Source organism: Biomphalaria glabrata, chromosome 5, assembly GCF_947242115.1.
Source record: "Biomphalaria glabrata chromosome 5, xgBioGlab47.1, whole genome shotgun sequence".
In the NCBI taxonomy this organism is placed as follows: domain Eukaryota; kingdom Metazoa; phylum Mollusca; class Gastropoda; family Planorbidae; genus Biomphalaria; species Biomphalaria glabrata.
In genome coordinates, this window is record NC_074715.1 from 45,001,393 (window position 1) to 45,289,750 (window position 288,358).

Sequence of the window (288,358 nt, forward strand, 5' to 3'; positions counted from 1 at the left end):
TCTCCCACTTCCCATTCTCGAATCAAGTTGAAGCTTTGCACAATTTTTCATTGTCACTAACAAACATGAATCAATAAGAAATTAACCAATTAATTAATTAATTAGTGGTACTTGATTGATTTTGTTTGATATAGAAAAGGGAAATAAACTTACATTATTGTTTTGATATAGGGCTGTAAATGTGCAGTTCTTTCTCTTTTATAAGTTTTGTGTAGGTGTTTTTGTTTTTTTTTGTTTGAGTAATTTTTATATTTTGCTGTTTTTCACTTTCGCAGGTCTACTCCCATTTTTTAAAAACTATTACAACCTTGAACTTTGACTTACAGAAGACTTAAATGAGAGATCATAAATAACAAAGCTCAAAGAGTTCTTCCCCTTCCCTCCCCTACACACAACCACACTCCACATACCAAGATCACTTCTGCTGTAGAAAGTGTGTTTACTGTTTACTTGTATCTAGTCGGCCAGTACGATGCTATGTACCAAATATTGTCGCTTATATTCAGCGCTATGTTTTGAACAGGATTGATTATAATGTTTTACCGTTCCAATGTTGTTTACTTGAATTAAAATGTTAAAAATGCATACATTTTTTTTTTCTGTTTTCTGTCTGTCTGTTTGTTTGTTGTTAGGTTTCTAAAGTGCTGCCTATACTATTGCATTGTTAAGTCGACTGACGACAAAACCAAAACCGTTTGGTTAAATATTTACGCACAGAAATATATAAATACTTTAAAAACCACTTAGCTAAGGGAAATAACCCCACACTTAAAACTATATCTCTCAATAATGTATAAGTTATTTCCCTTCCTAATATCAAACAGAGCATATGATTCTCGCTTTCGGGGGAAAAGAAAAAAAAATCGACATGTATATCAACTGTAATTTTTCAAGGGAAGGTAACTCACAGTACTGCATGAAGAGTCAATTTTAGGCTGATGTAGATTTCATTATTTAGATTAGTTTTTGTCTCCCTAGTAAGCCTTTAAATAGAACCAGATGACGGTCTAGTTGTTAAGGCCTTCTAGCAGGGGAGAAGCCTTCTATTAGTTTTGTGTTGGTCTTCCTGTACGTCCCGTTTAGAGAGCAAAACAATAAAATTTATTGAGAACCTCGTATACATAATAACATAGATGGAGTCTTGTAGATCTCTAGTAAAACGGCTACTTTTTTGTTTTGTTTTCTGAAATCATTAAGCAAGCAGCCTTGAATGAGAGATTGGCACTTTAGAAGACGGTCAATTAGATGATGATTCAATAACATAGGCTATATCTAGTAAGCCCAGTTCACTTTGGACCATATCCTAATAACGATTAGTTCATTGAATATATATATGAGTATAGAGTGTAAAAAATTATACCAACAATAATATATCTTCATATTTTGTTGTATATCATGTTGCTAGTCAATAATACAATAAAATCATCAACACGCACAAGTCTGTTCTTTTTGAATAGACGGAGACAGGGTTGTGGTTCTTGACGGTTTGTAGTTCATGGCTTCTGATATTCAAGCTGAAAATATTGAGGCCCACCTTTTTACCTCCCGGAGTGGACCACTTCAGGGGCCGATTCTGAGTTTGTGTTTCTATACAAAGATTCCATATAATCTTTTTTTACCTAATATCTAATAGTTTCTGAATGTCGTGTTACTATTTAGTAGTCTATTGGCTGTGTTCTTGTCACACGGAGAAACTTCTAAATCAGTGGTTTCCAAACTTTCAACATATGCGTACCCCTTAAATAATTTTCGTACCTCTGAGTACCTCTTCCCGCCCCCCCCCCCCCCCCAATTTTTTAAATTACTATCTAGAAAAATCAACGATAAATAAAATTGTTCATTAAAAATTATAAATAAATGTTATATTATAAATAACATTAATTTGCATCAATGAGAAGGAGAAGCATATTTAATGCGTACCCCCTTCAAACTCTCCCGTAGGGGGTACGCGTACCCCACTTTGGGAAACACTGTTCTAAATGTCTAAGTTGTTTGTTTAATATAAATCTAGACCAAATGTAAAACTGGTTATTGTAGGCTACTGAATTTCTATACAAACATATCGACTAATGAATTCAGAAAAGTCTCGATACACATCAATGCAGACCTTTGTAAACGTTTTCTACAGGAAGTGTTGGCCTACATAATACGTTATTTTTGCTGGATGAACCAGATGTATACAGATGTACCAGCACTGAATGTAGACCTAGATCTAGATTAGAAACACAATTAGCGACACGAAAATGAACAACGCAACTTCAAAAGGTCAATAAATCGAAGGTCATCCAGTGCGTTTACCTGGATTTAGTTTTGAATCAAAATCACTGACTTCGGTGTTTTCTGGTGCATGGATTACAAGGTTATTAGAACAAGACAACATCCTAATGTAGGATTGTTTAACTTCCGGTTCCTCCTCTACCCGCCATTTTTCTCTACTTTGAACACGTTAAGCTCGTGTCTTTTTTTTTTTTTTTTTTTAGTGTCTTTAAATCTTTTAATTCATGCCGTTTGTTGAAATCTGTAGGCCTACATTCTAGCTTATAGCCACTCCTAGTTTTAAAAAACATTATCAGAAAATCTCATTCAAAGTTTATCGGGTAGAAATTTATATCGAATGACAATATACTCCAAAAGTATTATCTTTAAATAGCAGCATTCTTATGAAACAGAGTAACGTGCCCTGATTTACGTATCCGCCAACACTGAGGCAGACTAGGCCTGAGGAGGCTTAAACCTCAAGTTCGAATTCAAGACAAAACACTTTTTTTTAAAATCACTTTTAAATAGCCATCAAGGAAACCTAACAAATCAGAAACCTCATTAGTAAACGAGACATGCTGAGATTGCTCCCTTCGAGCGCGTGAAAGGAAGTGGGCATTGAGTTTCAAGGTCGCTTTGTCCCCGTACAAGGGCAGACCCTTTTCCGCACATGGACCAGTTCTCTCTCTCAAATCCTTGTCCCGATCGCCCTTCATGCAGAACGCAACATTAATACAGAATGTGATCTACTGTTTCTTCGTCCTCGACGCAGTGGCGTCACCGTGTGTCGCAGTTTTGTCGAAACCGTCCAAAGTAAGCACCAATTGGACAGTGACTGACTCGGAACTAGGCTAGGACGGCCTGTTCCGCACGATTCCGCGTCCCAGCTATCGTACCAATGTATCAACAATCGACTGTCGGCGAGGGATCGTAAACTTTCGTAAGTGCAAGGTTCATCCCACACGAGTGCCTTCTGGACCGTGGTTGACCAATCTGATTCATACTAGACTAGCAGTACGCAGCGGCTACGTCCGTTGATTTGTTCCGATGATTTGTATTGTTTATTATGGCCGGGTCTGTTCCTATAGATAGGCTTTATATTGGTTTTTTTTATATGACTGGAACACCGCCTTCTTTTCTTTTTTTTTTTCAATTCTAATAAACGGGCCACATTTTACCTAACATACATTTTTAGCCCGTGATTTAGTGTATCTGTTACAATGAAATTTCACGGCCCGCTCTCTTTCTTTCTCTCTGGAACCCCCATTTTGTTTTGTTTTTTACCTGCGCATCGTTATTTCTCCCACTTACACTTCCTAATGCGCCCCTGACATAATGCTCTCATAGTTTGGGCCCGTTAATTTGAGTAGTACTTTTACTTACCACCCCCCCTCTCCTGTCAACAACAAAAAGTTTCACATTCCCGTTCCCCTTTCCTGGTCTTTTGTTCTCTAAATAAAAAGGAATATCAATTTGGTTTTATTAATTGTAATCTTTTGACATAAATGACAATAGGTCTAGAATCTAGATTTTCAATGCTATTAGGATTGAGTTGTTTTGTGTGTTTGTTTTTAGACAGTGCTACAAAGTACCATTCCTTGCTCTCTCTCTCTCTCTCTCTCTTGACTCTTAGATCTCTCCCAATGAAACGAATACAGAGAACATTTTTGAGAAAGCTCCAAACAAACAAGTGAAATGAATTTCTTCAGTTCTACAAATCTATGTCAGACTAGAGGGGAGGAGGGAAATATAATCTAAACACTTGATTCAAATATAAATAATTAATATATATTATTAACATAAGTACACTATGCGTACACAAATTGTGTGATTTCCTTACTAAAACTAGCCCACTTCCACTTGGATCCATCAGTGGTTAGAGCTGTTGACTTGTCCACAGTGGGTCAGTTTTTATTTCTCCAAAGGTAATGACATGGATAATAAGCTCAAGATTTCCATTTTATGTTTTAATTGTGTCATATATGAGTATAATATAGAAAGTTGTGTGACAATATGGATAAATATTTTTTTTTTAATTTTACCATTTCGATCACAAAATTTTTCTTAGAGCTAGGCCAGATCAAAATCCTATATACACGTCCACAGTCTCATATAACCAATATTAAAATAATTGTTGGTTTTATATAAATTTGCAATGCAATCTCATTTCATTCTATAACAAATATAATATTTTCTGATAACAAACAAAAAAGTTATATCAGTTTAACTGAAGTATGGTTTTGCACTCAGAAGGAGTGAAAAAATGAATTCCATCAAAATATGGAAACTGATTCTGGAGAGAAAGAGTTAATTAGAGACAAAACAATTTTAACTTTTAAAAGTCAGTATATTGATTGTCATCTAGAGCTTTTACCAGGATTCCTTTTTAAAAGGAAATCACTGACACAGTGTTGGTTTGTTTTTGTACATATTTGGTACAGAAATACACATACAAAACAAAAACATGTTTTAATCTTTTGAATTAAATTAATTTATAAAATATGTCTATATTTAGCATCAAAAGGTCAGATGCCAAACACAAAAAGCCAAAATGTCCTGCCTCTGTGGGAAAAGGAATTATTAAAAAAAAAGTTTTTAAAAACTAAAATATTAATTATGTATTAAAATAAATATTTCTTTCATTGAAAGTGTTTTGGCTTCTTAAACTTGTGAAGGAATGAGTAAATTACCATTCAAACTAGAACATTGTGGAACTTTCTAGATAGAGAGCATCTATTGGATTCCATAGACCTAGTCTGTAGAGTGTTATTATTTGTCAAGTCACTATCATGCTGAAGACCAAACATCTTGGACATAAATCACAAAAACATTTCACTAGAAGCTTGCAATCTTTGTTTTATTTCAATGTATTCTTGATCATTGGCATGTACAGTTTTATAATACAGTCTTATTTACATCTTGATACCTCTCTCTAGGTAAGACAATGGTAGGACGAAAATAGAACAAGGATAAGATAACACAAATAAGAAAGTTATAACATAGTCTAAGCATGACAACATATGAATGAACTGTCTTGGAAAACACATTGCTAATCTCCGTTTGCTTATGTGGTATATAACAAATAATCTTTACTTGTTCACACTCTAAGCTACATAAAATTGGTTTTATCCTATTTAAATAGATGCAATCAACGGGTACAACAGTGGCACAGATTATGTACAATGTAACTGATGAACATTTTGTTTTGTCTTCCATGTATTCTAGTTCATAAAACAAAAGCAGGACAAAAAGTCTAACACTAAAAATCAGCCTAAAATTGAATGAAAAGTTCATTACTATACATAAGTAACAACAAAAGAAGGAAAACATTCATTAAACAATTGCCAAAAAAAAAAAAAAAATTGAGAAAGAATTTGAAAGACTTTTAAAAATAAAAGAATCACAAGGAAGAATAAGGTCAAAGGATATTACTCATGAACCAGAGAATGATAGGACTGTAGTAGGTCCAAGTGACTATCTAGTAACTCTAACTGAAAAGGTAAAAAAATAAAACAATACCTAGTAAATTCAATACTTTGACAATGAACTATTTGTCAATTAGAAAATGTAGACTTGACTGTATGTTTCAAACATTCTTTTAGAAATGAAGATAATTACAACTTGGGACGAATTTCCCACAGGTCAGCACAAGATGAAAGCAGACAGGGTTCAACCCGAGACCATAGAGATGACAATCCAGTTTGTATAACACATGACATTCTATTAGGAAATAAGTTACCAATAGGCAACTCAAAGAAACTACTTGCATGAAATGTATATTCAAATAGTGAGCAGACAGAACTAATACATGTCAATATCAAATAAACATAAAGCTATTCAGGGAACAAAAACCTGCACATTTTGTTAATTGCATAAGGTGTCAACAAAATTGCTCAACATTCTAAGCCTCAGTATTGGACTATCAGTTTATCTAAGAAACAAATAAATCGCTTCATCACCATCAGTCAGAAGTTTCTATCAGAAGACAGCAAGCTGTCACTATACATGAAGGTCATCAAAAAGACAAAGAATGATACATTTATATTTGGATGAATTTGGTTAGTTACCTAGGGTCATGAAGAGGGTCAATTAGCCAGAGCAAAAACAAAAACACCTAGAAGTCTAGGATATGTAACTGAATTTGAGTCTGTTGGCTAGGATGTGTGACATATATATATATATGTTTCTCAAATGACACGAGTCATACTTTTATATATATATTTACTTACTCCTCACAAACATACACAACTATAGGTTACCCATATACACACACAGAGTTTTATCTGAAACAAATCTTTCTAAGATGTAATAGCTACTTTTGTTTGTTCTTTCAACAGAAAATAATGTAAGCAAATGGTTTGTAAAAAATAAAATATAGGGTCAATGCTACTGAAAATATAGATTTATAATAAAATGAAAAAAAAAAAAGCTTGTCCAACACAACAACTTCCTACTGAGTGACTATTTTGAAACAAAGTTTATTTAGTAAGCAGCACAAATGGTCCTTCATTTTCCAAATAAAAAAGGATAATATTTTAAAAAAATATTTAAAAAAAATACTTTTTTAAAAATAAAGGCTCAATTATTTCAAGAATTTTTGAACAATGAATTTTTTAAAATAAGAATAATATTTAAACATTTTTACAATGAAGGCTTTAGTTTTCTAGAAAGTCTCTGATATCTCAATGATTTTGCATTGGCTTTTTGTAATGTAATTCTATACAAAACTTGAGTAATGCATAAAAACTAATTAGCAAATGACTACTGTATACAGACTAGTTTTTTGTTTGTTTTAAATGTTTTGGATGTTCAGATTGAAACATTATTACATCCTAGCTCAAACCTCCCGACATCAGGGGAGGCAACAGACAAGGTTCAGGACAGCAATCACATACCACATGACCATCCAATTGTCATCATTATCTCAATTAAAAACAAAGAATATTTCATCCAAACATTTCCTGACAATACTGTAATTAACACTATTGCTACAACAACTTGTGCTGCTATTATATGATGCATGTCATTCATAACAATACCCATACAGCTCATTTCATTTTTCCCTTCCATCTGTAGTTTTGAAACTTGAGGAGACAACAAAGGACTGGGACAGTACAAAGGAAGCTTAGTTAACAAAAGAAAGCAAGTAAACAAAAAATAATCAGTAAGACATTGGGCAAATCATGGAAATTAAAAGTTTTTATAAGCGTTGGATGCAGTTCATTCATGATTTCAATGTATCTACACCCACCGGATCATAAACTAACAATAAAAATTTTATAATTGCATACAAAATGTAAAACTGTACATACACAATAAATTTATGTAGAGAGGACAGAGAGTGATGAGACCACATGTAGTTTGTCTAATTAGCAGTAATGACACCTAGTAATGACACCTGATGCTTTTACTCCACCCTGAGAGTAACTGTTATTGTAGCAACTATCTCAGAAGACAAAGTTCAATGATCTTTGTCAGCAGTGAAAGTGAACTTTTATGAGCACAAAGTTCACAGCACAATCATAAATCTTTCTTGTGGTGTTAAGATACAATCATAAATCATAGAAAAAATACATAAATAAAAATTCTGTCTGAATAATATAGTTTAGCATCATTGTCTCCCTTTTCAAAAACAAAAGGGAATGTTGCAATGGTAAACTGAAAGTTCACAAAAGTGAATAAAAGAAAACACATGAAAACCAAAAAGGTTGGTCATGTATAAATCTTCCCCTTGCATGTGGTACAGGTACTAATGAAGATTTTACATTGTGACTGTTTCACTTTTGACTTCCAAAGAAGCTTAACAAATTTCATGTGGCTCTGAAACTTATGGAAACCTGGTTAGCAGAGAGAGAACAAAATAAAGAAGAAATTTGTGAGTAAAAAATTAGTCAATGTCCAAACTTGGGTCATCTGATCGACCTGGTGATGACCTGGAAGATGAGTTTGTGGTCAGCGAAGGATTCTGCTTCAGAACTACTTTGTCGGCAATGCTGCTACTGGTGCCAGAGTTGGTGCTGGCCTCACTGCTAGAAAACATTGTCAAGTTGACATCAACATCAAATTCTCCACTGCTCGTGGCTGTGACAGTGACGTTGTTGTTGTTGTTAAATTCTTGCGTCTCCATCTCAGTCAACAAAGCTGTGGCTTCTTGCAATGTATGCTGTCAGAGGAAGACATACCATAATTCAGTAAAAGTTAATGAACTTTTTATCTAAGGAAGTGACCAAAGTGGAAAAAAAAAATGTTGAATAGCAAAACATATAAGAAGATTGTTTGGTCAGATAGGAAATGGGTTGCTATTTGAATCTAATTAATTACAAATAAACTGACGAATAAAAAGCTACAGGTCTGTAGAACAGAAGTCATTATTTACTGTCCCCTGTGACTTTCAATGGGGACCAACTAAATGACTAAGCTCAACCAAACAGAAGTCAAGGAGCCAATACATTTAGAGCTGGGCATGTGCCTTATAATTTCACAAGAGTCAATGCATCTATGAATGTCATTAATTTTGAAAATAAAACTCAGTAGAATAGCCAAGTAGTTAACTAATCTAATACAATGTCTTGGTAACACACATTCTTTGTATTGGAGAAGGGGGGGGGGGTGTTGTCTTTACTACTTAATTAACCAGAACTGAAGGTGAGATCAAATGTAACACAATTTCTTATTCAATCTGAACTTCAATTGGAGCTAAATGCTTTAGTTTCTGACATTTGCATTGAAGGAGAAGTTGCAGTTTAAATTCTGGCATGATTTTCTACTTAATTAGCCTAAACTGAAGGTCAGATAAAATGTTAAGACAACACATCAGATGAACCAACCTGTGCACTGTAAGTCCTCTGGAAAGATTTTCTGTTGGAGTCTTCATTGGACAAGTTGGGTGAGGAAGTTGTGCTCCAGTAGTGATCACTCATCTAGAAAAAAAATAATACAATTTGAATTGTCATAGTTCATTGATTTCCAGAGTAAGTAGGCTAAAGGCTTAACACAACCAAAACAACTTGCAGTTTGTCTCATCACATAAATGGATACTAAACATTTAAACCCAACAAAAACCCAACAGCTTTACTTGATTTATGTCAAGTGTAACTAGGCTCAACACAGCAATCTACTCTAAGGATTACAATACCTTCTTTTTGAGCCAGTTAACCGCCCATTGCCATTTCATTGGCGTTTTGACCAAGAACTCTTTGGCCACTGCAGACTGATTCATGAGTGAGACTAAAAACTTAATACACTGGTATGACCTTCTGCTATCGGAGACATGGTTAAGTCTTATCACATCTGTCGCAAAGAAAGAATGGTAATCAAATATAAGAGATTATTGATCAACTGTGGCTAAATATTATTTGTTCAAACAGATTCTCAAGACACATATATCAAAAGACTTATTTAACATTCACAATTAGTGCCACATTATTTGATTTTTAAGCTAAACCTTACTTTAAAGTCAAAGATTTGAAAGATAAAGATTTAACTAAATGTTAATAATGATTAATAGAGTTGATAATGATTAGTCTTGTAGATGATTTATTATGTTAAAATAATGAATAAAATAAATGATGCAGTAAAGATATAAATTTTTTAAATTGTATATTGTATGTTAAGTCTACAAAAACTATTAATGACAAAGTAATGTATTTTGTAAAAATATAGTTTTTTAGTTTTTTTTTGTTTTTTTTACAAAATAAAATAAATATTGTACTATTAAAAATAAAGAAACTGTGTAACTGACAATGTAAACATCTCATTACATTACAAGTCTTCATAAAATCAAATTACTTGTCAAGCCTTCAAATTTTTTCTCTTTTTCATCCAGAAAACCATCAATGACATACTGAAGTCGGATTGTCTGAAGTGGATCCTCTAGAGACTGTTGAGAGACCATTTAACATTGTTATTTACTGGTTTGTGTTTTAGTGTCAAATATACAAGCCCCTTACATGCTTCATTTTGACAATTTCAAACTGTTGATATCTTTGAATGAATATCAATATCTCTAAAGTGTCTATAGTTAGAAAGTATTGAAATACATTACATAGTAAAAGCACTAATTCTTACCAAAATCTCTGTCAGTAGCATAAAGATTGGCTTCAGTTCATTAGATGCTATGTTAGAATATTGACACTGAAAGACATGGGTACATATTAAATATACATCAAGTACCATTATACTACAGTGTATGAGTTCTTAACAAGAGGATTTCCACCGAAAGAAGAGAGGACTAACCTCAAGAACATTTATTTAAAATACTTCATCATAAAATATCAATAATAATGGAACTTTCATAGCAATTTTAAAAACATTATAGATCTGCAAGCTGAAAGCATTTCTGAAAAATCAACAGATATAAAAAGAGCACTACCATGATCCTGTTAACTACAGCTACAAAATTTCTGACTAAACCAAAATTCATAAAGATAGTGGGAAAAACAATGTTCACTGATCAAGGTATGAGCATGTTGAGTTTGTTGACTGGAACCATGTAGCATGTCCTAGTGCCAGTGGGACTTTCAGTTCTCAAGCTCTAAAACCACAAGGTTTCAAAGAAAAATGGGAGACCATTCAAATAGATGGGTTCTTAAAGCATCGGGATCTTGGGAGAAATGCTGTGATTAAGGTTTCAAACCAAAGAACCAATTTATCATTATTTAAACATTGGGTTCACGGTCACTTCATCACTGGTCACTTCATCCCCTGGTCATTTCATCCCCAGTCATATCATTATCTGATCATTTTATCTAACAAATAGTAATTGTAAAAATCGTGAAATAAGCAATATTTATTATATTAATTTTTATTTACATGACAAAAAGTCTAATAATAACAATAAAATTAAATGCCATTAAAAACTATAAAAATGTAACATGCATAAATATAGAGGTCATGTAAAAAAAAAAGTGTTTTTGTGTTTATCTACCACAATCAGAGTAGGGTGGAAAATTTAGATCAGATCAACACCTAATGGCAGAGAGAGAGAGAGAGAGAAAGTCACACCCTACATGCAAGTTTATTTCCAATAAGCACTAAATCAATTTTAAAGGCTATAGAGATCTAATCATGATGGAAATATAATATAAACAGGTATTTATGCCCACATAAATATACCAGTTTTGATATCTAAAGTGAATATCAATAAATTTACATATACATGTAGAAATGAAATATCGATAGAAATATGAAATAAATACAGATATAGTCCTATAACACAATTTACAACATTAATGTTTAAAAGAGAAATAAAGCTAAACTTATAAAGCCAACATGATATCCTGAGGATGGGTGAAGTCAGACTTTATTAGAAAAAATAAAACCATATTTCAAGGCTTAAATGATGCTCCCATTTTCAAGAAAGAGCCATTTAAAAATAAAATAAAGTGAAAGATGGTCGTCAGGAATTATCAGCGGCATGATCATAAGCATTCTAATATTTCTAATCGTTCTCATCGCTTAAATGATTTCCACTACTTCCACCACACCTTGGCCTTTGATGATAAGTTATCAGCGGCAATGGTAATAGGTATTCTAATCGTTCTCATCTTTCAAAAGATTTCCAATACTTCCAGCACACCTTGGCTTTTGATCAATACATCATGCGCAGGGTAATATTATAATATCCCCCACATCCAATAGAAGTGCTATAGCTAAGTACACACCCAAATTTACAATATATTATAAGATTTCTCATCAAAAATGTAAACACATTAATAACATGTCAAAAATATCAAAAAGCATTCTACATAATCATATTTATATATTAGATGAAATAAGGGCTCAAAATCAAAGCCTTAATAGCACAATTAAAACAATGAATAAGAAAAAATATTTAATTGGGGATGAAATGACTGGTCACCAAACATTGAAGTCTTACCAACATATACTAAAACATTGGGAGTCAGGCGACTGAGGCGACTATATGTGTATTAGAAAACAAACAAAGTTCAACTCACCATGATCTGTTTGAGTAATGTCTTGGTGAAGGGAAAGTTACAATAGCAACAATACAGCAGCATATCATACAGTGACTGTAGAGTTCCACCAGACAATTCTCTCACTGCTGTTACCACCTGTAAATATCAAATGTCCAATTCACAATTGGGATAATTACAAGTTCAACAAAATGATTATTGGTTAGGATTATGTCTATAGAATAGAGCACTAGATCAGCAGGACATTCCAAGGAGCTAAGTTTCAATAGTACACATGCTAATGAATTTTAATAAGCTTGAGTCAATCAAAGTCCACTAGAAATAAAAATATTAATTACTAATAAGACTTTATTTTCTGGCTCAGAGAATAAAAAAAAAGGCAGTAATGTAGACCAAATTTAAATATCTGTGGCAGATGTACAAGTCTGCTGTTCTTTTATTTATTTTATTTTACAGATACCTTACTTTTAGCCTGAAAGGTCTGTGCTATTTTCAGAAGTTTAAACATGTCACATTTAAATCAAGAAAAGAATAACAAAATTTAAACATTAATAGAATAAATAGATTTTCAAAAGGATGTCCTAATGTTAAGTTTTGAAAGTCTTGTCTTACTGACTTGTCTCTGAATAGAGAGATGACGTATTATCAAGCAAAGATGGCCTAATCTAATGAGGAAAGATGGGCCAGACATAATACTTTTACATTGTGGCGAGGTATGTTACCTGTGACCATTGTAGTGAATATGCCGTAACACCAGCCATTAACAACAACTAACTTCTTAACATATGTTTTAGTGTTGATCAACTGACCTCTTAATGTATGTTTTAGTGTTAATCAACTGACCTCTTAATGTATGTTTTAGTGTTGATAAACTGACCTCTTTAATGTATCTATGTGACTCTTCCCCAAAAACATAGGAGCTCATCTCTGCAGACATTTTTAGAAATATATGTGGTTGTACTGTGGAAGGTTTTCTGTCTCCAAAGCTGCCAGGTTCTGTAAACACAACAACATAAATTATTATTTTTCATTCAACCCAATTGAGACTATGGATGGAAGGGGAATGGTTGAAGTCTACTTTTCTTAATTCTGCCTAACTTAAACAAATCAAAGTTTTACTGTAAGAGTCTGATCATGCCAGTTAACTGACCATCTGTTTGGTAAGCTTTCACATCACAGTTGAGTATAAGCAGAGCCAGGGCTGTGTGGAGGTGAGTGAATTCACGAGCTTGGATTGAACTCCACCTTCTCCCTGATTCCTGGGAGAATATTTCAGAGACAGAATATAATGAAACAAATTTCTCTTCCAAGATACAATTTAACAATACAAATTTCTAAGATACAATATAATGAAATTAATTGTTAAGAAACAATTTAATGATACAAAATTTTCCTTAAGCTACAATAACAAGTTACAATCAAACTAAAAAGAAAATCTGGTTGAAATAATGAAGTTGTAAACTAAATTAACGCATTGTATCCAAGCTTTTAGCAAACACAGTGGCAAAAAATATTTTGTTAGTTCACAAAATAATGTATGTACCAACATTGCAAGCAGGCGCTTGATTGGGAATCCACAAGGAAAGAGGTAAGTGGGCAGACCCATGCAAACCTGGAAGAGGTCTGTCATCAGTGAAGCTGAGGATACTGGAATGACATGGGAGCAGATGAAGAAAGCTGCTCAGAACTGAGTGTTGTGGAGAGGTGTGTTTGTGGCCCTATGCTCCCCTAGGGTTCACAGGAATAGGTGAGTATGATCCTACTCGGATCATTATATGTAACAACAAAAATACTTAACAATTATGGATTAAAATTATTTATTTATGGCTTTAATTATTAAAATGAAAATAATGTTTTTTTTTCTAAATACACATACCCCATTTCCATTTCCAAGAAGAAAATTGACAAGACGTTGAAAGCCATTTCTTCCAAACATGTGAGCACATGCCTTGGTCCCCTGCAGAGAACAAGATATTTTCTGAATCAAAGCGTGAGAATATTATGACAAAGTGAAACACTTAAAAGTCTTACAAGTCCACACAAATTCCCTTCTCTCTCTATCAGGTTTTAAAAACAAGGAATGATATTTGCTTGAACAAAGCCAGATCAATAAATAATTATAATTTTGTCAAGACCTTCACAAATATATACCCAGTAGGTCTTACAGTCTTTTCTAAAAGTGGCAAGAACAAGATTTTTTTTTTATAAACACTAAAAACAGTAACTGTTATTTTAAGGGGTTAATGTAATTAATGTGAGTATAAGCGTGATATTTTATTAATTTGTTACAGATACTTTTTGCTTTGTTTGCTTCATGTGCAACTTAAAATAAGAGAACCATTATTGACTATAAGTAGTGCTGCAAATACACAAACTATGGGTTACAGGCACTTTGAAAACAAACCAGACCTAAAGAGGATTAACAGTCTTAAAATACTGTCAAGTTTATGTTAAAAATAAACAAAAATGCATTAAAAAAAAAAAAGCATTGTCCATAGAGTGTAAGGATGTTCATGAGATCAATGCTCTAACATACTTAAAAGTGTGTCACAGAAAATGTCATAAAACGATGTTCTCAGACTTAAAGCACAAGACTTACCAGCTGTATGTAGGACCTGAGCACTAGGAAATACTGTGTACTATTTCTAACCAAATCAACTGCATCTTTATCTAACAGTGACAACAAAGTCTCCAGCAATGTATTCAAATTAGGATGAGTCTGAAATATTGAACCGTTGTTCACATTTAAAGTGTACAAACTTTTTGACTATAACATCACAAATACATTTAAGCATTAAGAAACTTTAAAAAAAAATATATATATAAGCATCTAATAAATAAATGGTAAGTCTTCGATTCTGAAGTTTAAAGATGAGTGCATCTACATGTCACACAAATATACTAAAACAGACAAGATTATACATTTTTTAAGCTATTTAAATATGATTATCATCTTACCTTGCAAGTAATGACTGTAACATAACTACACTAGCATACCTAGTTCATTACAGTTTCTAATATTTTACAGCTGACACTTTTTTATTAAATAGTCAGTTTTCATTTCATACTCATAATTTGTAATTATAATTTTTTTATGCATGTTTTTTTTTAATAAGTAAATATTTACTTACAGGCACACCACCATGATAATAAAAACTAGCAAACGTTCTTTCTAACAATTTTCCAAACATGACACGCACTTCTTTACTGGTAGATTCTAAAATAAATGGTCTGAAAGAGAACAATTACATTGATTGATTGATCAAGAGAATTATTTCTTCAAGTAAGTAAATGGTTTAAAAGAGAACAATTCATGTATATTATATACAAATATATCAATGCCTTTTAAGAGATCCACAGACAATTACACTGATCTCAAGAATTCATTTTTCAAGTATACAAATGATCTGAAAGAGAGACAATAACAATGACCTACAGAGTTATTTGTTCAAGTTTATAAATAGTCTGAAAGAGGGACAGAGACTATTTCATTTGACAAGAGAATTACTTGATCATGTGACATTTAAAAACACTTAGAATTTTCATTTTCACTCAATTCATTTGAACATTTAAAAAAATGCCTTTTTTTGTGTGTGACTCAAAATGAAAACAAATATCTTAGAAATAATATTTAAAATTTGATAAGCCCTTATTATAAACTGATTCAAAGCTAAAATCTCTAAATCATTATGTTGTAGAATTGGATATCAAACTTACTTTATTATCTCACAGCCTTCAAGGCTTGCTAAATAATCAATGAACCACAAACAAGCTTCTTTACAGGAGTGCATGAGATTTTCTAGCAGTACAACCCACTCATCTAACTCTGATCTAAACAAAAATAAAAGTAAGTTTTAAAATTTCAAACTGAAACTATCTAAACAATAATTCAATAATTGTATAACTAATATACAGATTAGCAAAGTTGTTAAAAAGACAAATATTATAACCACTTAAAGCTATACAAGTTAGCAGAGTTGTTTCTATAAAAACATTGTAATCACTTACTGTGTTTTTAACCGTGTACGTAGATAAGTATTGACTAAAAACCTAATACTTAGTTGCATACACTCAATGCATTTCACACTGTAGTCAGAGTCATCTTCTTTGGTCTGGCACTGGGTAGGCTGTAAACATAGAAAAGAGCTAAGCTTAACGTCCCACAAAGTATTTCAGGTTATAAAAAGGTGACAAGAACCAAACTCACTAAGTCATGACATTGAGAAAGTAATGCTAGGTATTGTGATGAAACTGTTATGTCTATAAAATCTTTAAGGAGATAACATTGCACACAATTCTTTTAAAAGCAACTTTAACAGTCTGGCTCTAGCAATAAATAAAACCATTATATTCATTTAAACAAATCTTGATATTTGACTAAAACTGTACACATATTATTAAAACTTTTATAACAAAAATTAAAAATCTAAATGTTTCATGTTTATCAATTCTTATGGCTCTCATTATCTGAGAAAATCCAAACAGTTGACTTACAAGCACAATTAAAAAATGTCAACATCCTTACAACACATGAATAAGCCATTAAGAGACCAACTCCTCAAATGAATTTTTTTTTTCCCCAAAAATGTCACTTATATTTCAGGGTATTTTCAGAAAAAACATAAATAATATAATGTTCTGGGATTATAGGAATTAGTTTGACTTGGCAGAGAAATGTTTTCTGATGAGAATTGAGCATTGTTATAATATCCCTTACAATCACTGTATGGCAAACAGCAAGAGTTCCAACTAGAAAATTATATCTGATTGAAAAAAGATCTCTTCCTACTCTTATGTATCCTAAACATTTGTATACATAAAAGTGAATGAAATTATTTGCTAAAACCATTGAAGGCATGATGGGTACATTACAAGGTTATTGTGTTTCTAATGATCAGATGCTATTCACTCACACAGTCATACAGATCTAATGAAACAAACTAATCTTCTGCTCAATTCTTAATCCAAGAAGACAAACAAATATGTTCCTGAAGATTTATTAGTACATTTGACTACAAAATACCAGTGACTTACTCTACTTTTCAGGACTATAGAAACTAGTTGTTTGATAAATGTGAAATACTCTGGGTTGTAAATGTCCCTATTCTTGACAAAAGTAATGTTCTCAGCATGGATCATCTGTTGAATGCCTGCAGGCATGCGGTCGAGGAATATTCCTTTTCTTTCCCCTTTATGAACCAATTCTGTCAGTTCCATGAGACTGTCACTGCTACGTTTTCTTTGAACAAATGAAAACCCAGAAATATATTAATAATAATAATAATATTTACAAATTAAAATAGTGCTTTCTACATGATGTTTTAAAATATTTAGTTTAAATTTCCTTTTAAACATTTTTAAATAGCTTTAAAGCTAGGATGTGATGTTACAATGAAATTAATAGCATCAAGATTTTCCAAAGGCCTAATTCATGTGAGAGTTTAGCTACCCTAAAAATTAATAAAAGAAATGTCAAGTATGAAAATGATAGAAATAAACTTCATAAAGTTTTCCATTACAATATGTGCATGTAAAAAGAAAGTCATAACATGACCAAGCATCAGAGATTATGTCACGTAATGTATGCATGTATGCGTAAAGTCTCATAGTGTGTATAAATAACTTATTTTTTAAAACAATGAGACGTTGACATTACGTGTATGCATCAATAGTCTCAAAAAAGTTAATTATTGCAAATGGAATTCAAGAAGATACTCATGATTGTAAACAACGTATTTACGTCAAGAATAAGGCCATCATACGTAATTATGAGTATTTTCTTTTGCCAGGTACAGCTGTAAAGGTAATTAGTAACTGACTTTTGTTGTTGTTTTATTTTACATTTAGTTAACTTATATTTTGTCAAAACTTATATTTTTATGGGAAACATTCATCCACTATTTTCTTACCCTCCTTCTGGTAAAACCCTCCGAGAAATAATCTTGCTGCGTTTAGCTGTGACTGGTGACCTCATGTCATCGAGCTTCTCATAGAAAAGAAGATAACCATTCCAGTAGCGCAACCTTTCCTCTGGATATGTGTTGGCTGACAGGATACGTTGAATAAAAGAAGTCCTTTTTATAATCACATAAAGTATAAGAATGTCACAATCTCAAGTCTATTAGATTCAAGAGAATAAGAAGAGAAAGCTTTACATCTCACAGCTTTGAAACTCAAATGTAACAAAAAAAAAAAAAGAAATAAACTTTGTAGTTGAATCAAATTTTGTCATCATGGCTAGAAATAGCTAGAAAAATCAGGTAATTAAATAAGAATTCTGGAAACCAAATGATTCAAAATGTAGAATAAATTAGCTATTAAGAATATATAGTGTTACGTGCGCATCTTAGTGTAAATGTGAAACGGTGCGAATGCATGTTGAAAGGCGAAGAGGACCAAAATGGAGAGATAGAAACGAAAGAGTGTTCTAGTGTTCATGGACATTAAATGCGTTATAAACGATGACGTTGTTGTTTTAGTGTTAATGTACTGTTCAAAGAGTCTCATCTTAGAAAGGAACGTAACATATAGAAATTATACAAATGTATTTTTCAAATGTAAATCTTGATAGTTAATCATACACAGGTATTTTTCATTCCAATTTTCTTTAGAATCAATGGCCAAAAGAAAAATAAATGTAGTTAAACTTGAAGCTACAAAATTAATGTACGCCACTGAAGGGAAGGGCAGACTAAGCCAAATAGAATAAATTCAGGGAGATGTAAATGTCTGGATTAACTTACAAGAATCATACACTTTAGCTTTATATGTTCCACCAAAACATTCCTGCTCCACCGTCACATCATTCATGTCAAACTCTTCCACCACAGTATCATTGAACTTAAACCACTTCCCTTTGTTTGGATTGGTGATTACAGTGCCTCTGTAACATGGACATAAAACATATTTCTTTTTTTTTAACAGTAAAAGTAAATCACATTTTGTATAAGTGCATCAGAAATGAACAAAAAAGAAGTTCCCCTTTTAGAACTTACAATCCATAGGTCCTCTGTTTCTGTGGTCCACAGGTAATGAGGGCGTCATGTGGCCAGCATAATGACCTACCGCCTTATCTTTTCCCCAAACATCAGGTATCCATTAGAGAGCTGGGTGTACTTAGAGGCACCCTAAGGATCCCGAAATTAAAAATCCTTGTCTTCTCTAGAATTAGAACATGGGACCCTTCGGTTCAGAAGCCAAGCACTTTACAACTCAGCCACAACACATTATATAAGAAATTAAGATTGGATAAATTAGTCCAGTTTTATACCCTGAACAAAAAAAGTCTTCTATTATATCATAACTATGTGGTCAGATAATCATAGTTTTATATGGTAGAGTGTGAAGTAGACACTGCAGTAGAGTAAGTTGGACACTAACAAAGTATGATGACAGAGCATGTTAGACAATTATACATTTTTTTTCCTATTCCAGGATTAAAATCAACTGTCTCTCAAACTAAAAAAGAAAAGAGCATTGTGGAAGCAAGAAGATGAAAACAAATCACTAAAACAAAAAATAACTATCGATTTAAAGTACAATTTTCCAACCCTAACACAAGGAAACAAAAATTATGAAATAGAATAATGCCATCCTTAGAGACAGCTGGAAAAAAGCTGAAGACTGCTTATAGATTTTTATATTGGATTCAGAAAAATTTATTTTGAAATATGGTTATCAATAACAAAGTATTTCTTAAAGTTTCTAGCATAAAATAGAACCTACCTACGATCCCTAATAAATGAATAGTAATGTCCAGCATTGGCCTGACCGCTGTGTACGACAATGCCCACCAAATCATATTGAATAGGACTCGGCTCAGAATTAATTGAAGCAGCTTCTATCCCAGCCTCTATTTCACCATTCAGAGAATCAGAGTTGCCTCCATCCCCATCGTTGCTGCTACTGGAAGACTGGTTGTCTGACGTGCTACTTCTGTCCATCTGTTGACCTTCCCTTCGAGCCATTCCTTCAACAGTATAAGGTTCCATGTCTAGTCTCCATGGGAACTGTGAAATACATTCATTTTTTGTATGTTATGTCATATAAGAATAAATCCTTTACTATACTTAGATAATAAAAGACTTTATAATTAATGAAGTCATTTCTTTTTCCAATTTATAAGTCCTGAGAATGGTCTCTGTTACAAACTGTGTTTGTTATTGTAATGGTAGGACTAAATTTATACTTTCACTCTACCATGACTTGCATGAGATAGTGAGATTGTGGTCAACAGGTCAACATGAGTACATGTAAGGGTGGATAAGATGTTTGAATTTTTAGGAAGTTGTGTACTGAACTCTGACAGGGCTAGTGTACTAGAGAGAGATAGTTGGTAACAGGAGACTATAGTTTGAGTTAGTTGAGACTTGTCTAGAAGGAAAGTCTATTCCTATGGTAGATAGTCTATTTTCTGTGAGTTTATTAGATGATCTACAAAGTAATACTTTTGTAAGTAAGTTATAGTTTAATCAAGTTATATATATATGTGTCAAGTTTCTTTTTAGAGAATGATAGTGCTCCATTGATAAGGTTAAGATGTCCTGTCATCAAAAAATTGAACTTGATTAGATCTAGAATTAAGATTGATAATAATGAAAGGAACATATCCCTTAGGAACTTAGGTACAGTTAAGTACAGTTACATTTAGGGACTATGGTCAGATAGGGTAAATGTTCACTTACTTTGAAATAATCATCAAACTTTAAAGCCCTGTTGGCCTCCCAATCATAACCAAATCTCTTTAACTGAATGCAAAGTAATGGTGGCAGCATCTTAATACACATTCGTTTGATAGCATTTCTCTAAAAAAAAAAACAAAAAAAAACAACAAAATATAAAAAAATATTTTTAAAAAAGCAAAGCTTATACAAAGTGTAATTGTATCAATTAGTTTGGATCAGTCTTGTAATTAAATTTTTAATAGATCAAGACCAACAACAATAAATCTGTGCGATGTTAAGCTCTTCCGCGGTGTCTAGTACTTGAAAATGTAACTAAGTCCAACTGGAGGTAACACTGAACTCAATACTGGAACAGATAACACAGACAAAAGGCCAACAGTTGACACATAGAGTCCACGCTGGTATTGAAACAACAAACACTTTTAATACTTAATATGGGAACCGTCAGATGTCCTCTATTACTAGCTGTCTATATAATTCTTCTTATTCTTACTGTAAATAAGAAAACGTCTTGATTCTAAAGCATCGCCTAGAGAGTTCTTGTTTTTTAACTATCTGTCATGTCACTTGTCACTAAGTAAAAACTAAATCCTAATCATGTCATAACAGCGATTAATAATATTTTTACCAATTGTTTTTGTTCAGCCCTATATAATGCTTTTAGCTTTCTCACTACGCTGGACCAGTTGGGAAATGGCAGGTAGGGAGGTGGGAGAAAGAAAGGGATATCTGGGTGAATTTTACTGTAACTGGTTTTTTTAAAGCATTTATAAAGAAATAAAAAAAAAAAAATAAAAAAATAAGGAACAACCTGAATTCAAACTCATGGCTCCTTGAGCTGAAGTTCTAACCACTCTGCTAGTGAGGTATTTAAGACTAGAGAAGATTGTATAAATATATGTTGTTTGTTTCAATTCATTGCAACAAACTATAAAAGGGACTAATTCAGCTTACACCACCACTTCAGTCTAGTACAATTTCTTTCCCTTGTTTGAGATACCAAACAAAAAAAATTATTATCAATAGTTAATTGATTAATTTCTTTCTATTGATTCTTGTATTGTCAGATATAGGAAATAATTGTGCAAAATTTCAGCTTGATCCAAGATTGGGTGAGAAATAACATGGACAAACTTTTTACCAGACAGACAGACACAGTTGATATAAGCTTTGTAAAAAACAACTACAACACTAGTATGTACCTTAAAAAAATGGAGTCTAGACTAGAATTTGTAAATCAACCAGAGTAAGTATTGATGTTTATCTCTAACATAAAATTTCTTATTCTTTTACTTTTTCAGCCTATAAATTCTGCTAAATTTAAAGCTAAACAATGTTAGCCATATTCAATAGTTCTGTCATTATTACAGATGCATAAAAATGAAAACAGGAATTCTTCATTCATTATGAAAATTTTATTATTTTTTGTACACGAGATTTAAAAGTAATATTTGATTCCCCCTAATGCAATGTTTTTCAAGTAAATGAGATATAATAAAGATTTGTTTGAAAGCTGCATTTTATACTAAGATATTAATACTTGACACTAGATGTGCAAAGAAACAAAGAAAATAACTTCCAACCTTTTCCCCACATTTCTCACAGAAGTAAGCATTGACTCCTTCCAGAAGTTCTTCTTTGACAAATTGGTCCAGTGAATCTTGGAGTGTGGCATTCTTGACTGTCAGATTGAGAGCAATGAAAGCCTCCTCTCTCTCATACCTAAATACCAGCATTACATTTATTAATGATTAAATATATATATTTAAAAAAAGATGTTAAAAAAAAAAGCATTATTTAGAGATAAATGTTTTTTCATATTCAGCTCAGCAGAACTGTTATTACTGACAGAAGAAAGGGGAAAATTGAGCAAATGGCCCCTAAACCAGTAATCTTCAGGCAGGAGGGACTCATTAGCCTTAGCTTCCAAACCTTTGCTGCCTTATACCCAAACATGGGAAAGGTTTTGGGAGTCAACCCTAGGGAAAAAGCAGGAGCTGGTGACCTTGAGATAACTAGCAGCTTACAGTGCTACATCCTGGCAAAGCCTTCCATGTAGCTGATTCCAAGATGTATCTTTGAACACAGCTGTGGTGTGGAAAGGGGGGAACTGCTGTATGGGGGACATCATTCCAATTATAGCAAATGCCCAAGATTTGATCTCATTTCTATGAGACAAAACATTGGTGTTCCATGACAAAGGAGACCAACAACAACATGCTGATAGCTATAGTCAAACATTCATAAATATTTGCAACTCATTTGTTAGAAACATTTTCTTAATCACTGAAGGTTAACACAAATATTTATTAAGTTATATTAAATAAAATAATACAAATTTTAAAATATTTCTCTAAAATAATTTTTTAAATGCAGTCACTTGCCTGTGAGGACAGTCCTTACATATTTTCTGATCTGAAAAAATGCCTTGAAATTTTTTCTTAAAAATTTCTTCTCTGCCTATTGCCTGTAATAAAAAAAAAATCATTTTATTCTTATTATTTTGTATAAGATATCATTATATCAGCACATGCTACAATTATAGCACCTGTGCCAATTGAAATTTACAATGACTTGGAAAAGACCAAGGAATAATAAAAAAGTTGAAAAGATTACAGCTAGAACTAGAAGGACCGTATAAAAATATGTGTATACAATAAACAAGATACAGGTCAAAACTCTGTAATCAAGAAACTTAAGGTACTAAATCCAATATGATTATATAGAAGGGAGATAACAGAAGCGATCATTCGATATTTAAAAAGGGGGCATAACAATCAAAATCGTTATTGTTACTTTTTTTGAAGGAGATATAATTATGAATATCTGGAAACTTTATCAATCGTAGAATGTATCAATTATTATAAAGTCATTCTGCGTAAATATTCCTACGTTTTAAAGAACTATTCCATATCATAATATTGATAACATACAATTTGATCACAGTATAAATATTTAAATTTTTATGGAAAACATGCTCTTTTTAGAAACCATCAACGAGTTACAATAAATCGAGGTTTATATTCGCTACATAGCGATCTCGTATTAAAAGGGCCTCTGCCGTTCATGGCACATGGGATGGTCAAAACGACCGTAAGTTCTGTGCGGAATCGAAATCAAGAGATTTCGGAGGCAAAATTTTTATGTCCTGGGTGGCTGGTGCTCATTGGCCTAGCACCCTAATAAATACAAATATAACATAATCAAATTTAGCTTCTTGATACTTTGGTAGACTTTTTATGATTCGCATTCTAATACCCGTGCCGTGCTTCGCTATATTAACACGATTGATACATTATTTTGATCAAAGAAAAGGGGCCGTTCCAATTCAACAAAACAGATTCTACAATTAACAGGCTAAAAAAAAAATTGTTGGATCATTAAATAGCCATTTTATTGGACATGCAAATAATGGGTGTTGGTTTCGGTCCAAGTCTGGGAATGAAACAAATCAATGGGCATAGCTGGTGTGTAATGCTATTATAATAATAGATTATACAAATCTTTACTTGTCCTCTATGTCTTTTTGCAGATATTTTGTGGGCCTTAATCTGTCTCAGCACACTAGCAGGAGGTTTCAAATTGATTGATATGTTGTTTTTTTTACATGTTTCGGATGTTCCTTCAGAGTTGAAGATAGTTTACTTCCTAGTCCAAACCTCCTGCAGGACGACAGGGGATGGGAGCGGGCAGGGTTTGAACCCTCAACCGTCGATAAATCCGAACGACAGTCAAGCACGCAAACCGCACGACCATGCTGAGACATTTTACGAGAATTTTGTCTTTAACCCTTTTGTCTTTAACTCTAATGTGATATGATGCAATAGGAAGGAACCATCATTTTTTTTTTTAGTATTTCATAAAAGAAGAGCTCTTCCTGTTTCTTTCAGATCAAGAGCATAAAGTGTTTAAATCTTTGTCAGTAAAAACCTTAATTTTTAGGATGACTACCTGCTTATAATGTATGCACTGAAGGACATCAAAACATAAAACTAATAGACAAATGTTTTTTTTTTTATGAAAGTACCAATACTTCATTGTATAAGGCCAACCAGGGAAATAGAGTGTGTATGAAGTTCTTTTTTTTTTTTTTTTAGTTCTTAGGGTAATAAAAGTACTTTTTTAAATAGACATATTCTCCTATGTTTTAAAGTTTTTTGTTTTTTTTTGCATTACAATATTTTTTTTTTAAAAGTTGAGAATTTTAGTTAGTGTTACCGGTATCATTTTTTACTTTATAATTTGATAAGACTTTAAAATGGAAACAGAAACTAGTAGGTTAAAATTCCCAGACTCCATCTCCTTCAAAATTATACAAATGGTTTAACCACAAAACACTTTCTGTATCGGTCACTACATCCCCTGTCACGTAATATAGTTTACAATCAATAAACTTTAAAAGCAAATAGCTGATAGCGTTATGGAATTTTGTTGAAAACTAGAATTTTGACACTGTTGGAGTGGTGTGTGATGTTGTATTACAAATGGGAAATTCAATTATGTAAATTGGGTGGGGGGGCACTTAAGTGATTTTTTTGTTGTTTTGTTATACTTTTGTAAGTAAGTGACTGGTAGTGTAACTACACCAATAAGACATTGGATCAAACTGTTGTCCCCAGTACATGTTTACAACTTTCCTTACTTTCATATGCTCATCAATCTGGTCCAGTACAGCTTGAAAAAAATCAAATGAGTCCTGCTGCTCTCTGATGTTGATAGAGTGACCCCACAACTTGAAAACTTGCCAGAATTTTTCTGGTTCATGAGCTTGCAGTCGGCTCTCCATGAGATGACCAAACATTTGCTGGACTTGATAAAATACTCTGGTAATGGCCAAAAGAAGAAATGTATTGTTACTTAACCAAATGTGTAAAGCTGTACAAGCTACTAACATTATTAACTAATTAATTCATTAAAGTTTTAATTAACAAATTATTTAATAATGAAGTAAGAGATATAAGCTGAAGAAACAAGCTTATGACACATTATATAGCCAAATTCATTGAACTAATTTTTGGTGATTAGAGATTTCGTTAACAATATGAAACAGATTTGAAGCAAAGAAACATTTAAAATGCACACAATATTTATATTCCAATGTATTTCAAACACTTTATCTTTAGCAATCTTGCCTCATAGGATTACAAAAAGTGATTGTATAGCTGCTTAACAAAGTCCAAATATAGTTTGTAGGACAATGTACTCACGAATCTTCATCAGGCTGATCTTCATCAACACTGAGTATTGCTTCTGGCACACCTGGAGTCATGTAAAGTTGTTGTAATACTGAGTTCATGTAGCAGGTAGCCCCACCATTCTTTAACCCTACATAGCCACAGCTGGCTCTACCATCTACTGGAGGCATGTACTGAAAGTGAAAATATTGGTCCTAAAACATTGAATCTATTTCCTTAAAGATACATAGTCAATCATAAAAATCTCTTAAAATAACTCTTACCTCCCATTCCTTCTTGTTATCTGTATACTGGTGATGCATCATCAATAACTCCTTACATATAATTCTTAAATTGTAGGAACATTTATTGGTTAATTCGGCTAGAAGATCATAAGCAGCTACTCGAGATTCTGAGTTGGAACATCTGAATGAATAAGTTCAGAACATAAAAATGTTATTACAAATCAAAATTAGGAAAACAATATGTTGGCCCCAAGTTTTTTCTAACAGAGAGGATCAAGAGAAAATAACGTAAAGTAAACATTTCTATCTTGAAATCTGTATAGCAAAAAAAAAAAAAAAAAGTTTTAAACATGTTTGCTTGCATAGTTAAGAAAGCAACAGTACTGTTTGTGGTTGAGCTCTTCATGGCAGCTCTTGATACTTAAATGAATGACTGATTATCTAATTGGGCTTGAACAGAGGTTAAGAATGCCTGTTCAAGCCTAATTAGTAATCAGTCATTCATTTAAGTATCTAATTGTGCTTGAATAAAGGTTAAGAATCCCCAGAGAATTACCAGCTTTAGTCGCCAGATCGTGACACCTCCGTGGAAACATAAGCCCGGGAATGGACAGGCCAAGAACGAGAGCTAACATGGCTCCATGTGAGCTACCACTGTATGCTGTAGCAAGTGTACGTGCACGTGGTGGGGATGTGAAAAAGGCTCGCTAACCAGTCCGCAATTCACTGCTCCGTTCCCCAACTTGCCCATACGAGTGGTGATGGTCCCCTCATGGGTGCAGTGGCACAGTAAAGGCATCAGGAGGGCCCCCACATGGGGCTTGGGCCTCTGGCCCTGCATGAGGGGATGAACTCATGTCGGGTCTAGGAGGACAGTGCAACATGACAAGCCGGGTGTGATTACATGATCACCTAGTTGCTGGGAGACTCCTGACAGAGGAGTTGGTGAAGAGCAAATTCTCATCCTGCTCACGGGATAAAAGCCTTTCCTGGGTCACATGGTTCATAAAAGGGATGCAGTCATCTCGAACTATACGTGGACATCTATTCGGTTAAGAATCCCTGAAATTAACAGGTCACTTTTCTACAAGCCAGTTCCATTAATAAGCATACCTCCATTTGCAATGCCTGAAAAGCTACCACAAACCTCCAGAGATTTTGTTTCTCCAGATATTCAATAAGTCACACTAGACCATGCAGTATTAAGAATAAGTGGTGATGAATTATTTTTTTTAAGGTTTAAAGGGGGGGGGGGCGCTGTAGGGTTTAATTATTTTCTTTCTTTCTCTTTTAAAATTCTGTTATCATGTCTTTGTCTTTTCCATAGCTACTTAAAAAAAATTAATCTTTTTAGTACTTTGGGTTAAACTCCATCAGGTTGCTGTCCTGTGCTGTTTGATTCATACTGTCCAACATCAGCTTGGATGCTGGGAACAGGAAGTCATGGAGCAGGTCATTGACTAGAGTGCCACCTATTGGAAAACAAATGTGTACACATACATAATTCTAGAAATACAACATAAAAGTAAATCAATAAAACTATACTTCCGAAATAGTGTTAGCAATAAAAATCCTTGGTCAAGACAAAAACAAAAGTCTTAAGAAAATGTGTGATGCTAACAAGTTAGAGGGATGTTGTTTAAATAGTCACTATCTTAAGCTTTACATTTTGGACTTCATTCACACAATATTGCTGTTTATATGAGACAACTATTGCATTACAGCTACAAGCAAAGATTTTTTTTTTACCATATAACATTTTTCAGTACCCACCATAAGAACTCTTTTCAACTCCCTCACAAGTAGCAAGTGTACGCATCAGTTTCAGATGTCCTGCTAACAGTGTGTTGTCGGTCTGACTAAGTTCACCATTTCGAGAAGGGACAAAGTTACAGAGCCAGATGACTTCATCGTCCAACATGGACATAGGGTGAAGGCCAAGCTTTTGTTGCTCATTAACTGAAACGACAGAATGAAAAAAGTATTATTTGATTAGTAAAGACATGAAAAAATTTGAATTTTTTTTTCTAATTATTAATTAAAATGTACTTTGTTTAGTCTACTACCAGAACTACTATTTCAGTATAAAGGTTTTTTTTTGTTTTGGATGTTCCTTCAGAACTGATATTTCAACATCCTAGCCCAACCTCCTGAAAGACATTGGGAGATGGCGGCAAGCAGACTTCGAACCCAGGACCATCAAGACAACATGAAATCAGGTAGCCACATCAACACTTATTGAGATCATTTCAGTATATTTACACATTTTCTGTAAATTCAGGCTCAAAAAGACATAAAGCTACAAATATATTAAATTTGAGCTAATTAAAATTATAATATAAAATATGAAATGAAAATTCCATTAAAACTTATAGCAATGAAAATTCTTTTGTATATACTAAATTTCTCCAATCTTCAACTTGTTGGTGATAATGTCTTACATGTTAAGTTTTCCAGAAGTCGACATCGAAGTTCAAAATACTGCGAACATTGATTTAACAGTCTGGGCAAAGAGGAAACAATGGTTTAGAAGTCTACATAAAAAAATAACATGTAAGTTTAACAATCTAATGAGTGATTTTCTCACCATAGGTCACTACCTCTCATAATGTCCTTTTTCGCTATAAATATTGTTGTAACTGTTATGCACACAACACAGGGCCAAAACAGAAATGTTTATGTTTAGATATAGAAAGAAGCTTCCTTCTGCCAAAGTAAAAAAGAATAGAGAAAAAAAAAATTTAAACAGTTTCCATCCCTGGAGAACGGGGCACACCCTTCATCCTCCCTGATACATGATGGGAGGCTGTTGGTGTGGACATGGAACAACACTGTGAATTGTGCTGTTGGTGCTTGTATGATGGGATTGCCTGAAACAAAGACTGGCATGAGGAGCTGGTGATTTATGTTTTTTGTGTCCTCATATCATCTATAAATAAATATCCTTACTGACTTCCCTTTATTGAGTAGCCTCCCTTAGGTTTACAACACTATTAAATGTTTTAAGGAATTTAGGAGATAAAACCATGCTATTTAGTTTTTTAAAATGACATCCGATAAAAAAAAAAAAATTTTTTTAATCCAAATTTTTTTCCCAAATTAATTTTTTTTGTTTTTAAACAATAAAAAGAATGTCTCACTTTTGTGTTGATCCACGAGCATTGGAAGAGGAAACCCAGAAAGGGACAAAAGCTTTTAACAGCATCTGTAGAATGAATTGCTTTGGTGATTGGACTGCATCTGAACCTACTGCCTGAGAGACATCCAGCTGGGACAACAGATAGAGCTGCTCCAGTGTTGCATCCCTTATATTTTTAAGTGGACAACTGACCAGCAGATCCAAGATAAAGTCACTTACATATGGCAAAGTGTAAAATGAAGCTATAAAAAAGAAAAAGAATAAATAAAAAAAGCAACATCAATGGCTTACATTTTTTTTGGGGGGGGGGGGGGGGGGGGGAGGGGTAGATCTTTTATTCTTGTTTTATGACTATTATTATATGTGTCGCGTTTAGTATAAGTTTTAAATGATGTCAATAATATTTTATTACATGCTCATATGCAAACAAACGATTTCACTAGAAATGCCATGTTAACTGAGTGAGGCTAAAACACATAAATAAGGACATGAAAACAGAGATATTTTAATAGTTCAAGTTAATGAATAAGTTACTGTCTCCACTGCTTTATTATCCTTTATATTTAAGATTTAAAGTATTGAAACACCTGGATTTAACATTAAGTTAAAACATTTCTGGATTCAACATTTCTAGAAAAATAATTGCCTTTTATTGATAAAGTAATGGGTAAACAAAATTATTTAATAAAAATCAATAAAAAAGGTTAAAATTTGAATGAACATATTAATTCATAGGTTTCTTTGATAGCTTGCTTGTGTGTTCAGCGAATGAAAAGCTTAGTATCACACAAGCTTAGTATTTCTCCATCAAGATAGATGCAAGTCAACTTGTTCACTAGCCAGCTAGTCAACTTCACTAAATTGCTTACCTAACAGTTCTTTTCTTAGCTGCAAGCATGTGATTAGAATCTCTAAGGCCTCTTTAGCAATCTGAGCATCCTGTGTGGGTATGTTGATTTGATGAGCACACACACCAGCGTGCAGGGATTGGTTATCACTGTCACTGTTGGTACTGGCTGAGCTACCTGGAGTGAAGAAAATAATTCTATTAAAATAAGTTATTAAAATAAGTATTTAAATAGGCCACTTTTTATTAGACTAACTTAACCACCTGCATTGATATCAAATCATTAAGCCACCTATCATTTAATACAACTCCTTAAGACCTTTAAACAGTAATAGAGGTGCAGTGGCTGAGTGGTGAATTGCTTGTCTTCAGAACCGAGGGGGTCCAGTGTTCAACTCCTGGTGAAGACTGAGATTTTTAATTTCTGGACCTTTAAGGTGCCACTAAGTTCACCCAATTCTAATTTTGACAATCATTATTCTAATTTTATACATCTTTAAAAATGTTGAAGTTTATTTTATTTTTTATTACAACTTATGTGAAATACATAATAACTTTATTGAAAAAAAAGTTTTAAATTTTCTTAGAAAAATGTTATATGGCAGTACTAATTAGGTAAACAAATCCATCAAACTATTTTACCTGTACTGCTCTGTCTGCTGCGATGACCACAACTAAATCCTTCTCTGCTTTCTTTAATTGGTTGATTGTAGCTGAGAAGATGAAGCCTTCCTGCTGCTGCAGCCCAAGTGACTTTCATAAAGCAGGAAATGGTCTCCACAAATTCCTGTGTACTCAAGTTCTGAAAAATAAAAACACATAAAGCTTTATTATAGTCCATTACAATAGTTACTTGACAACATTGACTTCTATTTCATTCAGCTGCTAAATAAGGATTTTTAGCTAAATTTGTGTTTCTTGTTTAATACATAGGTCAAATTCCCCCCAAAAAAATTAGAAGTACTAACTTAAAATATTTTTTAATTGAATATGGCACTCTGAGCAACTGCTTGTGTTATTAGTACTATAAGCTAGCCCTGTGTATAGATGCTTCTGACAAGTAGCAAAAAAACTTTTAATATATTAAAAAAAGTGTTCGTTTGTCTACAAAGCCTAGTGACCTTAAAGAATCACTTTGTAATTAAATATAATAAATTACATATTTTCAAAATTTGTTGAAATCATTAGGAGAAAAAATTATTGACAAGAAATATTTTGATTTTTCTAATAAATAAATAAATAAAATAAATTAAATAAATTTTATATAGCGCTAATTTCATGCTCAGAGCGCTTTGGTCCAATCTCAGTTGGGAGTGGGGTGTGTATCTAGGAGAAGGTTTTTCCGTGTTCCCTTTAGGTGCTCAGTAAACACAACTCTGTCCGAGTCAGGTGTCGAACCTCGAGCCCCCTTCATAGGTAGCAAGCCAAGCTAAGTTCAAGTGCACTTAGCCTCTCAACCACACTTTTATAACCAATAAAACTATAAATAAATATGTAATTACTTGTATTGCATGGCTCCACTTTGAGCTAGTCTTGATAGGAGAGGGAGCTAAGATGGAGGAGTCTTTATCTGACTTTCCAATTACTGTCTGACCACACAGCAGATATCTGTAGACAAATACAAATTTGTGACCAACGTTCGAAATGTAATATCACAAAAAGATAAAATAAACATGACAACTAAAAAGTCATAAACATTGTTGCAATTCTGTCCTGCATCAGCACTTGCATGATTCCAATCAAGACTGTAGAAAAAGACAGATTTTACTTCTACAAATATAAAATAGAAGGCAGTATCTTAAGCTTCTTGTATTACCTTGCAAGCTGTAAACAAATGGAGTAACATCCTTGTCTGATTTCATAATTGATTTCTGCAGGAAGGGACTCTGGCTGCAGCACGCTGACTACCAGAGACAAGCCGCCATTGTGGAGAAACTCTACACAGAAGTTCTGAGCACTGGCTTGTGTTGTTAAATCTTCAGAAGTTGGCATCAATTTACAACTTAAAACCTGACAGAAAAAAACAAGATGTAATAATAAAGATTAAACTTTAAATTATTTTCCAGATATTGTTTAAAAAAATCAAGATATTTTGTTAAAATGTTTTCATGGAAAAAAAATCAACTTTAAATGCAAACCTTTTGACAAATAAAGTTAAAGATAACAAATATTTTTTTGAGACCCTAGGCAAATCAGAGAAGTCAATGAGTTTCAATGAGTGCATTAATCTCAATGAAGTCTAGTCTCTAATTATTTTATTTTTGTAATAGAAAAGATTACAACTACCAAACTAATGGTTATCTATAAGTTTCTAAAAATTAAGGCAGTTGATGAACTGTACAATGAGTTGAATACCATGCACACAAAAAGGATGAGTACTTTTCCTCACCTGACTAAAGTGAGCATTTTATTTTTTAGAAATACAAACCTCTAGATTGTATAAGACTCTGAAGGCACTCATGTCTGGTTTGTTGCAGTCAAACAAATTTCTAATTGTCTCCTTGGGAGATACTGGAACAGTAGCACTGGAGGTCGGGGCAGACTTTTTAGGACTTGACTTAACACCAGATAAATCTTCAGATGAGGCAACAGACTTCAGAATTTGCTAATTTAAATAAAAAAATGTGATTAAATATTATTTCATTGTTAGTGATATAGATTGAATATTTCTAATTCTTAGGAAATTTGTATTACTTATTTCATTTTTAACTAAGTCAAAAATCTTGTTTACATTGTCTACAAAATATTTTTTTTTTAAATTAACATAAAACCAAAGCAAAAATTAAAATAAAGGACCATCAAACTTGAATAAATGAATTCTGAAATTTACTTTGTGACAAATGAGATCAAGAGCATCAGATACAGCTTGGTCAGTTGGAATCAACATTAATAGTTTCTGAACTCTTTTAGTTATCCTAAAGAAAGAAAAAAAAAGTATGCAAAATTTTAATAAAAATGAGAAAAAAAAGTTGGTTTGAAGGACAAGAAGTTCACATTAAGTTCAATCTTGCAGTTGACTCTGATCCACTATGAAACTTAAGGTATAAAAGTTATACAGCTTACTTTGGCTCATCTAGCTCCGTCAGCTGATACAACATTTCAAATACCTCGCCACCTTTAGCCATAACAACACCAGGCAACATTTTTTCCTGAAAAAAAAAAGCCATCTTGTAAGTGAGATTAAGCTGATTATTGTGATAGCTTCCATATTAAATGTATAAAATAAAAACTAAAGAAACTCTTCAGTGATAATGAAATAAAATTAAAAATACATCATAAGTTGATTTTCAAATACCTGTTCTATATCAAAGGTCTGTTTTAATACTGTACTAGATGCCTGCAATCATTGGATATGAATAGTAGAGACTAATATTAGAAATATATTTTGTGAATAAATATTTGATCTCCTAAAACAAATATCATTGCATTGAGAGAGACTTGGCTTTGATGAGCAAATGAATATAAAAGCAACCTTCATTTTCTATAAAAAGCCATGCAGAATTAAAATTAAGTAATTTTTCCAAACTATTCAAATGTACTTACTCCTTTGTCTAGATCCTGATATTAGAAAGAAAAAAAATTATTACAGGTTAATGTCATTCATAGCATAAAAAAAACCTTAATTGGTTTGAAAACAAAAATTCATATTCCAGATTACTGGCATAAAATATTTTAAAGGCTTTTGAAATTTAAATGTCTTAATTAACTATTTATGTATTAACAATTTTATTGATGAAATTGTTCCCAATCCTACAATGATGGAATGCAAGCAAAGTAAGATCAGAACATTACCTCTTTACCAAAACTTGCAGCAGCAGATAATTTGGAGGTCACTGATGATGATGTCTGTTGTTGGGATGTAATTCCTTCTCCACCGTCAGTAACCTCTTTCGTAGTTACCTTTTCATTTTAAAACATAGTTTTGACAATACATGATCTTTATTTCATGAACTACATAGCATTAGAAAATACATCTGAATGACAATCTGGTATAATGGTGTATTCTATGTTGGAATTTCAAACCATAAAGAGCTCTTCTTAAAGATGAAACTAACCTCTTTGTTAACTCCACTGGGTCCAGAGGCCATAGATGTTGAGCTGGACTTTGATGTGGAGGATGTGCCAAGGTGGACCTGCAGGACACTGTTATCAGTGATGTCTAACTGGTGGAGAAGAAGCTGGTCTTTTGTCATACAAAGCTGCAACAAAGACATTTCAACCATTAGATTTCATAAAGTTATCCAAATTTGTGCTTATATTTTAATTCTTATTTTATCAATAAAATAATATAACAAGACATAACTAATTGTTTCTTGAATGAGAAATATAGTCAAATTTCTTAATATAGTAATTCCCAGTACCAACTCCTTTTATTCAAAATATTACATTTAGTACAGCCTATAAAAAAACAATGCTTCAACATAGAATATGGCTCAGCAAAGACATATATTTAACTGAGCGATCATCCACAATGGCTAAATAAGCATTTTTGTATGCCATTCCATCCACACTGTTATCTCATTAAAAACACAGAATAAACTAAGCTGTGTATAACTTACCAGTTTATCATTAGTATGCATCTGTACATGATCTACTGGTTGATTCAGTCGCTGGAAAACTTTTTTCCTGACTGATGATAAAGTTTCATTACTGTGACACTGAGAAAATAGAAGTTTGAAATGATTGGAACAATGAATACATTGAGTTTTCTTAATTACCTTGGAATAAAGAAAAATAATTGATCATATACAAACAAGTTTTACTAAATAATATATTCAAAAAATCAAGTAGATTATTTTGAAATGTATGTTACACATTATTATAATAACTTTCTTCCTTAATGCATTGTTAGTAATTGTTATTTAATTAAATCTTATAAAATAATTTCATTACTCTATTTTTATAATACTTTTTCACTACTATGGCATTGTCTTCGATTCTAAAGATTAAGTATGAGGGCAGTATTTTGCGTGACAATACAAACCCAGTTGTGAACTGGATATTGTGCCACATTTGATACAGACTAGCTATTGTCCACCTGGTTCTAATAAAAACTTCTTTTTGTCTTCTGCAAAGGGCTTTTCTCAGCGCTTCAAATGTGGACCCCACAACCTTCATGAGAGCTCTCCAGCTGTCTCTTTCAGAGGCCATCTGCTTCTAGTAAATGCAAAATGGTGCCTGAGTTGATCTTCAGGGCAGCACATCTTTTATGCCATCCTTCTTCTCTTCTTGCCAGCTTTTTGCTGCTGAGCTGTAAGCTCTTTTGCAGACTGTGTTAAGGAAAAATAGTGTGCTGTTTTCTTCAGTTATTCAGCACTGCCATACAGAGTCTTGGTTATGTTGGGCTGTCCTTGTAGTAGGGTCTGACGAAGGTGGCATTCTAAGAGAATATGGTTTACACTTTCATAAGGTTGGGCACAGTGTCTGCAAAGGGTAGGTGTGTGCCATTTATTTTGTTAAGGTGATAATTTTGTGCTCTGTTCTTACTTGGAAGATTGTAGATTGCTCTTTGCAGGTTAGGAAGTTAATACTGTCCAGGTTGTTTGGCATGGTGATTTCTTTGTTGAGGCTTGTATTTACTAACAGCACCTCATCCAGCCCAAGAGAGTCATTAACACTAATCACAATAATCCATAATATGATGTCAAAATTAAATATCACAATCACATTACAGTGGATCCCTGGACACATAGGCATCATGGGAAATGAAAAGGCTGATAAACTATCAAAGGGTCATCTATGGAACAACAATATAGACCCGTGAACTAGTAGTAATGCTATAGTGGACAAATGTAATCAAAACAAATTATCTTATCTTATCTTATCTTAGCAGGGTAGTCTTGTGAAGGAACATTTGATGGAAGCGTTCAAAAGACATGGTAGAACCAAACCATTATGTACCTAACTTTCCAAGAAAGTGTTTTAAGTGATGGCTATACAATGACAAATTTTTAAAATGTATTTGTAAGTACTAACCTGTAAGGTAAACTCTACTTTCAAAGCTTCACATTTAACAAGCAGGTTCAGCTGGTAGCCATGAAAAGATGCTCCATGCGGAAGTATATTGCGCGGCACACAGTGAATCTCTTCCACTGACAAGATATAGGACTCTGCAATCCACAGGAGGCGTTCTATAGCAAGAAACTTGACTGACCTATATAAAATAAGATTTATTTTACATAAACAGCATAGTTCGTCCTAACATATGTATTTAACAAGAAAAAAGTATTGCATAATCAGATTTATACAAAGATTTGAAACAAGTAGCATAAAATACCTCTATATTTTAAACACTCATAAAACAGTTGTGTTACGGTTTACTTTATTTGAAGTTAAGTAATGTTGTAGGGTGTGTGGCTGAGAACAAAATTGCATGGCTACCTAACAAGATGGTTCGAGTTTGAATTCCAACATGTACATAGTTGTCCTTGCTGAGCACCTAAAGGCAGCTCTGAGTTCTTCTTTAAGATACCCCCCACTGGTCTACAAAAGAGATTGAACCAAAGCACCCTGAGCATGCTATAAGCTTTAAAGGTTTATTTTTTAAACAAAAGCAATTTATTTTAAAAAATCAAAAGATAAAAATGATTCTTGAATGTCCTTAAATTTAAAATGAAGTCTAAAAATGTCTGCAAGAAAAGTAAACAAAAAAAAGTATACAAAGAAAAGTAAACATAGAAGAGAATACAACTTGGGCTGCTACCTGGAAGGTAAAGGAACATTTGCTACATCTGGTACAATTGCTGCAGTCACGACTTTTGTAGCATTAGAGACAGTTTGAGCCACCACGTTGCCACCAAGTCCCATTCTAGCTGTCTGAAGAAGATACATCAGGTTACACAATGAAGAAAACTTAATTATCAAATTAAAATCAATTCAATTTACAATTATCAATCACTATATTGAATTCCTACTTTAATGTAAAAAAAAAATATTAGCAAAATGAAATAATAATAAGTGATATTCTCTATGTAATACCTCAAGTCTTGTGTAACACTCATTAATAAACTTCTTGTGTAAAGCCAGTGGCTCCTGAAAATAAAGGGAATTATTTGTGATTAATGGCATAATTTTTTATGTTTACATTCCTAACATGATAATTATTTAATTATTATATGATGAAATAAAAAAAAAAATTCAATTAAAAAAGAATAACAGTAATTTAAAAAAGAAACAAAACATTTAAATGAATTTCACAGCTCAATACTATTAACTGCCTACCTTTTTCAATTTAGAATTGAGTTGACTATAGCTGTAGGACAACAAAAGCTGAATGGCTTGCTCAGCTATGTTCTCACTAGGGACATGAAGACAGATTTCCCAGAGGTAGTCCAAGCCTATTAAGTCTGGCTTCTCTACCACCAAAGTTGAATTGACATTCTTAAGACGATGTTCATAAATGTTTACGCCTTCAAAGAAACACTTGAAACATTTGAAGCCTGCATGAATTAGGGGAGAAAACAGGAAGAGATTTGAAACATTTGACATTATTTTGGGAAGCTGTTTTCTAAAATAATAAATCATACTCAAAATCAATAATGTTAAGCATTAGAAATTTTCTAATAAAAAAAAAATAACAAACCGCTTTCACTCAGTTTAGAAGGATCAATACATAATATCATTTTCTGAAACATTTGATTCTGGGTGTCTATTTCTAAGTCAGTGATTTCATGCTGGAACCAATCATAGCAAGTCTGTGGAGGACAAAAGAAACAGGACAACACTGAATGACAATCTTAACATTATTCATTAATGTTCTAATTTTTGACAAGCAAAATAATTGTACATTTTACAATTATATTGCAAAGGAATAATAAAAGTAGTAATAAAGCATAAGTTCAAATATTTCACCTTCCATTGACAATGATCAAGAGATTTTAGATGGAGAAAAAATGTTCAATACTAAAACGTACATGCACTACATCTAATGGTAATAAAGAACTATCCAAAGATAAAAAAAAAATGATTTGTATACAGAAAATAAAAAATGACTTCATTGTTTTTAGACTTAATACAAGGACAATTAAATTTTTTGTAGGTTGTTTTTTTTTTCAAAGTTTCCGAAATTCGATTATTAAGTTATGGTCTAGGCTAGAAAAAAACTGACCTCTCTATCCCAATCACAAGCTTTAGGATTTGCAACAAGCGTTGTCCAGATGTCTCGAGCTCGATTCCAGGGAAGATACAGGTCTCCAGCTTGTAAGATGTATAGTAGGAAATTAAGATGGATTGCAATGTACTGAAACCAAACATGTCAGCAGACACATTAGTCAATGAAACATATATATATACTTAGTAAAACAAAATTTGAGCAAAAAAAATATTTTTCTTATACAATTACAAACTATTATATCAGTTGAAGTATAAAAATACTTCAAATTATTAAAGAACATATATGAATAGGATAAATAAAGTGTCTTTTAAAAAAGGTTATTTTATAAACATAAAGTAATGCTATTTTTTACATCGACATGAGTGTAACGTCCATCCACCATGGTTGTGGTCTTCAGTTGACCATCTCCAACCAGTGACGCAGCCTGTTTATGACACTTAACAAGGCTGTTGGTGACCAGTTTGATTATGTCACTTCCTTTGTTCAGCTCATTGATAACACCCTGAAAAAATGTATTCATCAATAAAAGCAGGGAAAAAAAAACACATTTGAAAAGATGAAAATATTTTAAGCAATGCATTAGCGAAAAAAAAAATTAAAAAATGTCTATTTTTTTTTAAGTTAGATCAATTATTTGGAAATTGTAAATTTATTTTGGTTTAAGTATTCAGAATATGACTCAGGGATCAGAAACTTTGGAATGAGATGTACAGGTAGATAGTCATCTCTGTTAAAACTGCCAACTAGCCCTATACATTTAAAGTAGTTATTTTTCTTATATGTGTCATGGTCTTTCATAGTCCTCCTGAAACTTAGTTGTTTAATAGTTAAAGTTCAAATGAAATCAAAACTCTACAATGAAAGAGTGTAAGTAAATATTCTTTGCAGAAGATTGGTGTGAAAAACATACCTTATTATCTCCCTTCTGTGCAGGATTTTTAATAATGCTTTTGCAAATCAGCATCAGTTGTTTTAATGCTGGTAGCACACATGCTCCCTGTCATGAATCAGACAGAAATAAGGGATCACAATGACACAACACATTTACAATAAAAATATGCATATAAACCTGTACTTAAAAGCTGGGGGTAAACTAAATTTCTTTCTTATTAATTTGATTTAATACAAAGCCTTACATTAATTTGATTTAATACAAAGCCTTATTATTGTTACATTGTTTGTAAAGAGGAATACCAGGAATTTAAAAACCTAACATGGTCACCATAGATACTCAATCTGACTTAGAAATCTATAGAGCAGATGATGTAAAGGTTTCTATGGCCAACTGTTAACATGGGTGTCATGTCAACCAACTGCCTTTACTTTTCCCCAACTAAAGTCAGGTGCCCATTAGAGTTGGGTGGATTCAGGGGCATCCTAAGAATCCCCAAGTTCAAAATTCCAGTCTTCACTGACATTCGAATCTGGGACCTGTAAGTTAGGAAGCCAAGTACCAGTACCTGACCACTCTGCCAACACACCCACCCCATCAGGTCCGATATAAGCATGAGCATGTGTATTAAAAATAGTTTTTGAAAACAGAAAAGAGATTAATTTTAATAAATTCTTAGCGATAAAGTTTATCAATAAAAATACTTGAAAATTCTTAGATAATTTATAAACATACAAATGTTTATGCTGTTAATTAATTATATATATTAAGATTTCTTAATGTCAGAAAAATATAATTTTCTCAAAAGACTTAAATAATTTATAGTTCAACAAAATAGAAAATTATTTTTTTTATTTGATAGCGGAGAGAAAGAATTTAGGACAGCACAATCTAAGTACCAAGCCTTATCTTAAGTGCATGTTTCCTAGGCTAACTGATGTCCATAACATGGTAACAGGTAACAGAGCATAACCCTGGACTCCTACATTACTGATTACAGAGCTTGATAGAAAAGAAAAAAAAAGGGGGAGGGGGGGAGGAAGGGAAAAGGTTCACTCAATGGCAATCCTTTCATAATAGTGGTAGTATATTGCAGGAACATGAATTGTCCCTAAGGCCTTGGCCAGGTAAACTCATGAAATTGAGTAATGATTTATTTCATTTCCAGTTGACTAAGCCCTCTCATTCCTGGCTTTCAGCTGACAGCACTTCTGTTGTTCAAGGGATATTGTTTCAATTCATTAGTGACACACAGGTCTTATCTGAAAGGATCTGAGCAACAGTAAATAAAGCCTTTACCTTTTTGATATCCTCAACACACTTATTAACATACTGCATTTTGATTTGTTCTTTCACACTGTAGGAGTCTGACAAAATAGCATGGTGCTCATCTAGCGCTTGTTCCACTAAAGCTGTACTCAATGAAGGTAGGTGAGCGAGGTCCCATAGCAGCTCTAACACCTGTAGTGTATTCACAAGAAACGCCAAACAAATGAACATTTAGGGCATACATCATTCAGCAATATTTTTACACACATTCTAATTTATTATTAGTATAAAGCAGTGTTTCCCAAACTTTTTCTCTAATGGAACACTTCACACATTCTGAGGTATTTAACGGGAACACTTTGTTTATCTTTAAGAGAGATTAATTCATGTGGTGGCCAACTAGTTAATTATTCCAGTAGTTTGTGGAACACCTATTCAGACTAGTGTTCCGTGGAACACAGTTTGGGAAACACTGGTGTAGAGTAGATGTAGCATACAAGTTATTTTGAATTGTACAAAAGAACATCAATTTGTCATGCAATTTTTCAGAATGATTAATGATGTTTAAAAAAAAAACGATCTTGAATAAACAAAAATAATTGATTTTTCAAATTCTCAAGCCAAAAAAAAAAGACTAAGAACATCAAAATAAACAAAGAAATTACTTTTGTTGTTGTTTTTGAAACTTTGGCATCCTTGCCGATTTTTCCAATAAGGGTCAAAAGTTTATCTCTTGTTTTGTCATTGTCGTCTTGCCATTTCTATATAAAATATAAATAAAAGCTGCAAGATTAAAATTATTCACCCCAAAAGTATCATATGTGCCCCAAAAAAATTCCCACAGCTTTTATTCACCTTTTGTATTAGAAGAAACAGATGTTCCAACTGATTGAATTCAAATTTGACTGCTGCTGCTGCTATAATGGAATGTATGTTGTCTATAACATTGCTGGTCTGCCCATTCTGAAACATTATCAGTTTAGTATCCATAGTAAAACCACATACAATCAAATTTAAGTCTTACCAACATTGGGAGATCAAATTTTGTTTGTTAACAAATCATGTATAAATTAATCTACTAGTTATGTAGGATCTACCTGCATCTTCCATATCATAGATAGCTCATCAAGGGACAGCTTAGACCCCAGAAAGTCAACAATGCCTTTTATTTTATCACAGTACTGGGCTTGGTCTATGTTACCTTAGAAAAGTATAAAAAACAAATCATGAGTACAGTCTTGAAGAGATGTATGATGAAAGAAATATTTAGTTACAAGTACAATGTTTTAACCTCAGCCAGTTGATTTTTGTGCTGACAGTCACATAATGATCACATAGAGAAATATTAGTCATTTATGTTACGATTTGAGTTCTAATTGAAACTTAATATTTAGTAACTATTCATTTTATTGTGAATTGCAAAATCAAGAAGGAATATAAAGTTGCTGTTCTTCTTTTAGTGTCCATTAAACTTAAGCCTACACATGAGCAAGTACATTACAAGTATATTAGGCAAAATCTTTAACACTAATGTTTTTTTGGCCTACATACTGCTGTTTATTTTTATATTAACAAATAATATCATTTGCTTATGTATCATTTTCTTTCAAGAGTGGAAGATAATTATGTTTAATACATCAAATTATGCAAACAGCTGACTGTGGACAAAAAAAAAAAACTCCTTTCATTACAATCAAACAGAATGTAAGATTAATGATGATGCACAAGGCTAGGACAATATTTAATACTGGCATATTAAATTTATATTATAACAAATTGTGATATAATATTAAATTTTAAAAACTATTGTTGTAGGCAAATGTGTATACTTTTAAATAAGTTTTTCAAAATAATATAGTTTTGAAATCTTATCTATAGAATATTCAATAAAATAGGAAAACGTGGTAAAGTACTGCCAAGCACATCACTAATTTTACTTAATGCATTTCTATGAAAACAAAATTAGTATCAAACAGTTGAAGAAACTTTTACCATGTATTACCTTCAAGTGCTATAGACAAAACTTTATTTTCCACCAACCAGTCCAATAGTTTACTCTCTGGTATGACAATAGCAGATGACTTAAAAGTTCTGCTGCCAAGTTCATCTATCAGCTTTGTTACCTGCCAGACAAAACCAGATTTTAGCAACTAAAAGATAATCAGGAAAATGTCAAGACTGAATTAGTATGTCAAGACTGAATCAGTATGTAAACTGAAATAGTTCTTTGGTAAAAAAAATAATCATCAGGAAAACAATGAAAATATGAATGACCTTGATTATATTTGAGCTATCTGTACTCATAACTATTTTAACTTGACAAAGAATCATCAGCTAGTTTTGTCTCAAATTTATGTTTAAATGCTGTTTAATTTTTTTTTATATGAACATTTCTGGGAGGATAAATACTTATCTTAAAGAAATTCACAGGGCATTAATATTTAATATTTAATAAATAATGTAAGAAATTTTAAGCCCTTAGAACAAACCTCTTTTAAAGCATTCATTTTGGCATTAAAATGGGGAGATTTGAGCATGCGCAATGTAACATCCAAGCGGAGATCATCCAACTTGTCAACATCCTCTCGCCACATCTGCAGACACAGGAGCTTCATAGAGCTCAAAAGATCCGATACACTGCCTATTTTCTAAAAAGATGCAGAACAAAACATTAGTTAATAGGAATAGTCAAGCAGAAAAAAAATGAAACATTACTACCAACCAAATAACGAATGTAATTGGCGAGGGTCAATTTAAAGTTGACATTAGTAAGTAAACTTGTATGAAATAATGCCCATTTATGGGAATTCCAAATTACTTTATCTTTGAAGTCCTTCTCTTCCAATGCTTGAATTGTTTTTACTGCTTTTTCCATGCCTGGTCTAAGCATAGTGTCCATGGTACTCTGACTAAGGAAGCTGGCACAAACACCGAATGGCCTTAGAAGTAATGACATGTTCTAGAAATAAAGTTATAGTTTTATTATTTTTTTTAAAAGCATATATGTCTGTGATAATTGTAAGGGTAAAATTAGATAATATATAGTGTAGAAAGTAATCTCTAATACGCTATCCCATCAGTTATGACAAAACTTGGGAGATGCCTAGGTTATAGTCTAATGACAGTGAGTAACAAAAGAAGATAAATTTAGACCTTAACTCAGATGTGTCCCTTAGTTGACTTGCTAAATTAGTTACCACTTATACAAGATTCTGAGTTGTTATCAGTCATTTTATATTCATGATTAATCACATCATTTTGGCTTGTGCGGAGTAATCTCAGTCATTGTCAGTTGTCATTTTAGGTTTGTCATTTGGCAGTAACATTGAATGGTATCAAAGTCAGCAAAGTTTTTATCTAGCTACAAACAAAATAATTTAAGAACGACATATTTGAAAAGTAGAATATCTATACCTTAACTTAAATTTGTTATCATACAGATATGTAGTATACATAAACCAAGATGGAAATAGAAAATGACAAACATAAATAAAAAATTACTTAACCTTATTATGTTTCTAAAAATTTTAAGTAAGTAAGATGTAGCTTCAAGAAAACACATTTTACATTAAAGTATATTTTCCCCCATTTCTGTGTGCAATTTTTGTATATATTTATATAGAATTTAATTTAGAAAAACCAAATTGACTAAAGAAATTAACTTACCAAAATATCAACATTTTCTGAATCTAAATGTTTTTTGACCAGCTCAAATCCACCTAAATTTGTAAACTAGATGAAAAAAAAAAAGTTATAGCATGATTCTAAGTTTCCCCTATTATACTTATATTGAAAGTTTTCTAACTATAGAAACATTATCATATAATGAAAATAATATATTTATAAAATTTATACCAGTTTTAGAGTTACCATTAACAACAAATAATTTAGTAGATATAGAAAATGATCTTACCATACCAATAAGCTCAGCTAGCCAGCAAAATGAACCCTAGAAACGATAGGCAAAAATAAAAATAAATTGAAACATGTAGCATCAAAGTTTAAATATGGAAAAGCAACACTTTTTAAAACAAAATAAGGTAGTAATCATTTTTTTATCTTACCGTTTTATGAGAGATTGCTCCAGATAAATCACTATATTCAGACCTGTCTTCTCTTCTTTTATTTTTATTCTTCATTTGAAACTCAGTATCTGGATTAAATGCCTGTTTATAAAAGGAATAGCATCTAATTATTTAAACAGCACAAGTCTTAAGCAGTATAACATTGTTAGAAATATAATAGCAGTACGATTCAAAATGTTACTAAAATGACATTTTCAATAAGGACTGATTAAATGAAAAAAAAAACTGTACAGAATATAATATACAGTTTAAAGCAAAAGAATTCTGCTGTTCCTTAACATCTGCTTAATTGTGACATACTGCATCAATCATTAATCTCATTGCAACCCAAAAACAGGTTACACATTAATATGTCAAACTATAGGCCATCTCACAAAATTTAGGTTAAAAACATTTTAAAATATGGGATTTTTACCAATCATTGTAGATATGTGCCCAATTTGAATTATCTGAGTGTATCCAACTTTATGTGGGTTCCATGTTTCAGCTGGGACAGGTAAATGTGCTGGCTTATAACACTTGCATAACTATTGGTTGTATTAAGTTAAAGTTCTTTGTAATCTAGCTTTACATTTAGACATAGGCTTTCAATTGTTTTAATTGATCTGATAATTTTAATAATATTTGTATAATTTCTATTTAAATTTGTCTATACAATATGTACTGATGGTAACAGGTACTTGCTACATTACTAAATAGAAAAGTAACTTAAAAAGTATTTATAAAGTATAAGAAACAAAACAAAAACAAAAAAACACAGAATGCTATTATTGATCTACATTTAAAGTTTAAAACACTTACTATTTTAAGACAATCCATTAGTACTGGATAAATGGTAGGCTGCTTAAGAGAAGAAACTACTAACTCAATGAGCAAACCAAGCATATTGAAAATACCTTCCTGAATCTCAATGCCCCATTTATGTACAGCATTGGAAGTCAATAACTGGAGATAACAAACAATACAATGTTATGTTAATACATTCTACTACTTACTGTAGTCCCACTAAATGAAAATTTGAGAGTATAGTATGAGATGTCAGACAAGAAATATAATTTAGATGAAAATGATTTGATAAAATTTTAGAAATAAGCCATGGTTTGAGGTTGCAAAAGATGACAGTGTTGGCTGGGCTGCAAAGTGATGCGAAATTCATTTTAATATTAACTCTACATCAAAGGAGATACAACAATTTTAACTAGATGATGCTTTCCATAAAATTTAACCAAGACTATTATTCGAATATGTGACATTAAGTTTGTAAAAATAGAAATAACAGCTCCTAATAGATCCATGTTCAAAAGTATTGTGAAGTATATTTTGGATTATAAATACATCTGTAATATATTCATTCATTTCATGTCAAGTGAAGAACTTATACTCAGTTGGTTGACAGATTCCCAGATAGTAATGATGAACAAAAAAAAATCTAGATAGTAGGTACTGTCATAAATTTATTAAACACAAGAAATTGTTTCTAGCACTTAAATAGCAAAAGTTATTAGCAGGTTTGTGCAATCTAGTGACAAATGGTTTACAAGAATGGAATGAAATTAAAATCTTTTAGATCAACCTTGCATTAAACTTTTCATTTCTTTTTTTTTTTTTTTTTTTGTAACAATGTTTCCATCAAAGTCTTTCTCTAAATTAGAACCAGTTAAAAAAAAATTAATAACCATAACTATGAGTTAGTCATAACAAGGTATGGAAAAGACGGACAAAAGATTGTTTATAATTCACTTTGAAGCTAGTTTTTCATTTCCTCTGTGATTTTTAGGCTATTTTTACTTTCTAATAGATTATCTCCCTTTCACTAAGGAAAATGTAGAGTAAGAGAGGTTTTAAAGCATGACAGCACTTATAGAAGCAGAAACCAGGCAACAGATATATTATTGATAGAATTAAAATTTGTAAAATGAAGAAAGAATAATACTATTGATAACTACAAAGACTAAATCTCACCATTTATTTTATAAATAAGATTTAAATTTAACTCAGTTACATTTATAAAGGTGGAAGTAATTAACACAGGAACCAAACATCTGATACAGATTTTAGAAAATAAAATCAGAATAATATTAAAAACAACTGTATATTTGCATTTATGAAACAGACTGTCAACCATAGTTCACCAATCACCCACACAAATTACCTTTGTAAAGGCCTCTGGCATGCAACGATCTATGAAACGCTTGCAGTGCTCATCACTTTCTACCAAACCTGTTTAGAAAAATATATAAATCATTCAAAGAACCTCAATCTTTATTTATTCAAGCATGCAGCTCCTAGCATTAATAACTACCTGCTTCCATAAGTCGTGTTGAAGCTATCAAACATTTTCCCAGGGACTCTTCTCGTTTAAAAGGAATATTCCACATTTCTGTAAAAACACGTCCTTCTAACTCATAAAGGTTTGTTACAGGGAACTCCATGATGTTTGATTCATCCATTGTGCCACCTTCATTTGCTGATAGGTCATTCTGTAGAAAAAAAAGTTGATTTCAAGCATTTTCAAGACTAAAATTTCTTTTAATTGTATTAAAAACTCCTTTTCAAAATATTGGGCTTCATGGTAAAGTTTTAGATATATATATTTTGTTAGATTATCCAAAACTTGTTTCTGTCTGGCTTATTATTTAAGCTGAAAATGACCTTTGTAAAGATAATGTGACACACTATCTTAAGACTTTTTGATTTAGAAAACTCAAAAATTGTTATACATATTCTCAAACTTTTACACATTATAAAAAAGTTGAAAGTGTCAGTTGAATTATTTTTTGTAGCTTTTCCCTTAAAAAATAAAAAGGTGTGGGGGGGGGGAAGTGTTTTAAATGTTTACTAAACGATTTCCACACCCATTCAATTTAAACATCAAGACTATTTTATTTCAAATAAATTGTAATATTTTGATATGTACGCAAAACTTTTTTGAGTATCATCTATTAGTTGTGGGTTAGTGTAACTAGAATCATTAGCTGTGTATTGATCTCTTAACTCTTACATCAGGATCATCATGACACACCTCTTCATAAGATGGAGGCAATTGAGGTCCATATGTTCTATTGGTTGTAACAGTTCCTTCTTTCAGGTCTACATCCATATCTTCAACAACATCATAAGAAGATGTTGGTTCATTAGTTAATATAGCTACAGCATCACTTGGGTCATTTTTAGCCATGCGCAAGGCTCTACGAACTTCAGATTCCGAAGGAAAACCCATTGCCAGAATCATCTGCACATTTTCATCACTTACGCCGTTGCTATCCATTGCTATTATATCTAAACAATTTAATGATTAGCAAATAAGACTTCTAGGTTTAATCATAGATCTAGATGCATAGTGCAAAAATTGTATCCAGCAATTTTTCAGCACTAATTCCAGTACATTTTAAATGCAACAAGTATTAGATAGCAATCCGCCATCTTGGTGCAAGAATTTTGTAATTTCTACAAATGAAGATGTAGATGTAATAAAAGAAAAGACGGAACTAACCTAACGGAACTATAAACATTGAATAAAGGAAAAAAGGAAAGTTAAGTAGCCTCCCCTTTCGTGCATTTAACTGAAAAGAATCCTTAGCGGCTATCCCCCCCTCCCCCCCCCCCCCCAATTCTTTTATAAAAAAAAAAAATCAACGATTTGATCTACAATACCTAAAACTATCATTAATATATCTTGTTTACATTTTTTACATTGGTCATACACAGTGGCGGTGCAAGACCTAAATTTGATAAGGGCATATGAGATCATTTTTGAGGCCCTAATAGCTTATAGATGCCTATTAGATCTTTATGGGTGCAAAATTAATTATTATTATTATAAATTGATTAACAATTGAAACCGTCAAATATTTATTAATTTAAAATGTCGTTAAAGTGTGTTAAAATTTTAAAAAAAATATTTTTAACTCTTATATATCGTAATTCAATTTTGAGTGAGATTCATAACAAAAGAATATTCACATTTGACTAGATCGAGTAACACCTAAATTAAATGAAATTAAATAGCGGGGATTAATTAATTGTGTTAGATATCGGAAAAGAGAAATAAATCTTACATAAATGAGGGATATGGTGGCTGCAAATGTGGAGGATAGCAGCGGACAGGGTAGGAACCTAAGACCATCGAGACGACCGAACGATAGTCCAGCGCGCATACCGCACGACCAGGCAGCTATGTCAGGAACAATGAATAATTGTGCAAATTTTCAACCTGATCCAAGATTGGGAAATGAGCGTATCTAAATTTGTACCAGACAGACAGTGAGTTGATATAGGCCTAATTTTAAGCTATGTAAATTAGCTTTAATTTTGCTAAGTTCCTTTCAATTGTAGTTGTAGACCAACTTACAGTACAGGTAATATGTAATCAAATTCAATTGACTCAAAATATTTGGTTAAATATCTTTCAAGTTATGTTCTGTTATTGGTGTAGAGACTTATAATTTGTATAGGAATTACTTTTTTTTTTATAGTTTATATAAGCCTAATTTGTTAGGTTGAAAATCACTGGTCTCAGTATGTTATATTCGACTTCAAAACCTCAGCGCTTATCACATTAATAATGAGCACTATTGTAGTCTCTTGGCCACGACTGCTTGGAATAGGCTATTTAATTCAGCTCTCCCAGTTTAGTGTTATATGTTTTTCAGTTGTCCCAGTGACAACTAGGAAAAACAAACCAATATGGTTTTTCTCTATTTTAAATCATTTTGCCGCCGTCTACAAAATCTCAAGAATAACTAGCATTTGTTTAACTTTCCTAGAATCTCTAGTACGGTCGAGCAAGAATGAATAATATTTTGCCTCTTTTACCCTACGAATCACTTCAACACTTCATCGGTAACTGTTTTAGACATCAATGTGATCTAGGTGAATGTTGTGACCAAGGTAGATATTGGTGCACACGTGTTATATATAATTATATATAGGCCTATATATATAATATATGGTAGGCTACATGACTGATTATTAACTCTCTTGCTACATGGTTACCTAGTTGACATGTTTCACTTGACTCCCTTACTGTTATATGACTACTTGGTTAACTGATGGACTTCTTAGGCTATGTGTAAAATGGTCACTTCGCTAACTGACTACTTACACGGTCACATCATTGAATTCTTACTTGGTGCTCTCAAACCATACGTCTTGGTTTTCAGTAAAATTGGCACCCCCCCCCCTCTCTCTCCCTGGGATTTCTTATCTCTATCGTCTGTCCCTTGACTTTCGTTGTATATATGGTTGCTGTGACAGTTAACGTAACAAAACCCCTCCACATTTCCTGGTCAGCTCTTCTTAATGGATATCAAGAGAAGGGCCGATCCATTATTTTTTGTTGTACAGCCAGCTTTTCTTTTGACGACCCTGTCTCCGTGCCCGACCATCCACTGTACCATGAAAGATGACTTGACAATATGACCGAACCAGTTCAACTTTCGTCTCTTTCCAGAATCGTGACTTTAAAAGTATAAACTTTCTCTTCTTTTCCCGGCACTTCAGTATTTTTCTGTAGCATTTACTCTCAAAGGCTTGAATGTTTCTTTCAGCCTCAGCGTTCAGTGTCCAACTTTCACCAGCATATATAAAAAATTGTATTGCCTCTAGCCTGCGCTAAGTAGGTATGTTTAAAGTGATAATAGGCTCGCACAGGAGTACTGAGACCACTTACGAAGCATAAAGTTTTGATTTTACTTACGATTGTTACTATAGGCCATACTTGAGTACAGTATACATCATTTCTTTTAATCAACCTGGCCTTTGCCAGAAAGTTGCATGCATACGTCATTGGGAAGGAACTTGTTCATGCTTCTTTCAGTGCATTTCTGAAGCGTCGCAATGACATAAGTAAGCCAGATACTCACATTCTGTCTCTCATTAGGTAGAACTGCTGCACGGAATGTGTCCACTATAGTTTGTAAAAAAAAAAAAATCCAGCACAGTTCAGCAAGCGTTTTTTCAAAGATGGATTATAGTAAGCACTAAGGTCTCTTGAAACAAGAAATATGATTTCAAAGCAAGAAATAATTTTAGTATTCTATTAATTAAGTAGTAATGTCTTTTCACCGCAGCATAAGATGTGATCTTTCCATAGCCATAAATGGTGTTATATTTTGCATCGACATATTTGCAGAATTCTTTTAAAGACTCCACTCAAATTGTAGGAGCAGAAGTAATAATACATTTTCACACATATTCTTCTTTTTTTTTTTTTGTAGAAAATCTGCAGCAGTTTCTTTATCGTGTTGTGTAGGCCTAATGCACAGCACAGCTAGCAGTTTCTGCCAAAACCGACAGAATCTTGCAATCTTTTAAAAAAGTTTTCTTTGTCTTCGCTTTTTTTGTTCTTCACAATTAGTTCTTGCATTGCCTACACACACACACACACAAAATACAACTTTCACTATTATTCCATGTTTTTGTAAACCATTTACATTATATTGGCAAATAATTTCAGCATTTTCTCCTGGAAGTGATTTCTAAAACTATAACTAGATCTAAGGCATAAAGAAGCCCATAAGGGAAAACAATTTCACATCTTTGTGTTTCAAAGCGTCTGTGATCGCAGTCATGAACTGGACACCCCTAACATGCGTCTTTAAAATGCTCATTACAAAAAGGGACCACTGTGACTTTGGGGGTCATACATTTTTTTAAAGCTATTTCAATGTGCAGTCAATTGATCTAGAACTGTGATTAAGGAGAACAGATATGCAAAAGTACCTTCTGTGGCTGTAAACTTTTTTCACATGTCTCAATGCTGGAGAAGTACTTAGAAGTATACAGAAGCTTCCAAGATTGTTGACATACTTCTGTACATGTGCATAAATATACTCCTTAATCAAGCATGTGTAATTATATTTTATTTCATAAAAGCAAACAAACACAAACTATAGGTTGAGAACTTTATTTCCAGACTATTAAAAATTTATGCAAATAAAAATAGTATGACATTACGTCAATATTTAATAACAAATATATGTGCAATATTGTTTTGGTTAAGACCAGAGCAAAAAAAAAATATCACAGTGAGATGTTAATAAAAACTGATCATTGAAAACATTTTCAAATCCATAAGAAAAAAACAACAGAAGGAAGCAAATCTACTTCACAAGAAAAAAAAAAAAGGTAAATCCACTTGATAGTGCAACATAATAATTTTTATAGCTTTGTAATCCACACAGTAAACATAGAATTAAAAAAAAATGTTTCTTTTGGTCAAACATATCAAACCAAATATAAAGTACAGACATATAAAAATATATGTATACAAATATATAATTATAAAGATAGTAATACTGTTAAAATTTTTGATAGTCACAGCTAACATGCTGTGCAAAGTAAGAACAAAATCTATAATTACTTTTAAAATAGATATTTAAGATAAAATGTCTTTGAAATGAAGATAATCCCAGACAGAAAAAAAATATATTACGAGAAGCACAATTAAAAAAAAACAAACAAACACAATTCTGTCTAGAACAACAATAACAAAAAAGGGAAAATATTATCAATATACATCTTCAGCTGAGTGGCATACATTTCAGACTATTATCATAAAGGTCTCAAGTTTAAACCCTGCTCATGTCATCCTTTGCAGGTCTGCAAGACCTATGGGGCTAAGACAAAATAAACTTTATTTCTGCAAGAGCTCTGGGCTAAGACAAAATAAATTTCATTTCTGCAAGAGTTCTGGGGCTAAGACAAAATAAACATTTCTGAAGAAACAATTTAAATTGATAAACATATGATAGCATATTCCTTACTTCTCAGAAGTTCCTTCATAATGGTATTATTTTAACCTATACATTTTGGAAAGCTAGAGAAACCAGCCACTGAAATACAGATAAAAGGATTTGGAGATTGATATTTTCATTTTGTTCAAACTGAAACTTATGTATAAGAAAAATGTCTTTTTATAAAAATAATTTTTTTTTTAATCATGGTATTTGTTTTTAAATGGGTAAATATGTTGACACAGACAGATTCTAAATGCTATATAAGACTGATTACTGTTGATTACTACTTCAACGGTGAACAGAATAATGTAACATATTTCAAAGGTGTTGTAATAACTAACGCTTTCTTTAATGACTGAGGTATATCACTGAACCTCGATGTTTTTTGTGCAACAAAGTTACTATTAAAAAAATTTAGCCTACAAAAAAAATTTGCTGTAAATCAATGTATAAAAAAATATTTGTGTTGAAAATAAAAGTCATTTTTAAGCAAGGATGGCTGACTTCATTCTCTCAATCCCAGTCAGGGTTAAATTGTGCTCAATTTGTGAAGTTGCTGGTGGGTTTAGTTTCTGACGCACGCCAAGGCATTGATTGTCAAGGCGCAGAGACTGAGTTTTCAGTGCGATATCATCATTCAAACGATGCAAAGTCTTTTGCAAACCATCCAGTGCATGTCTGAAATAGATTTCCAAACATATATTTTCAGTTTTTGTCACATTTTACATCAACTTACTTAAATAATTAAAAAGAGCTGGTATAGTATTATTTTTTTTTGTCTACAAAATTTATAAAACATTTAAAAAAATCAACAGTGATAATTGTTAATAGAATGTAATATTGAAGATAAATAACTATTGTAAGGTTTCACTATATGTGATATTGGCTAGAATATATGACAGACATTTAAAGGCAGGCAAATAAATTAATTCCTTTTCTCATCTCACATAATTGATACAACTCATGTTTTGTAACCCATGACTCTACAATCAACATAGGTTATAATATGAAGCATAATAAGAGTTACCATGCAAACTTTGAGAGAATATTTATAGCACATAATAAAACATGGATTACAGAATTTTTTCACAGCTTCACAAACATACTTGTGTAGGAAGAAATTTTTAAATGAATAGTAGTCAAACTTGATAGTTGTTACATTACAAAAAAAACAACAACAAATGAATTAGAGCTAGGGCTTCAGAAAATATTTTCACTGTAAGAAAAACATGTAAGTACAGAAAAAAAAACAAGAAAATGATGTGAGGTTCCACTTACAACTCTTAAGTGAGAAAAAAAACAAAAAAATAAAAAACATGAACAAAAAAAAAAAAAAAAAAAAGGTTCCAGTCATTTAATAAACATTGACAGTGGGCCTAACAGGGCCACAGTAGACCCAAAGCTTAAAGAACTCCTCACTTGCAAAATGAGATTCTTAAAAGAATGGCTTATAAAATCAGATTTAGCTATTGAATAATGATAATAAGACTACAGCTGTCGATTCCACTTAAATTACCAAATCGATGGCACAACAAAGAATACAGTGAGTTGGCCATTAAGGAAGATTGTCTCAAAACCAACTGGCCATCATAGCATAGTTTAGGGCATCAAGTATTCAGGCTCACAATGAAATGGAGTCTGTATATATAGTGGATCAAGAGAGTAAAAAGTAACATTTAATATAAAAGTCTTTCATTTCCAAAAATGTAGCTAGATCATTAGTGCTACTTCCACATAGTAAAGTACATCAGAGTACTAGTATTCAACTTACTGAGATTGCTTGAGTTTCTCCTCCAAAGCTTGTTTGCTGGCATACAGTTGTTTGACTTCATCAACAAGACCATACTGGGCAGCATCTCGACACAGCTCAACATTAGGGCGGTATGTCCGGTTTTCCAGCCTTGTTTCTGCCTTTTTAGTAGGTCGAATTTTGTTTCTGATGGCTTCTTCGATTCCTCTTATATCATTCTCAAGTTCAGCAATTTCCTCTTCAGTCTTAATAATAGAAAGATATAAGAATTAACAATGAAAATAAACATTTTTTAAAGACAAGAAATAAAAAATCTTCTAAAAATATATACCAATGAAATATTTCAATGTCTTTATTCAAATCAATTTCTTTAAAAACAACTTTTATAAAATAAAAACATACATTCTTTTTTTGCCATTCAAGCTCATCCTTGGCACGTTCAAACTCATGAATCCTCTTTCTGAAAGCATACTCAGTTGCCTGCTTTTGTGCTTCTAGATCATTGGCTGTTTGTTGGAGAGTGTGATGTATTTGTTCTCTGAGTCTATTGGCAGATTTCATTTCAGCATCAGCTCTTTCTTTGTTGTATCTGCTGAAGTCTTCCCACTGTTGTGGAGTAGTGCTCCTATATGAAATAAATGTTTTCTAATAGATTTCAATGCATTAACATTTTTATAAGAAGAAAAATTAATCCAATTTGGCCAGTGCAAAATTGTAAACCATATAATAAAAAGAAAGTTTAGAACCTCAAAAGTTTCTCCATAAAAATATATGATTCAACTTTATTGTTTAGCCATTAAAAAATAGGTGTGGTGAGTGAGTGGTACTTTTAATTTCAAGATTTTTAGGGCAAATGTGAGTTTAGCCAGCAAACATAACGACCAACCCCTTTACTTTTCTCAAATAATGTCAGGAGCACCTTTAAAATCCTGAAATTAAAAATCCCAGTTTATAAGCTATCCCGACAAGATCAACGTCTAATCTTTCGACTCAGGACAGGACACAACAGAATGAGACAACATATGTACTGGAAGCTCAAAATTGAAACATCTGTACATGTGGAGTGTCACCAGAGAATGCTGACCATGTCCTTCAAAACTGTTCTCTTTACCATGAGGCCCGTACAAGACACTGGCCCCAAAACAGCCCAAATGAAAGAGCTCCCTGATTTGGAAATCACTGCGCAGTTCATCTCATATATTGGTCTAGTCATCTGAACGCTCCAAAATAAAAATGAGAATGAGGAAGAAGAACAAAAAAATCCCAGTCTTCACAGAGATTTGAACCCAGTACTCCTCAGTTAAAAAAAACAAGTGCTTGGCCACCAAGCGCCCCCCCCCCCCCCCCAATATTAATATGAATGAAAAAAATGTTCATAATGATTTCACCTTACCCTTTCGGTACACGCAATGGATCAGGCTTATAGCTTATGTTGGGTGATCTGTCAGACAAATTATATTGATCAATATCAATGCCTAGGGCTATATTTTTGTCTTGTAGATCAGCTTGCACTTGTTGCCGTGCTTCCTGCAGCAGACATAGTTGTTCAAAGGAATCAGAGATCCTTTGTTGGAGAGTCTTTTTGATTCCATCAATCACTTCTGCTTCCTGTTAGTTTCCATTTTGATAAAAAAAAAATGTTCTATTACACATGTATGATACAAACTAATTTGTATCCTATCATTAATCTATTAATAGCAGACAAATTCTTAGCCAGTTTTGTTATATTATTAAGCCTGATAAGGAAGAGACTGGATAAATTCTCTATTTGTTGACAGAATTAAATGTACCAGTAATTTTAGCATGACAAATTAATCTTATTCTGTAAGTAAATATGTGATTACTAAAATACATTGTAATAAATAATTTTAGTAAACCTAAAGCCTTGATTATCTAATCAAGTTAACCAAAAAAGGTGACCTTACTCAATGCAACAACTGGCAGGGAATCATGTTATTGTCAACCCTCAGCAAGGTCTAAACTAGAATAATACTGGAATGCCTAAAAGATGCCCTAAACAAAACACAAAAACCAGGCTGGATTCCGGAAGGAAAAATACACTGACCACATTGTTACACTGCGCATTATCATAGAACAATTTATTGAGTGGCAATCTTCTCTGTACATGACCTTTGTGGATTTTGAGAAAGCCTTTGACAGTATTGATCTGAAGACTGATGAATCACTATGGAATTCCAACAAAATTTACCAACATCATTAAATAATGAATACAATGACTCATCATGTCAAGTAATAGACAATGGTAAGCTGAACAACTCATTTCAAGTAAAAACAGGAGTAAGACAGGGATGTATGCTTTTGCCCTTGATATTTTTGCTGGTGATTGATTGGGTCATGAGACAGTCTTAGATAAGAAAAGTGGCATACAATGAACACAACAATTAATCTTATTCTGTATGTAAATATGTGATTACTTAAATACTTTGTAACACTTTTTTTTTAAAAGTCAGCTACTAACATTTTTAAAACAAAAAATAGAAGTAAACCTAAAACCTCACTTTGTGCAGTTGATTTTCTGGCTCATCCTGAACAACATCTATATTTCTACGACCTTCTCGTAGAGTAAGACACTCAATGTTGACATCAGTAGGTAGGTTTTTGGCTTCTAGAGCTTGCTCAGTCAATTCTTTTGCTTCGGAAAGATCTGCAATTTCTTGATCTAGCTGTCCCAATGTCCTTTCTAGAATTTCCTTCCATTTTCTAATGTGATCAACTCTGTCAGCTAGTCTAACATCATTAGAATATTGATCCCACTTGGTCTGAACATCTGTTTCATTACGCAAGAAACGTGATTCTTGACGCACCTGGACGAGTTTATTAAAATATTTATTTTAAAAAATATCATAAAAGGTTGTAAAATAAGAAAGTGTTTTGCATGGAAAACATATGATCATATTAATAATGGTAAATATCTTACAATATATGTTATTGTTTGACACACAATGGATTATGCAAGCAGCAAGCATAACTAATTAAACAGTAGGCTAATATTCAATAGACAATTTAATGTAATAAAAATATTTTTGATGTGACTATCCAAACCCAGCAAATTTTCTTCAACAAAATAAAATTATTTTTCAAATAAATATTGCTGCTTTATTTTTGCATAGGTTTATAATTTTCAAGAACAGCATCATAAATAATTTTAAGAGCCCTAGACATGGAATACAGTCAATTATGAATAAAGGTGAATTCCAATAAAAATCTATATCAATTTTGGAAGTTTCTATTGAATACTTTGGTTATGTAAATTTTATTTTTGTTATCATGTTATAAAAGTTTATAATCAAAATTATTTTCTTGGTATGTTTTTTTTTACTAGATGACAGTTGTTAATTTTATTTTAAGGCCTTTAAATTGATCTTGATAATGTTATCTTTTAGTCTCTTTTGCTTTTAATGATGAAATATTTCATGATAGCGCTTCTACGTGGTTCCTAGGTCGATCATCTAAATTGCAAACATTACAACCATACAATTACTAGTTGACAAAGCATTTTTGGCAGGGGGGGGGGATTTGAATAAATATTGTATAGTGTCTATATAAATAGATGTTGTGTGGTATGTGCGCTGGATTGCCATTTGGTCATCTCGATGATCCCAAGTTCATGCCCTGCCTGCTGCCATCCTGCAGGAGGTTTGGACTATAGGAAGTACATTATTTCCAACTCTCAAGGTACATCAGAAACATCTAATAAATGTAGCATGAGATGAAAGAAAAATAACATTTTAGTGTCTAGGCATACACACTTGATGAGATGCAGATCTCTGTCGTTCAGCATTTGTTGACTGAGCATACACTTCTGTAAACCAGTCAGTTGGCTGATGTCTTACTATTTGTCTGACTTCTGTTGCCATTTTTCTACATGAAAAAGCAATCGTTAATTTAATGGAAAAAATATATAATAAAATAATTGTAATATATATTTAAAATATGTACATATGCTACTAGTACATACTATGACATACTAACACAATGTGTTTTAGAACAGAGCATATTATACTTATTTATCATTAAACACTAAATTCAAAATACTTAAATTGATTTTGTATATAATACTAAAGTACTGTTACTCCACAGTAGTCAAGAATTTTAGGGTAGATGTTCACAACATTTAGATCTAGAGACTAGATGTCTAGATCTAAATTATTAGCAACTAATTTAAATTAACTTAATGAGCTTAACTAGTAACTATATATAGATCTAGTTGATTATTTGTTTAATTTAAATGTAGATAACTTAAATTGGTCTTAGATCTAAATTATATCATGATCTATGCATTAAATGAGTCCAGATCTAGATATCTAGATAGTAATCTAGTCATTCTAGATCCAGAATTCTAAATTGGTAAATATCAAGAGAGATCATTAATGTCTTATTTTACAGAGATTCAAGGCATCATACAAGTGAAAGAAAACATTTTAAGAGTTGATTCATATAGAATATTATACTAGAATATGGACTTAGATTTTAGATCTAGAAATTAGTACTCTTGTTGTACTTTTACTACTATTCTTAGTATCTTTATAATTATTAATTTGCCATCACTGCCATCAACAAGCATTGGCATTAGTAATTTTATTGGAGACTTATGAGATAAGAAGATAAGAGATCTAGAATCTAGATTGCCAGATTATGAATCAGGCAGATGTTTCATATTACCTTTTTTATGTCTGTGAGTTATGGGTCTATCATAGTCTATGACTGACACTATGACTATGAGATTTAGATGATAATCATGATCGACTGATATCATAATCAGATAATCATGATAGATAATCATGAATCATGATAAATCATGATAATCTAACAATAGGCGGCAATACAATTGCCAATAGGAATAGCCTTGAATAGGCTTATTTACTATTTTATAAGTTTATCTTTAATCAGTAACTTGAGAAGTTGAGTAACTAGGTCTATCAGTGTCACTCTATACTCTATGCTCTATTGGCTATATCATCTATGAGTCTATCAGTCACATCAGTGTCTTTATCTAGATTAGATTCTAGAACATTCTAGATATATATAATTTAAGAAAATCTAGGAATATGAATTTTAATTAAAATATGACTATACTAAACAGTAAAGTCACATTTTAGTTTCATTTAGGTCTACTTTAGTACTTACAATTTAATTCTATTCCAACAGAGATCAAGAAAAATTGACCCGACCTGCAGATCGAAGGGTATCGTTGCTACCTAAACAGCATTACGGTCAATAAATTAAAGACGTATTTTCATTGGCCAAACTATATCTTGTAATCCAATCATAATCGCGTTAAGAAAGTGATTGTACATTTGTTGTCATGGATCGCTCATTCTAGTTCCGGTTCTTCCATCAGCCAAGGAATAAAATAAAAAAAAGTTACCAAAAATTTTTTGTCAAAAAGATCCTAAAGTTCTATAATAGACTATAGATCTAGATCTATCTATCTATCTATCTATATATATATATATATATATAAATATCCTACTTCTATGCTTTAATCTAAAATGAATAGAACAATGGCTGACAATTTGAAACTAAAAAATGAAGTCGAATCATGGTCGAATGTAGATCGATCTTGCGCATTTATTATTTTTTTGTTACACATTTTTTTAAAACACCGAATAAGTTGAAAATTATATCAAGAAAAGCAAACGAGTAATGCAAAACTGTAATAGTCATATCCGCTCGGGGACGAAGCTATCGGGCATATCGGTGCATATAAGGAAGCCGCATGTACTTCATATATGTCTAACTCTCTAAGTCTAGGTTCCATGGTGATCGACTTCTCCCCCCCCCCTGTGATATATGCAGCTCCTCGTGAACGGATTTTTAAAAGCCCCCAAGCCGAAAAAGGTCGGGCATCACTGATCTAGAGACTAGATTTATTACATGTAGGCCTACCGGTATAGGCCTATAATGAGATGCCAACTTTTCGAGGCGTTTTCATTTCCATGCTTTTATTACCATTTTTTTTTATTTTGATCACCTCATGAGCATAGCTGTGCGCCCTGTTTTAAAGTTTTATCGGGGTTCTTATGCTAGATCTTATGAGATATCGTTGATTTGGATGGCTGCCTGGTCGTGCGGTTTGCGCGCTGGACTGTCGTTCGGATTTATCAAGGGTTCAAACCCTGCCCGCTCCCATGCCCCGTCGTCTGCGGGAGGTTTGGACTAGGAAGTAAACTATCTTCAACTCTGAAGGAACATCCGAAACATGTAAAACATTTTACAAATAAAACATTTGTAAGCAACTTATTCAATGCAAAATACAGCACCATGAATGGCGTCACTAGGAATTAATTTGCCATCATTTGGTGGCCCTTGGGGCTTGACCTCTCAGGGGGCCCCTGCATTTTGCATAATATTTAATGTAAAAAAACAAAACAATTTCGAACACTCATTTGGGTGCCCCCCTCCAGTGGGAACCCAGGGGGATTTTCCAATTCTCCCTTCCCCACCCTAGCTACGCCACTTACTTGTACCGATTCATAAACTTGAAATAAATCCCATAGATGTATCCCCCTCCCCCTTTATTTCTATCAAAACTTCGTTTAAACAGAACATTTCTTTTCCATATTCTAGGACAAATTCTGACAAGTGTTCCATCTTTCCTATCACCATTAGTGCATGGATTGAGTGAATCAGCCAGGAAAACCAATAGAGTTTAAGTCTCTATTTAACATGCACGATTAGGCGTAGGACGTAGCCTAATTATCAGTAGGCCACTAGCGGATCCAGACCTTTGGATGTGGGGGGAGGGGGGGCGATTTTTTCCAAACCCTAACGCCCAGTAAACCCTAACCCTAAACGTGCGTAAAGTTACTAAAGCATATATATACGAGAATTTTAAAAGCTGTGTTTCTCAACTTTCTGCGAAGAAAAAAAAACGTCGGGGAATGTTGTCATGTTGAGCCCTTTCTGTTGATATCTTGGGGGTCTAAGGGAGCGCTGTAAGCTTCCTCCCAGACGTCAAAAGCTTTTTTTTTTTTTTTCATTCTTCACTGCAGAAACGCATTCTCCAGACATTTACAGCTCATTATTTGTCAGTGGGGTTCGGGGCGATGCCAAGACGCCAAAAGCGTTTTTTTTTCATTCTTCACTGCAGAAATGCTCCTTTTTATAATTTCTGCTAATGATTGCATTTGGCATTAAAGAATAGGGGTGGGGCGACTCGATATAAGAATTTAATTTATAGCATATATAAATTATATTAGTGACAGATTTTTCTTTTAATTTTGTAATTTCTTAAGTATGATTCCAAAAAAAAAAAAAAGTATTGGTTTGTCCGATGGGCGGAAGGTGATTGCATGTATCGCCCTTCCACCGGGTACAACCCTTTTTCATTTTATATTTACTAATGATAAAAATTGAGATTAAAGTGTGTGTGCGACATAATATACAATGGGTTCACATATTAATACGTAGCTTATATTATATAGATATTCAACTTATTTTGTTCACAAACCATGATTTCTCCATAAAAATAGGACCCCCCCCCCGCAACTCAGAGGGCTATTCTGGCCATTAGTTCAGGTTTGGTTCCTTCATCTGAAACAATAGCTCATAGGTTGGCCTATTTAAAACTACTAACACTTGTCAGATTTTCGCCTCAAATACTGATTTCCCTTTTAAAGCCCTCTCGCCTATTTGCCATAATTTATTCGTTTCTTCGGCATTGATTTGCATGGGGCCTACCATATGCCGCATTGCTGCGGAAGTCTTGTGTATGCGTATCACCAAGTCAGCTAATTCTTCTTCTGTTCTTCCTCCAACGCTTACAGAACTTTCGTCGCTCTCAATAGCATCTACCATTATCCTTTTTTCTTATGCTTATAGAGATTCTGGATTACTTTTATTATGTTTACATTGTACTTTTCCATCGTCGGCCAGAGTGCTCCATGTCATACTCTGTCGAATGCTTTCTGAAAGTAATAATGACAAGAAAAAGAATCTGTAGATGTTGAAGGTATTTCTCGCAGAGTATCCTGGGGTTTAGAATTAGTTATGTTGTGTTGAGACCTTGCTTAAAAGTAGAGTTAGCCAGATCAACCGACATATTCATATCAAATATAAAATACCGTGAAAATGGGTTAACCTGTTAAAAAGTTTCTTTCTTCAATAGAGCTACAGATAGGTACTTTTTGTCTATTTTAGGGCCCTCTGTCTGTGGGATGGACAATAAACATACACTATGGTCTCCGTCATGGTCTAAGGAACAACTATGCCACGTATTATCAAGATTAGTCAAACGTTTATTATTCGGGACAGACATACACACGCCACTTTCTGCTTTATATTATAGGGGAGAGATAGCTCTCTTCGTGTGATATGCATTCTGCACTATCATGTCAGTGGTCCAAGCTTTGAACCCCGCGGGAGATTTGAGATAGGATGTAAATATCTTCAATTTTGATGGAAAATCCGAAACATGACCTCTTATTGGGTAACATTTTAACAAGCTACAACTCATTCTTTAGAGCGGCTGCCTTTTAAATGTGCTATACAGAAAACGTCCTCGAACTTTTCAATTTACAAAGAAACCTTTGTTTCATATACCTTGTAACTACAATAGCGTACAACTATCTACTAGCGTATAGTAAGGTTTGTTGAGCAAGTTAAGCGGAATATTATCTAAATGACATTTAAAGAGCAACATTATACCAGCACAATGACCTTTAGTCCTCCCAGAGTCCCGCGCCTGTCAAGTCAAATGTGTTGTTGGTGCTAGCAGTTTGGCTGTTTCTGTACTCACCCCACACTCGACATAACAGTAAATGTTTCAATGAGTTTTGTTTTGAATTGTATCCATGATTCTAATAATATATCTAGTTTAAATTAAAAGGTATCTTTATACGTTTTTGTTTTAGATGTTATGGCTTTGATGTTTTTTTTTCTCTCTTATCACTGCGGGAAAAGCAGTTATCAAAAGGTGTAGCAGTATTTCTTGTTTCTCAGTAGTAATAAAGGGAGCCTCTGTTTCATAGGAGGAGAATTAATGGCCTAAAGTTTCTTAATAAATATACAAAACTATGAAACAAAACAGGAATTTAAAACTCAAAAAATGTTCAATTAACAAAGATTGTATTAGTACCGGTATAATATACAAGAGACATTAGAAACAGGTATTACATGTATACAAGAGACATTAGAAGCAAGTATTACATGTATACATACAATTCTGCTGTTGTTTTTTTTTCATACTTCCAGAAATCCTACATTTTGACTCAACAGAAAATGAAATAAATTTAGATAAGTTCAAGCATAAGAAACGCACAACCCAAAAAAAAAAAAAAATCAAATCAAAAGACTAGAACTTCCAATTACGGAGACACAAAGAAAATATTCTACAAAACACACTCACAACTTTCTAAGGACAAACGGGTCATGCAAACAAGTTTTCATTAAAAAAACAAATAAAAAATATTTACACATTCATACCCACTTGTAAATCTATATTTTTATATTTATTTACAATTATAAACATGTTTATTTACTGAACACTGGCATTTTAACATTTCAAAAATGATTCTGAGTAAATAATTATTAGGAGCAGTCAAAAAACAAATTTACTATCCTAGCATGGGAAAAATTATTAGTAAAACTTGAGAACTTTTTTTGTTACAAACATCTTATCTTACACATCGAATGTTGTTTTGCTTTTTAACTTAAAAACTAAAAAAGTCATTTAAAATCCTTGTCATCCTATAAAAAATGTAATAGGGAAAACAAAAAATTACATTTCAGAATAAGGAACAACCTAGCATAACATATGACAGACAAGGGAAGACCTCAATTTTTGTTTCAACTGACAGGTTATCATATCATGGACAAAGTGATTTAAAATGTAAAGCCTGACAAAAGCAATGAGGATATCATGTTGTGTTTAAATAATATCATAAACTCAAGCCTTCTTTAAGTAGTAGAGGAAAAACAAACTGACCAACAATTGATGGTCTAAGTATTTATCCATTTCTTTTAACACATTAAGCAAAGACAGAATGACGTCAAGTCTTGAGACACCAACCTGCTTTCATATATCCCAGAATTCTTCAAACAAAAAAAAAAATTAACCCAATTTGTACTCAAACACATTATTCACAACCAATTACCTATGAAGACCACTGACGACAATGCCACCTATTGAAGACAATAATTAAGATTACAAAGTGCAGACACTTTAAAGAAAATATTGAACAGATGGTCATAGACCATCACTATTTGCTTCTTTGTGAAGTGTGAATCTGAGATTAGCTAGAGGTAGAGCTGAGATTACAGGTAGTCATACCTAAAACTAGCTAAATAGGTGGTCTTATGTAATGATGGTGTCTTTCAAAGATGCATACCATATCAAGATGCCAAAATAAGGGACCTAATAGCACTGAGAAGTAAAAAAAAGGTTTTCTAATTTGTGCAAGATTTGTTATAGTTTAAAACTACCAAGTATACTTTGAATAGTAGGAAAATAAATTAAGATTAGAAAAAACATAAGTATAGATAAATTAAAGACTTAGCTAACACCAAATACAACACATGTCAACACTCTACTGATGTAACAAGATTTATCAGGTGATCACATTATCAGTTTAATTTATCCAGAAATTAATTAGCTTACATGCATGGCAGTAAATTTAAAAAATAATATCATAAGATCTACAACCTACAATTTATTCATTGCAGGTATTATCAAACTGAGCACAATCCAGGTTGAGTTTAATGGCACACTCTTAACCAGTAATGCCCAATGATCCACATCAGCCAATGGGTCATTTAAATTTTTGACACTCATGTTGGGGCCATATCAACAAAAAATAAAAATAAAATTAATTGACAGCTTTTATGATAAAACTTGTTGCATGTTTGCTTTGACGTCCAATCATACTTTCCCACTTTTCTTCACACACAAATATTAAATGGTAAAGCACCACTTGCGTTGATACCAGAATGATGCCCTGGGTTGCACATACAAGGCTAGCTCAAGACAGCAACAGACATTTCAAAAAATTAAAAATACGGTAACAAAAGATTCATGTGGCCTAAAAATTAAAACATATTTTTTTTTTACAAGAATTTTTTTTTTTTAATGAATATTAGAATAGCAAAGAATGAAGAAAGAGTCAGTGCCTTATCATAGAGACAGATACCTTTTTTTTTGGTGTGAGGTAGCCTACAATTTTGTCTGATGTTTGGGCGGCTAGATAATACCATGTCACAGGTTGTATTTTGGGCATCACTGCTCTAGACCAGTAACAATGACCTATCAATAGACAAGCTAAGACTAGGGAAAAGTGGCTGTGTCCATAAGGTCCTGTGTAAAGCATGTGAGATGAAGATGGGAATGCAACTGCATAGAAACCAAAATGATTGTGATAACAGCCACTGGACAAGAACAGTCACATGACAATATGAAAAAGATATATCTTGAGTATTGGCAAGTTACAAGATTTGGGCTATTACTAAGAATGCGGATGCTACATATACAAAAAGATGAGACATACTATTTAAATAATATTAACGACCATGTTAAAAATGACCTTGACTAGTACTTATACATTTATATAAAATATAACACAAACATACACAAGTTTAGATTATATTATTTTATAATTAAAGACACTTGGTAGGGAATGTTATTTATTGCCCTATATAGATATTATTTGAAGCATTCTTTCTTTAATTAACAGATACCTACAGTTCAGTTTTTATAACTTGTTTTTTTTTAAACAGATATTATATTTCATTTTCCCCCAATTAAAGTTGTCACTTAGAGATTAAAGACAAATTTTAAAAATTGCAGATGAATGAAAACACAACTGCCTGCAAACATTGATCTTTAACAAAAAAAAAACAACAACCAACAACATGTGTACTGGTATTATCATATTCACTAAATGTAGACCTTAATACATTTTTAAGGCACAAGCATGTCATTTTTATGAAAGGTTTCACAAACCCATTAAACACATAAATCCAGCATGAAATCTTTGGAAGAGTAAATAATAGTTGGGAAAAAAAATGTGTCCATTTTCAAAGAGGCCTAATATTAATAAATAATTAGGTTACCACTAAAATAAATTAAATGTTAACTGTTTGACTGTGTACTCACCTTGTATTTCAGACAATACCCAAGCAATAATATAATCATTTTGTACTGTATAAAAACAAATACCTTATAGAATGACAAAACATGTTTTCTCCTAATATACCGTATATAAAGAAGCTACAATGTCAGGTTTTCTACATGTAGTTTTCGTTCATATAAATATTTTTTTTTTGATTTAATCTAAAGAATTTAAGTATTAACTATCTTTTCATTGAGAAAAACAACTTTTAACAACATTGATCTCAAAACTTGTACAAGATGTGAGATACTTGTCATTAAAATTAAAAAATTAACTAAACAATTGAGGAATATCACAGTATCCAGAATCTAAAACTCTCTAGTGTACCTAGTACTAAAACGTATTGCAGGTAAAGGTGAACACATTAAAGGGGTCAAGCAAGCTAAATTCAAGCAATACCTAATTAGAAATGACAATCTTCCAAGTAACACATTTATTTTCTTCCTTTTAAAGCACAAATTGGAAGACTTTCCATTAATATCTACTCAACTTGGCCAAGCAGTGAGTTCATAGATACAAACATATATACAGTTTTAACATTTCCTAGAAAACCACAAAGAAAAGTCATTATGCTATTTAACTGAATCTGTTAACTCCACAGAGTATTTTGTAAATACACTTGAATTTAATAAAGAAATCAAGCAAACATCTTTTAATTTATATTAAAATGATTTCATATATACATATATATATATATATTGGCACATCTGAATATAAATAGTGTTTAAATTAATTTGTACACATAGATATTTACAAAAAAAAAAAAAAAAACAGTTAATGGCTGTGACAGGTCACTAGTATCGGTAATAGAAAGAAAATAACTTTGGAAGAGGAGGAGCTACAACAGATATTACAATTTATACATCTTTGAAGGATCATCTTTTATTTAAAGATGAAGTAAGCCAACCCATAATCAACACCTAAAATCTAAAGATATTTGATTTATTATGATATGAACTCGTACAATCTAAAAATTGTAAATAGCACTATCTATCTTGTTCTATTTATAGTATGGTAATTATAATTATTAGTTAGGACTACTACAATCTACCACACCATCAGCCTCGTAAGCCAGCACAGCAATGTCCTATTAAAAATTATATTAAACCAGCTAACACCAATAGCAGATAAAATTATATCAGAAGAACAGGCAGGTTTTAGACAAGGTCACAGCACAACAGAACAAATTTTTAACCTCAGAAAACTGGTACTCTGTGAGAAACACCAAGAGAATCTTTTCCATGTCTTCATTGATTTCAAGAAAGCTTTCGACTGAGTATGGCATGGGGCACTCTTGAGTAACAATGGAAACGTACAATATAAATAAAAACATAATAAAATAATCAAAGTAATCCAGAACCTTAACAAGGAGGCCACTAGTGCGGTGTACTTAAACAATAACATTGGGGAATGGTTTGAAACCACAGTTGGAATAAGACAAGGCTGTCTACTCCCAACAACTCTTTTTTAATATATTCCTTGAAAGGATAATGGAGGATGCTCTCGATGGCTATGAAGGTACTGTAAGCATTAGAGGAAGAAAAATTACTTACTTACGCTTCGCTGATGACATAGATGACCTAGCAGGGACAGAAGAAGAAGTAGCTGAGGGCTTTAAAAGGGGCATCAGCATTGGAGGTAAAAAGCTGACAAGCGTCAGTAATTTTGAATACCTAGAAGCTATTGTCTCAGATGAGTGAACCAAACCTGAACTACTAGTCATAATTGCACAGTCCACAGCAGCACTTGCAATACTCAAAACAATATGGAAAGACAAAGGCATACAATGAGTCAGACTGATGCCCTCCCTGGTCATGGTCACATTTGTATATGCTTGCAAGTCTTGGATGCAGTCTGTAGGGCTAGAGAGGAGGATCCTAGAAAAAGAAGAGGCAGACAGGGAAAGTGATGGGACGACAACATAAAAGATGGGCGGGCCTGCCATTGATAGAGGCTCTTTCCAAGACAAAAGACATAGAGGAATGAAGATCCAACAGACTAAGGGATAGGTGAATGTAAATCATGATTATAACAATTGATCCACGCCACTATTTACAATCAAAGCATGTGGAAGATGTGAACCAGCAAAATAATTTAGTTTTGGGAAGAAAAAAAGGGGGCAATGGACAACCAAATCGACACATTTTATTACAGCTTAATACCAATTAATTTATCAGAAGGCTATTGAGAAAAATTGAAAAAAAAAAAAAACATTTTTTTTTTGATAGTGGAAAAGAAAAGGTAAAAAATAAATAAATTACATCAAAATTAATTTTTAAAAACCTGCTTAACAGAATATTCAGAGTCATATATTTAAACAATTAACAGCTATAGTTAACATAAATATAGCGTGATACAGAAACAAAGATTCTATTATTAAATATGTACAGGAACTCATGGACGAGTCTAGATAAAAAATAATGTCAAACTATGGCACAAAACTGGTTTAAATTTCAAAAAAAGAAAACTAATGACATAAATGTGTATCACTATTACTTCGAATTTCTTAGTTAAAAGATAATTACTAGAAATATCTTTCTATACAGTAAATAACCAAGCAATGTAATCCTCACCTATCACCTTGTAAACTACAACTTACACAGATAACAAAATTTATTATATTCTTGTTTATACATAAATTAAAATATGTTTACATATTTACAAAGCACAACACATAACTTCTTACAGAATTCTGACTTTGTATGACTAGAATAAAAGTTATGTCTTATACAAGTGAGGTCATTTGTTAATAAGTCAATTAAAACAGATTACAAGAAGGTTAATGCCAACTTATGTATCAATACACCACTGCAATCTAGGTAAATGTTAAATTCAACCATTTCCAAGCGATTTCTAGATCTTTTGGAATAACCATGATGTTTTATGCGATTTTGTCCAATGCCAAATGCCTTAGAAGAGCCAAAGCATTAAATTTGAGCTTCCGTTTTGTAGGCATCTGAAATACAAATATTTATAACTGACTGAGCAAAATAAAAAAAAAATATTTAAAAAAAAAACAACTTTAATTTTTAAATGTTATACCAAAACTCAACTTGTGCTCTAAAAATAAATTACAAACAACCAATTAAACGATATGAAAATGAATTTGAATTAATGCTTTAAAATAATAAGATTTATGTAACACACAGATATCTGAGGTGAGAATTATTCACAATAAATACTAGCCAATTTAGCCAGATGTGAAAGAATAAACTGCTAGAAGAGAAAAAGTGGGAATTCTGTTCTAAAAAGGTCTAGTTTAAATATATAAAAGGCTTGTCTTCGAGTCTGAAGATTAATGAAGGAGTAGAAGGAGTGCAGCAGCTGTAGCCTAGAAATATGTTATATGGACAATGTAGAAGAATAAAGGGAGCATTCATACATATCTACTAGCCTATTGCATGGTGTTGGACAGATTCCATTCACCACAACCACTGGAATTTTAACAATAGAAAGGCATATCTTTATTTCCAGAAAAGGCAGAGTGAATTTGAAACCTTTGACAGTTTTGTGGCTGACCTCAAACTCAAGGCAAATTCTTGTGAATTTGAATCACTAAAAGATTTATTGGTTTAAGACAGAATAGTAGGCGGTATTAAATTGCAGAATGCTAATAATTTCTTAATGTAATTTTTAAACAAATGTACTCATCCATTTGCAAATATTTTGTGACTTAAGCATAAAATACAATTGTAAACTTACTTTGAAGAAAGGTTTCCACCAAAAAAATCTGAAGATATCTCAATTCCAGCTTGATATCAAACTGTGATTGCAAGAAGCAGCTGCATCCAAGGTCATAGTCAACAGAGCAGATTGCTGCTCATTCTCTACGCCATGTACAACAAAAACATAACGATAGTTGCACGCACTTAAACCACTTGGACTTAAGACAAACCTACTGCTGCTTACTGGCTTCACACTCAGCCTTGATAAAACAACTCCTACATAAGCATCCTCATTGGCGAAAGGTGGCACATACTGACTTTCAACTACCAACTGTTTAACAATGTCTAATGATAAAATATAGCCCATGCCACTGGCATATGGAGGATAATACTCAGATGGATACTCCTTATAACTAACAGACCATCTTTTAGTGTCTCCTCGAATAACTTTCAATTTTTCAGGGTCTACAAGAACACTACCAGCATACAAACCACTTGTGTGTTCATTGTAATGAAGAAGAAAGTCATGTACTAATCCAGCATTGACAAAACAGTCATCATCTGTTTTTATAATATATGAGCTTGGACAATAATTAGCACTCCAGTTAAATCCATGAATCACCTTCAAAGTCAAGTTACGGTAAGAATCTATATAGTTACCAATGAGTATATCTTTGTGAATTTCCTTTTCTTTAATAATTTGTGCATTCTCTTCTTTATTTTCCGTTTTTCCTATTAAAAAGATGCAATGCCAAGCATGGTCTGCAACAGCAGGAAATTTTGTAGGGTCGCACCAACTTTTTCTTAAAGAATCCCGCCTTTCACTATTCTCTGCTGCGGATGTTACAAGAATACGAAAGACCATTTGCCATTTACACTGTGGTAAAGAATCAATGTCTTGGTAAAGTGTACTTGAATTCCAGAAAGTTTTATTTCTGGATAAAGAATCTGGGGTTTCTGTAGAAAGTTTAGCCATTGCACCCATATGACCATTTTTTAATGAAAATCGCCCTTGAAGCTTGATTTTTTTGTTAAAATGAGACACACTAATAGAAGGATAAAGTGTCTTATCGACATATGCTAACAAGATAGTGTAAACTGCAAGAAATGATAAAAGGATAAAAATGCAAGACCAGATGCTTATTTTAATGACAGCCTTAGTTGAAGCTGCCGAAAGTCCAGGCTTTCTCTTCTTAAGCACATTGAGGCTCACAAAAACACTTGAAGGTGGATATTTTGGTTGAAGTCCAAGGCACCTTAGAATATGTTTTAGCTTTAAATTCATGTTGGTTTTATGTCCTAGAAGGAAAAAAAAAGCATCCTAGATTAAAGGTCTAAATAAATTATTTAATGACAAGCAATACAAATGTTTTACAACTATATCATTCACTATATCATTAAAAACAAATTATAATCTATTCCTTTTTTCATGTCACTAAACAAGTGATTTTATCCAATATTATGCACATATTTCTAGAAGTCAAGATGTGATTTCTAAATAGGAAAGTTGATCTAATACACTAGATTTACAAGTATAGCCCCTTCTAGAGCTATATCTTAAAATGATCTTGAATATTCTTGAATCTGGTCCATCTAACATGTCATTACACTCAACAGTCACATTGATGAATGTGGGTCATTGAGTTTGATTGAAGTTATTGAACATGTAAATGAAAAAAAAACTAAAAGCAAGAATCACAATTAAGTTTTTACTTATATCTACTAGATTATAGACCCTGTAACTGTATAATTTGACTATTATTTTAACATTTAGATCTAGATTCTAGATCTATAAAATATCTCAAACATCTTTAACTTGCATTAGAGAATTGAATGGGCTGCCTGAATCGGCCATGAAAACCAACAATTTGGCAGAATTATGGTCATAGATTAGATCTAGATTTCACTATATATATATATATTGACACATAGAAGATCTATATATAAAGTCTATATACATGAAATGCACAGGACGTAATTATCTTCTTTTTTGAAGTAACAGTAATCTGTAAAATAGATCTATATATATGACTCTGAGTGTTTCTCCAGTACTGGTGACAAATAGGTATTGGTTCACTAAAAAGTCTACTATAATCATCAATGGTGTCCCAGTGATGCACCTGAAATGCAAAAGTGTGTACCCTCTTTTGCCAGCACTGCTGAGGAAATGTACTACTCCAATTCATTTTCTATTGATAAATTTTAAAAGTACAATGGCTGAAGAAGTGAATACACTTAAAATTAAAATGTTAAAATGAAACCAAAAACTTCCACTTTAATTTTTGGCTCAATGTGACACTTTTTGATACCAGTACTGGAGAAAAACTCGTATATAAAAAGAAAAATAAGATTTTTAAGATATTATATATAGACTCTAGATCTATCTATCTATCTCTATACTAGTACTACTAGTTACCTAGTACTAGTCTTCAGAACTAAAGTGAATCCAGTATAGAGACTAGTACTACTAGTGAATCCAGTATAGCTCAGTATAGTCTATGTCTATATTTATATCTAGAAATCTAGATTGTCTAGAACTGGAGAGAGGAGTCTATAGTGTCTATCATCTATACTATATTTAACTATAGATTATAGATCTATCTATATTCTATATATATATACTACTATAGTTATAGAGTATATTACATAGTCTATATCTATAATAATTTATTGTCAAGCTAATTTTGTTTGTTTCAATGCTTATTTATAACTATTAATAAACTATATTTATATAGATCTAGACTCTAGATCTAGAGATTAGAGTTCTAAAGATCTATCTATCTATCTGTATTATTATTATGAATAGGATTATAAATAAATACTAATGACTAATGAGTAAATAATCATTGTCATTATAATTATATATTATTATTATTATAGATCTAATTAAATCTATAATAAAATAATGTCATAATGATAATGTTGTCTAAGTTTAGATCTAAACTCTAGAGATTTAGAATTTAGCTAGATCTAATTAATCTAGATTTAGAATTTAGAGTTTAGAGTCTAGATTCTAAGTTAAGTCTAAGGCGACTAAGGTCACTATTGACTAAATTAGTAAATATCTAGACTAGATCTAGATATCTAGTCTAGTAGATACTAAGATTATAAGATACTTTTATAGTCGTATAGACTTAAATGACTACATACTAATTATCCCTCCTACCTAATACAATTATTTTATTATTACAATACTTGAATCTTGAATATTCAATAATTATAGATCTAATATTGATACTTACAATGTAATGTTACATTATTATCATGATTATTTTAAATTATTATCCATAGAATGATAAAGAATGAAAGGCGGCATAGGCAGCTTATTAAATTTTAATTAATAATTATAATCAGCATTCTTGATTACACAAAGGATAAGGTTACAAAAAAAATGCATGTCATTACATAACATGTCATTGTGACTATCAAAAAATCATTGTTACACGCTACACTGTAGCACTACACTGCAGTCTACTAGAGGGCATAACAAGCACGACATGGCTTTTACAACACATCGCCGATGTAAAGGAAGTCTCTTTTTTTGGGGACTCGAGAAGGGGTTCACAGGAAGTAGATCTAGTCTAGATCGGATAGATCTGGCCTAGTCTCGTAGAATGATATCATAAACCACTGTCTTGCCACAAAAGCTAGCAATATTCTAGTTCTAAATTTTTTGCCTGAATTTGAATCTTGATCAAGAAATATGGATGGAAGAGTCTAAGAAAGATAGATATAGATCCAAGTCTATTTATATATTATCGAACGATTAAATGTAATAATAATTTATTAATTAGATTGGCACAGTTTCGGGGCAAGACCTAAATTAGACATGGGCGAGCTATCTAGATTCTATATAATTATAAAATAAATAACACTTGAAAGTGTAATAAAACACCATTGAGGAAAAATAATAACAAAAGAAACAGACATTTCCTGCTTTTAGAATTACTGCATTCCTTTATAACCGAATGAAGATATAGCGTACTACTCTAATAGATTAGCCGGTAAATTCGAACGTTTGTAAATCAGACTGAATGTACCTGTATTTCTTAATTATTTTTTAAAAAACAAATAGATGTTTTAATTTTGAAAAAAAAAAAGTTCTTTCAGCGGGCTGTGGAGGCTAAATTTAACTTACACGTGCTGTTAACAAAATTTAAACAACAATGTAGAATATAAATATAAAATGTGGTTCTGTTATTTTCTGTTATGTAGCCTATTGAAATAGATCTATCAGGTTTTATACTTTTCAAATAATTCGTAAAGTTGTTGGCCCTGCCAGTGACTTTTGTGTATAGGCCTACTAAAACACTAACAATGGATTCAAACACTGTTTCATTATATTTCTTTTCTTATATCATAATAATATAGGCCTATTTATAATAAGTTATTAGTACGTATATAGGCTACTTGAAGAAAGATTAATGTATGAAATTCAAGGGATAATGGAATAATAAAAATGTATATATCATATTTAATTTTTTTTATTAACTTAAAGTTTAAAATAAAGGTAAATTATTAATTTAGAATAATGATCCGTTCTCTTCATTAATTTGGCCGCCTGCGTGCAATGCACACATTGCACAATAGGCAGCGGCGGCTCTGCCGGGTATATTTTTAATCACTTTGAAGAAAAAGCGAAGGAAAATTTGTCTTGTTTTGATTACAAGGCCCATATTTTTCCAAGTGTGGGACAAATAGGCCAAAATTAGACACAATATATTGACTTAATCTGATCACTTCCCCATAGAGAATGGTGCAATTTTGTGTCAGATGAGGCACTAAGGCATATCTACGTCAGCCGTCAGGTTCCTCTCAGCCGGCATTGTGTTCAATCTTTGGCGCCTACTGTCTCATAACCAAAATAAGGAAATGGACGTGACAGAGCATCTCTTTCCCTATGATTGCGCCCTACTTGCTGTCTCTGAACATGAGCTCTAGCTCGCGGTCAACTACTATGCGCGCGCTGAAGCTTCTTTTGGTTTAACAATAAACCTAGGAAAAACAGAAATCCTGTTTCAGAAGTCACCCAATAAAATCAACCCATCCCCAAAGATCACCTTAATTGGACAGACCACTTTACATATCTATAAATAGGAAGTATAGTATCAAAATGGCGGCTCGCTTTCAAGGGAAGTTGATAACCGTCTGGCCATGGTCAGTAGTGCTTTTGGACGCCTTAAGGCGAGAGTTTGGGGGAATAAATCGCTCCGCCTACGTACAAAAATCAATAGGCCTATCTACCAAACGGCGGTTCTCCCAATCCTTCAATATGGATCTGAGACATGGGTGTTATACAGAAAGCAATTTAACTAAGACTACTTTAGCTCTTGGACACCTTCTTAACGTGAAGGACCATTTTTCATATCTGGAAGCACATTATCAAATGACGCATATCACTTTTAAGAGAAGTTGATAACCGTCTGTCCATTACCATTAGTGATGAAAGCATCCAAACGAGAGTGTGGCGGAATAAATCGCTCCGCTTGCTATAAAAAAAAATGTAAGTCTACTAAGCAGCGGTTTTATCAAGCCTGCTATAGAGGTATGGATCTGATAATAGGTACTATACAGATAGCGACTAAAACTTCGTTAACGCTTTCACCAAAGATGTCTGCGCTCCACAGAGGCGGCCTTAGCTGTGCGCGGGGCCCTGGGCGAGTGTCATATGCGGGTTCCTATATATATCGTACCGCATCACGCTAACGGGCTCCTGCGCCTCTAAAGCTGTTGGCGAAAATGTTGAATCTTCTTTACTCTCTTAATCAAATTGTTTTTATCTCTTGCGTCTGACTTTTTGTTCCTTTTAATTTCAGATCGTCGTTTATTCCAGAAGCTATTTTCTTTGTTGTGATCAGTACATCAGCGAAATCGGTGTCTGTCCCGGTACTATCTAAAAAGTGCAAGAAGGCCTTTGTATTGCAGAAGATTGCAAAGTTTGCTGACAGTATTCATAACAAATAAAATAACATATCATGAGGGCCTATGATTAAATTTAGAATAAACTCGAAGCTTCTTTGTTCATAGTTCGCAAAACCTTTATAGATTCTCTGTATGAAATAAAAAAAAAAAACTTAACTGCTTGAGAGTTGCATTTAGCCATGTCTACTAAAATACATTTCAGATTATGGCAGCTGGACGAAGTGTAAAATGCTTGATTATTAATACGAGTAATGTGCGTCTTTAACGTCCTGGTGCTTTCCCTTCATGTTCACACGATTGTCATATCCCATGCTACGACAATCGGCGATGTCCAGACCAATGTTCTCCAGCATTGCGATAAGAGCCTCTGACAAACCCTTTCCTGTTGCGTTTTCAACATCTAGAAATTCGATAAAGTGTTCTTCACCTTAACATCTCTATCTGATGCATCCACAAAATGCGATATAAGTGACATATATATATGTTTCTTGATAGATTTTACCTATAATTTTCCTTTTTACTTCTGACGCCATCAGGTCCATGACCTCATTTTGAATCTTATGTTCAAAGTAATGGCTGTGAGCATCGGCGTTCGTAATGAGTCGAAGATGGTTGGGTCGAATTAGGCCAGCATCTCACCCAAGCCTAAAATTGACCGTTGTTTGGCGCATAACGTTTAACTGTTCTGCCACGAAATGCTTGTTGTTAAGACTTCACGCCAATGCAGTTTTCTTTTGTAATTAGTTCTAGCATCATGTTATCCATTGTGCTACCATTGGACATTCTCAGAGCTAAATCCAAAAGCGCTGACACTTAACGTGATTTACAAAATGAAGTTTATTACCAAGATGCTTCTAGTAGCAGTGGCCTTTGTTTGCTAATTGACCTCCAGTAGCTATCGTTAGTGATGGGCAAAAGTTAACTAAAAAGTTAGAAACTTTTAGTTTAACTAAAATAAAATAATTAAGGCCTTTGTTTAACTAGAAAAAAAATTTAGTTAAAATCGCTGTTTAATTAATTTTTTTTACTTACTAACTAAAAAGTTTAATTAAAATTTGTACAACTTTTCAACATGTGGCTGGGTTGAAACGCACATCCCTGTTTTCTGGTCATGTGATATCAATAACTGTGAGTATAAAAAAAAATGATGCATTTAACAACTTTTTGTTTGTGTGCATTTGAAGAGGATAAAGTAAGATGCTGGTAGAAGCTATGGGAGTCAATATCTGCAATTGAAAGTAGCTGTATTATAAAATTTTGTTAAACATTTTTTGCCAAAAGCTTATATACAATATTATGAATGGAGTTGTTCCAAATTTTTGTGTGAGTCGAGTGGTGATGTTTAATTTCTGTTTATAGTGGGAATCTGATTAGTGAGTTATGTCAATATTTAGTGGTTTTAATTAATCAATTCATTTGCGTCAAACAATAATTTATTAACTGCAGGAACATCAAGTAAACCCTTTTTATAGTCTTAAGACTTATTATATTATTGAGATCAAAGTCTAAATCGACAGTTAGGCCTATATTGATCTACAAGCATTTAGGATAACCAACTCTAGAAAAAAAAATCTTAATCCACACCCTCTCAGACCATAAAGTAAATATTATAGACTGTGTCCAACTGATTTTAACAACCAGGTCAGCTAGACGTACACATGTAGGCCTACTGTACGTGTGTAGTCGATGATACTACAAGACCACGCTGCGTTTTTTTTTCAAATTGCATATTATAGGCTACAATAGTGTTTGCTGTCAAGTGGTCAGAAAAGAAAATAGCACAATGGCATGGTTAATCAAGCATGTTCGTAGATATATATCTTTACACTAAAATAGTTAAACACCCTCCCTGCCCAGAAAGTAAATAGACGGTGTGTCCGACTGATTTTTAACAACCTGGTCAGATAGACGTACACGTGTAGGCCTACATAGTGTACTGAGTGTAAAGTCCAAAATGACAAGACCATCCAGGTTTTTTTCCCTGGCGCCTTTAACGGTTATGCAATAGTGTTAGTTGTATTTTTAGTGGTCATACAAGAAAATAGCACATCGGCATGGTTAGTCAAGCATGTATTTTACACTATAAAATAGTTATACAGGTCAAATGTTTCTTAAAACAAATTACAAGGAAAACACAATACTCTGTCGTTGGTCTTTGGTATAAGAACAAAGTAGGCCTATTATATAGGAGCTACAGTAGTTCATTTCATTGACATTCGCAGATCCGAGAGTTAAAAAAAAATAATGACAAAAATAATAGCGCGTTTTTTATTTGTATAGCCTCTTAGAATCATAAGATGCTGTCTTTACCGAAACTGAACTGTATTTCGAAACCAAAAATATCAAGCTAAGTGCTTACATAGTAATTGGTAGGCCTATCATATCAAATCATAAAATATGTGGTATCAAATATCCTAGTTTATCAGAACTGATCTTGTTATCGAAGCTGACGATGACAATGGAATCTCCGATCGCGGGGCCCACCTCAGGCGCGAGACCTGGGGCGGTTGCCCCACTTGCCACCACCTAAGGCCGCTACTGGCGCTCCATCATGAACACACAATGGCAAGACCGCTCCACAAATATAGCGATGGTCTTGCGAATGTCGGTATGGTCCATATATGGACGGTAGCCTATAGAGAGACTGCTTATAGTTCGACAGCTACGCTTTCAGGGCCCATATGTATGGGGGACGACCACGTATGCCAAAGGCAATTTTTTTTGTGAGATGAAAGGTCAGAAAGGTGGTCGCAGTTAGAATGGCTTTTTTTTTTCAGCCAGCATAATTATATTCCTAACCTAAATGTAACAGTGCTGGCTGTGGGAAAGTCAAGTAACAACGGAAGGATATGCACATTTTGCTAGATAAAAGAGCTAAAAAGCAAGGTAACAAAGACAAACTCAGTTTGTGTGGAAACAAACTGAAAATCTGCCCCCATATTATTGCTTATCAATATTGTGTTTTGAACGGCACCTTCCTTATGACTTATGGGGTCACGTTTTGAATCACAAGTCAAGTCGTGAAGTGTGGAAAACTTAGATCTAGTCAATCTAGAATAGTAGTCTAGATAGATATTATCAGATAGATTTAGGCTAATTTAGGATTTAGTGATTTAGGTCATTCTAGATTCTAGGTAGATCTAGATCTAATTTAAATATCTAGCTAGATCAAGAATCTAGTAGGCCTAGATCTATATTTTATATATTATATAGATCTAGGCCTACTTATAGATCTAGAAGCTTATAATATTAAACTATACGCCCAATTCGTTCGGCTATTGCCCTATAGCCCTATAGTGCCGCTATAGTCTATAGTGACATTGTCCTATTACCTAATCTAGAGTCTATATCTAAATTTTCTAAATCTATACTATAGCACTATAGGGAGTAGATATCTATAGACTTACTAATAAAATTAAAATTGATCTAGATCTATAATTATAATCTATAGATCTAATTAATCTAGACTAGGTCTATATATAGTATCTATTATTATCTAGACTCTATTAATAATAATAGATATCTATAATCTATATACTTTATATAGATAATAGATATAACTATAGAACTAGTAAATCTATCTATAATAATAGAGCAAAATTATATAGATCTAAATCTATTACCACTTAAAGGAAAAATGTAAAGGTTCCATTGACAGTGATGTTTGGGTCTGAGTAGCAGGTTTTATTGGGTGACTTCTGGAACATGAGACTCCTCAGGCAAAGTAGCTATAGGCTATAAACTATAATAGTAATAATACATAAAACATTTAACCATAATTTACATTTTAAAAAAAGTAAAGTTCCCCTTTCAAACCTTGCGATCTATAGGGCAGATGATGTAAAAAAAAAAGGTCATCTGTTAACTTTTAGACCTACATTTACAAATAGAAAAACAAACCCCAATGAAATACTCAGAAAGACACAAAAATAGAGGCACATTTCTTATTCCATACGTTAGAACAAATTTGCATAAGTGCTCCTTCAGTGCCATTAAAGAATGGAATGGGTTGCCTGAATCAGCCAGGAAAACCAATGACTTAGCAGAGTTTAAGTAATTGATTAACATGACTAGATTGACACATGAAGTGTGAAGAACGTAATTATTTTCTTTTTTATAGTAACATCTGTAATATATAAGATAAGATATAAGAAACCAAAAGAGGTGGCAGTGTATGCCAAATCGTTGACCGCAATTTGGAGATCATGTTCTTTGAGAGCTAGCGGGCACAGGGCACAATCACCGGCATAGAGAAGCTCTGTTAGACCATTTCCTTTGTTTTTGTATGGGACAGTACACATCAAAAATTGAGCAAGGTCCTTTCAAGGAGGGAGGAGGAGAGACGTCCTGAAATAAGGACCCGAAGAATTTCTATTTTAGGGGACAAAACATAAAGTTGTAATTTCATTAAATTTATCAATCCATGTTAGATTATTAACCAAGTAAAATGACATTATTACCAATGTTGAACAGATTAAAATATTTAAAAATGCCTTTTCATCTTCTAATAAGGACCTTTAAAACACATACTGTATATTTTCTTGAGTGGTGTCTGCAACAATATAGCATCAAAACATTTTGAAAAATGCATTTCTTAACATGATTCTTCTTGATTTTGTTATCTTAAATGGTCAAAATTTTCCTGATTAGGCCTATTATACATTGTTCTGTAATCAACTTTTGTGTGACAAAAAATAAAATGTCCTCTGCTAGACATTTTGATTAACACAAAGATGATCTTATTACCATCATGCCCATTACAGTCATATGTTTCCTAATGATTCGCTATTATATGCAACTAAATTGTTCTCCTGCTGCCTTCTTCTTTATTAGTCTTGCATTATAAAATGATAATTGTAAGTCATATTTTAATGCATTGATATTTGCAGACGATTGCATAATATATAGAACAATAAAAACAACACAAGATACAGAAATTTTACATAGAGAATTAAATATTACAGAAATGGGAATCAAATTGGAGCAAATCTTTCCACCCAGAAAAATGTCAGTTATTAAGAGTAACAAAAAAACTAAAACAAATTAAATTCCACTTATCTTATTCATGGTAAACCAGTAACACAGACTAAAAACGCAAAATACTTACGTGTAATAATAAATGAAAAACTGCCTTGGAATCCCCATATTGATGAAACTATCAAAAAATGAAACAAAGCATTAGGGTTTATTAAAAGAAATTTCTATAAATCAAATAAGAACATAAAACTAAAATGTTATTTAACCTTGGTTAGGCCAATAATACAATATGCATCCTCTCTTTGGGAACCCTCAACTCAAGAAAACATTAGGAAACTGGAACAGACACAAAATAGAGCAGTAAGATTCATAAGAAACAAATATTTATAATTGAATAAAGTAACACCTTTAGTAAAATCACTAAATTTAGGAAGCCTTCAGGATAGAAGACTCAATAGTAAAGTAGCAATTATACATAAAACATAGAACCATAATCTCAAATACAGAAACAAAATCTAATAAAATACTCAGAAAGACACAAAGATAAAGGCACATTCCTCGTTCAATATGCTAGGACAAATTTGTACTAATGCTCCTTCTTCCCTAGTGCTATTAGAGCATGGAATGGGTTGCCTGAGCTAGCCAGGAAAACCAGTGACTTGGCAGAATTTAGGTCATTGGTTAATATGCATGACTAAATGCATGACGCCTAGGACGTAATCATCTTTTTTTTTTTGAAGTAACATCAGTATTATATAAGATAAGACATTACACTTAGATCTACATAGTTAGTTGTGCATCTATAAAATATTGTAATAAATTTTAGATCTTTATCATTACATCTAGAAATATAACCTACAAAATGGAGTGTGTATTACTATGTAACACAGCTGGATCATTTCACCTATATGTTCAGATTTTCTAAAATCTATAATAATCAATAAAAATAATGTATATGAAATATTCCATTCTTTTTACAGGTTTTCTGCGAAGTGATGGTGATTGAATATTAGATTACTTAGATGATTAGGCTTAATTGATAAAGGTGTTATTTATTATATAATCAAGATCAGAGGACAAATATCACATTTATCATCATGGCTTTAAAAAATGGAGGAAAATTGACATTTGAAGCAATGAAAGTTCTAGTTGCAGATCGTGTAAAAACTCAAGGTTTTGAAAACATATTTAACAAGGTGAATTGAATATATTACTATACGTAGTACTCATCGTTTAGGTTGCGTTATTGCTACTTTATGTTTAAGTCTTCTGTTCTGGTGTGCCTCTAAATATATTGATTTTACTAATGATATTACTATTGTCAAATATAAATATTTATTTGCTATAAATCAGCTCTATTTTGATTCTGTTCTTCTTCCTTTCTTCCAGAGTTAAGGAAATATGTACTAATATAGGTCTAAGCAAGGTTAAATAGAATTTTAGTTTTGGTGTGTTCTTGTATGATTTATACAAAAACTTTTTGTAGAGAAACTTGCTTAATTATCCTTTTTGTTACCTACACCTTGTAAGTTTCAGAAAATATATTTAGCTAGGTCATAGCCTACCATTTTTAGAGAAATGGAATTTATAACAAATCTAGCATTGCCATTCTTGGTGTTATTGTTAAAAAGAATGAGAAAACATAGAAGTAACATTCTGGATCTTTACCTTTACCTAATATAGTGAACCATTAACAATTATAAAGTGAGTTTTAAATGTCTGAGTAATGATATTTGTCTGTACAAACAAGATAATTAATGTACTAAAAACTTCTTTCATTTCAAAATTTTGTCACAAGGATAGATTAAAGTAGTATCTGGAGGAAATGGTCAGTGCTGCTGTGAGCTTCAAGTCAGTCCAAACATGTTAAATGCAGCAGGTACTCTTCATGGAGGAGTAACAGCATCATTGGTTGATGCAGTCTCAACCTATGCACTATTCACAGTGGGGAATGGAAAACCGGGGAGCAGTGTTGACCTAAATGTAAGGTAGGCTATTTATATAGTTGGTGAAAGACAGCTTTAATTAAACAATTTATAATAATTTTTTGTGAAACATGTTTTTTTCATCATAGAACACACATTTTTGTAACAGATGATGTTTTATCTGGCAGTTAATATTTCTCTTGATATGTCATAAATTAAAAATACTTTTATAGACATATTTTCTGCCTTTGCTATTAATACATTTTGAAATAATGATAGGTCACAGGCCTTGTGTCAGACTATGATATGTGCAATAATTTTAAACAGTTTGTGATATTTTAATTTTAAAATTCTTATGGAAAAAAAAAGCTGTTATAATTACATTAAGTAACTGTTTTATTATATATTTATATTTATTATATATCTCTTCAGCATAGTCTAAGGTTTGATTTGGTATACATGTATCAGCTGTTCTTCAGATTCCAAGATTATTATATCCTAGCCCAAACCTCGCACAGGATGGTATGGGATGGAGGATGGCAAGGTTTGAACCCGGGACCATGGAAACAAAAATCCAGAGCGCATACATGACCAGCATTCTTAAATATTTCTTTATTTTAGGTAGTCTTAAATGAGTCTTTCCCAGTAGAAATCACTGTGGTTTCTTGAACTTTAGTGAACGGTTATTGTTTGTATTAGCATTTTTTAACTGGCATTCTCTTTTTTTTTTCTTCTACAGTTTTCTAAAGCCCGTGAAACCTGAAGATGTCTTGGAAATCTCAGCAAAAACACTTAGCTGTGGTAGCAGGATAGCCTTCAGCAGTGTGGACATTAAAAATAAAGCAACTGGTCAACTAGTAGCTCAAGGACGACACACAAAGTTTGTGGGCTGATGTAATGGTAGCTGAAGACAATAACACCAAGTTTCTGAGCTAGTCAACTCATATTTCTGCATAGCTAGATAAAAAATATTGTTAGAACAAAAGTTTGTGGGCTGATGTAATGGTGACTGAAGACAATAACACCCAGTTTCTGAGCTAGTAAACTCATATTTCTGCATAGCTAGATAAAAAATATTGTTTGAAGTTCATAGGTTAAACTGTTATTATTGCATAATTGTCACAGTAAAAATGTAGCTACACTAGTATGTAGTCTTGAAATTAACCTTTGTTATGAATGTCTTTACTTTCTTTTTCTTTAAAAAAAAACTATGTACATTGTCTTAGATTTTTTTTGTTCATTGACTTCAGAAATGTTTGTTATGAACATTTTTAAAATTTCAAAGCCAAGCCATTGGAAAAATTTTTAAATTTAAAAAAGGAAAAAGTCAAATATTTCCTTTCTTTTGTAACTACATTAACCCAGAATTATTACTTTCAATTGTATTTCGAAACAGACTTAATGTTTCTTTTTTTTTCCTTTTTAAAATCTGCATTGTTTTTTGTTCCATTTTTTTCCCACTTACTAATTTTTTTCTTCGCATCATTGATTCTATTATAAAGCAAAATTATGGTCAGCATTCTGTATGGCAATAGTTTTTATGACAAAATTTTACAACCACCTTTGTTAATATAAAATATTCTGATTAATTAATGATCTCTTGCTTTTTATTATTATAATTTCTTTTAAAATAAGTATTATTTATTGTTTATAACTTCCCTCAAGTGAAAATAAATGTTTAGAATTTACTTTCGGAACTTTTCAGATCCAACAAAACATATCTTTGCTGAAGATTCTATTTGTAAGTTTCAACATCTCTGCCTGGTTTGGCAGTTAGAACATTAAAAATAAAAGGAAACAAAACAATATTCTAAATGATGTTTGTAAGATAATTTGCAATGATTAAGCTCCACCATGACACTTTTTCAAGAAGAGCATTCTTAAGGAAACTAAAAGGATTTTTAAAACATGTACTAACTTTACTTAGTCATGGTATTGACCTTTTACAATTGCAGCTCTGATTGAAAAAGTTCACTGATCATAACAGACACTTGTGCGCCCTAGACAATTATATTATTGAATAAAAGGTGACTATCGTATTTCAACTCCACATATAGTTTTCTAGTTTGAATATGAATGTACATTTTGTTTAGCAGCATTGTAAGATTTTAGTTATGTGTAATGTACTATTGTGAAAAAAAATGTCCTCAAGGATAATAAAGATATTATTACTATTTAAAACATAAACTAATAATTATACTCTTGCACTGCCAAGATTGGGAGTCATTAAAGGAAAACAAAAGTTGTTGAAGTTCCCTTGTTATTAGAAATGCTGAGTAAAATCATATTAAATATGTTATTGATAACAAATTTCTTGGTCTAATCTTACTGTTTGCCAGTATGCTGAATAGTTTTGTCTTGTTCTTAAAAGTGTGGAATTCATCTTAAGTGTTTTAGTTGCAACATTATTTTGCTGGATAAATACAGTAGCTGTCCATTACATACAGTATTAAAATGAAAGCATTTTGTGAAAACATCAGGATATTTAATCTGAGTTGCAAACATGGCTCAACAAATAAGTTTGAACATAAACAAATTTATAGAAAATATTTTTTTTTAATTACTTGTTTTCAAATATATTTCCCTGACAAAAATGAATGATGTAACCAAATTAAATATGAATACAAAGAAGGAACCATTTAAATGTAAAAATTCTGAAACGTGATGACAGTGAAAATCAAGAAGTTGAAGTTGATTCAAAGCTTCATTGCTATTTTGTTCTGAAATATTTAACATAATCTAGGATGTTCATTGTGCCATTGATTGAGAACAAGATGTAACACGCACATAAATACAAGAGCTTTACTAGTCATGACAATACATTTTGAAATAACCTGTATTAGCTGAGCTGAAAAAAAAAAGGTGTTTAAAATAAATGAATTGCATTGAAACCATTGGTATTTTCTGAATTTAATTTTTGCTGTTAGGGGGATTTATTTGTAAAAAAATTGTAAGCAGTCTCAAATAATACAATTTGTTTTTTAAAGATAGCAAGGCTTTATGGAAAGTTACATCACTCACAAAACCAGAACAATATCAAACAATTTACTAAAAAATGAATGCTGGAGCTTTTTATTATGCTGTGTCAAACATAAGACTATCTAGGCATTTCTCTCTTAAATGAAGGAACTATTTATGAAGCTCTCTTTATCTACAAAGTTAATGTTAGTATCACAATATTTTAACTATCTAAAGATGTTTTACTAGGTGTAAGAATTGAAAATGCATACAAACTACACAGCTGAAATAGGCATCAGGTAGAAGTACCAGACATTTTTTCCTTTTTAAAAAGATAATCTCTTTATTCTATAAATAAAGGCAACTGGTTGGGTGTGTATTTATATTGTGTTCAGAAAAAAAACTAACATACTTTTTCAGATGAAGAGTACTGCTTGAGTACTTGTATAATAAATTACAATGTACTTCTGTTACATGTTGGCATTTTGACTCTCTAAGTATGTATGATATTTTAAATTATGTAGTTTTTCTTTAACTAGTCTATAAAGTCATACGTTTAAAGAATTTATTTGATTATCTGAAAACAAAATGTATTTTATTATTTTATTCTGATATTCTGTTAATTTTTTCTTCTTATTATAAACATCTCTCAAATGTTGACATTTTATTCTCTGCGGACGTAGTTCTCTAGAATGCCTGGATCTCAAACTTTGCCAAATAACATGATCATATCTCCATGCTTTTATACATTTGAACATGAAACCGGCAGGAGAGAACATAGAATTCATGGAGTTATTTCCCTTTCATTAAAAAAATATTACATGCCAATTTGTAAATGCTATTTATTTATAAATGTTGCTTTTAGTAGGGTACTTAATAGGTGTGTTATGAGCTTTTTTAAAACTGCCAACACAGATCTACAATTTGTTAATTTATAAATGAGAACCTTATTCAGTTCGTGCCAATGATCACTAGAACTAGTTGTATGTGATTAGGCATTTAGGCCTATTATACTTAACCTTGATTGATCTTTTTTGTACTTTTCTCTGTGTTACTTATGCCTCTTTGGTTAGTCCTCATGATCTACAAGTTTATTTTAATTGTCATGTACATTTACCCTATGCTTTCCTTGTAGAGATTGAAAAATATGAAGAAAAAAAAAGTTATATTTTTTTATGCAGATACTGTTTTATTTATTTACAAATAGTAAACTGTTTATTTCTATTTTTTTAATATCATTCTATTTATCATGTTATGTTTATGACTATTCATTTATCACACTTCGCAAGATATTTGTCACTCAGACGTCTTTAGTCGTAGTCACAATTATCTTTTTATCGTCAATGAGGTAACCATGGTTTCTACTCCTTCCAGTCAGAAGCTACCCACATCGGTGTATCGAGAGCTAGGCTGGTGCACTCCTTCCCCTTGTCCAACCAGCTGATGATCTTGTCTTTGTGATCACTGAACAATAGCTTGAATAATTTGTGAGAATGTTTGAGCACCAACTCCTGTTGATGGGCTGCATGAACTTGTAGCATTTGTTCTTTTTTTTTTCACCTGCTATCTTCTATCCCTGCTATCTTCTATCCCTGCAATCTTCAGTAACATTTACTCTCAAATAATAATCTTAAGGATTATAAAATTTCAATATACTTCAATAATAAATCAATCTAAACTTTGTGCTGATGCACACTAATAACAAAACAACACCAACAAAATATTGAGTATCATCCTTTAATTACATACAGGTCTATATCACAGTGAGTTACAATATTTAGAAGAGATACCACTACTATGTTACCAAACATTTAAAACACACACACACAAAAACCCCCAACTCTTTCTGTATGATCAGCTACAAACATATAAATAGTTTTCTTACAGACTGATTATGTTTCATAAAATAAACTTTGAAACTTCATTGAGGACGAAAAAAAAAACAATAAACAAATAGTTGGCATTCTTTTCTGCGTATATATAATCCATTGAAATCTAACCTTTAGATCTAGTTTTCAGCATTAGTTTACTCAATTATGAAAGACAAAAGCTGTCAAAATAGAAAAGAGAATCATGTTGAAGCTAACACTAGGCTAAGTAGGCTAACAACTTAACAAGTAGGAGGAGTTTCTAAGGTTAAAAGAGACAGCTTCAATTAAGATTACCTGTGTTTAAAAATCTTGTTAATTATTAACTTTTGATTAGTTGAAACATTAGATGTAATCAACTTCAATAAAATAAAAAAAGAAAAACTTTCTGGTTCTCAATACCATTTTTCTTTTGATAATTTTTGTTTGTCATGATCACATTTACAAAAGGGATAACAGTAAAATGAAATGAGCAAAAACAGAAAAACAAAACAAGAATGATCTGGCACTAGGAAGACTTTTTTTTTTGATATTCTTAAAACATTGTCTGACTAGGAAACTATGCAATCAGCATTTTATACACACTTCTGCATATGCAGACACAATGGCACCTACTTTATATCATTGTTCAAAAAAATATTCAATAAAATATCACAGTTAATATTATTACGGATACATCAATGGCAGCGTAAAGTCATTACAATATGAGTTGATTTCGATAACTGACTAATGCAATAAAAAGTTTGATGACCTCCACCAGTGCATAAAAAGATGTAGTTCTTGAGGTGAATTAAATGTCAATCAGTTTTTAATTTTCTGTACTAAAAGTGAGTGAACTTGAGACTCCACAGTGAACGTGAGACTCCACAGTGAACTTGAGACTCCACAGTGAGGCTGCATCCATATTACACATTGGACGTTCTTCCACTTCCAATATAATAGAATTATTGATATGTGTTTTAGGTTAGTCTTAACTAAATGGGGTTCCAGACACTTTCTATCAAGCAAACATGAAATCATTAAGTGTAGCTTACCACATACTAGATGTGAAATACTAACCTTTGGCCACTATTCCAGTAGGAGTGATGGGCTAAAAGTGGGTACAATTCACATAGCCAAATATCCTTCAAACATAGTTATATACTAATGTATTGTAAAAATAAATGATCCTTTTTAGAATTATAGACATCTTTGGAGCAACAATTGTATCAGTGTATGTACATATCCATTCTGATACAGTACTTCAGAATCAGAAACTTTGTTTTGACCAAAATCTTTTTTTTATAGTATTGTACAGACATTTTTTTTTGCTATCAGTATTGAAAAAAAAAAAAGTTACTTTGCTAAATGCTGTGACACATTAGAAGTCTAGGACTGGTGATGAGAGAAAGTGATGAATTCTATTGAGCTAGGATGACTTTCTGCCCAATCGATCTGTCTTTTTGTCTGACCTGAAACAATATGTTTAATTCTGTTTTTAAAATTAAAAAAGAAAAACATGCAGTCATTTTGTAAAATCTTTACTTCTATTTATCCTTTTTAAAAGTTTCAAAAACAGATAAAAACCATGATCCTTGTTCACTCCTAATGAATTCTTTCAACTAGAGGCTATCGAAAATTAATATTTTTTAATATTTTTTTTTACTACCTTGTCCATAGAATAACTAAGTACTTTAAATATGACATTCAATAAAACTTGAGAGTGGCAGTTTGCAAACAAGCGAAAAGGTTTCTGTTCAACACTTTTTTAAAACATAAAAAGTGTCCATCTTGGAATGTTTCACTGTTAGAGGCAAAGGATTCCTTAAAGACCACAACTGATGTGTGAATTGCTTGTGTGGGCAAAGGGTGGTTGGCTAAACTGTGAAAAGGGTTGTCCTTCTCGGATATTTTCATTGGATGAATGAAAAGCAAAAGTACTTTAACCTTAAAAAAAAAAGCTACTAGATTTAGAACTAACAAGGCCAAAGAAATGATAAAACTCTATTCAAAATCAAAATTTTTAGTTCATTTTACACAAACATATATGTTATTATTATTATTATATGAAAACATCACAAACTCAAAACTTTTTAAAATTTTCAGTTCGCTTGAAATAGAAATACAAACGTAATTAGAATATCTGCTAGTTTAAACTATTCTTATTTTGTGTTCAGGCCTATGAGTTCAACGAAACAATCTTTGAATTCATGGTGTCAACATCATTGTTGCATTACTCAAGTGTTATCACATGCACACATAGTGAAATTCATCGCATTCTCTAAATGTTAGAGAGACCTTATTCTAATGTTGGTCTGGAAGCAGTATGCACTTGAATAAGACAAATATGTTCAGCTTACTTGTTAGCACTGACATTTTCTCCCTGGGACTTAAACAGCGGTTCACTGGAGGACTTCTCCGAACTGTGATACTTTTCTTGACTTCTGCTCAGTTGGCTTGATGGCTTAGGAGTCAGCCCGCTACTGGGTTTGATACTTATATACCCAACCAACTTGTAGTAGTCCAGGAACGTTCTAGCAACATTGCGACCTAGTTTCATATCTTAGACAATTCTTAAAGAAAATGTCATCCGTAGAACAAAGGAGGACAAAAAAACAACAACAACAAACGTAATCTTTTATCAGGATCCAATTCAACAACTTTTAGTTGTCATATTTTTTAGACATCAAACTGTTAATTAAAGTCACACAAATACATTAAGCAAAGCAAACTATAACAGTGCTGTTGGGAGAATAACCTAGAAGTTGACAGACTTCCCCACAACCACAAATAAATATTAGAAAACCCAGATCCAGAACTTCTGCTTCTGCGAGTGTGAGGGACGATTTAAGGAAAAAAAAAACACCACAACCAAAATCTTAACTCTAGCATGCTGCGAGGTAAACCTAAAACCTTTTAAAATCTATATAGGTATCGAGTCTCTAGTTTAAAAATTTAGGATATCATCTGCCCATGGACCATCAGGTCCTCTAGAGATAGTACGTTGTCCTACACGAGTATTTCTACACATTGGTGATGTCATTACACGCGGGATAACACTTAAATATAGCACCAATGACAAAGTTTTCATTTCTAAGTGAAATGTTTTTTTTTTGATGACTTAATGCCAACCACCCAAAATGACAAACCCCCGTTACTTTCACTAGGAAAAAATATAGATAAAAAATCCTGAACATCTACAAAGGAAGACTCTAAATCAGGAGTTTAACTTTGACAAGTAACTGCTCTACTCTACAGTCAACACTTTCCATTACTATTGCAGCCTAACTTCTTGTACTAGTTGGAGAGTACTGTTGTGATAGATGTACTAGTTGGAGAGTACTGTTGTTATAGATAGATGTACCAGTTGGAGAGTACTGTTGTGATAGATAGATGTACTAGTTGCAGAGTAGGCTACTGTTGTGATAGATAGATGTACTAGTTGGAGAGTACTGTTGTGATAGATAGATGTACTAGTTGGAGAGTACTGTTGTGATAGATAGATGTACCAGTTGGAGAGCACTGTTGTGATAGATAGATGTACTAGTCTGTGTTTTAAAGGATACAAGCCTCTTCCGTGTAAGGCATAGACTGCCCAGTAGTGTTGGTCTGGTAACTAAAAAACGAAACTTCAAGTGTGTAGCAGTGAGATTCATCGAGGCAACTGCCCAACGTCCTGTAGGATAGGAAAAAAAATGAATGGATTATAACAGAAGAAACACAAAGATTTGTTTTGACCCACATTTAAAGAGGTATTTTTTATATCCACTAGGCCTATCCATATAAAGTAGGCGGTTCACCTTTCCCAACACACCGATATTCAATGGCTGTTAAGTTATACATATTATGTAGAATGTATGCGTTCCTCTCCATCTCTCTCTCTCTCTGGCTTAACTATTTCATTTCTAACACCAAATACTTTGAGTAAATAAGAACCCGACATTCTTTTTTGAAAATCTTATTGACACGGATTAGATCACAGTTTCAAACATATTCCCCCGAGATGTCCACATACAGCCTACGTCGGCATAAGCACACAAATCTATCAGCACTTCCGTCATGTCCTAGACCTAACAGTAGCTTATAAAATATACTTTGTGTTTTGAAATTGTTAAGAACACGTATTGAGCCCTGTATCACAGTTTTTATGTCTCATTGGGAATGACAAAGAATTCTGATGGCTCATTATAGACGGCATATAAAAAAAAAGATTTAAGATTTTCCGCTTCACCTATCCCTTAGTCTGTTGAGCTGTTGGGGAATCACACATGATCTGTTAAACGTCTTTCTCCATTCCTCTCTGTTTGTTGCTTTGGATAGAAACTCTTTCATTGACAGGCCCATTCATTCTTTTAGGTTGTCTTCCCAACGCTTTCCTTGTCTGCCTCTTCTTCTTTTTCCTGGTACTGTTTCCTAAAGGAAGATCTTTGCAAGCCCTTTGGACCTTTGATATGAAGTTTTAGTTTCCCTTTTTCTGACAGTAGTTAGCAGGTGATCGTGGGGTCCAATAGCATTTGTAATCCTGTTTCTAATCTCTTCGTTTGTCATGCGGCCTAGCCTTGCATAATGATGGAATTGAACAAAATTCGATATTTTAATAGCTTCGAGATAGCATCAGTTGAATACAACATAGAACAAAGGTAATGTAGCATCACTTTAAAAGAACAAAAAACTCGCGAGTTCTCTAAATGCTGTAACCAACTTGGATCTAGTTATAAGCATCGAAGCACCAAGTCCAATTAAGGCAAGACAAGTGGCGTTTCCTTTAGTAAACACTAAGAGCAAAGATAAATCAGTCTTATCTCTGAATCTGGAAGTGAAAACGAGATAGTTGCTCTGATCGGCAACGTTGGAATTCCGGCGACTTTCAAATATTGAAAAAAACAAACAACAGATAAAGAACTTCTTTAGCGGGGAAAAAAAAAAACTAGAAGGCTCACTGTAAGAGGTCCAGGCTTACAAGATGTGAATAGCGCAATAAAAAAAAAGTGAAAAGTATTTCACATTCATTTACTTCTAGTTGGTGATACATTAAATATTTTCGTATCATTCCTCTTATTTCCTTGCTTCATGGGTGGAACCTAAACCTGCCTTGGTCGTGGACACGGATCTAACGATTTTCTTTAGAATTTGATCTATAGCATATCTCTAACTAGATTCAGTATTATAGACTACTGCCTTTTAATGTTCCAAGTCTCGATCTATATCACCAAACAGGGAGTAGATTTATACATAGGCGTAACCAGGATTTTTTTTTCAGGGAGGGGGGAATCGGGGCGAGGTAAAAATGCTCCTTTTTCTTTTCTATCTACCATTCGTTAGTTATGAAGAACAAAGTCATCACTCCTACATAAGGTCGTCAGCTTCACAAAGGAGGGGGGGTAACTGTAAACAAAAATGATGGGACTTGTTTTTGTGTGTCAACAGAAAATTATATAACAATTTTTTTTCTATCATTGTTTCATTTTGGTTTTGGACATATTTAAAACCCACATAATATTACGATACGATGTTAAATGACATAATTACACAACTAACTTAAATACAAAATCTATACGGCAAAAACACCTAATTGGTCTTCTTATTAAAACTATGTTTAACACAGTGGCGTAACTAAGGGGGGGGGAGGGGGGGGAGAAATTTAAAATCCCCCCGGGCCCCCACCTAGGGGGGGCCCCCAAATGGGTGTCCGAAATTTATTTGTAAATACATACATTAATATATTTGATTGACAAATAGTGTCAACGGGTGTCTTTTTTTTTCAACATTTATGGATTAAAAATTTATCACAAAGACTAAACCTAGATCTAGGTCTATCAGTACGTTGACTTTGTTGACATTTTAAAAATATTTTTTCCCACAGAGATCAAAGTTTTTTTTTAAAGTTAGTTTTACATTTTAAACTTTGTTGCCACGAATATATGCATGATATACAGCGAATTCCAGGTATCTTGTTACCTTTACTAATAATAGATCTAAATGGCGAGTATTTTATGGCTACACTAATTAACCTTGAAGCAAAATTTACAGAATCGAGTATAACAGATCCAAAAGTTATTCTTAATAATGCAAGAATGGTCCATTATTAGGGTTTGGCGTCTTTAATTTCAGAATTAAACTTCACACTCGAGTTATTACCCCTCTATTCATCTTTCCTCAATCCAATGGAAACTCTATTTTTATTTCCATCTAATCCTTTTGCTTTCGCACAAAACATAAACAACAAACAATAACGTAATATCATATAATATTAGCACATCCTTCCTTTCGAAGTTATTATCACACCCTTCCTTTTAAAGTTCTTAAGAGTGATATCTACCATTTGGGGGCCCTATGCAAAACTGATCGCGCGGGGTCTAGTCTGGGTAGGGATGAGCATAATGTCAATATTATTTTTTTTTAATTAGAAAATAGGCCTACTTTCGTCTTTGCAATACATTTTTATCAAATGAAAGCTCGAAATGCCACTTTTTATTTATTGGCACCCCAAAATTTCAATTTCATCTATTCTTCAGGAGATTTGAATAAATTCAAAAAAAGTTCAGGACTTTATCGTATATTTTGCCTTTTCATGAGATTTCCTGGAGGCCCTGGAAAATCAGGAGGTCACGAAAACCCTGTTATTTTATATACGTTATAATGGTTTAATTTAATAATGTACACTTAGAATTAGCGCGTGTCCTATGAAAGCGCGGGGCCCACTGCGACCGCATAGGCTGCAGTGGCATAAGGCCGGCCCTGTCTACTAGGACAATTCGTCCACTTCTGGTTGTCTTGACTGGCACAACAAGTTCTCTAGACGTTGGTCTATAACTGTCTGTTTCGTTTGTTCCAACAGTTTACAGTTCATTGTCTCCATCGGTATCATAGTACCCAGAGATGTCTTCATCGAAACTCTTATTCAAAAAGCGTTGATTTCTTCTGTATGTTTTTCCATCGTTTGTCTTTATGATGTAAGATCTGGGTGCTGAATGTTTTTTATGACAACTGCTTTTTGCCATGTTTGACCTAGACGAACTCTCCGACAGAATAATCTTTAGGTAGTCTTGCTTTTGCATTGTATTTCACTTTGCTTTTCATCTGTCGTTCGTTGAGTAATGTCTCTGCATTTTCAGCTACCGATGGTTTAAATAGTTTGGGATCAGTTTGAATGATTCCCTGAGTCTTCTACTCGTCACCAGTTGTGATGGTGAATACGGCAGTCCACTAATCGGAATATTTCTATACTCGAGCATAACGAGATATGGATCTTTCCCACTTTTGCATGCTCTGAATCCTTTTGTTTGCGCACAAAACATAAACAACCAACAATGACGTAGTACCATATAATATTAGAACAGAATCTTCTTCATGCAGTGGAAAATTAAGAATTTTTTGCCTATCTTGAATTCTGGTCAAAGCTCTTGCTCCCAATTAATATAGTTCGGAAGAAACTACAAAAGTCTGGACTGCATATATGGAAAGCTGCTAAAGAAATTAGTACCCTTTCATTCTTTCTGCAAAATGATGAAAAACTGACAAAAACCCAATCCATCAAAAAAGCAAAAGAAGGTAGTGAATACTATGGATTCCCTGTAATCCCTGTGGGAAGTGTGGTCGAGAGGCTAAGTGCGCTTGAACTTGGCTTGTCTTGGCTACCTAGAAGGGGACTCGAGGTTCGACACCCGACTCGGGCAGAGTTGCGTTTACTGAGCGCCTAAAGGCAGAACGGAAAACCAACTCCTAGATTGGACCAAAGCGCTCTGAGCATGCTATAAGCATGAAAGTAACGCTATATAAAAGCTATAGAAGAAAGAAAATACTTGATGGGAAGTTGAGTTCTAATGTAGGACTGTCAATAGAACTGCAACGTGCTGGACAGATTTCATATGGAGATGAAGGGCATTTTCAAAGGCTGGAAAGAAAATGGATACCTTTGGGTTTCTTCTTGAACCAAGACACCTGTTAGATGAAGACCCGCTTATGACAAACTGTGCTACTTTTCCTGTTTGTATGATGTCATTGATGCACGAGCACTTTTCATCAACAAACCAGTAATACAATCATCAATAGACATATTGAGGAAACAGGCTTCATACGTGTGCTCAAACTTTGCAACCTCCTCCGAATACTGCTAACTCAGGCCACTTCCATTACGTCATGTGAGAGATCATTCTCAAAGCTCAAGTTCATCAAAAGCTATCTCAGGAGCACAATGACACAAGAAAGGCTTATCATGGCTTTAATGTCAGTGAAGTCACAAATACTAGAAAGTATCGATGTAGTTGATGTTATAGATGTCTTTGCTGCACAGAATGCACGACGTGAAGCGATATCAATTGAGATTTGTCACTTGTGCATTATTTAACTAATAAACAAAGCTTTTATTCATTAAAAGAGTCTTGATTACTTTTTGTTAAGTTTACTGATATACTGAACCAATTTGATTTGGGGCTTATATATTTTTGCGTACATTATTCCATGTCATATGTCGAATGTCAAAATGCAAGGGGCCCCCAAAGAGGTCAATCCCCCCGGGCCCCCAAATCCCTAGTTACGCCCCTGGTTTAACATAAGCACACGTACAAAGTATAGATATGTATCATTCTTTTAAAAAACTTAATAAAATGAACATATAGAACGTGTCTACAATATTTCGCCACTGCGCCAAAACCGCCGCACCAAAACGTCCAGCACCAAAACCGTCCTGCTGCACTAACCACGAAGCACGTCTAGTAGTTATGTGTGTAGAGATTTACATTTGAAAAGTAGAAGGCTCTAATGCTAATGAATGTCTAGAACACAATCACACACACATACATAGATAACGTATCAAATATTAATTAGAAGATTAGTTTCTCGAGAATTCGTTTAATAAATGAAATAGTCCTTTTCATGACTTGTCAAAACCAATATGGGATATTAATTTGAATATCATTCTTATGTTTCTTATGTTAGGGTGATGGGGGAGGGGGGGGGGGAGAAGGCAAGGTATTAAAACAAATGAAGCGCTTTTTCCTTGTAGACTGAGCAGCGGTGTAATTTTTTTTTTCTATGGATATTTTCAAAACTAAAGGTAGGACTAAATGAGATAACTCATAGACAGCCTCTTTGGGTCCACTGCTTGGTAGGGAATGCAGGATAACATGCAAGATAAATACGATAGTAGATACACGAGACATGGTTGAAATCCTGGAAATAATCTTGTAAGGCCGTAGTCTCTGACAGTATATGCGTTGCCAGAATGTGGTAAGAGGCTAAATAGGCCGGAGCAATCGATATATGTGCTGAGCAGAACAGGACACTGCCCCCATAGGGCCCCGTTTTGGCCAAACTATGACCCCCCCTTGTCGCCACTACAGAGAGTTAGACGAAACATAAGCGCTTATTACAAAGCTTATATCAACTCACTCTGTCTGGTAAAAAGTTTGAACACGTTATTACTCCCACACACATTCTCGTATCAAGTCGAAACTTTTGCACAATTATTCATTGACGAAGATAGTACACGAATCAATAAAAAAACAATTAGTCATTAATTACTGGTAATTAATTATTTTGTTTGATATTGACAAAGGAAATTAATTCTTCAGTATTCATATTTATGTCTAAATATTTGGGGGTTTGTCCCCTTGGATAATTGTACACGTTATTTCTCCAAAACCCATAGTCACATCAAATTGAAACTTTAAACAGTTAATTATTTTATTTAACAAAACATGCATCAATGAAACAAAATTAACAGGTTAGTCAAATAAGTATTGGTAATTAATTATTTTGTTTGATACCTAAAATGGGAAATAGATTCGACATTATTGAGAGATATGAAGTTCTTCCCCTTAGAAAAGCTTTTTTTTTCTTAAAAAAAAGTATTTTTATATTATGCCTATTTAGAATGATTGTCCCCAATTCCAAAGGAGAATATGTCTGCGTTGTTACTTGATTTGTATGAAAGCCGTGAGTTATTAAACGGCGAACAGACGAGACGGTTTGCATATTTAATTTTAAAAACAAAAGAGCTCGCTTTCAGAAGACGAAATGTATATGTAACCGAGTTTCGATAATGCTTTTAGTTTTTAAGATGTAATCAAAGAAGGACAAAACGACCTTACACAACTAATAGTGGGTTCCCCCTTTCCGGGGGTGCTTACAAATTTTAGCTTACGCTGAAACTGTGAGGCTTACCTAGTAGAGCAACTCTATGAAAGAATGATGCTTCTGTTGTTGTGTTGTCAGAGTAACATTAAAAATACCTGGGTTTTACATTGGGTCAAGAGAAACCAAGCAAAATATAAACAAAAATACTTAAAAAAGCTAAGCTTATATAAAGGAAAAACTGCACAATTAAATTCATCTCTCAATACTATAAGATTTATTTTCCCTTTTCTATATCGAACAACAAAAATAATTATTACTAGTTATTAAAATTTTTTTTTAATTGATTCATGTTTTGCTAAAGATAATGAATAATTGTGCAAAGTTTCAGCTTGATCCGAGATTTGGTGTCGGAGAAATAACATGCACAAAATAACGTGTACAAAATAACGTGTACAAAATAACGTGTATAAAATAACGTGTATAAAATAACGTGTATAAAATAACGTGTACAAAATAACGTGTACAAACTTTGTAGCAGACCGGAGTGAGATAATAGAAGCTTTGTACTAGAAAAAGCCACTCTCCCCCCTTTTTTCCCCTCACATCCCAATTATATATCATGACCTGCTAAAAAATGATTTTTTTTTTCTGCGGGCTACGAGGTTTCCAACCTTACTGTACTCTCGTCAACAAGTTGAAGGGTCATGAAAAGTTGATTTGCTGAGCTCACTGTTTAATTACTTGCATTGAAGGCCAAACATTTTTTTTAATGAGCAGCTATTACGTCATACATCGGAGGCTAAATGACAAGACGTTTGTCATCAGGACGAGGTCATTTAACCTCCATATAACGTGACCTCACGTGCAATAAATGGTCTGCTGCTTCCAGTCGACACGCAAAGCCTTCTGGGAAAGGTCAACTGCATTCAGCTCTTACTAAATATACGTTTTTCTACCAGCACCCCATAAAGCTTTGTGATTAGGGTTGGGTCAAGTCGGGGGTGGACGGCAGGGCGGTGTTGCAGTAGTGGCCAGTGCATGTAATGTTCTCTTTATAAATATTTATGACAGCTTATGCTTTCGTGATCAGCAGCGTGATCGTCTAAGTTCTCTCTATCTCCAAAAAGCACACACACAGAATATTACTCTGTAGTTTGGTGCCAGGGACTAGACATGTTTTGGTTTTTCTTGCTTTTTATAGTGATTCAACTCAAAGTATTCATGTTATTAACATGGGCTACTTGTTGTAGCCATTGTACTCTTGTGTAAAAGATTTCGTACATCGTGACATACTGCACTCTTCCTTAATCTTCGGGCTAGAGATAAAGCCATATTATGTACATCTGTGCGGGGCCGGCCTTACGAATTGCGGGGCCCAATTTAATGGATGCTTTCTAAACCCCTCCTACAAATTTTTTTTACAATAAAACAATTACTGATACTTAGATCATTATACCTACATTTGTTACACCACATGCATAGGAAGCAACTCAATCGCAATAGAGGTTTAATTAAATTTACATCAAATCGTGCGATAAGCCTACACTAAATATGTTAACCCTTTAAGTCCTACATCTTTAAAAGTCGGTGACAAGAGCCATGACTGATAGTTATATCCTCAATGTAAACTGCGGGCCCCTATGCCAGGCACGGGGCCCAATAGGAGCAATCGGTCAAATAGGCCTAAGGCCGGCTCTGCAGTTGTGTGTTCTTTAGCCATAAACTCAATCATGCCTTACATGATATGGAAAAGAAGAAAAAATAAAAATCCTTTATTTTAAAAAAAACACACACAAAAAAAACAACACAAATATTATCAAAGGGGAAGAACTATTATACAACCACATCTGTCAAGAATGTAGAAGTTATTTTCATTTTTCGATATCAAACAAAATAATTAATTACCAGAATTATTGTTTTTAATACATTTATAGTTGCAGCAAATAGACCTGAACATCACTGAATTGTTTTTGTTACAGCTCCAGTTAAGATTGGACTCATTGGAGTGATACTACAATAGACACGTACATTGACGCATTTTGTCCCCTCCTTAACTGTCGAAAAAAAAATGCAAACACATAAAAAAAAATCTTACAGTGAAAGGGTGAAGGACAAAACGAGCAGCAGAGGCGGCGGCACATACAACAGAGCATGATCCAACTACAACATTGACAACACTCACTTCAAAAGCTACAACTCTCCTCATTAAAACTACCCCCCCCCCCCCAATTCTGTCCAATACACCACAATATTTTTTTCTCTCTCACTTTGTTCTGTCGCTTCCATTCAACAATTCACACACACACCTGCACGATCACACACACACATTGTCTCCCCCACACCCACACAGAGACGAGTACAAAACAAATAATGGAAACTCACCTAGAAACATGGATACGCAATCAGCGATACACGATTTCCAAAGATTAGATTGGGGGTGGGGAGGGGGGGGGGAACAAGAGAGGCGAGACAGAGAGTACAAGTGGCCTATCTGAGCAAACAATTAACACTACGATAAACCAATTGTGCTCTGCTCAAATGCACCCTGTCAACGCACAACAAAAGCCGCCATTTTATTCGGAGGTGAGTTGCTTTTTTTCCCTGTGGCGTGTGAAAGAGTACCGTACAGAGAAGACACGAATTCGCTTTTACGATTTTAAGTTCAGCATAACTGGATAGGGAGAGAAAAAGTTAGGAGGGGGGGGGGATACAGCGCAACATGCCATATCATGGATAAAATATGATTGTAAAAATTACTTTTTATTTTTGTCCATGACATATTGCGCCACTTAATATTTCGTGTCATACGATCCTATTTTGTTCCTTTTTTACAATATTTACAACAAATAATACAATTGGTCATAATCTGCTGTAGATAACAGAAACATCACTAGATGAGTGTCGAGGTCAATAAATAAACGTTATAACTAAATATTCTTGCGAGCTATGTCCCCCCAACACATAAGACACACAACTTGTGCCTGGGATGAACTCCGATTGGTGGAAAGGCACGTAGGCTTAGCTCACTCGTAGTGTCCTGGTAAGAAACTTGTTCGGCGTAGTGCCTCATAGCTCCAGTACATGTCCAGTAACAGTGCGGAATTGTTTTTCTGCAGCTTTCAGAGCTGCGGAAACTCTTGATAGACGTGCACCACTGCAAGGACCGGGCAGTGTCTCATGCACTATTATCATTTGTTTCGAACTTTTTAACCTCCACCATTGATCGTCTCGTTTGGGCTGCGCATGCGCTGTCAGACTCTTTCACCTTGTTGGATTCCTCCAAAAATTTGAACCGCTTCTCCCACTCACGTATGGCAGTCGTAGCCTGTCCAAAAGTTCTTGGGTCCTCACTAAGTGGGTAACCCTAACTCCCCTTCTCGAACTGGAGCTTCATCCGTTTTTTTCCCCTCACGCTTCAGGGTGTCCACTGCGTTTAAACCACAACTCCAATAAATCGAACAACGTTATCTGCGGCGCCGAGTGCCTCTTCTACCGCACAACACTTGTACCAGAAAGCAGCAACAGTTGGAACCCAACTATCAGTTAAAAAACATAACAAATCAAAGAGTGTTTACAGTATGCCTAAGTATTGTTCACTTAACTCTTTCTCTCCTAACCGACGATACAAACGTTGATTCCATCATAATGTGGTAAATAATTACGGAGAGAAAGAGTTAATACAGACAACCAATAATAGGGATGGAAATAGGAATTGGAACGTTTCTTGCCATTTTTTACCGTCTTAAGATTACGCACTTTTTTTTTTTTTTGTCATATCATTAAACTGTACAACTTTATTTTAGACTAGCCGGATATGACCCGCGGGCCTTATCACTAGCGCAATGTTCCCTTACATAGCTAATATAAACGACCTTGAAAATGGGTTTACCCGATTCATTAAAAAGTTTCGTTCTTCAATAGAAATAAATGTAGGCATTTTATTATTATTTTTGTTTAGTTTAGGGTCTTCTTATTGTGGGAGAGACATTTAACATACTATACGGCCGTTTGTCGCGATCTCAGGAACATTCATGTCAAACTTTATCAAGACTGGTCAAACGGTTTTTATTTCTGTTCGGGACAGACATACGTACATACTTCTTAGATTCTGCCTTAGATATGCTAGAAATGTACAACTGTGACGTAGAAATAAAGCTAAAAATACAAACATACACAAGATCGTCTCTGGAGGAAATGTTTCTGTCCTAAAATTATACATTCGTATTCTGAGTCATTTGAAGCTTAAAACGATTTTTGAAAACTGAAAGCACTTCTTAGATTGTACACAAATAAGACTCCAAGTAACATAACTAGACACATACACACGACGAAAGTTCTGTTAATTATCTCGTTATTCTAAAACACACACACAAGCACCAAAAAGTTCTATTATATTATGATATTGTCATTCACAGACATAGACAAACACACATGTACAAAAAAACAACTTTATAAGAACTAAAAGTTGAACTCGATTGATAATATCGTCATTTATGAATAAATGGTAGACATCCTATTAATTTTGTATTCACGTCTGCAGCCATTGAACTACTTTCTTTGTAAGACTTAAACTAAAGGTGAGCTTGAAGTGAAGGCAGGGGAAGTCACTGTGGAAGTGAAACAACAAAGCCTAGGCGATTGAACTTCAAGGGCTGTGTCAGTCAATTGAAAACGTTCATTCCTGTCGCCTTACCCAAGCATGACCGATGGAAGAATGGACACTCACGCCTTCTCTATTGATCGAGAACTGAGCCAGTTCACATTGAGATAACCTACCATCGTAGAGAAGAAAGTAGAGTCACTTAAAACACAAAGTCGTTGACCATACCTTACCATGTAACAGCCTATCCAACCACTAATATTACTCCTAACATATATTGGTGTTGCATAATAATAAACAAGCCAATGTACATTGTCGCAACAACGTGTGTTTTTTTTAATAAGCGTGTAAAAAACAACCCAGCATTTGTTTGGAATAATTGTTTAACGCAGAAAATAAACTGGCAAGATGGAAAAGCTACTAAAATGCTGTCAGAGGAATGTATGGTTGAAATGGTGTGTCTTGTAAACAATTACCAATAACCTGATGATCGTGACAGATAGACACCTGATTCTACTTCGCCTCCTGCCTCTTCGGTTTACAATATGGCGTCCTTGTCAGTAAACATTTTTAGAAAGCAGAAGAAAAAAAAAGGGGGAGTGGCGGAGTTGCTATTTATCTCAATCATAACAATGTTGTTATAAATAAAAGAAAAAACTAGAAAATGATAATACTAAACATCCATAACTTGTCACGTAAGGAAGAAAACAACACATATAATGCTAACATCGATTCATAGACATTTACTAGTATACCACAGACCTATATATATTATATCTAGACTGGAAAACGGAAACAAATTCTTATCCGTTATTGATCAATTCACAGACCTATATATATATATGTTGTTATGTACGTAGCTCGTTTTCAAGCTGCAATGGAAGTCGCCCCGAATCTAGGAAAATCGATCATTTCTGTCTTAGAAAAATAATGATAATTTAGTTTTCAAAGTTTAGAAATAGTGAAATACCATTTTCTCGGATATTAATTAGAATGGGCTATTAATCACAGAGCTATATATTCATGCAATTACATGAAATAAAGCAATTTCCTGTTAATTTCCATTGAGATAATGATTCGAAAATCCTAGATCGAAATAATTCACGTTTGTTGATTTTAATCATGTAAATTTAAATAGATAGAAATAGATCTTTTTAAATTATGTACCTAAAAATTGCAAAATAATAATTATGAGACAAGAGTGCTCTTATTTTTGATGTTCAATTACTAGATCTAAACTTTAAATTATGTTACAAAGGTTAGGGCAGAAAAAAACAACTTTTCTTCATATCCTATACTCTTAAGCGAGCAATTCTTGTATGTATGTATGTATATATATTTATATTTATATATATATATAAATTTTATTTCGAAAACGGCTCTAACGATTTTCTTTAAAAGTTCATGGTATGTGCATAATAGTGAGAAAAAAATTCTCAACTCATTGGCCACATCGGGAAAACTCGAGGTCGACCGTTATATCGGTTTGAAAATGCCTCATTATCGAAAAATTAGTTTTGGCTAGAATGTTTTATGAATGAAAATTTTCCATGACGTAAACGGGAAAAACGCTGCTTACGTCACTAGGCTTACCGCAGTACACTAAAATATTTCTTTGCAAACAATAACGAGTTCTAAAGAATCAATAGACCTAATGAAACATTTGCGCACCATCTTAATGTAGATTGATTTATTATAGAACTATGAAAGAAAAGTAATGAAATTAAATGTGCCGATATATGATTAGTTATTGTGTTTTAAGTGCTTAATAAGTTGTTTACACTTTAATTGTGTAGAGCGGTGTAGATACCTTTTACTTTGTTGTTTATTTTGCTGGTGACCTCCAGCTGTCTCGTTCTGAGGTTGCATGCAACCATGTGCTCTCTTCTATGTCAGCTAAGTCAAGTTTGCGCCATAAGCTGGTCTTTTAAGGGTTTCGGTGTTACGTCAACCACTTTTTAGCTCACCAAAAAAGACTGCCTTTGGCATGCGTTCGTCTAAGATTCGTCTCCCATATAGGATACTGCTCTGTCCAGCGTAACTGTCGGACTTAAAGAATTCCCTCTATACAAAGGCCGCGGATACACATTTGAGACCAAAAGAAAATTTGCTGCCGAGGACAGACGCAGACGCTAAAAGAAAATCTTAATCGAGCATCGCGGACAATGGTTATGCTTGCCCTGGATGTGGCAAGATATGTAGGTCACAGCTGCAATCCTCATTAATTTTCGGACTCTAAGACAAGCCTTATTATTATTATTATTTTGCTGGTGAATTATTACCATGTGTTCATGCTTCAGTGTCTACCTCTCCTGTACCAAAACAAAGGAACTGGTCATAACACAGCTTCTCTACGCCTTACTTGCTCACACTAAACATGATATCCATCTAGCGGTCAACGAGTTTGAGTACACTGCAGCCTCTTTTGATTTAACTATAAACCTCGGTAAAAAGCTTGGAGTTAGGGCCAGGAGAGATCTGAATGGATGGATGTGTAAAAGCAGGCCATAGTACCACAAGGATGGATGGATGGCAAAAGCCGGTATGAACTTCCTATAGTCCGACTGTCAGGCTGGGCAGGGCACGTATCCCGTATGGGTAACGAGCATATTGTTTGGCGTAACAGAGGTGCCCCACGGAAACGTTTCTTTAGAAAACTAATGCCATGATTTAAGTCTAATAAGAAAAAATGCGCCATTTTACTTTGTCACTAAGTGCATGTTTTACCCTATAACGTAGAGAAGTTACATTGCAGAGACTTTCTTCCAAGCCAATAATAGTAAGCCTACAATAGTTTTACGCAAAAGATAGATTGTAAAACTATAAGACGGACGTGAGCTGTAGTTTGTCTAGACTGTAGGAGGACTTAAAAGACTTTAAATTTAATCGACATGTACAATTAGGCCTACAATTAGAACTAACAGAACACTAAAACAACTCTTCAGATTAGTAGTCTTTATCCGATCGTTCATTTTCGTAATTACAAGAATATTCCCAAAATGACTTCGGGTATATAACCTTCCGAAATTATTTAACAGAGCGAGGTTCGGCCACCTGGTACAAAAATATTCTCAAAATGACTTCGGGTATATATCCTTCCTTAACAAATTATTCATCCGAGCGAGGCTCGGTCACCTGATATTAACTACTTAACAAAACAAGGCTTCGTTTCAGCTTTTTTGAAAATTTTCACGACATTATTTTGTAATGTTAAAATATCTCCATCTCCAGTCTAGATATAATATATATATGCCTAGATCTGTGTAGCATAGTCTGTTAACTGTCATAAGACGCGTCGTAGGCCTTCTAAGAAGGATAGTATGGAGGGACCAAACATACGCAAATCAGGGATATATCTGCTCTTAAATAAAGTTTAAAATATGGTTTTAAGGCAGTGCATGCACAATAGGGAGGTGTAGTTTAGTTTGCATATTTATCAAAACAAAAATTGACTTGGGTGTTATATGGCAACCACAATGGCTTAAAACCGTTACTATCACCAGAAGAACCCAGCTACTCGTTTTGAGAGGAACCCCAAAGCCACCAAATCGGCAGTTTAGTGTTTTACTTTTTATAGCATGTTACTTTTCAGCCACTCAACGTTACTCTTCTTATTGATAGATTTGTATTTTTTCTAAAAACTAACACACAAACTTCAAGGACTTGACAGCCACACAACACAACCCAAGGACTTGACAGCCACACACACCTCCAAGGACTTGACAGCCACACACAACACATTTCCAAGGACTTAATAGCCACACAACACACATCCAAAGGACTTAACAGCCACACACAAACACATCCAAAGAGTTGACAGCAACACACAACACATATCCAAGGACTTGACAGCCACACAACACACACCCAAGGACTTGAGAGAGCCATTTTGATTGTTGGCCAAAATTATGCGCAGTAAACTTTTTTTTTCCTTGCGCGTTTGTTATTTGATGAACAAGATTTCTTTGTTGACCTCTACATTAATCATCATATACATGAGATAATAAATACATCGAAAGAAAATCATGAAGAATTAATCTAGCCAAATTGGCTCCGAGCAGAAGTTGTGTATCTCTCTCCCAGCACAGATTCCGAAGTGTATTTTCGTCACGTTTTTTGAGATCACTGCAAGCTCCGAGAAAAGAAAAACGTGTATCTCAGACTCTCATGAAAAACGTTAGTAAAGACGAAATAAAGTACATCTCCCAGAATTCCCTTTTATGACTGGCTTTGTTGAGGATCATTTCTTGGGAATCAGGAACATCACATGTAGTAACTAGGAATTAGACGAAGGCTGAGAAGACTCCAAACATAATAACAACACCAACAAGAATTCAATGGCTTGGATTGCGAATACTCTTATTTCCTTTAGTGTTTTACTATTAATATTTTTGTTTGTTGGCTAAACATAAGCATTTCTGAGATTTGGAAAAGCGTGCGAGGAAAAGCGTAAAAAAAAGAGCAGAGGTAAAAAAAAAAAAGAAGAGAGAAGATGAATATGAACAAGTTTGTATGTTTTCGACTGTAAGGACCAAAGAGTGCAAGATAAAAAAATTTGAAATATAAAGAAACTAAATGGTTAAAAAAAAAACGAGAGAAGGCGGACTGAGTGACACACTACTAGGACAACCCCTAGAAGCCTGTCTGGACAATCAAACATCAACCACGGCTTGAAGCTAGATGCCCCCCCCAGAATGGGACAAGCACGAGGTTAAAGGTCGATCCTATACAAGCGAAGAGTTATGGCCTGTAAAGAGTAGAACGTCTACATGGATTGAGGGGTTGGGGAGTGGGATAGGGTAGCAAATTGTGTGTGAGAGGAGAGAGAGAGAGAGAGAGAGAGAGAAGCTGAGAGACACTGAGAGCAACAGGACAGGGAGAGATGATGAGATTTGTGAAGCAGATCGATGCGGGATAACATGAAGGAGAATGGTTTGAGATGGTTGCAAGAGGCACAGATGATCCGACATCGCAATCTCAAGAGAGGCCAGAACTGCCCGGGTATTATTTGTTTGCCTACTTTCTCCTCCCTATCCCCCAGCGGTTGATGTTACACGATGTCAGAGGAGATAAGGACACTAGAAGGAGAAGAGGTTTGATCGTCATAAATTAGTTTTGTTGGAATAGTTCTGAGGCACGGAGAAAGTGAAGCACAATGTAGGAATGTGTGTGTGTGTGTGTCTGGTTTAGTCAGTGTGAGTCTGTTTAATCAGTGTGTGTTGAGGACGAGCTAGAATCGTCATGATAAACGATGAATCATGATTAAAACCAGAAATAATAATTCGATCTATTTACTATTTTCATGTTCTAAAACTTTTGACTTACGCTTTTTTTAAATTGTCAAGACTAAAAGTTTTACTTGAAATTGTTTAGTCCAATAGATTCCTTTTAAATTTAGTCCATTAGCTTTATTTACACTGTTTAGTTTATTCCAAAAGCTTCATTTTAAATTGTTTAGTCCAATAGCTTTCTTTAAACTGTTTAGCCCAGTAACTTTATTTTAAATTGTTTAGTCCAATAGCTTCACGTATAATTTCTCTACTTTATTTATTATTTGCCATAACAAATCATACACAATATTGATATTTTCATTATAAGTAAATTTTCTATTCTAAAAAAAAAAAAGAAGAAATATGTTTCACCTTTTTATTATCAAAAACGTTAGTGGATAAATTGTAGTAGATACTACTTGCAAACAACGCATAATGTAACATTGATTCGTAATCAATCTTTCACAAGGCAAAAATGTGTCTAATGATGAGACAGTCTGCAGTGGTGCCCCAACAAACCAGGCACTGCTAAACGTGACAGAAATTTTACATAGCAGAAAAAAAGAAATATAAAAACAGACTTAGGTTGCCCCCCTTTATCTACGGGTAATAGATAGAACCAGTTTTCAAGAATTCGTTGAACAAGTCAGAACAAAATGTTTAGGTTTCAAGTTGTCACTAGTTCGTCTTGGAGTGTCTGCGCACGTCTCTGATGGGACCATGAAGAAAGTAAGACACATATTTCAGTTGTGTAGGCCGAGCAATTTCTGATGAAACCAAGAGCTGGACTGTCGTAATTCAAGTTAATTTAAGAGTGGGGTGAACGTTGAAGAGACTAGCAAGAGACGTGAGGCAGACAGGACGTGCATTTGTAGTGATTTTAAATGTTTTCATTTATGCTTCTACACACATCTGCTTTCAAGTTGAAGCTGTTGTATAGTTATTAATTCAAAATCTATTTTAAGTTTGTCTTAAAAGAAGTTTGCTCAAGTTTATTTCATTAGAAATTAAATACGCCTACATCGGTTTAGTTGTACTCGCTGTCTAGAGGTACAAACCAAGGACCGAGAGCTAATCCCGGCTCTATAGCTTAACCTCCATTTTTACTTCAACATGTCAAGTTCTAAGTAGATATATAATACAAGCACGAGAAGGCTCTATACTTTTAATTCCGAAAGTAATTTAATAACTGTGTAAATTAGCGGATCTAAAAAAAAAACAGCTATAGTGCAGATTTTGTTTATTTCCATATCGTCATTCCATTTTGACATTACAATAATGGCAATGTCTTCGATTACGAAGATTAAGGATGAGTGCAGTGTTTCACATGACTATGCAAACAGAGTTGCGACCTACATATTTTCCCGCATCTAGAGCAGACAAAGCCGTTGTCCGCCGGCGGTTTTTTACATTTTTTTTTCGTCTTCTGCGCCTGTCTTCAATAAGAAATTTTGGAACTCACTCAAAGTGTCCCGCAGTTCTTGTGAGAGCTCTTCAATTAAACAAAACTATGTATTTCTTCAACAGAAGTGTTCTCCATCACAATGAACATTTCCACCGAGTGTTACCAACAGAGAGGTGTCAGAGGTGAGAAACATAACAGGTTGAGTAACACTGCATGTACGGTCTATATCTTATTAAGTACGATAATCATGGCCATTGTAAGACAATGATGTAACTGATAGAGATAAACATCAATATGTCTTTCATCAAGAATTCTTAAAAGTTGCTTGAAAATGTAAAAAGATAAAAGTGAAAGTATGAGAAAAGAGAGAGAGAGAGAGAGAGAGAGAGAGAGAGAGAAAAGAGAATGACAGAAAAAAATAAGAAAAAGAGAAAAAAAAAAGATTGAATTTCCAAATGACAGAGTGATATAGAGAGAGAAAAAAAGAGAGAGAGAGAGAGAGTTGAAAGAATAAAAGAGACGATATCGAAGACTAATTTATAGTTAAAAAAAAAAAAAAAGCAACCGCCAATCAAAAGTCAGCCTCGGCCTGAAGGTCAGAACAATCGATTTGATTGGATTACGCTTGTAACTGCTCCAGCGGCTCAAAACTGTACTCACATAAAGTGACAGTCTACAGAGAACTGATATTTCTGAGTCACGTTTTGACACACACTGCTGACTCACTTGGTGGGGGGGGGGGGGGGGGAGGGCGAGACTACCAGAGCTACCACTTCATTTCAAACAGGACAACACGCTTGCGTTCAGGCCCTGGGACCTCATGCATTTTACTTTCATTCCTTTGTGACCCTAACTTAAACACTAAAACCCTAAATTACTTAGTCACTCACGCAAAGTCACTAGCAAACATTTTTTTTTTGAGGAAAATGGAAAAGTTAAACGAAAGGGAGAGAACTCGTATATGACAAATATCAGAATCCAAGATAAATGTTGAATTACGCGCCTAATGAAAGATAACTCTGGACCAGAATCGAGTATAATTTAGAAATGGAGTATGTAAAAGTGGGTTCTAAACATGTAGCATCAATAGTTCTCATTTTGTATCACGCCTATTTTTAGCGGCCCCAGAAAGGGGAAAAGACGCTATTAGTTTTGTGTGGAATGTCTGTCCGTCCCGTTTAGATCTCGTAAACTAGAAAAAGATAGTGAAACTCCGACATCACAATATTTCAGACCATTCAAAGTTTTGATGCAGCGGCTACTTTTTTCTTTTCTGAAAGCGAAAAATTTAATTTCTTAAATAACTTATGCAAGCAGTATTTTTCATAAAATTACACCATTTTTACAACTATTCACTATTAGTAGTAACAAACACTTGTGGCTCTTTAATAGAATCGGTCGGAGACACTTATATCTATATCATATTTATGCAAACGTTTGTAGATTTTATGTCAAATTTTTTTTTCCATTTGTATTGTTAAGTTATGTAAGTTCTGTCATACTAACTACTACAATTACACACACAAAAAAATGATTTCTTTTTTTTTAAAGAGAAAAAATCTATCTAGTATGCATATAAGGTGTACATAATTTAAAACAACAATTAATAAGTAATTTTTCATATTATCGCGTGAGCTGCAGTGCTGATCCACAGTTATAAAACACTTATCTAAAGAAAAAAAATTAATTAAAATTTTTTAATTTTTGTTCGAATTTTCTTTTCTTTTAGGAATTAGAGATTGACCATTTACAAAACAATTAGATATTCATTATAAGACATCAGTTAGGCCAGGTTCACATGCGACACTGCATTAATGTTTACATATCCTTTGGTTTGCTGAACCGCTGGGGCGCCACACAAGATCTGTCAACCTTCTTTCTCCATTCTTCTATGTCATTTGTCTTTGATCGAATTTAATTCTGATGTTCTTTCCGAAAAATATTGATACCTGCCTTTTTATCTGCCTGGGTGGACCACTTCGGGGGCTGATTTAGAGTTTGTGTTTTCACACAAACTGTCTTTGTAACCTTGTTTTTCTTATAGTGCTTATTGAACTCTGAAGTACTATTGCATTTGATGGCGTATTATTTTCTGTTTCGATTCCTTCTATTACCTCACATTTGCGTCATAAAAAAAATGAATTACTTATTTTGACAAATTTTCATTACCCTATCGATCTGAAATTTCGCACGAGTCGTAACGTGCGACAAACTATTTTAGTCAAACTTCACTTCATTAATTAGTGTCTAACTTTTTTTTTTTGCATTATGAAGAAGGAAGAGTGCGTTTTTGGCGGCCATCTTATTCATTTCGATGTTTTTCATAGATCTAGAATCTAGATCTATTTACGTTTGATCTTATTTAGCATGTCCGTTAGCTACGATGCAAGAGCATTGTGCAAATAATGCGAATGCCGTGGATTAGATCCCTAAAACTGGACATTTTTTGTCTCTTCATCTATGCTATAAGACAAACAACAAAAATATTAAGAAATTAAAAAAAAAAATTTACTTGTGATTGTAAAAACATTTAGATGGCCTACACAAGTCTGCTTCCGACATTTTCTTATGTACTAACAAAATTTGATGGAAATAACAAAAATGTCATTCCACTGACACCCCTTCCCCCTTTTTTTTCCCTACGTATATATGTTGGTCATTTCTACACTGTGGCTGAATGTATAAACCATGTAGCCACACCCACGAGGTCTGAGAAAGAACAATAGTTCTGGAAATCAACTGAAGTGGTCGCTACGGGAGATTCTAGAGATGAAAACTATTAAACTAATCAAGAATGAATAGTGGCCTCCTGAGGGAGGGGGGGGGGGAAGAATGATAGGGAGGAGGGAGCTTGCTTCTCACAAATGTTTACTAGTTGGTTATAACAAAAAAAAAAAGAGGAGCGGGGGAATGCCTAAAACAAATTAACTTGGTCCCATTACAGCAAAAAAAAAAACTGGAAACAGAGGGAGGGGTGGAGAGGGAGATCTGGGATCAGAGAGTTGACAAGATCTTGTTAGCTTCGAATGAGTTAAGAGCGCTACAGCAATGTCCACATCCTAGCTTGACGCTAACAAAAATCTTCTTCCACTTGTCGCTACAAAATAAATACAAAATCGTGCCTTTTTTTTTTCTTCTCCCTCTCCACGATCTAAACAAAAAAGAAAAAAAACAAAACACTATTAATTTTGTGGCCTGAAGGGAACAGTTAGGGCGGGTACGCGACATAAAAGAGGAAGAAAAGGAAATCTTTATTTATTATCTCTTTCTTTTGGCTACTTTTATGACCAGTGCTGAACTTCATGGCCTCTTTTTTATTCGTACAAGCTAGGAACAGCAAATGTAAATGAAAAGTCACAAATGACAAAGTCAATAGATCAATTGTCTTAATAACATTTGGCCAAGAGAAATGCTGCCAGAGTTTGTTGAATTTGTGGAGCGTCAAACAGATCTTCCTTCAGAAAAGGTTTTACCCAATAGAGTGGTCTGAGTCATGAGAATAAGCCTTTATGTAAATAGCTCTAGATCTGGGTTTTTTTTTTAGTCGTTATTAATACTGAAATGCTACGACCGATAGTGCAAAAAAACACTCGAAATAGACTCATTCCTCCATTACTGTTGGTCGTCATCAGCGATAGATCATTGCTCATCTCATAGAGAACTTGTTCAGCAGAAACCATCTCGACCACACATAGATCCCAGGTCTGTCTGTATGGAACAAAAGTCGCTCGTTTACGTTCTCCTGGCTGTCTCGTTGTTTACAAAGCAAATTTAGTTTTAGCATTTGTCATTAAAATTTCTCTTTTACTGTTGTACTATGTTCAAAACAAATACATCGTAGCAGATAAATTAACTCAAAGTTTATTTTGTAGTCTTTGTCCTTTATGTTTGTTTGTAACTGATGAAGGCCTCGTGACCCAAACGTCTTGTTTTTTTAACCTTAGTCCAGTATAGTATGCTATAACTATGTCAAATGTATTTTTTTTCTATAAAAATGTTAAACGCTGCAGTAGCAGTCTGTCTGTCTAATAAAAAGTTTGTACTCGTGATTTCTCCCACACCTGTCTCGGATCACAATTATTTCTTTTACCTGACAACACAATAACCATTAAAAAAAACAACCACCACTTATTAATTAGCTTTTGATAATAAATTGTTTAGTTTGGTATCTCGAACAAGGGAAAGAAATTGTAATTGACTAAAGTGGTGGTATAAGCTGAAGTATTATAGGTCGCCGTCTGAGTCTTAGTGAACACAAACCTGAAAAATAGATCGAGACTATAGAAACAAGTGATAAATATACAATCTTCCATGTTTACAAGTTCTCCACTAGCAGAGTGGTTACCGTGTTGGCTAGAGAAGCCTGAGAAGGTTTGAGCTAAGAGTTGGAATTAATGTTTTCCCCCTTTTTTTTTATTGTTAGTCTAGATCTATTACAAATTTAATTCCATGACTGATCCAAACGAGTACCCTTAAAATGAGCTTTTTTTTTTTAAAGTATTTTTTTTTTTAAGTATTTTTTTTAAAGTATTTTTTTAAAGTATTTTTTTTTAAAGTATTTTTTTAAAAAGTATTTTTTTTTAAAGTATTTTTTTGTTATTGTTTTATTCATTAAGAGACTAAGAGTTTTAAGCAAGACGTCTAAGACGAGACCAACTAAAATGTCTTTTTATTCAACAAATACCAGTTTATATATTCAGATACAAAACTGCGTTTTAAACAAATATTGTTTTTTTTTCAAGCTCTTATTATTGAAATCCATTGAATAAAAACAAACTTTCAATAATTTTTCTAAAACTAGTGACCGTATGATATCAAACAAGGATGTCTCATGTCCAAACATCCCCCAGAGAAGCTTGGAACACGCCACTTCATACAAATGTACTAAGCTAACAGGCTAACATCTTGTTTCAAACGCACCAGTAGTGCCGACAGGTCAAAACATAGACGAACGAAACGTCATACAAGCACACAATTACTGTCTAGGTCAGTGCGTGAATGTTTTCGTAAGTAATTTAGCTTTCATTTTCACAGGAGAAAAAAACCCCACTGATATATATATATATCTAATGTGAGAGCATAGTACAACAATATACTGTAATGAGAGAAAAAGCAACCCTACAGATTTAGTTCCCCTAAAATACAAAATCCAAGAATGTTTGTGAACTAGAAAGTAGAAAAACACGAGTTCAGAATTCAGATATCGGAGGACGCCACACTACAGTGATGCCCAAACTATGACTAGCGGGCCATATCCGGACCGTGAAACAGGGATATTCGACCCTCGAAGCTCTGGCACACAGTGCAGAGTGAAGCCGCAGGGTCTCACTTCCACTAGGCTTCACAATTATTTTTTTCCCTGTTATGCGGCTGCGGCCCGTAACAAGCGTATCGGACATTCATATGGCCTCGAGGCCGAAAAAAGGTTGAGCCCTGCTATAATAAATAAAGTCATTCATTAACGAGTTATTTCACTTTTTAAGAGTTATTTCCCTTAGCCCTTATTCGCTTCTCTCCAGTCTAACTCTAAAATGACTGTACGCTGTAGGTAGATCTAGTAATCCTTTTAAAAACATAGCTCTCTTCCACCCAGTCCCCCCCCCCCCCCCACTCCCCAATTTCATTGTTCTGCACCGTCCAGCAATCAATTGAGTGTAATGACCTATGGATTCCCTCTTCACAATGACCACAGTCCGGGCCGGCCCTCCAGAGTGCCATAACCGACGCACGCAGCGTACCGGAAGACAAAAGCGCCACGTCTCTGTGGGATTGCGCATCACGAAACCAAAATTTTATAGCGACGCTAAAAGGGCGGGAAAGGTCTTTTCACTCCCCCCCCCCTTTCTCTTTAAAATGAGCACAATGTGACGTCTGCTGAGGCGGGTACAGAAAAGGTAAAAGGGGGGAGGGTTGAATTGGTAAGGGTTGAAAACTGGACGATTCCAACTTATATTATAAGAACGCATCTATCCTCCCCAAAATTCATGGAGGTACGCACCCCAAAACTTTCTCTAGTTCTGCTCTTGTAGCAATCATATCTAATCCATTAACCCTCCGCGACAGTTGATTGGCCACGCGGAGGAATACCAACAAACAATTTAGTATCATGATGGTCGCCAAGGGGAGGTCAGTCTTGGTGTCTGTTACAAGTTATTAGGTGTCTGCCTGTCGCCTTCCATTTGCCCGATGGTAACATTTAGCAAATGACCTCTGGCATGTGGATCAGACCATCGAGTCATGGGAAAAACAAAACAAAAAAAAAAAAACTGCAAGACACTTCAGATAATTGTAGAAAAAAATACATGAAATAGGATTATTCGGTGAGTTTGAAATGTAAAATGTGAATAAGGTTGAAATAACAACAAAGTTGATTTTCGGAATCACATGAAAGAAAGAGAAGAAAATTTGAGGAAATGAAATCACGTCTGAGCTCACATTTGGCGTGACAACAATGTTATGTTAGCTGGCCGCCATTTTTTCAGATCAACTCATTTCTATAAGCGAGGGGAGAGAGCTCCGTTTGTTTAGCTCTGGGCACATAATGGCGAGGAGGGCAAGCCGAAAAACAAGGACAGAAAAATAAATAGGAAATAACAATAACCTCAAAATCTCTGCATCCCTTTCACCAAGCATGCATTCAGGGCGATGCTGATTCAGAAGAAAAAAAATGTTCTCGAGGTTATGGGAAGCCTTTTGACAAGACGAATTCGGAGGAATTGCGTCATCAGAGATGATATTGATTTTATGCAGACAGTACAGACATAAAATTTTTTTATAACAAAAATATTAGTGGTATTAATATATATATATATATATATATATATATATATATATATATACATACACACATATATATATATATATATATATATATACATACATTATAAAGGTATATACATGTGTACCTTAATTAAAACAGAAAATGTGACATTAAGAATTTTTTTTTTTTCTTTAAATGGCGCTAAACATATGCAAATATGCATAATTTAAAATTGTTATCAAGTCAATATAGAATTGTAAGGCACACATGATTTATAGCTAACTCACTCCTCCGTCTGTCTGGGAGGTTGCTTTTCACGTTCCTCTTCCCATTCTCAGGTCTAGTTGAAAATTTAGCACTATTAGGCCCATTCGTAATCAATGACAATACACGATCAGTAAAAAAAATTAACCAGTTATTTAATCAATTAGTGGTAAATAATAGTTTTGTTTCATACAGAAAAGGGTGAGCCTAGCCTTAAAGTATTGAGGGATATTGCAGTGATTTGGAGGCACTTTCCCTTAGATTAGCTTCGATTTAAAATGTATTTTAAAAAATATTTTGCTTGTACATCTTCATTTTCGTTCTACATTGTCATTAGTTGATAATAACGGACTAGTTATGGGGCTAGTTTTAAAAAGATAATAAAGCAGTCCTGTTACATTCGTAAATATAGAGAGCTAGTCAAAATATGATATCACTATCAACTTCATTTGTTTAAAGCATTTCCAGAGATACCACGACTACCAATGGTCTAAGCGTGCCCCTTTTGTGTTTTCAATTCTGATGCCTATAGCAAACACAGCACACGTAAAAACCATTGAGAAAACCTTAACAGTTCACAAAAGAAATAGATGCCTTTGTGATGCCCAGGCCATTGTGATGCCCAGGCTATTGTGATGCCAAGGAAATTGGGATGTTCAGGCAGTTGTGATGCCAAGGAAATTGGGATGTTCAGGCTATTGTGATGCCAAGGCAACAGGGATGTCCAGGCTATTGTGATGCCAAGGAAATTGGGATGTTCAGGCTGTTGTGATGCCAAGGAAATTGGGATGTTCAGGCTGTTGTGATGCCAAGGAAATTGGGATGTTCAGGCTGTTTTGATGCCAAGGAAATTGGGATGTTCAGGCTGTTTTGATGCCAAGGCAATTGGGATGTCCAGGCTGTTTTGATGCCAAGGCAATTGGGATGTTCAGACTATTGTGATGCCAAGGCAATTGGGATGTCCAGGCTGTTTTGATGCCAAGGAAATTGGGATGTTCAGGCTATTGTGATGCCAAGGCAACAGGGATGTCCAGGCTATTGTGATGCCAAGGAAATTGGGATGTTCAGGCTGTTGTGATGCCAAGGAAATTGGGATGTTCAGGCTGTTGTGATGCCAAGGAAATTGGGATGTTCAGGCTGTTTTGATGCCAAGGAAATTGGGATGTTCAGGCTGTTTTGATGACAAGGCAATTGGGATGTCCAGGCTGTTTTGATGCCAAGGCAATTGGGATGTTCAGGCTATTGTGATGCCAAGGCAATTGGGATGTCCAGGCTGTTTTGATGCCAAGGCAATTGGGATGTTCAGGCTATTGTGATGCCAAGACAATTGGGATGTTCAGGCTATTGTGATGCCAAGACAATTGGGATGTTCAGGCTGTTTTGATGCCAAGGCAATAGGGATGTTCAGGCTGTTGTGATGCCAAGGCAATTGGGATGTCCAGGCTATTGTGATTCCAAGACAATTGGGATGCCCAGCCTATTGTGATGCCCAGACTATTGTGATGCCTGCCAAGGCTATAGTGATACCCAAGCTATATAGATGCCCAGGCTATTGTGATGCTCATTTCAAACTTAAAAAACTAATGATGCTTTAAGTTTTTTTTTAAAAAGATAAAAAATAAAAGTAATCATGATGCCTATTTTGCCACCATAGTAAGGCATTGTCTTCGTCACGTCTTGGAGTCCGAGGGTTAAGGATAAGTGCAGTCCCTCAACAACATTAAGAACAACTAGACTAAGCTTCATACAATTAAATGGAAGGGGCAACCACTATAAGTGCTTGGGATCCAATAATGTTTAGGTTTTCGAAATAGAAAACTATTTACATGATCTATCAGTGTATAATGGATGTCAGTGTATCTCAGAGTGATGAGAAAAAAGGGGGGAAAGAGAAGGTAATAGAGAGGAATTCTGAGGAGTGATGTCCCATTGGGAGAATGTGATCGTGCAAGACTCAGTGAACGTATCCTTACAAATAATTCAACGCCTGCCAGATTTTATATTTTACAAGGAAACATCGCTTTCTATGGTCGCTCTCTAGGCTGATTTCGTATTTGGGTTATTTTCAAGTCAATTAACTCTTTTGAGACGGTAACAAACAAAATATAATTCCCTTTTCGTTTTAAAAAGAAAACTAACCAATGCGATTTTTTTCGCTTTCAAACCAAGTGTATGACTGCGGGTTTGAAACAAGCGAACTCCCCATATTATGCTACACAGATTTTTAAATTAAACTTCTTTACAAGTAAGAATAGTTCTATTGGTTGGAATAAATGGATTTATAGTTCCAACATAAATATTTTTTTCCCAAACCATTATCAATACAACGGTAAACACACCTTATTATACACTGTTAGTGAACTTATGTTGTCTGTCGTTCCGTCTGTTCATTCTTGTTTGGATTCAAGAAAAGTGTAAATATATTTAAGCGACAGTAGGATTCGAACCCACGAAAGTGGCTGATTCAAAAAATCAACGCAATAGATCACTTGGCCATCCATCCATTACAATGACCGTATTTGCATGATCGCTAAATCACGTGACGGTGTGTCTATCATTTTCTAGGTTCAAGAATGCCAACAGATCGAAAACAGAAAACAGAAAGAGTCCAACTATGCGATTTATTGGGAATATGATGAAAGGTCATATAATGAAAGGTCATATGCTTCTAAAAATCGTAAGATCAGTTTTTTTGATATCCGTGTCCAGGTTCCAGGTTCTGAACATGAAGAATTCGCAAGCTGATAAGAGGGTTTCAAAGAAAGAAACATTCGAGTCGAGTGCGGTATTTCCCAGTGAAAGCGTGTTTAAAAAAAACGAAAGCAAAATTTAATTTTAAGATGATTATATTTGAAAAACAAACAAACGATCAAATCAGAGTTTTCAGTGTGTAGTCAATTAGATAGCTTTTTTTTCCCTGAAGATATACACAAAATGTCATATTTCTATGAAAATCGCAAGAGACATTTTCAAAATATCCATCAAGTGTCCAGATTTCACCCATGAAAAGTTAGCAAGCTAATAGGAGAAATTGTGATTAAAATTGCTATAAAATAGAATTTATTATTTAAGATGCCTTGCTTAAGTAAACATATTTTGTTTACATTTTAATTTTTACTTAGCAATATAATGTTTGCGCTCTGTCTGTAGTGTACATCTGTATTTTAGTTACTAAACGAGACATGTGGAACTGCCGAGTGCATCTATATCAGTGACTTAACGGTAACCTTTGTAGCAAGTATAACATCTGTTTCAATAACAGTTTTAACAAATACTTAAACTTCAAGCTATGTAGACAAAGGAAGATGAGAAGTCCAATCGTAAAACGCAATCAGCAGTCTACCGGATGTCACGTAGAGATTCAAGTGGTTCTGGGTAAACTTTCTTTTTGCGCCAGGGCAGTGAAACACACAAAAAATGTATTTGATTAATTGGAAAATTGAAGAAGTTTAAAAAAAAAAAAGGAGGGAATGATGTTTGATGTATGAGCGATTACAACAGATGAAACAGAAGAGGCTGGCTGCGAAGAGTCGGACATCAACTAACGAAGCATGCTGAATGTCGGTGAGCTGACTAATGGAGCGTGGTGGACAGATATCTTGATACTCGACCGTTCGGATGGTTTGTTCGCATAACCGATCAATGCATCACTTCCCGCTAAGCAGAATAGACGGCCAACTTTGCAACATGGAAATCAAAGCTCTAACAACATTCCGAATTATTGGAAATGATTGTAGACAGTCAGGGCCGGCTTTACAAATTGCAAAAAAAAAACGGCCAGCTCCTCTACCACCAAAGCGAAAGCCACCTTAACCTGCGTTATTTGTGGATGCCACCTTAATCTGCGTTACTTGTGGAGGGAATGTCTCTCCAAAATAGGGCTCCACAGCCACATGAAAAAGGGTTCGAGATGAACCATAGTCGTTCTACGACTGAAGAAGGCCATACTAAGCGTAAGTACTTGTTTTTGTGTAGCAAGGGTCAAGATAAATATCTAAGTGTAACACCATAAAGAGAATAAGAATATAACGGAATTCTTCTTTCAGTCGAGTACAGTGACACTGGCATGGAAAAAAATTGGACAGCCGACTTATAAAGTTTAAAAGATGAATGAGCAAAAGTAGTAGCAATTTCCAACAATTTCAAAGCTTAACAATTTAAAGAGATTAATCAAAAGGGAGGTAGCCTGGTCGTGTGGTATGCGTTCTGCAGTTTCGTCACGGGGTTCGAACCCTGCCCGTCGCCATCCCTCGTCATCCTGCGGGAAGTTTGGATTAGGATGTAAGTACCTTCAATTCTGAAGTAACATCCAAAAACATGGAGAATAAGAGCATTCTTCTAAGTTGACGAACTAATGATGCATGATATTAAAGTTGATCAGTCAATGTCTATACCTTCATTGACAGGATCTGATCTATTTTGGTGTGGAGTTTTCACATTTCCAAGAGACACAGTAGGCTACACTAACTCAGCATCTCGTAACACTGTGCTGTTGTCAACTGAAACTTTTCTTTAATAATTATTTGAACTGTAATATTTTAGAGTCGCCTTTTCTCGTAATCTTTTATTCTCAAATTAAAGAAAAGTTTTATTTTCAGACCTTGTGGTCTATATGGCAGATGATGTAAAGGTGATCTGTTTTTATGGCCTACGGTTAACGAGGGTGTCATGTGGCCAGCAAAACGACCAACCGCCTTTACTTTTCCCCAACTAATGTCAGATAACCATTAAATCTGGTTGGACTCAGAGGTGCCCGAAGATCCTGAAATTTAAAATCCCAGTCTTCAAAAGGATTCGAACCCGGGACCCCAGTTCGGAAGCCAAGCGCTTTACCGCTCAGTCACCGCACCTCTATTCTCAAATTTACGAACTGAAAAATATTATTATATAATAAATTTGATATTTTTTTATTCCAAAATTTACAAATTGAAAAATATTATTATATAATAAATTTGAGCCTTTTTATTTTATTTCTAAATATAAAAATGTAAAAATATTATTATGTAATAAAACTGAGCTTCTCTTTTTTTTATAAAGATGTGCATTAAGCCTGGATAATTGATTAAAGACCCCCATCTACGACAAAAAAAGCCCTGGATGGCGCCACTGCTTCCGCCCACAGCCGTGTCCGACCCCCGCTGGAATTAGGTTACATGTAATTCATCGTTCTAGGAACTACGGCGTGTGTAATTGAGACGCGAACATGCAGCCTCAGATTCTAGGGAGGGGGGGGGCAGGGTCGCGAGAGGAGAAGGAGGAGGGAGGATTGCCCGGAGGATACTCTTTAATATAGTTAGCCACGCTACGTCAATGCTCATTTCAAGTCTAAACCCTTAACGCTAACGTGGTGCCAGCGAAGGCTTTCAAAAAAAAAAAATGTTATTCAACAAGAACGGTTAACACGGGGGGTGGGGAGAGGGTAGGTGAAGTTGAATCGATCATAGTTAGTGTTGGTCAAGAGGGTGACACTGAGCCAGAGCTATGATGTCTACTGATGGGGAAGGTGGTGGGGGGGGGGGTTACAGAGTGGGAGGAGAGCGAATTGGACAAGAGTGAGTAGACAGAGGGGGGTACAACGCTCAACGGTCAATAATCCATTTAGTTTTCAAGACTGAAAAGAGGAACTAACCAAAAGTTAAAAGCAAGACTGCAAAAGTGTGTCTATGTTTTGTTCGACGTGCGTGCGTGTGTGTATGGTACAATTGTCTCCTAAACAGTAAAAATAAAACATTAGGAGTTCATTTGTATGTCAATATATGTATATAGATATGTATTTATTCATAACACAATTCACCAGTTTTACAGTAACAAATACATGTATACGAGGCTTGTCTGATATTGTATTATATAGGCGCATACAATTCCGCAGCTACATAATCTCCCTTAAGGTCTATGCACATTTTCTAGCGATGCTCCCATCTCTAAAACCAGTCCCTATAGTATTTAGCAATTTTTTGCATAAAATAGTTGTTGATGAAAATTTTATCCTGCGATCGCAGCTTTATAAATATAATATATAAATGTCTGTGATGAGCACCAAACATATTTAGAATATAGAACCAGAACGAATTACATGTACTTCCGTTTTAGGGGGGGGGGATTATTGGAAATATGTGGGATGGCATATGCACAGTAAATAAAAAGAACAAAAAAATGGAGCGTTAACTGGTATGAAAATCCATGAAATTCAGAACCTATTCCAAGAAAAGAACGAGAACTTAATCAACCGTGAAGCAGCTCCAACGTAGCTGTAACAAAAGTTATGAGGGATTCATTATAATTACTCTATGGGCCTTCCACGCTCTGAATGCGAGAAAGACGAAATTATCAGAGTCATTACGCCACACGACACCGTCTGCAAGCCCCATTTACCTCCCTTTGTTTCTCTCAGCGGCATTATCAATAAACAATCAACGCCAATTTATTTCAGAGATTTATCTTAGTCCGCCGTAACTGAGTCTCAACAACATTGTCGACCTGTATTAAACTAGCGATATATTCAGGCCAGCCTCAAGCTTTTAGTTTCATTCTGTTTACAAGTGAGAAGATTCCGATTTTTTGGGGTAACATTACACATTATTTGAAAGTGACTCTAGTTGTGCCAGTGCATATTAGAGTTAAGTGCCAACGTAAAGTGTGTAGTTGTCTAAATAGCAAGGTATGACATACTAAAGGTTGTCTAAATAGCAAGGTATGACATACTAAATGTTGTCTAAATAGCAAGGTATGACATACTAAAGGTTTTCTAAATAGTGAGGTATGACAAACTAAAGGTTGTCTAAATAACGAGGTTTGACATACTAAAGGTTGTCTAAATAGCAAGGTATGACATACTAAAGGTTGTCTAAATAGCAAGGTTTGACATACTAAAGGTTGTCTAAATAGCAAGGTATGACATACTAAAGGTTGTCTAAATAGCAAGGTTTGACATACTAAAGGTTGTCTAAATAGCAAGGTATGACATACTAAAGGTTGTCTAAATAGCAAGGTATGACATACTAAAGGTTGTCTAAATAGCAAGGTATGACATACTAAAGGTTGTCTAAATAGCAAGGTATGACATACTAAAGGTTGTCTAAATAGCAAGGTATGACATACTAAAGGTTGTCTAAATAGCAATGTATGACATGCTAAAGGTTGTCTAAATAGCGAGGTATGATATACTAAAGGCCTATGAAAAACGAAAACAAGACGAAATATTTAGGGCATTTTTTATTTTAAAAGTTATCTTCGAGTCCGATTATTGATGAGAGTGCGCAGTATTTCACGTAGCTAGGCAGAACCAGCTGAGGCACAATTATTTTGCAACAATTAACGCAGAAAAATCTCTTGTTTTCCGGGGTCGAATACATTTTTTTTTTAATTGTCTTCATTATTCGTCGAGAGCTAAGAAGTTTCACTTTCGTGTACATAAAAGTTTATTTTATTACTTCGGAAACATACAGTAATAACAAAACACCAATGTTAAGTAAAATTGCATCAAGTGTACTATGTAGACATGCACCCTCTAAACCAAGGTTTACCATGACCGAATTCTTGTATTCTTACTTAAATGAAACTCCGACAGACAATCACGTGGCTTGCGTCATTTTTGGGCCATTGATAAATGTACAAAATGCACTCTTCGATAGTTGACTACTCAGTGACACTATGTTCTTATTATTGTATGTAAGTCGTAAGTCTATATGAGCTTCTCCGTGGGTTTTACCACTCTTTCTTATCCATGTTTTTATATTGCTATCTATGACTTCAGTAAGGGTTAATATTGTTTATGTAACAATTTTTCATCACTGGAAAAATAGTAGAATGAGCTGGACCTATGCAATGACCACACCTTAGATCCTGATCCTACTCGCCTATTCAGAAACTACTATGTTAAGCTCTTTTTACTATTCGGAGTCTAAAATAAGCTCATCAGCCAAGACCTAGTATGGCTGTTGTTATAGAGCATGTGTGTGCTTGTGTTTCCAAAGGTAAGGGAAAGGAGTATTAGTTTTGGCGGGTGGAGAATGATGAAACCATGAGTTGGTCTGTCGTAATCTACGTTGATAAGTCTTGTGAAAGTTAGTTGAAGTCATTGACGCATGGACGTGTTTTTGTAGCGAGTTAGATTTTGTTTAAAATATCATTCCATATTATTATTACTAGATTTATATCTCATCTCAAGTTGAATCTGCGAAAATAAAATATTGTAATAAAAGTTATATTGAGTTTTTATTTACAAGAGAAGTGTGTTCAAGTTATTTCAAACTTATTTCATTGAAAATATAATATGCCTATATCGTTGTAGTTGTAGTAGCCATTTAGTGAAGAGTGTAGAACGATAAAGACCCTAAACTTTGTTGACTTACAGACGTGTGTTTCATTCCGACATTACTGAGTAATAGAAGGATATTTTTGGAGTTGTTTTTGTTTGTCTGTTTGCACTCAAGACATGGCGGTTACACCTGGCAACAAAAGACTTCCAAACGAGACAGTTGGAGTAACTCTTACAAAAAAAAAAAAAAAAAAAGCGGTGGCTGAGTGGTTAAGTGCTTGGCTTCCAAATCTCTGGTATTTTGAATTTCGGGGTTTTTAAGGGCGCTCCTGAATCCACCCAACTCTAATGGGTACCTGACCTTAGTTGGTGAAAGAAAAGGAGGTTGGTCGTTGTGCTGGCCACATGACACCCTGCTCGTTAACCATAGGCACAAGAAAAAGATGACCTTAACATCATCTGCCCTATAGATCGCAAAGTCTGAAAGGGGAATTTACTACTTCATACTTAAAAGACTTAAATGAAAACTACCACCGAAGACCACGGATTGCGGCGAAAAGAGAACTGCAATAGGTTCGGGGAGTCAATAATTTTATCCACTGCCTCAGATGTGACAATACATGAGGATAGAGATGGATCAGCGTCACCAGGAGAATTACAGCAGTCTTCCTTAATTTTAAGACTCAGTGACAAACCTTCCATGTAATATTTATAAATGTTATAAAATAGTTAAGGTGATTTATTCATTTTGAATTTTATTTTGTTTTATTTTTGCAAAGATTATATCAATTCATTCTGTCTGTCTGTTTTTCTGTCCGTGTGTCTAATAAAAACATGTTAGTTCTCCCACACCCATTCTCGGATCAAGGTGAAGCTTTGCACAATTATTAATTGGCGTAGTCAATACATGAATCAATAAAAACACTACAACAAACAACAAACAAACAATAAGGTAATTAAAGTAATATTCTGACTAGAGATGCATTGGTCTTGCGGTCTTAGAGTGTATGACGGGTGAATGAGCGTTTCCCATAAATATATATATATATATAATCGGTAAAAACAGATGTATAAATATTAGATTCTACTAAGTGCAGCTCAGGTTTCCCTGATTAAGAACATTAAACATAACTTATTAAGATATGTACATTCAATTTTATGAAACAAATGAAGACAAACCTCACCCTCCCCGGCAAAATAAAGGTTTCGGTTTTTAACTGTCGTAAATGAAAAAGTTTCCATTATTTTCGACTAATAAGGTCAAGCAATTGACTAATTGGAGCTAGAGAACCGCCAACATTCCCTGATCGTTAGTCACACTCTGAATAGTGGCTGGGACAATTAGTCCTTACTACAGAAATGAATTAGGCTCGATCCTTTTTTCCCCCCTGCTCTATAGGTTTACTAAATGTCCCCACAACATTGGTGCTGCTCTATAGGTTTACTAAATGTCCCCACAACATTGATGCTGCTCTATAGGTTTACTAAATGTCCCCGCCACATTGGTGCTGCTCTATAGGTTTACTAAATGTCCCCGCCACATTGGTGCTGCTCTATAGGTTTACTAAATGTCCCCACAACATTGGTGCTGCTCTATAGGTTTACTAAATGTCCCCACAACATCGGTGCTGCTCTATAGGTTTACTAAATGTCCCCACAACATTGGTGCTGCTCTATAGGTTTACTAAATGTCCCCACAACATTGATGCTGCTCTATAGGTTTACTAAATGTCCCCGCCACATTGGTGCTGCTCTATAGGTTTACTAAATGTCCCCGCCACATTGATGCTGCTCTATAGGTTTACTAAATGTCCCCGCCACATTGATGCTGCTCTATAGGTTTACTCACTGTCCCCGCCACATTGGTGCTGCTCTATAGGTTTACTCACTGTCCCCGCCACATTGGTGCTGCTCTATAGGTTTACTAAATGTCCCCGCCACATTGGTGCTTCTCTATAGGTTTACTAAATATCCCTACAACAATGATGCTGCTCTATAGGTTTACCAAATGTCCCCGCCAATTAATTTTTGTTTCTTCTTCACTTCATTTATTTGGAAGCGAGGGAGATTTCCTACAAGTTTTGGCCTAATGGGTTCTATTTTCTGCCTTTTTTCCCCCTCTATTAACTCCCTTTTGTTGCGTGAGGCTGCAACAAGGGAGAAGGTTGACTGGGGTCAGTGGAGGGACTCGTGCCTCTATCCTGGTCTTCCCTCTGACACCATGTAATAGCAGAAATGTCCCAGTTGTATGGACACGCTTTTCAATTCCCTTTCGGCTCGGGATGCCGGACCACAGTCTCATTGCTGGAGTGCCTAAGAAAAAAAAAAAATCTCCATATTGATTGTCCGAGCCCGCTATTTGCATCGTGTTCGAAGGTTACCATGGCAACGCTGCCGTGGGACTAAAAAGCTAACCAAATATTCGGACACATGGGGTGGGGGTGGGAGGAGGAATGATGGGGGAGGGGACAGCGGGAGTTAGTAGCAGAAATATTGGTCAAGTCAAACGGCACCTCATATCAAACACTGCGTCCTTCCCCCCAGCCTCCCCTCCCATCCACCTCTAGATGATTCCTATCGACCCTCACCTCCCACATTCAACTCGGCAACGCCATCCACCCCTCCTCACAACGCCAGAGCTAAGAGATATGTCCTGCTATTAAGCCAAGCAGTTATGTTCTGTTGACCACGTGACCAGAGTAAAGGGATAAAAAGAGTAAAAAAAAAATCATAGAAGAGAAGGAGGGGCAGGGGCGGTGTGAATATTTCTGACATAAAGCAACAGATTAACGACGTACATACACATTCTACACAAACACACACACACAATGTCTGAACAGTCTTCAAATATAGTTGGCAATCACACACACACTTCAAATATAGTTGGCAATCACACACACACTTAACATAGACCTACTGTTTGGTTTAAAATATACAGTAAAATAGTTCCGGACTTCCTCATCCTGAGCTTTGTAGCTTAAACATTCAAAGGCATACTTTCAAAATGAATAATCTACCGACATTTGCATTACAATAAAACAAAATGGCCTCGTCTTGAAATAGTCTACATCTTCATCTTTCGACTTTCAATATATTCATGCATAAGCAAAGTCGGACAAATTCATAGCTACTATTGTATAAATTATTAAATCCCAGAATGTATCCCAGAATGCAATCGCTACAAAAATAATCCTTCGGAACGTCAAAAAGTTAACCTAGAAATTGAGTAATTTGTAATAGGTACTTATACAAAAGTCAAAAGTTAGTTAAGAAAGCCGTATTTGAAGTGACTACGAAGACCCAGCATAGACCTACACATTTAGGCCTATAAGAAGTGGACTAAACCAATGTGTGCCTATAATCTACAGAAGTTCTACTTCAGCAGTCTGCGCCGCATTTCACCAGAGAAAAAAAAAAGGCATACTACTAAAAGTGTTGTTGAAGTCATTAGTAAACTGGCTAGTCTAAATAAATGCCCCATGCTGGAAAAGATGGACTAAAGACCTAATGAATGTGTCCCAGTTACTTCTGATGAGTACAAGATGTTTGCAAATAAAACGACAATGATGTAACCGAGTCGAATCTGTTGAAAGCAGTGTACACGTCTATGAAACCACAAATATATTGCGAGTCTCTGTGTAGGCAGGGGCAGTGTTTCGACACTACACAACACAGCAACAACCGACTGGCTGACATTTGAAATAATGACTGCACTCGAACAGTGGCAGGCCAGCCCAAACGTTAATTACAACAGCTTACTTAATATATAAACCACAACTAATTGTTGGTTAATTGGATAGAGTCTGTACTCTTGTACGCAAGCCAAATACTTAAAGCAGGCATTAATTTGCTGGGTCCAGACTCACAATCGCCATTCACTGATACTTGGTGATATTACCGTTGGCGAATTTAAGTTTTATAACAAACGATTGGATTTGATCAAGCTGCACATTAAATAGCAATAGGTCCACCCGTCTTGAAAATGCTCAATACTCATGCGCCAGGTGCGTCACAAATATACAACAGAGAAGTGGTTCTATTGCAAGGCCTCACGCCAATGTGTAAAGCATCCTTGCGATCAAATAGGAGATATGATGACATCATGATGTAAAAGGTCATCTGTCACATGGCCAACAGTTAACGAGAGTGTCAATAATAATTTAAATTATATTTATTTTCCAAGAAGAAATTTATCTTTAGATTTGTGCATTAAAAATACGTTCTAACTATAGAAACAAAATGTACGTTCACACTAGTTTCACTCAGACATTACACGTGAAATGTGGACACCAGATAGATCTATTCTATTCAATGATTTGATTGTCAGGGGAGTTTTTTGTGTCTGTTTTTGTGAAAGATATCTTGTATCTCCTTTGTGATGGTAAAATCTCAAATCTGAATATGGCCAGCACAACGACCAACTGCCTTTACTTTCTCCAACTACAGTCAGATACTCATTAGAGTTGGGTGGAAATCCCGAAATTAAAAATCCCACTCTTCATGAAAATTCGAACTTGGGACCTCTCAGTTCGAAGCCAAGTGATGTACCACTACGTCACCACGCTTCCCTAGACTATTCGTAAGGATAACTCCAATTAAGTCAGACGCCGTTTAACTGCCAATGGCCAATGGTTTGTTTCACATAATTCCAAAAGGACGACAGAGAATGGCGGAGAATTTAGCTCATGGGCGATTTTCATAAATGGAAGTAAATCTACAAATGGCTATCTTTTTGGTGTATCCGATGTATTGCAAAAAGCATTTCAAATTTTAGAATATTGTGGATGTGAAAAAAAAAAGCACATTTCTTGTGGCACAAATTTGTTTATAAAGTTGGCAACAGATCAGCGTCACTGATACTTTTTTCTTACTATATCTATTTCTAAATCTGTCCCAATAGTTGTATTTTTCTTTAAACGTTTTCCTCAGTATTCCGTTATATCAATGTCACCCAATTTAAAAAGTTGTTCACAAAGTGTTGCTTCCATAATTTTATATTTAAACTTCAAAGTTTATTTAAGGATGTGTCTAACAAAAGCTTTCAAAGAGACATTTTGAATCGTGTTTGTAAAAGACTCGAACAAAAGAAATCCCGAAAAGCGAATAGAACTTATGTCTCCTTCAAAATGGAAATTGTATCGTTGTCTTCCGTGAGAAGACTCAAGCTGCCCATTTTGTACAGATCAACGCTCCTCAGCAACAGTTGCATGACGTCGTGAGCTTTCCGACTCCTTGTCTTTCATAAAAAGATTAAAAGGGTTTAGGTTTGGAGGACCTGCAATCATCTTTAATAATCCTTCGATCGCCCACACCGCGGACGCCCCTGCTCAACAAAATATCATGAGTGTCCTCATGTATGTGTGTGAAGGTTTGTGGCCGCAGCGAGTCGAGCACCGTCCACCCTTCCCCCAACGCTAAGCGCCCCATTCAACACGAACGGCACGATTTCTAGTTTTGGTTCTTGTCTATCGAAAAGAAGCAATAATAATTACATGAATCATAAAGCGAGCCCACAGCGGGGCGTTTCTTTTATTCCCCCCCCTCTCCCCCATCCCACGCTTTTCATCGCTTCCAGGGCGAGTCAAAAGGAATAATAAGCCGACATTGTCCAAACGTTTGATTGGATAGCAGTTCCTTGAAACGTGCCTTTTCATGGGGCCCGACGGCAACAAAAGATAACAGCAACACACACATACTTAAAATCAAACAAAAACAGAGGATTATTTCATGAAAGATTATTTCAATAAACATCAACACACATATACACCGTTTACAATAAGTTCAAGTATTTAAGACACTTTAAAAATAAGAATGTATTCAAATTGCGAGCATATTTTCAAAAAAAGATATAATTGCATTTCCTAGGTGATTGATCAGCTAACCTCTGGTTATATCCTTTGAAAAGAAATCATGAATAAATACAAAAGCATAATCTCCCCTCCTCCATAACCTTTGTTTGTTTACAATGATCTCATTATATTGCTTTCTATACATTTACTACTGTTGATTCCTCAAATATGCACTTCTATTTGTGTATTTAAAATGGTCAAATCTTATGTTTTGGGAGGGAATGCATATTTAAATGTCCTCAACAAAATTTCGACCGAAGATTAAAATCACTAAAATTAAAAGACAGAACTTCATCGGGAGCTTTACAATCAATAACTTCATGTTATATTTCTAAATCTCTATAAGGATGAGTATAACACAAGGTATTGGCTTGCAAGAGATCTATCTATAGCAGTGATAGCTTTGAAACTTTTAACACATGAAGATAAAAATATCAGCCGGAAAGCTTGAATCTTAAAACCAGTTTTAGTATTTTTCCTAATAGCTTGACAACTTTTCATGAGTTCAGGAATAAAATGTAAGAAACTGACTGGAAACTGGGTGGACGGGTATCTCGAAAATGGCTCTAACGATTTTCCTAGACATTTTACAGCTTATGTAAATCTTTGGGGAAAAAAAACCCAGCTATATAATTGGCCACACATCGAAAACTCTGATTTGACAGTTATATGTTTTCAGAATATAATCATTTTCAAGATTTGGTTGAATGTCTGTTTATTTTGAACAGGTCCTCATCAAGAATGACCGCCAGGACTCAAAGGTTGATTTGTATTCAGTATAGAGTTGAAGAACTACATTCGTGTGAATGAACTATAAAAGATCGTTACAATCACCGCTTCATACAGGAGGAATAAAAAAAATAAAACAGAACCAACAACTTTATTTTATGTTTCCTGTTTCTACGCTAGAAAAATAATGATGCCATTTTAAATAAATATACATCAAGCCGAGGTAAACAAATACATAGTTGCAGTGAGATCATATTGTGTACGTATTATAATATATTATGTACATGGGAGTTGGTGGCTGAGGATATCGGGTTCGAATCCCGGAGCGATTGAGATTTTGAATTTCGGGATTTTTAGGATGCCCCTGAGTCCACCCTTTAATCGGTACTTATAATTAGTTGTTTAAAAGTAAAGGCGGTTGGGCGTTGTGCTGGTCACACGATACCCTCGTTAACAGTGGGCTTAAAAAAGAAACAGATGAGCTTTACATCATGTGCTACATAGATGGCAAGGTCTGAAAAGAATACTTTAGTTATTTTTATTTTATGCACATAAGAAATAGAAGTATTTTTTTTTCTTTTTTTTTTTTTTTTACAAAGCTTATATGACTTTCGGTGGATTCTTTTATACCTTTTTTTTTATCTCTCCCACTTCCCATTCTCGGATCAAGTTGAAATTTCGCACAAATAGTCATATTGGAAGACAACACATGAATCTATCAAGAAATTTTTATCGATTAGTGGTAATTAATTAACTTTATTTTACAGTTTACTAAATAAAAAGGGGAGAAAAACATTGTCTTTTTAGAGGTATTACATTGATTTGGCCTTACATAGTCTTTGCTATTTTCAAAAGTATGTTTATATCTTGCGTGTTTCTTGTTAAATATTGTTTCCAAAAGCTTACGAGAAAGATTTCATGCAGAGAATCCATCTTGTAATCAAACTAAATGGACCTCAATCACCAATTGTAAATAAACAACATTTAGCCACGTGATTCTATATATCTTCTATACAAATTATGTAATCCATAGTGGCTGTCACGTGATACGTATTTTTCATTGTTTTATCAATATTAAGACGTGGCTAAATGTGTTTATTTACGATTGGTGAATGAGGTCCATTTAGTTTGATTACATAAAACATGTACAGCGTTCACCACTACGTTATTTCAAGATTCTCTCTGCCCGTTGGAGTCTGTAAGAACTTACTCCCCTTTGCAAAGTCCGAGAACCCCTCCTTCGTTTTAATCTATTCAATGAAGACGTATTGTGCCTTGAATGTCGGCCCCTGACAAGGGACGTCATCGCGTTTTTTGATTTTATTCATGAGATGTTTGACCTTCACCTTGCCTCTGAAAGGGAAAATCTAAGACGAAATCTTTCTCAGAGACATTCTAGATTGGTCGTTTTTAACTTCTCTTCAAAAAAAAAAAAACAAAAAAAAAAATGACGATCGCTGACACTCGACAAAAAAAGCTGACAGATGAATCATGGGTAGATGAGAAGAGCTATGAGTCATTATTAATTAAGAAGATGGTTCCTTCAGTTTAAAATAATACAGATATATACTTTAATTGCATTATATATATATTTACATACCTATAAAGAAAATGGAGAGATTGAACACTTTAAAAGAGCAACAATTAAAAATGGTAACGGAATAAAGGTTAAGGAAAGGATAAAAAGAAGAAGAATAAAGGCAAAGAAATAGTATGGGATGAAACGATTCATTTATTTATAGATAAAAAGAGATTATTTGAAAAAAAAGATAATAATGAAAAAGTTTGAGGAATGAAAAGAAACGAATTATTACGAACAATTTAAGCTAAAAAAAAAGAAGTGGCAACACTATAAAAGGAGCCAATAATAAGGCGATAAGGGGGACAGATATTGTACATTAGAAGTCGCTTCATAATATTTGCAATGTGTAGTGTTGATGCGTTGATGGGGTTGGTTGATCAATCTTACAACCCGATTAAACCCTAACTTCTACGCGTCTTGCTATGGTGTCATTACAGTAGTTAGATTGAAACAAAACAGACTAACAGATCATTACAACAGAAATCATGTGTGACGTAGAACACATCTCCATTTCTAGGATCACAACAAAACCGTCACATTTGCCTTCCTTTCAAAGAAATACAATCTTTCCATAAACACATGAATATCACGTGATATTTTGGTAAATGTGAAAAAACAAAAACATGACATCATTTAACGGTTGCTTACAAATAACAAATCATTAAGGGAATAGTTTCAATTTAACGCTCGGCCAAGATAAAGAAACACACCGTGTCACACCCCTCACATGCATACGAGTGGACGGTAGCCTAGTCATGTGGTCTGCACTCTGGACTGTCCTTCCGTGGGTCCCTGGTTTGAACCCTAGGAGCCGTTCTCTTGCGAGAAGTTTTGGGTTTGTCCAAATGTGAGGGAGCATCTGACACTAGTAAAACAAACAAACTTGTGTTCATAAGTATGTCTAGTAAAGTAAGTAAGTACAGTTTCCCTTTCAGACCTTGCTATCTATAGCAGAACAAAGAAAGTCAGTAAAGTTCCCCTTTCAGACCTTGCTATCTATAGCAGAACAAAGAAAGTCAGTAAAGTTCCCCTTTCAGACCTTGCTATCTATAGCAGAACAAAGAAAGTCAGTAAAGTTCCCCTTTCAGACCTTGCGATCTATAGCAGAACAAAGAAAGTCAGTAAAGTTCCCCTTTCAGACCTTGCTATTTATAGTAGAACTGGAGTGGTGCTAAAATAATTTGCAATTATATAATTTGTAGCTTCAAAATGATCACAACTGGTTTCTTGAATAAACATTTAGTCTGTGTCTCTAGAGGAGGCGCGGTGGCTGAGTGGTAAAATGCTTGGCTTCCAAACTGTATTTAAAAACGTCTTTTAGGAAGACAATTGGTCTTCTTTATTCAAGCAAATTTATAGAAAATAATTTGTTATTACAATACCCCTATGTAGATCAATTGTCAATTTATATTTTTTACATCTATTCAAGTCGGAGGCGCAGTGGCTGAGTGGTAAAGCGCATGGCTTCCAAACTGAGAGGTCGCGGGCTGGAATCTCGGTGAAGAATTAGCTTTTTAATTCCTGGATTTTTAGAACGCCCCTGAGTAAACTCAACTGTAAAGGGTACCTGACTTAAGTTGTGGAAAAAAAAAAGGTGATTGATCGTTGTGCTTGCCGCATGACACCCTCGTTAACCGTAGGTTATAGAAACAGACGACCTTTACATCATTTGTCATGTAGATCGCAAGGTCTGAAAGGGGCACTTGACTTTTTGCTTTACTTTTCTGTAATAACCGTAAACCACAATTCGTTAAAAATAAAAATATGACCTTGGAAATATTAACTAAATGCTATTCATGTGCATACCAGCAACCAAAAAAAAAATACATTTCTACATTGACGTAAGGCATCTTCTGTATAGACATTCTCTTGTCTCGCAATTGTCTCTATTCACTTGCTGCGTGATTCATTTATGGAGCCAATTGAACGAAGACAGATCAAAGCGCCACAAATATAGACAGACAATGATCGGCCCTTTAATTGTATTGTGCTCCAATCCCTCGGGCCATTGGCCACGTCTCTCCTGTTTCATGTTCTACATGTCAGAAACAGTTAATGCTAAACTGCACCGTATACATCTCAGGGGTAAGATGAAACATCATAGAAACAGAACATTTTTTTTAAACCGTTAAAAATGATCTTATTTGGCTTGTAATATATATATATCTCTATAAATATTACAAGCAAAATAAAATATTTTTTTTAAAGACAATTCCTTCTTATGTAGCTGGTGACTTTTTTTTTTGCTAGAGCAATTATTTAGCTCTTAATAACTAATGAATAATAAAGAAAAGAAAAATTGCAACATTTTTTAACCCGCCCAAACCTTACACGCCCCCCCCCCAACCCTAAAAAAATCATTCTCGTTTAGCGAATACATAAAACTTCTTATCGTCTTTCCAATTCTAAGACAGACTTGTAGGTAAACAGACCTGTAGGTAGACAGACCTGTAGGTAGACAGACCTGTAGGTAAACAGACCAGTAGGTAAACAGACCTGTAGGTAAACAGACCTGTAGGTAAACAGACCTGTAGGTAGACAGACCTGTAGCTAGACAGACCAGTAGGTAGACAGACCTGTAGGTAGACAGACCTGTAGGTAAACAGACCTGTAGGTAGACAGACCTGTAGGTAAACAGACCAGTAGGTAGACAGACCAGTAGGTAGAGAGACCTGTAGGTAGACAGACCAGTAGGTAGACAGACCAGTAGGTAGACAGACCTGTAGGTAAACAGACCTGTAGGTAAACAGACCTGTAGCTAGACAGACCTGTAGCTAGACAGACCAGTAGGTAGACAGACCTGTAGGTAGACAGACCTGTAGGTAAACAGACCTGTAGGTAAACAGACCTGTAGGTAAACAGACCTGTAGGTAGACAGACCTGTAGGTAAACAGACCTGTAGGTAAACAGACCTGTAGGTAAACAGACCTGTAGGTAGACAGACCTGTAGGTAAACAGACCTGCAGGTAGACAGACCTGTAGGTAGACAGACCAGTAGGTAAACAGACCTGTAGGTACAGACTAAGAAGACGGTGTGAAACATGTTTCTAAACGTCTATATTTATTTATTGAACTCTTGGTTTTTATTTCTTATGAAGAATTTGCAAGCTGAGAAGAGGGATTGTAGAAAAAAAAAACCCTCCACGAAACAAATTAAAAGTAAAAACAAAAATAAATTATTTGGAACAAATTAAAATACATCTGGCCAAATGCAATGTGTTATACACAACATATATTTTATATATCTTATATATTTTTGTGTTTATTTAAAAATGGATTCAAAATAAATCAAACATTAAAATAAAATGCATAATAGATTATTTATTTTATCCATCCCTCCCCCTTTTTAAAAGAGAAAAGCCGATATTGTTTTTTTTGTGTGTGTGCTGTCAAAGCCCAAAAGCGTTGTTAAAATCCAGATTTCCCACATGACCTTCATAACGTTGGTTTTCTCAAAGCAAATACAATTTTTTTTTTGCCTATTTTATGCATATTCATAGAAATCATTTTTTAAATAATAATTTAAAAAAAAAAAAAACAACCACCACCATAGTATACACTTATAGTTAGTACTAGATAATCGTCATCGTACTTGAACCAAATTCAACGGCAAGTACAAGTCCTCTAAAACGTGTATTCTTTGCTTCTAATATAGGCCTACATATTTGTTGTAATGAAGTATAATCCAGCTTTTAAAATATTGAGAAGTCCTGTATGCTAGTTTAGAGTCACAAAATCCCACCTCCCTCCTGCGAGAGGAGGGGATTTCCTTATGGATTTTAAAGATTATTATTATTATTATTAAATATCGTGAAAAAGAAATTAAAAGTTATGACATGACCCGTGTAACTGGAGTCTTAGGTTTTAAATTGCAATTTACTGTTCGAGATTTTTTTGATTCCAACATTTGAGATATGATCAAAGCATAAACCAAAAATTCAGTATCAAAGTGAACATTTCGAACAGTTCACTCCCCTACATATTCCCATGGCCACTCTTGGCCTCTAAAAGAATCCTCTATAATCAACAAAGTTTCTGGCCCACACAGACCATCGGACATACGTATGAACAGAAAGCTATCGACATTTGTACTTGAATCACCATGCGGAGAGTTAGTTCCCTTAGTCTGTTCAATCATGTCTCAGAAAGTGGAACAAGTTATTAAAACATTTGTTTTTTCTGAGCAATAGATCTTTTTGTTGAACAGCTTACTTTCGTTGCAAGCAAGTGATCCAAATATCTCAATCTCAATGTAGGATGATAGAATACAATGGATTGAAGAAGGTGATCATATATATATATATATTGGTATTTTGGACTAAGGCATAAGTTTCACACAAATGTCAAAAAAAAAAAAAAAATCCTTTAAAAAAAACTTAGCTAAGGAGAGGAACTCCACACTTGCAACTATATATCTCATTAATGTTGAAGCTATTTATCTTTTTCGATATCTAACACAATAATTAATTACCAATGATTAATTGACTAATTGGTTAACTTTTTTTTTATTGATTTATGTTTTGTTAGGTGAAATAAATAATTGTTTAAAGTTTCAACTTAATCCGAGAATTGGCGTGCGAGAAATAAAGTGTACAATTATCTAAGGGGACCATACCCACCTATTTAGCCATATCTGTGAACACTGAAGGATTAATTTCCCTTGTTGGTATCAAACAACATAAATGTCAGTAATTAATAGACTAATTGGTTAATTTTTTTTTATCGATTCATGTCTTGTTAATGCCAATGAGTAATTGTGCAAAGTTTCAACTTGATTCTAGATTGGGTGTGGCAGAAATAACGTGTACACACTTTTTACCAGACAGACAGAGTGAGTTGATATAAGCTTTGTAATGGACCAAAGCTTTGAGAACAAGATGCACTAGGAGGCAACAAGACACTAGACATCATCTACAATGAGATGTGCCTAAATGGTCACTCCGAGTGGACCTACTTTAGACTTTCAGGCTCGGCTGATAAGGCAACATCAAAGGATCGCAAAGTTAGGTCTCACAAAAGCCTACATAGAGTGTACAGGGGGCGTAAAAGAAACAAGCTAAAACGAGATAAGTAATAGTGTAAGGAGCACACTGCAGGTGAGACCTAGGAGTGTAAGGAGCACACTGTAGGTGAGACCTAGGAGTGTAAGGAGCACACTGTGGGTGAGACCTAGGAGTGTAAGGAGCACACTGTGGGTGAGACCTAGGAGTGTAAGGAGCACACTGTAGGTGAGACCTAGGAGTGTAAGGAGCACACTGTAGGTGAGACCTAGGAGTGTAAGGAGCACACTGTAGGTGAGACCTAGGAGTGTAAGGAGCACACTGTAGGTGAGACCTAGGAGTGTAAGGAGCACACTGTAGGTGAGACCTAGGAGTGTAAGGAGCACACTGTAGGTGAGACCTAGGAGTGTAAGGAGCACACTGTGGGTGAGACCTAGGAGTGTAAGGAGCACACTGTAGGTGAGACCTAGGAGTGTAAGGAGCACACTGTGGGTGAGACCTAGGAGTGTAAGGAGCACACTGTGGGTGAGACCTAGGAGTGTAAGGAGCACACTGTAGGTGAGACCTAGGAGTGTAAGGAGCACACTGTGGGTGAGACCTAGGAGTGTAAGGAGCACACTGTAGGTGAGACCTAGGAGTGTAAGGAGCACACTGTGGGTGAGACCTAGGAGTGTAAGGAGCACACTGTGGGTGAGACCTAGGAGTGTAAGGAGCACACTGTGGGTGAGACCTAGAAGTGTAAGGAGCACACTGTGGGTGAGACCTAGGAGTGTAAGGAGCACACTGTGGGTGAGACCTAGAAGTGTAAGGAGCACACTGTGGGTGAGACCTAGGAGTGTAAGGAGCACACTGTAGGTGAGACCTAGGAGTGTAAGGAGCACACTGTAGGTGAGACCTAGGAGTGTAAGGAGCACACTGTAGGTGAGACCTTGGAGTGTAAGGAGCACACTGTGGGTGAGACCTAGAAGTGTAAGGAGCACACTGTGGGTGAGACCTAGAAGTGTAAGGAGCACACTGTGGGTGAGACCTAGGAGTGTAAGGAGCACACTGTGGGTGAGACCTAGGAGTGTAAGGAGCACACTGTGGGTGAGACCTAGAAGTGTAAGGAGCACACTGTAGGTGAGACCTAGGAGTGTAAGGAGCACACTGTGGGTGAGACCTAGGAGTGTAAGGAGCACACTATAGGTGAGACCTAGGAGTGTAAGGAGCACACTGTGGGTGAGACCCAGGAGTGTAAGGAGCACACTGTAGGTGAGACCTAGGGGTGTAAGGAGCACACTGTGGGTGAGACCTAGGGGTGTAAGGAGCACACTGTGGGTGAGACCTAGGAGTGTAAGGAGCACACTGTGGGTGAGACCCAAGAGTGTAAGGAGCACACTGTAGGTGAGACCCAGGAGTGTAAGGAGCACACTGTGGGTGAGACCTAGGGGTGTAAGGAGCACACTGTAGGTGAGACCTAGGGGTGTATGGAGCACACTGTGGGTGAGACCTAGGAGTGTAAGGAGCACACTGTGGGTGAGACATAGGAGTGTAAGGAGCACACTGTGGGTGAGACCTAGGAGTGTAAGGAGCACACTGTGGGTGAGACCTAGGAGTGTAAGGAGCACACTGTGGGTGAGACCTAGGAGTGTAAGGAGCACACTGTGGGTGAGATCTAGGAGTGTAAGGAGCACACTGTGGGTGAGACCTAGGAGTGTAAGGAGCACACTGTGGGTGAGACCTAGGAGTGTAAGGAGCACACTGTGGGTGAGACATAGGAGTGTAAGGAGCACACTGTGGGTGAGACCTAGGAGTGTAAGGAGCACACTGTAGGTGAGACCTAGGAGTGTAAGGAGCACACTGTGGGTGAGACCTAGGAGTGTAAGGAGCACACTGTGGGTGAGACCTAGGAGTGTAAGGAGCACACTGTAGGTGAGACCTAGGAGTGTAAGGAGCACACTGTGGGTGAGACCTAGGAGTGTAAGGAGCACACTGTAGGTGAGACCTAGGAGTGTAAGGAGCACACTGTGGGTGAGACCTAGGAGTGTAAGGAGCACACTGTGGGTGAGACCTAGGAGTGTAAGGAGCACACTGTAGGTGAGACCTTGGAGTGTAAGGAGCACACTGTGGGTGAGACCTAGAAGTGTAAGGAGCACACTGTGGGTGAGACCTAGGAGTGTAAGGAGCACACTGTGGGTGAGACCTAGAAGTGTAAGGAGCACACTGTGGGTGAGACCTAGGAGTGTAAGGAGCACACTGTAGGTGAGACATAGGAGTGTAAGGAGCACACTGTAGGTGAGACCTAGGAGTGTAAGGAGCACACTGTAGGTGAGACCTTGGAGTGTAAGGAGCACACTGTGGGTGAGACCTAGAAGTGTAAGGAGCACACTGTGGGTGAGACCTAGAAGTGTAAGGAGCACACTGTGGGTGAGACCTAGGAGTGTAAGGAGCACACTGTGGGTGAGACCTAGGAGTGTAAGGAGCACACTGTGGGTGAGACCTAGAAGTGTAAGGAGCACACTGTAGGTGAGACCTAGGAGTGTAAGGAGCACACTGTGGGTGAGACCTAGGAGTGTAAGGAGCACACTATAGGTGAGACCTAGGAGTGTAAGGAGCACACTGTGGGTGACCCAGGAGTGTAAGGAGCACACTGTAGGTGAGACCTAGGGGTGTAAGGAGCACACTGTGGGTGAGACCTAGGGGTGTAAGGAGCACACTGTGGGTGAGACCTAGGAGTGTAAGGAGCACACTGTGGGTGAGACCCAAGAGTGTAAGGAGCACACTGTAGGTGAGACCCAGGAGTGTAAGGAGCACACTGTGGGTGAGACCTAGGGGTGTAAGGAGCACACTGTAGGTGAGACCTAGGGGTGTATGGAGCACACTGTGGGTGAGACCTAGGAGTGTAAGGAGCACACTGTGGGTGAGACATAGGAGTGTAAGGAGCACACTGTGGGTGAGACCTAGGAGTGTAAGGAGCACACTGTGGATGAGACCTAGGAGTGTAAGGAGCACACTGTGGGTGAGACCTAGGAGTGTAAGGAGCACACTGTGGGTGAGACCTAGGAGTGTAAGGAGCACACTGTGGGTGAGACCTAGGAGTGTAAGGAGCACACTGTGGGTGAGACCTAGGAGTGTAAGGAGCACACTGTGGGTGAGACCTAGGAGTGTAAGGAGCACACTGTGGGTGAGACATAGGAGTGTAAGGAGCACACTGTAGGTGAGACCTAGGAGTGTAAGGAGCACACTGTGGGTGAGACCTAGGAGTGTAAGGAGCACACTGTGGGTGAGACCTAGGAGTGTAAGGAGCACACTGTGGGTGAGACCTTGGAGTGTAAGGAGCACACTGTGGGTGAGACCTAGGAGTGTAAGGAGCACACTGTGGGTGAGACCTAGGGGTGTAAGGAGCACACTGTAGGTGAGACCTTGGAGTGTAAGGAGCACACTGTGGGTGAGACCTAGGAGTGTAAGGAGCACACTGTAGGTGAGACCTAGGAGTGTAAGGAGCACACTGTGGGTGAGACCTAGGAGTGTAAGGAGCACACTGTGGGTGAGACCTAGGAGTGTAAGGAGCACACTGTGGGTGAGACATAGGAGTGTAAGGAGCACACTGTGGGTGAGACCTAGGAGTGTAAGGAGCACACTGTGGATGAGACCTAGGAGTGTAAGGAGCACACTGTGGGTGAGACCTAGGAGTGTAAGGAGCACACTGTGGGTGAGACCTAGGAGTGTAAGGAGCACACTGTGGGTGAGACCTAGGAGTGTAAGGAGCACACTGTAGGTGAGACCTAGGAGTGTAAGGAGCACACTGTGGGTGAGACCTAGGAGTGTAAGGAGCACACTGTGGGTGAGACCTAGGAGTGTAAGGAGCACACTGTGGGTGAGACCTAGGAGTGTAAGGAGCACACTGTGGGTGAGACCTAGGAGTGTAAGGAGCACACTGTAGGTGAGACCTAGGAGTGTAAGGAGCACACTGTGGGTGAGACCTAGGAGTGTAAGGAGCACACTGTAGGTGAGACCTAGGAGTGTAAGGAGCACACTGTGGGTGAGACCTAGGAGTGTAAGGAGAACACTGTGGGTGAGACCTAGGAGTGTAAGGAGCACACTGTAGGTGAGACCTTGGAGTGTAAGGAGCACACTGTGGGTGAGACCTAGAAGTGTAAGGAGCACACTGTGGGTGAGACCTAGGAGTGTAAGGAGCACACTGTGGGTGAGACCTAGAAGTGTAAGGAGCACACTGTGGGTGAGACCTAGGAGTGTAAGGAGCACACTGTAGGTGAGACATAGGAGTGTAAGGAGCACACTGTAGGTGAGACCTAGGAGTGTAAGGAGCACACTGTAGGTGAGACCTTGGAGTGTAAGGAGCACACTGTGGGTGAGACCTAGAAGTGTAAGGAGCACACTGTGGGTGAGACCTAGAAGTGTAAGGAGCACACTGTGGGTGAGACCTAGGAGTGTAAGGAGCACACTGTAGGTGAGACCTAGGAGTGTAAGGAGCACACTGTGGGTGAGACCTAGGAGTGTAAGGAGCACACTGTGGGTGAGACCTAGGAGTGTAAGGAGCACACTGTGGGTGAGACCTAGGAGTGTAAGGAGCACACTGTAGGTGAGACCTAGGAGTGTAAGGAGCACACTGTGGGTGAGACCTAGGAGTGTAAGGAGCTCACTGTGGGTGAGACCTAGGAGTGTAAGGAGCACACTGTAGGTGAAACCTAGGAGTGTAAGGAGCACACTGTAGGTGAGACCTAGGAGTGTAAGGAGCACACTGTGGGTGAGACCTAGGAGTGTAAGGAGCACACTGTGGGTGAGGAGTGTAAGGAGCACACTGTAGGTGAGACCTAGGATCTCAAACTAGAAGTCAACCCAAACTTGTAGGAACCTAAAGAACCAACGGACTACTGGATATACAGCGAAGGAGAAAACGATTCGTTGATTTTTTAAAGGGAGAACAGAAACACGCCCATTAAGAAATGAAGTGCGCGTGTGTTTGTATGCGTGTGTGTGTGTGTGCATGTCTGATAGAATAAAACAGAGAAGGACGGAATGAGAGAAAGGTGGAGGCAGGGAAGGAAGAGAAATATGTAAAGATACATAGAGATAAAGCTACCAACCGAGAGAGGGGGGGGAAAGATTAAAAAAAAAATAGAAACCATTTCGCATTGAGCATCAATCATCTCTAGGAATACACGGGCTTTATTTTGCAATCTATTTGCATTTCTCAATCCCAGAAACAGTAAATTACTGGCATTACCCCCCCCCCTTTTTTTTTTTGCTATCACCTCCCTCCCCCCTCCCCACTTATGACGAGTCGACTCCGCCCAGCTCTTAGCCAGGTTCATAATGTCCATCGGGCATACATGTAAATAGGTCCCAAATGAAGGAGCTCACCAAAATCATAATAATTATTGTACCCCCTCTCCCCGGCCCGGCCCCAACGCAGGCTCCAAGCTCCCCCCAAGGAATACTGACATTGAGGAAGATTGGACCATATCCATGGATATCCAGAAATTTGGCATTTCCATAGCCGACAGTGAGCAAATAGCGGTCATATTACAGACTTGGAGTGGGGGGCGGGAGAGGCAATAGGTCAACGGTCACATGGGAAACTTTTTATTTTTCTGTGGAGCTTTCTTTTTTTTTTTTTTTTAACCACGCTAAGACAATTCCAAGCAATTATCTCCTGGTAATTTCTAGCATTGTTATACTCCATCTCATTGGCGGCGTGTGGCACTGAGAACGTGTGTGCGAGTGGGTGTGTTCGTGAAAAGGGGAGGGGGGGAGAGTAGACCAGAGGTGAGAGGTTTTAGTGTAATGAGAAATATGAAAATGAGAGCGTGGACGCTACAACAGAGGTCCCTTCTGCTAGCAGGTCCAAGTTGAATAAACAAAAGCACTTTACAGACTTTTATTCAATTATCAGTGAGAAAATGTTTAGGGATGTTTCATTTCCATTAGTTGGAGTGGCTTACTTTTTATGATAAGCGGCTGCGAAATGAACACGATAGTACTCTTGTAGCTAAACAAAGATGCCGCGATATTGTAGCATACTTTTATTTATCAATTGGGTCGGAGAAGCTGTTTTAAATTAATGGCGCAGACATTAGGCTACATAGTTGTGACCATTGAATACATTATGACCGTGGACAATACGAAATAAGTGGTAAATTTGCTGCGATTAATATGAGTAGTGTTAAACAGATGAAGAATGTAATAAAGACACATTCGTACAGATGCTCCTTCTTCTCTAATGCCATTAGAGAATGGAATGGGTTGCTCGAATCAGCCAAAAAAACAACAACAACGACTTAGTCGAGTATAAGTCACTGATTAACATGCATGACTAGATTAGCACATGAAATGCGTAACCCTTCTCTTTAGAAGTAACGTCTGTAATCTGTAAGATATGTCGTTAGAGAGGTTTTCGGTTCCTACTTCCCGACATATTCTCGTTTCTTAGCCCCAGAGACAAAAGATGATTTCACATCCTAGGCTTCAGAGAAAAGAACCATGGATTGACCTTTGTTCTTATCTCTAGAACTTGTTGGCTGAATCCAAACGTTTACAAGATATAACAATTAAAACCTTAGCAGCAGGGCTTGTATAAGTAACAAGGATGGAAAAAGTAACAAGGTTGGCAGTTCCATCCCTAAATGACTCCAATATTGGTTTTTCCTAATGACTCCTGAAGCCTAAAACACCAAGGTTGGGAGGTGGGGGGGGGGGTGAGTACCCCGATCTCCTCTATGAATGGTGTTAATCATTTCTGTATCAAATGAACGTACCTTCTTCCAGTACCAGCCTTGACTGCATCTCTGTTGAAGTTTGTGTTGGTCAGGGAGAAATCCTCGGCATTGCTGCACAAGAGTTTCGGGAAAACCGATTGTCTTTCATAACGTTCAGGGTCGTCGTAAATGTTGCCGTACATGAAGCCGTTCATGAGAGTGGAGTGGGCGTGCAGGTCAATGTAGAAGTCCATGTCGTGTTTCTATAGCAGAAGGAAGAATAGCAGAGTTCCATGTAGGTTTATAGGTTACTTCAATATACCGAGGTTACTTCAATATACCGAGGTTACTTCAATATACCGAGGTTACTTCAATATACCGGACTCGAAGACCAGCCTTATTATTAATAAACCAGATCAACATCTTATGTGTCTAAATTAAAGTACGTTCCTAAGAGGTACAGTTTGGTTTGTGCTACAGTGGTATAGATGGCCAGTGCCATAAGTGTCAGTGCTACACGGATACAGAAGGTTATTGTTACTTCTTAGTGTGTCAGTGTTTCTATGGTGACGGTGTGAAGAGGTTAGCTATACAGTGTGAATGATGCAAGATAAGTGGCATTGTCGTCAGCTGTCTTGCAAGGCGCCCTCAAAGACATTTGCAAGGCGCCCTCAAAGACATTTGCAAGGCATGGCTTTCTTTTGAGACAGAAAAAAAAATATCTCATATTGTTGTACTAAGATCATAACCCCAAGAAACGTTCACACCTCTTCTTAAGCACCTTAATCTCCGGTTACATATTCATTCTTTAGGTAGTGAACACGGAAGAGTTAAACCTGGACAGACATTTTCACTTCACTACAGAGGATGAAAAGCGATGTATTTAATTCTGAGCAGAGAAATGTCACCAAAATTTTCCATGTGTTGTTACATACATTAAATGCAATGCTCATGTATAGCGGCTAGTGATATGTATCCGTGCAGCATAATGAGACCGTAACTTTCCAGGACAACAATGTGTCTCTTAATACTACTACTAATAATAATGTTAATTATCCATAAGGAAATTTGTCTTACAATTTGTGCATCACACCAAACAAAACAGGTGACCCGACAAAATAGCGCCGATAAAATAGCGCGGACTTATACAGAACACACATATACAGACAGACAAAATTAACCTCATTTCTGTCTAACTCTAAACACAGAACACACATATACAGACAGACAAAACTAACCTCATTTCTATCTAGCTCCATAAGTAAATTTTTGGTCGCGTATAATGTCGGGTGAGCCCAAGGTGAAGGTTCCTGCCAGTGACGATTCAAGTCGAAGCCCATTAAGGAGCACCTGAAACCAAAGGCCTTAAGATTGACAGTTTAATTGTTTATAACACAAGGACCTTAAGATTGACAGTTCAATTGTTTATAACACAAGGGCATTAGACTGACAGTTCAATTGTTTATAACAAAAGGGCCTTAAGATTGACAGTTCAATTGTTTATAACACAAGGGCCTTAAGATTGACAGTTCAATTGTTTATAACACAAGGGCCTTAGATTGACAGTTCAATTGTTTATAACACAAGGGCCTTAGATTGACAGTTCAATTGTTTATAACACAAGGGCCTTAGATTGACAGTTCAATTGTTTATAACACAAGGGCCTTAGATTGACAGTTCAATTGTTTATAACACAAGGGCCTTAGATTGACAGTTCAATTGTTTATAACACAAGGGCCTTAGATTGACAGTTCATTTGTTTATAATACAAGGGCCTTAGATTGACAGTTCAATTGTTTATAATACAAGGGCCTTAGATTGACAGTTCAATTGTTTATAACACAAGGGCCTTAGATTGACAGTTCATTTGTTTATAACACAAGGGCCTTAGATTGACAGTTCATTTGTTTATAATACAAGGGCCTTAGACAGTTCATTTGTTTATAACACAAAGCATGCAACCGAAATGACAATTGGGTATTGGATAGAAATTGATAGGGACATGTTAACTAGTTTGACATTACAGGCATCAAACAAAATTGAATTTAATCCGCACAGACACACACACAGGGACACACAGACAATGCGCTAAAGATGAGAGAAACATGGGGAATAATTGTAATAAACTAGCAATTTCAAGAGGCTAAAAAATATAATTATCTGCTCAAAGTGAAACAAATTTGATTGTAAAATTAACCCTGACAAATTTGTGATCATCAGAAAAGTGGATTGGATTTTGTTTTGTTTTTTGTTATTTTCAATCACATTGAACACACAAAAAAAATCCTGATAAGAAGAAATAAAACCAGAGCACCACCAAGTTTCTACGCATTTCAATCTGAAGCAATGTAAATAACGACTTAGATCCACGATCTTGAATATCTACAATACTTCATTCATAAATTACGTGAAAGCTATTAACCTCAACATTGAATGTAGTAAAATCTGTAAATCTAATATGGAGACATGTGTTTAAGCACTTTGACCTATTTGGAGCTTCCTTAATAGTGTTTAAGTCAAATGTTGAAGAATATTTCATTTTGTTTCGACTTAAGTAAAATATATTTTAAAACAATTTTCATATTAAAACAACATGTATGAATGTATTTATGCCGAGAATGTCAAAGAAAATAAATTGCACATCTTGACAAGCTCTGAATTACAACTTTCTTATAAAAGGCACTAAATATCGGTGGCCTAGCTATGGTGGGGGAGAGGGGTGTCCGAATATGAAAATCCCCCCGGGCCCCCGAAATTTGTTTTTACATTAAATATTACGCCATTTTCTCATGTCATGATGCCGAATGTCAAAAATGCAGGGGCCCCTAAAGAGGTCAAGCCCCCCCCCCCGGGCCCCCAAATCACTAGCTACGCCACTGATAAATAGCCTATATGAACACAACTTCATCAAAAAGGTTGTCATTGAACTTTTCATCTTTCTACTGAGAGAGAGAGAGAGAGAGTGAGTGAGAAGGAGAGAGAGAGAGAAAGACAGAGAGAGAAAAATGAAATAATGTGCAAGTAATAAAAACGTTAGACTTCTGAAAATGTTTACTAATCAACATTTTGCTGTTAAAATAAAATATAACACATACATCTTGTAAACAGTGACTACAATAGTGTATCTTTGCGCTTCTTTCAAAAGTCATTTAGCTCTACATTGCACAGCGGAATCGAACGACCACGGTGCCATTGTGACTTGTCTCCCCCCCCCCCCCAAACGCTCCTTTTTTATGAACCCTGACCGCGTGATAATTGCAAAGGGAATACAAAGCATAACATGAACTGAAATGTTCTAGTTTTGTGAAAAGTCTCATTTCATTTCCATAGCATGCTGCCTTTCAATACATCATCTGTTGAGTTAATGAAGGAAACTCAGCGGGACTCTATTTTTAAGCGGAGTTTCTTCGTTTGTGTTAGTAATACAATCTCTCTGTAGTTTGACATCCATTATAAACCTGCCCCCCCCCTCCCCACCTATATAGTGAGTTAGAAGCACTAAAACTGCTATACGCTTTTCGAAGTCATCGAAGAAAAAAGAAGCCATGGAGATTATATGGTATATAGAAAGGTGTTGAGGATTAACTAAGGAAGAAAAATAAGCCATGGAGATACGATCGTATTTAGAAAGTTAATAACTCTAAAGAACGCGTTTTCTGTGCTGAGGGGCGTAACAGGATCTGAGGGTCCACTTGGTCTTTCTAATGAGTCCTTAGTAAATTTGGGGGGGGGGGGGAATTCTCTAATGTAAAGCCAAGCCTTGACAAGCTATGACTTTCCTACCACTACAGAACCAGGAGAAAGAAAGAACGGCTACTTAAATGAGAAGACAAACTCATAGCATGGCTAGTTCTCAAACTAAGGACGGCAGAGTCAACGGGGAAAAATGACAACCAATGGTCAACGAGACCCTTAAGGGTCTACCAGATTACACTTCAACCTCGAAGACTTCCTGGACGTTTCAAGACGGTCAATTATACTCTTCAACCATTTACAGTGAGGTAGGCAGTTTTACATTTCTATAGCTGGCGTTCTCGACCGATGTTTATAAAGGTAACAAGGAAAAGCTTATAATTTATCTGCTTTAATGAATTGTTTCCAAATCACTTGTTTGTTTTTCGCATTGCAGTTTTATTCAAAATTCCATTTTGATCGTTCTAATAGGTGAGTTGAAACAAAACGTCGTTATTGAAATGAGTTTTCATCACCTCTGGGTCTCTTAACTCTTTCTCTCCGTAATTATTTACCACATTCTGGTGGAATCAACGCTGGTATCGTCAGTTAGGAGAGAAAGAGTTAAAGTGATTAAAAAAACGAATTGATTTTACAATGTGCTGCCAATACCTTGTACTAAGAAAATATATCTTCAAATATAGATGAACCAAGCTGCGACTAGAATATGAACTGTTTCAAAAGAAAAACGGTTTCTATGGACACAGTGTAATGGTACAATGACTGTGTGAATCTCACAGGTGACTCGTATTGGAAAGGTAGCAATGTGAAGTCCCGATAGTCAGATCAAAGCCAAACGAGACGGATTTTGTAATTTTATTGGCGTAAGGGGGAAAGGGGGGGGGGAGTTCGATGGTTTGTTCGAGGTGGACGATGGGATACTGAGACGCTGGACGCGGGTGCAAGGCAAACAAAAGCAATATCCAATTTGTTTGGAGGAGTTAACGAGGAACTGATAGAAGCTGAGATGGAGAAGACTGGAGTTTGAGGAGTGATCCTGAGCAAAATACATCGTATCTGAGGGTCAGCGCGAGTGTGTGTGTGTGTGCCAGTGGGAAGGGCGAGGGGGTAGAGCACAGAGAGAATCGATACTATCTAGCAACCGAATCTTTGTTATGGGTAGAGAAAATCAAATGCCCCCCTCTCCTCCCTTGCACGGGGAATCGTGCCACAGAATGGTCAGTTTCGTATCAGGCAGGATCGTGTTGAAGGGTAATGGTCATTTTATCAAGCGAGATAAGATTGAGTGGACAAAAATTGACATTAGATGGACATTACATCCAGTAGAAACGTGTAGACGGATGGATACTGTAGCTGGTAAGATCGTGTTCGGAAAAAAATATTGCGCATTCGATCTATAACAAGACGTCTGTTTTCTGGTATAAGTTGAGCACATCACGATGTGTTTTTCTCTCTTGTGGAATGTAAGACAGAATTTCGTTCATTGCCGATATTTGAGAGTTCAAGGATGAAATAAAAAGACGTTGGAGGAAGTAGTATAAAATACAAAACTATGTAATAAAACATTTTACATGGAGAAAAACGAAGAATTTTTTTTTTTTAATTTTTCAGTTGACTTTTGGCATTTGGTTTTACATCTACATTTATAATTGTACATGTAGTGATGGCGATGGTGATTGGTAAACACTGGCTGTGGACTGGTGAAAGCTGAAGCTTATAGATAAGTCTGCTTATGCCTAAGGCAAGCCATGTCAATATGTCTTATATCAAAGAATTGTAGATTTGCTGTTAATTAACTTATTTCTGTTGGGCCATCAAATTTCACACAGAACAATTATGCACTTTCCCAACTTCCCTTAGTTTTTAATGTCTGAGGATAAGTACAAGTTTCTATAATGTGTAGCTTTAAAGAGCATCAATAAAAATTAAATTCTCTTGATTGGGTCCTGGTTTAAGCAATTTCAAAGCTGACTTTAAATATTTTTAAACCAATGGACTTGATTTGGTAGTTTTGATGTTTCTTCAGAAATGAAGATTGTTCAATCCAAACCTCCTGCAGGATGGCAGGGGATGGCAGCAGGCAGGGTTCAGATCCAGCACCATTGAGACAACAGCCGGAAGAACAGTCCCGAGTGGATGTCACATGACCAGCCATCCAATCGAATGTTAGAATACTATACATTTCAGTCATTGTATTGATGAGTCTTGAGAAAACTGTTCATCAAATGGAATCTGTAGCTGAGAGGCGAATACCACTTGGCTACCTATCAAGGGGGCGCAAGTTCAAATCCTGACTTGAGCAGAATTGTATTAGCTGATCTCCTGAAGGAAGCACTGGGACCTTCTCCCACCTACCCCCTCCCCCATAATAGCCCATTGGTCCACAAAAGAAATTGAACCCCAAACTCGGAGCAACCAGTAAACATGAAAATTGCGCTATATAAAAGCTATTAAAAAAAACAACAACTTATTATGCTTAGAGAACATTTTATAAACTTCACCTTTGATTAGATAAATTCAACAACACTGACAACTTTAACAAATTTTTTTAGTGCATTACAGGAATAAATTAGAAACTTGATTGTAGAAAGTCTATTGTCTGTGGATTTAAGACGTCCTTTGTAGTCAAAAAAAAAAAAGTTGCATAGCTTGTGTTTTTTTAAAGTGAAAATATTAAGTAGCATTTTAATTATGACTAATTTGAACAGATAACCCTACAAACAAAAATCAACATTTTTTCCCCTAATATTTTGTGAGACAGAAACATCATTAGAAAAACTCTTTGTGTAAACACAAACAAACTGACCCAATAGGAAGTTTAAATTATGAATGAAATCTATTCATACAATTTTATTTAGTTTTAATTTTTTCGAAAGTGAAGAGTTTGTATCAGCTTTTAATTAAACCTTTCTGCCATTGAGATGATCAATGATGCTTTTTCACTTCTACATGCTCAACTCATTCACTTAGAGGTACAGCACTACATTGAACACATTTCTGCACACCTTAGCTCACCTGTAATTTCCCAGGTAGACACCATCTGGATTTAACATGGGAACAATCTTAAATACTAAATGGTCTCTCAGTATCTTGGCTATAGGATGATTGCTAACTAAAAAATCAATTATACCTGAAAAAAAGACAAATTTTCAACTTGTTAAAAATACTAAATTGTAATTACATAATCTCAAACATTACTTCAGTAAATAGTTCATTGGAATTAAGTGAAGAAAGACATGGCAGAGTCAATCATTTATTTTTAGAAACGAGCATTTTAAAATTTTGATCTAGTTATAAGATTATATGCTAACTATTGTGGCTTTGAATCTTGTAAATGTTAAGCATTATTGTTCTACATACAAATATATGTAGGTGAATCATAAAGATGTGGTTTGTTTTGCAATAGTTAAAAAAAAAAATGTCTAAAATAAAAAACTGAATATCTAAGTTTAAAACTCTAGTAAGACAGCAAGGGAGCAGGGGATGACAGTTGTAAGCATAAGACTAAAAACTCAGACTAGATCTATTTTATGCATATGTTATTTAAATTAAATTTTTTTATAAAAACACTTTCATTTATAATTCTTATTCTCTTACCTAGCTGTTTTCTTTTTTTTTTAATATTCAATTTCATTACTGGTTTATTTGCTTTTACTACACATGGCAGCAGTCCCTTATCTTATCTTCTTATCTTATAAAATACAGACGTTACTTCAAAAAAGAACATGATTACATCCTATGTGTGTCCCTAGGTCAATGTAGTGTTATGCGCCTCTGCGCGGTGTCTTGTGCAGATAAGTCTAAATGGAGGTAACACTCAAATAATGAAATAATACAGATGAAAGGCCAATATAAAGGTAGTTAACACTGATGAACAATGTCGAACAAGAGATAATGAAGAGAACTTCTGAATGTCGTATTACCTAAAGCCGACCTTACAATAGAGCTGACAAAAGTTTTTTGTTTACTTTAAATCCTAGTCTTGTTTTTTAACAATCATGTCACTGTCTCTAAGTCAAAACTTTCCCTTTTTTTATGAAACAAATAACTTTTTGACCTAAATTGGAATATTGAATATTATATTTAATGTCATAACCTTAGTCAAGCATGCTAATCAAAGACTTAAATACTGCCAACTCATTGGTTTTCCTTGCTGACTAATGAGTAGAGTGGGTATTATTTGGCATTGAAAAACTAGGTGGTAGATATTTTACTTTATTGTTTTAGTTTTTTTTTTATTTGCTAAATGAAGAATGGAAATAATTGTGTCTAGATCTAGTTGCAGCATTCTAATGATTTGTAAATCTCATTTTTTTAAAACAAAATGAGCTTATACATTATTGCACTGTAGTCTTAATTTATAACAAATAATTATTAAATATAATATTTTATATTTTAAAATATTAAATTCTGAACTAAATATCTTTTATGTTCCTAATACAAAAGAAAAAAAAATTATTCTAGTTTTTTTAAATGTATTTTATTCTTACAAGCTCTAAATTTAATTTAATAGTAAGACTTGAAAAGCTTTTAGCTTTCACATGTATTTTTGGCACTGGAGCACTAACTAACCTAAACATTCTTCAGGATGACAAGGAATAGTAGTGGACAGGCTTCAGACATGGGACATCTAGATGACAGTGCTGCCAGCTTACTTCAAGACCAGACAGTCAATTATGTATCCCCACCACATAAAGTGCTCATCAAATCATAATAGGCACGCAATTTTTATATTAGCATAACCTCTATGAGTCCAGTTTTATAATTTGATGGTTCAAGCAAAAGTAGCTTATTATAATTATTAAATGGTTGTCTGGGTTGGTCAGGTTAAAGGTTTGGCCTAAAAGTGTATAATACATAAATCTTCAACCTATTTTTCTGTTGGAAACCTATCTTATGTTTCAATATTATTGTTAAACATTTCTTTATTTACAGAATATTAGCTGTACCCTTTAAAAAGTAATACTTTCCTTTAAGTAATACATTCATCCCAGAATAAATTAAAATTATTTCATAAATTTCATGATAAATCATATTTTGCTTTAAGATTTGTATGTTTTAAACAAATAGATTGAACCAAGTCTAATAATATTTTTTTCTCTGTATGCTATAATTCAACATTACAACAAGACAATACTTTTTTTGACTCGTACGACTTACCTTGACATACAAATGATGCAGGAGTTTCTCCTGGATGAACTCTAGCAGTAATTAAAATTGTTTTTAATTTATCATTTTCTTTGGCACAAATGTTTGGACTTGCAATGGTTATGAGGTCAAGCCTTCTCTGTTGCTATAATAAACAAACAATTTGAAATAAATGGAGAGTGATTATTTTTAGAAAAAATATAGAAGTACTACACCTAAAAAATAAAGATGAAAAACAAATTCAGTTTATTAGCATCACAAAAAGATTTTAGGTATCACTTACAAGGACCGCATCACAAATAAAGATGTTAGAAACAGCAATTGGACCTCATCATGACCTGCTAACCACTGACAAAGACACAAACCTAAATCCTATGGCTACATCACATGGTCTGCAGGGTTCACAAAGACCTTCCTTCAGGGAACAATATCAGGAAAAAGTAAAAGAGGCAGACATAGAAAGCGATTGGAAGAAAACATAAAAGAATGGACACGCCTATCATTGAATTAAATTCTATTCAAGGCAAAAGACAAAGAGGAATGGAGAAACATGGTCAACACATCTTGTGTGGTGCCCCAATGGTTCAACAAACTAAGGGCTAGGTGAAGGTGAAGAATGCATCACAAATGATGCTATCATCTAATCAACTAAACCAGAACTTCCACTTTGACATGTATTGAATTAATTGTTATATTGCAACATTATTTAGTAAAATTATTGCAAGTGAAAAAGTAAATGAGAGATATTGAAATAAATACTGATTGTCTCGTAGCATAAAGCAGATGTTGCATTAAGTTTATTTTTAAATATCTGCAAGCACCTGCAGAGCAAGATCATGGTTAATTGTCAACAAGCTCTTGGAACAAGCATACTTTCTTGGAACAGAAGCAGGAACTTAATTCCATGACTATAAAAGCAGCGAGGTTGATTGTTTCCAAATAAGAGGTAGATGATAAAAAAGTTTTTGAAAGAATGGAGATAGTTGCAGTAATGACCTTGAACGAAGATGGTAAACTTGTTTAATGAAATTGTATTGTACAGTGTGTTTATGTTATTAAAGTGATTCCTAGTTCCAGAATTAAAGCTTTGTATTTATTGTTGAAGGATCTTAGTTGTTGGAATTAATGGTTTACATTTGAATCTCTGGCATAACAATATTGTTTGAGTGTTCAGTAATTGTTGAAAAGAAGAAATCTATAATAAATTATAACACCAGAAACACATTGTCTGATCAAGACAATCTCATCGTAACATCAAGACATCATCACATCTAGCACTCTAATAGAAATGATTGATATTGCTTCTTTAACAAGCTTGTGTATATATATATATATATATATATATATATATATATATATATATATATATATATATGTATATATATATATATATATATATATATATATCAAAGGTATTTGCATATCAATATTATTATTTCTATTACTTTTATTTATAAAAGAACAAGCAATATTAAATGTGATTAGGGCAAAGAATAATCAAGCAAAGTGAAAAGATAATTATGTCAAAGGATATACAAATTATATTTTCTAAAAGTCTACAATTCATTAAAGTCTTTTACAAACATGGGTAAGAAATAATGGATGTTGGGAGGAGGGGAAAAAAAAAAGGTTCTTCCTGACATTTCACTTCTGTATTGAACTACAAACCAATTAATTATGGGAACTCACCACGGACAAACACAATAGCTCTCTTGTGAAAAAGTCATAATTCCTCCTTTCCAAATTGTCCAAGTAGTTTTGTAATCTAGTATAGGAGTAGGGGTAGCAGTATGCAAACTGGTAAACATCTTCTTCTCGGTCAAATACAAATGCAAAGGACATTACATAGTTCTTGCGGTGATCAGGGCAACGGTAATAATAAACATATTTAGATGGAATGCGAACCCTGTATAAATAAAAATAATGAATAACTAATCTGAAAACAGTTTTAAAAAAAAGAATACTATAAGAGGTAATTTTTAAAATTAATTATATTGATGCAATCTATTTTTTTTTTGGTATAAATAATTTTTTTTATGTCTACTTCAGTGGTTCTCAAATTGTGCATTGGTATACGAAGTCTACTAGAAAATACAATTATACAATTATATTACATGCCTAAATTCAACAAATTTGTCTTGAAATAAAAAATAAATTTGTTTTTATACATATTAATACATTCAGCTCAGATGATGTCACAATAAAGTTTTTAAATGATGGCATTTCTCCGATAGAAATAGAAATGCTGATTTTTAATGTGTCTGCTGTTTTCTTTTTTGGAGGTACTTCTTCATTATAATTGTCCAAAGAGTTAAGTCTAAGACTCTTGGAAATCTAGGCCTATGGAAGCTTGCCTCCATCTGTCAGTCTAAACAAAACTCTGTATAGGAAAAATTCATGTAGATGTAGCTTTTTACATCTCTATTATCAATGGCATGTATTCCATATTCATTCTCTGCATGAGATCAACCATGGAGGTGTGTTGTTGGCGTGTAGCACCAAACTGCTGGTAGACAACTACATTTCTCTAGTTGTATAACATTTTAACTTTTCAAACTTGAAATAACTTGAATAACTTCCTTGTTGAACACTAAATATTTAAGTTGAGATGAAATGAGTAACAAACTAGAATATAATATTTAAGCTAATCTAACTCATAATAAAAACACGTCTTTATACTCTGCATCCTGGAGTAGTCTCCCTTTTTATATTTGCATTATGCAAGACCTATTGTAATTTTATAATGCTCACTTCAAAACCACCAATGTATCACTAGCTTCTTCTCACTGTCATCTTGGAAACACACACAGACACTTCATAACAAGGTGTCCGCCATAATAACAGCCCCTTGAGGTCAGCATTTGGATAATTTGTTGGAGCTCTCTTCCATTCCCACCAGTGCAAGTTCTGTTTTGCTACCCTATGGGCTAATTCATCTTCTCTAATAACCATTTCCATTAAAGTGCCTTTATGATGCTGAGAAGCATTGCCCAGGATTTTAAAGGTGCAAGATTATACCATAAGGCTAATAGGAAAAATCTAGTTGCATTAACCATTACTAAGAGGCTAATAAAAAACATTTTAGCTTACCACTTTGGCCTGCTGGTAGATTTAATCATAGGAGTCATGCCATCTCTGTATAGAGATTTTGTTTTACTAAAATTGACTATGTTGAAGATAACCCTCTGAAAAATTATTATTTTTTTTTAATTTGATAACACTAAGTGCAAAAAAATCCATAATAATAATAAAGCTAGGTAAATAATTCAGACAAAAGAGAATCTATATTTGCAAATTGATTGTCCTAGTTTAAAAGCTCAATTTTTAGAATGTGCCACCATAAAGATTTTGATATGTTATTATAACATTAAGAATCTAAATGCCTCCTAAAATATGAGAATGTGATCTGATGGTAAAAGGTAAAGACTTGCCTGGTCTGACTTGACATTTTCTACAATGAAATTGAACCAGACACGAAAACGAGGATTGCATGTATCAGGTCTAATAAACAAGTCATATTCTGTCTCTGTGATGTAATCAACTCTACCAAGATTACCTGGAAACCAAAATATTTGAGATTTTGTAGCAAAAGAATTATAACTGGATCCTTTATTTTTATTTTGTAACAGCTAAGTCCTAACTTAATGTATAAATGCTATTTATAAAAATTACTTAATTTTATTTTAATTGCACATATTTGTAGTACACTAAAATGACTCCAAGAAAAAATTTATAACTTTATTTTCCCAGACAATGATTTCATTCTCTGGTTCAGTTTAACAAATAGTCACATATTTAATTGAAGATTGTCTTCATTAATAAAATAATTATATAACTAGACATGGTGAAAAATAAAATAATATCTGCATCATGTAGATTAAAAATCTTCAATTTTGTTTTTTAATATAAGAAATTTAATACAAATGAAAATTGGTTTCAAACTTACCACTTTCAAAGCAGGCATCAAAAATGAGATGACCCTTTCTAGGTTTGCCAGTGTAGTTTGGTGGCACCACAGCAAATTTGTTGACATTTCCAACTACAGGCTCATCTGTACTGTCTGACTCACTTCCTGATCATTTACAGAATAATATAAAATATACATCAGTTAAACAAGTACAAACCAAATAGAAGATTTGCAGAACATAAAAACTAATCAAACAGAGAATGGGTAAAGCTGTGATAGCTGAAACAGTGGAGAGAAGAAATGAAAAGAAAAAGAGTTACAATAAATATTATTTTGAAAAATGTCAAAAGCCCATAAAGCTGTTGAATGTTAGTGTAGTCATATGCAATGGCGGCGCAAGACCTAAATTTGGTGTGGGCGAGTTGTATTTTTGAGGCCCTATATGAAGCAAACAGGTGTATATTAGGCCTATAAATATTAAACACTTGAATCTGTCATGTTTTTATTGATAAAAATGCCATTATAGAAAACTAAAAAAATGAATTACAGAAATTTACTTCTTCTTACTGAGCTCCTATATAATACTATGGTAATTTATCGTAGAGGCTAACCTATATCAGCTTCAATAGATTAAAAGGGCCAAAGCTGAAAGTTTTCCTGTAGGCAGCAATTTTTATGTAATTTAATTAATTTGATATTAATTAGTACTTTTAATTTTAAAAAACTTCTATCAGTGGCAACTATATTTTCAGGTATTATTAACAAAATTAGAAACACATTGTGTGGATTTTATTGTGCAGGGACAGTTTATTCACAAGATCATCAAATTGCAACACCATAGCCTTCACTATCTCGGATTTGCTTTCCAAGGCATATTTTGATTAGCTTTCTATTCATTTTGAAGCATGAAAGTAACAGACTAGGAAATTTTAAGCCCTGGCCATGAAGAATCCCAATGATAACAATGATATACCAGTTTATATGGTGGAATTCTATGTTTCATATCTTCAGAACTATTTTTGATTACTCAAACTTAACTGTATTGCTGGACATACTTATTTAAGTGATAAAATAGAACAGAAATCCTATTTAGCCCACAAAACCTTCATGGGTTCTTTACATGACATTGGTCTAGACCTAACTATTGTTTGACTAAACAAAAAATCTTAACATCGTTTTTGACAAGTATTTTTTTTTTAGTTAAGGCTTTTAAGTAACGCATAAACCTATGAGGCCCAAGGTGCCTTGGACTGTGAGGCAGTGGGCTGTTATCAATGTCCCCATATGCTGCCTCTGGTCATGTGATATGTCTTCTGGACTGTTTTCTCAATGGTCTTGGGTTTGAACACTGCCTGGCACAAATCCCCTGACTCCTGGAGGAGGTTTGTGTTAGGATGTAATAATCTTTAATTCTGAAGGAACATACAAAACCTGTAAAACAATAAACCACTTTCTAGCCATATGCCAATAATGTATATTTCTATCTCTTGATTTAAAAAAAAACACAGCTTCTACAAATTATTTGCATTTAAGCAATAATAATAATTATTATTATTACCGGTACTAAATTATCTGAACAACATGTAAGTGTCAAATACCAGAACCACCTCTTCTTTGACTTATCTTATAGATCTAATACAGATGTTACTTAAAAAAAGAAGATAATTACGTCCTATGCATTTCATGTGTCAATCTAATCATGCATGTTAGTCATGACTTAAACTCTGGTAACTTGTTTGTTTTCCTGGCTGATTCAGGCAACCCATTTCATTCACTAGGGAAGAAGAACACTAGCCTAGATTATTATATGAGATGTAGAGTTAGATCTAAAAGCTAGATATATGATAGATCTTTATATACTTAATCTAGATCTCATGAGACATGAAATGATTATGATGTCTTTTATGATTAAAGATCTACATAGATCTATTATGATGGGGGATTATGGGAGCTGGCAGGATTTGAACCCTCGACCATCGATAAATCCGAATGACAGTCCAGCCCACAAACCGCATGACCAGACAGCCATCTAGATGTACTATTCAGTCTATTCCACTTCTCTAGATCAAAGACTATATATATATATATATATATATATATATATATATATAATTTACCATAGTCTAAGTATAGACAGTTAAGACAGTATACTAATACTGAGTATAGTAATACTAATAATTTTAATTACTAGATCTTACATCTAAAATTCTAACTAAATCTAATAGTAAGTAAGTAATAGTCAGATCTACACAAACAGTTCAAACACATTCACATATCATCATGCAGATCATCTATGATCAGATCATCTACTGATCTAGAATATCTGAAGAATATCTAGACTAGAGAATACTAGACTAGTAATATAAATTAAATATTATTTATAATATATTTATTATTATATATAAAATATATTATAATTATAATAAAAGGGCCTAGGCCTAGACTATCACTGCGTGAGTGAGTCACAGTGTTACTGAGTGTAGACAGTGGAGTGTGTCTGTGTGTTGTTATAGTTAAAATTATAGTAGATCTAGACTAGTAATACTAAAATAACTAGATCTAAACATGTTTTTTTTTTAAATACGAACGTTAGTATGTATATAGCAGCTATTATAATTTCAAATAAATATTTCATATTCTTTTTTTTTTTCATATCAGCAAAATAAAGCCGATCATACCCGAGTCACCCTGCTTGTCAGCCATTTTGATACATAGACGCCTTTACTTCACTACGGAAGTTTACAATAAATTAAATAAAGTTTCATTGGTCGAACACTTCCTTCATCCAATCGAATTTTATGATACACTTTGGATTGTTTTGAAACCAAAATTAAATTAGTAGGCTTGTCAAGCCAAGCATGTTATTAAGATCCGAGATGCATAGCTATAGATGACTAGAATCCTAGATTTAAATCTAATTGTTTAATGTTAAGATCTAGATTCTAGATCTAAATCTATTACTGTTTTCTAATTCTCAGCAAAATGCTCATTTTAAAACTAGCCATGAAATTCTGGAAGTATATCTATATCTGAAGTATATCACATTACTTCAGGAACAAAAGTCAGATTATTTGCAGACGATTGCATAATATATAGAACAATAAAAACAACACAAGACACAGATATTTTACAAAGAGAATTAGATGAATTACAGAAATGGGAATCAAATTGGAGCATGTCTTTCCACCCAGAAAAATGTCAGTTGTTAAGAGTAACAAAAAAAACTAAAACAAATTAATTCCACTTATTCATGGCAAACCAGTAACACAGACTAAAAACGCAAAATACTTTGGTGTAATAATAAATGAAAAACTGTCATGGAATCCACATATTGATGAAACTACAAAAATATCAAACAAAGCATTAGGATTTATTAAAAGAAATTTCTATAAATCAAATAAGAACATAAAACTAAAATGTTATTTAACCTTGGTTAGACCAATAATAGAATATGCATCCTCCGTTTGGGACCCCTCAACTCAAGAAAACATTAAGAAACTGGAACAGACACAAAATAGAGCAGTGAGATTCATAACAAACGAATAGGGGCCTACTCACATTTGACTAGAGTAACACCTTTAGTAAAATCACAAAATTTAGAAAGCCTTCAGGACAGAAGGCTCAAAAGTAAAGTAGCAATCATACATAAAACACTGAACCATAATAATAATAATAATAATAATAATTTTATTTATAAAGCGCTGTTAACAAACAAAATGTAGGCTCAAGGCGCTGTAACAACATTACAAACACAAACACGTGAGCTAGATTAACAGTTAATCTAAAAAAGTTTTAAACAAGTAGGTCTTAATGTTCTTCTTAAAAGTGGTGTAGCATGTTGTCTGTCTGAGATCAATGGGGAGTGAGTTCCAAACCTTTGGTCCGTGAACTGAAAAAGCACGCAGACCGTAGCTTTTGAGGGAGAAACGTGGCACTACTAAAAGCGTTGAGTCCATTGAGCGCAGGGCTCTCTGGGGGACATATGGAGTAATCAGTTCGCTAAGGTACAAGGGCATCTCATTGTTATATATACACTGATGACAAAGTGTGGCGACCTTGTAATCGATTCTCGCTTTCACGGGTAGCCAATCTTCAAATACAAAAACAAAATTCAATAAAATACTCTGAAAGACACAAAGATAAAGGCACATTCGTCGTCCCATATGCTAGGACAAATTTGTACAAATACTCCTTCTTCCCTAGTGCTATTAGAGCATGGAATGGGTTGCCTGAGCTAGCCAGGAAAACCAGTGACTTGGCAGAATTTAAGTCATTGGTTAATATGCATGACTAAATGCATGACGCGTAGGACGTAATCATCTTCTTTTTTGAAATAACGTCTGTATTATATAAGAAGATGTCTTAGCATTTATTTGTTTGTTTATTAGTTTATTTTCGGGAAAAGAAAAATAAGAAAAAGAGGACCGTATTTAGGCCTGCCTATACATCTGAAATTCAGAGTAAATCCTACGAGTCCAATTTCGCTACCCGTTGTTCATAGGGGTAGGCGTATATATAATATAGGCCTATGTTTTGTTTTACGAACATCTCCATTGAGGGCGCCACGTTGAGGCCATCTGGATTTTCGTTTCACTTTTTTCCGGATCTTCATTCAAGCTCAAACCTTTCAGAACGGCTGGGGGAGAGGGGAGACGGAGGTCAGGGTTCAAACACGGGACCATCGAGACGACAGTCCATAGCGCACACTTTACAACGGGAGATGGAATCCTTCGTAACTGAATCAGCCAGTAAAAAGAAAGATAATAGCAGAGTTTGAGTCTCCTGACTAGATTGGTATGGATACGCGCTAATTTATAAGATAGATCTTCATCCTCAAATAGAAGTAAAAATAATTCTATGTAGGCTAGATCGATCCTGGTTTAGGACCAAAAAAAAAAGTTGATGTTAAACTAAACATAATTCAGAATAGATAGATCTAGGTTTAGGACCAAAAATTAAAAAAAAAATCCTTTACGAATAAATGAAGCCTTAATAGGCTTATAGATCTATGTCATCGTGGTAACAGTCCGACGTACGCCTACCTACTACTCCACCATGCAGCCACTGCGTTTGCAGTTTGACAGCTTTATCTAAACTCCAGTAGGCCTATTAGGCCTACACATTTGTTGTAAATGGGAATACTAGCCTACTCAAATCAAACCAATATTCGCATCATTTTCATCCTCCTTTATTTTAATAATTACAATTAATTAAAATCTCACAAACTAACGACACTTTTTAAAGTCTATGCAAAATTCCTTTTTTTTTTAAATTAGTGTGTGTGTGTTTCTGTGTATAAAAAGTTTCGTCTGCACCCTGGTCTATGTGTAGATTTCGGAGATGCCAAACACGTTCATCACATCTTTCGCTCCACTTTGGAGAGTCGATTGATTTTGCCAAGGTTTGTGCCACATTTAATTGGTAGTCGCCAGATATTTTACCAATAGCAAATATTTTTTAATGGTGAAAATTGAATCGCATGTGATTTAAGATTTTAGTTGAGCAATTAGAAGCCATTTTTTTTTTGTGATACTATTTCATTTTGGAAACTCAAGACTGTTAGTCGAAACTTTACCATCTGAGGATTGCGTAGAGCTGTAGATCAACCCGGTAAGTACTGCAGCTTTCTTGACATTAAAGATAGCAACCGATTAGACAAGGAAAGTTTAACAGTATATAGGATTCTACACATTTATGTGTGGTAAGCCCTTATTGAAGACAGGCGTAGAAGACGAAAATTAAATTTAAATAGACCGCCGGTGGACAATGACTTTGTCTGCACGAAATGCGGAAAAATATGTAGATCGCAACTGGGTTTGCGTTGCCATGTGAAACACTGCACTTATCCTTAATCTTCGGAATCAAAGCCATTGCAATATCTAATATTAGCCTATGTCTACATATTTTTCCACATCCTGCGTAGACATGGCCGATGTCTGCTGGTGGTTGGTTTAGATTTTCCTTTCCGTAGTCTAAGTCTGCAGTAGATTTTTTTTTTGACTCCAATGTGAATTCCGCAGCCTTTGTAATAAATCTCCACGTTCGGAAGCCACCTACTGTCATGTGCTCTTTTCTATGCTAGTTATAGCAATCTGGAGCCTAAATTGGTCTGTAAAGCGTCTTCCGGTGGGGAGGGGGAACATGTTTACGCTGACCACCTTTCAGCTCAGTAAAGAAATATAGCCTTTGGCATACGTTCGCCTTCCCGTATGGGAAATGTGCCCTGCCCAGCCTAGCTGTTGAACTATTACCAGTTTCTGTACACTGTCCATGCTTGGAAACCACACATTTTTGTAGGCTGGCAAAGCTTGGAGGCGTCCAAAAGCGCTTCTTGAAAGTGATGGATCTGCTTAACACGATTACAAAATGGATTTCTTTACTGTTTAAATTTCACCTTGTTTTCCTGTTAATTAGCATATGTTTCACTCCGTAGCCACGTAAAATACTGCACAGGCCACGTGAAACAATGGAGTCGCTAGCCTAGCCTCCTTTTAATCTTTGGACTTAAAAAGATTGCTATTTAGATAGAGGCTGTGACTTAGACGACCCTTTCATCATATTCCCTCCTCTATGGCTTGAGCATTGACTTGGACAGTGAGTCATGTCTTACAATATGACCGAACCACATTATGATCGTCAAAAGAAACGCTGGTTGGACACCATAAAAGAATAGACCGGCCTCTCTCTTGCTAAGAACAGCTGCTGATATGGACAAGTAGAGGAGTTTGGTAATTTTTGGTTACGCGACCTGTCAAGAGGCAGATGATGATTGCTTACACGTTTTTTAATATTTGAAATTTTTTAAAAATCTTAAGTGTTTTTCTTTTTAAAGAGAGGTTTAAAATGTGACAGAGTTCTTCAAAAGATTGTTTACAATGTTTGCTACTGAGTCATTAGAGCATCAGCCTGGGAGACCAAAAAGTCTCTAATTAACATGCACGACTAGATTGATACAAGGATACAGCTAGGACGTAATTATCTTCTGTTAAGTAGAAACGTCTGTAATTTATAATATGAGCTAGAGAAGTATCGTAGGCACAACAGCGACTAAAGATGTTGAATCATTTAATTGTTGCGAGTTACTCTATTCCTTTGTTATTTCCAAAACCAAACTGGTCGGGGTCGTAAGCAGGTTCCATTGTTTTATCTATATCTGGCAGACTACGTCATCTCACTTTCACATTTCCCTTAGTCTGTTGGACCGTTGGGGCACCACACAAGATCTGTTGACCGTCTTTCTCCATTCCTCTCTGTCATTTGCCTTGAATAGAAACTCTTTCAATGACAGGTCCGTCCATTCTTTTATGTTGTCTTCCCATCGCTCTCTCTGTTTGCTTCCTTTTCTTTTTCCTGGTACTGTTCCCTAAAGGAAGATTTTTGCGAGCCCTGATGACCTTGTGATATGACCATTGAGTTTTAGGTTGTGTTTTTTTCTACAGTGGTTAGCAGGCCATCGTGGGGTCCAATCGTGGTATTAATCCTCACTCTAATCTCTTAGTTTCTTGTACTTATGATCTTTCTGAATCATCTATTGTAATGATCCTACCCTCTAGTTCTGCAGTCAGCTTCCAAGATTCGCAAGCGAATAAAAATGTGGCCATGACCAGGGAGAGCATAAGTCTGATTTTTGTGTCGAGGGTTATACTTTTGTCTTTTCAGATTGTTTTGAGTTTTGCAAGTGCTGCTGTGGACTGTGCAATTCTGGCCAGTAGTTCAGGTTTGGTTTCTTCGTCTGATACGATAGCTCTGAGCTATTTAAAACTATTAACACTTGCCGGCTTTTCACCTCCAATACTGATGTCTCTTTTAAAGCCTTCTTGGCTGTTGGTCATAATTTGTTTTTATTTTCGGTATTGGTTTGCAAACTATAGGCTGCGAAAGTTTAAGCGCATCACCAAGTCATCTAGCTCTTCTTCTGTTTCTGCTAGACCATCGATGTCGTCCGCAATTCGCAAGTTAGTGATTTTTCGTCCTCCAACGCTTACAGTATCTTCATAGCCACCGAGAGCCTCTTCCATTATCCTTTCAAGACAGATATTGTAAAGTTTTAGTGAAAGTAGGCAGCCTTCTCTTACTCCAACTGGTGTTTTAAACCAGTCTCCAATGTTGTTGTTGAAATACACTGCACTAGTGGCCTGCTTATAGAGGTTCTGGATTACTTTTATTATGCACCTCCATAGTCCTTAAAAGTCTTTATAAGACTCTTGTGAACTAGCCAGGAAAACCAGTGACTTATCAGAATTTAGGTCATTGGTTAATGCACGACTAAATGCATGACGCGTAAGACGTAATCATCTTCTTTTTTGAATTAACGTCTGTATGATATAAGATAAGATGAGATTAGAGACAAATATAACTTTACGTAAAGACTTATTGTAATTGAATAACTGGGGGACGTTACCACCATTTACTTATCTATAATTTTATTTACTACGAAGAAGACTATAAGTAGCCTACATTGTATTCTGCGATTACTGCACTATAAGTAGTTTTAAAGAATACAAAACAACTTTTAGAAAGTAAAGAATCTGCTTAACAAGATTATTCTCCGACAAAATCGATTCGTTGACTGTTTCAGTTTCCCTTTTTCCCCCTTTTCATTAGCATATGTTGAACTCTGTCTATTGCTGAAAGGGAAATACAAATTCTACCATTGATCCGTATGTTATCACGAAAGCTTGGAGAGAAACGCAAACCTCTTAAACCATCTGTTGTGAGGAGCGCCTTATCTGGAGGTTCTGAAATCACGGTGGACCCCGGTTACCTCCTCCTTTCTTATTCCCATCATTTGTAGAGTTTCCGTAAGCATGTCCGATACTAATTACTATTGTTTTAATATTAGGTCACAAAAAAAAACAACATGTCCATAGTGGAATTATATTATGTAGCACATGTACACTACTACTGAGTTAAATATTGTTATAACTTTCCCATGCACAGGCACTTATGGTGCGCAATAGCGCACTTTTCATCACTGGATATGAACGGACTGTCAAAAAGTGTTTATACTAGTTTAGACAGAAGAGACAGTTGATTTCTGCCAAAGTAAAAATTAAGTAATCTTATCTTCTTATCTTTTATATTACATTCGTTACTTCAACAAAAAAAAAGAATATAATTACGTCCTACGCATTTCATGTGTCAATCTAGTCATGCATGTTAATCAATGACTTAAACTCCTTCAAGGTACAGTGGAGGAAGCACGAAGAAGGGCCGTCCACAGAAAAGCTGGCTGGATAATGTAAAAGAATGGACCGGCCTCTCTCCCCATATCCTACTCAGAACAGCTGCTGACCGGGAAGAGTGGAGGGGATTTGGTGACGCGAACTGTCTCAGAGATGAGAACAATGAAGAACAGAACGTTTTGGGGGAGACCTTAGTTCGCTCCGCCTTTAGTTACGAAAGAGATCCTCACTAGTTGACGGGCCAGCAAAGTGAGAAGTGGTGTAGATCAGCGGTTCTCTACCTTTTCAGCACCAAAACCCCTTTTTTAAATTTTCTACTATGCGGCGACCCCCAACCGTCAAATTATCAGTTTATTGTTTATGTTATAAAATCATTATCATATTGTAAAAATATCTTTATGTTTAATCATGAAACGCTATATATTTCTGCTCATAACTAAATTATAAAGAAATGAAATTTTATCTCCATAGTTTGCATTTATTTACTTTTCAAGTGCGTATTCACCATATTCATGTTTTAATTTGAAGAACATGACGGCTCATTATCCATATCTTATGTTGCTACAAAATAGTTGCGACAGTTAGTGAAAAAAAGCCAAAGTCATTACGATGGTTGTGCTTGTTTTGTTTCACCAGATTGTGACCAGATCATAATTCTAGGCCAGTCTTTGCAAGATCAAAACACAATGTCATCTGAGAATAGAAAAGATGACGCATTATAAACGGTTCAATTACGTTCGTAAATTTTCACCATAGAAATATCAATGAGTCTGCAAGGTGTAATTTTGCGTTTCGCCACGCCATTTGATGGACAGTAATTGAAACTGCTACTAATTAAAATGTTTGAAATGCATCTGATTCAGTTGTATACAACATTTATCCTCGAATCAGTGAAAGTAAAAAAAAAAAAATAGTGAATACCCATTAAAAATTTCTTTAAAAAAAATAATATTTTTTCGATGGCCTTGGGCAACCTATGGAAAATCGTCATTCGACCTCTGGGGAGGGGGGGGGGGATCGCGAGCACAGGTTGAGAACCCTGGTGTAGATGCTCTGTGCGGATTGTCTGGCCATGCAGGTGCATGAGAAACATTGGAAAGGTCATTCCTGCGAGTGGAAGACATTTATAGTGGTTTTGTGAAGACAACCGTTCTAGGGACAACCAGAAGATAGCGACACAGACTTTGACCTTGTGGTAGAGGCGATAGCGACAGTAGACCTGTAAGCAAGAAAAGATTTATCAACTAAAAACTGTTATCTATACTAGTGGACGTAGGTGTCTTCATGTGGGTCTGTAAATAAACAGCAATTATCTTTTAATTTTAAACTTTATTTTGAGTTGCCTCCCTTACATTGATTTTAATATAACAATTTTTAGTTTGGTAGTTAAGACTAGAAAACTGTATTTAGTTAGAGATATGGTATTGATTGATCTAAAGATCCATATTATTTATTGAAAAATCGTATAAGTATTATATACATTTGTATAGTGTCACAAATTAATTGTAGCAGTTCAGCTAATGATTTATACAGAGGCGGCCTTAGCAGTGCGCGGGCCCTGGGCGAGTGTCATATGCGGGGCCCTATATATAGCATACCGCATCACGCTAACGGGCTCCTGCGCCTCTTAAGCTGTTGGCGAAAATGTTGAATCTTCTTTACTCTCTTAATCAAATTGTTTTTATTTCTTGCGTCTAACTTTTAGTTCCTTGACTTTCAGATCGTCGTTTATTTCAGAAGCTATTTCCTTTGTTGTATCAGTACACCAGAGAAATCGGTGTCTGTCCCGGTACTATCTAAAAAGTGCAAGAAGGCCTTTGCATTGCAGAAGATTGCAAAGTTTGCTGACAGTATTCATAACAAATAAAATGACATATCATAGGGGCCTATGCTTAAATTGAGAATAAACTCGAAGCTTCTTTGAACATAGTTCGCAAGACATTTGGCTTTAGTTTTCACCACTGGATCATTTGCAGTGTCAGCGCCTCCCTGAAATCTTTCGTTTGATAGCTTAGCGCTCAATAACTTTCGAGGCGGCACTCCCTACGTGTTTATGACAGTGATTGTGTTGTTATGAAAGGCACGGCTTCTTCCAAAATCATTCACTTTTCAGACGACGCAGCAAAATCTTCATAAATTCTCTGTATGAAATATAAAAAAAACTTTACTGCTTGAGAGTTGCATTTAGCCATGTCTACTAAAATACATTTCAGATTATGGCAGCTGGACGGAGTGTAAAATGCTTGATTATTAATACGAGTAATGTGCGTCTTTAACTCCTTGGTGCTTTCCCTTCATGTTCACACCATTGTCATATCCCATGCTACGACAATCGGCGATGTCCAGACCAATGTTCTCCAGCACGGTGAGAAGAGCCTCTGACAAACCCTTTCCTGTTGCGTTTTAGACATCTAGAAATTCGATAAAGTGTTCTCCACCTTAACATCTCCATCTGATGCGTCCACAAAATGCGATATAAGTGACATATGTTTCTTGATAGATTTTACCAATAATTTTCCCTTTTACTTCTGACGCCATCAGGTCCATGACCTCATTTTGAATCCTATGTCCAAAGTAATAGCTGTGAGCATCGGCGTTCTTAATAAGTCGAAGATGGTTGGGTCGAATTAGGCCAGCATCTCATCCAAGCCTAAAATTGACCATTGTTTGGCGCATAACGTTTAACTGTTCTGCCACGAAATGCTTGTTGTTAAGACGTCACGGCAATGCAGTTTTTCTTTTGTAATTTGTTCTAGCATTATGTTATCCATTGTGCTACCATTGGACATTCTCAGAGCTAAATCCAAATGCGCTGACACTTAAAATGATTTACAAAAACATCGTCTTCCGAAGTTTATTACCAAGATGCTTCCAGTAGCAGTGGCCTTTGCTAATTGACCCCCAGTAGCTATCGTGCCAAACAAATTACAAGGAAAACACAATACTCTGTCTTTGGTCTTTTGTATAGGCCTAAGAACAAAGTGTTAGGAGCTACAGTAGTTCATTTCATTGACATTCGCAGATCCGAGAGTTAAAAAAAAATAATGACAAAAATAATAGCGCGTTTTTATTTGTATAGCCTCTTAGAGTCATAAGATGCTGTCTTTACCGAAACTGAACGGTATTTCGAAACCAAAAATATCAAGCTAAGTGCTTACATAGTAATTTGTATCATATCAAATCACGTGGTATCAAATATCCTAGTTTATCAGAACTGATCTTGTTATCGAAGCTGACGATGACAATGGAATCTCCGATCACGGGGCCCGCCCCAGGCGCGGGGCCTGGGGCGGTTGCCCCACTTGCCACCCCCTAAGGCCGCTACTGGATTTCTACATACGACGGTGTGCAGAATATTCCTAAACGTCTTTTTTTTTTTTTTAACTTTGCACTGAATATATGGGACAGTTACCATTGACGTGTGTTCAAAATAGCCCGATTTAAAGATTATTATGTATTTTTAAAATTAGAAGTCAAACCAGAGTTTTCACTGTGTGGCCAATTAACTACTTTTTGTTTCACAAAGATATACATAAACTGTCAAATTTCTAGTAAAATCGTTAGAGCCGTTAACGAAATCCGTGTTCAGGTTCCAGGTTTTGCACATGAAGAGTTTGCTAGCTAATAAGAGGGATTGTAATAACATGTATTGGTAAAATGTTCGTGGGTATTGTGCATGAAAAAAAAAAGATGTTAGCATATGAGGATATGAAACACTAGCATTACCCACCGGCTACGCTCGACGATTTGGTCCCAGGCTATATATTGTTGTTGGTTTTTTTTGCCATGGTCTCGCCTCCCTTTTTACAAAGCTTATATCAGCTCACTCTGTCTTTGTCTGTCTGTATGTCTGGTAAAAAGTTTGAACATGTTTTTTTCTCCTTTTCCCTATTCTTGGATCAAGTTTAAAATTTTCACAATCATTCATTGATCATGACAAGACATGAATCAATAATTTTTTTTTAACAAATTAGTTAATTAATTATTGGTGATTGATTAATTTGTTTGATATCAAAATAAAGGGAATAAATGCTACTTAATGAGAGATGTGGATGTATGCATAGATTTAATCCCCTTATTTCGTTTCGGCACGTTTTTTCCCTATCTGAAATTTAGCACAATTTTTCTTTTTTCGAATACAATACAGGAATCAATCCACAAAAATAACCAGTTAATCATTTAGTAGGCCTACTGATTATTAATTTTGTTTTTTTTATAGCATAGAGGGGGCTAAACAGGGGCGGACTGGGTGTCGAAATCGGCCCGGGGCCCGGGCATTTCTTTACAATCCGGCCCATAAATTGTATATTATCATATAATGGGCATCTAATTAAAGGCTTACATGTGCTCAAAGTCTTTATGCTAAGTTTGATAATGTATCGATATGCATGCATATAGTGAACTCTAAATCTTTATAGAAATATATGCATTATGGTGCTTTTTAATTGCTAAATGTGAAGGTCCTAAAGGATGAAGCCTTCTAGTAGCACTATCTACGGATGTAGGCCATCACAATATTTCGGAAAATGTGTTATATTAAAACAGTAATAAACTGTAGAGACTGTGAAATTTGTTGATTTTTTTTAACACAACGCTCAGATGGCCATTTTATAAGGTTTTATAAAACAAAACTTTAACAATTTGATGCGTGCCATAGTGGCATCCATGGGGCCCTTTCGTGTCCCTACCACCGGGCATTTGCCAGAATGCCCATATAGCCAGTCCGCCCCTGGGTATAAACGCTGTAATTTTCAGTAAACGGCAGTAATTAGCGGTTCATTCCCCTTAGATAAGCTTTGGTTTTTTAAAAAAGTATTCTTTTTTTTTCTATTGCTTGTTTCTTACTTATGATTTGGACCAGACCATAATTCGAGTATCATTATTGTTCTCATCCCCCCCTCCCTGATTCTCCTCCATAAAAAATAATCTTATTTATCTGACTTGTCTTCTGCTTTTGATTATTTCGAAATATTTGATAGGCTCTATAATGTTTTGTTTTTTTTGGCCTAAACGCCCTCTAATACACTCACTTCTGACCTGCCCATTTGATATCACTTTTCTTTCTCCTTCCCTTTTCTCTCCGCCCTTGCCCCATTAAAAAAAACCTTGAATTTTATAATCTGTTACATGTAATTGTCACGCCCCGCTTTATAACGCTACCACTCCCAACCATATACTTTTTAACTGTGAATTCGATTACCGGTATCACCCCCTCCCCCCCCCCCCCATCCTTGTTTACATACCTTAACTGCACAGACTTTTCTTCGGCTTCTTGATTCAATATTTTTAATAATAAGGCTAGTCTTCGAGTCCGAAGATTAGTGAGGAATGCAGTATTTCCCATGGCTGCGCAGTCCCAGCTGTGACCTACATATTTTGCCACATCCAGGGCAAGCATAACCATTGTCCGCAGGTGGTCGATTTAGATTTTCTTTTCGCCGTCTGCGTTTGTCCTCGGCAGCAGATTTTCTTTTGGGCTCAAATGTGTATCACGTGGCCTTCGTGAGTGACCTCTAGCTGTCTCGTTCTGAAGCCGCATGCAACCATGTGCTCTCTTCTATGTCGGCCAAGGAAAGTTGACGCCTAAGTTGGTCTTTGAAGCGTTTCCGTGGTGCGCCTCTGTTACGTCGACCACCTTTTAGCTCAACAAAAAAGACTGCTTTTGGAATACGTTCGTCTCCCATACGGGATACGTGCCCTACCCAGCGTAACTGTCAGACCAAAAGAAGTCCCTCTATACTCTATACTGTCCATACCGGCGTTCGCAAGAACATCGCTGTTTGTAGTGCGGTCTTGACACCTTTTGTCCATGATGGAGCACAAGCATCTTTGGTGGAAGCGCTCAAGAAGTCTTTGATTTTTCCCGTATAGTGTCCATGTCTCAGAGCCATACAGAAGGGTTGAGAGAACGACCGCCTGGTAGACACTGATTTTTGTAGGCAGGCGGAGCGATCTGTTCCCCCAAACTCTCGCCTGAAGGCGTCCAAAAGCTCTACTGGCCCTGGCCAGACGGTTATCAACTTCCCTTGAAAGTGAGGCGTCATTTGACACTATACTACCTAGATATGTGAAGTGGTCAACCACATTAAGGGGCTGTCCGTTTACGGTGATCAATGGGGCTGAGTATGTTTTATTGGGCGACTTCTGGAACATGACTTCTGTTTTCCCGAGGTTTATAGATAGACCAAAAGAGGCGGCAGCGTATGCAAATCCGTTTACCGCGTTCTGGAGGTCATGTTCATTGTGTGCTAGCAGGACGCAATATTTAATTCAATATTTAAGTATTTTTAAACTCCTTGCAACTTTTGGTTGGACCCCTTTATTTTTTTTTATCCAGGGACGGCCTTAGACATAGGAAAACTAGGCAGCCGCCTAGGGCCTCCGATTAGTGGGTCCTAGCAAATGACTAAAAAAAACTAGAGAAAAAAAAGCGAAACTTGGATCAAATTTCACACATACCAGAACTCTATGCCTCGTCTACAAGCATAGTTCCAAGTCTCTACAAGGATTCAAGATGCCACACGGAACGCACTATATGAATTTATTTTATTTTTTGATTTAGATATACATGTAGGAAAGTTTTAATTTATTTCGTAATTTTTATTTTTTGTTTGTTTTTACATTTTTGTTTATTTCATTTGGGGCCACCTAATTCATTTCGCCTAGAAGGCCTTTGCATTGCAGAAGATTGCAAAGTTTGCTGAGAGCATTCATAACAAGTGCAAGTGCCTTAGGCCGGCCCTGTGTTATTTTTCTGGCGTCGTAACGCTATCTCACCCAAGAATTCTATTATCTTTTAATAAATATTATAGATAAATATACATTTTTTTTTTTTTTTAAATTTTTACACACGTATTCAGCCATTGTCGCTTCATATGTCCTAAAAATAGTTTATACAATGTCTTCAAAAGCAAGTTTTGAGTCAAGATGTTTCTTTATCCAAGTCATCAAATTGTACGAATTCATTGCAGTGCTCAAATCTACTGTTTCACTTAGCAGCTCTTTACTGACAAAAATGACTTTGAAGAGCATGAAAAATTTGTATTGCTTCAATGTTTCATACATTGTTTCTGCTTTATTTTTAATTATCGCATCATTAGTCTCTTCACCTAATTCATCGAGTGGGTCACAAATTTGAGGCAATTGATAACAAAGTGCATCACACTATTCAAACCAAATGCTTTCGTTTAATTCATGCATGTTGTTTAAAAATACTCGAAAATACATGTGTAGATAAACTTTTTAGACCGCACAAATAAGTTGCACATGCCAATGTGAAATGCGAAAGGTGTTTGCGCATTAGTCCCTTCTCTTTTTCCTGGCCAACCTCCAAAGTTTTGGACTAATACTCGTCTTTTATATTTTTGAAAACAAGTTGCTGTCCAATATTTAGATCTAGATCTAGTCTAAGTCTAATCTATTATCTATGTAGCAAATGTTGTAATTTTAAGATAAATAGCTATAAATAGTGTCGATGGTAAGCAGTGGTATACATAGTAATGTTTTTAATTGATTGCATATCTATACGTTTTGGCCTAAAACAAAATAATTTAATAAAAACTAAAAATAGGATTACGACTAGGCCTGAATGCCATCACAAGTAGATCTAGGACCACTGAAGTAGTCTGGGAATAAGGAAAGCGTAAACAATGCATTGCTAGAACTAATTATTGAAGTCATTTGTATACATTAGGAATAGTATTCTTTAAAAGAATGTGCATTTTTAATTTTGATATATTGAGCATTCGTTAAAAAATGATAAATCTTGTATTGTTATTAAAGCCAAATAAAATATGCTTTATGAAAATAATTATTTAGATGCTATTAGGTAATAATCTAAAAATTTGCACCTCCCTTGATAAGGCTAGACGGCAGACATGATCAATGACGTCATAAATATTTTGGGCAGATACGATCTCATCACTAAAAGGATAAGTAACAAGACAGAATCGAACACGGTATATAGATCTACTTATACTTACGTGACGTCTGTCAAGATTTTCTTGTTTCCCTGACATTAATAAGTATGATAAATTAACATCTAAATTAAATATTATGCTTAATTTTAAATTCCAGTAGATGTTTTTAAACATTTCCCCTTTTTTGTTTGTTTTGTTTACCTTTTTAAAGGTCTGTTACTAAACTAGAGTAGTAGACTTGATTTTTTTTTTCATTTGAAGTATAGATCTATAATAGATTTAGTCAGATAACAATATCTAAAAAGAAAAGAGAAGAAAACAAATAATTTTATTTGTAGTGTCTCTTTTTTTACCTTTAAACAATTTTTTAAAAAGTAAATATATAGATCTAGATCTTGATCTAATTAGACATTGAAATCTTTTCCAACAATACCCTGGAAACGATATTCCAATAATCGATATTGCCGCCATCGTCGCATTGTCTCCATTTAGAAGATGTTATTATGTCTGAATTGTGTCTAAGCAGAAGATAAAACTAATATATGGATCTAGAGTCTAGATCTATATCTGTTTGAAACACATCTACCGTAGGTTTAGAGTTAGATTAGAATTAGATAGGCTAAATCTAGATCTACTTATCTAGATATATTGTAGATGTACGCTTTGTTTTAAAACTAACATCTAATCAGACTAATCATAGATGATAGTTAATCATAGTTCATACCTCTGCTCAATTATTAAGTCTATCACTATCTATGTAGTCTATAAATAGTTACATAGTAGAAAGTATAATAATAGTCTACTCTAAGTCTAAAAACTAATCTATAAAATAGTAGATTAAGATTAGATTAGATTATTATAAACTATATTAGAATTTTGTAATCAAATTATACCTATCCTTAAAATTAGAGTCTAGTTTAGTCTTAAAAATAGAACTTAGATCTGTATGTATGTCTTTTCCTATAAATAAGTTTAATTAGTCTAAACTGAACTTTTCCTGTCACTTAATTAACTTGTGTTTAAAAGACCTATGTCTAGATTTGGAATCTATTAACATTATGTCATTATTGCAACTGTGAACTGATTGTAAATAACATGTTTTATGCATGAGTTGGACTATTGAACTAATTGTATGTCTAAGCTGTCTAATATGCGTTTCCACTCAAGTGCAGATCAATAGATCTAGACTAATCTAGACTGACTAGACTCTAGATATCTAGTCTACTGTCTAAACTAGACTAAGACTTTCTAGATCTATATCTAGAGACTATAGGGCCTACTATTGTATAGCTAAACGTCTGATTCTAGACCTAGACTAGTTCTATCTATATAATCTAAATCTATAGTGTCTAATTCGTTAACACCAGCAGGTGCGTAAAATCATTAGTCTAAGTCTAGACTAGAATAGATCTAGAGGAGGTCTAGAGTCTATTTTCTAGTTCGAAATCAATATTCTAGATCTATCATCTAGTTAGATAGAGAAATATGTCTTAACTAAATGTCTAGGATCACGCGAATGCTTGACCTCGTTCTAGTCTAGATCTAGATACAGATTAGAATGATCTATAGATAGTAGATCAGTGTCAAACAGGCTCTGTCTAATATTTAAATGTTTATTTAGATACTAAATGTTTTGAATGGAGATGCTTACACCCCAGTCCAAAGCTCTAGAATCTAAATCGTGGATTTTAAAGTTTCTTTTTGCTGTGTGTGTGTAGGGCCTACTCCATAGAGCTAGATCTAGAACGACAGAATCTAATGTAACCATAACCCTAGTCTAGTTCAATAGACTCTAAGCCTAAATGCAATGTACCTACATGCATGCTGCCAAGATCCAGATCAAGATCAAGTAGTTATATATTTTTGGAAAATACTTTTTGCTTTCCTTTTAAAATACTGAGCGCTTCATACTGTTTTTAAGCTGGTAGTCAAATTTATTTAGTTGTATTTCTAGAAGTCTTTCTCACATTTAAACTCTTTGTGGATCGATATCTAGATTCTTAAACCATTAAAAACGTTTCATCCACACTTCTAACTTTTGTGAGCTGCTGAGAATCGCATGGTTGGTGTTCTCGAGATCTAAAAATGTAAAAACTCTTTAGGGCAGCCAATAATTAGCATAACCTACGTGCAACTACAGACTATGATTGATTAGTCCTGAGTTAATCCACGTGTCTCTCGAACCTCTAGAGTATTCTTTACAAGACCCATTGAGTTAAAAAAAAAATTAATATAAAGGATTACTTTTAGCTAGGGAAGGGAAAGTTTTGGCGCCAGAGAAAAAAATGTCATCTTTAACCGTTATACTCAATTTGTGTATATCAGATGGCTTTATCCTTGCGAACACTGGTTTTCCTGTGGTTGGGGTGTATCCATGCTTGAACTATCTATCAAAGCCTAGTGATGGACGGTTCGTTATGTCCCGTTGGTTGTTAAAGTGCACGGTTCAGGCCAAACTTTCACTTGGACGTCCACGTTTCGGAGGAAGAAGAAACCGTATTTTATGCTCTTTATTTCCCAGACTTTCCGATGACCAGGTTCGGGAAGTAAACCACTTGTTCTTGTATGGAAATAGATCTATACAGGCATAATGCGCAACCGCAGCTGTGTTTTTTTTTTAATCCATGGCTTTTAAAATGGAGAATTTCAGCTTCACACGCCACCATTCAAATGGAGTAAGATATTGAATACTACTTAGCCACCTCGTGGTATCGACTCATAGATTAATGTTTTCCAGACATCTTATGGTGCCTTTGGACAATTTCGTTCTTTGTATATTCGTTATAATATATTTGGCGGACATCTACTTTGCTTAGGATCGCACTTGTCAGGCTAGTTTTTTTTCATTTTTTTTTTAAATTGTTTGTTTAGATATAAAAATGTTTCTTGATACTAGGATCTTCTCTTTTGATGGTGTTTATTGGTACTGTCTAAATCGCGAAGACCCATCGCTACTGTATAATAGTGGATTGCATCCTTTTTAACGGTTGGTCGTTGTGCTGGCCACATGACACCCTCATTAACCGTAGGCCACAGAAACAGTTGACCTTTACATCATCTGCCCATCCACAAAACTGGCACAAAAAAAAACCGTCTCAAAAGGACCAATTTCATACAGGAATCTCTAAACCTAAAAAAGAAACACCAACTTGAAAAATTTACTCTGGAATCCTCGATACACTATAATGAATCTCCACCCTGGGACGAAAGCCCTCTTCCTACTATAAGGGACCATATTGAAAACATAAAAAGAAAATCTGATTACAGACCAACAGAGCTCAAGGAAATAGTGAACTGTTTTCTACATACCAATTACCCTAGCAATCAGTGGATCAGAGTTTACACGGATGGCTCATCCCATAAAGCCACCACAAATGGAGGAGCTGGAATACTTATCGAATGGCCAGATGGAGGAAAACTAGAAAAATCCTTTGCAACTGGAGAGCTCTCTGACAGTCACAGAGCAGAAAGGGAAGCACTAGCACTAGCTGCTACCATGCTAGCAAATCATCCAAGTTCCCCTCACAGTCAGATTGTCTTTCTAACAGACGCAAAAACAACCCTCCAAAGCCTGCAAAACTCTGATTCCCCTTATATTAAAAACCTCAGAACAGCACTCACAAAGCTCAACCACAACAGCAAAAAAACTGTCATTCAATGGATACCAGCTCACATACAACTAGCAGGAAATGAGAAGGCTGACACACTCGCCAAGAGTGGGAGAACAAACTCACAAGTAAACTCTGCTCTCTATCCAGAAGAAATGAAGAAATTAATTGTAGATAAAATAAATGAGAAATGGACGAGCTCCCATCCAAATCACAAGAAAGATGATGCTTACTATAAGCTATCCCGACAAGACCAGCGTCTAATCTTTCGACTCAGGACCGGACACAACAGAATGCGACAACACATGTTCCGGAAGCTCAAAATTGGAACCAGTGAAATCTGCCCATGTGGAGTATCACCAGAAAATGCCGACCACGTCCTCCAAAACTGCTCTCTCTACCAAGAGGCCCGTATAAGACATTGGCCCCAAATCACCCCAATAGAAAGAAAACTATATGGAGAGCTCCCTGATTTGGAAACCACTGCGCAGTTCATCTCATGTATTGGTCTAGTCATATGAACACTCCAACATAACAATGAGAACGATGAAGAAGAAGAAGAAATCTGCCCTATAGACCACAAGGTCTGAAATGGAAACTTTACTTTTTTAAAATCCTCTTTAAAGTGTTCAATAATTATTTAAAGGAATATATACTAAAAGAAAATGATTAGAGTCACGTGCATTTGAAATATTTTGGCCAACTGGATACTTAATAAATCTATTAGTCAGAGAAGGAGCAATAAGCCGACTAAGAGAATGTTTTTTTCTATACAGATTAGTAAATTAGCATTTTACATTTATCATAAATTAAAGATGTACAGTTAGCATGTTGTCATTTATGTTCATATGAGAAATATAGCATGTATCTAACGGTGCCTTTGATCGAATTTTAATACATCAAATAGTTTTGTATAAAGAAAATTTGTTTATAACCGATACAAATATTTAAAAAAAAACAACAATAATAAAAAAACAAAAACAACAACAAATGTTAGGAACACGTTATAGTTTTCTGTGTCTCGGATGAATTTCGCAATCTCTTTCTACTGGTACATTATCTTATCTATATCTTTCTGTACATTATAAAGAATGTATACATTAATTTTTAACTACAATTCTCAAATTGAAATGTAGATAATTGGAAATACAAAATTTATACAAACCTTTACCTTAGCCAGGAAAAAAAGTTTTTCTTTAATAGTTTGAGATGCATTTGGAAAGTGTTTTTAGAGACCCCCGTGAAGGAAAAGTGGCTATTGGATTGTGCTCTTTGACTGACCACATTTAGATAGAAAAACAAAAAGGCTATTAAAATTTTTGATTTCACACTCGTATCAAGCCCTAAAGAATTGCAACGTCTACTTTTGGTCAAGTAAAAATCAATCCCCAATCCCCCTTTTAAATAAATATATATCAATTTTACACGATCAAAGGGATGAAATATGTGGGAAAGAATCAAAGAGATTGTTTTCTGTATCATCCCTCTATCTGTAACATGACTACAATGCAATTAACAAATGTTTATGACGGAAGACATATTAGGAACTCCGTTTACTACTTAAACACAAGCGGTGTTGCACTGTCGCGCTAGTGTAGTGTGCAAATGTACACATATACCAATATATTACACGGTCTCTCCTTTGTTAACAGTGGTACCTTAGCTCTTGGCCATTATTCTTTACAGAATGTATAGGTCTATAATCCAAAGCCTTGACCTATCGACATTTACTACATATAAAATGTATTGTGTACACAGTTATTGTATGTATGTGTGAACTAAAAGTGTGAAGTCTACTCAATAGGCAAATAAATGAAAGCTATGTTTAAAAGACTAGATCTTCACCTATACCTAGAATTAAGGAACCAAAAGAATTGTATAAGTTTGTATATCTATGTGCGTTGGTTGGGGTGGTGATGGTTGCTTTTTTTTTTTTTTATTTGTATACGAGGGGAATGAGACAAATGGTGAGAGCTACTCAACTGTATTTTATCCTTATCTTCAAAGAAGCTCGAGTATGTAAAAGTGCTGTCAGTAGATACGCTTGATCTAGAATCTAGATCTTACCGACGAACCAACGAAATGACATTGGTGGGGATGTTGGAGGATTTTGTGTAAGGGGTTTTTCTCTTTCATTGTTCTTTTGCATAAAATAGATGATACGTATTTGATCTTAAAGGGTGATAACTGACGGGGCAAAGACATTTGGCTATCTATGGTAGGATTCCATGCAACAATTATGGCTACAACTACTGGGCCAAAGATGCGTGTGCGGGGTCTAAATTGTGATAGGATAGGTTCCTCTCACACTGTTTCATAGGTGTTTTAATTTTTTTGTTCATCGGATGCAATCGACAGGCTAAAGAACATTGCTTGTGTAAGGAGAGGTAAACGACATTTGTTTACATGACATCCTTATCTAATTTTTTTTTATGGTGGGAGCAACGCAACAGTATACCACTTGTCAAGTCTACGAGAATTCACCGGCCATTGTATGTAGGGGGCGTTAAAATACGGACCACTCTACGTGCTATGGGGTCGATGCAAAATATTACAAATAAAAGGGTTGACATGGCCTAACTTTCCAGCAGGGATATCAGCTACTATATATGTTATATATAATAATAACAATGTGCTTGAAGGGACATGAGCTACTTGTACATGTAGTAAGTTATACTTACGAAAGCTTGCACTTTTATTTCTAAAAATGATCTATGCCTATTTAAAGCACATACAATAAAAAAACAAGATATAATAGCAGTTTGTGTTGATCTGCAATTTTTTTTATTTTTGTGTGAAATATTTTTAAATAATAATATAACGCAATTTATCTTTAGTACTACATGTAATTACTGTAAGCAATTATTTAAAAATAAAGATTTTAATTTTACAACTCACTCTGTCTGACTGTCTGATAAAAAGTTTGTACACGTTATTTCAATCTCGGATCAGGTTTAGATTTCGCACAATTATTTCTTGTACCTGACAAAACAAGAATCATTACAAAAAAAAAAACAGAAAAAAACAACAATTTGTTTGGTATCGAACAAGGGACAGATGTGGTGGCATGAGATAAATTAGTCCCCTTAAGGAGGCTTGAGTTTGCGAACAAGTTTTTTTTTATGCATTTAAAAAGCGATCACGGTAACAGTTAAACACTTGGCGACAGGCGACAGTGAAAGGATCCAAAGTAGGCCTAATTGATACATTTAATATAAGCTTTGTTTTTTAATAGCATTTTTGTTTGTTTTTCTTGTTGTTAATTATTAGTGAATAGTCTAAACTTGTGATGTGAAGTGAAAGTCTAATTTTAACATCACATCACAATCTCTTATTGAAACATATTGTCCATACCGTTCAATAGATCTGTCTACAAATGCCGTTAAATGGTTCCAAACATATGATTCCATTAATTGTGTTATTTTTTAGGTTTGTTTTTAATATTTATTTGTGATAAATCTTACAGTTGTGTGTTTCTCTTTGTAGAGGTAGTTTATCCCATAAGGCTTACCAGCTTTTTAAAATTCTTCTTAATATTTAAATTGTAAAAAGAAAGCTCACTTGGGGTCTTTGCTTTACTTCATCAAAACGTTCATTAGCTTTTTATTACACTTAAGAAGTTCTTGTATTCTAATTGAATAAAATAACATACTAAAAGCTTTCATGGTAATTGGTAATTGCCAGAGAAGCTTCCACAATATTGAGTAAGAAGACCTTGTTTAGGAGAACTGTTCTTGAATTATTCCACCGCACCGTAGTTCATACTAAATATGGTTGTTGGCACGATGCAATAAAAAGCGTGGCGGAAGTCCCGCTTATATGTAGGATGAGCTGATCATGATGGTTATATTTAAATATCGCGGGGCCCTCTCACGCGCTAGGCCTTGGGCGGTCGCTTTTGTTCACCACCCTAAAAGGCACCCTCTGCGCTATTAAGTTATAGGGACGCACATAGTTAAATAAAAAATTTGGTGCTTGACTTCTACATTGTAAAGCTTTCGAAGGTGCCTTAGCAACAACAACAACTGAGAATAACCTCTCTAATTTATTACCAGGCAGTGGTTATAAAACATTTATAATTTGTTCTGGGATGTATGATGCGATCAAGATTTTTCAAGTTGTTGTCAAAGGATTTGGACTAAACGGCGACTATTTCGTTAGGTGTGTAAAAAATAGTGACCCTTACATATTTTAATGATAAACATTTTCTGCCAGTTAGTCGTCTTTAGCTCAAGTAGCTCTTTCTTTCTGTATGAAGTGTTATGACGTTAAAAATACACTGTGATGTCATTTCTTTGAACAGTGAACTATAATTATTTCCCCGAAATCTAACTCAAGGAAACAATAGAAAAAACGCTATAATTGAATATAGTTTGATGCTAAGAGGTAACAAAGTTCCACGGCCTATTGTTTTAGTGACAATATCTAAATGAGATTGGTCTGCTAACAATGCGCTATTAAAGGAAATTGAATTATTCATGTCCATTTTGTTTACTTTGGGTAGCACAAAATAATAATATTAAAAGAAAAAACAAAGCCGCTGAGGAAAGAGTTAATAGGCTACAGGCGAAAAATTAGTGAGCAAAACTGAATATTTGGAGATCCCCTCTCACTCATTTTTTGGTCTCCCTCTCTGAACACGACGAGAGCTTGGGTGTTTGGCTCGCCATTGGCGCCAGATGCTGACACCACGGGCCGTTATTGACAGCCGTACCGCTTGCATCTGATTGGTTGTTGAGAAAGCAGGATTAATTTACGGCCGCTCCGGCCTAATGCTATTTATGTTGAGGTCATGCAGTAAGGCGATCCATTCAATACAGCGTGAGCAGCACCCACATCTGCCGTGCATCGCGTGCTGCCGACTGGGATAGAACTTTTTGTTTTGTGTTCCTTTTAAACGAAGAAACTAGAATACATAGAAGAGAAAGAGAGAGAGAGAGAGAAAAGAGAGGGAACGAAAATAAAAGAAAGCTTTAAAAGTTTGGATTTTTTTACTTTCTTCTCGAGCCTTCGGTTTTAGTTTATCTTGTGTTTTGTTGTTTGGATTATAAAGAAATATAAGCAATTAATCTAAATGCAGGTATGTACTCACAAGTTGTGAGATAACCATGGCTTCAATGTTTTCATATAGTTCTATTTGTATCCCTTTTATGCTTCAGTGGTGATAACCGCTTCTACTTCTTCTAACTGTGGTAACTTGATATTCAAACCGTGTGATATAGTGGCAGTGCAGAACAAAGGACTACCATACTTCACCCTCCCCAACAGCTGCAGTGGTATGGCCCAAAGCTGCAGTCAAAATAGTTACCCGTTGTGTGCTCCTGTCATGGTAAGTTGACCCCCCTCCTGCCATCTTCCAGCCCAGCCACTCTGTTAGCTACCCCTATCTTTGATAGAACTTAGAGTCTAGTATCTCTTCTTATGACCACTGTTTCTATTTTAGCCACAATGACTTTCTACTCAAAATAACTCCTTTTCTTACTTAGGCCACTGAGGTTTCGTGCTTTTTTTATGTTTATTTAATTGTTCGTACTCTTCAGTTTTGGTTTTCAATGGCCGGTTTGCTTTTTAGTCGTTTTTATTCTCTCTTATTTTTCCGTAGTAATATATTTTTTTTTAAACTTTTGATTATAGCTTTTGGTGTAATATGTTCATGTTAGTTATCAGTGTTTTGGATACAAGACAGCATTACATTATTATACCCCTTTTGGTTCACTATTGTATTATATTAAATAATAATTCTTTTATTTAGAACGCTTACTAGATCTAGAAGTTAGTATTAAGTGATTACGTTAAATGTGATTACACTGAAAGAAAAGCGCATTCAGCCAGTGTTATTTAACACGTAATGATTCTATTTAGTCTAAAGATCGATCTATAAAGCGGAGTCTTTAACCACTCATTTGAAATAGTTCATTCAAGATCAAATATAGGTGTAATAACATCAAGAGTGACATAGCTCTATTCTGCTCGCTAACCGTTGGCCACAGAAACAGATGACTATCATCTGCCCCATAGATCACAAGGTCAGAAAGGGGAACGTAACTTTAGCTCTATTCAGGCATCACTAGGTTTGGGGAACAAAAGTATTTTTATTACTCTACTTTCTCACCCTTTTGTTTGTTTGGTCCCTTTTAAGCTTCTCGCTAATGTAGGCCTACATTCTTTTTTTTTTTCCTCTGTTATCTTTACTTGTTATTTTAACATTAACTTGTTATTTTTACATTAACACTAGAGAATTTATGTAAAACAGATTTAATATATATATATATATATAAATGTATGATATAATTATAGACTATAAATACATGTTTTGCTATGGGTGTTTTGTGAACATCCTGAATTTCTAAGGCAGTTTAATAAATCGTTGAATTATTGTTAACTTTTATTCATACTTTACTATATCATCATTTACGTTGCCTTCATTTATTTGGAGTGATATAACTTTGTCTTTTGATTACATTACTCCTTTCCTTTCTGTGATATCATAAAAATTCTTCATGATACTATTGAGGGATATCTTTGTTTTTCATTTTCCAGATCACACTTGGAGACCATGCCATGATGGATCAGTCATCTGGCATCACACAGAACGGGGGAACAACCTCCCCGTCACATTCTGACGATGGTGTCAGTAAAACCAATTTGATTGTAAACTACCTGCCACAGACCATGTCTCAGGATGAAATACGGTCTCTCTTCTCCAGTATAGGAGAATTGGAAAGCTGTAAACTGATTAGGGATAAGCCAACTGGTAAGTATATATCACATTTCATTCTTATTTAGCTTTAATCTTGTCCAAAATAAACAGACTTCACATATACAATACTGTACTTTCAGAAACAAACATCTATTTAATGAATATTAAATCCAGTATCTCCCAGTAACTTCAATTACTACGACTGACAGCGTTGGCTTTTAATAATGTAAAAATATTGTTAGTTGTGTAAAAAAGGGAAAATGATATTTCATAATGCTCTTTCGTATAGAACTGAGTGACAAGACAGGGACAGACGACACAAGAACACAATCGTCCTTTTAATCATCAGAAAACTATCCTCTATTTGTAAATATGCTAAAGTCACTCTTAGACCAACTTAAACCTAGTATAACTATCCTATACCTACTATGAAATTATCTAATTCACTGTAGTTAACGATATTTGTGACCTAATCTGCAAACTATCCAATCCCAAATTAAACCTAAGATTTATATGGAGATGTAGGAAATACGCAGAATAACGTAACCGGAGATGATGTCTTATTAATGGAACTTGATGAAACCATTCCCTGATTACAATTTGTTTTAACTATTCAATTTTCACGGCCATTCGTTTTGTTGGCTAAAGCCACTGCTACAGAAACTGTTGCTCACGTAAGCCTATACCACTATCAAGATTTAGATCTTTTCTTTTGACATATCACATAGGAGAAGTGATAATGATGAGGATAAAAGAAACTTTTTTCTGTTTCATCTCATTTAGCATTATTTGAACATAGACGAAACGTTTTTCTGAATATACCTCGCCATTCTCTTCATCTTACTTATAACAGTCAAACCTTTTACCTTGGATGTGGGCTTATAACAAATACTTCATTTCCAGTACCAGTGTATTGTATTGTGGCTTCTATTAGAACACATGTTTCAACTCATTGTGTCGCCGGCTGTTGTAGCCGCTCGGTTTTTATTGATTTTTCCTGGCTGGAAAAAAAAAAAGCCCCCGTCCCCCTTTAAAATATCTAATACCCGAGGAATATTAATCCAGGAACGTGAGTAACACGATTTAAAATAAACGTAGCTAGAGTGCAGCTGGCCTTTTTGTCAAAGGTAGCAAACAGTTCATCAAATAGTAATGTCTAACAAATGGGAAGGGTAGGGCTTTTTTTTTTTTTGGTTCACAATGTGTGAAACTTAATCATATTTTAAACAGGAATATATTTAAATGCGGATCGACTGTGACTGGTCCGGGTCTCTTTATGTTGGGACCGACTCCTACACGGCTTTTTAGTTGGACTGTGTAGTCGTTAAAAGGGGGGGGGGGGGAGAGAGCGTGAGGCCTTAAAGGCAGAAATGTGAGTAAGGCGCGGGTAAAAAAAAAATCTTGGGTAGAGACGAGTCCTTTGCACCGGTGGCGTGTGCCACGACGCGTGCGGGACAATAATCTCACTAATGTTTAAAATAGAATTGGGCTGGGGGGTCGAAGCGGTATTGTGTTTGGAGGGGGGAGGGGGACTGAATAAAAACCAGGTTAGTAACGGGCCAACTGACACGAAAGAAAGATTGACGTTCAGCAGCAGCTGTTCACGTTAAGTTGTTCTGTGCCTCCGTTTTAACACTTGGCAAAAGTGGACCAGATTGAAAACTGTGTAGTCCATTTCTTAATGTGTAACTCACGCGCCACCTACAGAACCCCATGCTGCACGTGCAACTCACCCAAGTTTCCTTTCTCCCATCGATTCCAGCATTCCATGCCTATAATTTTACGGCCCTAAATCACGAATGTTTGCCCGCAGTTTTCTTCTTGCTTATGTTTTAATTCCGGTGAACGGCCTCGGCCTCCGCGTTTTCTATTTGCGGTAGCTCACCTACTCCCATAGTTTTTTTCTTCTTCTTCTTTGTCTCCGCTACCAGCCAGAAACATGACTTGAAGGGTAGGGGAGAAATGGGAAGCCGTGTGTGAGTTCGAAGGCTAATCAGAAAATACCCTAGAGGAGTGGGTATCAGCAGGATACGTCCTTAAAAAATGAATTTCCTGCGTTTCACCGTGTTGCTGTTTTTTTTTTCTTTTTCTCTAATGTGAAAGTCAGATTTGGCTGTATTTTTTTTTTAGTTTTAACATTAGTCTGGAGGGCGAGATTAATATAAGCACATCTCACACTACAGTGCTTATGTGTCTATTATGTGTATTCATGTGTTCATTATCTCTCTTTTTTCCCCTTACTTTCTGTATTTCTCATGCCTTTTATTTATGCATAGTGTTTGCAATCTTTTATTCAAATGTTATCACACTTCACGGTTATAGGCCTAAATACTGACTTTTGATGGGTGTAGATATGTTTGTTTTTTTAAGTTAAGCACTGTATTCTTAAAATGTCATGATTTGAACTACTCTTTACAATGTTAAGTAAGCTTTAGTCCAGCTTTCTAAGCTCATGTATTCGCTGGTCTAGTTGAGGATCTTCGTTCAAGAAAAAAGCTGATTTGTCAGATATTAGGAGTGAGGTTGATCGAAACGAACATTCTAAAAGTGTTGAGTGAATAAAAAAAAGTGATAACCTATTGAACAGTTTGATTTAGAAGCGTGAACAATGTTGAAGATCTATTTGATAAATATAGCTTGTGGTGTTTAGCTGTACTGTCTATACAGCTTTATTGGACTGTTTTGTTTCCTTGTGTCATTTGTTTACCTAGATCTAGGTCTATTTCATTGTAGTAATAGTTTAAACTTTCATTGTTACATTGTTCTCAATCTTAGTTAACGTGAAGATTAATAACAATAAATAAATAAATAGTAAATACCCGCTCTCTCTCTCTCTCTCTGTCTTTCTCTTGACACATTCCCATTCACACATATTCTTTCGCATGCACACACACACCCACATACACACACGCAGCCCCATAGATGTAGTCGTTAAAATGATTTAGGTTAAGGCCTACATCTACTTCTATTTCACTGTTTATCAAACACCTTCATGCGAATTTTCTCCATTTCCCGGAAGATTTATGAAGACCAAGCAGGTGAAGGTTTTCAGATAATGTAATCTGTGTTATTTAAACGTCTTGCAAACTGTGGTCGAGAATCCTGGCCAAGAATTTGTAAACTCATTCAGTAGTCTCGAGGTTGTCGTGAACTACTCTCGTCAACAATTTCCCGCTTAGTCGATTGGATCATTAAGGGGCTGTAATAAAGATTGCAGCCAACTCGACATGCGCCTCAACAGCACACTCTTTCTCACAACCAGTATTTATGGGGCTGACAGTGTACTACCTTCAACAGCGGGAGCTTTATCAAGAGCGAATTGTAGACTTCAAAATTTGAAAGATATACAGTAAATAAATGTGTGGGCACAGTCTCTTGTTGTCTTTGTGAAATAGGCTTATGGTATACAAATAACTCAACGTTATAAAATGCGTCTACAATAACTGAAACATATGGATAATAAAAAAACAAATGAACAAAGGAACCCAATAAAAGCTAGTTTCTTTTTTAAATTCTCTATCGGGGAGGTGCAGCAGACTCAATGCTAAGAAGAATATCTCTTCTGATCAATCCACATTTTGGTGATTGATATGACAAAAAGCTCCAGAATACCTTTGTTATTTATCCTTTCATTATCTTTCGGGCTTTATCTTTCTTTTTTGCTAATTGAAATAAACTAAGTAGTTAGTATTTGTATAGAAGTGTTTGTTTTATATATATTCTAAAAGTGGCTCTGATATTAGGAATAAGCTTTGTTTTATCTAAATAAAAAAATGAACTCCAGATGAAAACAATACCTATCACATTTATATTAAATTAATAGGAAATAGGAAGAGAACAAATTGTAATAATAAATGGCTCTAAATCAACACCAATAATAGTAAACTCAGTTGTACCTCAAGGAACAGTCTTAAGACCACTACTGTTTCTAATTTACATAAATGACCTACCAAATTAGATTAGTTCAGAAACAAAAATCAAATTATTTGCAGATAATTGCATAATATATAGAAAAATAAAAACAACACAAGATACTGAAATTTTACACAACGAATTAGAAGAATGATAAATGGGAACCAAATTGGAGTTGGCCCATGTCTTTACACCCACGAGATTTCTATTTATTATGAGTAACAAAAAAAAAAAAAAAACAAATAAAAGCTACTTACTTTTTTATGGTAAACCAGTTACACAGACTAAAAACTCAAAATATCTAGGTTTAATGATAAATCCCCATATTGATGAAATTATCAAAAAATCAAAACAATAGGGTTTATTAAAGAACAAGAACATAAAACTAAAAGGCTATTTGACTTTAGGCCAATATTAGAATATGCATCCTGTGTTTGGGATCCCTCAACTCATGAAAGCATAAAGAAACTAGAACGAATACAAAGTAGAGCAGTGAGATTTATTGCAAACGAATATTCCAATTTGATTATAGTAACACCATTAGTAAAATAACTAAACTTAGAGACACTTCAGGACAGAAGAATAAAAAGTAAACCCAATGAAATACTCAGAAAGACACAAAGATGATGGCACATTTCTTATTCCATTCGCTAGAACAAATTCCTACACGTGCTCTTTCCTCCCTAATGCCATTAGAGAATGGAATGGGTCGCCTGATTGAGCCGGAAAACCAACTAAGTCATTGATAAACATGCATGGTTAGATTGACACTTGAAATGCGTAGGACGAATTGATCTTTTTTTTAAAAAGTAAAGTCTGTAATATATAAGAATATATTTTATTTAAAACTCTATTTGCTGAAAAACGGTCTCAGCGAGGCGTTTTCTTGTCTAAGTTACTTTTGATATGATTCGAATAGCTGTTATTACAATTCCTTAAAAATAAACGTTTTGGGTAAGACAGATGTCATCTTTGTTTCTTTTTACTGAATGATTGGAGTAGCAAATCTATTTCATGTAGCTTACTTGAACTCTTGCTGTTATAATGAGCATTGCTACACAGCTAAGATATTCTTTAGATCAGTGGGGGGGGGGGGGGGGAGTAGATTTCATAATGTGTTTCTCCTTTTCGATTTCTCTTTGTGTGTAAACTCCAGACACCATCAGCCTGTGCTACTCACCAGTTAGTACGACACGGGTGAGAGACGGGGTGGTTGCCGGTAGACGATAACTCTTAAACGGTTCTGTCTGTGCTCCATATTTAACATACCTGGGCTCAAAACATGTTTTTCCAATTACCCAGTGAATGCACTTAGGTACGTAATGCGGACGTTTAAACCAGCATTTGTTTACATTATATTGTTATTAATTTGACGTCGTTTTAAATCTTCCGAGGAGTGGTACTCTAGACTACACTCTTACAATAGGTGTGGTTTTCAATGGCACTTTCCTTTTTGAAACGATATTTCGTGAAAAGCTTTTAGACGAACTCATTCAATTAGCTCGTTATGGAGTTGTACCTTATGTAGTAGAAAGCAATGTTCCGTAAGAGAGTTGGTGAAAGAATAGTGCAAACCTAATCGTCAGCCCTGTTTCATTAAAGCGATCTTTCAAACCAGCAATATCTTTTTATTTTTCCTGTTACCATTTTTCTTTAGTCCCCATATTTAATTCGATGACATTCGTTCAAAATAACATTAATTTTTGACATACACGACCGAGGTTCACACAGTGACACATAAATAAAATCAATATACGTATAAAGCGTATTAACTAGTTATTTAAAAGTAGACATTAAAGCATCGAAGCTAGTCAAGTTAATGTTATATTTCTAGTTTAACATTTAGATCTAGTTAAATTGTAAGATCCAATTACATAGACAACCCATGTGAACTGATACAGACCCTCTGATTCCATCCCCAGGCCAGAGCCTTGGATACGGGTTCGTCAACTACAAACGACCAGAGGATGCCGAGAAAGCGATCAACACACTGAACGGTCTTCGTCTTCAGAACAAAACAATTAAGGTTAGGCTCTTTTTTATTCCCTAGCTCTTTGTCCTTGTCAAGTCAAACATTAGTATTAGGTTATCTATTGTAAATAGCAAGTTACTAAAATTCCATACTTTTCTGTTTAAATTTACATTTATGGGAAAGCGGATTTTTATTTGAGATTTTTTTTTTCTGCGATTGAGAAATCTAATGCTATTATTATTTTTAATTGTAACTTTTATTTCTAACCAAAGTTTGAATGTATTGTATTTAAAACTTTGTTCTAGATCTAGTCTCTTGACTATTATTTCAGTCCTGACTGTTTGCCTGAGGCCTAACCTAGTCTACATTACCTGTACATGTGTACGTTGTCTCTATGTTTTCAGTTTGGGCTTTTGAGCCCAAAGTAATGTTCCACTCCCCCAAATTTTGTTTCGTTTCATGTCAAGCAAAAAGAGCGGGAAAAAAACAGAAGGTCTCCAAGTCCAAATGAAGTTTCCCCTTATGGCTGTTTTAGAAAGCAGCCAATCATCCATCAGGCTAGCCTTCTGCTTTTTTTTTTTATATCTTTTTCTTTGAAACTTTTTGTTGGACATACTTTGAATAAACATTTTCTTTGATTTATTATTTAACTATTTCTTTTCAGGAAGTCCAATGTTATGATTTGGTTGCTACTTTTTTACAACATGGTTATCCTTTGTTATCTTCATATACTTTGTATTATTTGGTTATTTCAGTTTTTTATCAAAACAGACATAATTACAGTCAAATATCAAAGTTAGATATATAAAGAAAGATTAGAACAATTGTCTTTCAGTTTGTCTTGGTCAACCCAAACGAGAGTTTAGTAAGAAGTTGTCAAAATAACATTTGCTTTTTTATTAAATTGAAGTATATATCTTATATCACTCATCACTTAAAAAAAAACACATGTATATTAGGTACCATTAAGGTTAAGCGTTAAACAAAAGAAAAGCTACTTCTAACAATTTAACAAACAAAAAACCGATCTATCTCGTTTGAAACATAGCTGCACAGGCACACTGTAGTAATGTCAACATGTCCTTTCCTTTTGTTCATTTTTTTTTGTTCATCTTATTTATTTATTTATTTTTTGGTCCTCTATTTGTTTTTTTTCTTTTGTTTTGCATTTGTTTAAACGTCTCTGTTGATTTTCAGGTCTCCCTAGCTCGCCCCAGCTCTGAGAATATTAAAGGTGCTAACTTATATATTAGTGGCTTACCAAAATCTATGACCCAGTTGGACTTGGAGGCACTGTTCTCTCAGATCGGAAATATCATTACTTCAAGAATACTTTATGATCAAACCACAGGTACTACTCCCAATGTAGACACAGTGCACACCTACACTGTACTTTGTTTCCAACCACCTGCTGCATTATTTTTTTTTGTTTGTTTCTGGTGGTCTGGCAGTAGTAGTTGTTCTAACCGGGAGAAAGAGTTGTGTTCCGATTCTACACAGCTTTTGGAATGGCAAAAGAAAAACGAAAAAAAAAAAGAGTTGTCATTTAGTTGTACGCAAGTGCAGCCTATTCTTTACCAGTTGTTGTTTTGATTTCTTTTTTTTCTTTCTGGGTTTTGGACTCATTCGCGAATGCTATGGGTAATGGACATATTGGCAATGAAATGGTCTGTGGGTTGGAGAAGCTTGCGTTGTGTATTCCCTTTTTCCTTTTATTGTATACTCCTAAGTTTGGTCGTCGTCTGCTGCCAACCCTTTCTTCATGACAGTTGTTTTCTAAATCCTCTATCTCAGTGCATGTAGCAAGATTTCTACCAGCCGCTGATACCTGCTCAACAATTGCCCTTGGTTTTGTCTATTAATTTTAACAATTTTTGTGTCTGTGTGTGTGTTTTTTTTTTTTCATTTTTGTTTTGTTTTTCTTTCGTGTTTTTTTGTTTTTGTTTCTGTTTTGCAGGCTTACTATAAAGTGTTTTTTTTTCCTTTGTTCTTAAGAAGTTTACTTCCCCCCCCCCTCTCACTTTTGGATGATTGCTACTTAATGCGGACAGTTCCTACTATCTTGAAGAGGGCAACGGCGTCGTTGAGCTTCCTGTTTCCCTTCTGCGAGGTTACCATTTTAAATCCCCGCCTTACAAAGGGAATAAACTTGAACTTTAACTAATTTTTCTAGGTATCATACGCAAGGCCCAGTAGTGAAACAATTAAAGGCGCCAACTTGTATGTAAGTGGGCTGCCAAAGTCAATGGCCCAGCAAGATTTGGAGAAGTTGTTCTCTCACTGTGGGAAGATAATAACATCGCGAATTCTTTATGATACAAACACAGGTCAGATCAGGTGTTCTTCAGCGTCTTCTTGTTGCCGTTTTTTTTTTTTAATTTTCATTTTTTTCGTTTCTTTCGTTTCTATTTTTTCTTATGTTTAGTTCATTTTCTTTTTCCTTCTTTGTTTTTTTTTTTTTTTCGTTTTCTGCATGATGGTCCATATTTCTAGTTGTTGAACGCTGATCGTTTTGTTCCAATTACAAATTAAATTGATTTCATCGTTATATGCTTTTACCTTCCGATATAAGCATATCTTTTCTTTTTTTTTTCTTGTTTTTGTTTTGTTTCTTAGTTCACACTTTCACAGTTGCTAAGAACAAATGGGTATTCAACATTTTATTTGTTCTCTTTTTTCTTTTGTTTTGACACTGTTAGGGTTTGAATTTTTGTCTAATTGAAACAAAACAAGAAATCCCATTTGTATCTCTCTCAAAAAAAAAAAAAACATCCATTACTTATATTGTAAACAAAGGTGGGTAGTCCTTCAGAGAGTTCAAATCTAATCTTAAAGTAATCTGTGTCAAACTTTGAAATAATTGGTAGATCTCATGAATAGCACTTTCAATTTTTCTTTCATTTGGTTTGATACTATTTAAAAATAAATATATAATTAAAAAACCAGATTGGACTAGTTAAAAAACGTTTTAAAAAATTGTAAGTCTATTTGTAAAATTTACATGTGGAAGAGTTCAAATTATAATTTCTAAATATAAATGGACATTATTTTATTTCTATTTATTGATCTATTTTTACTTTAAAGACTTAGTATCAAATGTTATTTTCTTGCTAGATCTTGATATTGTCATATAAAGTGTTGTGGACCATTCATTTGCTTTTTTCCTAATTCTTAATTTGTTAAAACTACTTACTTCTGTAGGGATAAGTAGATAATTTCTTTAGTTTTGTCTTTTTTTTTTTTTACTTTGTTTAGTTTTTCCATCGTATCAAGTTTAAATTGACAAAAGAACCTGTGGCATTTTCATTATGTACAAAAACAAGAAAAACCTTTTGGGATTAGCAATGAGAATGGGCCTTGTGTTGACTGATACCTCGAGTACTTACCTTTTTAATGTCTTGATACTTTCTTATTTATCTCTGGTTAACTCTTTCAGCTTAGGTTTAATTAATGCATCTCTCTCTTTTTTTTTTTTTTTTTGAACTTTGACTTTGTACATGATGGAAATGCATGTGATAATAGTGCTGCACATTTCTGCTATTTTGTCAGTGCATTACTTGAAGCCGTATTCGTACGTTTTGTATTTTATATTCACCTGTCTATATGTTTGAGACTTTTTTCTTTTGCATTGAAGTTCTGTTTATATCAATCACATTATCAATATTAGCTATATCAGTTTGTGTGCATTGTTATCATTGTTTTTGGTTTTTTTATTAGAATTACTTCAAGATGCGAAATTGCTGTACAGAGTAGATATTACTATAGATAATATCAGTACATTGATAGATTATAATGTGCTCACAAATAAGTTTATCCATGAAGTAAATAAAAAGATTGATCCTTTTTTATACCTGAGTTAAGCTTAATAGATTGGATTAGAGATTAGCAAGGTCCAATTAATTTATCTAACAATTGACATTTTACTTTGCAGGCCTGTCTAAAGGTGTTGGTTTTATTCGCTTTGATCAAAGATGTGAAGCTGAACGTGCCATTCAGAAGTTAAACAACCACATTCCTGAGGGTTGTTTGGACCCCATTACAGTTAAATTTGCTAATTCCCCAAGCTCCAACAAAAATTTGGCCGGTATGGCCCCCTTAGCCCTGGCCACCTATCTGTCACCCACTCATCGACGCTTTTTCGGACCCATTCATCACGCCACTGCCTCAAGCCGATTTAGGTGAGTTTCACTTGAAAGGACAGTTTGTGTTGGTTCCCTATTTTCTGTAAGTAAAAACAGTTTAAGTAATGTAATGTTAGTTAATTATTTCTTGGCATTTTCGCTCTCAGGTACTCACCTTTAGAGTCTGGTCTTCTACAGAACACTATCCTACCCACAACACTCACCACGGCAGCTTCGGCAGCAGCAGCTGCAGCAGCAGCAACTAGTAGCAATTCATCCACCACAGCCCTCAATGCCACCGGCTGGTGTATATTCGTCTATAACTTGGCCCCAGACACTGAGGACAGTGTACTGTGGCAGCTCTTTGGGCCCTTTGGAGCTGTGCAGAGTGTGAAAGTCATCCGGGATTTTACAACACAGAAGTGCAAAGGATTCGGTTTCGTCACAATGACCAACTACGAGGAAGCTTTGATTGCAATACAAAACCTGAATGGATTTACTTTAGGGAACCGAGTCCTGCAAGTTTCATTTAAGGCAAATGGGCGTAAACCATGACTGTAGTTTTCATACTTATGTATCACTCTATTTACTCCTGTAATCCAACTTAAATTACTAGTGTACAGAAAGAAAAAAAAGAGCTTATACAAAACTAAAATTGAAAATTGAACACAAAAACTCTTTCCCCTCCTACCATAGACTTTACACGCCAGTTTGTATGAAGACATAGAATAGTTGAAATTAGGCATCTCTGAATCCTCATAATATAACTGCCTTCACATATAGAGCTGAAACTTGTTAATTGTTAACAATAACTAACTCTTTTATCAATGAACAAAATATCAGTTACTTTCCATTACTATATATATAATATATATTTCATTTGCACATTATGTATAACAGAACAAATTAATAATGATATACATCTATTGCTATATTCTACCTATATGCTCAGGATTCTTCAACATGTTTATATATACATATATATATATATCTGAAAAAAAAAAGCTTACAAGTGATATCTAAGAATAACAAAATAAGTCTATGTCTGATTTAGATTAGATTTATTGAATACCTGATTTTTATGTAGTACTTAGTCTGAAAAAAACAACAACAGAGTTTTATAAGCATACAACCCACACAGAGAGCCTAGCACTATAAAAACCAAACAAGCAAATAGTGACATTGTCATCACTTTTTGTAATGCTGTGAAGAAATCTGCTAACCACTTTGACATTTTTTTTTTAAACCAATGTTGGGTGATATATATTTTTTTTTATATAAAACAAACAGTTCATTTGGGGCTGAAATGTAAATTTGTAAAGTTTTTCATTATGCTGTAAGGACATATTTTACAACTAATTTATAACCAATTTTTTTTGGTATCTTTTTTTTTTTTTAAATTTATTTTTCTTTACTTCCCCAGTTTTTCTCTTTTTTCCAAAACCCCGATTTAAAAGAATGTTTATTCTAAAACAAACAAAAAAAAAAAAGCAGCAAAATCACTTACCTATACGACCTTTTCCCCCTTTTCTCCTTGTGCATAATCAATAACATTTCAATGAATGTTTTATTCTTTTTGTAGAATTTGAGTTGGATTTTTATTTCATGGTTCATTATTTTCTTTCCTTTTTTTTTTTGGTTGTTTTCTTTTTTTTTTTTTAACATTTTAAAATGTTTTTTTTTAAAAGCTACACTTTGCAAAACATAACTGCATAATATTTGTCATGTATGGATGTTTGTAATGTATTTACTGCGCTTCAGGTGCACGTAGAAGCTCAACGGCTCTTATTTTTATGTCTTTTGATTCTCATTATGTAGACTTTGTGTTCTAGTTTAAACCATCAAGCTTTTATTAGTTTAATTCTTTTCTTCTGGTCTTCTTTGTTGTCTTTTATTTTCTTCCATTTCATTTCATTTAATTAGTTTACTTTTTTTTTTAGGTTTTAGTTTTTCTGGCTCCGAGAAGGAAACAATTTTGTTCTATGCTTTATCTATTAAACATTTTTTCTTCTGTTTATATACTGAGTTTGTGTTTTTGTTGTGGCATGAAGTATACATTTTTGTTTCTTTACCTATATATATATATATATATATATATATATATATATATATATATATATATATATATACCATCTCATATATATAAATAAACCATCTCTTTGTTTAGCCATCCTATGTAATGTTTTACAATGACTGACTTGGTAAATTTTTTTGAATCATCTTTTTCATTCAAGCTGTAACCTTTGAATAATTTGAATATAAGAGTTTGATGTAGCATGATCATCATTGTTTTAACTCTAACCATCAGTGTACTAACTATTGAAAACTTTGGAAAGACATCAGAGTACAAATTCTAAACCATTGATTACTTTAGAACAATGTTGATAATGACATGAACTTGAGTCTCTTCATTGGCTTTGTTTACTCATGATTTTATTTCTGTTTGCTCTTTGTGTAAGCCTACCAAATTGCAAATATTTGTTCCGTCGGTTTCACTTTGATGTTTTTTTTTTTCCTCTCCTACAACTAAATAACTGGTTGGGTTAAACCGGTTTGTGTCATTGGTGTTATGTTATTAGAACTGTGAGGAATTGCTGATTTGAATCTGAGCAAATAGTTGAGATCTTCCATATCGCAAGTTTGCTGATGCCCTTTTTTTTTTCATTGGGTCTTCTTCATTGTTCAAGTGTTGATTGTTCTTTGAACTTGAAATAATTTTTTTGTTTAAGAATCACCCATTCGCTAAGTATTTTTCTTATATATGACAAAGACTTAATGAGTTCTGGAACTGATTGATTCTAAAGTCTATGTGAAATCAATGCACAGTAAGTAATGTCTACCCACCGCGTGGCTATCTGATATAATGAATTGCCTTGTACACACAATTCAGTAATGTTAAAGTAATCAATGTTCTCTTGGTCCTTGCTGGTAAAAAACAATAACACGATGGCATTATAGCATACATAACCCAATGGAATGTTTATCTCTAGATGTATTCCCGCAACTGCCAAGTGGACTCATTATGGAATGGGCAGCCTTTTCATTGATTGTTTCATTCTATCGTCATCGCTACCATGTGATCAATATCTTTGTTAACTGTGTTTTCGTTGCGTTTTGAACGTTGTTTTCTATTGCTGTCCAAGGATTGGCACACAATCTTGGAAATGTTGAGCACTGTTGCATGCTAAGTGGGAAGTGATTTTTTTTTAAACTTAACAATAAAGCCTGGCTTGTTGATGTCACAAATTTGGATCTCAATTGTAACATCGGTAACACATTCATCTTGAGTACTGACCTCATTAGGATGTTTGGGATACGCGAGATGGCAGTATTTTTTCAATAGGGTGTCATGGATTGAGTCAAGTCTTGATTTCGCATAGATTTCTCAGAAACCTATAGCCTATTTATTATCAGTAGGCCTAAAAGTGCTATCGGAATATGCAAAACACTTGTCTGAATTAGGCCTTAAAAGTCGCAACAGTGCTTAGCAATGCTTTTGTCTCTAATTTCTCTTTCTACTGTTGTATACAGTTAAAGTTGAAACATGTGATAGTATTATACATAGGCAAATAAAATAACCAGTATGGGTTGTTTTTGTTTACGGGAAATGCAAAAGGCACCTGACGTGTGCCATAGAATTCTTCTATTGTATGCAACATTTGTGCTTATCCCAGTGCAACAGAAATGAGTGCTGTTTGTGACTGCTGTTGGGTTTTGTCAAACAAACACACAATAACCCTAGACGCTTCTTTGGTTATTCAGTCATATTGCTCTTAAATCACTATTGTGTATACCATGTATTATATTTATATCTATTATATACATTATATCTCTTAGGGTGATGATATATATATTTCTGTTTGGGAGATTTTATTGCTCCCAAGTTATTAGTATTTTATAATGTTCCGACCCTGTCACAAACTTTTTTTTTTGTAAGATCCATATCTCTTTTTCTGAAACAAAGCAAAAAAAAAAATGCTCAGATGGTGCGAAGATTTGAGTGCATTCATTCATGACTATTGTATACTTAAACCAAATTAGTTGAGGCTAAAGTGTTGACAATTTGACAAATGTCTACACTTTGTATTCCGTTGTCCCGCGGTAAAACTTCGTCTTTGCTTATTTATATATATATTTTTTTTCTCACTTCAGATCTTCTCGTTTGAACACATTTCCATCCCTGGTCCTCTCCAAATGTCATCATGTCTAAGATATAAACACAAAAGTCATTCTTCTAATTTCTTTCTTTGTTCTCTTTCCCCCCTCCCCCGCCCTCGCCTTCCTTCTACCCCTTCCACCTTCAACTGTTTAAGGCACAATGCGCCTATCAATAATATATGCAATTCCATTTTATATATGACGCCACACTATTTGTGGTCATTTTACAAACATGTATTTTTTTTTTTTGAAAGCTCTCTTAAAGTATGGTAGAACTTATTATGCTCATCATGACTGAATTATTAATCAAATACATGACAGGCAATAACACACAACAATAGGCGACGGGCAATCAGTACCACGCCTCTTTTTTTTTTTTTTTTTTTCATGAACAAAACCTGAACCATTGTCTGTATCTAACCATCTTATAACTAGATACGGAACAAATAGTCAAAACATTCATGCAGATGTATTGAAAGTAGGTGGGAACAATGAGAGTAGGATTGAATTCTGTGTTGAAATATGACATATGTATCTTGATTTCTTTCTGTCCGACATGATCCATTGTTTGTCCACCTTCACTTTTAGTTCAACTTCTGTTGGATACTTGGTTCTTTTATTTCATCCGTTTGTTTTCCCAACCCATTTCTTGTACACTCTTTGGTTCATCTCTTTGTTCTTCGTCTAAATGTTGTCACTTCATTTGACAATGTATTCCACATAGCCATGCAGCCCATTGTGTTGAACTATATACCCTTTTTATGTGACATTCTTGGACTTGTTTAGAATCAAGTGGTACGTTTATGTTGTCGCCTGTACCCTGTCGCTTCCTTAGGAAGGCAAAACTGTGTTGATTCAAACGTAGAGCTCTTTTGAATCCGACATATTTTTACTAAGTAGTTTTTTTTTCTTTGAAGATATTGTTACCCGAACAAGTTGCTACCAAAATCAATACACCAAATGCTAGTTGATGGCGATTTTTTTTCTTAATTTTGTGTTTTTAAATCAAACACCCATGAAGTGGTTTGGTCTAGTCCTAGATCTAGATCTCTTTAGATTTGACTGTTTGCTTCCCAAGTAGGCGGCTGTTCATGGTCTAAGTTTCTTTTTTTTTTTTTTTTTTGACTTTACTTTGTTGAAGATATCTCCATATTTCTCAATGTCTAGTCTCTAAATGCTGTCTCGCTTTTTGAGCTCTTCTTGAAACAACTCATTCGTATTCTATATATTGGTTGTTTTAATAGTTTTCATATTGCGTGTTGGATTCATTTTTAATCGTTTGGTGTTTATTATATTCATTTTTTTTTCAGCGCCAAAAAAAAACACAAAAAAAAAACAGAAAAAAAAAAAACGAATTTGTCTATTTAATTCCAATTCATTCCAAATGTTTATCATATCATTGAGTTAGTCTCGTTTGTAGAAATATAATTGGCATGGGTTTAAATCCCAGCCATAGAATGTTTTCAAAGTGATCTCATGAAACGGAAACCAAGCTAACACCAAAATTAAGTTGTCCTTGATATTACTTTTGTTTGTCCTCCCACCCAAAGCATCTTGAAAATTATTTTGTTCTAGCGGTTGGTACTTAACATTTAATTTCGGTTGAATTTCATCTCCTTAGATTGCGTTCAATTACTAATACTAGTTGGTTGTCATTTCAGTTTTGACGAAAAATAAAATGTGTGGACTTGTGTGAGACGCGTCATTTTAACCCTAACTTTTTGTCCCCAATTTTGTGTTTCTGTTAACTGAAACATTGGTGTTTAGAAATGTTGAACTTATATTTTGAAGTACTCGAACAAAGAGGCGGCTGTGATGTCTTCATTCGTGCTTCAGTTAACAGAAATACACTTTTATTATTCTTTACTTTCTACTAAATATTCTGTGCCAGTTGGTGTGCTTTTTTGCCTTTTCTGTTAGTTGGCATTCTCTTTTTGTTTTTTTGTTTTTTTTTCACTATTGTTGTTTGACTGTATTTTTGTTCTCCTCTTTGTTGCTAGGGCTGGAACTCTAGTCCTAATTTTAGAACCCTCTCCCACCTCAGCAACCACACCGGGCCACTTGATTTCAATTTGATTAATTTGGTTGGTTGTTAGTTTCTTGGTTCGAATACTTTCCTCTTTTAGTTCCATAAAATACACTGAATTTGAAAGGACACTAAAACTTAACTAATTACCGAAAAAAAACAAAAAACTATAATGGTCGGTCAGTGCGCAGAGTCAGATGAACGCAATAAGATTGACATGCCCACAGAACTGCGCCAACGACAAATTCTAATGGTTCTACTAGTGAACACACAAAACGGACTACTGTTGCCATGTTAATTGTGTTTGATGATCTGCATTATGAAGCTATCAAAGGCTCTTAGACTGTTGTCCTGTTTTATTCAAGGTAGTTTGATTGTTCTGCAATATTTGTACTTTTACATGTGAAATAAAACAAAAAAATTAAATAAAAAAAATATGACAAAATAATGTCAGTGTCTTGCTGTCGTCTGTTTGTTTGAGTATTAAATGGCTGATGTATTTCTCAAGAACTTGTTTGGAATATGAGTCGAGTCCAATCAAAACGTTTAGACTCTTGCAAAATGATTCCCTTATGGCCTAGACTCACTCTGTCGTCTTAAAGTTTTGAAGAAAAAGTTTTAATGTGGTGACTGTCAACTCGTAATTAAATGTTAATTTCTTTGTAATCAATGGTGAGGAAAAAGTCTGGCGCCACAGTGAGTCGAGCCTAAGTGTCCATTTGTTACATCAAAACTAGCTGTGTATTGTAACAGTCCAACTCTGTTTCTCAGGCTTATGTTCCCTCCAAAGTGATGGTTGCATTATAACACTAGTTGAGAATGTCACGGAAGTGAACCCCTCCCCTCCCCACTACACGCCTTCCTTGCACATTCACCATGTTGTCTGTCTGTATGTTAACTCGCACTGTCTTGCACACACTCAATCCCTTCTTCCTGCTAGCATTGAATGGAAGCAACAAAAGAAGAAGAAGAACCAGAAGGTAAAGGCATTGTTTCGTCATCTAGCTCAATACAACCAAAGTTATAGACAAAATGTTTCTTCAAAAGATACTTCGGTATCAACGGATACGCGAGGATTAACAAACAAATATTACCTTGCTTTAATTTAAAGGCTTAAACGTAATAAAACTAGCCACTAGTTTTACTGGTGTAATATAAAGAGAATACTATAAAGTAATACCAACATTAAGTCAAGGAAGCCATTGTTAAATTTTTGGTGGCTCCGAGTAATCTCTGTAGGAGGTTGCTACAAATGTCCACATGTTCCTCTAGTTGAGCAAAGACATTATGTTAGGTCAACACGGGCACTACATGAGGAGAAGAAATCTGGAAGAAAAAAAAAAGTAGTTGAAATAACAAGATAACCATTACTGAAACTTAAGAGAGAGAGAGAGAGAGAAAGTAATGTCAGTTTACCGAAGTGTCTACGGACTACGTTTTGAAAAGTGAATTTCACTTGGGCTGAACATAACAGCGACAACAATTTCAAAGAAGTTAGGGCACACTTTGGAATTCATTGCCACCTACTATAATATAATAACTATTTTACAACAGAGTATAGGAGTCAAACTTCCTGGCGTCCTGCACTAAGTGAAGTGGAAACATGACGGAAGTTTGGACTTACTGGGAGTTTTTTTTGTTTTTTTTTTTAAAGAAAATTTCAAACTTGTTTTAATGCTACAGATTGTGTGGTCTAATTAGTTGTGTAGGACATTCATGTGTAGTTTTGTCATAATAGAACAGAGGCACTAATTATAAAACAAAACAACAAAAAAAACAACAACAAATGAAATGGAGCCAAAATAAACTAGCACTGAAGGGTCAAGAACTCAAGTTTACACAGCTGCTGAAAACAACATGATTACAAGGCTCAGTGTGATAAGTGGGTTTAATAAAGTTATAGAGGACAGCATTAAAGAAGTAATTCTAGATGTATAAGATGACTCGTTACAGAAAAAATCATCTCTATGATTCATACAAATAAACAAAAGTCCCTACCAAATATATAAACATATAAGAACATATGGTCTAGTTAAGTACACTGTTATTGTATTGCTCAAAAGACAAACTTGCGGATATTTGTTTAGATTATTTTTTTTTTGTCACTAAGTAGGGGTTTGAAGTGTCGCAACAAGAGACGAATCGCTTATATTAGAGCAGCACTGTCGTTTGGATTTATCAATGGTCCCGGGTTCAAACCCTGCCCGCTCCCATCCCCCGTCGTCTTGCGGGAGGTTTGGACTAGGAAGTAAACTATCTTCAACTCGGAAGGAACATCCGAAACACGTAAAACATGGTTACAACAGCACTAATTCCATTTAAATAATAATCTCAGAAAACTTTTCTGTTTCCCTTTTCCATTCAAGCTTAGAAAAAAATAAGAGCGTATTCTTTCTAATTATTTATGCTTTTTTTTTACTGTAGAAACTTTGTCGTGGATTTGCGGATAAAGGTTTACCTAGGAGACGGTTTGAGTACTGCAATCCAAACAAACGAATTAAAACACCTTTGAGTAAGGTATTCAAGCACGTTATTCTACTCAATCACAAGTTTAACCTCGACTTAAGCACTAACCGTTGTAATCAACTAAAATACACAAAGGAAGCTGAAAAAATATTTTCTTTCCCCATCAATTCCTGTGCTGTGCTATCTATCTATCTATCTATCTATCTATCTATCTATCTATCTATCTATCTATCTATCTATCTATCTATCTATCTATCTATCTATCTATCTATCTATCTATCTATCTATCTATCTATCTATCTATCTATCTATCTATCTATCTATCTATCTATCTATCTATCTATCTATCTATCTATCTATCTATCTATCTATCTATCTATCTTTCTCTCTCTCTCTCTCTCTCTCTGTCTCTCTCTTACATATATATATAAGAGAGAGAGAGAGAGAGACAGGCCTCTAAAGACTGAGAAATTCATTGCTACTTTCAAGTGAATAGAGAGACAGAGACCCTAAAATGATAATTTCAGGTGTACACTTACTTAGAGGGTTACGAGCGGCACACACCTCTATAATTATTACACAAAAGACCTGTATTCTTCGATAAATCTTTAAGGTGAGCCATACGACAATGGCCAAATATCCAGGCACGATAATCTGGGCCAGATGTTACGAAGATAAAGGTCTCTTAATGTCTTATTTGCCCAGTGCAGGTGCTAGAGTGCGTCTATATTAGACAGCATATGGAGTTGGCCTACTGGGGCGATATGCGATACTGAAGATTTATATGCGATATGCAAAAAATGTGCAGACCTACCTAGGTAACTGTTATTATTATTTGTATGTAAACATTAATAATGAGTTATGCAATGGAATTGGCTTGACGAAAGCTTTTTTTTTTAATGTGGTAGGGGTGAGGTTTTAGGCATCGGCTGAAATTTCCACCATTGATTGGCATAAATATGGAGTTGGGTGATTGTGACGAGTCCAGGGCCGCTGTCCCATAATGCCTTAAATATTTTTTTTTATTGGTTGTTGTTTTAAATGTCTCGGAAGTTCCTTTTTGAAATAAAAGATCATCTCCCAGGCAGACCCTCAGCAGGACGGTAAATGATGGCAGTGGCCGAGGTTTGAACTCGAGACTATATTGATGACAGGGCATAGTACACGACCTGTCAGCCATATAAGTCTTAAAACATGGAATTTGAAATATTACTCACGTGAAAGTAGGACAAAGATAATTTGTTTTCTGGGCATAGTTTTGATAAACAACCTCAGCTTATGGGTTTTGAAATGTAGAAACAAACGCTGAGGCAGATTTTTAGCGGCTCCAGAAAGAGGAAAAGACGCTATTAGTTTTGTGTGGAATGTCCGTCCGTCCGTCCGTCCCGTTTAGATCTCGTAAACTAGAAAAGATAGTGAAAATCCGACATCATGATATTTTAGACCTTTCAAAGTTCTGATGCAACGGCTACTTTTTTCTTTTCTGAAAGTGAAAAATTTAATTTTTAAAATCTACTATGCAAGCAGTTTTTTTCATAAAAATACACTATTACCAGTATTCACAACTAATAGTAACAAACACAGGAGGCTATTTAGTAAGGGAGATATCTATTTACCATATGTTTAACACATTGCTAAGTTATTAAGTTCTGTCATACTAACTACAAAATTTACAAAAAAAAGAGAAAGTTTACTTTTTTTTAAAAAGAAAAAAAAATATTTTTAGTATGCATAGATCTATAAGTGGAACATAATTTAACACAACAATTACTAAGTAGTTTTTCATATTATCACGTGAACGGGCGGTTTACACAGGGGCTTTGTATAAGAGATTGACACTTTACAAAACAATTAGATAATCATTATAAGACATTCGTTAGGTCAAGTTCATATCTAACTTTACATTCACTTTCACCTATCCCTTGGTCTGCTGAACCGTTGGGGCACCACACAAGATCTGTCAACCTTCTTTCTCCATTCTTCTCTGTCATTTGCCCTTGATAAAATTTCATTCTGATAAACTTTCTGAAAATATTGAAAGCTGCCTCTTTACCTACATGTGTGGACCACTTCGGGGGCCGATTTTGAGTTTGTCTTTCCACACAAACTGTCTTTGTAACCTTGTTTTATATCTGTATGTTCATATTTAAATAGAACCTGATTAGATTAAAAAAAATTACCTTCCTAATATTTTAAGACTTCCCAAATAAATTGCTGTGATTTCTAACTTTTGTTAGCTTATGCTAAGCGAGACGCGCGGAAGTGACGTAATGCGCGTTTAAGTCTCACTATAAACCAAAAAAATAAGATTCATTCAAACATTAACCAACAAATCTGGGAAGAAACATCGGCCTGAACTGCATGGAATTAAGAATGCAACATATCAGCCCTTGTTGAGTCTTACGTCACGAAATCCGATAGCAATCATAAAGCACGGAGCAATGCAGCATCGAGAAGTGGCTTTACAATCTCAGGACATCAATCACGCTGGGCGCAACACTACCGAATAACCTCTCACATCCAAGCACGTAACCAGCTCCTCGTGCACGTATCCCTATGCAATATGAAGAATGTTCCACATAAAATCAAGTAACATCAATAGCAGCATGGGGTCAATGTTTCGCTTTTTTTTCCCCTTCGAAAACAATGTCTATGATATAGACCTAGAAGTAAATCATGAAATTTGTTAGCCAAAGACCTTTTCTTTATTTTTATAAAACGATACTAAAAGTCATCTTCAAAAAAACACATTATTTTTCTAGCGTAAACTGCATCTGTCGTTTAAATGCACACATCCTTATTGATTTGACTTTATTTTGCGGTTATCGTTGGATAAAGCCGCAATTGCTTATGTTGTCTGTCTGTCTGTCCATATATTGGTCTTTCTCACTGAAACAGTCCGTCAGTATGTCACACTTTGAACTTAAAACAAAAAAGCTTTTTTAGCAAAAACGATTTCTCAACTATTCTTAAACCAGGTGCAACAGCTACTTTTGGTCAGAGGCGTAGCTAGTAATTTTCCATCGTTTGGGGGCCCGGGAGACTTGACCTCTTTGGGACCCCTGCATTTGGCGTAATATTTATTTTTTAATGTAAAAACAATCATTTGGGGGCCCTCCTCAAGTGGGGGCCCGGAGGGATTTTCAAAGTCTCCCCTCTCCTCCCCCCACCCTAGCTATGCCACTGCTTTTGGTCTTATGCAAGCGTTTTGTTTTTTAAATTAAGTAAGTATAGTGTAGTATTTATATTATGCATCTCTTCTCTTGTAGACATTATTTGTTAGGTCTTTAGAACAATATTTAGCTTCAGCTTTCACCGTGCATCGTTGTATGTATAAATCATTTTACAAATAAGATGGGAAAATGTCTGTTAGTGTTCAGCAGGACAGGAAGTGTTCTTGGATATGATACTTATCGTGTTAAGCAGGACAGGAAGTGTTCTTGGATATGATATTAATGATGTTCAACAGATCAGGAAGTGTTCTTGGATATGATATTTATCTTGTTAAGCAGGACAGGAAGTGTTCTTGGATATGATATTTATCTTGTTCAGCAGGACAGGAAGTGTTCTTGGATATGATATTTATCTTGTTCAGCAGGACAGGAGGTGTTCTTGGATATGATATTTATCTTGTTCAGCAGATCAGGAAGTGTTCTTGGATATGATATTTATCTTGTTCAGCAGGACAGGAGGTGTTCTTGGATATGATATTTATCTTGTTCAGCAGGACAGGAAATGTTCTGGGATATGATATTTATCTTGTTCAGCAGGACAGGAAGTGTTCTTGGATATGATATTTATCTTGTTCAACAGATCAGGAAGTGTTCTTGGATATGATATTTATCTTGTTAAGCAGGACAGGAAGTGTTCTTGGATATGATATTTATCTTGTTAAGCAGGACAGGAAGTGTTCTTGGATATGATATTTATCTTGTTCAGCAGGACAGGAAGTGTTCTTGGATATTATACTTATCGTGTTAAGCAGGACAGGAAGTGTTCTTGGATATGATATTTATGATGTTCAACAGATCAGGAAGTGTTCTTGGATATGATATTTATCTTGTTCAGCAGGACAGGAAATGTTCTGGGATATGATATTTATCGTGTTCAGCAGGACAGGAAGTGTTCTTGGATATGATACTTATCTTGTTCAGCAGGACAGGAGGTGTTCTTGGATATGATACTTATCTTGTTCAGCAGGACAGGAGGTGTTTTTGGATATGATATTTATCTTGTTAAGCAGGACAGGAGGTGTTCTTGGATATGATATTTATCTAACGTGCTCAAAACGTCTACTTACAGTTTACCAAACGCGTGACATTAAGGGGTAGGCACTATTTTCAATGCTATTTAAGAGTGACTTTGTGTGTGACGTAATGTGTAAGCAATACTGACCCGTAGGTTCGACCACTTATTCTTTATACTTATGTGTACCATCAAAAACAGATCTTTAGAATTCTCTGCCGTGTTTTTTTTTTCAGTTGGTACATGTCTTTTTTTTTTTTTATCTTCCTTAAGGTCGAGGTGCCATGCACTGTTAGGATACCTTACTTCCTCTAGCAGATCTATATGTTATGTTTAGGTTTAGGTGTCAGGAAAAAACAACACACTATTTGACTTTGGCTTTCATTTCTTATCATCTTGTTTCTTTAAAAAGAGAACAAAATGTTTCCAGGACCATTAAATTTTATTTATTTTCAGAAAGAAGTTTTCTTGAACAAATGGATCAAACAAATGTGTGGCCAAAACATAGAAACCCACACACTTAAATGCGGTTAGAGATACACAGAGAGAGGGCGTCTTTACTAAATATTTCTTCATTAACCTGACAGATAAGGTTAATAGAGCTTTAGGCAGGCTAAACTTAGTAAGCATGGTTTAAAGTCCTTAAAACATCTGGTACAAATAGACAAAGTAACAGCAACTGATCATTGTAATGTCTAGACAACACCAACAGTACGCCAATGTCATCATTAGTAGGCCTACATGCTTTACTTCCACTGTAAAGTAAATGAATTATTTTTTTTGGGGGGGGGGAATTAACCACTTGACATCATCTCAAGAGCTAACCAAACAACAACATCAACAACAACTAGATCATTATCAACAACATCAACAACAACTAGATCATTATCAACAACATCAACAAGAACAAGATCATTATCAACAACATCAACAAGAGCAAGATCATTATCAACGACATCAGCAACAACTAGATCATTATTAACAACATCAACAACAACTAGATCATTATCAACAACATCAGCAACAACTAGATCATTATCAACAACATCAACAACAACTAGATCATTATTAACAACATCAGCAACAACTAGATCATTATCAACAACATCAACAACAACTAGATCATTATCATCAACATCAACAACAACTAGATCATTATCAACAACATCAACAACTAGATCATTATCATCAACATCAACAACAACTAGATCATTATCAACAACATCAACAAGAACAGGATCATTATCAACAACATCAGCAACAACTAGATCATTATCAACAACATCAATAACAAACTACAAAAGAAATCTTTAACTATGACACGTTACACTACATTAAGCCCTTTCGTAAATAAGTTCCGTCACATATGTTTACCCCCACTTCCCTCCCCCACCTCCTGTTCATGCAAGCGGCGCTTCAAAAAAAAAAATCCACTATTTAAGTGATTCATTGTTGTTAGCTTAGCTTAGCTGACCCAGGTAGTCTGGTATCCAGGTAGCACAGCCTCTTTCCAAAATATGAGGTCACTCTTTTCATTCTGTTCATTTCAAAACAGAATCATTACCCTGACTGTTAATTAGCTCTAGGCGATTTGTACGTAACAATTCCGCAAATTAAATTCTGATATAATTTGAGTCTCACTCTGAGAAACAAGGGGCAGACAAGACAAAGATAGGTAGACCGATATAACCGAAATTATCAGGTAGAGATATTTATGCATTGGTAACCAGACAGAGGTAACCAGACAGTGGTAACTAGACAGATGTAACCAGACAAAAGTAATCAGACGAAGGTAATCGGGTAGAGATGCGCAGGCTGTGGTAAAGAAGTTACAGAGAAAATGTTATTTTTTTCACACAAGGAAAACCAGTAACTGTCAATGAGTAAACATTATTTTGTGGTCACGTGTGCACCATTCTGTCTATGACTATATCAAAAATATTTTTACTTTTTACATGTCTTATCTTTTCTTATAAATTGCAGACGTTACTTTAAAATGGAAGATAAATACGTTCTACGCTTTTCATGTGTCAGTTTAGTCATGAATGTTAATTAGTGACTTAAACTCTGCGAAGTCGTTTGTTTTCCTGGCTGATTAAGGCAACCCATTGCATGCTCTGACGGCACTAGTGGAAAAGGAGCCCTTGTGCGAATTTGTCCTAGCTATGGAATAATAACTGTGCCTTTAAATTTGTGTCTGAGTATTTAAGGCGGGATAACTAGGTTTTGTCTATAATCTATTTCTCAAACGAAGTAGATCGATCTCAAAATAGATGCGTACAAAACATTGCATTGTATTGGGCGGTAAAGCGCTTGGCTTCCGAACCAGGGGTCCCGGGTTCGAATCCTGGTGAAGACTGAGATTTTTAATTTTTGGAACTTTGGGCGCCTCTAAGTCCATCCACCTCTAATGGGTACCTGACATAAGTTGAGGAAAAGTAAAGGCGGTTGGTCGTTGCGCTGGCCACATGACACCCTCGTGAACCGTAGGCCACAGAAACAGGTGACCTTTACATCATCTGCCTTATATACCACAAGGTCTGAAAGGAAACCTTTTCTTTTTACAATCCTTTCATTAACTTTGTGCTGTGAAAATATTGGATGCCCTCCTTCCGTACTTATGACAGAATCCAGTATATAGAACAGATTGTTATACAATAGATATGTGTGCAGAGCTGGAGGTATAGAAAATCACGTGATATTTTCTAGCTCAGTGGGCGTGGTTTAAAGACAGGAAACACACACGGAATTGATGCAAGGAAAAAAATGGCTTTGGAAAGAAGCTAGAGGGAGAGACAATAAAGTATCTAGTGCTACTGTTACACTGTACATATGTGTTGTATATTGTGTAACATCGTGGTTAAAAAATGTAGGGCTACTTAAAGAATATAAATGAGATTTTCTTATCTTATAAATTAGGCCTACAGACTGCTGTTGGCGGTTTTGGCTTGTAGCATCAAGCTGCTGGTAAGCAATAATACCGCTGTGGGCTTACTATGTTTTAAACTTTGAAATAACTTGAATAACTTCTTTGTGAAAAAATACTATATATAACTTTTATTACAATACTTGCATAAGCCGCTATTTTGCAGGTCCGGCCTTAGGCCACTGCTACCTATGGACCGCAGTGGGCCCCGCACTTACAAAGGACCCGCGCTGATTCTAGGTGTAAATATTAAATTAAACCATTTTACAACTTAAAACAGAGTTTCCGCGGCCTCCTGATTTACCAGGAGCTCCTGGAAATCTTCTGAAATAGCAAAATATTTGAAAAAGTCATGGAAATCTCCAAAAATTACTAAAAAATTTTGAAAACTCATACAATATAAAGCTCTTGAAAGATATAGACGAAAATTGTCATTTTGGGGTGTGATTCAATATGGAAAACGCCAATCCTACGCGCGATAAAAAAAAACAACAGCATTATGCAATACCCGTAATTGTGGAATTTGGTGAAAGAAGCTTCTCGCGCCTCAAACTAATGAAGAATTACTTGAGGTCAACAATTCTCTTAGATAGATTGAAACATTTGGTAATTCTTACTATTGAGCGTGATCTATGTAAAAAAAAAAGATTTTTTATGATATACTATATGACTTCACTACACGCAAGGCTCCTAAAGTAATTCTGCAAGTGGTAAAGAGTGAATAAAATGCAAAGACGTGTTTATTTTCTAATACAAACTCTTAATTTTCACTATGATCCGTCTCCCTACCCAAACTTGGCCCCGCGAAATCCGTTTCGCATAAGGCTCCATAACGGTTGAGTCCGGACTTGCTATTTAGTGACGGGTGAATACAGTGTAGATTACTTGTTCTCCCCATCTCTCTTTTTTTTCGACGCTAAAGTTACATGGGGTAGAAATAAATAAAAGAGTGATCTTTCCATGACTTCTTGGTCACAATGTTTTAGTCCGGTGACATCCGAATACTACGTGTCCCCCCCCCCCACCTCTTTTCTTTTCATGGGGTAACTCTGGTCCGACTTGCAGAAATAAAAGAGTGATCTTTCCTTTACTTTTTAGTGTTGAAACTGATCAGCCATGAAGAGAATTATATATATATATATAGATAGACAACTGTAACTTGAAATAAATGTAGTAGACTTTATTTTAAATAAATATAGCTCTTTACAAAATCACGTCTTTTCACTCTGGCATTCTGGAGGCGCCTGACCTATCCAAGACAGCTTACGACAATCCGACGTATCTTGCATCATTCACACTGCATGGCTACTAACTTATCTCTAACCTCTTCTCACCATCACCATACTTACACACAAAAACACACACACACACACACTCCATAACTAGAGTTTATTTTCAAACAGAAGATACTCACGTACTAAGAGTATCCGTGTGATAATCTAGTCGTGTATGTTAAATAGAGATAGAAACTAAGTCAATGGTTTATGGTTTTAATGGCTGATTTCTAGGATTAAAAATGAGATTTGTTCAATGGAATTGGATCTAAGTGTCTTATTCGCGTTTAACAGAAAGAGAGAAACCAGTAAGCCTATTTACACTTTCGCCTACAATCGAAGTTTAAGACATTCATCTGTTTACGTTTGTTTGTCCTATACCTGAGTGTGTGTGTGAGTGTGTGAGTATGAGTGTGTGAGTGATTACTTCCTCCAGCATCTCAACAACATGAGAGAATTTTCGTACTCAGGTTAATCACAGTAATCTGCCCATTGTTTACATTTTGATATTTAAGATCCGCTTTACGCTCTTTAAGCAATACAATACAGCGAGAGAAAACGAAGGGAAAGGGATATGGGAAAATGTGGGGGCGATATAATGCAACCTAAAAAAACAACGCAAGAAATTAAAAAGAGGAGCTTAGGAGAGATAAATAAATAGAAACAAAAAAACCCAACAACAACAATGCCAAGGACTGACTGCTACCAACTAATGATTTGAAAAAAAAAAAGTGATACAGATATACGAATTGTAAAATTTGAGTCAGAAGCAGGGGCGGACTGGGTGTCTAACTCGGCCCCGATTTGTACACATAAAACAAGTAGCATTGCAATTGAACATTTGTTTTGTTCTAAATGAAGGAATGGCTGGCTATACGAACGCTTTATTTCCACATGCCAGCCTCATCCACTTTCTAAGGACAGAACATATATATATATATATATATATATATATATACATATATATCAGACAATGAAAAGCAGCTTCTGTTTCATATCAACGAGTTATTGAATATGAGATTATAAAGCAAGAAACCTGGCGTTAACCCATAGGTCACCGCCTAAATACAGTTGTCACAGTGGGCGGTGCATTGGAATGTGATATATATATATAGAGAGAGAGAGAGACTATATAGAATACATATATATTACTGCATAGTGTTTCTGTGTAAATATACGCATACATTTCTACATACATACACTTGCATACAAAACTAGGTCATACACCTGGTGTTCACGCTGGATTGAAGGGTTTCAACGTGAGTAAGACTCAAATGCAAATTTTATTAATGTGCATCTGGGGTGAGTAGAAAAGAAAATGGTGGTGGTTAGTGTAAATTGGGTTAGGGTAAGCTGGGTCAATTAAAAAACAAACAAACACGTGGTCAAAAACATAATAGCGGGCTTAAGTAGGGCAGCAAACGTGTACAATTATTAATAAGTCTAAATAGGTGAGACAATTTTAATTGTCTGAATGTGATATGCTTAGTGTTTAGTACTGAAGTTATCTTGTATGCAATAATAATAATAATAATAATAATAATATAAATTCTTGCATTACACAATATTGAAGACATATTTTAGAAAAATCTTACATTATATTATAAATTGATATTCAGACTTGGGAGTATTTTCAAGTTTTAAGTAAAGGCATTTTTAGGTATCACATGTTTAAATATAATGCAACCTGAATAATAACCATTTTGATGTATTATAAATGTTGTATTCCCAAGGGGCCGAATCCGCGTACTGCCATTTGGTCTTATAGTTAACTAAGCATCGATTGAAAGATTGATATATAGTCGTATATGCATTGTAGGCCATAAGCTCAACATTAAATATTTGGCACTGATGGAATCTTTTGAAAACTCGTATATCATTGTCTCTTTGGGCTCTATTATAATGTCATTGTGTGTGTTTGTTCTTAACAAAAATGAAGTCCCGATGTAACTGCCGAGGTTGTATTTTTGACTTGATTCGTCTCAATGGCATCATTGACAGTCTATTATCTTGCTACGTTAACTAAGTCAAACAAGTAATGCCCATGGGCTAACTTAAGGTATTTAAACACAAGCAGTAAAGTGACAAATGTTTAAGGATGTATGATATAAATGATAGTTCAAACATAACAATGAGAGAAAACAAATACAGGCCCTATAAGGTATTCATTTCTTGAACATGCATTATTTACAAGTATATCATTGGCGTAACAAAGGCTCACCTTGGTCACAATGTGAACGATAGATTCCGGGCTCTGCCCACAACCAAATTCGCCCATGCACAAAGACCAAGTATGGCCCATACAACGCCAACAGACTACGCTCAGATGAAGCATGACTACCACCCTGTTCCAAGCCTGAGTCCCTAAACAAGACAAATAGGAGTTTCTATAATCGCTGCCCCACCGAACTATAATAGCGAACTGACATAGAGCAAGTACATAGATAAAGTAAAAATAATAAAATAACAAACGTTTCCAAAAACTGGGGAACAACAAAACAAAAAGGCTACGAAAGAGAACGGGCCATCGAAGTCAAAAGAGGCAATGACATAGCAGAGCACGTCTTTGGAAACAGCGCATAATATAATGTGGTGCTTAAAAGTGAGACAACGAAGAAACACCTCAATATGCGCATGACATGACATGACATGTTTACTGTTGTAATGTTTGATACAATTAATATCCTGCTAAATCTTCATAGTTCTATATGTAATGGCCTAGCTTTTTGGTCGTAGCTAGTAGAATATACGTTTAATAATGAGTCAAGTTATATTTAATATAACTTTCTAGACCCACACAACCTTTTTTCTTTTCCACTTGTTGATCGTTTGTTTTTAAATTCACACCAACGGGCTTATACTTAGGTTTGTTTATATATTTGCTTGACCATTTCCACGACCAGACTAAAACATGTTGTTTGAGGGTTAACAGAACAATGAGTAGCGCCCCTGGGACTAGTGCTTCCCTCTTAGTTTTACGGAGATGAACTGTAGGCTTTGTGGAAGAAAAGTATGGGTAGATCGTTCGTAAGGATAAAATCGAAGACGAAAATGGGAGGGCAGAAATGAACTTAATGGACCTCATTCACCAATCGTAAACAAACAACATTTAGCCATGTGGTTCTCTATCTCTTCTATACAAATTACGTAATCCATAAAGGTTGTCACGTGATACGATTTTTTTCGTTGTTTTATTAATATTATCACGTGGCTAAATGTTGTTTGTTTACGATTGGTGAATGAGGTCCGTTGTATAGATCGCTGACGCCCTTATTCAATATGAGTGGTGTGTGGAGGGTTACAAAGTTACTTCATTCTCTTTTATTGGTGAAGTATTTGGTTGTAAAAAGTTGTCAAGACGCATTCACCTACAGTACGTGTACTTACTAAAGCAAATGGTACGCTTTCTGAATACAAGGGTAACACAAATAATTAAACAATTTTGTTTTTTAGCTTTAACCAGCTAATCATTTAACCAACAAATTTATTGGCGTGATCAGGGGCGAAGCTAGTGAGTTCCCAATCAGCCGGCCATAAATACCTGGTCGTTACACTTGTGTTTCATTAGAGGTTTAACCAGAGGGATAACGAAAACAAGATTGTGTGATGGCGTGGATCAGACAAGGGGAGGCGACTTTATGCCTTCATCAACCACACCAGGAGATGCTTAAGTGTATCTCTGTGTGTAGCACGTGTGACAGGCACATCGAGGCCATCGTGTGACTCGCTCTTAAAAGGCTGCACTTATTTCAACACATCTGTTTTAGGTTGAAGATGTATGTCAGTGAGGGGAGTTCTTAAATTAACACCTTCGCTTAACTCCAGGTGCTTCCTATCAACATGCACATTGTCTAGCAGGGAGGAGATAGACTAGGGGTGTGTGGCTTCTAGTCTTTGAGACGCAGCGATGCAAGTCAATCAAGCCCCCTGCCTCTCTTTAGTTATGGCTTCAAGCTGAATATCACGATACTGAACTCAATAACTACATCTTAATATTCTGAATGATGAACTGCCTATTTACAATGAAAACGCTGCAAATCTGAAGTCATTTTCATTTCTTAGCAATGAAAACATTGACATCAAAGGAAAGAAAATATAACTTTTAACAATGTGTTTTCTTTCCTGACTTTTCTCTTGTGGAACACGCGAATATATAGTAGCTTTGTGCTTAAAGTCATTGTTCTTGAACTATGGACAGCGCACGTCGAAAACTTTTCTTCCTGCCATTTAGAGTCTGTGTTTTTATTGTCTAAACCCATAGCTAGGAATGAAAAAGTGACTCCATGACTCTGAGTATAAAAATAAATATTTAGCTCGACCTTTGGTGAAAGATGGAAACTTTAATACCAGGCAGTGGGCTATTACAGCAGGTCCAACAGAGAAGTGAAAGTGGAAGTGTGTCAAGGTCATCCTGCTTGTGGAGGTGCTGGAATTGACGGGGGAGAAGACTTCCTGCTGAGCTGATCGTCAAGACAGAAGCATACTAGACCAGGCAATGATCGTCAAGACAGAAGCATACTAGACCAGGCAATGATCGTCAAGACTGGAGCATACTAGACCAGGCAATGATCGTCAAGACAGAAGCATACTAGACCAGGCAATGATCGTCAAGACTGGAGCATACTAGACCAGGCAATGATCGTCAAGACAGAAGCATACTAGACCAGGCAATGATCGTCAAGACAGAAGCATACTAGACCAGGCAATGATCGTCAAGACAGAAGCATACTAGACCAGGCAATGATCGTTAAGACAGAAGCATACTAGACCAGGCAAGGTAGTTATTAGCCTCCTCAATGTAGCCTCTATATTTCATTACTCTCTACTCCTTGAATGTGGCCTAACACTCATGCTACATCACACTGCATTCATCTCATTCTGGTCTGTACGAGTCAGTCAGGCTTATTTAGTTAGTATTGAAGTTTTGGAGATAAATAGCTTATAGTTAGAATCTAGATGGAGGCGCGGTGGCTGAGTAGTAAAGAGCTTAGCTTTCGAACCGGGGTACCGGGTTCCAATCTCGGTGAAGACTGAGATTTCGGGATTTTTAAGGCGCCTCTGAGTCAACACCTGAGTGACCTGACATTAGTTGAGGAAACGTAAAGCTGGTCAGTCGTTGTGCTGACCACATGACACCCTCGTTAACGGTGGGCCACATAAGTGATCTTTACATCATCTCCCCTATAAAGCGCAAGTTCTGAAAGGGGAACTTTACTTTGAATACAATCTGTATATAAAATGACACCAGACATTCAAGATTTGATATTTTGAAGAAAATGATCTCAACCTTTTTTTGAAATAAAAATAAATATGTACATTTGCAAGAGTATATCAACCTTAATAATGTACCAACGTTTAGGGCATGACAGTTTTATCATGTCAGATGACAATGTGTAAACTATGTTCCTCCTTGGACCATTAGATTACTCATTTTGCAAGCCCACAATTAACAGAACATTACGACATAGACAATGTGTGAATAGCAACTCAATTAGACTTACTACTAGGTGCCGCTTACACCAGAAAAATCAAAAGAAACTTTTGCTAAGATTTAAATCAACCTTCAAACATTAAGTCTCTTGAAAAAAAAAAAACTGGAAGAAATGACCCCAAAAAATTTCATTGGACATAAGAGTGCATTCCCCTCCCCCCAAACCAAATATAATCAGTTCAATAAACATTAGTGTATTCGATAGACAAATAACGGCATTGCTTTGCATAAAATTGGCAACATAAAAAAATAAAGCGAATTCTAATTATGATTACAACCTTGTTTATTAATGACATGTTTGTAGACCTCATCCTAATATATATCTATAAATTTCAGACGAAAGTTTGCTTATCTAGTAACTTCTTTTATACATCAATGTATTGACTAAGATGAAAATACTAACCTATGTTCCAGAACACTATTTGCAAAGTATTGATCTATGCGGAAAATGTTTTTGAAAAGATAAAAATCGATTATGTCCAGCAGTCTTAGAGAATCCCAGGCTGAAACACTTTTTGCAGTAAAGTCGGGCCAGTCGTCTTGAATTTGTGTCGGTTGTTATGGCAACCAAACTTTCAGATGATGGTCAAGAACAGTTATAGGTCACGTGATGCAGGTAGTAGCTGATCACTTGATGTAGGTAGAAGAAGGTCACGTGATTAGTAGCAGATGTTGATGTCTTGATGTAGGTAGTAGCAGGTCACTTGATGTAGGTAGTAGAATATCACTTAATGTAGATAGCAGCAGGTCATGTGGTTGAAGTAGTAGCAGGTCACTTGATATAAGTAGCAGCAGGTTACTTAATATAAGTAGTAGAAGGTCACTTGATGTAGGTAATTGCAGGTTACTTGATGTAGATAGCAGCAGGTCACTTGATGTAGGTAGTAGCAGGTAACTTGATGTAGGTAGCAGCAGGTCACTTGATGTAGGTAGTAGCAGTTCACTTGATGTAGGTAGTAGCAGGTCACTTGATGTAGGTAGTAGCAGGTCACTTGATGTAGGTAGTAGCAGGCCACTTGATGTAGGTAGTTGCAGGTCACTTGATGTAGGTAGTTGCAGGTCACTTGATGGAGGTAGTAGCAGGTTACTTGATGTAGGTAGTAGCAGGTCACTTGATGGAGGTGTTTGCAGGTCACTTGATGGAGGTATTTGCAGGTCACTTGATATAGGTAGTAGCAGGTCACTTGATGTAGGTAGTAGCAGGTTACTTGATGTAGGTAGTAGCAGGTCACTTGATGGAGGTATTTGCAGGTCACTTGATATAGGTAGTAGCAGGTCACTTGATGTAGGTAGTAGCAGGTTACTTGATGTAGGTAGTAGCAGGTCACTTGATGGAGGTATTTGCAGGTCACTTGATGTAGGTGGCTACAGAAGCAGAAAAGTGATACCGGTATTGAAGTGGTTTACATTACTAGACTTCACAAACGCCCTCAGAATGACCACAAAACCACGTTTCCTTATCAGATAAGATTGACTTTTGAAATAAAATCATTATCAGATAAGATTGACTTTTGAAATAAAATCATTAGCATAATATAAGTCTGTGATAGTCTAGTCAGTCTTAAAAACAATGATAGTCTAGTCAGTCTTTGATACAATGATATTCTACTTAGTCTTACAAAAATATAAAATAAAAAAACTGCTGACAATCCTTTTTTTCCCTCGTTTCACTTCCTTCGCTTACCCCCTCCCCATCTGACCCAAAGGCTATTGGACTTCAATAATTCACCAAACAATTTCGATTTTTCTTTAAATGACAGAGAATATGATATAGATTTTTTTTCTTTTTTTTTTGTCCAGTGATAATCCATTTCTAAGTTGTTGTTTTTTTAATCTCCTGCCAGACATTTCTAATGAAGTTCTCTGATTGCGTTATTACACCCCCGTGTCGTTTCCATTAATCAATAAACCCGAAGCGCCCCGGCACTACATTTCAGTTTGTTTCCGTTACTGGTTCTGGTAATTTCTAGGGCACCCAGACACCCAGACCTTTTCCAGTCATTGCCATGTCGGCGTCTAACAACTGTTGTCCGACCGTTAAAGAAATATTAAATACTAGAGCTACAGTGTAAAGTGTATTTCTAAATCTTGCAGTTCTAGTGTTGAGAGTTTACACACTGGATATGAGATGCTTAGCTAAACACGCCAAACTCGTAGACTCAACATTGAGACACATAGGAAATTCAAAATCAAATTATTATTATTATTATTATTATTACTACTGTTATTATTATTATTGCCTTATTTTTTCTTTCTTCTTTATTATAAAGTATAAATAATAAAACTTCTATACATAACTATAGATATAAATCTACAGGTTGTGTCAGTTCATACATATATTCTGTATATTGTCAAATGACTGTTTAATCCTTTGGTATATGACTGGATTAAAGCTACAAAGCTACCTCAAGCAGACAAATAGGACATGTTTGTGAATAGCTGCTCAAAAAGAGCTGGGTGTGTGTCTGTGTGTTACTGTTAAAGGCCTATTGCTTTAGTGGAAAAGTTTGGATTAATAAAGTTATCTTGTCTTTTAAAAATGAGCCAAACGGAGTCAGGAGAAATGGGATCAAAGGTGGGACCCTATTGCTAGTATTGTATGTTAAAGTTTTGTAATGAGTTGAAAAATATTGTGACATCTTGTAATTTTAATAGAGTTTTCATAAGTGCATGCATTGAAATTAAAAACTATCTATTAGTGTCTACATCTGTTCGTAAAACGTCAAGTTTATTTTGATGTAGAACAAGTCCACGAAAGTGTTTTCAAGGTTCTGTATTTACTATGTTAAGTAATACGCCTACAAGAGTAAGTTGGACTAGTGGATTGAAACTACAACCCAACGCACAACCTTATCGTAAGGTGTCTTTAAAGGCTAGACGTCTAAACGAACTTACTGTTGTTACCTTAAATGTAGATATGAATTTATAATTACATAATTTACAGTAGATGCTAACATAACTCGAGTTACTAGTGATATCAATGACGATCTGATTTAAAGGGGTTTAAATATGCATCGTATTTTATGTTTGTGTGTGCTTGTGTGTCATTCAATTTAGTATATTATTTTGTTTTGCCACAAAGCACAGGCGCTACAAATGCCTTCAATAAATGTTCTCTGTCACTTTGTCACTGTGTTTGTATCCGACTCGTCCCTTCCTCCCGAATAAAAAGAGAATTTTTTTTTCAAAAAACATCTTTGCCTATATAACAAGTATGTAACCAGAGGTAACCAGAACATTGAAAGTAACTTTTAGAGATACATATGTGCGCAGGTAGAAAGATGTCTATACATAATATTGTTTCGACCGATGTAGACCAGATAATCAGAATGAATGAATGGGAATTAAAATTAGTCTACTATAAAGATGATGTAAATACGATGATGTGAATAAGATATGATGTTGTTGTGACACAACAAACAATAATGACAGTATAGGCATCCTAAGGATTTTTTACAGATCTACTTACCCTTCCCACACCAGAATGTGATATAGCACTAGAAACACCCCGGGAGAGTGATATAGCACTAGAAACACCCCGGGAGAGTGATATAGCACTAGAAACACCCCGGGAGAGTGATATAGTACTAGAAACACCCCGGGAGAGTGATATAGCACTAGAAACACCCCGGGAGAGTGATATAGCACTAGAAACACCCCGGGATAGTGATATAGTACTAGAAACACCCCGGGAGAGTGATATAGCACTAGAAACACCCCGGGAGAGTGATATAGCACTAGAAACACCCCGGGAGAGTGATATAGCACTAGAAACATCCCGGGAGAGTGATATAGCACTAGAAACACCCCGGGAGAGTGATATAGCACTAGAAACACCCCGGGAGAGTGATATAGCACTAGAAACACCCCGGGATAGTGATATAGTACTAGAAACACCCCGGGAGAGTGATATAGCACTAGAAACACCCCGGGAGAGTGATATAGCACTAGAAACACCACGGGATAGTGATATAGCACTAGAAACACCCCGGGAGAGTGATATAGCACTAGAAACACCCCGGGAGAGTGATATAGCACTAGAAACACCCCGGGAGAGTGATATAGCACTAGAAACACCTGAATAGTACACTATCACAGCCATTACTTACTAATACTTACAAAGTCAGAGATAAACTCATTTTCAATAGGTGGGAAATACAGTACAATTACGATAGATAACAAATACTGATGAGAGCGAATTAGCTAAATGTAGTTATAACAGTAAACATACTATTGCTTAAAAAGTAGAAATGAATTGACGACGCAAATTGGGGGTAGCCGTGCGTGACCGAGGCCAGTGTACTGGCGATCACGCTTGACGAGTAAAAGTACTGATTTGATTAGTCAGACTGTGGATAGTCTGTGATATGATAAATAAATCCTCTTGAACAAAGTGGCGATAGGCCCGTGATAATTCTACGGCTCTCTAGGTTACTCTAGAAGCTTTCGTAACACCTATTTAACAGTAGCGTAGATAGGAATTCGCTATTATTTGGGGGCCCGGGGACTTGACATCTTTAGGGGCCCCTGCATTTTAACATTCGATTTCATGACATGACATTAATGGGGTAATGTTTAATATTTAATGTAAAAAAAAAATATTTTAAACACTCATTTGCCCCCCCCCAAAAGTGGGGGCCCGGAGGGATTTTTCCCCTTCCCATCCAACTACCATAGCTACGGCGCTGCTATTTAAGGATATAAATAATTGTAAAGCTCAGCTAAGTTAATTGTACATTTTATGTTTCAGTGATACGATTTTACATTGTTCAGTTGTTAGTAGGAGAGAGAAAGCAGTTAATTAAGTGCCTCGCAACCTGCATTCGTCTAGTCTTGTGAAGAGGGCTGTGGCTTTTTGCTTATGGTAGCTTCAATACAAAAGAGAGAGAGAAAGAGGCGCAATAATATAAAGAGGCTTCAAAAAATGTTGCTGTAAAACCTCTATTATCATTGGGGTTAAGGAAGTGAACTTGAAAACTTCCAAATATTATTCTTTCATTTCATTGGTCTCATCCTGCCGTCTGCTCCAGGTAATCATTGCGTTCAATTGATGGAACAGAAGTTGAGCGCGCAATAAAATAAATGGTTTCATACATACATTAAGTGGAGTGACAGAGACATGAGTTCTCTCCCTTGATGGCACATTGCGGTTACCTACCTTGACTACAGGTTGAATCACTCGCTCTCTTGTTCGTGATTTCATTGCTATCTGGGTGGACCTCTGTTGTTTTTTATCCATCGCTTTGTTCAGTGGGGCTCTAGAAACCTCAATAGGGGCAACATCCGGGAACTTGCAAGGAGTTAAACGATCAAATCGGCCAAGTAAAAATAAATCAAAGGAAATATCTCCCCCTTAAATAAACGTAGAATTCTTTTATTCTGCACAATACATTTCTGGTCAGCTTTGTGGGGTAACTCTAAAAATAAACAGTTCATGGTATGTTTTGTTTGAGACTAGAAAGGCATAACAGTCAGCTTGGAGCTAACACACAGATTCAACAGCTAGAACACATATTTAAGAGTTAAAACAGTCAGCTTAGAGGTAAAACACAGATTCAACAGCTAAAACACATATTTAAGAGTTAAAACCCAGATTTATGAGTCAAAACACAGATTCAAGAGCTAAAACACAGATTCAAGAGCTAAAACACAGATTCAATAGCTAAAACACAAATTCAAGAGCTAACACACAGATTCAAGAGTAAAACACGAATTCAAGAGTAAAACATATTTAAAAATTCTTTTATAGATGTGGAAACTTTTAAAAAATGATTTTTTAAAATATAAATATGAGATTATAACTTTAAAAAATATAGAGCACTATAAAGGTACAGAAAATACAATTTCGAGATATAAGTATTAAAAAGAAAATGTGTTTGTTTGTTTTACATGTTTCGGATGTTCCTTCAGAGTTGAAGATAGTTTACTTCCTAGTCCAAACCTCCCGCAGGACGACGGGGGATGGGAGCGGGCAGGATTTGAACCCTCGACCATCGATAAATCCGAACGACAGTCCAGCGCGCAAACCTCACGACCAGGCGCTGATTGGAAATAAAACCTACACTCATTTGAATGTCAACGAAAGAAAACAAAATGAAGTGTGAATATCGAACTGTCACTAAAGTCAAAGGGAGGAGACAGTATTTCAAACTATAAACAAAATTAAACGTTATGATGACGCATTTGTTTTAGTTTTGGTTCTAAGTTTACAATTCAACTTTAATTAGAATCCAAAACTAGACTACAGACGTAAATTGTAGTTTGATTATTTCGAACATTGTTCAAGTCTGTCAAGACAATCATAAATATGAAAGAGGTTCTCCAACACGTCATTTGAATTCTTGGTATTGAAAAGCAGAAGATTAAAATCTATTCCAAATAAGTTTTGTGGTTTTTTAAAAGATCTTCCCTGTTTTGTTTACTTGAAACAAAGTATTCCAATCAATCAAGAGATGTGCTATCTCTGGTGGCAGGTTCAAGATATGCTGCAAGATGGCACTCTAGTTTACCAGATGCTAAACAGACTTCTGACATTATCTCATCAACCCCAGGAGAAGTTTGCTTTTGTGTTTTCTTATGCAATGATTCACAGGTAAGTGTCAACGTAACATCGGGACACTGTCAGTCGTTTGGTTACAATTAAAGAGATAGGGAGAAACTCAATGAGAAGATCAGTGCCGGGGAAAAACACAAACGAGGGATTTAGAATAAACTTAAAACCTAGAAACTTTTAATGGTAACGTATAGGAAAGTCTAGTACACATAAATAATAGAAAAGTCTAGTGATAACAAATGATATGAAAGTCTAGTGATAAAAAATGATATGAAAGTCTAGTGATAACAAATGATATGAAAGTCTAGTGATAACAAATGATATGAAAGTCTAGTGATAAATAATGATATGAAAGATTAGTGATAACAAATGATATGAAAGTCTAGTGAAAAAAATTATATGAAAGTTTAGTGATAACAAATGATATGAAAGTCTAGTGATAAAAATGATATGAAAGTCTAATGGTTGTAAAAAAATTAGGAAAGTCTAGTGTAACAAATTATAGAAAAAGTATAGTGGTCGAGAAGCTAAATACGCTTGAACTTGGCTTGGCTTGGCTACCTTTGAAGGGGGCTCGAGGTTCGATACCCGATTCGAGCAGAGATGTGTTTACTGAGCGCATAAAAGCAGCACGGAAAAACCTTGTCCTAGATACTCCCTTCCCCCACTGGTCCACAAATGAGATTGCTATAAGCATGAAAGTAGCGCTATATAAAAGCTATAACTTAATTTTATGGCCAAATAGGAAAGTCTAGTGGTAACTAATAATAGGGAAAGTCTAGTGGTAACTAATAATAGGGGAAATCTAGTGGTAACTAATAATAGGGGAAATCTAGTGGTAACTAATAATAGGGGAAATCTAGTGGTCACAAACAATTGGAAAGTCTAGTGGTAACAACTATAAAAGTTTGGTGATAAAAACAAATACAATTTATTTACCAAGACTAGTACGCTTGAAAAAAAACAAACTTTTAAACTACAAAAATATATCAACAACAAAAATATGCACGAGAATAGTTTAGGTCTATTAGAACATAGAGAGTATAGCATCCATTGCATTTATGACCATAATGACAAATATTTTCGACAGATTAAACAAAAAAAAATAGACAAATTTAAAAATTATAAGTCCGGCATTTTGACAGAACTGAGAACACATGAAACAGAAAAAAATATTAAATTAGTTATTCAATTAACTTATAATGGAAGTATCTTCAGTAAAAAAAAACACAACAAAAAAAAAAAGTCATTAAATTTGTAATTCCCACATTTCATTAGAAACAAATCTGAACACTGACAGGCCTACTATATTATTGACGCTCTGTTGCGTCAGAGAGTTCCGAGACATTTAAAATTTACATCTCTTTAAATAGTTCTCTTGTCAAAAGAAATGTTTTAATTTGGTTTTACGACATTTAATTATCGGTTGTTTTAGTCCATTAAGAATAAACTACTATATGTCGTTATCTGTTTACTAATTACTTAATAATTGTCATTTTTGTTGTTTGTGTTACGAATTTTGAAAACATTTTTTGTTCAGAAACTAGACAAACATTGATAATTTTTCTTAATATATATTGTTTGTTTTGTTGTGAATAGAGAGCAGGTTCTACAATGACATGTATTTAGGGCAGAGGCCAGGGGCTAGAAATAACAGTGTTGGCTGCATCGATGAAGACTCAACAATTCGATTCTTTCCGTCTTTTGAGAGTGCTGGACAATGTGGTGTCTACGACCACAAGTCGTGGACAAACAAACACACTAATAAATACACATACACTATTGTATTATTCTATGGCTCCTTATGTCTCGGACTAGAGTAAGACCTACTACAGATAGATCTAGTTACAGATAAACTGTACAAATGGTATATACGTATGCATTTCATCAAAAATAAATTTTAGCAACCCATGTTAAGGTTTCTACACAAGACTATCAGCAAAATGTTCCTGAAAGTCCATCTATTTTAACTCTTTACTTTATACATGCGGGAATTCCCACTGGCTTGTGTTCAATAGACCGAATTTAATTTGTAGATGATTATAGTAAAAGAACTGGACTGTAATGAGACATTATGGGATCCCCAATAAAATAATAACCATAATCAAGAACCTTTATGATGGTTTCACCTGCCAAGTAACCCACTGTGGCAAGCTGTCAGAGGAATTTCCAGTCACAACAGGAGTCAAACAGGGATGTCTTCTTTCACCACTCCTGTTCCTTCTAGTACTGGATTGGGTCACAAAAGAAGCCTACTCTAACGCAGGGAAAGGAATCCAATGGACTCTCACACAAAAGCTGGAAGATCTGGAATTCGCTGATGACATAGCCCTATTATCACACAGACTACAGGATATGCAAGAAAAGGTCACAGCTTTAAGCGAAGTAGGAAAAAGAGTAGGCCTCAAAATAAACCACCAAAAAACTAAAGTACTTAAAGTAAACAATAAACAAAGTGGAGACATAGTATTGGATTCTCAGACAATAGACCAAGTAGAAAATTTTATATACCTTGGGAGTGTAGTCAGTATATCAGGTGGAACAGATGAAGACATTAAACGCCGTATAAATCTAGCACGTCAGACATTTACACAGCTAAAACCAACCTGGAAATCTCCTTACATCTCAAACAAGACTAAACTAAGAATCTTTAATTCTAATGTCAAGGCTGTCCTACTGTATGGTTCTGAAACATGGAGAACAACTGAAGCCACAACAAAAAAAATACAGACCTTCATCAACAGATGCCTGAGAAATATCCTAAAAATACACTGGTATGACAAAGTAGAAAACACCAAACTGTGGGAGATGAGTGGACAGAAAAATATAGAAGTGCAGATCTTAGAGAGGAAGTGGAGATGGATTGGTCACACCCTTAGAAAAGATACCAGCAACAGAGCTAGGCAGGCCATAGAGTGGAACCCCCAGGGAACAAGACGCAGAGGATGACCAAAAAGAACATGGCGACGCAGTGTACTTGAAGAAGCAGAGAAGACCGGGAAGAGCTGGGACACCATCAAAAAGCTAGCAAGAGACCGTGGAGAGTGGCGTGTTTATGTCGAGGCCCTAGGTTCCATGAGGAACTCAAAGGAATGATGATGATGATAGTAAAAGAAAAGTAATAACAGTCAAACCAGAGTTTTCCATGTACGACCAATTAGCTAGTTTTTTTGTTTTTTTTTTACCAAAGATATTCATAAACTCAAATTTTTTTAGGAAAATCGTTAAAGTCGTTTTTGAGATCCGTGTCCACCACCCAAGCAGTGTCCACCACCCAAGCAGTGTCCACCACCCAAGCAGTGTCCACCACTCAAGCAATGTCCACCACCCAAGCAGTGTCCACCACTCAAGCAGTGTCCACCACTCAAGCAGTGTCCACCACTCAAGCAGTGTTCACCACCCAAGCAGTGTTCACCACCCAAGCAGTGTCCACCACTCAAGCAGTGTCCACCACCCAAGCAGTGTTCACCATCCAAGCAGTGTTCACCACCCAAGCAGTGTTCACCACCCAAGCAGTGTCCACCACTCAAGCAGTGTCCACCACTCAAGCAGTGTTCACCACCCAAGCAGTGTTCACTACCCAAGCAGTGACCACCACTCAAGCAGTGTCCACCACCCAAGCAGTGTTCACCACCCAAGCAGTGTCCACCACTCAAGCAGTGTTCACCACCCAAGCAGTGTTCACCATCCAAGCAGTGTCCACCACTCAAGCAGTGTTCACCATCCAAGCAGTGTTCACCATCCAAGCAGTGTTCACCACCCAAGCAGTGTTCACCATCCAAGCAGTGTCCACCACCCAAGCGGTGTTCACCAACCAAGCAGTGTCCACCACTCAAGCAGTGTTCACCAACCAAGCAGTGTTCACCACCCAAGCAGTGTTCACCATCCAAGCGGTGTCCACCATCCAAGCAGTGTTCACCATCCAAGCAGTGTTCACCATCCAAGCGGTGTCCACCACTCAAGCAGTGTTCACCATCCAAGCAGTGTTCACCATCCAAGCAGTGTTCGCCATCCAAGCAGTGTTCACCAACCAAGCAGTGTTCACCACCCAAGCAGTGTTCACCACCCAAGCAGTGTTCACCACCCAAGCAGTGTTCACCATCCAAGCAGTGTCCACCATCCAAGCAGTGTTCACCATCCAAGCAGTGTTCACCATCCAAGCGGTGTCCACCACTCAAGCAGTGTTCACCATCCAAGCAGTGTTCACCATCCAAGCAGTGTTCGCCATCCAAGCAGTGTTCACCAACCAAGCAGTGTTCACCATCCAAGCAGTGTCCACCATCCAAGCAGTGTTCACCATCCAAGCAGTGTCCACCATCCAAGCAGTGTCCACCATCCAAGCAGTGTCCACCATCCAAGCAGTGTTCACCACCCAAGCAGTGTTCACCATCCAAGCAGTGTTCACCATCCAAGCAGTGTCCACCATCCAAGCAGTGTTCACCACCCAAGCAGTGTTCACCATCCAAGCAGTGTTCACCACCCAAGCAGTGTTCACCACCCAAGCAGTGTTCACCACCCAAGCAGTGTTCACCACCCAAGCAGTGTTCACCATCCAAGCAGTGTCCACCACCCAAGCAGTGTCCACCACTCAAGCAGTGTCCACCACCCAAGCAGTGTCCACCACTCAAGCAGTGTTCACCATCCAAGCAGTGTCCACCACCCATGGAGTGTTCACCATCCAATCAGTGTTCAGCACTCAAGCAGTGTTCACCATCCAAGCAGTGTTCACCATCCAAGCAGTGTTCACCATCCAAGCAGTGTCCACCACCCAAGCAGTGTCCACCACCCAAGCAATGTCCACCACCCAAGCAGTATCCACCACCCAAGCAGTGTTCACCATCCAAGCAGTGTCCACCACCCAAGCAGTGTCCACCACCCAAGCAGTATCCACTACCCAAGCAGTGTTCACCATCCAAGCAGTGTCCACCACCCAAGCAGTGTCCACCACCCAAGCAAATGGCAAGTTAATAAGATTGTAGAAAGTAAAATCAAGAAATGATTTGTGTTCACATGTTTCCCAGTTATTGTCCATAGTTTATTATGTTTCGTGACCCTAATTCAGTTTACTGATGGTAGTTCAGAAATAAGTCGATATGACGTTGATTTCATATGCAGTAAGCGTGCAGCACAGCGTCATAGTAATCTGATTAAACAGTGAAATCTGAGTCCTGTCGTTTTCCATGCAATATATTATATACTAATCTTTAAGAGATCGGTAATTAATAATCGTTTTCTAAAGATAATTGGAGGCGGCTAATGGTTGTGTAATTTGTATTCGTAAACAGTAAACCTAGGGTATGGAATAACTCTAATGGTCAATATGTCTGCGCTGGATGTGGCGAACTATGAAGGTCAAAGCTGGGGCTGCGTATCCATGGGAAAAACTGCATTCCTCGAAGATAGGCCTTATCATTATTATTATTAAAAAATTAATATTAATATGTAGCTCAGTCAATGCAAAGCTTAGTAATATCACTATAATGTACTCGAGTCCATTTGAAGTCGCCAGGAGGGACCAGACTTGATTAAAATATGACTTAAATGAAATTGATTTTTAACCTGTAAGTCCAATTATACACCTTTTAATTGATGATCTGAGTGGCTATGGTAGTCCTAATAGTTATTGAACTATATATATATATATATATATAGTGCTTTTTTTGTGTAAAGAAATAGGTGCCGGTACTCAGTGATGGATTGCCTAACTATTAACTACTAATAAATTAATAATAAACGTTAAAATACAAGAAAAGTAATACTTTTTCCCTACATTGAAAAAAGTGCCGGTACGCCGTACCTGTGCTTACCGTCACAAGAAATCACTGTAGATATATATATTCTTGTAATCATGCACTGTGCTGCATACATATATGAATGCTACATGATAATTTAGAAACTACTTTATAGCGTAAGTAATCACACTTAATCTCTAAATTCCTGTTAGATATGCGCTGCGTATAGCGTACTGTTGTTCCCAACATAAGTCAATAGTCATGTCTTCAAAATGATTTTCGATTATTGCTCTTCACTAATACCATACGACTCGATTCACAACAGCCAGGCTTTCTTCTTCGTTCCATTCGAAACCTTAGAACTGATTGTTTCAGAAAAAAAAGGTATATTGGCAGCTACTGGCAACAAGGAGCCCCGGTGATGATGCTTAGACTGCGAGCGTGCTTTGATAAAAAGAATTGTTGGCGAACTGCCAAAACGTAAAAAAAGAACGCATCTAAAACAATAATAATAGACATAAAAACTTGGCACCTGGGTAAATTAAGATCTATATTCATATAACCAAACAACAAAAATAATCACAAAGTGGTAAGTATGGTAATGTGGCTTGTCAGACATGTGTCTTGTACGGTTGACTGATTTTCATGTGCTCTTGACCAGAAAAGAAACAAAAAGCACTCTTGAAGCTGTGCTATCAGGGACGAAATGCGGAAAAAGCAGATTTTGCTTAGTCATGTGAAACACCGCACTCATTCTTAATCATCGGAATCGAAGACCATGCCACTGTCACGGACGAAGTTGACTTGTCGCAGAGATTCCTAAAGAAGCGAAGATAATGATGTCCTAGGCCAATACTTCAGCTGGATGATGACGACAGGCTGTATGTTGATGTTTTAACTATTATAAAGATAGTCCGGAGAGCTCATCTACTTGAAAGCTATTGTAATCCAAATAAGGTCACGATCCTAAGATCAAGAGATAAGATCAGGAGTGTTGACCAACGCAAAGGCCATAATCTTAGTTCAGAATGACCGAATGTCATTTTAAAACAATTCTTCTAATAGCAATATACTAAGGTGTACATAAAAGAGTTCTTCTATAGAGGGAACATCGACCTCTCTCCTTGAGTTCACTATAATGATAGGTAAACAACTGGTTTTTTATTTCTTAAAATCACAATAACATCCATGAAAAAGCAATGGCTTATACTTCCAACGTATGTTAATATCATTGTTATTGTTAATTAGAAACTTAACCTTAACTAAGTCACAGGTTTTCCTGGCCGACGAAGGCAACTCGTTTTATGCTTGAATGACACTTGTAAAGATAAGAGTTCTCCTGTGTTTGTCCCAGCAAGTTGAACAAGAAATGTCTTTTCACTATGTGTTTTCTTGCGTAGTTTCTTTTCAGATAAAAACATAAAATATAAAAGTATTTTAATTATGTTGGCTATGAGTTTAATAATTAACCATCTTTTTTACAATACCTCTATTCAAGTCAGAACTTTATTGAGGGTGGGGTGGAGGGTGGAACCAGGACAGAGATCTCAAAAACTGCTCTAGAGATGTTCCTAGAATTTTAACAGTTGAGCTGAGAAAAGAATTATTTCATTGGCCACAATGGGAAACAATAGTTTGACCGTTATAATTTCTAAAATAAAAAAAAAAGAAATACATTTAAATTTTGGCTAGAGAACTAGATCTAGGTCTAATTCCAACAATTGAAAGGACTGCTGCTTTTTTGGGAAATATCCTAACGTAGGCCATTATTGATTAAAGGGTTTAATAAATTAATGTTCAGGAAAATTGTACGCATCGTCTTCTTGCTCTAGACTCTAGATCTAAAGGCCTCTCATTGGGATATTATAAAGAGTAGTAGATCTATAAATTCGTTTAACCAGGACTCTTTCTCCTTTCTCGGGACTAGGGGGGGGGGGGGAGGCTGGGTTTAAAATGTTTAATTGTTTTTTAATCGAACATTCATGAGTTATTAATAGAAAACCAGACGCTCTATAAGTTGTATAAAGGAAGTATTATCTTTTTCAAACAGAATTCTCATGTTTTTCTTGTTTTTATACTTGATACTCATTGTGTTTCCATATAAGATGAAACAGAACATATTTTATAATAATATATCGAGAGAAAACTATTTAAAGATCGTTTGTTTTGGTAAAGTTTTAAAAATGAAAATATTGCAATCTACAAGTCAATGGACCTATGTGTCCGTGTAGAAGCTACAAGTCACTGGACCTATGTGTCCGTGTAGAAGCTACAAGTCACTGGACCTATGTGTCCGTGTAGAAGCTACAAGTCACTGGACCAATGTGTCCGTGTAGAAGCTAGAATCACTGGACCTATATGTCCGTGTAGAAGCTACAAGTCACTGGACCTATATGTCCGTGTAGAAGCTACAAGTCACTGGACCTATATGTCCGTGTAAAAGCTACAAGTCACTGGACCTATGTGTCCGTGTAGAAGTTAGACTTGATCATTTCTTTTGCTCCTGAAATCAAACTCGGCCATCGGACACTCTACACTTTTTTTTTCGTCCATTCAGGCCTCTCTCTCTCACTATCTCTCTCTCTCTCTCTCTCGTGAAATAGATGGTCTTCCTAAACCCTGTTGGCTGGAATATCGATCCGTTATTAGATCGAATCTATTTTTGAATTCAGCTTTTAAAACTCCTTCCACTTGGCTTTCAAGACCAGTTCTCTGCTCTCTCCCCCCCCCACCCCTCCTTCGTTCCTCCCACCACCATTTTCACAATGCCTCCTCCCGACCTCCACCCAAGCCTCAGTTCAGCAATCTACGTTATGTTCTCTTATCTCAGAGGCGAGCAGGAAAGTACTCAAGTTGTGAGTTGCCAGTTTGGCTGTTAGCAGCACGTCTCGCCACACATCCCTTGGCTATCGGGTTCCAGGTATTCAGAACAGACATTTCGCTTGGGTCTGTAGCTCATGCGCGTGCGTGCGTGTGTGTGTGTGCGTGCATTCATTCGTGCTTGTGTTGTTTGGAGAGTAAAGATAAATCTACAGCGATGTGTGGTCACCTTCCACACCAACCACACGATCTACTAACACCTATAGCTTAAATTTATTGCCGCTGTCAACATTAAGCACCAAATTACTCTGCATTCAAGTTTACTTTTTTATATAAATATCTTCTGCTAAGGAAAAAAAAGTTTGGCTTTTGTTTCTGTACGAAGCTGGCCACATACAGTCCAACATTTTGACAAGGGGAAATTTCTATACCAACCGGCAGTGGAAACAAAAGGCAATGTGGCAACAAGAGAACTCACTTAATTCTGACGCCAGCCCAATGACGTCTGCTGTTGTTCTGTTTCATGGTTGAGCCTTGTAGTTAATGGCTGTAGATTAAGCCATGTGTGACTTAAGAGGCTGATTCGTCGTCTGGTGCATTGGTGTGTGTGTGTGTGTGTGTGTGTGCGGGTCTGGTGCATGTGTGTGTGTGTGTGTGCGGGTCTAGTGCATGTGTGTGTGTGTGGGTCTGGTGCATGTGTGTGTGTGTGTGGGTCTGGTGCATGTGTGTGTATGTGTGCGTGGATACTTAAAAAAAACAAACAAACAAACAAAGTAGAAAGTCATAGAGTTAACTAAAGAGAAAAAAAAAGAGACAAACAGAGAAAAAAAAAGAGACACAGAGAAGAACAAAAAGACACAAAGAGATAGAGAAAGAGACATAAAGAAAGAAAGCGAAAAAGAGACAGAGAGACCAAGAGAAAGGGAAAGACAAAAAAGAGAGACAAAGAGAAAGGAAGAGAAAGACAGAGAGAGAGACACACAGTGAAAGACATTAAGTGATAATAAGGATAGAGACATACAGAAAGAGAGGTGGAAGAGAGAGGGAGATCCATGTTTCACTCTGTCAACATAAAAATCTCTAAGAAATGACATGTCTTGCTAAAAGCCTCTAAGATTGTATACTGCACACATTAAGACGCTTTAAGTGCAAAGGATGATAAAATTGAGAGGTTTCAAAGAGACTAATCTCCCTAGTGTACGGCTAAATTTCCATTAGAGTGTCTTTGCCTAAGAACTGAAGTAACGTGAGACCAGAACACATAAGAAGAAGAGTGTGTTGCCTCGTCAATGCTATTCTTCTTACGTGTATATAATTTTAACTGATGCAATTAGTCTTGATAAGCAATACTGATAAAACAAAAAATTAGGCCTATCTCTAGACTAGAATACACTTGGCACATTTGTTTTACAATTTGACCTTCTTCTGTTGTAACGACTCGTGTCCATCTCGTATGCCTCTTTTTCATGTGACTGTGGAGCCCTATTTTGGAGAGACACTCCCGTCCACATGGGGGGTAATGCCATTTTTCGTTTGGTGCGCTTTTCTTTCAGAGCTGAGGTCCTTGCTTTTTTGCTGTGCATAGCTTTCTTGGTCACCATCTCCTCCACGTAGTGCACTCTAGGGCTATGTCTTCCCTATGGTCAGTATCACTGTTCACTATTATGAGGTCCTGTTTTATTACATCTACGTAACGGAGGTGGTGGCGACCAGTTTTTCTGGAGCCAGACGTGAGTTGCCCATAAAGAATGATTTTCGGGATGCGCTTGTCCTCGATCCCGCGAACATGTCCGAGCCAGCGGCGTTGTCTGAGGACTGTAAAGATGCTGAAAAGACCCGTTCGTGTAAGGATCAAAATATTGCACACTCTCTTTCGCCATGTGATTTTCAAGATCCTTCGGAGGCAGCGCAAATGAAATGAGTTTAGTTTTCTCTCTTGCTTTGCGAACGTAGTCCACGAGTCACTGCCGTACAGTAGCATGCCTTTTAGACCTCCATTTTGGTCGTTGTATTGAGATTTTGGTTTTCCCAAATTCTTGGTCTTAGCCTAGGGATGGGTGAACAGCCTATTATCTGTAAAGTTTTAAAGAAGCCATCTCTGCTGACTAAATCGAAGGTCTTAGTTAGGTCAATGCACAGAGGCATCCTTTGTTCTCTGCACTTTTCCTGAATTTGGCGAATGTAGAAAATCATGTCGATTGTGGAAGTCCCTGAGCGAAAGTTGCACTGTGATTATGGATTTTTTTTTCTATGTATTAAACATCAAGAAGAGAAAGTGATAAAAAAAACAACAACATTCTTGGACACCCTGGTCAAGTGGTTGCTGAACAAAAGGGTGGTGTGATGAAGCATTGAAAGTAGATACTTGAGTTTATATTGTAATTTAAAAATAAATCTTACTACTGCTGCAGGGGGGAACAACTGAATAGAAAATACAATAAAAATACATAGAGGAAAACTTGCTAGACGAATGGTTGTGGCTCCTGTCCCAAACAAAACTTATATCAACTCACTCCGACTGTCCCAAACAAAACTTATATCAACTCACTCCTCCTGTCCCAAACAAAGCTTATATCAACTCACTCCTCCTGTCCCAAACAAAACTTATATCAACTCACTCCTCCTGTCCCAAACAAAACTTATATCAACTCACTCCTCCTGTCCCAAACAAAGCTTATATCAACTCACTCCTCCTGTCCCAAACAAAGCTTATATCAACTCACTCCTCCTGTCCCAAACAAAACTTATATCAACTCACTCCTCCTGTCCCAAACAAAGCTTATATCAACTCACTCCTCCTGTCCCAAACAAAACTTATATCAACTCACTCCTCCTGTCCCAAACAAAGCTTATATCAACTCACTCCTCCTGTCCCAAACAAAACTTATATCAACTCATTCCTCCTGTCCCAAACAAAACTTATATCAACTCACTCCTCCTGTCCCAAACAAAGCTTATATCAACTCACTCCGACTGTCCCAAACAAAACTTATATCAACTCACTCCTCCTGTCCCAAACAAGGCTTATATCAACTCACTCCTCCTGTCCCAAACAAAATTTATATCAACTCACTCCTCCTGTCCCAAACAAAGCTTATATCAACTCACTCCTCCTGTCCCAAACAAAACTTATATCAACTCACTCCTCCTGTCCCACACAAAGCTTATATCAACTCACTCCTCCTGTCCCACACAAAGCTTATATCAACTCACTCCTCCTGTCTGTCTTGTACATGTTTTTTTGTTTGTTTTTTTTGTACACGATATTTCTCCCTCTTCCCACTCTCGGGTCAAGTCAAAACTTAGCACAATTATTGATAGCCCCCAACATAACACAAATATATTATAAAAATCAATTATTTAATTATTCTCTTTATTATAATTTTCCTTTGTGTAATTGTGACCGCATTACATAATAAATAAGTAATATAATCATATTTATATAATTATTTTGTTTGTTCTTACTTTGGTCCTTCCTTGATGAATACTATTTGTATTTTTCTAATATATTAATTGTTGAAACATTGTAATATTGTCTGCTGCCGGGTCAGTGCTGGAAAGCTAAGTCTTAAATCTTCCTAGTTCACGAGTTGGATGTCTGACCTATACAATTAGCCACATTTAGCCTCCAGGGAATTGGTTTAAGTTCTCTTTGCTGGATCTAAAGCTTGAATCAAAATATCTTTGCTTCCACGATGACTTGAAACCGAGACACACAAATTGGCAGACGATCTGGTTAACGATTCTGTCCCATGTCTGCTTTTTCTTGTTTGTTGGCCTGCATTTTTATGTCATGAATTAATAATTCATAGAAATTATTTTAATCAAAATAACATTGTTTAAAAAAAAATCAAAAAATCATGGACTCTAGGATACATATAAAATAATTTTTTTACATAATTAACAAAACGTATGTCAGCTCAGTCTGTGGAATCTTGTATACACGTTGGTTCTCCCACTTTACAGTCTCGGGTCAAATTGAAACTTTGCACAATTATTCATTGTCGATGACAGCATATGAATCAATAAAAAAAATATTAACCAATTAGTTAATCAATTTTTTTTTAAATACAGAAACTGGTCAGTAAATTTGTTTTATATACAAAAGTACTTAACAAAGGAAAGATTAGCCTAGTGTAGAGAGGAAGTTCGCTATAAATCTTAAAAATGGATTAATTTTTTTTTTACTATAAAACCTTTTTTTTATAAGTACTTGTAGAAGCTGACATGTTGGCTTTCCATCATGGAGGATAGAGACCCCGAATCGGACAACTTTTTTTTTCAATGCTGCATGGAAACCAGTCAGATACTCCCTACCTCCCCCCTCTCCCCTTAAACCGGTGCACGAAAGTGATTGGACCATAGCACACGGAGCATCCTATAAGATAAAAGTTTTGCTAAACAAAAACAATTTACACAAATATTTCAAACAGCACACATTTATTATTGCTAGTCTAGCTCTTTTAACAATTATTGACACGATTGATTCAAAATAGTTTCAATCAATAAATTTTTTTTTTTTAAATATGTTTTACTTCTTCTGTACTTTTGCAGTTTCACTGACTTCAATAATATTGACTCTTGTGATCACATCATTCGTCTTAATTCAACTTTTCACCTATCTAAGGCTAAGTCTAACAAAGCCTAGCATAAATATTTATTTACCATAGATCTACACTTTGCAAGGGAACTACAAACATCAACATTTATAGAATTCCACATTGTCGCCCATTATTTAAAACAAAACGATTTTTGAAGACTCCAGGAAATCAATAAAATCTCCATTAGCTATTCTTTTTTGTACGGAGACTGGAAGGAATGAACATTTCACTCTTGCCAAGCAAGTTGTTAGTATTTTATCTTTCAGTTTTTGGTTGGACATACTTGGATCCTAGGGATCATTTGGGGTGAAGAAATGAATCCAGAAAAGTTGATCTCCATTGGAGATTTTCAGGATAAACTAAATGTCAAGGAACTAAATTGAACTTTACTTTTAAAATATTTGAGTTATAGCTTAACCACAGACCTATATATATATTACACCTAAACTGGACATGGAAATCTCTAACACTACACAAAAATTTGAAAAAAAAACTTCAAAAAGAAAAGCTGAAAGAAGTCGTTGTTTCGTAAAGTAGTTATAAGAAGTAAATTTGTTGTTTTTTCAACCCTAACTTATGTAATTGAACATCGAAAATAAAAGTTCTCTCGTCTCATAATTATTTTTTTTATTGCATTTTTGAAATACACAATGTAGATCCAGAAAGATCTAGTTAGTCATTTTTTTTTAAATGTACAATCTAAAATCATAATATGATTAAAATCAACAACTTGAATTATTTCGATCTAGGATTGTCGAAACATTATCTTAATGGAAACTAAAAGGAAATGTCTTTATATCATAAATTGCATAAATATATAACTCTGTGATTAATATTAATAAAGCCCATTTTATTTAAAATCTGTAAATTGGTATTGCATTATTTCTAAACTTTGAAAGACACTAAAGATCGATGTTCCTAGATTCTGTGTGACTTCCCTTGAGAAAGAGTTACGTACATAATAATCTATATACATATGTCAGTGATCTGATCATTATCGGATTAAAACTTGTTTCCGTTTTCTAGTCTAAGTCTAAGATATAGTCTTATATATAGATTATATACTTATATACAAATATTCTGATGCAAAGCAGTTTATCTTCGTATCGAATCGAATCCTCTTTATTGTTGCTAGTTAGTTGCTTATTTCTTTATAAATTTGAAGTCAACGAGTGAAAGTCAATTAATTTCTCCTTAATAAAATTATATGGTGTTAGAAACGGCTGAGAAAGTTGTATCTGTACTGCAACAAAATGCATGAAATATTGTCCTAGACATAAAAAAACAAACACATAGCAACACTTCCTGGACTTTGTTCTCCAGACACACAGAAGCTATCTAGTTATAGTTTGTTTTTCCGCAGTGTATGAGAGTTTGTTGGTATGATAATTAAGTTTATCGAGTGAGAAGTAATTGATAATAAATGTGTAACTGAAACATTGTGATCACAACTGTATGCAAATTACAAATGTCTTGTCTAGCAGACGACAAAGTAAAAGCGAATGGTGTATGTAAGTTTAGTTCACAAGTAGATCTCCTTCAGTCGTAGAACAAATGTGGGTCATCTCGGGAAGCACTTTTTCTTGGGATTGTAGAGTCCTATACTGGAGAGCTATTTCTGTTCACAGACAAATCACCTAAAGGAGGTATTTTCTTTGATGGTAGAGGAACCAGCTATCTTTCATTTAGCTCGCTTTTCTTCCAGAGTTGAGGTCATAGCGCACATATAAGGAACACGGTTACTGTGTAAGTATCTTATCTTATCTTATATAATACAGACGTTACTTCAAAAAAGATGATTACGTTCTACGCGTCATGCATTTAGTCATGCATATTAACCAATGACTTAAATTCTGCCAAGTCACTGGTTTTCCTGGCTAGCTCAGGCAACCCATTCCATGCTCTAATAGCACTAGGGAAGAAGGAGTATTTGTACAAACTCATCCTAGCAAATGGGACGAGGAATGTACCTTTATATAAAGGAAGTATAGATAAAAGGAAGTATAGTATAGAAGTGCGTGCATAAATAACATTATGAGTGTAATTCTAGTCCTCACAAAACATATGGCCTGCAAATAAAAGCAAATAACACGAAATAGACCCTCCAAGAGTAGCAACCCCCCTATATTTCTTGTTAATAGATTTTGCAGTTGTAACTTTTGGTAGTAATGGTTTGCTTTTTATGTTGTTTTTTTCTGCGAAAATAATTTTTTTGTCAGCTGCAATGAATTTTGTCAGAATTTTTCGAGAAAGTCTATCACAAAAAAAATTAACATGCCTGTCACTTATCAAGATACTGTGTTTCCGAATTTTATGGAAATCATTAAAAAACTGATAGAAACAGGCACATAGGCATGGGGGCTATTAAATATATAATTTGATTAGACTTATATCTTACATTTTTTTAAAAAGAAGAAAGAAAGAAAACAAGATTACAACCATATAAACTCATAGGCGACCCCCGTGGCTATACATTTGAGTTCGCTGTTTGGTAAAAAGAAAGGTTTCAATATGAGCTTGATTACTAGAAGTTAGATCTATGAACTACTAACTATCAATAATCACAATCCTATGACCATGTACATGTAAAGTATGATGGCCTACGATCACCCCCCACTCAATACACGAGGTCTGAATACGACTAGGGCGAACATTTTCTTTATGTACACAAAGATATGAACAGATTAATGACAACAATCAATGATGGTACGGAAACTGTGCTCCGGTGGGCTCTACTTTCTGGTTTCTAGCGTCTTTATGTGAAGCACTGGTGTCTGGGAGCCTCTAGGCTAAGAATGTTTCAAAGGACAATCCATAATAGGTAACACAGTCGCTTTGTACCAGAACAACTTGAGAATCTGGTCTTTTTGTATTGGCGACTTGAAATGCTAGTACTGAGGTGTTTTTTTTTTTTTTTTTTTGTTGTTTCTTTGTGATAAAATTCTGTACTAGACTTGCTGGACTCATCCGCCCAAATCATCATTCAAATGTTTTATGTTTTGTTTCTTTGTTTAAATAATTATAATGACGTATTGCAGGCGCCTCGCCAGCTAGTGGTGGGGACAAATAGGACTCAAGTCCTGGCTTCAATAGAAAAGGAGGGAGGCATTCATGCTTTTTTTTTGTTGTTAATGCACACTGTATACGTATTTGAATGTTTTAAGCAGGTTGGGGGAGGGATACAGAGGGGCCCAAATATTTCAGGTGGCGGGTCGGCTTATAATGTCTATGATGTATTTCTCCAGACAGAGCATCCTGGGAAATCTAAATACCAAAGCCCTCGTGAAATTAATCTAAATAATAGATATCACTTAAAGAACGCACTGTATCTACGACTACCTTACTCTTTGTGTGCGCACGGAAACACCTGATCCTGCGAAACATCTGGCAGAGAACGTACATTACAAATCATCAGACCATAACACTAGAGCTCATTTTATTGCAGGTAAATTAGACTCGTGGCAAGTCATTCTTCTCCAGTCTCGAGTTGACCTGGGTATTAATATAACGATTTCTTGGGGTTGACATTTGTTTGGTGGCTGGGAAGTGGTGGTAGAGTGAAAACGCACTTAGTTTTTTGAGTGAGGGAAATGATTTTAGTTTGTGTAGCTACTTTAACAACAACACAACATAATGTCCTATTTGACAAACAATACAACATAATGTCCTATTTGACATACAACACAACATAATGTCCTGTTTGACAACAACACAACATAATGTCATGTTTTGACAAAAATACAACATAATGTGCTGTTTGACAAAATTACAACATAATGTCCTGTTTGACAACAATACAACATAATGTCCTGTTTGACAACAATACAACATAATGTCCTGTTTGACAACAATACAACATAATGTCATGTCATAAATGTTTAAAAAAGTAAAATTCTAGCAATTTTTATTTGCGTACTTTTTTTTTATCATAATCAGTTGTTTATAAGACAGATTTCTGTTGGTATAATTTTCTTTAAATACTTAGAAAAAAAAGCTATTAAATTTCAAAATTATAGCAAAACATATTTTGTGGCTTTAATTCAATGCCTTCCTGCGGACATGTTTTATCTCACAAATTTTTGAACGTTTTTTTAGCGGCCCCCGAAAGGGGAAAAGATGCTATTAGTTTTGTGTGGTCTGTCTGTGCGTCTGTCCGTCCGTCTGTCCGGTTTGTATCTCAGAAACTAGAAGAGAAAATGAAAATCGGACATCATGATATTTTAGATCATTCCAAGTTCTGATGCAATGGCTACTTTTTTCTTTTCCGAAAGTGAACCATCTAATTTTTTAAATTATATATGCAAGCAGATTTTTCAAAAAAATTACACCACTTTTCAATGAAAAACTTCAGGGGAAGGTAACGTTTTTGTAAAAGGTCATGGACTTCTTCATTAATAACTTAAGCTTCATTCGTAGATTGGTAAAAAAAATTTGCATGTAAGGTTACAATGGTAAAAGTGTCAATAGTTCATTATAAAATATTTTCCATTTATTTACTAACTCAATGAATTGAATACTGATTCAAATGGTGTTTTAAAAAAGAATTTTGATACGAACTTCGCTTTAGTTTCAAAAATAACAAACTACTTTTATAGCACGCAGTTTTGACATATCCTCATTATAGGGGTCTACACTTGACAGTCTAAATAAGACTAAATAGAGCCTAGATCTAGATATATTTATAATAAATGTATTAATAATTTGAACAAAATTTTAATTATTAAGGCAATAACTTATCTTCTGACAGCTCAGGGGTGCAGATTTATTTATTATGTAAACAACAGTATTTTTACAGTATCACATTAAGAAATGAATCGGATACGAACAGTATAGTACACCATTAGTAATGGCATTACCCGGTAACAAAAGGCCTACGATTCATGATCATAACATTGGCCTAGGTCAAGTAATTTTAAGATACGAGTTCTAGTCTAGATATAGTAGATTCTATGACTTAGATCTAATTCTAGACTAGACTTAGATCTTGAATTTAGATTTAGATCTAAAACTAGGTCTAGATCTAGCTAGATCTATGTCTAGTTTGTATGACAAATGACAATAGAGATATTAATTTTTATTTTGCGAGGGGAATGTCTGGACAGTCTGGTCCAAGTAGACCTACTCCAAGTCTTTCAAGTCATTTCTAGCTAGCTCACTACCTAACTTAAATAGGTCAAGAACTTTTTTTTCGTGTTGCCAATTTATACAATTTTGTAAGAAGAATAAATCTTTTTTAGTTTCTCTTTATTACATGTTACATGTTATTAATTAATTTTGAATGTATGGATAAGGTGAATTATTATTATTTTAAAAAATATAAGTGTATGCTAAATGAATATATGGAAATGCTGTAGCTGTGGTAAAGCACTTGGAACCAGAAGTCCCGTGTTCAAATCCTGGTGAAGACTCTAGGTAGACTACTTCGGGGACCGATTTTCAGTTTGTGTTCCACACCAACTGTCATTGTCACCTTGTTGGTACAGATTATATGCTTTGTAATTAAAAAAATGTTTTGCCCTTATTGTTTATATTTCTTTGGAGTTGGTCTAAACTCACTGAAAAGGTTTATGGCCACTGTGACCTCAAAACCTTATTGTGTCAAGGCGAGTCAAAGGTTAAGGGTACTGAACAGAAGGAGACAAATAGTGTGTATGTGTTTCAAGCCTCACAGACTCACTCACACAGACGACTACACACTCATGTACTCACGCACTCACGCCAGAGTCCACGCGCCGTCCTCTGTCGCCTTAATCTAATCAACTTGCCTACACATCTGCCGCCTAGAGTGACATCTGCACGGATGGACTGCCTTTGTTAGGTAAGTCCCGATCGACATTTCCTTTCTCAACACCCCACCCTTTCTCTTTTTTTTCTCTTTTTCTCTCTCTCCTTTTCTCACTCTTTCTTTCTCTCTCTCTATGTCTTTCTCTTTTTATTACTCCCTTTCTTTCTGTCTTTCTATCTCTTTTTCTGTCTTTCTCCCTCCCTCTTTCACTATTTCTGTCTTTCATTCTGACTCTCTCAATCCCCCCCCTCTCTCTCTCTCTGTATCGCTCTCTTATTCCTCTATTTCTCTCAAGTCCAGACTATATCTCTTTCTCTTAAGTTTTTTTTTCTTTCTCTCTATTTCTTCTCTCTCTCTCTCTTTCTCTCACACTCTCTCTCTTGCTTTCCTATTCCTCTATTTCTCATAGAGCCAGGTTATCTTTCTTATTTTCTCTCTCTCTTTTCTCTCTCTCTCTCTTTTCTCTCTCTCTAATTCTCCTTTTATCTTTTTCAATCCCTTCTTTTTCTCACTTTTTAGTTGTATCCTTCTGTCTCTCTTTCTAACTCTTTCTGCTTTTCTCTTTTTTTTTTCTCTCTCTCTCTCTTTCTTAATTTCTTTCTCTCTATTTTGTTTTTCTCCTATTCTCTTTGTCTTTCTCTCTCTCTCCACACACACACACACACTTCTTCCTGTTACTCACAGGCCCAGGTTATCCACACATCCAGCCCTTCCCCAGCTTTCTGCGTAAAACTTACGCAATAAAAAAATCATGAGTGTCTCTAATCAACCCGATACACAAGCCTGTTGACCGTGTTCACAGACTGCTCACCCCCACCCACCATCTCCCCTTTCTTTTCATCGATCTTTTCGAATGCAATAGTGAACGGAAAGGGAGAAAGAGTGAGAGTTGGAGAGAGGATAGAGAGAAGAGAGGATAGAGAGAAGAGAGGATAGAGAGAAGAGAACGGATGTTGATGGAAAAGACTTTGTCCACACATAACGATGCAGCACAAATCAAAGAAGATTCTAAAATGATGGAGTAAAGAGAGAACACAAATAAAATGAAAAGAAAGAAGGGAAAATGATCTACACAATAAACACAAATTACAAACAAGTAACTAGAGACAACAAGTTAAGAGAGACAGAGAGAGAACGAAAGAGAGAGAGAGAGAGAGAGAGAAAGGCAGGACAAAAGTGGAAATAAAGGCCACCATAATGAAGGTCAGCCCTCTGTGTTCAGATCGATAGAGCGTCAAGCACGTGACCTGGCCCTGTGGCTCCACTCCCGCAGATAACCTCCCCGCTAGCCGCTCCAGCACTCTTACCTCCTCCCATCACCTCATTCATTTGAGCTCCCCTCTCCCCCCCCCCACCTTTTCTTTTTAATGTCCAAGCTCATACTCGCCCCCCCCCCCCACCATTACCTCCCCCATTTTCAGCACAACACTGTTGGGTGGGTCCAAGCTTGGATCCGGAAAAAAGGGAGGGGGGGGGGTTGTTGCTGAGCACATAAGGACACAGAGACGTCCACTATTAGTGGAGGGAGTAGGGGTGGGAACGTTGGTCGGGTTGGGGTGGAGGGGGGCATTCCGCCCTCTGTTAACCCATTCAGGACGGAAAGAGCCCACACATCTGACGTGAAACCTAAAACCTGAACATTGGTTCGGGGTGGGGGTGGGGGGGGGGCCTCTTGTTTCAAAAAGAAACACAAAAAAATATTTATTCAATAGAATCATGGCGCTACTAGCGCCCCCTGTTGATCTGAGCGACTAATAAAAAAAAAATGTCACTGCGTGTGAGCAGTCGATGTGATATTAGAACACGCGCTTTTCAGAGCGTCGGTACCAAAAGTATATGAGTTGTTCTAGGCGTTATGTTAGAGCAGTCATCTTTTACTCACTGCTGAATTAGTCACAGCTCACGCTTTTAAAGATAATTCCCCGCTAGTGGGACATTTAGAGTTAACTTGCGTTATTCCAATGAAATTAAAACCAGAAGCATCTTCCTATCCTGATGTGAACCAATTTAAATTATTTAACAGGCGGTACCGCTTTATTTCTATAATAATAATAATAATAATAATAATGTCTCGCCTTCGCTTCATTCACGGGTCTAATGAATTATCCATTTATAACCTTGAGGGTTTGAAAACATTCTGCAGGAGTTTTATTGAAGCCCTTATTATATTCGAGCATTAATATACATAGGAATGAATCTAACAGCAGGTTAAAAGTGTGAAGAAGACATTTTATCTCATTTCCCTTAGTTTCTTATATTAAAATTTAATTTACATATTTTGTTAAACGTTTATATTTATATAATCCTGAGGCCTTCTTTGAGGCTGAGGCTTTTTTTTTCTTCATTACTGTAGCTACTTTTAACCTGGTTCTATAAAAAACAAACAAACTTGTTTTCAATGGATTCAGAGAGTTACGGACCGCCCGTGCTGCCACTACATCTTTCACCTCCTCCGGCGCTCAACTCCAAAATCCTATATTCCCACTCCTACAGTTCCGTGATTAATTATCCAATGTTTATTCTTGAGGTGAAAACCAAACACCGTAACATTACAAGCCATTAATTTTGGATTTAATCACAGTGACAGATGAATGGTGGACACTTAAGTAAATACAGCCTTCGCATGGCTAACAATAGGGCATGGTGATTTATGGCTGCAAGTGATAGAGTTGGCTTGCAGAGTTTCGATTGACTTAGATTTGTATGTGATAAGCAAATTTAAAATACTTGATAATTGTGGTCGCTGAATATCCTTCTAATTAGGCTACTTAAAAAAACAACAACTTTATCATATTAGTAAAATGTTAAGTCCTAGTTATTTTAGAATATATTTTACATGTAGACAGTGGCGTAGCTAGAGTATATGATGCCTGGTGCGGTACCTCATCTTGATGCCCCCCCCCCCCAAAAAAAAACTAACTAATTAATAACATTGTAAAACCTGTTCAAAATAATATGTATTCATAATTCAAATATTGTTAATTCAAAAAAAAAATCACTTTTACATAAATATACTACAAATGAATTTTACGCGCATTCTTGCTGGCAAACGTATCAATAATTTTATCGAAATCCATTTTTTTCCACCAGCTCTTGTTCAATGGACAAAATGGCCAAATTAGTGAGTCATCGTTGATCGCAAATAATTCTTGATCAGTTTAAGTTTGGAAAATCTTCTCTCGCATGTAGCAACGCTTACCGCAATAGTAAAAAATATGCGAATCATGATGACGATATTTGGGACTGAATTATATAGCTGATATTTTTTTTATAAAATTCAAGAGCTCAACAGGTCCATGTTTTGGAAGTTCGGAGGCTTCTGATGAAACTGTGACAAACCGTTAAAGCCTCTTTCGCTCCAGCAGAAATTCGTTTTTATCAATGTCGCTAGGAGTACTATCGAGATTGATTTCGACCTGAGGATTTAATAGCTGGGAAGGCGACAAAAATTCATATCTATCTGCTACATCATGAAGTTTCTCGAATCGGGTGATTATTTCTTGAACTATCCTGTCCAAGATAGAATAAATTTTCCTTCGTAGCTCTTCTTTGTGTGTAAGTACAGAGTAGTCACTTTTCTCACTATGCATCTTTTTCTTATGGCCAATACGTTTTTGAGGTTCTGTACTGATTCTCAGATCTGAACACACGCTTTCGGCAAAGGTAATGCTGGCTTTAGCGATGTCCTCTCGATTACTACTTAAAAATGTCTCCAATTTTTTTAGTTTGAGTGAGCAGTCTCGAATAGACAATCCTTGTTTTTGAAGGTAGAATTGCGCATCATTAATTTCAGTTAATACAGGAGCCCAAAATCCAAGATAGGTGAGAAAATTAAAAGACTGAACAGCAACCAATAATCCACCTGCTTCAGATCTAGTCGATGAAATTTCATCTCTGCTAGTTAATATCTCCAGAGTTTGAGCAGGCAATGAATAGTGACTTCTAGAATACGTTTTTGGACACCGTAGTTTTGACCTTTCATGACCGCAACATTATCATAGCCTTGACCCCTGCAGTCCATTATGTCTAAGCCATCCGAACGCAGTTTCTCTAGAATCATCTCAGCGATTCCAGCAGCATGCTTGTCCTTTGTGTCGATGAAGTCAATAAAAGACTAACGAACCTGCACCCCGTCATTATTCATGACAACGTACCGTAAAATTTTGGAAGTTTGATCCAGCTTTAAGATGTCAGGTGAACTGTCAAAAATAATAGAGAAATATTTGGCTTGTTTTACTTGCTGTATGATTTGTTTTTTAGCGTGATCCCCCAATTTTGTAATAAATTCATTTTGTATTTGTGGAGACATGTATGTATTCGGTCTGGAACAAAGGTTAGTTCGAAGCACATGCTCTCTCAAAAGTGGATCGTACTTTGATAGTAAATTTACTAACTCTTCAGGTTTTCGTCTCTTGTATAATCAAATCTTGGGCCTTGTTGTCCATATTGTTCCCTACTCTCAGGCAAACTTCAAGTTCCGTCCAAGCAAGCGATGACTGAATGTGAGCTATGCTGGTCTCGTGTTTTTCTATTTTCGGGGATAACCTCCACCACTCATTGAATCCATCTTTGGATTTAAATGAAGATGATGAAATCTTAACAAACGTGGCCCCTTTTCATTTAAGGAGGGAGAGGGCGGTACTTACGGCCTACGAGCGCTACAAAAGGGGCGACTCTAGGCTATATACCACAATCTTAGTGCAACAGTGGAGAGAGAGGAACCGCATAAAAATGCGATCGTTCCTCCAAATTGCGGCCAATTTGTCAAAATCATCTGGGCTCTCCACTGATAGAATTCCTATTAGAAGGATTAATCCTTGCCCTCCGTGGAGGAGATTGCAGGCCCCACAAATAAACATGTCCCTTAGAGGGCAAGAGGGAGCCACCAAGAGGCGATTAACACCTGCCATACTCCAAAACTTGGCATCAGCTACACTAAAGTCCTACGCATCAGATACCATTTTCTGCTACACCGATGGGTCAGTGATGAGGGACCCCGATAAAGCTGGGTATGGGGCCCTTATAGACTACACAGACTGGACAGAACCAGAGATGCCGATTTCTCCGTCTGAGCTTAAAAGGGTTTTGAGGCGCCAGCCAGACTAGTCAGTCTTGAGCACTGTTCATCATTTTGTTTACGTTACAGTATTACAATTAATTAGTTAGTTAAAAAAAAAAAAACTCGTAGAAAACAAAGGTTAGCTTATTTTAAAAAAATGGACATTACAATAGAATTATTTCAAAAATTAAACTATTAAGAATCATAAAGAAATGAATAAACTAAGACAGTTGTTTAGAGCTAGAGTTTAGAAATATATTTGAAAACTCAATATCTAAATTAAACCAATGGACTAAACAATGAAGTAAAAAAAGGTTGGCCTATCTTCTTTTTCTTCTATATTACAGAGCATCGATCAGTGTAGTAACAACATGTATCGTGTGTCCGAAATAAATCTAGTAAATTAGATACAAACTGTTCTATAGCTTACATTGTATTGAAGAAATAGTCAAGGAGATGAAACAAAATAGCGACATGACTAGTTTATAAATCGTTAGTTCATGTTTAAAATACAGTAGTTTATGTTTGCTCGTGTCCATACAATTAGTCGTTTTTACTGAAACGCTCAGGGAAATAGGAAATTAATACACACTGGGGGAATTTTGGTGCCCCTCTCCACTTGGTGCCCTGTGCGGCCCGCACCACCCGCACATTGGTAGCTACGCCACTGCATGTAGATGAAGACAAGAACAAGTTAAATTTTTTTTTTAAAAGTCTCAAAGTAATAACAAAATTAGTATCAACATTTTATTTATTGTACGTTTTTTTTTATATTAATAAATATCAATTTAAATATATGTACTTTTAAACATTCATTTGGCGGCTTTATAAAAACATCTAGGACGAAACTGAGGGGGAAAAAAAACGTTTTTCGCATTTTTCGAAAAATGTAACATGCGGTTTCGAACGTGAAAATATCTTAGTTGTTCTGTGTTTACGGTAAGTAATAACAGGTTCAATTTTCGTATATTTTTCGTCCACTGCGAGTGGGAGAATCAGTGATGAGTCAGTCAGTCAATCAGTCAGCTAGGGTGAAGGATTTTAGATGTTAGACCAAAATTTTGACTTTTTATTTCTTACAAAGCGTCTAGATTCTAAATCAATCAAGCACATTGACCTATTCTTTAAAATAAAAACGCATTGCAGTGAAACAGTGCGTTTTGAACACACAAAAAAAAAACCCTCAAAAAACCACTAATAGTTATAGAATAAAAAGATCTACCAATCTATCTAGTGACGAGGTTTTAAAACTATATTCTATTGCGCATGTACGGACACGAGACTGTTACCACATTGACACGGCGGAGTGATTCATGGGACAGGAATTCATTGTTTGTTTGCAAAGTTGGTTTCGCTGTCAATAATTGCGCTACAATTTCCTACACGTGCGACTACACCCATGTTCTGGATCGTTCTAAACGACACTAGGTTTAAATAACGTTTCTCCATTCACCTTACGAGTGTCGTCTTAGCGAACTACTTCCATGGAAGGATACAATACAAATACTCCAAGTTCACTACGATGTGTTTTTGAATTTGGGGATTAGATTGTAAAGCGTACGTTTTTTTTTTTGTGTGTGTGACGTGCGGGGGTAACTTTTAAGAGAATGCTGTGTGTGAGTGCGGGGGTAAGGAAGGAAAAAAAGGGGGTGTGGGGCAGGGGAATTGAGGTCGAGTGTGATGGTGTAACTGACAGATCTTTGTCCCCCTCCTCTTCTATCAAACCATGCGACACAGCTGGACGGCGTGTGTCTGAGTGTGTGTGTGTGTTGACGAGTGCGTGTGCACGAGGGTGAGTTGTCCCGCTCTCCCTGATGTTGGGCTGCGACCTGCCGGAATTATTCATGAGCTAGAGAGAGGAGAGAGAGAGAGAGAGAGAAAGAGAGAGAGAGAGAGCCCAGTACAGCCTTATGTCACCCTTCCACTCCCCTCCCGCCATACACACTCTAGCCGTCACCCATGAGGGGAGTAGGCTGTAGTAAATTATTAAGATGAGCGACATGTAGCACCTCTATTCCTCCCCCACCCTTGGCTCGTTAACACGCACATGGCCCCATACAATGAACGACACCCCTTGATATAAGGCCTCAGTATCAAAGACATGACGCGATCCGGGGGAGGGGGGGGGGGAGGGATGATATAAACACAAAAATGCCAGTTGACTATTGAAAAGTGGTTGTTGGTGGAGCTGAGGGGGGGGGGGGGCAATAAGGGAGGTAATAGGCTTGAAAAATTACCCTACTTACAAATAATAGCTTTCGTAAAGAGTGAAAATATAATATTAGTAGACTTTATTTTGACAGGCAGTCCTAGTAACATAGCGTAGAAATAGAATATTAACTTTTGTTTTCAAAATATGATTAAAATATTTAAAATAAGTGATTTATAGTATATCTCTTGAAACTATAATTAGTCACATAATATGAAATCTATTGCTCATATTGCATCTCTGGTCTAAATTTCAAAGTTAAGCAATAACTTAAACATCTATACCTTAGATTGAGACTGTTTTAATGTAAATGGATATAAAGTTCTTGTTTGTTTGTTCTTTCGGCTTCCTACCTATATTACTTTTACAGCGAATCAGATTTAAAACGTGAAAAACCATGGGGGTAGTGAATAGTATAAGCTCCTTCCCTCATATAATTATCTAGACATTACTTATAGTATTTATAGTATGAAGCAAAAGAGATTCGTTAAAATTTTCTAGATTCTTTATGCTATAACTAAAGTACTGTGACATGTCTCTTCAGTAATACAAAGTAACAGAGGAAGTATTCTAGATTCTATGTAATCAACTAATTTTGATCTATTTATCACAACTTATCAAAGCTCGACCAACCAAAATAGCCACAAGTGTATTCATGCTGCAGTTCTGTACAAGTGGGACAGCCGGCTGGGTTATTGGAAACCGCCAGTCTAAATCTGTATTGCCTTAATCAGAGCAGACGTGTCCTGGAAGGTAAAAAAAAAGTGACCAATCGATGGGGTCTAGCAATGAAGTCGACACTTTATTGATTGCAACAACCATTCATCAAACTCCCTGTGTTAAATTAGACCGGCCAGCTCACTGCTTGATTTGAACATTGAATAAGATCAATACATTTTATCGATCTCTTTTTTTTATGCACACCGTCTGCTACCATTTTTAATGCGTTTCATTAATCCCAGTTTAGATTAATTAAAGAAAAAAATATTTTTAAACATCAGATTCCGCCGTCGCAGGCACGCACATGCCCAATGACTTCAGTACTTGTACGTTTTGTTCACATATTATTCTGACTCAGTTATGGGCCTTGCTTTTATTTGCTTAGCAATTACAGTGTCGGGATGAGTGTAATTAGTTTCATCGCTTACACGTGTATGATTGGATCAGATCACGTAACAGTTATTTTAGTAAACAAACTCAAGGAAATAAAAACAAGGATGGGGACACCTGACATGACTCTGTCACAGTGGTGTGGCAATATGGGGGACACCTGACATGACTCTGTCACAGTGGTGCGGCAATATGGGGGACACCTGACAGGACTCTGTCACAGTGGTGTGGCAATATGGGGGACACCTGACATGACTCTGTCACAGAGGTGTGGCAATATGGGGGACACCTGACATGACTCTGTCACAGAGGTGTGGCAATATGGGGGACACCTGACATGACTCTGTCACAGTGGTGTGACAATATGGGGGACACCTGACATGACTCTGTCACAGTGATGTGGCAATATGGGGGACACCTGACATGACTCTGTCACAGAGGTGTGGCAATATGGGGGACACCTGACATGACTCTGTCACAGAGGTGTGGCAATATGGGGGACACCTGACAGGACTCTGTCACAGTGGTGTGGCAATATGGGGGACACCTGACATGACTCTGTCACAGAGGTGTGGCAATATGGGGGACACCTGACATGACTCTGTCACAGAGGTGTGGCAATATGGGGGACACCTGACATGACTCTGTCACAGTGGTGTGACAATATGGGGGACACCTGACATGACTCTGTCACAGTGATGTGGCAATATGGGGGACACCTGACATGACTCTGTCACAGAGGTGTGGCAATATGGGGGACACCTGACATGACTCTGTCACAGAGGTGTGGCAATATGGGGGACACCTGACATGACTCTGTCACAGTGGTGTGACAATATGGGGGACACCTGACATGACTCTGTCACAGTGGTGTGACAATATGGGGGACACCTGACATGACTCTGTCACAGTGGTGTGGCAATATGGGGACGACCGCATTGCCAAAAGCGGTCATTCTGGCGAACTGAAAGGATGACGTCGTAACACAGGTACCCCAGGTAAACGAGTTTGAGTTTAAGCACATCGGCACAAATTAGGCCACGTCGTCCCCCGGTAAACGTTCTAAAGATTAACTCAGGCGCCATTTTGCCCTCACTGGTATATAAGTAGCTGTCAGCAGAAGACCTCTGAAAGAAACAGTTAGAGATCTCTCGCGAAGATTTGAGACCAAGAGGAAACCCCTTGTACAAGAAATGCTGAGAAGACGCAAAGAAAACTTAAATAGACCCTCGGCGGACAACGGCTTTGTCTACTTCAGGTGCGGAAAAATATGAAGGTCGCAACTGTGTTTAGCGTAGCCATGTGAAAAACTGCACTCATCTGTAGGATCGAAGACACTGCCAATGTTATAGTGTAAGTTAAATACAATGTACGTGAAAGAAATGGGACAATTCTTAATACGTTCTAACATTGTTCTTATTTTTGTCAAGCGATCATTGACTGAAGTCCTATCATTTTGTTATTGGATAATTTACGATAAGTCATTGCCGGATCCAAGTTTTTTGGTGGGGATTCCTAAGCAAAGATTAAATAAATCTAGACAAAGTGTGTGAGTAAATGAATATCTTGTAGCTATAGGAAATCGCTAATTTAAAATTATTCTTTCATTGCTCCTTCGCGGTTAATATACTGGCCGATATGGTCATTAGGCGGTAAACTTGAGATCCGCCCCGGGAGCACAAACTGCGCAGTTATATGCACCCCATGATTCTCATTAAATCAATCATTATTGTTTACTTATTGTGATCGATGGAGCTGAACCATTCACAAGAGGTATAAAAATAGCTAATGTTGATAGACTGCCCGCCAGGAATCTAAAACAAACTCTTCAAAGACCACAGAACACAGAACAAATAACGTTTTATGTTTTGTTTTTATATATAAATTTATGATTTAAAAAAAAGCCGTAGAGTGGCTGTGGTGGTTGAAATGTTCGATTTTCCTAATGTTCCACGAAAACTTGTTTTAAAGTAAGTGTAACACAACATGCTTGCGAGTCTTGGACGCTGAGCTAGAGACGGGGATCCTAGCAATGCAACTGAGACGCTACAGAAGGAACCTAGGTGTCACATTTAAAGACCGCATCACAAACGAAGCGATTAGAGACACGGTTACTAGAGCGATTGGACCCCACAATGACCTGCTAGTGCTAACTATTGTAAAAAAAAAATAATAATAATAAAACTTTAAAAAATTTTTGGGGCTTGCAAAAACCTTCATTCAGGGAACAGTACCAGGAAAAAGAAGAAGAGGCAGATAGAGAATGGGATGGGCAGGCAACATAAAACATTGAAAGAGGTTCTACCCAAGGCAAAAAAGACAGAGAGGAATGGAGAAAGATAGTTGACAAATCGAGTGTGTTGCCCAAAGGGCCAACAGACTAAGAAATAGATGAAGGTGAACATAATTTATTAGATGATATTATAAAAGACCAAGAGTGACTCTATCAATGTAACTGACTCTATTACGTAAATACTACTTATTACATATGACAAAGAAATGAAAGTCTGCACATCAAAAGTATCAAACTGTGTTTACAAAAACAATAAACACGGCCAGATAGTCACTACATTTCTCTATGTTCCGAGCTCCACAATAAGTGAACGCCCATACGTTGTAATACAAGATGGCAACTTCCTGTAAACTTCACCTACCTAGTCAGAGATTCAATCTAGCGATGCTGTCCATAAACATAAAACCAATTCCCTCTGTCCATTTCAAACCGAGACTAACAAGTAATGTGTCTGTCCATCCAACTCTCTGTCTATTCTAGAGAAGTATCAAACCTCTCCTGATTGACCAACAACATAGTCCAACACAGTTGTCCCCCTGAAGCACTCGTTTTATTTGTTTAATAAATGTTCCTGGTAAAAAACAACAACAAAACTACTTCTTACAACATCAATTAAGAAACAACGTAATGAAGGCTTAACAAACGTGATAATGACTTCTACCCCCTGGACTAAAAGAGTTACTTCAGTCAGGAACTTACTAATATCATCATCCCTTTTGAATAAAATAATTTTAAATATCGAAAAATTTTAGAAGTTTTAGAAGAAAAAAAAAAAGATCGTGTGAAAAATTATAGCTCGCTAAGCCCGATTTTTTTTCGTACGAGGAAACAGTGTTGCCATCACGATCACGTTTTAAAATTGGTCTCTGTAACTCAGGTTGATGATCTAAAAAATAAAATCTTTTGGTAAAACAACCCTAACCCTTACCCTAACGTTCATTAAAACAATAATCCAGAGCCGGACTTACCACAGTGTAAGATTGAATTTATTTAGGCCTATATTAAATTCTAGGTTCGCCATTTTGGTAAGACAAGCCAACACAAGGTGGACAAAGACACCGTTTGAAAACGCTTTAAAGAGGTGCCCCTGAGAGCCTTCAACATTGGCCCTGCCACCTGGAAAACGCTTTAAAGAGATGTCCCTGAAAGCCTTCAACATTGGCCCTGCCACCTGGAAAACGCTTTAAAGAGCTGTCCCTGAAAGCCTTCAACATTGGCCCTGCCACCTGGAAAACGCTTTAAAGAGCTGTCCCTGAAAGCCTTCAACATTGGCCCTGCCACCTGGAAAATGCTTTAAAGAGCTGCCCCTGAAAGCCTTCAACATTGGCCCTCAAACCTGGAAAACGCTTTAAAGAGCTGCCCCCTGAAAGCCTTCAACATCGGCCCTGCCACCTGGAAAACGGAAGCACAGCGGAGTGGCGCCGCGCTGTGAAAGTTGGCGCAAAAATTGCAGAGGACACCACAACAGCACTGGCAGAAGAAAAGCTCCAGCAGGTATAAGCCTGCCCGGTGTGCATCCGAACGTTGCGGACTCACATAGGTCTCAGCAGCCACACGAGGAGGCACTAATCTGCAGTGCAAGGCTCTCAGTTCCCTGGATGGTTCTATATACTGCTACCCTTCCACAATGGAGGAACTTGATAAACAAATACGACTGTAGATTGCATTGACATTTTCGGTTCACCGCTATGATATACATGTATTTAGGCTATAAAACTCATTCTCAAACGTAGCTATCTATTTACTACTAATGTCTCTTATACTTCTATCTTTTCTTTTTAAATTAATTTAGTCTAGCAAAAGTTCATTGACTAAAATGAAAAGATTTTCGCTAGAAATGCCAACACAAAAAGGTGTCGGAATTCTTGCTCTTCTCACTGATTGGATGACTCAAAAGATAAGCCGAAATTATTTACCAGTGAAACACGATAGATGTATTAATGTATCTGGATCTATAAAACTAGTGGACTGATTTACAAAGAGATGAAGAAAGCTGGCCTAACATACTTACAGGCGTATTGGATACAAATATAGAATTTTTTAAAAAGTCGACCATATTAATTTAATTAAGGCAAAAGATAGCATGGGGAGATAATTTCTTAAAAAAAGAAAAACAATATTTAATGATTAAAACATTGCGATTTAAACAGCTATCACGAGTTAATGAGTGTAGTATCATTAAGTGAAGACCAAGAACAAATTCTAACCAAAGTGAATTTAGTCAAAGAATGGAGATATACAATATTGTCCTCGTTCTTCAGTTTTCTTGTACTTTATCTCGACAATACACAACTGTATTATTCATTAAAAGAGTTTAAAGGATTATTTTTGTTAATTTAAATTCAGTGTTCAATCAATTGGAACTTAAACTCACATATTCATTAAGTACATTATCTCATGTCATGATGTCGAATGTCAAAATGCAGAAGCCCCTAAATAGGTCAAGCCCCCCTCCCCCGTGCCCCCAAATCCCTAGCTACGTCACTGAGAATATCAGCTGATAATAACACATTCCTATTTAGATTTTCAGCATATCTAATAGACAATCAAAAGTGTCTACATCAATTTCAATGGATTGGTTGTATCTTGTTATTAGGGATGAAGGACATATAAGTGGTATAGCATTGTAAACTTTAATACATATATATATATATATATATATATATATATATATATATATATATATATATATATCCAAGTAAGTCCATCTTATATTAGTAAATTTTCCATTTTCCGAAGGGTGTTATGTCTGAGCTTGAAAACATCTCAAAATTTCCAAGACTGTGTAAAATAAATCAAGAATTTAAGACAAGCAAGCTAAAAGATTGTGACTTGTTTGTGTCTTATAGTAATAGAAATGTTTCAATGTGAAAGGAAAGTTGGTTTAAGTACTTAGGCTGCAAAGTAAGTCTCAAGCAATCTGTTAGTCAAATCACCCGGCTAAAACCTGAAAACTCCATCTACCAATAATTCGTTTTCCCAGAATTACCAGATTCCTCATTGCCATTACGACTGAAAGTCTACAGTCTACCTATCAGCCAGGACCTCTGTTACTCTCTACATCGTGAACTCAAGTCTGGAGAGTTTTTAAGACCAAATACTGAAAGACTTGAAAGAAGGTGAGAAATTGAGTGTGGTAATAGAACATCAAATCAATCAACTTCGCCCATAGTCGTTTATTTTGTTTTTTTCTCTTTTGGAAATTGCTCAACGTTTTGGCCCGCAGACGATTGTAACGCGCACGCGTACACACACACACACACACACGTGTTATCTTTCTCATGTTTTTTGACGTTGTCTGTGGTACGAGCTATGTTCACAGCTCACTGTGAGAAAAAGAGAAAAAAAAAAAACTAATTTGCTTGACAACAAGGGATAGAGCCAGATTCTGGAATGTACAGAGAAGCGAAGAACGAGAGAATGAAAAAAAAAAAAAAAGAAGAGAATTACATTTTAAAGAAGGAAGAAGAAAGAGATGATATTGTTATGTAAGATACTAGAAGAACTTGTCATCTAATTATCAATTGATTTCATTTGCAGTGATAGAATGATGAATAACTCGATATAAGGTGCAAGGTTTACAACTTAATGTTATTAGAGATTTGAGTGATATCAGAGAATCTCATTCAAGGGGTAAAAGCTTTAAATAGCTCGCTTATTTGGTGTCTCCGGTGTAGAGATATAAAAGAGATGTTGAGAATGTATTCTTTTTTAAAAGTGAATCTGATTATTTGTCTGCATTTGTTTGCAGTGCAGACTAAACCGGTCTAAAAGTTTCAAAAGTTGAGTTTCCCTTTCAGACCTGGCGATCTACGGGGCGAAGAATGTAACGGCCATCTGTTTCTGTGGCCCACGGGTGTCATGTGGCCAGCACAACGACCAACCGCCTTTACTTTTCCCCAACTGATGTCAGGTACCCATTAGAGCTGTCTGGAATCAGAGGCGGCGCCCAATATCCAGAAAATAAAAATTAAAATGTACTAAGCTCTTTCGTTTTTTTAGTTGTTATTAAGTTGGTAACAATGAACTTATATATAAACCTCCTGGGCAATGAACTTATATATAAACCTCCTGGACAATGAACTTATATTTAAACCTCCTGGACAATGAACTTATATATAAACCTCCTGGACAATGAACTTATATTTAAACCTCCTGGACAATGAACTTATATATAAACCTCCTGGACAATGAACTTATATTTAAACCTCCTGGACAATGAACTTATATTTAAACCTCCTGGACAATGAACTTATATATAAACCTCCTGGACAATGAGCTTATATATAAACCTCCTGGACAATGAAGTTATATATAAACCTCCTGGACAATGAACTTATATTTAAACCTCCTGGACAATGAACTTATATTTAAACCTCCTGGACAATGAACTTATATATAAACCTCCTGGACAATGAGCTTATATATAAACCTCCTGGACAATGAAGTTATATATAAACCTCCTGGACAATGAACTTATGTATAAACCTCCTGGACAATGAACTTATATATAAACCTCCTGGACAATGAACTTATATATAAACCTCCTGGACAATGAACTTATATTTAAACCTCCTGGACAATGAACTTATATTTAAACCTCCTGGACAATGAACTTATATTTAAACCTCCTGGACAATGAACTTATATTTAAACCTCCTGGACATTTTTTTTTTTTTTTTTTTTGTGAAAATCTCCATTAAATTTGAAATGTTACTTTGATCTGCAGTAAGTCACTTTGGACTAAGCTTTCCATCCATCTCTTTCTTTAGTCTCTTTCGGGCTCTTATGCCCCCCCCCCCACCCGTTCTTTCTGGATTACTTTCTCTCTCCCTCTCTCTCTCTCTCTCTTTCTCTTTGACTCTCTCCCGCTGTTACTCTCTCACTGCTGACCCGAGTATCCTTTTGTATTGTTATCGCTTTGTTTTATTCTGAGTGCTGACCTGGCCACACAGCACCATTGTAAGCTATATGATATATACAGTGCTTTTTTGTAAATAAAAAAAAAAAAAAAGGTGCCGGTACTCAGTGATGGATTGCCTAGTTTTTAACTACTAATAAATTAATAATAAACGTTAAAATACAAGAAAGGTAATACTTTTTTCTCACATTGAAAAGGGTGCCGGTACGCCGTGCGTGTGTATGTGTACGGGTGTGTTCTAGTGTAGAATATTTTATATTTCTTTTCTTTATTTTAAAGATTTTTTGTTCTAATAGTCTAAACGTTTGGTGCACGTTTTGTAACATGGCTTGACGTCACTATGTAAGAATGTCTCTTGACTTCCCGCCATATTTTGTTCAACACAATATAACCACAGGCAACCATTTTGACAGTTGGAAGCGAGTAAATCAGTGGAACTCAGAGATATACATCCTGCAGTTTTTGTTGTCTTTAAGCAACGCCCCTCCCTCTGCCCTTCCCACCCCCCTCCCATCTCTTACACTCTCTTGCTCCTAGCTGTATCGTTCTCACTGACGCCTCCATCCGCGGCCTCACAATGACGTCAGAACGTCTTCTTTGTCTGATAGCTTTGCCACTCTTTGCGGTAAAAAAAAATATATAGAGGTGGTGTTTTACGGGGAGATGGGAGCCTTCTTGGCACCCCTTCCCCACACCCCCTTTTTTTTTTTCTCTTCGGAACACTCTAGTTTGTAGAAAACCATATAAAACGTTTCATTTAATTTTCAAAATGGCATTCTCTTGGGTAACAGAAATCAAAATACAAACAAAAAAAAATGTCAAAAAAAAAAAAAAAAGAAAAAAAAACCTCGAAAAGACAAATATTATGAATAACTTTTGACGCTAAATATTCCCTTTCCCCCTCATGCTTAAGCCAAACTTAATTTCAGTCGAGTTTTTTCTAAGACGGCATTCTCGTGTCGCGCATGTCTGGAAAACAAAAAAAAAAAAAGAAAATTGCTGGTATTTCAGATTCTATTCACGCGCGCATATTTGAAATCTGTCCCAAATGAGAATCAAATATGACAGCGTAAAACAAAATGTTTGCTTGGGAAACAGACAAACAAAAAAAAAAAAAGAAAATGTTTTATTTTTGTTTTAACACAAGAAGAACAAATTTGCATCTGGAAGTATTGATAAGAACATAGCACAATGTTTCGAAGGTTAAATAGTGTAATGTAAAGAACTGATTAGATTCTTCAGCTGAAATAAATGGGAACATATAAACATTTTCCCGTGTCTTTAAGATATTATTGCTTGGAAACCTCTTTCTGTACTTATTCCAAACACATTTTAGGAAGAATTCATTTGGAAAAACTTGCTCATAATCACCAAACATGTGTTCAGTTGAAAGAAAATGGTTCTAAAACTTGATCAAAGTAGTGAAGAGGACATAACCCAAGTGTAAAGGAATGGCGACAAACCAACAGCAATGAGAAATTCCTAATTTACAAAGTGTGAACACAGAAGAGACTCAGCAGAGAACATTAAGGATGGACAATGGTCAATAAAATGATGACGGTCAAGCTTGGATGGGGACGGAGAAAATAAAGACAGGTGAGCCAAGTCAAGGTTGGCTGCCTGGTCGTGTTGTATGCGCCTCGGAGTGTTGTCATGGCGGTCTCGAGTTCGAGCCTTTCCCGCTGCCACCCATTGCATGAGATTTGGAACGGGACGTAATAACCCGCCAACCCCTGTAGGAGATTTGGAGCGGGACATAATAACCTGCCAACCCTTGCAGGAGATTTGGAGCGGGACGTAATAACCTGCCAACACCTGCAGGAGATTTGGAGCGGAACGTAATAACCTGCCACCCCCTACAGGAGATTTGGAGCGGGACATAATAACCTGCCAACCCCTTCAGGAGATTTGGAGCGGGACGTAATAACCTGCCAACCCCTGCAGGAGATTAGGAGCGGGACGTAATAACCTGCCAACCCCTGCAGGAGATTTGGAGCGGGACGTAATAACCTGCGAACTCCTGCAGGAGATTTGGACCAGGACGTCATAACCTCCATTTGAAGGAGCGTCCGAACGTTAAGAAACAAAACATAAGGGAAACAACCGTTGTCTTACACTCATATACATATATATACAGTTATGATATAGCGATAAAATGGTGTGACTCAGTTGTATATCTACAACCCTGTGTTTTCGTGGCAGCAATGAAGGGGTCTGGTCAAAGGAAATGACTGGAGATAAGGAGGGAGGGGGGAGAGGGAAGATGACAGCTTAGAGTAATGAGCAGATCACGCGCATGTTGAGAAATAAGTTAAAAGGTACAGCCTACACTCGGCCAGGCCATAGGAATCAAGAAGAGAGGAGGGGGGAAAGGAAAGTGAGACGCAAGAGGCAGTGGGAACTCACTGAGTCGAAGTCAAATATGTCATTTGTCTACTGGAGTGTGTGTTTTTTTTTTCTGAATCTTGAAAAATTGGGTCAGTGTCAGATGATGCAACGGCTAATTTGTGGACGTTAGGAAAAAAAAGAGAAGAAATAAGAGGACAGAAGAGTTCTCACATTTGAGTATTTTGAGTACACTATATCGTCGATAGAATATTTGAGAACTATTGGAAGTAAAGACCTAGAGCGTAAATCTCTAACAGTGTTAGGTCTAAAGGTCTAAAATGTAAATTTAGCTTTTGTTTTGTATGTGAGTGTTGCTGGTAATGCAAATGGGCGAGAGCTGTTTGGGAAAAAGTTGTTGTATTTATAATTATATTTTATTCTGCTATAAAAAGGTTTGAGTAATGTAGATATTAGAAACAAAAAAAAACAACAACATGAAATCAAATTAGCAATAGCTTGAATTAATTAGGATTTTATAAGTGGCCTGAAATCTAAGTAGAAAAAGTTGAAATGATCAGAACAATGTAGACGAATCTACAATCAAATTAGCAGCATCTTAGAACAATGCAGACATCAGTACGAATCTACAATCAAATTAGTAGCATCTTAGAACAATGCAGACATCAGTACAAATCTACAATCAAATTAGCAGCATCTTAGAACAATGCAGACATCAGTACAAATCTAAAAATCAAATTAGCAGCATCTTAGAACAATGCAGACATCAGTAGGAATCTACAATCAAATTAGCAGCATCTTAGAACAATGCAGACATCAGTAGGAATCTACAATCAAATTAGCAGCATCTTAGAACAATGCAGACATCAGTATGAATCTACAATCAAATTAGCAGCATCTTAGAACAATGCAGACATCAGTACAAATCTACAATCAAATTAGTAGCATCTTAGAACAATGCAGACATCAGTACAAATCTACAATCAAATTAGCAGCATCTTAGAACAATGCAGACATCAGTACAAATCTACAATCAAATTAGTAGCATCTTAGAACAATGCAGACATCAGTATGAATCTACAATCAAATTAGCAGCATCTTAGAACAATGCAGACATCAGTACAAATCTACAATCAAATTAGTAGCATTTTAGAACAATGCAGACATCAGTACGAATCTACAATCAAATTAGCAGCATCTGAGAACAATGCAGACATCAGTAGAAATCTACAATCAAATTAGTAGCATCTTAGAACAATGCAGACATCAGTACGAATCTACAATCAAATTAGCAGCATCTGAGAACAATGCAGACATCAGTAGAAATCTACAATCAAATTAGCAGCATCTTAGAACAATGCAGACATCAGTACAAATCTACAATCAAATTAGCAGCATCTTAGAACAATGCAGACATCAGTATGAATCTACAATCAAATTAGCAGCATCTTAAAGCAGTGCAGATATGAGCATATCTTTCTCTCTCTCTCTCTAACTCTCTCTCACATACACATTCATACAAACAAAGCAATGGAGAGAGAAAAAGAGAGAAAGAAACATTCACGCCCGACGAACTCTTAACTATTAACCCCTCTAACAGTTCTTTCGGGGCACCTATTTTATCGCCCTATCATTCTTTGAACCGATATCTATCATTCAGGGAGTAGCGTAATCTAAGGGTTCAGACCACGACACACGTGCACGCTACGTTGAAGTACTCACACCCCCTGCCCTTGCACGCACTCACACACATTCAAAAAACACACTCATACACGTATGCACTGAGGCGTAGGGAGAATTATCGATAAAAAAGGAGGGGGGGATGAATTCTGACAGGGGCGTGAGTAAATAGGATAAAGCATTTTTTTCCCCCTACAAACTTGCTCATGATAAGTGTTCGCCCTACGACTATCCGCCAACGCCAAGTATCCCCCTTCCCCCCCCCCCCCCTCCCCGGTCCTTTGCACCCAGAAGGTGGAGCCTGGGAAATCGGCACAGGCGTGTAGAAAATGCAATATGCAAATACACATCATACACCCACACTGTACTCACACACAGATAACATTTACACTCTCATACAGGGTTTTCTTTTTTAGAAATACACACAGACACATTTATAGACAAAGACAGTTACATTTATAGACAAGACAGACACATTTTATAGACATAGAGATAGACAGATTCATTTATAGACATAGTCAGATACATTTATAGACATAGAAATATTCATTTATTGGCATACACACAGACACATTTATAGACATAGACAGATACATTTATAGACATAGTCAGATACATTTATAGACATAGAAATATTCATTTATTGGCATACACACAGACACATTTATAGACATAGACAGATACATTTATAGACATATATATATTTATAGACATTGACATATTTATAGACATACACAGACGAATGTACAGACATACAAACATACACGTTTATAAACATACACATACACATTTATCGACATACACAGACACATAAATAGACATACGCAGACACATTTACACGCAGCGACAATATTACCCACGTGACTCCCTTGCATAAATCATACATGCGAAAATGAAGCACTCACTATTCATGTTTGTCACGTGTCTTCTCTGGGTCAGGTCCTTGGTTTTGTTTGGAGAGAAGGGGAAGTGTGTGTGTGTGTGTGTGTGTGTGTGTGTGTGTGTAAGAAGCGAGATGTTGAACATTGATATGTGTGAATGTGAGGGTGTGTACTGGGAGGAAAAAAAAAGGGGGGGTCTATTCAAACAATAACAAAGTCCATAACCTGTGAGTCACCTGTTTTCAGATCTGGACACACGATTATACAAGTAGTAAGTAGCTACGCAGAACCAGTAGCAACCTGCATAATGTTTTGTATATCTAAAATAGACAAAGCTGTTGTCCGTTTCGGTTCTACGTAAAATCTTTTTTCGACGCCTGCGCTTGAGTTTGGCAAAGGTTTTTCTTTGGGTCTCAAGAGTGCGAAAGTTCTCTGTTTCATTCAGAGTCCATTTGATTCCAGATAATTTTCTCAATGCCAGTGGGAACAAGGTGGCGCTTGAGTAGATCTTTAAAACGCTTTAAGGGAAGGGGGGTCACCTCTTTAACGTTGTCCTCCTTTAAGCTCACTTTTCACCCCCCTCCCTTTTCAAAGCAAAGATCGCCTTGGGCCAAGACTTCATCGTTATAGTACGCCCCAACACTGACCTGCGACGTCGCAACGTCACATTTCTGACGTCACGACCTGTGACGTGTCAACAAACTGCTGGTCCTCACTATAACGATTGGTCTACCCTAGGTACGCGGTCATCTCCCATACCTTACTAGAATCAGCTGTACAAAACTAGGTAGTCGCCTCCGGCTACAACATAACATTGTTATTGTAAAGATTGTATCAGATTATATAGATAAATATCTATAACGTTACTCTGGTTCTACAGAATGCATTAACATAATCGTGTCCTAGAATTCAACAGGATGGCTGTCACTAAGTTCTGTGAGTTGATTTGCATGAATCACTTACTAATTTTTACTTGAGAAAGTTTGCAGCTGTAGGTGGAGCTGCAGGAAAATATCCGAAGAGAGAAAGGAGTCCAAGCGGAAAAGCCCCCAATATTTTGTCCATACCTTTGTGCTAAAGTGACCCAATGTTAATAAGGACTAGCGAGTGTGTGTGAGTTTGTTTGTGTGTGTGAGTGTTTGAGTGTGTATAAGTGTGTGTGTGTGAATATGGTTGAAGAAAACAAGGCGTTCTATTTATCTATTTCACTCTAACTGTTCATCTCGGAAGTCTGCTCCTTGTCTGCACTTCCATTTTTTGAAGACCCCCGCCTACATTCTTCAAGCAATACAATGCAGTAAGAGAGAAAAAGAAGAGAAGGCGATTTAAAGCAATGTGGTGAAGACTTAATGGAAACTTAAGTTAAACGTAAAACTAAAGTTCCCCTTTCAGACCTTGAGATCTATGGGGCAGATGATGTAAAGGTCATCTGTTTCTGTGGTCCACTGTTAACGAGGGTGTTATGTGGCCAGAACTACGACCGACCGCCTTTACTTTTCCCCGACCAATACCAGGTACCCATTAAATCTGGGTTGACTCAGAAGTTCCCAAAGATCCCGAAATTAAAAATCCCCATCTTCACCAGGATTCGAACCCGGGACCTCGGTTCGGAAGCCAAGCACTTTATAGCTCAGACTTCAAGTCAGGAAGATTGAGAGAGATTTTAAAATAAATAGACAAGAGAAACAATGTCAAGGTCACCAGGTTGAAAGGTCACTGTTGCCAACTACATATTAAAACGTTAATTTATTCTACAAGCGAAAGAATTTTGAAATTTGATTCTACAATACTGAAAGAGGCTCGAACTTTTCTGAAACTATCAATCCTTCCGTTTTATGTCCTTCGATTGTACCAAAAAAAAAAAGCTTGCTGGTTATGGATTAGACTTCATGTATGAAATTCTTCAATTTGATTATATCTATGCAATAAATGACCTAGCTCCCAGATTATAAAAAAAAAATAGCGAGTTCCTATTCTGAGCCCATTTCACCAGGGAATCAAAACGTTGAGACAAGGTGTAAGGTAAAGGGATCTCTCACGTCAAGGTGTGAGCGGTTCCTTAGGGAGGTGGAAGCAGGAGGAGGGGGGGGGGGAATAAGGCCTTGACTTTTTGTCGTCTGTTGTTTGATGAACTCACTGTTGTCACGTGGTTACCTTTTATCTGATTCCCGCCAGGGTGGAAGAATGAATGTGGTCTATTGGAAGTGACTGGTACTACTTACTGGAGTGAGTCTGTGCGGGGGAGAGAGTGCTCACGATATTATCTCTAAGTGTCTAAGGGAAGGGGTGTTGTTTGGTTTTAAGTTTCCAAGGTTTTTTTTTATAGGTGTGTGTGGTGGAGTGGGGGGGGGGGGGGTAAAAGAAGGCCGCATAAGCTATTTTGTTTTTCTTTTGAAAACATTTTCTTTAATAAATAAATAAATAAGAACCCAGTAATGGGTCACTAGCTCTAATTGAGGGCAGTAAAAATTGACTAAATAAACAGGTTAGTAAACTTTTTACGTGGCTCGCAAAGACCTTCCTTCTGGGAACAGTACCAGGAAAAAAGAAGAAGAGGCAGACAGAGAAAACGATAGAAAGACAACATAAAAAAAAAAAAAAAAAATTAAAGGCCCTGTGATTGAAAAAGGTTCTGTCAAATGCAAAACAGAGAAGAATGGAGAAAGACGGTCTACAGCTCTTGCGTGGTGTCCCAATTTATGTAAAAATGCTTTTGAAAGACATATTGAAGTTTAATTTGATTAAATAATTAATTCAATAGACTATAGTTTGTATAGTTTGTGTCAAAGTAAAAGTGTAGTTCTTAAAATTAGATCTAGATCTAGATTCTTTCGATCTTCTCTCATGTAACCATGATAAACATGGCCTACATCCATGAAATACTAATACTTTAATAGAGTTCGGTAACTTTTTTTTTTTTTTTGAGGGTTCTAAGTTCATTTTAGGGCTACTATACATTCGTTACGGTTACAGTTAGTACCCAAGGAACATTTATGCCAAGTTTTATCAAGCATTGTCAAACGGTTTTAATTTCTGAGAGACATACATACATACGCCTTACTTCTTATATAATACAGACGTTACTTCAAAAAAGATGATTATGACCTACGCGTCATGCATTCAGTCACGCATATTAACCAATGACTCAAATTCTGCCAAGTCACTGATTTTCCTGGCTAGCTCAGCAACCCATTCCATGCTCTAATAGCACTAGGGAAGAAGGAGCATTTGTACAAATTTGTCCTAGCATATGGAACGAGGCCAACGAGCTAGTAATTCTTTTCTCTGCGATTTACATCAACAGTTAAATTTCTAGGAAAATCGTTAGAGCTGTTTTTGAGATCAGTTGTCCAGGATTCTACTGGATCCAGGTTCCTGGATTCAAGTTCCATGAAGCTCTGACTTGAATAGAGGTATTGTAAAAATAAAACAAAAACAATATAAAATAAGACAATATATCTCCTCTATACAACGTGTGAAACGATTATTTTTCTCTTAACATGTAACGGATGTTAGATTAAAATAAAATGGAACATTTTTTCTATCCCGCCCAATTTCTTTTCTCAAGGATATTCTTCTCGTTCTTCTAGCCAGCCTTTTTGCTGCTGAGCTGTGAGCTCTTTTGCAGACTGTGCCAAGGAAAAATAGTGTGCTGTTCTCTTCAGTTGTTCAGCACTCAAGGCTATACATAAACTGTCACATGTCTAGGAAAATCGCTGGAGCCGATCTCGAGATCCGTGTCCAGGTTCTACCCTTTGTCCACTAGGACGGTTCCACGAAGGTACGAAGTCAATAGATGTATTGTAAAAGAACATACAAAAATTGGAGAACCCTTAAGTTTCGTCCGCAATACCAACTTACAGATCTATAAATATCCAGGCCTTTAAAGACTGCAATAACAAATAATCATCGGGAAATCCTTGATTGTAATCTGCAACCTGTTGCCTGAAATAGACTTGCCTATTACATAGTGACGTCTTGTTCAGACATGATCACCATCGTCTTTAGTTTTGGTTTTATTTCCGTCTTGTTGATGTCATCCACATCTCCTGTTTCAGAGGTGGCCATCTTTTTGTCAGACTGAGGCTCAGATCGATTTCCTAGAAGACTGTCACGTGTCACTTCGACCAAAAAATAAAATCCTAGGACTCAAGAAGACATTCTTACGCAACGTTTAAGGAAGTTGCAATAAGCAGGCCAGCACCGCTACACGGGCCGGATGGAGCCCGCGGGTCTTAGTTTGGGCATCACTGTCCTATCGAAGTAAGTGATACAAACATGAGTTATTTTTGTTTTGTTTACTGCCATTTGATTCTATTTTTAATAAACCTTTCTATGTGGATTTATAGACAGCGATACGTTCTAAAGAAGATGTCTAGACGGGAATAACTTTGAGGAAGGGGTGGTCATTCTGAAATAGACGTCAGTCCGTTATAATTTCAATATAGAATGGATTTCAACATGTAGTTTCTGTTCAACGATTCACTCCCCCGCAATAAATTTCTTTTCTTTCTCTTTAGTCTCTTCCTTTCGTTGCGTTTTCTTCCAGAAAGTTTTCATTTCTTATAATGCGGCACAGAAAAGTCTCAAAAAGGAAAAGGGGGAGTGGGGGGGGGGGGTTTAAGGATAAATTCTGTAATTTGGTCATTGGTACAATTTAGCACGTATTTGTGTCATCGTTTTTTTCTTTGGCTCATCTCTCTCTCTCTCTCTCTCTCTCTCTCTCTCACACACTTTCTCTCTCTCTCACTCTTTTACCTTCTCTCTCTCTCTCTCTCTCACACACTCTCTCTCTTACTTTCTCCCCCGCCCTCTCTCTCTCTCTCCCTCTCTCTCTCTCTTCCTAATCACGTATCCACTCTAACTAAATTCCCAAAGTTTCTCTCCTCTTTAATCATAGGCGTCACACAGTGGAATTGTCAGAGTGGGCGGGATGCGATGTTTCTGTCCCTCACTCCCTCCCTCTCCCCTTCCCATCTCATTGAGTCTTTCATAGACTCTCCATTGTCCGGCAAGTAAGTCTAGCAGATCAATAGAGTCCAGCGCTTTCTAATAGATAACTTCCTCATTTGATCTTGAAGTTGAATAACAACAACAACAACAACACGTGACCTAGATGTTGAAGATTTCATGTAAGGGTTGGCATTGAAAGCTTGGTGTTACTCAGCAAAAACACATTTTTTTTTCTAAAAAATGTTCAATTCTAAAAGGCTAGGGCCGAAACCTCTACACAATACACTCTACACAATACAATCCCTTTTCACAATGCAATCACTCTACACAATACAATCACTCAATCACTCCCCAGAATACAATCACTTTCCACAATACAATCAACATTTCGGAAGGGAATTAAAATCAATGAATCAAAACATAAAATTACGTATTAAAACGAATCAAACGACAGACATCAAAGCTAAATTCTTTAAATTCCAGCGCTACATTTTGAATGAAGGTCACGTCCGTGATGCTTATCCTTCTTTTCCCTGGTACTGTTCCCTGCAGGAAGGTCCTTCCAGGCCCCGAGGATCTTATTATATGGTTGTTCAGTCTTAACTTGCATTTAGTTAATGGTAGTAATGGGGCCCAATCACCATTGTGCTCCACGTCTGTCCTTGTAGTCGATATGACATCTCAATTCCATGGCGAGGGCCTTCCTTTCCAATTCTGCAGTCCGGGCTTCTCAGTCTATCCTATGATTAAATGAAAGCTGTTTTCGATTTCCTATAATTAAAATAAGGGAAGTAATAAGGGGTTGTTCTTTTACCTATGGTAAATCATTCCATTTGTATTCAAGGCAGAGTAAAAGAAATAATGACTAAGAAAATGTTTTCCTTTAGTCTAGCATTTTGTTCCTTCATATGCCAAACAGGGAGCTTAGTATCAAATGCCTTTAATGTACTTTGAATCAATATTTCAGAAAGCTTCCATCTTCGTGCAATTTTAGTTGCAATTTATTCGAATAACTAAATATCATATTTTACTTCCAAACAATTCAGTCGTCAATTCTCGGTTGTTGGCGTGGTAGTTAACTGGTAAAGTGCTAGGCTTCCAAATCGAGTCTCAAATTCGAATCCTAGTGAATAATTTTTTTAAATTTCTAACCCTGGAATCACCAAACACACTGGAAATGTTTGCTTTATTTGCAGGTTTATAATCCGTTTCTACGGATATGATGTTTCATATAGGAATTTGTTGTTTTATGAAGTAGTCCTTCCAACATTAAATATTAATTTGATGAGTTAATTTGCCTTATGTATCATTGTAAACGTTTTCGCAAAGAGCAGTTTCTCGTGTATTTCTTGATCCTTCAAATATTGAGTTTGCGGAACTGTTTTTATTAACAGAGAAGGGGGAATGTGAGTAACTGGAGCCTAAACCAGTAAGCTTCAAGCATGCAGAGCTCATTAGACTTGGCTTGCTACCCACCTAGCAGAAGGAAAACAGAACTCAAAGCTCTGCTGCCTTGCATCTATACCCAAACATGGGAAAGGTTTCATGGGTCAACCTTGAGGAAAAATAAGGAGCCGGCGACCTTTAGGCAGTGTGTAGCATACGGCGCTACACACTGTCATTGCCTGCGACTTAGTTGATCACAAACTGTTTATATGTCGTTAGCAAAGAATTACAAAAGAAGCTTTTAATTGTATAACTCATGCCACCGTTATGCTCTTGAACTGTAGTGTTGCTTAAAGAAATTCTTTTAATATCAGATTTACGTTTGTGTAAATGTTTTATCTACAGTGTTAGGTTTTACTGTGTTTTGCTTTAAGTGAAGAGATATTGTAAGACGCTCACAAACCATCATATTCATCATATATGATGTGAAAGAGAGATTTTGTTGGTCTATTCTAAACTTTATCTCTGAGTGTTCGAGTGTTCGAGGGTTTTTCAAATTGTATCTATTTACGTCAGGGTGGCTTTGTCTCAGATGATCCTCCAGCGTCATTGGTTTCATATCATCATAAAAAGGCACTAAGGCAAACACTAACGCAAATGACAAACCGCTTGTTTGACAAGGAAGGAAGGAATCCCAATTTTAAATAATCAACGCTGTACAGTCTACATTTCTTTTTGTTAAATAGTTGTCACACTTAGAAGACAGAATGAAGCAGCTATTGAAATAAGTATTGACATTAATTACAACCATTTTTTGTTTGAATAGCAGGATAAATATTTAAAGGATTAACTGAGGTGCAAATCATTTATTAGTATATGAAAGAATTACATTAATAGGATGTGAGAATTAAAGTCACGACCTGCTTAAATGAAATCTATTATCGTAGACCCCGTGGACATTTCATAGACCCCCAATTTATTTTTTCACTTTCGTAGACCCCTTTGAAGTCTTCGTAGACCCCTGGGGGTCTATATAGACCACTTTGGGAATCATTGACATACACTAACACACAAGACAAACAGGTTAACGCATCCACGTCCAGACCTTATAATAACCCGTCAAGGTTATTTGCAAGTTGTATATAGTTCATTATCAAATACACTGTTCATAGACCCGCTGGTGTTCATCAATTATAAAGTCATAGTCGCAGATATAGGAGCATAAGCGAGTGGTCAAAACAAGATCAGTCGTTCATGTTCATTACAAAGAGCGAAGATCCAAAATTATTCATAGTTAATGATTTTGTTGCTGTGTTTTAGATCTTTAGTTTAGATGTTTTAGTGGTGATAGATCTTTTTTTATTCCTTTTATTTTCCAAAAGATACATTGCGAACCTGACTTTCTGAGATGAGAATGAAAAATTCAAAATTTTTAAATAGATCTACAAATGGCAAATTGTTATTTTTATGGTCAAAGGTGAATGACATAAAACTTGTTCTATTTACATTTACCGTCTAGAACAGCGGTTCTCAACTTTTTACAATCCTTTTTACAATCCCCCACTTATCAGCGACCCCCCCCACACACACACATACAGCAATAGAAGAATAGACAATAACAATTTTTAATAATTAATAATTTTCGATGGTCTTAGGCGACCCCTGGCAAATCGTCAATCGACCCCCAAGGGGGTTCGCGATCCACAGGTTGAGAACCCCTGGTCTAGAATTTCCTATTATAATTATTTTTTCTTGAACTCGACAACTGCACTTTGTAATTAAGGTTCTTACTTTTCATTCTTCAGCTCCTTACAGCTGTGATGGAAACAATTTGTATTGGCAAGTGAACTGTTGCATGCGCGCGTTTTAAGTTGCTAAGAGGGGCGGTGTAATATTAAGTCATTTGATACTTGAAAGGCCCAGTTTGTGTGTGTGTGTGTGTTTGAGTGTGTTAGCGTGTGTGTGTTTGAGTACCCCCGTAATTGTGTTTTTTTTTTTCTTTTTTTCTTTCATATAGAAATTTATTTCCAATGGACCTCTTTCACGAATCTGTAAACATGCAACATTTAGCCACGTGATTCTCAATCTCTTCTATACAAAATACGTAATACACACAGGCTGTCACGTGACAGTTTTTTTGTTGTTGTTTTATTAACATTATCACGTGGCTAAATGTTGTTTTTGTTTACGATTGGTGAATGAGGTCCATTCTGGAATTCCCACATATATATTACCTAATTAGTATTATTGTTTCAAAGGAGTATTGTTCTCGAATTTCAGCTGTCAAGACAGAGAGAGAGAGAGAGAGAGAGAGAGAGAGAGAGAGAGAGAAATTATACAATAAAATATAACACTTTTTTAAATTGATGGCATATAACACGTTGGTGTTTTATTGTATATCAATATACCCCCCCCCCCAGCATGCCCACCTCTCAGTCTCAGTAGTTTCCAGACCAAACGTAACACTAATCAACTAATTACTTCGGCCATATTTCTCCTACCCATGTATAAGACAACGAACATAACGTCCCAATAAAAACTCCAAATTAGTCTGTCATAAAAAACATAGAAGCCACGAGAAAGATCATGTTTGGCTTGGAATATAAAATAAAAATATCAATTTTCATTATCTACGGATTAGGTGCGGACTATTGTCTCCCTTGTTTATTGTCTACCTTGCACTGTGAGTGTGTTATGTCTTCTGTGTTTGCCTTGTTTATTTAGACGCAGACATCATCTCTGGTAGTTGCCAATTAGAAATGGATGTCATGGGTCCATTCGCTAATCGATTGAATTGCCTTTTAAAAAAAAAATATTCTCAACCGTCGGGATATGAGATGGGAAAAGGAAGGTGGGGTAGGGGGGTGGGGGGCTTAAGCTGCTGAAGCTGTGTGGGGATGGGGATGTCACGGGAGGGTCGGGTGCATGGTGATGAGGGGAAGGGTACATGGGGAGAGGGGTGGGATGGGAAGGCTGATGATGCCTGGGAGTTCCGGTCTGGGCTGTCCCGTCATCGACCAGTTCTGGGTGAAGAGTAAATATTGCACTGGCTCTCTTGGAAACTGGGCACACAATGGCACGTTAAGGGAGGGAGGGGGGGAATGGGAGAGGTAGGGAGGGGCAAGCGTGGAGGGACACGTCGAAAAGAAAAATCGATGAATGTTCCAATAGGCATCTGTGGTCAATCTCCACTAGAACGTAGTTAATTATAGGGAAATGCCTTGCTATAACCTTACTGATGCCTGGGAACAGAGCAAAAAAGAGAACAAAATTGGAACCTGTTCTATAGTGTAAGTTAAACTTGAAGCCTCAACATAGGACAACACTATTGATCATCTAAGGTTACTGGCCTTCAATATACTTTTATAATTATGAGATCGTTAGAAGAGAAATCGGTTCTGTGTTCTTCACAGACTAAAACACAAAAGTTATCACTCCGTTTTTTGTTGTTTTTTTACAACTTTGGTTCTTAATAAATAAGTTACGTCAAATGGTTACTAATCTAATTCATTCAGGCTCCCAATGTTACAAAATTGTACAGTTCGTTTCTAGTCCTATCTTTTTATTACCTAGATTGGTGTAACACTTTGTTATGGATAAAAGTGTTAATTATGATACAACAGTTGACACATATGAGAATAGGATAGCCAAATAAATAACCTATATAGTAAAGTATGTTCATTAACTCTTTCTGTCCTATCTTCTGTGTCCTCCTTTAAAAAAATGTGACCTTCGAACAATTTGTCTTTTTATCATCATCCTTATAAAGTGTCTACGTGTGTGTCACCTCTTATGTATCTGATGATTCTCTTTTAGCATTGATAATTGCATTGTTTTTCATTTAGCTTTGTTTGTCCATTATTCTTTGATCTTTTTTGTTTTGTTCCACGCATATTTTCTGACGGAATCAATGAAAGTAATAATAGGAAGACGTTCCATGTTTTTTAGCTGCTTTTCAGCCAGTCTTTCTGTTCACTTCTGCTTGTATTTCTGAAGCCAGTTGAGATTTATTCCTGGCTTGCTGAAGACAGGACCAAGGTCATTGGGGATTTTGAAAATGCGATGCATTGAATTCACATCCCATGTCAAGAGCGAGCCATTGAGATTTAAAGGCTGTGTAAAGAATAAGTTGTATCTCGATTTAGAGGCAATGTAAAAAAGTAACAGTATTAAAAAGATACAAACATCAACTAGCCAGTTTAGTTGCCGAAGCGTGGTCGAGAGGCTAAGTACGCTTGAACTTGACTTGTCTTGGCTCCAGGTTCGACACCCGACTCGAGAAGAATTGTGTTTCCTGAGCGCCTAAAGGCAGCACGGAAAACCTTCTACCAGATGCCGACCCCCCCCCTCCACAAATGAGATTGGACCATAGTACTCAGAGCATGCTATAAGCATGAAAGTATAAAAGCTATAATAATAATAATAATAATTTCCGTTCAGAAATCTGAAGAGCTGTCTTCATTTATATTCGGTCTTAATAAATAATACCTCATCAGGTACTGGGTTTAAAATTACACCACTATATATCATATATGAAATAGTTTCAAGTCATTATCTGTATGTATGTTTAATGTATGGAATTTCTTACATAACCCTTTAACCTTAGACCCGTTTCATTGTCGTTCTCTACTCCATCATTGTCTCCCCTCTGATGTACCCCATCCATAACAGTGGATTATCTCTTGGTGAGCTTTCATTCCAGTTTACATTTCTCTCAATATAATCTGTTTGCTATTTAAACACAATATTTTAATCTACTGCTCTTGATACCGAAATCTCTCACAGAGCTATTCTGAGTTATCCTTCTTTTATGTCTATCTTTTTCTTTCTTCCTTTAGATTTCCAACGTCTTCTCTCCACCCCGCCCCCCCCCCCTCTCTTTCATTCTTATATATCTATCGTTCGTTGCCCAGTACAAACTTAATTTCTGGATTTAATTCTTTGTGTACTCGTTCAACATTGACTAGAACCTAGAAGCTGGATTAATAAAGTTAGAGTTACTTTCCCCTTCCACTCTCCCCCCCCCCCCACCTCTTTCCATCGTTCCCTTCATTTTTTTTTCTTTCTATTCTTTCATTTCATATAAAGAATAAAAAAAAACCATTAAAGCTAACAACAAGGGGAGTGGGGGGGGGTATGTTTAATGTTTCCTGTTGGCGGTGTTTACCTGTGAACTTCTCGTGTGGGGTGGGCTAGACGATTGTTGAGCTTCTAACACTGATAATAATTTGAGTCAAGTGAACTGCATTTCTTAGATTACATTGGCCAAACCTGCTTTTGTTTACATCCCCCTCTTCATCGATGTCTGTGACTGATCAAGGTTATTGTCTTACAGCAGCGTACCTGCCTGGGGGTTGGACTTCTCGCTTCAGGTAAATTAGGAAGTTGTTATTTCATATGTTTTATTGCATGTCTTTTGATTGCGCATGTACTTCATATGTTTTATTGAATTATACTTTTTATTGAATACAGACTGTTATCTCTTTTAGGAGTCTGCAAATAGTTTTGGAGAAAGAGAGAGGAGCTGAAAAGAGAGGAATTTTAGGAGAAAAGGGAGAGAGAGGGAGAGAGAGATGGAAGATAAGAGAAGAAACAAGATTATAAGAGAATGTAGGCAAGAGACAGAAGTAGGGAGAGAGAAAGGGCGAGACAGGGAGAGGGAGAATGAAAGGAAAGTGAGAGAGAGTGTGAGAGAGAGAGATTATGTGACATGGAGATGGAGATAGACAGAGAGGGGGGAAAGAGTAAACAGATGGTGAGCGTGTATGATTTCTATAACAAATCCCTGATTGTTGCTGATTTAGTTTCTGATTTCCCTTTGAGTATCCTCTGTTTGAAATGGCCATTATTCCATCGCTATCACTATCACTGAATGCATCTGTCAGCATAGTGGAGAACATGGTACAGAACAGCGTGGGTGATTGGACACAACTCTGTCTTGCCCCATTTGATACTGTTATAGGTTCTAATGGTTCTTTCCTCTTCTGGACACGAGCCTTCATAACAGTGTTGAAGGCTTTTGTTAGATCCATATATATTGAGAATAGGCCAGCATTTTGTGACTGCCATTTTTTGAAGCTGCCTTGTCGCAAAGATCATGACAATGGTTCGACGCTCCTTTCTGAAGCTGCCTTGTCGCAAAGATCATGATAATGGTTCCACGCTCCTTTCTGAAGCTGCCTTGTCGCAAAGATCATGATAATGGTTCCACGCTCCTTTCTGAAGCTGCCTTGTCGCAAAGATCATGATAATGGTTCCACGCTCCTTTCTGAAGCTGCCTTGTCGCAAAGATCATGATAATGGTTCCACGCTCCTTTCTGAAGCTGCCTTGTCGCAAAGATCATGATAATGGTTCCACGCTCCTTTCTGAAGCTGCCTTGTCGCAAAGATCATGACAATGGTTCCACGCTCCTTTCTGAAGCTGCATTGTCGCAAAGATCATGATAATGGTTCCACGCTCCTTTCTGAAGCTGCCTTGTCGCAAAGATCATGATAATGGTTCCACGCTCCTTTCTGAAGCTGCATTGGCTTTCTTATTGTAGTCTAAGTTTCTAGATGGTGCACGAGCCGATTTAGTAGGAATCGTGTGATGATCAATTGAGAAAACATTGTTGTTGGCACAAATTTGGCGGTTACATTAGTGCTTGTATTTTGGCACCATTTTGAAAGTCTTGTGGTAGAGCCTCTCTTTCCCACATAAGTAGGAACAACTCGTGATGACTTTCGATTACGCCATTTTTTATAGACGAGAAGACTTCATCTTCAGTTGGAAACATATCGTTTTTCAGAGGGCCTTCCATATGCCAGAAACATATAATTTGAAGACAAATGTTTTATCAGTACCACTACCGTCCATTCTCAATGCGTTATGCATCACAAGAAATACCCGATCGAGATAGCTTAGTATACAAATGTTTGTTTTCTCAAATGTCATTTTCATGTAATCTTTGTTTACTTATAGCTGATCCAAGGGAAATCACTGATATTTATTGTTGTACATTTGAGTGCTGGGACAAGGCTCCCTCCAAAAAAAAAAAAAAAAACAACACAAAAAACAAAAAGAAAAAACAAGAAAACAAATGCACAATCTGGGAGCACGGGATGCGCTCTGACCAGACCTCCCTCTGGTGGAGGCCCCCAGGGCCTAAACAAGCTATTATTCCTCAGTGCAGCAGGACTAGCCACTATCCCATTGGTTCACATTTCGCACGTTCAGACTAAACTACGATTCACGGTGCGTCCGTGTTTTACATTCTTTTCGACTGCCCTTTAGACTTTTAAATTCTTCCTGGGAAGCCACAAGTTTTTCATCTGTATGTTCATATACACGCATTGGGCATTGCGGTTTCTGGCCTGGCACTTTGCAAGAGAGGATTCGAGTTTCTCAGGCCCTCGCTCAGATGGAGTTTGATGAAGATTGTTGTCGTCAGAATGACTTTTGATGGGATTGCCCTGTCTCACTTCAATGATTCCAACTGTTATGTTAGAGGTAAAATAAAACTTATGAAATCCGAGGGAGCGGTGTCAAAGCGAATACGTGAGCACTATTTAATGTGTAATGAGACCAGGAGATGAGTAAGTCTGTTATCTCATCTTCCTCCTCCTCTCCCTCCTCTTGGTTGGAATGGTCTGCCTTACCTCCCTACACCTAGTCAGGTGTGAAAGGAACTTCAAAGGTTACCTGAGGCTGGGCCGTTGCCTGGAGAGGGTCGATAACTAATTACATTCTGTCCTCTGCTATAAGTTAGATATTGCGGCTGCGCGTGCATTATTAATAGCTTTAAACATGAACTTCACCATTAAAATTGTACATGCATAATTAATTAATAGGGTCAAAGAAAAGAAAGGGAGGTTATTGAAGTCAGCAAAAGATGCCCTAGATATTTCAAATGAATGTTCGAAAGAGGAAACTGAGACAATAAAATTCCCGATGAATTCCGATAAGAATCTTTCTCGTCTGTTTGTCTGTCCGTCTCTATTTATATAAGAGAATGAATGTCTTCCTTATAAGAATATCTAGCAAATTTTAATCTTTCATAGACATTATATCCAAATCATTTACTGCAATTTTGATCTATAAATTCAAAGACTTAGACAAATAGTGTGTTGCATAACATATAAACAGGGTAAAAGGAAATTGTTAATTTGCCTTAAATAAGAAAAAATACTTCACCGCATTTCCGGCCTTAGGTTTATATTTAAATTTGTGTAATACCCTAATTATTTTAAGATTAATTATGTAGATTAAAAAAATCTACACAGAGAACATCCTAGATTTAAATCTTCATTTTGTAATATAGGAATTTGAAATGCATGGATAGACTTTCGCTCATAATAAATAGAATAGATATATGTTACAAAATAGGTTCATTCATTCATCAATCAATCGACAAATTCTTAAACGAATATGCAGATGAAATGATGAGTAAACAAGAAACTATTGAAGGATGAACCAAACAAAAGTCTTCTAAATAGAATGTAGACATTCAGTTTCAAACCACTTGATCTTATCTATCAACAGAAAACTAGGCAGTTTCAAAGAGGACAAAAGAACGCCTGCGTACAGAGGCAGTTACAGATAACAAATCAAAGATCTGTCCGAGACATATCGATTTCACCATCAAAGTCAACGCTCTGCCATCAAAAGGTCATGACCTCAAGCGTCTGTTTCTGCGGCAGCAGCTACCGTCAGTCACTGGAAGACTTACAAAGTCTTGTTCTTTCTTACCCACAGACTTCGGAGTCTGGTTCATGATATGTTCTTTTACACAAGGATCATGTTCTATTTTCAGTTAATTTTTTATCAGACTTGAAAGCAGGACAAATATAATGACAATCAAAAAAGCAAAAAAGGGCAGCAAAGATTATGATTACTGAGAAAATTGTCCTCGTTTAATGTTAGCGAAAAGGCCTTGGCTATGTTTTATCACGCTCACATCTGCAATATTTAAAGTTTCAATATCACTGCCTGGTAAGGCCTTCTGAGCATTAAAAATAAACTTCATAGAATCCAAAAGGCTGCAGGTAAAGTCATTGACCAAAAAACAAACCCCATCTGGGCAGCTGCTTGAGACAAACATCCATAAAAAGGTAAACCCTTTTGGGTCAGGACTTTCTGATTTTACCATCACAAGACACCGATAGCTAAGACAAACAGACACAAAAACTCTTTTGTTCCCCTAGCAATCAAATCATGAAATAGAAACAATCTGATATAGACTTTGTCACATGTAAATTATGAGTGAGTCTGGTGTGAATGTACATTTTGTTTTTTTTATAGTTACAATGTTTTGTTTGGTGTAATGCACAAATTGTAAGACAAATTTACTTACGTACAATAAAGATGATGATGATTGTTATTGTAAGTGGTAGTAATTGTTACTTGCTACCAAAATAAGTATAAGTATTTGAAGTTTGATCTTAAACTGGTGATTGCTGTGGCACTTATGGATGGACAAACGTAAAGGTGACAACAATAAAAGAGGTTCGATTGTTAGGCGGCCCATTCATTCATTTCTGTTGCTATGGTTCGAATAGTCTCCAATACCTAAAACAAATATTGCATGTTGAGGTGTGAGCAACTCTCTCGAGTATCGATCGGTCGAGATGACCAGTAAGTTTGAGATATTTCTTCAAAAATGATTTTTTAGGTCAGGGCCTAAATCTGCTGATGCAAGGCAAGGGATGGCGGGTGGCAGAGTTGAAACCCGGGTCCAATGTGAAGACTTTACGGAGCCAGCCAGTAGGAAGCTGGGACACTAAATAAGACACTTTATTTTTTAGTCCCACATCCACAGAGGACAGGCCGGTCGACTGTGTTTACTAACGCCGACTTTGCGTAAATGACAAGATAAGATAGCATACAACATCAATGTTAGCTACCCAAAATTGTAAGGTTTGATTTTTCTTTTGTTACCTAATGAATCTGAAAGGAATAACAGTCTGGAGCAAATGTAATTTAAGTACATTTGCATTTCCTTTCAGAACTATTTCTGTTGAAGTGACTCGTTTTAACTGCTTGCTAGGTGCATGTTGGTTTATCTTGCTCCGTCCTTTGCTCATTTCAAAAGCCGTTTCATCATTTACCTTTTATATTTTTCCTCTAAGTTTTTCTTTTGATGGTTATCAACATTTGGACAGGTTCTCTATTCTCTACAATACTCTACATTATGATCTATGCATTGCAACGGGTTTATTTTTTCATACAAACTTCTTCAACTTTTTAAAAGACTTTCACGTATTTGCTATTTCCATTTGCTTTGTAAATCTAAACATGTTTAAATTTATTGGGGACAATTTTATTAGCAATATCAAGGTCGCTCTATCATTGCTGCCAACTAATTCATAAAAATGAGTATACACTCTAAGTCAAAGAGCTTAGAACTCTGATTGTGCGTGGCTAAAACATGCAAAAATTTACCTTTAAAAATAGCTAGCTTATCAACCCTTCCTATAAGTTCCTAGCTGTGAATACTTATCCGCTATAGCTGAAAATCTCCCCACCCCCCTTTTTTTTTATTTCGCTTGTGCTGGTGATATGTATTAAATATTATGAATGCATCATTATTATTCCAAATCAGCTTCTCACGTATCAAGTGAGCTCAAAAGTGACACCTCCAAGCCTGAATAGGTCTTTTTGACCTGCCATTTAAATTTCACCAGAGATCAATTACGACTTCAGTTTGTGATCTAACAGTCATAGTTCTAGTGTCGTAAAACTCATTAAAGCTGAAGTGTTGCATGATCAATGAAACTAATTAAACATTTTTTTTAAAAATCCTTTCGACACTCTCTTGGTAAATGATTTCTAAGTTTTCAAAGAAGCTTCACATTCGTACACTAGTACAGTCATAGACTTCAGTAGATTATCTTTCAAATTCAAATTCAAATTTAAAAAAAAAAAGCGAAATACTTTAATATAGATGTAAATATGTAATATGTAAATATGTAAACTAGGGAAATTAACTCTGCAGATGACTGACTAAAAATATATTTTAGAAGACATGAATTATCATAAATAATTGTATCGCTATAGTTTTAAAAATATTGAACATTCAAACGTAAACTTATTATTTAATTTATAAATTATGATATATATGCACTATAGAAATGTAAAAACTATCAAATCTACAGATACAATTAATAAGTGGCTTCTTAATAAACCTACTACTATGTATAATGATATAATAATTGATGTATAACATAGAATCTATCACATATGTGTGAGTGTGGTGCAATTATCAAATATGTAATATATAAAAAATATTAAATATCAAATATATGAATAATAATAAATATCCAATATATAAAAATAATAAGAAATATCTGATATAAAAATTGAGATAAATGTGTAAGCTTGCTAATAGGCGAAAATAGTGTGGATTGTCTTATACTATTTCTGTCGTAGGCAAGGGAGATAAATTCATTTAGACAATTTCTACAAATTAATGCTCATAAACTGTGAAACAAAGGAGGAGAACTCTGTTTGATCTTCTCTTGTTTTGTGGGTTCCATAAAACTACAGTGCCACGCACATAAACAACATTGGTATTCGTCTGCATTATTACTTACCTCCCCGTGAATCTACCCCTGCCAACCTCTCCCCAGTTACAAAATCGCTCATTGGGCTAAACATAAAACTCAAATTCATTATATGAAACTATGAATTTCTAAATATCATTTTTACAATGCCTCTATTCAAATACATCCTTCATGAATCCAAAGAGGCTCTCTAACAATCTTCCTAGAAATTTAACAGTTGATGTAAATCGCTGAGAAAATAATGACTACATCGTTTGCCACGAAAACTCTAGTTTGACCGTTACAAGTTTCAAAGTAAAAATAAATAACATGTAAATTTGGCTGGACACTATATCTAGGTCTAGAGCCAGCATGGCGTAGTCAGCCGTATTACTGTAAATGTGAGTAAATTTAAAGTAGCTTCAGACTTATTGGAGTTTATAAGCCTTGCTTTTATTTGTATGTAAATATTATTATATACATATTACATCTACATTCTTATCTTATCTTATATAATTCAGACGTTACTTCAAAAAAAGAAGATGATTACGTCCTACGCGTCATGCATTTAGTCATGCATATTTAACCACTTACCTAAATTCTGCTAAGTCACTGGTTTTCTTGGCTAGCTCAGGCAACCCATTCCATGCTCTAATAGCACTAGGGAATAAGGAGCATTTGTACAAATTTGTCTTTTATGTCTAGTGTTAGATCTAGATGTCCACATCATGAACATACCAATAAATAAAAACAAACAATTATACTTCCTCGCTGGCCTAATCAGAAAACGCATATTTCCAAGCAGCTGTCGGTGTCACGAGTTCGATACCTGAACTGAACCAAAAAAAATTTAAAGTATTTTAAAAATTATTTTATTATATTTAAAGTGTAATAATGGAGGTATTGTCTTTTTTAAAATAAAGAATTTAATCCTTTTTAGATTTCCTTTTCTAGTCGTATATTATCTTACTCTATAATTGTAATGAAGAAATATTTGAATCTCTTGCATCATTAAACGTTATTTAAAGGAAGATCACTCATTTTGTTAAAAAATCTTTGTTTTGTTCCATCAGTGCAAGAGTACAGTGTTAGGACGAGAACAAATCCCAAAGCCTATCAGAAAATGATTTTTGGTTCATGAGACGTGCCATACAAAACTGACTGTTCTGTCAATTATATTATGTTCAATTGAGTTCGAGTCGAGTTCATAAATTGATAACTGAACACATGACGTTAAAGCAAGATCACACAAGTTGCCTGTGCAGTATTTGAGGCATACAACGGCGAGACAGCACACCAAATAACGATGTTGTGAATGCCGCTATGGACAGTGTAGATGGACTACATAAAGTTCGACATCCACGCTGGGCAGGCTACATATCCAACAATGGGGATAACCGTATCTCAAAGGTTATTTTTTGGTGAGCTGAAGGTGGTCAGCGTAACAGAGGTGCCCCCCCCCTCCGAATAAAACCTTAAAGACCAGTTTAGGCGCCAACTTGCTTTAACTGACATGGAATAGAGCACCTGGCAGCAGGCGGGTTCCGAAAGAGACAGATGGAGTTTTCGCACAATGCTGCTTCAAACACATTTGAGACCAAACTAAAACCTACTGCCGCGAACAGAAGCAGACGTCGAAAAGAGAACGTAACCCGACCACTGGTAGAAACACAGTCTCGTCTTGACTGGGCACAAACATGTAGATGACAGAACTGCTTAGCCAATAGAAATACTGCACCTCTCCTTAATCTCCGAGCTCAAAGACAAACTTTATTATTGCATGTTCATAGAAAACTATAAAAAACTTGATTAGATGTTATCTATTTTAAGACATGTACTTGATGTACTATTCACCTCGTCTGAAGGAAGAGGACGATTTTTAAAGAAAAATTGATTGATTAACAAACAGTGTGTCTTCACCCTCGTCATGATGTCTAATTGAGGATACAAATATTTTAGTTCGTAATAAGGAATGATGTAATTCATTCAACTAAACAAGCCTCTTCTCAGACGATTGAAACTGTGGTCATCAGATGTGGCTTTCGAATATACAGAAGTGATTCCCCTCCCGATCCCATTGTATCTTCTAAGTGGGAAAACAATAACATTTTGATGGCTAAATGAGAGCTAGAAATGAAAGCAGATGTCAATCCAAGCTATTGCTTTCAGAGTTTGAGCGCATTTACTACCCTAACGTTGTCTATCACCAATGCATCGCACATAAAGGCGCCCTTACCCCGTTCTTTTCACCGTCTTTCCTCTTAAATTCAAAGCAGTTTGCTCCCCCTTTTTTTTTATAAATTATCTCCCCTGCTCTGTTTGGTCTCAATGTCTTTGTTGCTGACTACATTGGCAAGTGTGATGGAGCCATTGAGATATTGGCCAGTCTTAGGAAGACCCTTGTCCAGACATGCTATTGTGTTTACTGAATTCGGTTCCACAAGACCCTCACTCTGATCCTATTCCACGTTGTGTGTTTCCATGACAAAATGTCTACACGTTTTTTTAGATGAAGATTATCTCTAGTCTTTCTTTATTTTGTCACCATTTTTTTTTCTTGCTTCGTGTAAACCCTCGAAAATATTTAAATTTGTGGTTTTCACCTTTAGAAATCTGTAATAGTGGTTTCGTTTATTTTTTTCTACATTCTTTTTCCTAATTTTCTGTATTTCCATTAAATATTTCTCTCTCTCTCTCTCTCTCTCCCTCTTATTCGTTCTGTTTTTTCTCTCTATCCACGCTATTCTTCTTGTTAATTTTCTTTTTTTTCTTTTGTTTTTCGCTCTCTAAATCTTTCTTCGCTTGCAAACTGAATTTTCTATTCGTGTGTTTCTTCCATTTTGTTTTTTCTAATTCTTTCTGTTCTCCTCACTTCTCTTCTTCTCATGTTCTTTCTTTCTCTCTTCTATCTTTCTCTTCCATCCGATATATCAGGATATAAGTCCGCCTAGTGCACCTGGAACAGTGTGGGGAACAGTGTGGGGAACTGTGTGGGGAACGGTGGAATGGAAATAGGAGAGACAAGAGGTACAGGTACTCAGAGGAAGAGAGGGGGAGATAGATGGGGGGGGGGAGCTATTTGTCTACGTCTCACGTATATTTTTACCTGACTTTCTGTTTCTGCTTCTAAATTTTCCTGAATGGAGGAAAACACGAGCGCAGAGGCGTAGGTAAGGGGGGTGAGGGTGTGGTAGGGATGAGGGCGGGGGGCGCGTGCATCATCGTACCTTTAGAAACGACAGGAAATCCTTTTGATGTTCTACATGAGTTTTGAGATTGCTTGTGAGTGTGTGTGTGTGTGTGTGTGTGTGTGTGAGAGCGTGGGTATGTGTTATAAAACACTTAAGAGTTGCACAATTTACTATTACACTTACGTGTGCAGCGTGTGTGTGTGCGTGTTTGGGGCAGGGGATGACTGTACTAAGTACATGTAAAGTACAAACAGCTTCTAAATCAAGGCTCTCTCTCGCCCCCATGGGGAGTCGTATTGATGGAGAGAGTCGATAGTGGGGCAACCAGGGCGTGGGCTAGATAAAAGTACCCTGGAATGCATGGGCCTCAGTTGTGTGTGTGTGTGTGTGTGTGTGTGTGTGTGCTAGTAATAGATTTAATAGAATACAGATAATCACACAAAATACAGGTAATCACATAAAATATAGGTAATCACATAGAATACAGGTAATCGCAAAGAATGGGATAATCGAATGAAATACAGGCGATGGCCTAGAATACAGGTAATCCCCTGGAATCCAATCTCACAAATGAAAGTGTAATTTGAAAACATTTTTTTTTTATTCATTGATTAAAAATTTAAACATTCTTCAAAAATAATTCATTTGATAAAATCTCAACAGAAAGACATCTGCACCGCGAAGAAAAATGTTAATTTGATGTTTAAAATAGAGAAGAAAAAAAAAAAGGTAAGTAATAATATAGATTAAATAGTACATACATGATCGTAAATGATCTCAAAGAATAAATGCCTACTTGGTGATAGAATTTGAAGAACTCAAACCGCGGTGAACGTCATTAGCATAAAAACTTTAATTAAAATTGTATTTTTTAAAGAAATTTAATAAAGCTGAATAATTGAAATGTTGAGTTAACAAACAAGATTTAAAAAAAAATATTTTAGAAACAAATTTAAAAGACGTAGCAAGAGAATTTAAATCTCATTAACTAGCAGGGACTTTTTTTTTGTTTTTATCATGCGCATAAATACAAGTTACAGTATATTACGAAGGTGATTTAGCAATAAATCTAAAAAAAAAATAATGGAAAATTGTACCCTAGTTTCTTGACATCTCCAGTCTCAAGGTAATTATTTTTTTTTATACATTCAATTTGTATTTCAAGAGTGTCGAAACAATTTGAATGGGTCTTAGAACCTGATTTCCAATTGTCCAAACTACTTTGGGTAGACATGAACGCAGACTATGCCTTACAAACTTCACCTGTGTATTAATGGAGTTCTACTGGAGATGCAGACGGCTAGACCGGGCTATTACAAAGTCACTGTGTAGGAGTATATTGTTTTAACTTGATATTGGACATTCAAGGAAGTGCGAAAACTTCTTTTCATAAAATAAACTTGACTTTAGTGAAAGTATGAAACACCAATTAAATTACAGAATGTTTAATGATTTAAATTTAAAGAATGTATTTCAACTTAATTGAAATTAAACACATACAAATACAAAAGTCACGTGTGGTTTCGTCTTCCTCCCTTTCTATCCCCTCATCTGCATCAATCTTCCTAAAAGTTACATAAGACTTGACACACAGACACACACACACACAGAGTCCATAACACACTATAAATGTTTCAATGAAGATACAATTTAATTAAAAACAACTCAGTATTTCTAACAAGATTGCAAATAATAAAACATTGATTAACTCTGGGCTGCATTACTTTGCATTGAATTTGAATTAAATCCTAAATTAACATCCACTTTACTATGAAAATTCATAAATTGAACAATCCTATAGGATCATTTATATTAACACATTGGGATGTGTGGATGAGAGGCTAAAACCGCTTGGCTAAGGACTGGCCACCTAACAAGCGGGCTCAAGTTCGAATCCCAACTCTAGCAGAATTCTGTTTGCTGAGCGCTCAAAGGCAGCATGCGCACCTCTCCCAGATACATCCCCCCCCCCTTACTAGCCCACACCAAAGGCGGACTGGGGGTTAAGAGCGGCTTGGGCGTTTTATACAATCCGCCCCACAAATTGTAAATAATATGATGGCCATCCAATTTTAGATTACCTGTCCTCAAAATCACTCTGTTAAGTTTGATAATATATCGATAACTGAACGCATGCATACAATGAACTCTGTATCTTTGTAAGAAATATAGTAGGGGCTTATGTTACTTTTTAATCGCTAAGTGTGCAAGTCCTATAAGGATGAAGCCTTCTAGTAGCAGTGTCCACGGATATTGGCTATTACATTATTTTGGAAAATGTGTTCGATTAAATTAGTATTACACTGTATTTTAAATACGACGCTCAGAGAGCCCCTTTTGCAAGAGAATATTATAAAAAAATTAAATCTAAGTTAATAAATGGTGGCATTTATGAAGCCCTTTAGGTGACCCTACCGGTCCATTTGGGTACCGGCCCACCGGGCATTAGCCCAAATGCCCATATAGCCAGTCCGCCCCTGGTCCACACACACAAAAAAGATTGGACCATACGCATAAGTAAAGACTATATTGTCAATAGACCAATTCATTCTCAATTCTGTCATAAAAACTCATTTTGGTATTTATTGAAACGTTGTACTTATTTCTATCAAATTGAATTGTCTTACAAACTCACTCATTATTATAGATGGTGAATGTGGTAGATACGTGCTGGGGTAACACCCAATCTGTTTAGCTTACAGTTGTTCTGCTTGGCTTAGTGTATCGGTTGAGTGACTTCTGTGAAGTCATCTGTTCCTTAACGCCGTCTGCTGGTGAAGTCTCCAGTTCGTTGCACGACTGTATGTATTACTCATTGGCGCAACTCAGAATGGAAAAAGGAAAATTGATAAAAAAAAAAGTTTTGATAATTTAGAGTTGCAATTTAAGTAAGAGGAAAGTTACTTAAAAAAATATATAAGTTAAAGAGAGAGAAAGAGAAGATAGAGAGAGAGAGAGAGAGAGAGAGAAAAGAGAAAAAAAGAGAAATAGTGAGAGAGAGAGAGAGAGTTAACGAGACTGTTGGGAGAGATATAGAGAAAAAAGAGAAAGAGGAGAGAAATAGAGAGAAACAAGAGAAACAAATAAAAAGAGAGAATGATAGAACGAAACAAAGGTACGAAAGAGAAGTGAGAGAGAAATGGAGAGAAAAGAGGCAAGGGGAGATACATTCAGTTCTACTAAACTGAAAATGAGTAAGCCCCCAAAATGCTACTAGATCAAGACGGAGAAATCAATGCTATGGTGAGTAGTTCAGTCCTGGTTTAGTCAGCTGCCCAGGTGAGAAAAACAAAACAGACTCGAGCGTCTGCAGGTGTGCCTGGCGCATCATTAGTTCCAGCCACTGCAAGCATGACCTACTCAGCACGCTGACCTTCCAATTGACCTACTTATTGCCTGAGTTTATTAGAAAATTAAGTCACTATTTGGTAAAAGGGCGAATTCAATCAAAGATGATTAAGAAAAAGAAATTTATGTCAAGGTCATTTCTGGGATGACGTGGCATAATAATTTTTTTTTTTTTTTTTTACTTTGCCGAGATAATAGCCAAGGTCAGTGATTGTCGAACTTACTTAATAGAGTTAGAAAAACTAACAAAAATATTATGCCGGGCTATAATATATTTTTACTTAAAAAAGAAAAACGCTGACATTTTGTGTTAATGAGATCAAATTTAAACTAATGCGATGTATGGAATGGTAATAATAGATAATAGTTCATCAAAGTTTGGTTCAGATCGTGACGTAGTCATTGTTAAGATTGTTCATCCTTCATTTTACTTCTGACACTTTTTTAAGGTTCTTTATTGAAGAAAAGCTACTCACACCTTTACGGAGGTGCGGAGTGGTAAAGAGCTGAGGTCCCGGGTTCGAATCCTGGTAAATACTGGGATTTTTAATTTCTGGATCTTCAGGGCGCTTCTGAGTCCACCCAGTTCTAATGGGTACCTGACATTAGTTTGGGTAAAGTAAAGGTGATTGGTCATTTTGCTGACCACATGACATTCTCTTTTACCATGGGTAACATAAACAGATGACCTTTACATTATTTAAATACCCTGTAGACTACATGGTCTGAAAGTGGAAATTAACTCTTTACTTGTGAGGTGGGCCCCCAGATATCGCCAAGACATTTTCTCCTTATATCTTTATGATTCATATTTGCGCGGCTGCTTGGTCGTGCTGTATGCGCGCTGGACTGTGGTTCGGTCATCTCCAGCCCCGTGCTCATACCCTGCCCGCTGCCATCCCGTCGTCTTAGAGGAGGTTTGGACCAGGAAGTAGATTTTAGTAGATTATCTCCCACTCTGAAGGAACAGCCCAAACATGCCAAACAAACATGATTCTAAACATTTCATTTATTCCTGACAGAGAAGGGAAAACGCGAAATTCGAGAGCCATTCTTTTTTTATTTTTTCGGTTCGCTAGAAGTCGCGCCCTGGATTAGGTTATTTTATTTGCATGCAGTACAGTCCATCAGAGTTTTCAGATTTCATAGAATTAAGGAATTAAGGAACGCGTGTA

At 35.7% G+C, this 288,358-nt stretch overlaps 8 protein-coding genes and 1 non-coding gene across 29 annotated transcripts; 5 read left to right on the forward strand and 4 right to left on the reverse strand.

Moving 5' to 3' along the window:
- Positions 1 to 5,095: 5,095 nt before the first annotated feature.
- Positions 5,096 to 48,089, reverse strand: LOC106060773 (ubiquitin carboxyl-terminal hydrolase 24-like). Of its 2 annotated transcripts, none has more exons than XM_056029537.1 (61): positions 47,665 to 48,089; positions 46,945 to 47,122; positions 46,795 to 46,862; positions 45,444 to 45,587; positions 44,622 to 44,723; positions 44,471 to 44,506; positions 44,224 to 44,289; positions 43,376 to 43,516; positions 43,047 to 43,205; positions 42,560 to 42,680; positions 41,655 to 41,758; positions 41,413 to 41,520; positions 41,223 to 41,318; positions 40,588 to 40,749; positions 39,307 to 39,393; positions 38,749 to 38,898; positions 38,391 to 38,522; positions 37,866 to 37,977; positions 37,505 to 37,722; positions 37,262 to 37,315; positions 36,987 to 37,099; positions 36,260 to 36,437; positions 34,843 to 34,941; positions 34,339 to 34,482; positions 34,076 to 34,183; positions 33,827 to 33,841; positions 33,579 to 33,620; positions 33,347 to 33,432; positions 33,114 to 33,198; positions 32,712 to 32,888; positions 32,100 to 32,293; positions 31,786 to 31,891; positions 30,926 to 31,085; positions 30,306 to 30,461; positions 29,438 to 29,678; positions 28,739 to 28,800; positions 28,071 to 28,256; positions 27,655 to 27,769; positions 26,337 to 26,478; positions 26,086 to 26,246; positions 25,521 to 25,701; positions 23,263 to 23,345; positions 22,462 to 22,600; positions 20,879 to 20,998; positions 19,920 to 20,203; positions 18,938 to 19,077; positions 18,104 to 18,239; positions 17,229 to 17,433; positions 16,203 to 16,321; positions 15,912 to 16,025; positions 15,326 to 15,425; positions 14,794 to 14,913; positions 14,071 to 14,151; positions 13,345 to 13,453; positions 13,072 to 13,190; positions 12,216 to 12,332; positions 10,327 to 10,392; positions 10,048 to 10,138; positions 9,395 to 9,549; positions 9,087 to 9,179; positions 5,096 to 8,422 (listed from the first exon to the last, which is right to left on the reverse strand). In XM_056029537.1, the coding sequence occupies exons 1-61, from the start codon at positions 47,908 to 47,910 to the stop codon at positions 8,147 to 8,149; spliced, it is 7,902 nt and encodes a 2,633-aa protein (XP_055885512.1). In that variant the 5' UTR covers positions 47,911 to 48,089; the 3' UTR covers positions 5,096 to 8,146. The 2 variants fall into 2 exon arrangements, with proteins under 2 accessions (XP_055885512.1, XP_055885511.1); XM_056029536.1 differs by having other exon boundaries at positions 47,644 to 48,089.
- On the forward strand, positions 23,925 to 24,060 carry LOC129926546 (U11 spliceosomal RNA). Its single transcript, XR_008778255.1, has one exon. It is a non-coding gene; the product is annotated as a U11 spliceosomal RNA (small nuclear RNA).
- Positions 48,090 to 52,606: 4,517 nt separating the features above from the next.
- LOC106060766 (tektin-2-like) lies at positions 52,607 to 59,436 on the reverse strand. The gene is made up of 7 exons (XM_013218767.2): positions 59,280 to 59,436; positions 57,902 to 58,013; positions 56,651 to 56,956; positions 55,525 to 55,739; positions 54,534 to 54,756; positions 54,153 to 54,376; positions 52,607 to 53,059 (listed from the first exon to the last, which is right to left on the reverse strand). The coding sequence occupies exons 2-7, from the start codon at positions 58,007 to 58,009 to the stop codon at positions 52,867 to 52,869; spliced, it is 1,269 nt and encodes a 422-aa protein (XP_013074221.1). The 5' UTR covers positions 58,010 to 58,013; positions 59,280 to 59,436; the 3' UTR covers positions 52,607 to 52,866.
- A 3,768-nt stretch (positions 59,437 to 63,204) lies between these two features.
- On the reverse strand, positions 63,205 to 73,469 carry LOC106060718 (beta-1,3-galactosyltransferase 5-like). 4 transcript variants are annotated; one of them, XM_013218714.2, is made up of 3 exons: positions 73,368 to 73,469; positions 69,962 to 71,223; positions 63,205 to 69,215 (listed from the first exon to the last, which is right to left on the reverse strand). In XM_013218714.2, exon 2 carries the CDS (start codon positions 71,207 to 71,209, stop codon positions 70,001 to 70,003), a length of 1,209 nt encoding a protein of 402 aa, XP_013074168.1. In that variant the 5' UTR covers positions 71,210 to 71,223; positions 73,368 to 73,469; the 3' UTR covers positions 63,205 to 69,215; positions 69,962 to 70,000. The 4 variants fall into 4 exon arrangements, with proteins under 4 accessions (XP_013074168.1, XP_055885113.1, XP_055885112.1 ...); XM_056029138.1 differs by having other exon boundaries at positions 73,330 to 73,469; XM_056029137.1 differs by having other exon boundaries at positions 73,167 to 73,469.
- An 83-nt stretch (positions 73,470 to 73,552) lies between these two features.
- On the forward strand, positions 73,553 to 87,263 carry LOC106060737 (acyl-coenzyme A thioesterase 13-like). 7 transcript variants are annotated; one of them, XM_056029141.1, is made up of 4 exons: positions 73,553 to 73,696; positions 81,804 to 82,019; positions 82,627 to 82,811; positions 83,488 to 87,263. In XM_056029141.1, the coding sequence occupies exons 2-4, from the start codon at positions 81,921 to 81,923 to the stop codon at positions 83,639 to 83,641; spliced, it is 438 nt and encodes a 145-aa protein (XP_055885116.1). In that variant the 5' UTR covers positions 73,553 to 73,696; positions 81,804 to 81,920; the 3' UTR covers positions 83,642 to 87,263. The 7 variants fall into 7 exon arrangements, with proteins under 7 accessions (XP_055885116.1, XP_055885117.1, XP_013074177.1 ...); XM_056029142.1 differs by lacking the exon at positions 73,553 to 73,696 and adding an exon at positions 78,424 to 78,581; XM_013218723.2 differs by lacking the exon at positions 73,553 to 73,696 and adding an exon at positions 78,588 to 78,732.
- Positions 87,264 to 87,280: 17 nt separating this feature from the next.
- LOC106060710 (cytosolic carboxypeptidase 6-like) lies at positions 87,281 to 159,523 on the reverse strand. The gene is made up of 12 exons (XM_013218698.2): positions 159,471 to 159,523; positions 156,832 to 156,957; positions 156,317 to 156,441; positions 155,976 to 156,070; positions 154,575 to 154,791; positions 152,898 to 153,030; positions 150,753 to 150,867; positions 145,283 to 145,394; positions 144,105 to 144,307; positions 91,120 to 91,229; positions 89,914 to 90,115; positions 87,281 to 89,025 (listed from the first exon to the last, which is right to left on the reverse strand). Exons 1-12 carry the CDS (start codon positions 159,493 to 159,495, stop codon positions 88,983 to 88,985), a joined length of 1,506 nt encoding a protein of 501 aa, XP_013074152.2. The 5' UTR covers positions 159,496 to 159,523; the 3' UTR covers positions 87,281 to 88,982.
- A 14,343-nt stretch (positions 159,524 to 173,866) lies between these two features.
- Positions 173,867 to 196,226, forward strand: LOC106060642 (ELAV-like protein 1). Of its 11 annotated transcripts, XM_013218653.2 has the most exons (8): positions 173,984 to 174,001; positions 181,560 to 181,665; positions 182,664 to 182,833; positions 184,045 to 184,258; positions 190,018 to 190,142; positions 192,262 to 192,415; positions 194,020 to 194,266; positions 194,377 to 196,226. In XM_013218653.2, exons 3-8 carry the CDS (start codon positions 182,783 to 182,785, stop codon positions 194,762 to 194,764), a joined length of 1,179 nt encoding a protein of 392 aa, XP_013074107.1. In that variant the 5' UTR covers positions 173,984 to 174,001; positions 181,560 to 181,665; positions 182,664 to 182,782; the 3' UTR covers positions 194,765 to 196,226. The 11 variants fall into 11 exon arrangements, with proteins under 11 accessions (XP_013074069.1, XP_013074107.1, XP_013074117.1 ...); XM_013218615.2 differs by lacking the exon at positions 181,560 to 181,665 and having other exon boundaries at positions 173,867 to 174,001; XM_013218663.2 differs by lacking the exons at positions 173,984 to 174,001; positions 181,560 to 181,665 and adding an exon at positions 174,357 to 174,483.
- A 21,044-nt stretch (positions 196,227 to 217,270) lies between these two features.
- LOC129926338 (uncharacterized) lies at positions 217,271 to 220,880 on the forward strand. Its single transcript, XM_056029665.1, has 2 exons — positions 217,271 to 217,325; positions 220,279 to 220,880. Exons 1-2 carry the CDS (start codon positions 217,271 to 217,273, stop codon positions 220,878 to 220,880), a joined length of 657 nt encoding a protein of 218 aa, XP_055885640.1.
- A 5,785-nt stretch (positions 220,881 to 226,665) lies between these two features.
- LOC129926339 (uncharacterized) lies at positions 226,666 to 228,327 on the forward strand. Its single transcript, XM_056029666.1, has one exon. It carries the CDS (start codon positions 226,666 to 226,668, stop codon positions 228,325 to 228,327), a length of 1,662 nt encoding a protein of 553 aa, XP_055885641.1.
- The last annotated feature ends 60,031 nt before the right edge of the window (positions 228,328 to 288,358 follow it).

Coding starts and splice junctions, on each gene's coding strand:
- LOC106060773 (XM_056029536.1), bottom strand. CDS start 47,910: ATGGATAGCAACGGCGTAAGTGATGAAAATGTGCAGATGATTCTGGCA. Junction 43,206..43,375: donor AGAAGGACTTCAAAGATAAA/GTAATTTGGAAT, acceptor GCATCTTTTTAG/AAAATAGGCAGTGTATCGGA. Junction 29,679..30,305: donor GCTAAGAAAAGAACTGTTAG/GTAAGCAATTTA, acceptor TCTTTTTTATAG/CTTCATTTTACACTTTGCCA.
- LOC106060766 (XM_013218767.2), bottom strand. CDS start 58,009: ATGGCAACAGAAGTCAGACAAATAGTAAGACATCAGCCAACTGACTGG. Junction 54,377..54,533: donor TTGAATGGCAAAAAAAGAAT/GTATGTTTTTAT, acceptor TCTATTATTAAG/ACTGAAGAGGAAATTGCTGA. Junction 53,060..54,152: donor GAGAAACTCAAGCAATCTCA/GTAAGTTGAATA, acceptor AATCTATTTCAG/ACATGCACTGGATGGTTTGC.
- LOC106060718 (XM_013218714.2), bottom strand. CDS start 71,209: ATGAATTTAAAGCTAAAACATATTCTAAGGTGCCTTGGACTTCAACCA.
- LOC106060737 (XM_056029141.1), top strand. CDS start 81,921: ATGGCTTTAAAAAATGGAGGAAAATTGACATTTGAAGCAATGAAAGTT. Junction 82,020..82,626: donor TTGAAAACATATTTAACAAG/GTGAATTGAATA, acceptor TCACAAGGATAG/ATTAAAGTAGTATCTGGAGG. Junction 82,812..83,487: donor AGTGTTGACCTAAATGTAAG/GTAGGCTATTTA, acceptor TTTCTTCTACAG/TTTTCTAAAGCCCGTGAAAC.
- LOC106060710 (XM_013218698.2), bottom strand. CDS start 159,495: ATGGCTGACAAGCAGGGTGACTCGG. Junction 154,792..155,975: donor TCTACCAGCAGGCCAAAGTG/GTAAGCTAAAAT, acceptor TTATTTATACAG/GGTTCGCATTCCATCTAAAT. Junction 153,031..154,574: donor AGCTATTGTGTTTGTCCGTG/GTGAGTTCCCAT, acceptor TGTTTATTATAG/CAACAGAGAAGGCTTGACCT.
- LOC106060642 (XM_013218615.2), top strand. Junction 184,259..190,017: donor GATTAGGGATAAGCCAACTG/GTAAGTATATAT, acceptor GAACTGATACAG/ACCCTCTGATTCCATCCCCA. Junction 194,267..194,376: donor ACTGCCTCAAGCCGATTTAG/GTGAGTTTCACT, acceptor TTTCGCTCTCAG/GTACTCACCTTTAGAGTCTG.
- LOC129926338 (XM_056029665.1), top strand. CDS start 217,271: ATGTCCAGCAGTCTTAGAGAATCCCAGGCTGAAACACTTTTTGCAGTA. Junction 217,326..220,278: donor ACTTTTTGCAGTAAAGTCGG/GCCAGTCGTCTT, acceptor TTCCCACACCAG/AATGTGATATAGCACTAGAA.
- LOC129926339 (XM_056029666.1), top strand. CDS start 226,666: ATGTCCACCACCCAAGCAGTGTCCACCACTCAAGCAGTGTCCACCACT.